Source organism: Salminus brasiliensis, chromosome 2 (assembly GCF_030463535.1).
Source record: "Salminus brasiliensis chromosome 2, fSalBra1.hap2, whole genome shotgun sequence".
In the NCBI taxonomy this organism is placed as follows: domain Eukaryota; kingdom Metazoa; phylum Chordata; class Actinopteri; order Characiformes; family Bryconidae; genus Salminus; species Salminus brasiliensis.
Genome location: NC_132879.1, coordinates 39620067 through 39844626, shown reverse-complemented (window position 1 = coordinate 39844626; position 224560 = coordinate 39620067). Strand labels below are relative to the sequence as shown.

General features: G+C 37.1%; 2 protein-coding genes and 1 pseudogene across 3 annotated transcripts; 1 reads left to right on the top strand and 2 right to left on the bottom strand.

Annotated features, from left to right (window-relative positions):
• Positions 1 to 258: 258 nt before the first annotated feature.
• Positions 259 to 128132, bottom strand: syn3 (synapsin III). Of its 2 annotated transcripts, none has more exons than XM_072672659.1 (14): positions 128030 to 128132; positions 113919 to 114313; positions 100446 to 100503; positions 82119 to 82210; positions 72440 to 72596; positions 70796 to 70885; positions 30736 to 30798; positions 26646 to 26788; positions 23109 to 23183; positions 21134 to 21236; positions 7320 to 7451; positions 7160 to 7202; positions 6089 to 6248; positions 259 to 5031 (listed from the first exon to the last, which is right to left on the bottom strand). In XM_072672659.1, exons 2-14 carry the CDS (start codon positions 114284 to 114286, stop codon positions 4908 to 4910), a joined length of 1608 nt encoding a protein of 535 aa, XP_072528760.1. In that variant the 5' UTR covers positions 114287 to 114313; positions 128030 to 128132; the 3' UTR covers positions 259 to 4907. The 2 variants fall into 2 exon arrangements, with proteins under 2 accessions (XP_072528760.1, XP_072528759.1); XM_072672658.1 differs by lacking the exon at positions 128030 to 128132 and adding an exon at positions 127490 to 127593.
• LOC140549232 (metalloproteinase inhibitor 3) lies at positions 54747 to 70444 on the top strand. Its single transcript, XM_072672660.1, has 5 exons — positions 54747 to 54952; positions 62560 to 62642; positions 63731 to 63842; positions 65307 to 65428; positions 67640 to 70444. Exons 1-5 carry the CDS (start codon positions 54826 to 54828, stop codon positions 67835 to 67837), a joined length of 642 nt encoding a protein of 213 aa, XP_072528761.1. The 5' UTR covers positions 54747 to 54825; the 3' UTR covers positions 67838 to 70444.
• Positions 128133 to 132087: 3955 nt separating the features above from the next.
• On the bottom strand, positions 132088 to 148391 carry LOC140549694 (protein mono-ADP-ribosyltransferase PARP12-like; annotated as a pseudogene).
• Positions 148392 to 224560: the final 76169 nt, after the last annotated feature.

Sequence of the window (224560 nt, the reverse complement as noted above, 5' to 3'; positions counted from 1 at the left end):
ATCCACAAAAAGAGGTATAAAGCACCCCCTCCCTCTTTCATTTTCTGTAGTGAGATGTTTGGGATGAGTTGGAGTGGGTTTTTCTTGTACCAGGCGAACCCTTTAATCAAATAAAGCATAATTTAAGCATTTAAATGTGGACAATATGGACGAAAAAGTCTTCAAGGGTACATTTGGAGTAATTGTTTTTTTCCAGTCTGTATATCTTTGATTAAAGATTGCATCTATATAAATAAATAAGCAAAATAAAGACCCATATATATTAAACACTGTCCATTTTATTAGTTTTTGCATGAACCAAAACAGAGAACCAAAAATGGTAACAAAATGCCATGTCTTACATTTAAAGCACATGTATAGTCACACACACTATACATAAAGCATTCAGACAGAAACACTGATATATTTATTAGTCAACTACACTACAGAGGCACCAGAGAGTCTTAATCATGCCACAATTAATGAATATAAAACCACTACACTGCATACACTCACTGCAATATGACAAAACACATGAACATGTTTATGTATGTGTATGCTCCTCACTGTTATCTTTTGTTTCTACACTGTGATGTGTTTATTTGTGTAGTGTGTATAATTGGGTTTTTACATGTATGTTGTAGGCTCATTCGGCTAGAATTACTGTAAGAATGGAAAATGAAAACTTCTTTATTAATGGCTGCAATGGCTGGTTTTGAGTCATGTCTGTAAATGACTTGCAGTGCATACTAATAATCATGTTGTAACCCAATGCAGCATGTTTGACATCAGTAAGATCAAGGAATCTTGTTTTTTTCCCCTGTAACTTTCATCAAAAATTAAAGCAAAACAAGAAATACTTCTGCTAAGGATACAGCTTGGGCATTTACTGCATTGTGTGTAAATGACAGATATATTTGCATTTAGAGAGACAGGAGACAGGTGAGGTAGCCCAGTGACCGCAGGTCAAGTGGTAATAGACAGCTATCCCCTCAGCTATATAACTAATCTCCATGTCATAAGTACTCACATATGGCAAATATCAGGAAAAAGACATCAGGTGTTAAAATCAAATATGTAAATTCTCTATACTTCTTAAAGAACACAGTTGGCTGATAGAAACAAGGTATTTAAAAAGTAATTAAATACAAATTATATAAATAAAGTATATAAATAAAATAAAGTTATATAAATACATACACAATATGACCACAGCAAATATGTATACCATGATAAATAGTTCCCTCAATACATTTTTAAGGAGCTAAAAGGGATTCTCCAGCTTTTTTTCAACTTAGTCTTTATATATTGAATTGCTTCTATTGTGAGTGTATTTTGAGTCTATGTGTTTTCTGACATTTTTGTATTTTAGGTAAAGGAAAGTTTGGCTGCGTTGATATGCTACAGATTAACCACATTAGAGCTGATGAGAGCAGCCCCCAGTGACTGTTAGATGCTATTTACTGCTGGTTTAAAAAAACAAACAAACAAAAAAAAAAACACATTAGCAAGGCTAAAACAAGGCTGTTGCGCAGCTCTGGTTGAATGTTCTCAGCACTGCAGGCAGATACAAAAAGTCAATAGTAGAGTGCACATTTGAGAGGATTCTCAAAACTGAGTGTCAGCTTTGACACATCGAACAAAGAATTTGGTTTTTGAGAGAAACAGTCATGTGTCAGCACTTCAGTATTGTCAGGTTAAGCTTAGCAGCCATGGAGACTACAGCTCGGTAAGCTTTAACTGAAATAAGAATAAGCTTTAACCTGCACGCCACGATTAAGCCAGTTAAAGCTTAATCTGAAGAAAAATAGATTAATCTAAAAATTGTTGCTGTTATCATTACTATTAGTAGTACTATTATTTCTGCTGTGGTTTCTGGACATATCAAAAGTACTTACAGGAAAAAAAACATAGAAGAACAATCTCAAATAGCCTTACTCTGCAGAGCGCAGGAACAAATAATGATATATACACATCTTGTGGCATTAATTGAGTGTGCTTACACTCACTCATTAATCTGACCATAATCTGATTTCTGCAGTTAAGTGGTCATGTAAATAGAATAGTTTTATTTTTTTATACTGGGTGAAGGTCTAAAAATGTTTTTGGTTCTCTCATTATGCTCGCTCAAAAAAAAAAAGAAAGGAAAAGCTTGTCTTCATCTTTGTAGCAATATTGATAGCTGGCTGTAAGAAGAGCAGCATTGTGTACTTTTAGAAACCATAAAAATGGTAACGTGGGTTAAGGTTTACAAAAATTCACAGCAGGCTACGTTAAAGGTTATGTTGCATGCTTCTGTGAGATTATTGGCTGGTTGCAAAGTAGAAATCACATGCATGTAAACGCGTTAATTGGATTATTAACAAAATCTGTTTGTCTGCAGTTACTGGATTATTAGGTGCATGTTAATGCACTCAGTTGTCAAATAATGTCTTAGAAATTAAGTTGAAAAAATGCTAGAGTATTCCTTTAACAGAGACCAGAGGTTCAGTTAGTTCATTAATTAACTGGGAGACTTCAATAGACTCGTCAAAACTCTACACATTATATACATTGCAACATATCTATCATAAGTTTACTGGCTATATAAGAAAGACTAAATTAAGACTAAATCAAGTATTTGAAGTAGCTTAATGCTTCTAAATATGAATGCAGAACAGTAAATGAACCGACTAAAACCCTCAATCATTTCTATTTTATGGCTTTTTCATTGCACCTCATAATGTGCATGGAAAGAAATGATAATATTAATATTAATAAGCACATTGAGATTAGGCATTCTTTAAAAAAAACAGAATTAAAATAAATTCCATTACAGCAGTGTTACACTTAGTTTTTTCCATAAACACAGAATTTGGTCCGTTTAAGTTAGAAATAAGAAAGAGACTCAGCCACGCATCATCACAGGCAGAATCACAATTCATGGTCACAAATACTTTCCTATATTGCACAATACAAAAAAAGGAAAAACAATAAGGCAGATATAACACCTAGAATGTTGAGTAACTTTAACCTTTCTGCTTCTCAGAAAAAACATTTTATGTCAATGAACTGATGGTTTTCTGGTGTAACCCCTAGGTCATCAATACTTTTTCATCTCATCTATAATTATTGAATTCCTTTTTATTCCATTTTATAAATACATTACTTTTTGGCAAATTAGTTTTTTTTATTTATTTCCTTGCATGCCACTGTCAGAGTTTCCAAGCAAAGTAAACACATAAAATGCCCAAGAAATGAGAGAGTAGTATTTACAAAAAATACACTGTCAAGTACATCTTCATTTATAAAGGGAAGATTCATTTTTAATGGAAGACTGATCTGTTTAGAAATAACAATCATTTCTATGTTCCTACTGTGGTATATTGCATGATACAGGTACTACATAATTCATGGCTTTGTCCACGAATTTTCAATGAAACAACAGCTGTTTGAACTGCTTGTGGCAGATCAGAGCTCTTAGCAACACTCATCATACAATACACACTAAAGCACTACTGAGACTGACTTATTTTAGTGCAGTATTTGATGCAGTAATGTAATTATGGCCTGGTTATGTCAGTGCTTTTAGTCTCATCTGACTCATGTCAACATGTTCAACTTTTTTCTTTTTTAGCTCTGTGGACAAAAAAAATTGCATGCACCATTTCTCCACTCCTTAATCTTAATTCTTTATATCTAAGCAGAAGGCAACGTTGACATATATCCACATCTGTGTGTGACTGGATTAAGAGGCATGATAGAACACTGGGACGCTTTGACTGACCAGCAAAATCACTGATCTCAAGGCCAATTCATCTGAAACCGCAGATGAAATGCTGAAATAGACACACACACATAAACGTACACCCAGTTGGACGGTTAAACTTCTCCTATAACTGGCATACTGGTCATCATTTCATCATGTGCTGAGAGCATTTATGATGGGTAGGGTAAGCCAACCGTCCCCAGAAAAAAAATGCATTATCAGATTCATCTACATTATATATATATAAAACCCAGACATGTGTTCACTGTCACTCGTGTTCTCTAATGGGTGTAGTCTTAGCGATCCCTGGTTTCTACCACTACTACAGTTTAAAAAAAAAAAGAAAAGAAAAAAAGCCAGTAAATTCATCTGTAATTGAGCCTTTCACACCAAAGCGCACTGAATGATTTTGTTTCTGTCTCTGTCTCTTTATGGAGGCACTCTAGGAGGCACTGACTTTTACTCTACTCATCCCAAATTAAGCCAGTAAGTAATGACCTACAACAAGCTAATGACACATAAAACTAAAGTCTGCAATATGATTAAAGTAATTCTAGTTGATTTTATGAAAAGTTTGGTGGCTGTAAACTACTGCTACACAACTGCTAACGACTGCTAGCAAGCTAGCTTTAAGAGAGCGACAGTATAAGTGTTGTACTTGTGAGCAGTGGGAGGTGTTATGTGTAAAACTGTTTTGGTGTGGTGACAATGTGTAAAGGGACACCCTCATCTATGTAATTAATAAACAAGTGTCCTATGTGAATCAGTCAAATAATACAGGGCTTCTGTGGTAATGGTCTGAATAGTACTTGCAATTACTACGCATTAAAAAAACATGGTAAAAACTAAATGGCCAAACCAAGGAATGTGGTCAAAGAATTTTTTCAATAAAACTCATGAAATAAATATAATTCAGTTCAAGCAATTAGTTCTTATCTGATAACACAGGCCCTTAATCCCCAAAGACCCGGGGTGGAGAGGGTTATGTATGTGGGACACTGGTTTTCTGTGATTTTGAAGATAGATTAAACAACTACTACTCATACTCATAAACATTAGCCTACAGTACGCCGTACGGTCAGAGTTACCTATCCTTTAAGCTTCACACAGAATCTGCTGACCTTCAGAACATCTTTCATCCCAAAGTGCTGGTCGCTGTGTGTGTGAGTATGTGTGTGGATTAGTCAGAGAAGAGGCTGGCAAAGGACTGGCGGAGGCTGCGGATGGTCTCGGCTTTGGCCTCATCATCTGTGGGGTTGCCCCTCAGAGTCTCTGTGAAGGTGTTTGTGAGCGACTGCGATTTGCTAAAAGAAAATAGAATAAAGTAGTGTATATCAGGGATCAGTTACTTGCTTGAGAATCAGAACAGTAAACGAATGAGTGTATAATTAAGCAGAACATGAGGGGGAGTGTGTTATCATGAATGCTGCCAAAAAGTAGCTTAAAGTAAAACGCCAATTGTTGTTATTCGACAATTGGTGGTCAGTTAAATATATGTTGCATGGCAAAAAAAAAAAATAACCACAATCAAGACTTTGTGCTCAACTCCAACTGTTTTACAAACTTTTGATACCTGGTAGTTACAAATTGATGAAAAGGCCAATGTATGAAGGAACAAACACACTTAACAAATATCACACATAAATCATCACGCACTTTAACAAACCTAAATAAGAGAAGTATTGTACAATTCTTTTGGTATCTCAACATTATATACATGTTTGTCTAAGATTCATGGCATCAAGATGTCATCAATTCCACAGCCCCTTGTGTTCTTTGACAACAAATTACCACACACACATATGCACTACTTTTAGTCATTTTGTTAAGGAAAACGTTTGCTAAAACTGCACTCATTGAGAAAATTCTTACTTATGTAAACAAAACAGCAATGCTCAAAAACATTACAAAATAAATACTGTAAAATAATTTTATTTTGGACGTTAAAACTTGCTCTAGTCTTCCTCCGGGAAGTGACTTGAATTTTATTTATTATTAAATTTTGTTAGATTGTCCAGTCAGAGCATAGTCGTTTAGTGTTTTTAACCATTTATAGATCACATGTGTTTACCCTTTAATACATTAAGTCTAGGATGACCATGTGTTTTCCTTGTGCTTCTGGGCCCCCCCTTCTAACACATTAAAAAACGCTAGACTAATCAATAAAAAATATATATTGTTAGGTGCAGCCCTACTTGTGATAAATAAGAAATTAAATTTTTTTCTAATCTGGTCATTTTATTCATTTAAGTCGTATCCACCACTTCAAATCAAATCTGATATCACTGATCTTGATCAAATCTGTACTCACTGTGTGCAAAACACATTGATGGTAGTGCACACACAAAACAGCTGACTTACTTGAGCTGCGGTGCTTGTTTCTGAGACGCTCCTGCAGAACCGGAGGCTGGAATAGGGCCAGGCTGGAAGGCCTGACTGGGTGAGGTGGTAGCAGAGCGGGCTCGCTGTGGAGAGCCATGAGCAGACTGAGACGGAGAGCCAGAGGCTGAGCGAGGACCTCCTGTAGGCCACAGGTAAACAAACACAGTTGCAACTAAAATGATACAATCCTTATTGCAAATTTCAGCTGTTTGCAATAAACCAATCAAACAAGGACAATTTAAATAGCTCAATGAAACTAATATAACAAGTGCTTCCAATAAGGTCAGTGATGTCAAGAATACCTCAAAGTCCACCAAGTCTTGGTTTAAGAAGAAGACCTGAAAAGTCCTGGAGTGACTGTCACAGTTGCCTGATTTTCTTTGGTGGGATTGGTGAGATTTGAAGAAGGTGGTTGCAGCATACAAGCCCAAGAATATTAGTGAACTGGAGGCCATTGTCTATAAAGACTGGGCTAAGATTCCTCAGAAACCCTTTCAGAAACTGGTGTCTGGCTATGCATCACGTTTGCAGCAGGTTATACCAGTAAAAGGGTGCTCTACCAAGTACTAAAGATGCTTGTCTGGAATAATTCTGAGACTGCAGTCATCACTAAAAGTGGCATTCTGTGTTGAATGTGGAAAAAGCACTTATATTATTAGTTGGGTTGAGCTATTTAAATTACTCTTTAACTGATTTATTGCAAACAGCTGAAGGTTTGTACATTTTGATGAGCCTAATTTGCAATGAGGGTTGAATCATTTCAATAGCAACTGTACACTCTTTAACCTTCACAGCTTATTACTAACTAGCAAACCATAATGAGTTTCACAACAACCCCAGGTCCAAATAAAACAAAAACTCTTGCTTTCTCTTTCTCTCTTGCTTTTCTGTTGCTTTAATGACCACTTCCACAGAAAGGTGACTATGTTCACAACATGCTCCCTCTTTACCAGACCTCCATTGTGTGTGGCGAGTGTATCGGAATTCCAGCCTGTTATATACTGTTACCTAGAGGCTAGCCTCAATGCAGTAGAGCAGCTTCTCACTCACCTTGAGCTCTTCTTGGCTGGGCTGTCTGTGGACCAGGCTGAGTCTGTCCCAGACATAAAATAAGGAACTGCTTTTAAAGTTAAACAACATACATACTTTTCCATAATCTAAACAGACGTAAACACACTTGTTTCTCATATTTTTTAACTTGCTCATGTACCTTAACAGAAGAAGGCTGAGGAGAGGTGATGCCGAGCAGGGCAAAGGCCATTTTGTTGAGGACCAGATCGGTGATGAGCTGCTTGTCCTCCTCCACATGTTCACCAATCAGAGGCATGGAGCTGTCCATTACCTGCAGATTCCCAGATTCCCACTCATAATACAGTAATATAATACAATATATACAGTGAGGCAAAAAAGTAATTAGTCAGTCGCTGATTATGCAAGTTCTCCTACTTAGAAAGATGAGAGGTCTATAATTTTCATCATAGGTACACTTCAACTATGAGAGACAAAATGAGAAAAAAAATCACATTGCAGGATTTGTAAAATATGGTGGAAAATAAGTATTCGGTCACCCACAAACGAGAAGGATTTCTGGTTCTCACAGAACTATAACCTCTTTAAGAAGCTCTTCTGTCCTCCACTCGTTACCTGTATTAATGGCACCTGTTTGACCTCGTTATCTGTATAAAAGACACCTGTCCTCAGCCTCAAACAGAGCTGTCGAAGGACACCAGGAAGAAAATGGTAGAGCTGCACCAGGCTGGGAAGAGTGAATCTACAATAGGCAAGCAGGTTGGTGTGAATAAATCAACTGTGGGAGCAATTGTAAGAAAATGGAAGACATACAAGACCACTGATAATCTCCCTCAATCTGGGGCCCCATGCAAGATCTCATCTCGTGAGGTAAAAATGATCATGAGAACGGTGAACAAAAATCCAAAAACTACACTGAGGGAGATGATGAATGACCTGCAGAGAGCTGGGACCAAAGTAACAACAGGTACCATCAGTAACACACTACACCAAGAGGGACTCAAATCCTGCAGTGCCAGGCGTGTCCCCCTGCTTAAGCCTGTACATGTCAAGGCCCGTCTGAAGTTAGCCAGACAGCATATAGATAATCCAGAAGAGGATTGGGAGAATATCATGTGGTCAGATGAAACCAAAATAGAATCTTTTGGTAAAAACGCAACTCGTTGTGTTTGGAGGAAGAAGAATGCTGAGTTGCATACCTACCTACTGTGAAGCATGGGGGTGGAAACATCATGCTTAGGTGCTGTTTTTCTGCAAAGGGGACAGGACGACTGATCCGTGTTAAGGGAAGAATGAACGGGGCCATGTATCGTGAGATTTTAAGCCACAACCTCCTTCCATCAGTGAGAGCATTGAAGATGGAACATGGCTGGGTCTTCCAGTATGGCAATGATCCCAAACACACCGCTCGGGCAATGAAGGAGTGGCTCTGTAAAAAGCATTTCAAGGTCCTGGAGTGGCCTAGCCAGTCTCCAGACCTCAACCCCATAGAAAATTTGTGGAGGGAGTTGAATGTCTGTGTTGCCCAGCGACAGCCCCAAAACATCACTGCTTTAGAGGAGATCTGCATGGAGGAATACCAGCTACAGTGTGTGCACACCTGGTGAAGACTTACAGGAAACGTTTGACCTCTATCATAACAAAGGTTATGTTACAGAGTATTAAGTTTAACTTTTGTTATTGACCAAATACTTATTTTCCACCATAATTTACAAATAAATTCTTTAAAAATCTTTTAAATGTGATTTCCTGGATTTTCTTTCTCATTTAGTCTCTCATAGTTGAAGTGATGAAAATTACAGATCTCTCTTATCTCTGTAAGTACTTGCACTAAGTACTGGATAACCTGCACTATATATATATATAGTGCAGGTTATCCAGTACTAAGTTAATCTAGTACTTAGTTAATCACTTAAAGCTAATATAAGCATTTTGGAATTTGATAATAAAAAGACACCAACAGTATACATCCACTGCAATGTGACAAAGATTGTCAAATTAATTTATTAATTAATAAATTAATTAATTAAAATAATAAATAAATTAATTAATTTATTAATAAATTAATTAATATTTTTTTTAATCTGTATTTTTTATATTAGCTGTTCTAAAACCAGGTTGTACTACTGTGAATAAATATTTTCTGTGTAGTGTTTGATTATCAGATACAAAAAAATACAATCAAACTGGCCACTTGCCTATTTCTGAATAATAGAAGGAGAGCAGATGCATGGTTGTGGCAGTTTTTCCCCCCATTTTCTTCCAAATTTGGACTGCCAATTACCCAAACCATACTTAATCTGGGAGAAATACTTAATTTTTGAGAAGAATTTCAGGGGTGCCAACAATTGCCAACAGTTGTTTCAATGATGGATGTTGTTTGGATGATCTAATAAGGAGGACCTTTTTTGCCCAAACCATGGCTGAGTGACCACAGACTGCAGTACATTTACATGGCCACTCAGTGACAGCACTGAGCACATTATTTACGCTTCTAACTGTGTGTCATCTATGCATGTACAGGGTGGGCCATTTAAATGGATAAACCTAAATAAAATGGGAATGGTTGGTGATATTAACTTCCTGTTTGTGGCACATTAGTATATGGAAGGGGAAAACCTTTCAAGATGGGTGGTGACCATGGTGGCCATTTTGAAGTCGGCCATTTTGGATCCAATTTTAGTTTTTTCAATGGGAAGAGGGTCATGTGACACATCACACATTGAGAATTTCACAAGAAAAACAATGGTGTGATTGGTTTTAACATTACTTTATTCTTTCATGGGTTATTTACAGGTTTCTGACCACTTATAAAATGTGTTCAAAGTGCTGCCCATTGTGTTGGATTGTCAATGCAACCCTCTTCTCCCACTCTTCACACACTGATAGCAACACCGCAGAAGAAATGCTAGCACAGGCTTCCAGTATCCGTAGTTTCAGGTGCTGCACATCTCGTGTCTTCACAGCATAGACAATTGCCTTCAGATGACCCCAAAGATAAAAGTCTAAGGGGGTCAGATCGGGAGAGCTTGGGGGCCATTCAACTGGCCCACGACGACCAATCCACTTTCCAGGAAACTGTTCACCAGGAATGCTCTGACCGGACACCCATAATGTGGTGGTGTACCATCTTGCTGGAAAAACTCAGGGAACATGCCAGCTTCAGTGCATAAAGAGGGAAACACATCATCATGTAGCAATTTCAAATATCCAGTGGCCCTGAGGTTTCCATTGATGAAGAATGGCCCCACTATCTTTGTACCCCATATACCACACCATACCATCAATTTTTGTGTTCCAACAGTCTTGGAGGGATCTATCCAATGTGGGTTAGTGTCAGACGAATAGCGGTGGTTGTTTGTTAACTTCACCATTCACATAAAAGTTTGCCTCATCACTGAACAAAATGTTCTGTGTAAACTGAGGGTCCTGTTCCAATTTTTGTTTTGCCCATTCTGCAAATTCAGTGCGCCGATCTGGGTCATCCTCGTTGAAATGCTGCAGCAGCTGGAGTTTGTAAGGGTGCCATTTGTGAGTAGCTAATATCCGCCGAGGGATGTTCGACTGATGCCACTCTCCAGTGACATGCGGCGAGTGCTACGCTGTGGGCTCTTGCTGAATAAAGACAGCCACTAATGTTTCTTCATTAGTGACAGTTTTCATGCGTCCACATTTTGGCAAATCCAACACTGAACCAGTTTCATGAAACTTGGCAAGCAGTTTTCTAACTGTAGCATGGGAGTCTCGTAGGGTGTCTTGCATTGCATCTGCTGCAGTGACCCGGGTACTGCGTTCACCAGACATCAACACAATTTCTATCCGCTCCTCATGTGTTAACCTCTGCGACATGTCAATGGCTGTAAACAAAGAGAAGCTTGTACATAAGAAGTTACGTTAAGGACACCATTGTTTTTCTTGTGAAATTCTCAATAAGTTTGATGTGTCGCATGACCCTCCTCCCATTGAAAAAACTAAAGTTGGATCCAAAATGGCCGACTTCAAAATGGCCACCATGGTCACCACCCATCTTGAAAAGTCCCCCCCCCCATATACTAATGTGCCACAAACAGGAAGTTAATATCATCAACCATTCCCATTTTATTTAGGTGTATCCATATAAATGGCCCACCCTGTATATTGACCTCACTGTGGCTGGGGTGACAAACCTTGAGATCTTCTTAGTGTTAAACATGAAATTACATATGGCTTCACACTTATGTTCAACTAGCCTGTAATGAAAGAAAACTGGGAGAGGACCTTGATGATGTTTGGGTGTTTTAAGGGGAACAGCGTTACAGTCGGAAAGTGTTCAATCAGACAGACTCATCAACAAGAGGCTGGCTGTAAAGCGTGTGCCACAATAGTGTGAGTCATGTGTGTGTCTGGGGCTGGGGTTTGGAAATGCTGCATCGGGCCACTAAGGACGTGCTTAAACTGGGAAAAAGCTGCGCCACTTGACATGGGCACCAAAACAAATGGGGAGAGGGAGAAAGGGAGAGGAGGGAGGGAGACACGGGTGGAAAGAATGAGAGAGCAAAGAAGAGAGAGTAACCAAAACCTAGCCGTAGAGAGGAGCTGAGAGTCATGTGGTCACTACAAGACAGGGAAGATGCACTTACTTCTTTACTGTCAAAGACACAAGCATATACAAGATAAATACTTTGTTAAATGTGAAGATTTGTGCTTTTGAAGAACTCTTTGAGTTTAAATAATGCTGCTAAGTAGACACACTAAAAACATTGCACAGGTAATTCCTGGAGGTCTTTGTGACAATCATGGACGTGTTAAATATGGGAAAAACACAAGACAAGATTTTGCAAGGTGCAGCTTGTGGTGGCCGAAATATAAGTGTCTAATGTTAACTGTTCTTCAGTACTATGGTACCACAAAAGCTATCAGGAAAAACATGCTTGTGCCTAACTAGCAAGCTAGCTAACACATAACTATGGTTTATGCTAACATCACAGCATGTGACTACCGCAAACCACTGGAGAAAAGCTAGTCTAAAACCTTTTCTATACATAGAAGCTAGGGGAAGAACATGATTTTTGTCAGATGTTTCTGTAATATATGATTAATATGCTCATGCCAAGAGAACTTCTATGAGATATGTTGACTTTAGTATATGAGGCCTTATTCCATTGGTGTGCATGTGCAACGGAAGACTCGTGCCTGGGCCAGCTGCTCACATGCGTGTGGTTCTGTGGCATAAACACTGCTCAGAAATGGGAGAAAAGCCAGGAGGGGGGCAGAAAAGAGGGAGAGAAGGGAGGAGGACAGGCAACAGCACAGAGGCTGTTCTGACTGGCCTTCCAGCAGGGAGGTGCTGCGTTTTACTCATAACCACCACAGTTACCAAGTAGCCCCTGAGGCCTGGCAACCACAGCAGACACCGCTCACTTCAAATACTGGCGGTTTCCGAGCCTGCTGCTTGGGCACACCCCTTGCTTATAATTTACTGCCTCAGAGTGATTCAGCAGATGGCAAGGTTAGATCATTCTGTTGGATATTGAATGCAAGATGGTCAGGGCTGTTTTCTTTAAGATTGCTGAGTGCAATGTTCACTATGCCATCTCGCCAACATTTAAATGGAGACATACGCAACAGCAGCAAGACAGGCTGAGGTTGCTAGTAGGTTTCAGTGAGGTCAGTGAGGTCAGTGCTGAGCACTGGAGTTCCTACACCAAACTTGCCAAATAATGTCTATATGGACCTCGCTTTGTGCACAAGGGCACAGTCATGCTGGAAAAGGAAAGGTGGATATAATTGTCCAAAATGTCTATGTATACTTTTATGTCAACCATAACCATCCCTGGAACTAAGCGAGGCTAAACCATTATCCCTCCTCCACCAAACTGTTGTCATTATGCAGTATGGTAGTTGCTGTTTTTCTGGCATCTGTCGATCCTAGATTTGTCAATCCAGTGGCATGTTTTAAATCACTATAGTTGATGCCTGATGTCGCCAACAGTGATTTTAGGCTGTTCTGTTAACTTTCACCTAGTAATTGTGTTCAGTAAGACTGAACACGCACGTGTGACATGGTAGCAGCACATTCCTATGTTATGGCAATTGCCTCCTGTGGAGGAACAGCTTGGAGGTGGAATGTGCTTTGTCACACACTTTTCAGACAGAGCGGTTTCCAGTCATGTTCAGAGTTTTAAAATAAAAGTGAAGCTCAGAGGGCGTTCTGGTTAGTTGGGTGCAAATTGCTGTTCAAACTAAAAATGTCTAAATAAGGGCACTATCCGTATTGTTCACTGCATCAAGTGTTTAAAAGGTTTTCATACCAGCATAACAACTAATATAGCAGCATAACATGTCAGTGAGCTCCCTAATACTCTCTATAAAGTACTATATAACATAATTTAAAAAAACTTTTTACATCAGACCAAATCATGGTAACACAGACCAAGTTCAGTGAAAGACAACACTAAATTACAAAAATTGTTGGTACCCCTCGGTTAATGAAAGAAAAACCCACAATGGTCACAGAAATAACTTATAAAAATGCTATGAAAATTAACCACTGAAAGTCAGACATTGCTTTTCAACCATGCTTCAACAGAATTATTTAAAAAAATTAACCCATGAAACAGGCCTGGACAGAAATTATGGTACCCTTAACTTAATATTTTGTTGCACAACCTATTGAGGCAATCACTGCAATCAAACGATTCCTGTAACTGTCAATGAGACTTCTGCACCTCTCAGCAGGTATTGTGGCCCACTCCTCATGAGCAAACTGCTCCAGTTGTCTCAGGTTTAAAGGGTGCCTTTTCCAGACGGAATGTTTCAGCTCTTTCCAAAGATGCTCAATAGGATTTAGGTTGGGTTCATAGAAGGCCACTTCAGAATAGTCCAATGTTTTCCTCTTAGCCATTCTTGGGTGTTTTTAGCTGTGTGTTTTGGGTCATTATCCTGTTGGAAGACCCATGACCTTCAACTGAGACCAAGCTTTCTGACACTGGGCAGCACATTTCTCTCTAGAATCCCTTGATAGTCTTGAGATTTCATTTTATCCTGCACAGATTCAAGACACCCTGTGCCAGATGCAGCAAAGCAGCCTCAGAACATAACAGAGCCTCCTCCATGTTTCACAGTATGGACAGTGTTCTTTTCTTGATATGCTTAATTTTTCCATCTGTGAACATAGAGCTGATGTGCCTTGGCAAAAAGTTCCATTTTTGTCTCATCTGCCCATAGGACATTCTCCCAGAAACTTTGGGGCTTGTCAACATGTAGTTTGTCAAATTCCAGTTTGCCTTTTTTATGAGTTGTTTTCAACAATGTTGTCCTCCTTGGTCATCTACTATGAACTATCCACTTTGGCTCAAACAATGACGGATGGTGCGATCTGACACTGATGTTCCTTGAGCTTGAAGTTCACCTTTAATCTCTTTAGAAGTTTTTCTGGGCTCTTTTGTTACCATTCGTATTATCCGTCTCTTTGATTTGTCATCAATTTTCCTCCTGCGGCCATGTCCAGGGAGGTTGGCTACAGTTCCATGGATCTTAAATTTCTGAATAATATGTGCCACTGTAGTCCCAGGAACATCAAGCTGCTTGGAGATGGTCTTATAACCTTTACCTTTAACATGCTTGTCTATAACTTTTTTCATTCTTGTCAATGAGACAGACAGCAGTCTGCAGCCCTGCTCTGTGAGTTTGCAGAGTTTATCGCTTTGTGGCTGGACTGTTCTTCCTAGATACTTCCATTTCACAATAACAGCACTTACAGTTGACCGGTTTAGATTTCGCAAAGACAGAAATTTCACAAACTGGCATCCTATAACAGTGCCACACTTAGTCAGTATGACCTACTCTGTTGCCAATGTTTGTGTGCTGGATTTTATTCACCTGTAGCAATAGGTATGGTGGAAACAATATACATAATTTTGGCCATATAATTTTTGCGTGGTGTCCAAACTTAGATTTTCATATTTGTTGCCTCAGTCTACAAGGCTAAACCGTAGCTAACAAGAAACCAAGGGTATAACTGTCTGTTAGCACTGTGCGAACTTCATGCCTCAAACATCAATATGCCATACTGTTATTCATTTAATATTTTCTCCAAACTTTCCATCCATTTGCTGTTACTCTGGCTAGTGCAGCCAAGTTGACCGGAAAGCTGGGTCCCAGAAATGATGGATTGAAACAAATGTCAAAAGTCATTTCCATCTTCATAAATAGACCTGAGCTGTGTGCAAAACCTTTATATGTTGTATAACTATAACAATAGGTACAGCCGATTTGATAGTACATTTCTATTCTATTTCTTTTGTATATACAGTGGGGGGGAAAAGTATTTAGTCAGTCGCCAATTGTGCAAGAAAATAAGTATTTGGTCAATAACAAAAGTTAATCTCAATACTTTGTTATATATCATTTGTTGGCAATGACAGAGGTCAAACGTTTTCTGTAAGTCTTCACAAGGTTGGCACACACTGTTGCTGGTATGTTGGCCTATTCCTCCATGCAGATCTCCTCTAGAGCAGTGATGTTTTGGGGCTGTCGGCGGGCAACACAGACTTTCAACTTCCTCCAAAGGTTTTCTAAGGGGTTGGGATCTGGAGACTGGCTAGGCCACTCTAGGACCTTGAAATGCTTCTTTCGAAGCCACTCCTTTGTTGCCCTGGCAGTGTGCTTGGGATCATTGTCATGCTGAAAGACCCAGCCACGTTTCATCTTCAATGCCCTTGCTGATGGAAGGAGGTTTGCTCCTTTTGGTCCCCGTGTGGTTCTGGGATTTTTGCTCACCGTTCTTGTGAGAATTTTGACCCCACGGGCTGAGATCTTGCATGGAGCCCCTGATCGAGGGAGATTAGCAGTGGTCTTGTAGGTCTCCCATTTTCTGATTATTGCTATTAGTTTTCTTCACACCAAGCTGCTTGCCTATTGCAGATTCAGTCTTCCCAGCCTGGTGCAGGTCTACAATTTTGTTTCCGGTGTCTTTCGACAGCTCTTTGGTCTTTACCATAGTGGAGTTTGGAATGTGCCTGTTTGAGGTTGTGGGCAGGTGTCTTTTATACTGTTAACGAGTTCAAACAGGTGCCATTAATACAGGTAATGAGTGGGGACAGAGAAGCCTCTTAAAGAAGAAGTTACAGGTCTGTGACAGACAGAAATCTTGCTTGTTTGTAGTTGACCAAATACTTATTTTCCACGATTATTTGCAAATAAATTCTTTAAAAAATCATACAATGTGATTTTCAGAATTTTTTTTCTCATTTTGTCTCTCATAGTTGAGATCTACCTATGATGTCTATGAGGCCTCTCTAATCTTTTTTTAAGTGAGAGAACTTGCACAATTGGTGACTGACTAAATACTTTTTCCCCACTGTAGTTTACTATTGTGTTAGGGCATTTAGTGTTAAATATTTTTCTTATTTTTTACTTAGGACGGGGCCCTAAGTAAAATGTTACTTTGAGGGACCCTCATCTACCCTCACCTCAAACCATTGCATTATAACACAATAACACAATTTCTATCCTCATAAACAGACCTGAGCTGACCTCTGAGCTGTGTGCAAAACCTACGCTTCTTAATAAGGAACTGAATTATATTAAATATGAGATGAGTAATCCTAAAGTAGAAGAAAGTTATTAGATCATATTCAGTTGATGAGTAATCTGCACTTGAATAGATTATGTACAGTGGTAGACATGTGTGACGTGGTAGCAGCACATTCCTATGTTATGGCCTCACCTAGGTAATTGCCTCCTGTGGAGGAACAGCTTTGAGGTGGAATGTGCTTCGTCACACGCTTTCCAGACAGAACGGTTTCCAGTCATGTTCAGAGTTTCAAAATGAAAGTGAAGCTCAAAGGGGATTCTGGGTTAGTTGGGTGCAAATTGCTGCTCAAACTAAAAATGTCTAAATAAGGTTCACTGCTTCAAGTGGCAACTGTAATATTAGTTGTGTTTAAAAGGTTAACATACCAGCATAACAAGCTCCCTAATACTCTTTAATAAAGTGTTATATAACTTTAACTTTTTACACCAGACCAAATCATGGTAACATGTACCAAGCCACGTGACAGACAATACTAAATTAAATGTTTCTCCATCATTGATGTTGTTCCTAATTCCAACAGTTCTTTATGTAAGTGTCAAGCATAAACAGTCACTTGTTAATTGGGCGTTGGAGAAACAGTGTCTTATGAAGACAGTATTTACTTATTTAGGTTTTTGTTTATTAGTACTCTATTTTCACATATTTGTCCCTCTAAATGGTTTCAAACTCTCAAACAAAAAGCAACATAATACTAAGAAACACATGGAAATGTCATGGAAAAGTAACACTTCCATGCTTAAAAACATTATACTTTACTTCATATAACTGAATACAGTCTTTCACATCACTGTGGTGGAATTATGGTGTTCTTTTCTTTGTAGAATGGCTATATTTCAGCCACACTGGAGGGCTTTCGAGTGACAAATTGCCCCTTTCAGGTCCTGCCACTGAGCCTAAATGGGGTTTCAAATCAAGACTTTGACCAGACCACTTCAAAACTTTTTTTTTAACATTTTTACTCCTATTTAGAAGAGCCAATTACCCAACCCCAGTTGTTAGCCCCCCCCCCCCTCCATTACTTGCACTGCTCCCAACACTAGGAGGGTAAAGACTAGCATATGCTTCCTTTAATTCATGTGAGTCACTACCACTGCCTCTTTTCGAACTGCTGGTGATGCATCACCATTTGGTTGCCAATGCTGAAGCAGCAAAGCTTGCGTGGTATGTTGTTCGTATTGAAGAACGCTGTGTTGGCTTTAGACCAGATGTCAATAGATCCCTTTGTTGCAAAAAGTTCCATTCCATTTTTCAGCCTGGTAAACGGCAGGTCTGTGAAGTGACACTGAAATATTTATTTCCTTCAATCTACGAGTAGAGTAATAAAGAACTTGAAACTGACTCTCCCTGCAGCCATTCTGTGGTACTGCATTGCTATGTAATGCTAGCTACACATAGGTTCCTTATCTAGTAAGCCAGTGTGCATAGTGTTACCAAAATAAATCATTTGTTCATTAAATTTGCATATATTGTGTTATCTGCCAACATTTAGTTGATGTTTACTATATACTACTATATACTATATATACTATAATAGTTTACTATTGTGTTAGAGCATTTTGTGTAAATATGTTTCTTATTTTTAATGTAAAAATTAATAATATAATGGATAGACGGGGCCCTAAATAAATTTTACTTTGAGGGACCCTCAACTATCCTGTATTTAGACTACTTACTACTATACATTTTGCATGAAAATAAGAAAAATATCTACATTCCACTAATATTAACCAGGAATGGTTACATGGCAAATATTCCAAAACAGCCCTGTTAAAGGTTGCGTATACACTGAATGTGTAAAACTGATTTAATATTTAACTTGTATGTTAGAGCAGACAGCACGTCACTAGAATGGAATGTAGGACAGAGCATATGAGCAGGTAATAAATAGGGCAAGAGAAGGTGATTTTCATATAAAAAGCCCCCCCCCCCCCCCCCCACACACACAACTTTGAATTTTGTGTAAAATTCACAAAGACAATTAGTCAAGCTGTTCATATACTCTAACATAGCTGCATGTGTTTGAAAAAAAATAAGCTGGACGGTCTGCCAGAAGAGGCTGTTGGAGAGACCACAGCATCTAATGGCATTACATCATTTTAGACTGAAGGCCCTTATCTCTGCTGGACCGCCCACAATGTGAATGTGTGTGTGTGTGTATCTGCTGAGGAGAGTTTCTAGGCCTGAACTGATCCTCATGAGAACATTACCACAGCAAAAAAAAAGAGAAAAAAAATGTCAGCCTGTCTAAACAGATATGTCCCATGATGTATGCATTCTTAGCTATTCAGCTATAAATAACATTGACGAGAGGCTTCAGTGCAGCAGGACAAGATAACACACTCTCAGTAGTAGGAGTCGAGTGTTTTTCTAACACACGGCACCAGAGTGGCTTCAGTCGTATGCCATTCAGATTATCAGGCAGTTAAGACAGTCATGACACTCTAAAGCCACAAAGTTATACGAGAAAGCAAGGAAAAGATACACAATGTAAAATGATTAACTAACCAGTGTTAGTTAACCAATGGCTGCTACCATGGTACATTAGTTAAATAGTCTACACAACGTTACCCACAAGGTCACAAAAATATGCTATCATTAACGTGACTATTTCAGAGCTCACCCATTAACTTCATTACCAAGGAAAAAAACTTAAGGACATGTGTAAAATTATGTTCCATACCTCCAGAGTGCCAAAGCAGTGCTAAAAGTGAGAATTTCCCCACTGTGGGACTAATAAAGGATTATCTTATCTTCTCTTAAAATGGTTCCCTGGTTCCCTGTGTGGACCAAGCACTGTGTACAATGAGCTTGGAACATGCTGCAAGTCCTCTTTCTTTCTTGCCTGGAACCAACTGAGTGCAGCTCTTTCTGGCAGAAGCCTTCAGTTGAATTCAATCATTTGCAGTGCCGCACCGCCATGCATCACCAAATACTTCACCACAGGTTTAGGTTTTATTTCACGCTGAAAAAAGCATTATTACTAGAATGACGTCACATTGCTGCTTTCATGCTCATGAGTTTTACTGTGTGAATTCAGGTTTAATGGAACAATTTTTATAGCTTACTGTGCAAACTGTAAGAACCACCAACAAGATTTGTGTTTGATTCTGGGGTAGCTCACCAAGTTTCCATCCAATTAGTCAATTGGGGGTGCTATAAAATTTAAAAATTTTAAAAAGTTTCTCAGCCCCTGTATTATTGCAGCTTATTGGTGGAGTACTTGTCTGTAAGTCATGTTAAAGTGATTTATGTATGCAATTTGATGATTTTTGATGATTTTTCTGAAGACTTCAAGTTGTGTACTTTGTGAAGCCCTTATTCTCTTTGACATCTTTAAAAAAAAAAAAAAAAAAAATGATATAGTGGTCGATCAATGTAATAGATTATTACATCATTACATTATTACATCAACAAATAGGATCAGGGCTATTGGGTATCGCTAAAGAATCCAAAATAATAATCTTGGATACTCTTACTCTATCTACTTATTCTACATAATCTCTGTAACCCCCCCCAATAAATTTCATTTTCATCGAGATAGATGTCCACTATTTCAGTGCAACCCGTCCTCTGGAAGGTGAGAAGTGGCAAAACAATGGGTAATATTTGCCCTAGTGAAGTAAAAACATTAAACTTGCTCTGGCCCCAGAGCTTAAGATGATATATTTAAGCTCATAAAGCTGATATGTAGTGGCAGAAATGAGGAAAGGAAACACTGGCTATGCACATGCACTCTGAAGAGCACTGCCTGTTGTGTCAGCCAGACCCAGATTCATAATGAGCTGAATTTGAACATGTTACTTTCTACTAAACTAAACAAAAACAGACATATTTAGGTTAAAACAGACACTGTTTAACCTAAACATGCTAAAAAAAATAAACTTAGACATGATGATTATATTTTGTTTGTGTGTATGCATGCGCTTGAGTGTTAGCCTAAAAATAACCGTTTTTCTTGAAATTCTCTCTGCTCAGCTGATTGCCCACTCCCGCATTGTAGATGAGAAATGATTTTCACCCAAGTGTTTTGTTCGCTAAGCTGCTTTGAACTTTTAATTCTGTGTTTGGAACGGACATGAACCACCCAACTAATAGCACATCAGGGAGTCACATTAGTTTCAGTCACAAGCATGGCCACTTGTTCTATACAGTCTTTAAACTTGAACACTTTGGGCCAATTTGCTAGTTTGTTTTGGCTTAACCAAGGAGATGGATTTCATCATGCTCATGTGCAGACAAAACAATTCTTAAGCTCTATGTGAAAACAGCAGTAAACTCCGCACTGGAACATATCACAGGGTTTGTGGCTCCCTTGGACCATCCTGGGCATTGCTGTGACAGATTTATGATTATTTAAAATGATTTTATTGTGTTTGTGTAGTGTAGTGAGTTATAAGCAGTGTTGGCATAGAACATACCTCTATGATATAATCCTTGCCATCTTTACCATGTACGGCCTTCACAGCACAGATATCCAGACCTCCAAACATCTCAGCACATGAGTCCACCCACAATCGATACCTAAAGAACCAAGCTTATTACTGACACTGCTAACTAAAGATAAAAAATGTAAACAGGTAGATAACTGACTTTTTATATAACATGTTTAACATTTTATTTTCTAATCAAATCAATGCATGATAAATAAATACTTTCCTAGTAAAAATGTCTAAACTTTCAGCTGTTTGCAATACAAAAATCAAAGAACAACCATTTAAATAGTTACACAATTAATATAACCAACACTTTCTCCACATTCAACACAAAATTACACTTTAAATGACTACTGAAGGACTATGGTCTCAAAATGATTTAACCCCCATAATGACAAGCGTCAAGTAGAGAACGCCTTTGCTGTCATGACCTGCTACAAACATTGTGCATCACCTAGACACCAGCTTCTGACAGCCTTTTTTAAAAACCTTGGTGGACTTTCCTAAAAACTTGACTGAATCCATCTTGCCATGCACACACTGCACGTTTCCAGTGCCCAAGGAAGCAGTCAGCCCCAGAGCATCACAGAGCCACCATGCTTCACTGTAGACAGATTGTTCTTTTCAGCATATGTTTCATTCTTCCTCCTCATACTGCTGATCAATAGGCCTTAAAAATGCTAGTTTCAATTCATCGCTCCACAGAACAGAATCCCAAATCTGTGACTTATTTGTGGTTTTGGTGTTGGCTTTTCTTGTGCTTTTGGGTCAGTAGAGATATATCGGCATAGAGACCTTTAGGGTTGTAGTATGCACCTTACTGTGCAAACTGAAACCTCAGTGCCTGCTGCCACCTAATCTTGCAGTCACTCAAAGGTTTTTGCCCACCTGCCTCCTCAGAAATCTGGTGGCAGCCAGCAATAGCTTCCTCTTTCTGCCACATTCAGGTAATGTAGTCAGTGTTCCTTTAACTTTATGATTTCAGATGTATCTCTAGGAACATTCAGTGCTTCACTCTCTTTTTGTATCCTTTTCCTTGTTTGTGAAGGCAGTGATCTCTTCTCTGAACCCTTATGCCTTAGCCATATTTCCAACATGCAATCAATGTCACAGTCAGCAAACCCCTCACCAGTCCAGGTATTTTATTATAAGCACTAACCTTGATTTACCACCTGATTTACAAATGTGTGCCCTTATCAGGGATTCTGTTCAGGCGGTTGAATAATTCTGAGACTGCAGTAGTCATTAAAAGTAGCATTTTGTGTTGAATTTGGAAACACCTTTTGTTTTAATAGATAAATTGCTCTAGTTTGATTGGCTTATTGCTTAAAGTTTCTAAATGTTGCTAATAAACCTAATTTGCGAGGGAGTTGAATGTTGTCAAAATGAAAGTTTGACAAGAACCAAGAACAAGACCTTGTGGGACTGTGTTGGGAAATGTGTGGAGCAAAACAAGCCAGCCACTACAGGAGGTGTGGGGAAGCAGTTATTTAGATTATTTTAAAGAAACAATATGAAAATATCACAAGGTGCTCTGGGATGGGAGGAGGAGGTCCTAACACAAGGTCAGGCTTATGTTGTCTGGTTTGTTTGTGGCAGTTCTATTCAAATGTCAGTAAATTTATCCTACTCTCAAAATATCTTGTTATGAAAAGCTTGTTTTACCTAAACAAAAATATAATATTAAAAATAAAAATAAAACATTCACATACTGGAATTCTACTCTAAAGCTGTTTACATAGCTAAAATGTTTGCGTTTGAGTACTGATATCAGTGTATGTTGTTATTTCCAAGACAAGCAATTTTTCAGCCGTTCTTTCAGCACTGCAGTCTTTACAATGAAAAGCTCTAAACTGTATTCTGTTTATTTTAGGTCATTAGCTAGAGTCCCCAAACCTGATGGGAAGTATATATTAAACACTTATTATGAAAAAGTTCATGGTTTATCCATTAGACCCACCTCTCAGTCATGGCGATCTGCTCCAGCATTGCAGAGCCTGTGTTAGCCTTCCAGTTTCCTGAAATAGAGGTCCTCCTAGAAAGAAAGACAGAGAGAGAAACCCATTCAGACAGACAGGCAGAAGGGTGAGTAAAATGGGGGAATAAAGTTGTTGTGATTTGGTCTGCTGCACAGACAAAGATAAAATCAGTCAATACTTTAATTCTTAGGGATTAAAAAGAATGCTATCAACACGGCTGCGGGTCATCACTTGCATCCAGGCAATAGCCGCTGTGCCGTTGCTCTGGAGGGAAGCAGTGTGGAAGCCGCAGATAAGAGCACGGTCTGTTGTGTGTTTATGTTCGGAAAGTGAAAACTTCAAAGTGTGACGCATGTCACAACTGCATCGCTCTTAGTGTGTTTAAGATGGGAAGAGGCAATGACGAGTGGCTGAACAGAGTTTATTTGTGTGGACAAGTGAGATGATTCATCCAACAGCTATTCCTCTCTCTCACTCTTTCCCTCTCTTACTCATGCACATACACACACACAATGGCAGTCTGCAGTTAAGTCAATAATGAACTCATCTGTGGAGAGAGCATGTAATGTTACACATACTGGGAAATGACCAGGTGATTATGTGCGACCAGCATCAATTCAATTCAGCTTTATTAGTACAGCATCTTTAATATCCTATAACACAACTATGTTTACTTCAACTATGTTTACAGGCACAACAAAAGGTTAAAATTACTCCAAGACTGAGTCTAATGATGATTATGTAAACAGTCTGATTGTCACAGTCTGAGTAAAGTCTTAATCAATCTAAGCTTACAAGCTACAGTAGTTGCCTTCTTGCAGGCTCCCTAGTATCCAGTCTGACAATAGAAATCCACTGATATGTTGAATATTTTTTACTGATTTTACTGATTTACACTACCCACAGTAGAGTGGGAGTGTAGTGTGTACATGTCCTATAAATCCTGATCTATGTCCTGTAAAATAGATCAGCATGTAAAATATGTGCTTTCTGTGTGTTACCACATTTTGTTCTTGTTGGCTACACTATGTTTTTGTTTTCCTGAGTGATAACACAAGCTTATTTAGAGAGCAGTCGTCTGATCAAATTAAATATATTTGTAATAGCACTTTTGGCAATTGGCACACAGCAGCTTTAAAGGAATCCAGTAATAAAACATTAGATCAATAAAACAAAGTATTATTGCTTAGTATTGGTTTTCCAATCAGAGTAACAATGAAAAACAGTGATATGACATTCTTTTTTGTTTATTTTCTTCAAAATAGCAGTTGTAATGTAAACCACATTGATTATGTTTCATGCAAAGGCAACACCTGCTCATGGACTGAGCTCTCTTTTATTAAATTTAATAACGGTAGTAGTCATGTTAGCAATAGAGAATAGCAGAAATTATGGCCACTCAGGGCCCTGTAGAAAGGCGCAAAAACATGTGGTCCAGGTCGATATTAGCAGGACTATTAGAGGTAACAAACGCTAAGACTGTCTCGCAAAAAGGGTGTTTGCGGCTTTTTTGGTGGTAACAGAAATTTGGTAATAACAGATTTGACACCAAAACAAAGGTCCAGTTTTAACACTATCTAATGTGCCCTTGCTAACTTCCATCCAGCACTCAAAAATGTAAAGTGTGCTATGAATGTCACATATATCACACTATCTCTCAAATGAGTTCCCACGCCTGTACTAAAAAGCACTCGTCCAGTGCCACACCACTGGCGACTCTGGGTGCGGAGGCTAGCCACACTATGGTTAGGGCAGGTCCATGGAGACGCCAGTACTTCCCCTCAGGGAGCTAGAGAGGATGCCACAGTAGGGCGCAGTGCTGACAAAGTGCAGCACACTGTCCATGACTTACACACAGTGACGCTATGCTGCTTATACAGTAGACATGTGGTGTGACCGACCAGTTCCCATAGTGACTGGTTAGCTGCTGCTGGTCTGTTGGCTGCATGTCTGTTTGTTTCTGTGTCTCTATAAAGTCTAAGGTTTCATACCTCTTGGTCTTGCTCCTGTAGTTATAATTTAAGCTGCATTTTAGCTGTTCACAGCTGGTCAACACAGCGGTCGTCTATGATTAAATATACTGCATTTAAAATAGATGTTTGTAAACATGTTCTACAGCTGGCTTGCTAGACATGAATAAACACATTTAATAGGACAGAAAATAAATGAATTCCATCATATTCAGAGCATTTAAGGGTAGTGGAATTACATCAGTAACAGTACACACACACCATGGCCCATCTGCCACTAGTGATTAAATATATAGCGTGTAAATGACAAATTATTACTTGCAATTATTGACGAAATTTCCTAATAAAAAGAGTTGAATTTGGTAAGCATAGGGGTACTGTAATCACCCTGTAAAGCCCTTACTAAGTCTCATCAGTTGTTGGTACTTGGTAATTAACTAGCTGGCCATTACTACTTTCAGTAACAAGTAACTAGAGTGAATTAAGCATTTTCAGAAATGTATGTGGTGTCACAAAAAGTTTCATGTCCTCTATAAACTGAGACAACACTGAGGCCACTGATCTGTGACCTTAAGAGTATGACAGGAATATACAAATAAAAATGCTGTATGAATTGCTTAATTATTTTTTACTACGTTTTTAAAGAATGCAATAATGATCGCCCAGGTATTTAGCAGTTATTGTGATTTGTTAGTTACCAGTAACTGACTTGATAAAGCTTAATAAGAGCACAATAAAATTTTGTGCAAACTGTAATGATGTATATGTACATCATATGTATGATGTACACAAACAAAAGTGCTTTGTTAAATGCTCTATTCACTTTATCTTATACTTAGTAACGCCAGGTCCACTACTGGCTAATAATAATGGCTAATAAGGCCTACAGGCTAATAATGACCCCTATACTAGTGAAGTCCCAATTCGATCCAGTGATTCGGGACCTGGGAATGTACTTCTGATCCTTATTTTTGTTGTAGCAGTGTCTCCTCTAGCATCCTTAACAGACAAGACTCTCAGCTGCTGACCTGCCACAGTGACTCAAAACCCTAACATTTTTATATAATATAATGTGACCTTATTAAAGTGAACAAACTAAAATGCCTTATTTTAACTGACAAGTGCACTGACGTTAGCGGTTAGCAGCAGTTACATTCTGCTGTAACGGAATGGACACAGTGCTCCTCCACTATTTAAGGTGGATTGGAGAGTTAGAATTAGAAGCCTTGTTTTGGCAGCTAATTTGTCACTTAATGCATTTATCACTTCAAATAAATCTCTTTTTTGTCTTGACAATGTTTGCCTAAAACCAGTGTTTTGGGTTGTGTTGAAAAAAGCAGCAGATGGCAAGGTGGATTATTTTAGCTTAGCTCAGAGCTTAGGTCAATACAGTGATTTTATTAGTGTTAATTAACAGCACAATATTTATGCACAAACTAAGGCTTTATTTAATTTTTTGTTTATAACAGGCCTGCTATTCTTTCATTGGGTTACTCTGGTAAGTACTTTGTGTATAGTTGGTTATTAGGCCAGTACACTCATACTTACATGTATGCTTTGTAGTTGCTGCCAATTTTCTGGATCCGGATGTCGTACTTGGAATCCACAAAGGGTTCTGCTGTGGCGTATGTTTTGGCAAGAGCTACCACGCTGGTGATGTCCTGAAAATCATTAGGATTCTCCACCTTAATCTTCCACACAGAGGAAACGCAAGTGAAGAACCATTAGTAAGTAAGTAAAATTCAATGAAACAACAAGGTGACCTGCAATACAAATCTAGAAGAAGCACCCGACCATACAATGTGCTCCTCTAGTAAACTTCAGAGAAACACACGATGTCCTCTAAAGCTAATAAAAATAAATCATTCTTGTTAAACAAACGGAGCATTTATAAAGACAAATCATGTGCTGCTATTTATACTGGTAAACAAAAAGAAAATTATCATCTTGGAAAGGCCAAAAAAGCTCAGTGCAGCATTTAAAAAAAGAACAGCTAAGCCTCAGCTAAGGCCTGTTGACGTGTGTCTTGTGGGATAATACACACACACACACACACACACACACACACACACACAAACACACACACACACACACACACACACACACATTATAGAGAGTCCGCATGGTGGTTAAACTGGGATGCTATACTGGAAGTTAAGGAAATGAAGGCCTCAGAATGGAAGCACCTGCAAATAAGGTAGACCACTTCACATGAAGCTGTATTTAGGTGAAGGACATATTTTGTACATTGTTATTGTAACTAAAAGGATCAAAACAACAACATCCATCGCAGGACTGAGTTGAAATTGCGTTCTTTTAGTCCCATCAGCCCAACCAGTAGTTTGCATGTGTAGATGGACATTTAAGACACTTTTTTAAGGTCTTATTTCTTTACAGTATATTTACATCTATACACTCCAAAAGCTAGTAGACATATGCTTATTAATTTGTTTTCCTCCTGTGTACGTGCAACTGGATGCCTGTATAAGCAATGGGTGCACCTTCAAGTGACCGAATAAGAGCTCCTTTTGAATAAACAGTATGCTTATGTTTATCAACCTGCAAGAGAGTAGAGTCTGATTTGATTCCACATATACACAAAAGTCATACTGAAGAGGCCACTGAGGCTATGACACTGTACTGTTCTCAGCAACTGCATTCAAATACCCAGTCCTTCCAACAGATTGAACAACAAAGGTAGATGGCGCTTCTCCAGCGGATTTCCCTCCCCTCCCTCCTGTTTCCCCAGTGTTCTCATCGCACGATCAGGGCACAGGGGTCAGCCGGAGGACGAAAGGAACACACTGTGACGGCAGACACATTCTGTACCGCTACGGGTTCCTGTTGGTAAAGGAAACCCTGCCTGTCTTCTATATATGGGAAAGGAAAAGTGTTTAGAGAGGGTTTTCCACTTACTGGGACTAAAGGTAACTTCTACATAGTCCTTCTGTAACATGTCTTGGCATTAGCACACAGACAGTTAAAAATGGCTGTAAAGTTCTATAAGATATACAAGTTAATTGTGCAGGGTTCATGGGTATTTTTTTGTTGTTTTCGCAATACTTTTAGTGCTGGTGGTTTGATTGTACAATGTCTTTACTTCTAGAGGGTTCTGAGAGGGAAATCCCCTGAACATTCCCCCTCCCTCTCATCAGGGACATGTGAACTAAGCTCCTAAATGTTAGCGCTCCCCACCCTGCGGCCCTGTGTAACAAACACACGTGTGTGCGCACACGCACAAATGTACACAGAAAGCAATACATGTAAACGGGTACATACAAAAACAGCTACAGTTATGCATCAAGGCATGGAGGACATGAGCAAACTGTGCATAGAACTCTTCAATGATTCCATGACTTATGACAAAGATCTGTTAGCATGTTTAAGTCAAAGCCATTTTATACACCCAGATATATATATATATATATATACATATATATACACACACACACACACACACACACACATATATATTACATATATGTTTAAAAACATGTTTACATATTTAACTAAAAATATAACGTTTTAACTATAAAAAGTGCGCATGTTGCATTACATTTTCTCCCCTAGGTTACGTTACCACAGACAGATGAGGTGATTGAGGTGACATTGTTACAATGGCACCTGTCAAGGGGTGGTATATACACTGCTCAAAAAAATAAAGGGAACACTTAAACAACACACTATAACTCCAAGTAAATCAACTTCTGTTAAATCAAACTGTCCAAGCAATAAAGGAGTGGTTCTGCAGGTGGGGACCACAGACCACTTCTCAGTACCTATGTTTTCTGGCTGATGTTTTGATCACTTTTGAATGTTGGTGGTGTTTTCACACTCGTGGTATCATGAGATGGACTCTACAACCCACACAAGTGACTCAGGTAGTGCAGCTCATCCAGGATGGCACATCAATGCGAGCTGTGGCAAGAAGGTTTGCTGTGTCTGTCAGTACACCAGGAGACGTGGAGGAGGCCGTAGGAGGGCAACAACCCAGCAGCAGAACCGCTACCTCCGCCTTTGTGCAAGGAGGAACAGGAGGAGCACTGCCAGAGCCCTGCAAAATGACCTCCAGCAGGCCACAAATGTGCATGTGTCTGCACAAACGGTTAGAAACCAACTCCATGAGGATGGTATGAGGGGCCCGACGTCCACAGATGGGGGTTGTGCTCACAGCCCAACACGGTGCAGGACACTTGGCATTTGCCAGAGAACACCAGGATTGGCAAATTCGCCACTGGCGCCCTGTGCTCTTTACAGATGAAAGCAGGTTCACACTGAGCATGTGACAGAGTCTGGAGACACCGTGGAGAGCGATCTGCTGCCTGCAACATCCTTCAGCATGACCGGTTTGGCAGTGGGTCAGTAATGGTGTGGGGTGGCATTTCTTTGGAGGGCCGCACAGCCCTCCATGTGCTCGCCAGAGGTAGCCTGACTGCCATTAGGCACCGAGATGAGATCCTCAGACCCCTTGTGAGACCATATGCTGGTGATGTTGGCCCTGGGTTCCTCCTAATACAGGACAATGCTAAACCTTATGTGGCTGGAGTGTGTCAGCAGTTCCTGCAAGATGAAGGCATTGAAGCTATGGACTGGCCCGCCCGTTCTCCAGACCTGAATTCGATTGAGCACATCTGGGACATCATGTATCGCTCCATCCACCAACGTCACGTTGCACCACAGACTGTCCAGGAGTTGGCGGATGCTTTAGTCCAGGTCTGGGAGGAGATCCTCATCAGGAGCATGCCCAGGCGTTGTAGGGAGGTCATACAGGCACGTGGAGGCCACACACAATACTGAGCCTCATTTTGACTTGTTTTAATTTACATCGAAGTTGGATCAGCCTGTAGTGTGTTTTTCCACTTTAATTTTGTGTGTGACTCCACATCCAGGCCTCCATTGGTTAATAAATTTGATTTCCATTGATGATTTTTGTGTGATTTTGTTGTCAGCACATTCAACTTTGTACAGAACAAAGTATTCAATTAGAATATTTCATTCATTCAGATCTAGGATGTGTTATTTGAGTGTTCCCTTTATTTTTTTGAGCAGTGTTAACTGAGCAGTCTGTTCTCATAGTAGTTGTTGTGGATGTGGGAGAAACGGACAGCGGTGAAAGTTATGGCCAGAGCATGTCTGGCTGGAACATCTTTGAAACACAAAGCCTTACAGGGTGTCCCTGGTCAGCAGTGGTGAGTACCTACAGACAGAGGTTCAAAGAGGTGCCCCAGGGTTAGCAGTGCACAAAGACAACAAAGGCTATCCCGTTTGTGCAAGTCACTGTTATGGACTGTTATGAAATTTGTCACAATGTGCATATTGTGCTGCGTAGCTCGAGAGTAGTTAGAGTGCCTATGATACCCACCCTCAGAAGTCTTGTCAAGTGAGCTCCAAACGGCAGTTGGTCTTAAAGCATATCAGTGTGTAAAGGGGAACCTCCTAAAAGTTCCCCTTTCACACAGTGCCAAGTACATGAGTTAACATCTTGTAGAGGCTTTAGCAAGCATTACTCCAGCCTTTTCATTACTCCACCCTTCTCATAAGCACCGGTTTGCACCCCATTCTCAAAAAAACGAAGCCATTTATGGAGTGCACTGTACATGCGAGGTTATGTGATGATTATATACGTCACAATGCTTACCTTTCCCATGCCTGCATGGGCGTGCCCCATCTTCACCACAACTGGGAAAGCTGGAGTGGGCAGCTGTGAGACAGCAGATTGGAGAAGAGTGTTAACCACACTTAGGAAATGGCTGAACCACAGTATTATTCATGCACATTCTGGCTAACCCTAGGTCATACGCTCAAGCCAGTCACTGTCGTCTGAGCTCAACAGGCGGTGAAGATCTTGATGGTTCCCCTGCTGCTGGTACACACATACAGTTTCCATGACACTAATGAGCAAATGCCTTTGAAGATTTTATTATACACTACTACTCTCAACCACATAGAAGTCCTAAAACATAAAGGTTTTGTGTAGAAGGAGTGAGCATGTAGACATTAAATGACATGAGAACAAAAAGAACAACTCTCAACTCTCTCAATATTCCTGCGAAACACATAACAAATCTTTTGCATTTATTAGAACGATATGTCAATCCATAGGAACACAGCCAAAAACATGGACATAAAAAGACCAATGAGTGATGGGTGTTACTCAGGGAAAGATGCACTCTAGTATTTCCACTCAGATGTTCTAAAACCCATCCACAATCCAAGATGATAAATCTTTAGAAGTCACAATGAAGGATCTTATGCAACATATATAAAAGCATAATTCCACAAAATTACCTAGCATAGTACAATTGTGTCTTTCATATCAATGCAAAGGTGTTGTGTTTATGTTACAATCTGAGGTAATTAATTTTTCTTAAGAACAATGTATGTAAACAATGTTTGGGTGTCTTGGGGACCGTAATCTGCACTGAAAAAATCCAAATTTATATACTATTAAAAAGTCAGAACATAGTACAGAACAAAAAACAAGATTATGGAGTTTCAGATTCAGATTCAGATTCAGTTACCGGATCAAAACTTTGGTATGTTGTGGAATGGGAGTTTTGCAGCATCAAAACATAAATCAACATCTCCAACATATTGTGGAATCCATGCCATGAAGAATTGAAGCTGGTCTGAGAACAAATATCCAGTGGTATCATATCCAGTGTTGGGATAATATATCAGCGCTCAATATGTGTACAGTGAGCAGCACAACAGGAAGCAAAGCACTAGATTTAATCTGTAGGAGACAACAGGATTACCGATATGGAAAATACAGATCTTTTCTATTTTAGTGCAATAGTTCTGCATCGCCTAAACATTCTGCGCTCCTGGATTTCAAGAAATATAAATACAAAAAAATCATTTTGAAATCTTGCTCCAATCTAAACATCTGTCTACGGGTGATATGCTTTTGGTTTAAATTATCTGATGATAATTAATAAGAAGAAACAATATAATTCCAGTATCACTGTGCATCTCTAGACGGCTATACAACCTGCTAGATAACCGTATTATTTGCTGTCCTTTAAAACCCCAAAACACATTCCACCATTCCACCTTTGAACCTCAAGCAGATGTGCAAGACACAAATGAACACTAACACAGTGTGTATATATTTCAATGTAGGGATGGGACATGAGGAAATTTGGACATAGGGTGTGAAATTAATATAAATAATAAAGCTGACATGGCCGGTTCCTACAGTATTGTATTTATTTCAGTTTTAAGACTTTTCTCTCATGTATTTTCTCTCACCTCAAATTGTAGCACTGCAAACTTGTTTTTAACAATTTTATGACACCCTGGTGAATCTGGCAGGCGGGCAAGTGGCAAGACTTCTGCTGTAACATGTTCCAGCAAAGGTAAGTGTTCTCCTGTTGCTCAGATTAAAAGCCAACCCCTCAACTCATTCCTTTAGGATTCCTTGTTGACATTATTGCATCATGCAATTCCAGCAGATTTTTTTTAGGATTCATTAAACACATCTTCTGTTCTACATCAGCCCTAAGGTGTTCTATTGAATTCAGATCCATTGACCGGGACGGCCACTGAGGAACAGAGAACTCAGTCATGTTCATGAAACAACTTTTGCTTTGTGGTGTGGTGCACCATCATGCTTGAAGTAGTCATTAGATAAGGGTTAATTGGGTTAGTTCCAACACACCAGCTAACATATGTTTGTGCTGGCCAACATCACTAAAGTGTGATGAGGTGAGAGTGCAATCTAAGCACCAGGAGGGAGCATGACCAACTGTGCTCTCTCAGACTCCGGCCGCTGATGGCAACGTAACGGGAAGCTACATTTAAGTCTTTATGTTCCATTACCAATATTTTTTCGATGTATTTTATACATATTGTATTACATACCGTATTAAAAATAGAAAAACAGAGTCACAAACTTCAGTTTCTTTACCGATAGACATACTTAAGCGTTCCACTGCAGTTCCAAAGGTTGCTCAGTACATTAAGTATAGTCTGATTTATAGTTTTATTTTTTAAAAGCCACTTTTAACTTCAGTCGTTTCTGTATTAAAGTAATAATAACTATTATAGAGTATAGGGTCCAGGATACACTACCCACATAATGATTAGGCTGTTATGTCCATCATTTCTTGTGCCTGTACAAATTACAACTGGATAAATTGTACAGTCTGACTAGAAAGAGGGAAAAATGAAGGGAGAAGACAAAAAATGACCCTTTTCAGGAACATGTCCTAAGATGCAGACAAAGGAACCATCTGTTCAGCGGCGCATACACACAGACACCCTACAACCACACCTAACACACACCCTAGTACGCACACCCTATACATACAACCACAAGTGCAATGATATAAACCCAAATTATATAAACCCTGTAAGCAGGCACACAGGCACACATGGCGCACAATGTCAGAGTAAGCACTTGACACACAGACAGAAATGTGTGTGAGCACAGCAGGGATTTCCCTCTGAGGGTGTCTGTGACGGCGTTGGAGTCTCAGCAATAACACTCTTCACTGCTGCCCAACTGTCAGCAATTCTCACAGTGTTCCCATCAGGCTGACGGCAGAGGCTCCACATCTCAGCCCCTAAAGCCAGGGCATTCCGGAACACTGTGCGTCTACAAGTCTGGAATGTCTCACACCAAACCTAGAATGATGTCTGAGGTGGCACAGACGCATGTGTGTGATGCATCAAAACACAAACAGCAGCCAGAGAGGAAGAGTACACTAACAATGGAGAATGAAGGGAAATGCAGTCTAGACTTAAGTTATTTATACATTTATTTTCATCTTGGAAAATTATACATAAAGCTGTCTAAATGGGATTGGCCATTAGATAAAATACAAACAAACAAATAAACAGTAGAAACTGTGATTTGATGTGCAAGTGTGTTAACTTTATGACTTCCAATGCTCTCCACTGTATGGATTTGTCCAGTTCCAACAGCAGCTCACCTGATTTACTAGGTAGTTTATCTAATTTGTCCTTTATTAAAGTAAATCAGGTGAGCTGCTGTTGGAACTGGACAAATCCATACAGTTAAACTTAGCAATCTAACGTGTTTTTTTTAACCTGAATATTAAATCTTAAATCAACCAACAGCTAATTGTTAAGTTTTGTGTTTTGTTCACTTGTTAATTTCATATAGTATAAAATACATTAAATGGCTCAGCTCAATAAAAAGGTTCACTTTTGAAAAACCTCAAAACATGTATTAAAATGTAAAAAAAACAAAAAAAAAACAAAAAAACAAACAAACAAAAAAACCCAGGACCACTCAAACCACTCATTACTAAAACTGTTTCAATATTTTCAACTAACCATTATTTGCCTATTCCACATAGTAAGTCTTTCCATTTCTGACTTTCCTTTCGTTTGTAGCCTCTGTGCTCTTACAAGCTTTTGTTTTTTGCATTTAGGTTTAAGCCAGACAATGGTTTTGTCTGCAATGCCTGCTGTGTAATAAGTGCTTATTTTTCCTTCCATACCAATAATTTAAACTTTAGTATGCGGTTCAATAATGGAGGAAAAAACATGAAGAAATGAATGAAATAGCTTTTATAGTGAATGACTTCACTAGTCTGGGATGTGTTTAACAAAGCGATTTTCCATCATTTACAGTAAACTGTGCGGAGATGGAAAAGCACGTCTTCTGCCTTCAATGTTCAAACACCCCACACCTACAGACCATAGGCAGGTGTGGAGGAGGTGTGTAGGGAGAGTTGTAAAAAGAGACAGACAGACAGAAGTAAGTTGCTGGCATTTCTGACTCACATCCTTTACCCTGAAACACCTCTGTGCCACATTCCAACAAGACAAGCGCCCCAATGACCGGAGCTAAGAGTTACGTTATTAAAAACGTTTATAGGCACACATGGCTGGAAATTTCCATATACTACAAACTATGCTGCTAAAAAGACACATGATGTGAAATAAAACACAGTGATGTCTTGCCTAGACACATAACGCTATACGCTTACTTAACTTAATCTGATGTACTGATTAACAGTGAATAACATCATGGGTATGATTTACAGCACAGCTGTGATGCCATTCATGGTAACTCATTACGTAGTGAGTAAGTGTAAGTAAGTGTTAAAGCTAATAAAGCGCCACACATTATATTACATACACTGCCAATGTTGTCATTACCTTGCAACTGGCATAGTTTACTTTAGCATACTAGTTTAGCAACTTTAGCATAGTGAAACAACACAGAAATAAAGAGGAAAAAAAGCTGGAATCAGATATACACTGATCAGCAATACCACAAAAATCTACATGAAGTGAAGTAAATAAGATTGATTATATTAATGGCGCCGGTCGAGTTAGGACATATTAGGCAGCAAGTTAAACACCAGTTCCTAAAGTTAGGAAAATGGGCAAGCATAAGGATCTGGGCGACTTTGACAAAGGCCAAATTGTGATGGATAAGTCAGAGAATCTCAAAAACAGCAGGTCTTATAGGGAGTTCCTGGTGTGCAGTGGTTAGCAGCTACCAAACTTGCTCCAAGGAGGGGCAGCAGGTGAAGCTACTGCCACAGAAGAGCTACTGTAGCAACAAAAACTACTCAAGATGGATGCTGGCTATGTCTTGTGGTATCCATCCCTTAACAAGTAAAAACTGTTTTGGGTGCACGGTGTGCACTGCTGCTAAAAGCAGTTCTCTAGACTCCAGAACCTGCTTTTAAGTAGAAAAACAAAGTTTCTGCTGAATCACGACAGAGCACAAATTCATTAAACTTCTTCTCTAGTCACTAGTTTTCTGAGATGTTTTTTACAGCCGGAGGTGTCATCGAAACGCTCATATCCAAAAATTCCAATCTTACAGGTGATTTTATAAATATTATATTGCTATAAAAGGTGGTTGCGAAGCTGAAGCGTTCAGCCTTGTCTAAGAAAAATGCAAAAGCACTGCCACACAGCTGTGTGTTGTTAATCTTGAACTTTAAGACGATGAAAAAAAATAAGAATCTTTTTAAACAGTTGAGGATTTATAAAACCCTTTAAAGAGAAATCGGAATAAAAATGCTATTATAGTATATAATATATTATAGTAATAGTATATATATATATACATACACATATATATATATATATATATATATATATATATATATTATAGTAAGCTACAGTGTAAAAGTAGGGCTTACGGCATGTATAAGGCATCATATTATTTAAAGATTTGGCACTAAGTAGTCCAAAAGTAGACCATGTTTTAAAACTTTGCGTAAATATGCTCACTTGTCTTTTACAGCATATTTTTACAATGAAGTTTGTCTAAGAGATTTCTTTGATTGAAGCCTCTTTCCATAGCTATAATGGAAGTCAGCCAGAGAATCCTGCACATGTGAATACAGGCTGTAAAGCTGCTGAGTATTGCATTTTGATGGATACCAAACTCATCACACATCTTCAGATGGTGTACAGATGAAAACACTGCAAAACACAAGTTGTTTCACACACACATTTGTCAAAGGACAAATCAGTTCAGAGGGGTTCTTTAGTAGAGGCCATGGTTATTTGTTCAAAAAGTATTAGCGTATTAGCTTAACCATTTTCAAGCTCCCCTTGAGAAAGTCCAGTGTTTACAGTTCCTGTTCAATATCCAGTTAATCTAATCAGTCGTTTTTCTGCAGCACTTCTGCAGAACACACCCACCTCTTTAGACAATGAATGTGATTTGGTTAACCTAAGCTGGATGAATTTTCCCTGGATAGTTGCTTATGTTAATGTAACTATTAACAAGATATGTAATCTGCAATTTTTGTAGTTTCAATGCAGACCACTGGAGAAATCAGCTTTTTAAACTGGTGGGTTACTGAACTATGCAGAACATTTGTTCCACTTCTCTGCAAATCCAGCTCCAGGTGGAGGGGGCGCTCTTTGTCCCACATGTTCCCTTCATCTATTCTTTATGATCTCTTTATTTTTGAATAATGTTACTGTGAACCAGCACCATTCCCTAGAAACCCAATGACTTATGCAGACCAGAGACACTAAGAAGTGTGTGACACCGGCTTTTGCAACAGACTCTCCTGGCCGTCTGCTCAAAGGAAAGTGGGCCGCCTTTGGATCGCAGCAGACATCGGCCACTCAAGACAGAGTGTGGAGCTGCAGTCTACTCAGTAGGAAGAGTCTGAAATTTCATACAGTGTTGCTGAAATAAGAGCGGAATGTATTCACCACAGGTTCCACTTGGTACTGATTTAATTCCATTAGCAACTGACCAGTCCCACATGTAGCAGGAGCTGAAAAGCTGCTTTTAAATTATTCGGATCACATCATCTCACTTCAGAATCCATGACAATCTACTTTCAACACCACACCAACAAAAAAAAAAAAGCGACAGACTACTGACTGAAAGAGCCTTTAAATGGATGCTACATTTCCGCCAACATTCTTTGCCTTTATAGTTACATTTTTGGAAACTGCCAGCACAAAAACTAAAGTTTTTTTTTTTAGAATAATTTTTCTTATCAGAACCATTAAGTGAGAAATTATGTTTCTCTACCATATAGAACTGTTAAGCCTTTTCATTTAGAAATGAGCTACACTTCTCCACCATGCAGTTTATGTTTGTTGTAAGAGGCATGTGAGGAAAATGGCTACTTAACAAAAGGAGGAAAAAGACTTCAGAACTTTCAATGGAAGTCAACGTAAAAAAAAAACTGAAGCATTTTTATTGACTTCAAAGTATGTCAAAGTTAAAAAAAATCGAAAAGATGGACATAAGGTTTTTGCATGACCACATGTTAAACACATGGGAATAAGTGGGCATTTTTAATGCAAGTCATTCAGTGCAAATTCTTCAATCATACTATGTACTTTCATGCCATGTTTTGCTGCTACATTCAGTGGTGCAACTGTAATCCTGTACGCACCATGCATACATTTGTTAATGATGTTCCCTTCTTATTCATTCTTTCATCAACATATAATTGTAACAGAAGATCATTTTGATGTGTTTTTATGAATAATGTGCTCAAGAAGTGCACTGTCCACTTACAACTTTATGATGCAAATACAGTGCCCTCCATAATCATTGGCACCCCTGGTTAAGATGTGTCCTTTAGCTTCTAATAAATTACTAATGTGCCACAAACAGAAAGTTAATATCACCAACCATTCACATTTTATTTAGGTATATCCATATAAATGGCCCACCCTGTATTTCACAGTCTCATCTGACTGGTCAATTTTCTCATGCCAAGTTTAGAGGGTCAGATTAAAAAAAACAACCTTCCAGTAACATTTCTAGCTTGTTTGATAAGCCAGATATATATAATTCAAATCACGTTTATTATCATGTCACATTACACAGGTGTAAAGGTAAGTGAGAAATGTTCACAGTAGTAAAGAACACATTTGGTCTTCAGAACATGCTTACAATGAAAAGGTCATGAAGGTTGGTGTAGAGTTTAGTTATCAGGTCATATTCAGTGTTCACTGGGTGAGTGCAAATAGGTCAAATAAAGCCATCATTTATCCTAGAGCAGCTTGGTTTGGTTTTGCAGTAGCATACGGTTACTTTATGTAGAACTGTTCTCATGATGATGCTGCTAAATGAAGGAGTCATGGTGCTTGCTTCTCTGACCTTTACTGCATGTTTATCTGTGATATATATTTAATATATTGCATACTTTAGTGTTTTGCAGCCTATTTCCTAGTTGGCTGCTGTTGTTTTTCAGGCCTATAGGTCTTTGGTGGTGTATGCGTTAACACCTTACATGTAGGCTAAGCCTGCATACCGGGCGGTTCTTTTGTGTACTATGAAATTGTTTCCTGCCAGCACCACTGCCTACATTTATTTTATTCATCGCCTACATCTATTTGTGAAATAAATAAAACAATACACACATGACTCTTTAATTTCAAATTCAAAACAGCTGAAGTTGCATAAACATTTTACTGTGGGGAAAAAGGAGATTCCAAGCTGGAAAATTCCAAACCCCCAGTCATAAACACAGCAGGAGGGTATGTGTGCATTAAAAAATTCTATTAGTAATTCTATTACCTATTAGTGTTTTTTTTAATGAATATTGCATTGGAAAACTGTTCATGCTGCATACTGATGTATTACAATATGTTCTAATACATTAAACATAATCTCTGCCAGACTTTCCCAGGGAACGAGTATCAGCTACAAAACAAACCCTCTGTGATCAGGAGTGGCACATAATCACTGCCTTGAAGGGATCCTTTGGTTTTAACTCCTAGAGAGGGAGGGAAACATTAGCATATGTGTGTAGCCTTTGTAGTTTGCACCTTGTGGGTGAATTTATATTCATTCAGTTCAAATGCATTAAAGGAAGGAAATAACAAATGATGTCTATAAAATGACAGTGGCATGACACACTCTTCCCAGACTGGGACTGTTTTGACTGCCTTTGTTTTTTATGTGGAAGCAAGAACTGTGAGCTACCTAAAATGCTTTAATGGACTGCTAATGAGCGGTGGCAACTACAGTGCCGGGCCATGTTCGCATCTGGCTTTTTATTTTGATCTGTACAGGATACAGGCTTTGGGAACAGACCCAATTTTCAGGCACTGGAAGAATATCTTTATATGGTTTTGTGAGGGAAAAACCCAAAGTTGCAACACCTGTACCTATTTCCTCAACTCAATCGCTCATTAAAGAACATGCAGCGACAGTAATCGGCAGTAAACAGTACAAAATGTACAAAAAAAATACATATGCTAGTCTTGTAGAGACTGACTCTTATAATACCTGTTTAAATTCCTAAACCTAATCCTAGGGTGCTTTCACACCCACCTTGTTTGGTCCGGACGTCTGGACGTTTCAGTTTAGCGCAAACCAAAATTGTAGGTGCGAAAGGTGCTGCAAACCATGGCCCAAACCAGAGGACCAAAATTTGATCCGACCCAAAAAAGATGGTCTCGGTCCGGATCAACTGAACCATGGTCTGGTTTGTCTGTAGTGTGTAAACACTTTTGAATGAATGTAGCTTAAAATGACAAAAGTTTGCTCTGGTTCGTTTAAAAAAAACTAACCAAAGCAAATGCATACAATGTATCAGAAAGACAAACCTTGGTTCGGACTTTCAGGTGTGAAAATCCTCTAAGACCACTTTCAAAAGTGGTTTGCGTAATCAGATTTAAATGTGTTTTAAATGCATCTTGTCTGCAATGCTACATATATGTTTATATGGATAATCCACATCCAGATACTATCCTTAAATCACAACTTTACTGCAGTTTCTGTGTATTGTGTCAATGAGTAAGATAGTGGTGGTAACACAGCATAGCCATTAAGGCTTAAACTCGTTTCACTCTAACTCTGCGGTAGCAGGTGGCCAAGTGATCTGATTTAATAACAGTGAGCATGGAGAGCGAGTTCATTTACCTTTGATCAATACAGATACTGCTTCGCTCTGAAGTGGTGACCCCCCCAGAATTAAATGCGAGTCCAGACAGGATGGCCTATTCTGGGGCTAACTTTGCTGTGGTCTTGTGCCAAAAAGTGGGATAGTGGTCTTATTATGACTAACCCATATTTTGTCTGGGTACTGTGTGAGCCATCACTCTCCAGTGCCATGTGTGGGTGCTGGGCTTTGGTGAAACGGTTCTGCTGAATCCATCAATGGAGAGGCACATTCCATTCTGTCTACAGGAGTATGTGGGGCTGTCCTAGGTCAATACTCTACTGCTCAGCACACTTTGTGCTGTACTCTGAAAGCTCTGGGCTGTTTGGGCGTTTAAAATGGTCACACCCTGGCAGTGTTACGTGATGGTTACTGGTAGCTGCAGAACAAATTGGGAACAGGGAAAACAGAGTATTTTATGTGTCATAGAATCAAGCAGTGTGAGTAATAGGCCAGTATTACTGTCTTATTTATTTTTTAAATGTAATTATTTTGATGTCTGTGTTTTCTAAAATCACCAGCCTGCTAAAATCAACATCAGGTCAAAACATCCAAAACAGAGCTTACCTGTAGAATTCTGCTTAATATGGAGGGGGAAGGTAGACAAACAGAAAGAGTCAGACAGAGAGTGAAAAAGAGAAAAACAGACAGAGAAAAATATATAGAAAGAGAGAGAAACTGAAAGAGACAGACAGACAGATGGAAATGGGGGACACCATGAAGGAGAGTCAGGGAGAGAGAAGGGGAAGAAACAGAGAGACAGGAAGAGAGAAACCAGGGGAGACGGAGAGAGCTAGAGACAAAAACAGACAGAAATCGATTCGAAAAAGAGAGAGGTCTTAAGCACACACTATTCACCCACACGTTATTCACCCTAAAATTAAACACAGATCGGTGCATACGTATTATTATTTTTTATCTCTGGCTGTTTATGTAATCATGTAGTGCAATAAATACACACACACACACAATGAAGTTACACATTAAAAGATAAGTGAGGGGAAATAAAAGCACTTTGTCCTTTGCCTCGACAAACATGTCAAAGTTTGTGGAGTTGGACTTTATCTTACACTCATTCTGTAACTTGAATGGGCTTCTGTCAGCAGTATGGTCTGATAAAGCTAGCTTGAAAAACTTTGCTAATATTATACTAGTGCATGTCTATACCAGAAGGCATTGGCCTAATGTTATACAAACATGAGTCAGTGAAAGGTGGTTGGAGCAGAGCTGCACCTGCTATAACAGTTCAGTACAAGTAGCACCATGGAGAATAGCACAGCTTATAGGTACACATGTAGCTTGATTAACTTAATCGTGCTAGTGCTGAACATGGCTGTGTGAAAGTGCACTTTTACTGCTCCACAAACTCCCTGCTGCTGGACTCAGGTCAGAAACAATCACCTCTCTCCTCAGTGACTAGTAATTACCCAGTAACATACCAGTGAAAACAGTATGGACTGTACAGATGGGTAATGGTGATCTGACCAGCTCAGCTCATCTTAAATGATAGACAGGGTTTCCTGTGATGCTACCTTAGATGCTACTGGATCACACAGTTTGACCTAATTTTTGTGTTGTATACATGATCCTATATATACAGTATACTACAGTACAGTAGTACAGTACAGTAGTATGGTATACAGTATACTAGACCTATACTGGTGTATATTCAGCATATGGAATACCAATTTTACCTGCTAACAAGATTAAGACCTGCTCCAGCGCTGATAAGCAGGTGAAAAAGCACAGACCATACCGCCAGGCCGTGATTTACAGCTGCGCTAATTCCCACTTGTGGAAACATCTTTCACAAGCAGGGCAAACCGTCTGCAACAGTGTGTGAACACGGCAGAGGTGTTCACTCCCCAAGAACATCACATGAGCTGGAGCACGGTCTCTTTACACTGAACATCCATTCAAAGAATCTTGCAAAGAATCTAGCTTTCCGCTGCGATTCCTGGCTGACAGTTTTTTAAATTTTTTTATTTATTTATTTATTTTTTTAAAGGCCCTCTGATCCATTACCTGGACGGTCTTTTATGAATATACAATACCAGCCAAAAGTTTGAAAAGACTTGGTTGAATGTTTGCTGACCATCTTTTTAAAAACCTTTGATCCAAATGCTCGGATCATATTTTTGTTGTCAAAATTCCACCACTTCGGTGCCAGAACAGAAAAAATCCTGGATGCTTGTCTTCTGTGGACCTCGAGGGATGGCAAGTCAAGCTGAGCCATACGTGAAGCTTGAAGGTGCTCTTGGTACTGACTGGCTTTTGACCATTGCCATCAAGTATAGAGGGGCTGGTCTATTCTTGGCTTTGTAAGCCAACATCAGGGCTTTGAACCTGATGCGGGCAGCTACACAAAGCTAGTGAAGAGAACGCAGCAGCTGAGTTACATGGCTGAACTTAGAAACCTGATGTGCCCAGTGTCCTCCTCTCAGCTGTGTGGCTGTCTAAGCTCGACCTGCCAGCTTACACTGGCACTTAATAAGGACTGTCAACGCTATATATATATATATATATATATATATATATATATATATATATATATATATATATATATAGATAGATAGATAGATCGATAGATAGGCAAAAAAAAGATCCATCTGTACTTTAATTTAGCTTGTGTTGGCTGCATTTAGAAATACACAGTATACTGTAGAAAGACAAATTACCAAACAGGCTTTTGTGATGTACTGTAAATGTGTCTTTCCTGTTGATTCTCTGTTGATTCCTCTCCTGAATGTGAGGCTCCTCTGAAACAAACAGTGACGACCACTAGTCTAGACACATGCAGCCAGATTCTCTCAATGGCAGAGGCAAAGTTCGTACAAGACTAAACAATATAGTTTGTGCAAGATTACATGAAGCAACCCAGGGCCTAGGAACCTCAAATTGCACATTTGTTTTCCCTGTCTGCTCTAACACAAATATAATACCTATGGTGAGCTTAATAAATGTCCAAAGAGCTTAATAAGCACCATACAGCAGCGTGACACCACCCGAAATGGCAATGAATACTGCTTGCACAAGAAGCCAAATTGTGAGCATTGCAGCTAACTGCTTTCAACTGGGTCTCTGGCCAGGACCAGGGAGAAACTTTTTGCTTCACACTATCTTCTTGTCATAAGACAACAAGAAACATAGGAAGAACTTGAGCACTCAAGCTATCGTTCAACAATGATGAATGATTAAATAGTTAATTTAGCAGGGATGGATGTAGAGTAGATCAACGATGTCACATCAAAACATAACCATATGTTATACCATCGTTACTGTCATTGTAAGTCTATATTTTACATAGTAATTTTGGAACATCTGCAATGTTTACATGATGAACAATAAAACCTGAAGATTTGATATGCAAAAAAAAATAAAATAAAATCGGCATTGAAAAACTGTGATGCAGCTGATTTGAAATAAGACTAGATTACAAGCTGCTGCAGACATCTGCTGGACATTATTGCAGTTATCAGTAGTGTGCAGTAGTTATCTCTGAATGCAGTAGTCAAATGATCTTTTATGAGGTGTTTACTTTACTATAATATGTTTTATGTAAACTAATGGATTGATGTGTAATATGCAAGTGGGAAACAATGCAAGTTAGAACAAAAACAATGTATAATTATTAGCTTTTAAACAGGCCAGAGGAATCAAACTACAAGGAACCAAAACAGTTCTTATGACCTCACAGCTCCAGAACAGTCATTTGAATTCAACGGCCCTGCCAGTGGTTTTGACACTTTGGGGAACCAAACTAAGAACTCCATAGACACTTTGGGGAACTGATTTGACAACCAGCTGAATTCACTGTACTCTGGCAGGGGGAGTTAAATCTACCTAACTAAACTATTGATGCACTCTTACAAAAAATAGAGCAATCAATTAATAATTGTGGAGTTTCACAATAATGTACATGCAGGATGACATGAAACCGTTCCACTTAACCTTATCTAAGTCAATGAGGCCCACCAAAGTCATTTTCAATAATGAACACCACATATAAACAACAGAGCCATTAACAGTGCCTTAACCATAACTGTGCCCCGTTCTGTCTACACACACTTACATCCACCTCCTGATTGCCTCAGAGGTAAGGATGGTTCTGTTTAAACTACTGCATGACAAGACATAACAGTTTAAAAACATCCCAATAAAGGCTCGATAAACTAATGGGCAATGAAACTTTAACAGCCTATTGACCGCACTGTCTGGGGAAAACAGCTTAATCACAGAATAACTCACATCAGTGCTATGAAGCAAAGACTGAAGAGCACAAGGTCTTCCCTTTCCCAGACTAAATGTGAACTAATCTGAAAGAGGGGCACAAAGGGGATTCCTTCCTATATATAAAAAAAAATTGAGCTGTGGGATGGGTTACCTCCTACAGCAGCCGACCTAAAAGTGCAATGTGATTCGTTGCTAAACACTGACGACTGGCCAGGGTGATATTTCAAAGACCGCAAAAAGAAGCTGAGCAAGGCATGTTCTCACTTCACGGCCAATAAAATGCTCACCGGTTGTGTTAAAGACAGGACAGAATTTAAACAGGTCCTAGCCCTAAAACTGACTATAGCCTCTGAAGTTACATGAAGCATTATTTGAAGCTGCCCTACTGTGAACCACTGATGTGTGCTTCCATTACACTGTTGTACTACTTGAGACAAAGAAAAAGCGCTCTAAGAATGTTTAAGTTTTAAGCTTCTGAACCTGATATAGCAGTACATTAAAAAAAAAAAAAAAAACTGAAAGAATTGATAAAATGAAAAAGAACTTCAAACTTATGTAACTTTACGCTTTACTTAACTCAGATTAACTGTGTGGTGTTATGAAGCTAACACCACAAATCAGTTGTCACCAAAATCCAGACCTGCCAAAAATAAAATAAACTACACTTGTTTACTTGCTTACTTAAGACTCAATATGAACTTATCCATTTTATTTGAGTATATTCATCCTAACAGCTAAATAACCCAGATGACCAAAATAAAGCCCTCATATTTTGGACACATTATGAGAATAACCAGTTCATTATGCTCGGAACAGCTGAAGACAAAGCAGCAAGACCAGCAACAAGATGGAAAAATCTAAACAGAGTCATCAATGAGCGATTAGTAAATCTGAAGATACAAGTAAAGGACAGGATTTTCTGGAGAAACACTCATCATATTTATGTAACATGTTTTATTATGGTCACAAAGTTTTAGTCCTTAACCCTATGAACTATACGAATGCACCAGCAGATCGAATCTTGTTGTTTCTTGATGTGATAATACAGCACAGGAATACAGTTCAAACTGCCTCAAATTTCCTGAATCTGTTGAGTATACGCTGTACATTGCGCTGTACACTGTACAAATCCCCAAATGGTGGATTTGTGCATCTGCCTATGGTTGTGTGTGAAATTGACCAATGGACAATCAGAAACTTGTCTTCTGTTTGCCATTTATATGCTATGTAATTTATACATTCTTTTGTAAAGCCGAGACTCTGGTAAACCCATTTCAAGCACCAAAACACATTTTTGCACCAAAACACATTTGTCCACATGGGTATAGATATGTTTTCACAAGAAGCATCTCTTCACACAGTGTTCTAGATTACATGGGGTGTCATTATGGAGTGAGTTAAGATTGTTCTGAACATTTAGACATTATTATGTATTATCTAAGTATTATCTTATTTGCATGCATTTTTAAAAGAGAAATAAAATTACTAAACTTATGCAAAAATCAAGAAAATACCCTTAACCCTCCAGAGTGTTAACCTCTGAACGATTTTGCTTCTCATATTTCTCATTTTTGTCTAACGCTATGCTAATGCTATTTGTCACGTGACAAAGTTGATATCTAAATAAAATGTACATGAAATCATGTCTTATTTCTAGACATGTTTGTTTGTTAGCTAATCTTACTGCCGGGCAGATAATTTGACTTCCTACAAGCAAAATGATCTGGCAGTGAAGTGAGGCTACTTCAGAATGATATGCTAACTTAGATAATTCACATAAACAAAGTACGCAAAGTAAAAATAGGTTTAAAAGAAATGGGTTTAATCATGAGAAATATTCAATTAACTATCCAATTTTAGGATGCTTTCACTTGCCTGGATCCATTTCCCTGTGTACCCAGTGTAATACAAATCAAAATCTGCTTATCCTATGACATAATGCATAACCTAAAAATAACTAATATAAAAAACAAGGGAGATTCCAACCACATGCCTATATTTAGTCCGTGCAAAGTCCCTGCTGAGACCCAGCTCCCAGTCCCCTTTAGGCTGACGCATGTATCCCACTAACCCCTGACCTTAACTATCTCTGCTCCGGTGAGTCATCAGCGCCCACTCTTCCTCCTTCAAGCCTCTATTAACCCCTCTGCCCTCTTCATCCTCCTCCATCCCTTTCTGCTCCCATGTGCTGTTTCCTAGTATCAGCTCCACTTACTGGAAGCAGACAAGCCCATTAGGAGGTATCTCACACAAGAAAAAAAAAGCGATATATTTGATGATGTGTACACAAGAACTTTGAACAAATACATTTCACTTGTAAATGCGACATAAACATTTATAAATGCTTATGTAAACAACCGCAGGAATAATGCCATCTGTGGCTGTCTACTCTGCCTGTGGTTGTCTACACAAGCATTCAGAGACCTCTATATGTATATCATCTCTATCAAAACATCTCATATCACAAACTAAACTTTTTATCTTCAAAATGGTAACTTTACAGGAGAAGGAAAATTACATTCTTAAAGGATTATTCAGAAAGTAGCCATGGCTACATCTGTTGTAAACAAGCCTAATTGCCTCCTACAGTGGTGCCACAATAGCCTCTAGAGTTATCATTTCTACTACTTGAAAGTTCTGCTAATGTATCTTGGAAGGTGGAGAAACTATGAAAACAGAATACAAGCACTCAAATGACTTTTGCTTTTTGCTACCTGGCAAATGCAGAAGAAAACCATGTAAGCTCAATAAATACAAATCTGTATTTTCTAGTCTCAAAGTGACTGTCTACGCTAGCAGAAAGGGTATATTACATAAACCATGGTGGGTATTGTAGTAAGTGAACAAGTATAAAAAAATAAATAAAATAAAATAAAAAATAATACTAATAATAATAAAATCAACTGAACAGGTGAGGCTTACAATGCTGAGCTTGCAAGTTGCATAAATTATTAGTTTCATACCAGAATTCCATTTGTCAAGAAATGTTCACACAGTGTAAAGTACAGCTTTACAAACTTTATGACCTAATGTGCTGTTGGATGGAGACTTCCACTGTCCAGTTCCACAAAGACACACATTCCAGTGACTCTGCTGGTCATCTTTTACAGTTAGATTTAATGGTGGTTAAGTACAACAGCTAAACGTGCACTGAGATGGACAGAAACCAATTATTTGTGGACTGTGGAGCATGGCACATACTTCAGGAATACCTTATAAGCTATTCACAGCGAAACATAATACAACACTATGATTTTAGAGCACTTCATGTTACAATGGCTTCTGTATAAGGTTCCTTCCATTCTCTCAAATTCAGTTCAGTCTGGACTTTTCCACAGCGTCACTGCTCAAGACTGCCACAATAGGCCCCAGCTCCTCAATGCCTTACATCATAAAACAGTACAGTAATTTCAATAAATCTACACTAATTTCAGGGCATTCCTAACCACAGACTAAATCTGTATGTAAGAACAGGAAAACTGAAGTAAAGTGGATCATCCCTCTTACCATACTTCATCTTCTCCAGTTTGAAGATGTCCCCTTCATTGGTACGATTGTCAGTATATGTATGAATTTCTTTTTCAGGAATGGCTGCAGCATTCCAGGGGGGCCATGAACCTTTAAGCATCATCTGACAATAGCAACCTCATACCTCAAAAGTACTCTGCAATTCAGATCATGTGCTGCTGGTCTCCATTAATGGGACCACTGTGAAGAGGGTCAGCAGCTTCAAGTTCCTTGGTGTTCACATCACCTAGAAACTTGCATGGAGCACAACAGCGGTTCTTCTACCTCAGACGGCTGAGGGGCTTTGGTACAAACCCCCATGTAATGTGATTTGACAAACGTGATTTGATCTGGTTGTGAGAAGCTATAAAGCTCGGTCAACTAGAGTAAGGGACAGTGCTTTTTATTATTAAATGAGGAATGATTCCTTAAGCTAATATATGGAACTGGTGGCAACCCTAAACGCACATATGAGAGTCTGTGTGTGGTAAGCCTAATTTGGCAGATGGTAGCCACAAACAGAAAGGTGGACATTAGGAGCTACTTTCAGTGTAAGTCAAAGACAAAATCTCAGTGGCTAATGTGTAGGGTCAACAATAATGGTAATAATTATTATAATAATAATAATAATAATAAAAAACAGGAATGTTTTGGCTCTCTGTTAATATGGCTACATCAATGTATTTTGTCAGGTGACAGGAACTGACTGTAGTGTCTCAGGTAGAGTAGAGGCAGATAGAGAAACAAGATCACAGGTAAAGTCAAATAATGACATGGTGATATGTTGATAGTTAGATTTAGTTTTGTGACCGATGTTAAGCTCATGATTCATCAAAGTGTGTTTGAAATGAGAGCTTTAAATAGGCCTATTTAAATGTCATATGTGCCTATTTGTCTTATTTTATCAAGTGACCGAAGCAATCTGCAAGGTAGTAGCTTGCTTGTTATTTTATTAGCTGCATTTGAGTTATAACATTACTAAATTCATGAATTAACATATTCTTGAATCCAGCATAGACTACAAATATAAATGCCAACCCCTTAAGAGTGCTTTTTTTTTTTTTAAATGCATGTTTAGATGTTCTAAAAAGAAGAACAAAAACTATAACACTGTTGAATCAAAAGTGTGTAATTACTGTCTTAGGAACATACTGACAGAAAAACCTTCATTTATTAGTGGGTTGTCTCAAATATAAAAAGGCTCTAGATGAGATAAACTTGCTGGCAGAACTTCTCATAAATGCAAAAAAAAAAAAACCCTTTATCTATCTTTATGTCCCCACCAATGTCAAAAATCAAAAAGTCCCTTGGTTGGTGGCGTCATTAACCAGAATTTACCACCCAACATCAGAATCTGATCTCACTAATGTTCTTGTGGCTGAATGCAATCTAATCCTCATGACAGTGTGTCCAACATCTGCTTAATAAAGCATTTCCAGAAGAGTAGACTCAGTTGCTGCAGCAAAGAGAGTATATACTTATATTAATATATAGGGTATTAATACCCTAGTTAACTAATTTGGATGTGTTGTGTATCACAAAATCTGAAATTTCACACAGCAGCAGAACATGGACAATCATAACAAAACCCGTTTTAACATTTACATTTGAAAATAAAATCCTATACCCATCATTATATATTGAGCCTTTTTTTTATCCCTAGAGTTAACTATCTGCATAACCGACAGGCCCATAAGGGTCGGTTTTACACCACTATTTGGGTTCACTGTTATGTACATGCACTCTGACCATGCAAGTACAGGATGTTTAAAAGCAGTGAAAAAAAAATTCTTCCTGTTTATAGAATGCAGTGGTATGAATGGCAGGAATGCCCGACTTTGTTGATTCCTGCTGTCAACATTTTGAGATACTGACGCTAAATAGCCACTCCCTTACATTACAATAGTCATACTTTGTTTGTGAGGCATGAAGATTAGGCTTAAGAGTGAATGTTGCAAATAATGAAGAATGCAGAGGACAGTAATGTTCAATATAAGCCTCTCAAATTAATATGCATCGAGCAATAAATTTAACAGACTAAAGCAAACATTATAGGTGGGTAATAGGACATTTATTTCATTGAGGGATATACAACAAACTTTTTACTGAGCATATCATGGCTAACATAAGTACTTAAAGAACACTGATCAATTATACGCTTTATTGTGAAGAGCGTAATTACTCCTGTTTAACTCACTGGTGTGCAGCAAATGCTAAATAAAACTACCAGTTTTTCTATTCAATGTCAAATGTCAAAACAATTTTACCATTTCAACCCAATGCATAGGACAACAGTATATGTCACAGGACTACACTGTACCAAAAGCACATTTGTTATAACCAAAACAGCTGCTGAATGCTACCATAATGGCATTTGGTCATCAAATATACCACTGAAATAAAGCATTGGAGAAAGACACTCAGCAACGGGTGAATGAGCCAGGCCTGGACACTGCACCTGAATTATGGTACAAGAGCAAATATTCACTGAATGACAATCAGGACATTTAAACATTTATATCAGAGGTACGTTTTCTGAATTTCAGCCATTCTGTATATTCAGCCAGGCCCGGCACATTTGAATAAGAGGTATATTGCTTGAGCCCAGTTGAGCAAATCCCAACACACTCGCACCAGAAGTACAGTTTTGGCTCTCAGTCGTTTTACTCTCCACCTCCTTCCAATGTATTTTTGAGCCACTGGATGAAAGGTATTTCCTCTGAGTCACTTGTGCAGTTCCATTTTGTCATTTTGGAGCCATGTGGGCTCCAACACCTCCAACAAAACAATACAACACAATAGCTCTTGTGTGGTCCCCCTAGAGCTGGCTGGCACAGTGGGTTCAAAATAGCAATTTTTCTTTCTCTTCTATACTTAGGCTGCTGCAATTAAATAAAACACTAGGCTCTCACTCCTCTTGCCTACTTGCACTAGGCGGCATCAGTTGGACATAACACTTTGCATTTTGACACCCTGACTGCTTAGGCTAAGAGAGACCGCTCTGTTACACAAGTTCATACAGTTCTTATGGTTTATCATTGTTTGTTATTGTTTGTCAATCAGGTGAAAAATGTACCTCCTCCTCTTTAATAAAATGTCCTTTGTGAGCTCTTTTTGTGGTTATGCGTCCTACTTAAAACATAAAATGTATGAAATGTATAATGTGACATTCAGATTAACTAATTACCACACGTTACTGTTTCTGCAGGAGCATTTTATGCACTACGCTTTTTACTGTGCCTGAAAATATGTATGTGCTCCAGATGTGATTTTTGACTCTCCAGACATAAAACAGTTTGTTATGTTAGAAATATTTCTGGCTTGTGCAGCGATAACGCTCAACCCAATGAGGTCATTCTTAAATGACGCAAATGCAGAAAAAGGGGACACCTTGATTCGTTGGATTTCATAAAGTGTGAAATCTGTTACCAATAACATTAAAATTGGCTGTGCAACGATAGTTGGTCTTATACAACCTAGCCATTTGAATTCTGTTTGTGATTCTGTGATTTGCTGTCAAATGTGAAAATATGAGGTGACCTCATTCTCCTGCCAAATGACTAATCAGATGCAGTCCCACATCCTTTTTAAAAAAAATGTTTTTCATTTCTAAGTGAGGTAAGGTTGTCTTTTAGAGTTGCCTTATTTTTGTGAGCTGCAAAAATGCCACAAAAACATTTTTACATATATTCACCCCTTCAGTCTGCCACAGGTTAGCAAAGTCCATTTGAGTTATGTTATAAGCAGTGTTCCAGACCTCTGCTCGGACATTGGGCCTCAACATGAACATGGCATTGTTAAGGGAATTGGTGTAGGATTCTTTTAAGTATAATTTTTTTATAGAAACTTCACTTTTCAACTTTCACAACACGAAAGTGATGCATAGAACGACATGTTCAACAGCAAGTAAACCTTATATGTAATTTCTAAAAGAAAGGGAAACATTTGAGGGGAAAAAAAAAGGAATTGCACAAAATAACCGTTCATGAAAATGCACCTGCTAACTCATGCCACCTCACACTGTACATTTCTCAATGAGTGTGGACAGAGAAAGGCACAAGCAGGGCATGATCTACCTTCTCTAACGTTTGAGGTACAGGTCAGACACTCACCGATCTAAAAGGTATATGTAGGTTTATTAAGCAAAGAGCTTACATGACTTAACAGGTCAGAGAGCAAGTAAGAATACTAGCACAAAGGCAACCAAAACAAAACAAGAGTCAAAGGCCAAAATGAGCAAACAACCACGCTACCAAACAAGGGATAAAACAACAAGCCAAGATACACTTGAATACAAGCATAAGAGAACACTCAGTATGCAACAGGAAGGTTGGCAAAGTGAGCTTAAAACAAACAGACTTGTATAAACATATTCAAACTAGACACAGACACATTTATTGAGTGATTGGATGAGCGCTGACATGTGCCAGAGTCCTTAAATGAAAGGGAATCATGGAAGTTGTAGTAGGTGGACTAGTGGTTCACATTCACATATTTTAGTTTAAACCAAGTTTAAAACATTGTGTGTTTTGTGGTTTTATAACCAGTGATGGACTGGCAGGGGGTATTCTGGTTGGTGTGGCGCAACACAACACCACCAACTGCCAGTTAGCTACCACACCACGTGAGATTCCCGGTCTGAGTGACTATGCTGCGCCACACCAATATGAGTCCATGGACAAGACTCCTAACACACCATTGGCCCACCTCTATAATACCAGTAACCTTGTAAGTTGTTCTGGATAAGAGCGTCAGCTAAGTACCATAAATGTAAATATATTCCTGACCTGTGCCCAATGACTCCGGGTAGGCTCTGGACCCACTGCTGACCCCGACCAGGAAGAAGCGAACTAGATGATAACTGGATGGATACTGTAGTTTTTACTGTAGTCACTACTTTAGTAAAGATTTGAAACTGTTTCAGTAACAGAACCGCTTCTGAATATAACTGAAAGTTTATTAAGCAGAACTACACATTAACTTCAAAGCTCATGAATGAGAGGTTAGCCAGGTTTTTGGAATTCCACTATTTTATAACCAGCCAAAACAGATTTATAACCTAAAATTTAAGAAACAAATCTGATTTGCCCCACAGTGAAGACAGCCATAAAGACTTGTTTGGGAACTGGGCACCAAAACACGAACTGTAGATCCAGAGGAATGGACTGAGAAACGCTGGAGTACGCCAACACCCGATCCCTGTTTAAGGCTACACCTAAAGAGTTCAGCTCAGAGTGACTCCATATGAAAGTTGAGGGGTCAGAAGGCTCAGTCTCCCAGATGTTACACAACCCTGCACCTTCAAGGCAGCCTGATCCTGGAAGGATAAGGCCTTTAGAGCGATCTCTCTGCTCTGCTCTTTGAATACGCTTACATAAAAAAAAGATGAGAGGGAAATAGGCAGATTAAGCCTAATTTTACTAATTCAGGCCCTCTGTAAAGGATTAGCGGGTTTTGTTCACTGTTTTTTTTTCCTTATTACATTTGCCCTAACTTTCTCAGGGTTTTACAGACAGGAAACTCTCATTGCCTTTCTTTAAGTTCTGTCAGATGATGCTCCAGCAGAATGAGGAAATGTAAAAGTTGTGATGTTTAAATAATTTATATATAATTTATATAAATATTTGGCGGCTGTGCGGTTCAGGAAAGTTTAATGTAAATATCTGCCAAACCCACCGAATGACAAGGACTTATCCATATGCTGTATAGTCTAAGAGAAGGAGCGTCTATCTTGATAGGAAATAATAATACCATACAGAATCACCTCATGTGATATTCCATGAAGCAAGCATTTTCCAGCAGGGCTGCTGGCTCATAGTGAGCAGCTCTAGAAGTTCAGCCCACCGGGAAACCTCAGGGGTATGACTCTCACTCTCTCTCTCAATCACTTACTCACTTTTTCTTGTTCCTTACATTAGTGGTCTTAACCTTGCTTTTCTTTAACATTTTACATACATTTTTTAATTAACTTTTTAGACACTCCAGATTTTAAACAATTTTCCTTTAAATGTACTTTTTGTGTTTATTACACATCATTTTACTTTATTTGAGCTATTTAGCTATTATGAATTTAAGTGTTTCCTCTTTTTAAAACATTGTTCTTTCTTTCATTTTTGTCTTTGAACTGCTTTTTCCCCCACAACAGATTTTTCAGATCTGAATCTGATTTTGTTTTTAGTTTTGCTTTTTATGTTTACATTTGATTTATTCTGAACCTCTTTATCAAATCCATAAACTACATTTAAAAGGAGTACCTGTCTCATCAGGTCTTCTTTAACATTTTTTAAACATATATTTTCTTTTAATTAAAGTTTTTAAATATTAAGTTTTTTCCTGCCCACCATTTTTTATTTCACATAATGTTTTTCAACGTTTTTTCTGGTCTTTCTGTTTTTTGTGAACTTCATTCCACTACATCATGCCTGTGTTATTTTTAAATGGCAGTTGGGCTGTGGTGATTGGCCGCTCGCGCAGCAGCTGGTGGGGGCGTTGCCTGGCGCATCCACTATATGAAGCTGGTACTCGGCGCAGAGCAGAGCAGCCGAGGAGACACACGCTCCCTCAGTTACATACACACTCGAGAGAGAAACCCGGACGCTTCTGAACAAACTTTCAGCATGAAGCCTCGCTATCAGTTGCTGAGCGCGCTGTTGGTGTTGTGCAGTCTGCGGGAGGACATGCTAACAGAGGCTTGTTCCTGCGCGCCGGCTCATCCACAGGACGCCTACTGCAACTCCGACATCGGTAAGACACGCTTTATCTGCTTCACAGCGAGCGCACAGATAGTGGGCTTTTGTGAGCACGTCTCTGTGAGCACGGCCTCTCAAAGTGCTCGACTCCACAACAGCAGCTGGGTTTCTGATACAGAAATGGTTTGGGAAGCTAAATAAAAAAAAATCTGAAATATTTTGATTTTTTTTGACGAACAAAACTTCGGGTTTTTGACTTTGTGTGAGGCAGGCGTTGCACCATTTTGCTTGTGGAGAGAGCCTAGCTAGCCAGCTAGCATGTGTTGCTGTGTGTGAAATACACAGCGCTCGAGTTACTGGTGGTAAGGTGGCTAGCTAGTTAAATGTAACGTAGCGCTAAAGTATCTTCATTGGACGCCACACTGTGTGCCTCGCGTTATGAGAACTAGTACACACCGTACACACTTGGCGTGTTCAGATATTAGTGAGAATGGGTCATGACGGTGAAAAAGTGAAGTGTTTCCCTGCGGAGAGAAGGAAGAGTTAAGCGTAGCCATGACAACCTGCCCCAGCGGGCTGCCTGTGTTTTTTGTTTTTCTTTTTTTTCCCTGGACAAATGACCACTTACCCAAGTGTGGGCAGGCAGTTAGTTAACTAGCTGGCTGGCTATTTTACAAGAAGCTGGACACCTCCACCCATATGTGGAGACTGGAGCCTTGGACACTGGAGTGTTTGACCCTCAACTTGAACACAGCTTTCAGATAGAAAGCAGTACTTTAAGAACTATATTGGTCATTTTACTGTTTGCTGCTCCCACACTGGGAACAGTCAGTATTGCCAGCACAGCCTGGGGCAATAGAAGTACCCAGTCTCTCCTGGGATTTGAACTCAATGAGCAGCTGCTGGCTCATCTCTCTTATCGTTTACCTTATTCACATTTCTTAAGTATTTCAGGACCTTATGACTGCCTAGCTATAGTTACATCATTACACGAGCAAGCACCACCCTGCTTGATGGCCTGCTTCATAGGAGGAGAGCACATTCCCATTCTTGAGTAGTTATGTTGGAGTACATCTGTCTGCTCTGGCCCAATTATGGCATTTTTCTTTGCTATGAAAATTTAGTCCAGCTTTCATTACCTTATCAGGAGAATGATAGCTTTGACAAATTGCATTTGGCCCGCAGGGTTTTCAAAGGTTCTAAAGAATAAAACTTAGTGGCTGTCTGTATAGTGATAACCAAACCTTCATTTGCTGGTGCTTCTGTGATGAATTTAGCATTTAGACATTAATTATATATTATTATATATTATTTATGTTTATAAACATGCACTAGAATACTTCTGAAGGAGTTTCAATTAGTTTTATACAGAAATTGTGAAGTCAACAGGGATAGTTACTTGAGGGTGGTTCGTAAGGGAAGAAAATGAAACCTCAGTGCACTATTAAAATAAAGGTGCTACAAAGTGGTAACACTTAAGTGACACTATGCTCATAAACATTCTGATGTAATATGACCATTTCTTGTAATAATTAATGCACACCCCTTCAATGGCTGTAGTTTAGTACAGGCTTATAGACAAGTAGCACTGATGACTGTACTATAGAGATATGATACAATACATAGTTTCCTACTGTATTACTATAGGTCTTTTTTTTTTTTTTTTGTATGCGTCCAAGGAAATGGTGAAGTCCGAGAAAGGAGGTGAGCAGAAATGTGAGGTTTGAAGTGTGGGTGGTTAAGAGGTGCTATTATGAGCTGTGCTCCAGACCACATGTGTATTTATCCATCCACCCAACCTCTACTGCTCATACAATACTGGCCCACAAATAGAGAGAGAGAGAGAGAGAGAGAGAGAGAGAGCGAGAGAGCACTATTAGGGGCACATTGTCGATCTCGTCTTTTTTTCCTGACCGTCAAACTGTTAAAAAGGTCAGGAATCAGTTTAACCCCCACAATGCAGATGTGGTTAACAAGGCTACCAGACCTCTCTTGTTTTTGGCCTGCAAGTGACCCTTGCACCAGCAGTGAACCATACTTGATGCTCAATGTGAAGGTCATGGCATAGAAAAAAGAAAGCACTGCATTTCTTAAACATATGGCCAATGATTCCATCTCCCCCTTGTGGTTAACCACTGATGTTCCACATAGCTCTGCATCCTCGTTAAGCACCAGGCCAGCACAGAGGGGAATCCCATCACTCTTGTTTGTTTGTGGTAACACGAGCACAAAGATTGCATACGCTCTGACTTTTCTCAGACACTTTTATATAGGCAGTGGCTCTGTCGCTGCCTTTCATCTGCTTTAATCTGCCCCTCATCCTGTATGGCCCTGGAAAAGAAGTGGGGCTCTTTTGAGATGCCACAGGCAGTAGTGAGCCCCGCGAAAATCCCTTTTTCAAGGTCCTTTCTGGTTCTGAACGAGTGCCCAGATTGCTTCTGAGCATCGCCGCTGCATCTGCTGCCGCCTCGCTGCTCTACTCCCACGGCTGTGCGCCATTCTCTGTTAAGAATACCAAATTGTTCTTGAGCTGTGCAAGATGCCTCTAAATCAATCACGCAAAAGGTCCTCTATTGAGACGTCATTTTAAGACTGAGGTACATATGAGACAGGAAGACACAGGATCAACATGTAGGCCAACACCACAGTTAAACGTGTAAAAACACTACAGCAAGTGTAGTCTAAGTTCTGCAGGGGTCATCAGTTCTGATACTGGAAGGTCACAACCAAGAATGAACTGATGTTCTTGCCCAACCTCACTTACTTAACCAACGAAGTAATTGCTTAGTTGAAGCAGGTGTATTTTACAGCAGGCAGAACTGTTCATCATGCTCAGGTCCAGGAGTTCAGTGTGCATTAGTGTGGGCATGAAATCAAAACTGTAGTGAGCTGTGCATGATGTTTTGCTGTTTTTTTTTTTTTGCACTAGATATAACTCTTATGGGATTTGACTTTTAATCTTTTGGCAAAGGCCGAAAAGAAGATTGGTAGATATATAGTCTATGCATTCCCTGCGTGTGCACACATATTGCTGAAATTGTCAAAACACCTTTACTCATCTGTTGCAGGAGGCACAATTGAGAGATTCTCAGGCTTGAACAGTGGAGTTACTTCAGCTACTTTGCTTTTACTGTGAAACCTGTATTGACCGTTAAATGATTTAAGGATCTGTGACGCTCCATGAATTAATTTAGATTAGATTATGCTTAAAACCTTAATTGAAATGATGTATGACTCTTCCTCCCACAGCAGACTCTGAATTGCGCAGTACAGCCGTCTGTTTTGCTGAGTATTTATGAAATGTTTCATCTTTTAACTTCAAAGGTGACAGAGGAAGATGACTCAGCTACATTTAGGCACCCAGTACCCTGTAATCAACAACATGGCGATGAATCATAAATGTCATCCCTTCCTATGGAGGAGTTCTTGAGCACAAAGCCAGAGCAGAGCAGAACAGACTAAAAAGCTTCTTTTAATGAACACTACTCTTCGCATATTTGCTACAAGTCAACTTCACAGTTCCTTAGTGAAACTTTTCTGGGGCATAATGTAATTTCCTCAATTACCCCCATTTGTAGAATAAGGCCTACTTCCTCACATACCTTTAGGCTGCAGTGTAATGAGGTTGATTTTGCACACAGACCCACTTGGCAATGCTTTGCACAGGACTGAAATGGTCTATTCAGTGAGGGCTTCTGGACTAAGGGGATTTCATGTGCCAGATTAGTGTTCTTCCCTACACTTTGGCCCCTGAAGTTTAAGATCCTGCCAAAGCAACCCAGCTAAGGTGGTGGTGTGAGGGACTTTGAAAACAGGGCAGTGTGGTTTGGGCTGGACTGTACCATGCAGCACAGTCTCTGGCAAGAACATTCATACAGGGTCAGGTGTAAAGTAGATGCTTGGTTGGAGGGTGGTATAGAGTGTCACTTGTATTTATGCTACAAGTTGCCAAAAAGTGACCAATTAGCAATTTGTAGGCTTACTCCTTCTGTTTTTAATTATTTGTAAAATCAGATGCTTATGATGCTAAATCATACACAATACTGCTTATTGTTTATATGCTGACACAAAGTGCATTCAAAGTGCAACCAAACAATCTAACACTGGGGAACTAATTTAGATGAGTGGTACTCTAAGGCTCATTAAGACTCCCTCTCAGTCACCCATATGAAAATCAAACTGGCTTAAATCATGTCTGGAATTTTCACCCTCTATGTGAAATTGCTGCTTGTTGTATAAGCCTACTCTGTAAATGAACTGACACCAGGCTATTCCAAGCTATTGTACAAGTTTGCTAAAATCTCAACCTAATTCTCTGTTTGCATCTCAATTCTGTTTGACTGAGTCACTGTGTGTGTGTGTGTGTGTGTGTGTGTGTGTGTGTGTGTGTGTGTGTGTGTGTGTGTGTGTGTGTGTGTGTGTGGTATTAGCACATACATTTTTCGCTTCCCTTCTGAATCACACTTTCTGCAGGGAAGGTTTAATTCAGTTTTTGTGCCACAACAATGTTACCTGTCTCGCAGCATATTGCCACCTACGTTCTGAAATGTAAGTCAAACTCGCAACTCTGTGAAGCTTAAACGTGCCATACAGCAACACGCATAAACCTGTTAGCAGGAATGTATTACATAAACTGTGGCAATGGCAGAAGGGAGGGAGGCTGATACTAGCAAGCAGATGAAGGCCACAACAGTATGTGGATATAATTTAAAGTAAAACATCACTTGCATCCCCAATGTTTTGGATTGCATGTTTGTCAGAAAACCACAGTATAAGACTGATGGAACTTTAAAAGTGTGTGTGTGTAAAATATATATATATATATATATATATATATATATATATATATATATATATATATATATATATATATATATATATATATATATATATATATAAATAAATAAAAATAAATAAACACACACACACACACTATACTGCCCTGGGTGACACCACTGTGCTGTCCCCAGATTGGGCATAGCTAGGCAGCTGATCAATAACTGTAATATTATATTATGAATAAGATGACTGTGGGAGCACCAAGCTAAGGATATTGGCTGAAACTGTGTGTGTGTGTGTGTGTGTGTGTGTGTGTGTGTGTGTGTGTGTGTGTGTGTGTGTGTGTGTGTGTGTGTGTGTGTGTGTGTGTGTGTGTGTGTGTGTGTGTGTTGGGTAGAGTTTGAGTTCAAATGTGTGAATATTGACGCACAGTGTTTTGAAGGCTGGGTGTTTAAGGCAGAAAGCCCTGGCATGTGAATACCTCACTGTGCTAATCTGGTAAAGCTGTGGAATACAGGACAAAATTCATTACTAAGTGCTGGTGCTATATCCTAGTTCACACGATTCTGAAATATTCAGGCAGCGGACATAAGTAGTCATGTGGTGGCTGTGTGGGTATCTTAATTCTGTTGGGGGTGCGGGTCCACAAGACACCCCTTCTAATGAATGCATTCAGCTACATTTTTAAGTTGTACCTGTTACTGACAAAGTTGTCTCTCTAGAGTACTGCCAATAGAATAGGACTCTGGAGCAGAGAAACATGAACCTATTGGCACCATGCCTAATGCCAGATGTCGGCCAGAGGGGCTCCCCAGCACTCAATCAAATCCTCACGGGGGGGATGGGGAGGAAACCGGCAGCGACGCTAAAGAAAATGCTGGAACTTTCTCTCCACTCTGTGCCAGAAGAATGAGACGAGACTGTTTTTTTGGAGCAGCCTGAGGAATGCGAGCCTTAAGGAAATGTGGGAAGGAAATTCCTACGGGGAAAGATAACAAACATCTTCACCACCGCAAGATTCCTCAGTCACCTTAACTCGTTCTCTGCTCTTTCCTCTTTTACAAATTTTCTAGGGTTCAGAGGAGCAGGTGAAGCCATACTCTCTCTGTTTGGGAGGAGAACCAAGCCTTGTGTGGAAAAGCCTATTCATTGCACAAATGAACCACCCGTTTCATAAAGGAGTCCGATCATTTCAGTCAATCGGCGAGAAGATGCAAACAAAGTCAAAGATGTTTTGACTATTCCTCCTATCTTGCCACTGTTTATATGCCAAATGCAGTCAGATAGGATCAGTCTTGCGACAGTTCAGACGTCTGCTCTGGCTCATATGGGTCTGTCTCGCATAGGGTGGGTGTAGACCATGCAAGGCTAACATTTTCTGCTTCAGCAGGAGACAGTTCAGTTTCTCACTGAAAGGGTGAAGTAGATGGGTGCCTTTGGAACAGATTACATTTTTTTTATTTTTCAGAATCTGGATAGTAAATCTTGATCTCATAAAAACAGATTATACTATATACTGCAGATATGGTACCTGCGATTCAAATGCTGTCCCTCTTAACTAACCATACAGACGGTATCATTTTCTGGAAAGATGTCTGGGTTTAGGCTACAGCATAGTACAGCAGGGGAGTATGATTATATTAACTACTATTGTGGGGGGCGTGCAATGTATTGCCAAGAGTATACCATGGATATCATCAGAACACTGACTAAGACGTTTCATTACAGCGAGTACATATTTCTTTGAATGCTTTGGCTATATCAAGCACAACTGCAAGATCTGTGGCCAGAGGTCCAAGGGTAGGGTGTCTCTCCCTCTCCCCATCACTCAGTGTGATGCTAGTCAGTGCATGCATTTGTTGGCTGATGTAACAGAAGTGGTAGTTGGTATTCTCCACAAAGCGCGTTAAGATGTACAATGAGGTGGCTTTAGCAGCAGTTTGGAAAGATGCTGTGGTGCTTTACTTGTGAATGGAAGCTAGTAGCAGCTAATCAGCATACCCATTTTCTATGTTAGTCAGATATTCTGACTAAACTCTTCCTTTAATCTCCTCCTAAAATAACATAGGTCCTACATTTAATATTTAATACATCTGTATGTAAGATTTTGTTCAGCCAGATACCCAAGCTTTCCATGCAAATGAACAAGTTTCAGATCAAGAGTGGTGGCCGAGAATACCTGTTAAGCCAGTTAGGGTGGGCAGTATGAAAAACATAATACTTTAAGACATACGCAATATGTATCACAAGATTTTTACACAGATATTTACAAAGTAGAACAGTACCAAAAACTCTAGTAGGGCTTAGCCTGGTTTAAATATTCACATACTGTGCTACAGTAAATGTAATTAAATCTCATTAATTATGGTGTCTTTTATAAATACTGACGATCTCTAGAATATACTTGTGTACGTACAAGCGCATACTATGTTGAAAAAAACAATAAAATATGGTCATATTGTCCACCCCTTATGCCAGCGCAAGACTGCTACTGTTAGAGTACTCTGATTAACCTTCTGAGCAAGGTTTCCTACACACAAATTAAGCCTAGTCCATTCAGAACGCCATGTAGTCCAGGACTAGGCTGAATCCCTATCTGGAGAAAGCTGAAGGAGCTGACTTCCAGAATCCCTTCTGTCCATATAATGGACTTCATTAGGTTAAGAAAAGCAAAAGGTGACCTCAGTCAGCACTCCTACTATTGCATCCAATCCTAAAGCTCAAACGGTGGAAAAACAGCTTTTTGAATCTGTTTACGACTGCTGGTCTGGCTTTGTACTGTTTAATGAAAAGCATCTGTATTTTTGCTACTGCTCTCTGTGCATGTGACTCAAGCTGTCTGTACTATATTAACCAGGACGTGCTCGTGTGCTTTGTTTGCAGTGATCCGAGCCAAAGTGGTAGGGAAGAAGCCACTGAAAGATGGACCCTTTGGCACCATGCGCTACACAGTCAAACAGATGAAGGCAAGTCAGAAGGATTGTCATGCTCCGCAAAGACAAATTACACTGCTAATGTACCACAATCATACTACTACATTACTGCTATACCCCTAGAACAGGTTCACAGTATTCTGTTGGTAAGGTTAAAAAGGCAATGCAATAGCTCAAGTGCACAGGTTCACTCGAGCATTAAATGGAGGGGCATTGTATTCTTACTTGATTACGCAATGCTACACATTCCAAGTTCATGACTAAAGGCAAGAACAGTCATTTGACTAAGACAGGTGCAGAGTGCAGAACAGACTCCATGTCTTGTGTGTGTGTGTGTGTGTGTGTGTGTGTGTGCGCGTGTGTGTGTGGACAACATCTGTGGCTGCTGAAAAATCTGTATTGAGCCTCTGTCAGGGAGGCTAAGCCATTTATAAGATTAAAAAAATGAAACTGATGCACAAGATCAGTGGTCTCCAACCCTGCATCTGAAGCTAACTTCCCACAGACTTTGAATCCAACTCTAACACAACTAATTACTTTTCCTTGATTGGCTAAATTGGAAGTGTAATATTTGGGTTGGAGTTGAAACCTGCAATGTAGATACCTTTCCAGGAGTGGGGTTGGAAACCACAAGATATACATTTGCATTTTAATTAGCTTGGCTAATTGCTGCTCTTCTGTTGTACTTTGTGCATTTCCGTTTTCTGTTATCAGACAAACTGTCCACAGTTTGGACAGTTTGTCTGATATTCCCAAACATAAAGTTTCCTTGAATTGAGCTTGTATCTCATGGTGTCCTTAATGGGGTTAAGATTGCAGGTTTATGAGCTTCTGTGTAAGCCTCAAATAAGACAATTTTCTTTTTTTTATTTGTTTAGATCTTTGGTTTTATAAATGCAAAGAAACAAAGTGAAATGGCCATGCGTTCGATCTTTTAATGGAGTGACTGCATGGACGAAAATGGCCATACATTTAAAAGCATTCAAAGCAACTACTAAAAAAAACCCTGATTTGTTACCTTGCAATGCTGCTCACTGCAGTGGGCTGTGAATACTGTCCATTACCTAGAGCACTTTTTTCACGCTGCTCAAACCAGTTTTGTTTCGTTTTATCTCGTATAGATGTACAAAGGATTCAACAAAATGCAGCACGTGCAGCACATCTACACAGATGCCTCAGAGAGCTTGTGTGGAGTCAAGTTTGACATCAACAAGTACCAATACTTGATCACAGGTGAGAAACTATATGATTGCTAAACCACTGATTAGGCTTAATCCATAATTGTCTTTTTATAGCAATTACAAAATCACTAGGTTTTAGAGTAGAGTTGAAGAGAAATACCAGTCACACAAATTTCCTCAGTAATAGCAAGCGGTCTCTGCTTCACACAGCAAAAACGAGGATGCTAATAGCAGCCAAAGATGCACCAACAAGTCACAGTCACAGAGTAAAACAAACTCCCCCCCCCCCCCCCCCCACCCCCCCGTTCACAGTGTCTCGGACACTACAGAACTCTGTAGTGTACAGTTTTCATTCATATGGCTAACAGCATGGTGTATATACATTGGTGAAGGTTATACCCCTTAGTGTCACAGGACCACGTTAGGAAGCATTGAATGGCCACATAGCGTAATGAACACAAATGAGCAAAGCCCTATTTAATAAATGAAGCTGGTGACTGTTGCTCCAATCTGACAATTTAAATTCCGAATTCTAATGCTTACATAATGGAATGCTATAAAACATAGGCCTTGATTGTTATATTGGCAGTAACATACTCTCAATGCATCACAACTTTCCCTACAGCCTTCTTGCATGTTTCAAAGGGGCCAAAATTGGGTCTCATCCCAAGCCGCAGGTATCATAGCTCTATAACACCACGAGATCAGCCAAACGATGGACTTTACTTTGATCACCCTGTGTGCGCCACCCACATGAATAGTTTTGTGGGAGTATGGCCACTTAAGAGAGCCTGGTAGGATTTGTTTTTACCCATGCCTAAAATAATTCATCTACAAGTGTAGGCTACCACAGGGGAGACCGTGCATACAGCCGTGGTGTTAGTCTACTGCCATTTCAGTGTTGCTCCAGAGCAGCACTGGACTGGTGCACCTGTTGCAAAGGTTGGGATCTTGTCATAGGTGATAAGCCGCAAACAGCCAAAAGCTAAATATAACAGCTAAAAGACCTTTGGAGAATCGAGGCATAGGAGGCTGTTTAATCTAATGGCACAGTGCGAGATTGGTTTACCATAGCTAACGGGCCTTAAACCCATCTGACCTAAATACGACACATTTATGTAACACGCTGATTATGAAATGCTTAAAAATATGCTGCATGTGATACTCAAACCGACATCTTTGCATACTCTGTGTGGGAATGATATGCAAGGCCTTTCAATAACCCTTTATCTCCTGCAGGGATGGGGGGACAATTTTAGGGAAGTGTAGATAGATGTTTACCATTTATTACTATGTGAAAATACAAATGTCACTTCTGGTACTTTCACAAATGTTGGTAAACAATATAAACATTATGAAGCCACCTCCATCCCGTTTTTTGGGCTCATTGATAAAACATTTAGACTTTGTGTTCCGCCAATGAAACTGCCGCTGTGCATGTCTGATCATATGATGTAGCAGGCTGAGAGGCTGTTTACACCTTGTACAACAATAATTGTTCCCATCTCCTTCATAGGCCGTGTGTATGATGGAAAGGTCTACACAGGGCTGTGTAACTTTAACGAGAGGTGGGAGCGTCTGTCCCTCGCTCAGAAGAAAGGAATCAACCATCGCTATCAGCTGGGCTGCAACTGCAGGGTGAGTGGCAACTGTGCTGCGCCAGGGCTGGAGGAGCTGGGCCACACAGGGCAAAAGAGCGACCGACCACGTGCCACTGGCCGAAGGGGAAAAGCCAGAGACAGAGTTTTGTTTAAACACAACACCGTACTCTGACAGCCTACCACACACTCCGAAATAGTTGCACAAATGCACACACTTGCTCACAATGTCTTCGCAGGCTTTCTTTATAGAAGACAAAATCATAAGCGGTGAAACATAATTCTGTGTAACCCTCTAATAAGCGTTGTAACCCCCTAATAACATGTTAAGCAGTTTGATCACATTGGTGTTTCAGTACCAACTTTGGCTGTGTGCCAAAAGCCTTGACAAAGCCTGGACTCTGCCCTGGATGCGTTTCTTAAATTCAAACATTTGTTTGAGACCTGACAATGGAAAATGGAGATTAACAGACATTACAGCTTGCAAGGTAATGAGAGGATGTACAGTTCCACAGGAATTATAAAAAGAAATTAAACAGATGGTAATTTGTGCCCGTCAGTACAAATCCAGGATAAGTGGACATGCTTACTGTGCAACCTGTCCCATGTAGTCTTGCTAAGGGTTGATTTAAATATTATGACCAACTCTAAAACTTCACGTCAACGTCACTAGCCACATGCTACAACCTGGTTATGTAACCTCAAGCAAACTAGGGGTGAACTATGTATAGTAATGATGGTTGTAATGATTTACAAAACAAACTTGCTTACTGAAGCATTTTTGGAACCAGAAGCTGTGCTTTATAATGTCCCCATCTAGAACTCCAACCAAAGCGGATATCCTAGTCCCAATTCAGCAATACAATTCACTGCATCAAACATGTCTTGGCTGTACCTGGTGATTATGGTGACCATGTTAATTAGATTTTCACCAAAGTATTACTTCAACGTCCTAAAGTCAAGAACTTATGTAGGTGTGCGTGCAGGACCCAATGTGCATATTCATATACTGACTTGCTCTTCTGAATGCTAGCTTCACACTTTACTGGTACTCATACCATATCATTACACTTTGCTTTGACTTCCGCCTGCTTCTTCAGTAAACTATTATTCAGAGCTGCTGCATGCCAATCCCACATGGCCAAATTTTCTCAGCACAAAGAGCTCAATGTTTGACCAAGTGCTCAAGTAATGCATGTGAACAGTATAACTTCTAATGCACGTGTAATATTCTTGCATGCGATACACCAGCTTTAAAGCCCTCAACACCCATCTATTAGGACTTCTGCCTGTCTTAACATGAACCTTTTGGTACAGAAGAGTCCTTTAAATAGTTAGGTACAGGTGTGTGTCAAGAGACGTGTCCTTTTAAGGCATTTAATTGGCATTTTACAAGAGCAGAACTTTTTCGCAACTGATAAGCGTCAAGTTTTATATTCATAAGCCATCTTGAAATTGCACTTCACAAACCGGCCTGTTGTGTTCTTGCATTTCCCAATTTTTTTTAAGGCTTTCATTTAAATTAATTGCCATTTGCCTTCAGCATTTCCCTTGAAAGTATAAATGTGAGTAACTGGCATTTCCTTATCTGTTAAGTGCAGGAAGATGCATATAATGTTGCATCTCTTCTGCATCGGCAGTAAGCGTTGCTTGAGTTTTATTCAAAGCTGAAAAGGCTCCTTTTAAATTGGGAGGAAGTAAGAACTTCACTGTGGGAAGCTCACAGCAATTTCTGTAATCAATTGCAGGCACACATGCATTAAAACCTGTTCATATCACCTCCTTTCTCCTATTCCCTCATTGAGGGAATAAAGTACCTGCCTAGTGCTTTATGAAAAAGTTACATCTGCATTGCACTCTTAGTATGTCCCTTATTGTAGCCTCACTGTAGTGCTTAGCATAAAACACAGACTGACTGGAGATTTTAAACATTAACGTCTATGCAAGAAACTCTGAAGGCCAAGCTCTAAAAAGGCCATAAGTGGTTTTACAAGAAAACAGTTAATCAGCATTTTTAATTTGTGCCTTTTCCATATTTAAAAAGATGAAATGAATCATCTGTGTGCTAAACTGGTAATATGCAAATTTGCATCACATTTTAATCAAATACATTTCGTTTATACAGAAATCTATTTTCCAAAAAAAAAATGCAAGATATGAAAAGACAGTTAGTCTGCATCCTCCTGCATAATCTGACTTTTTCTGCTTTGAAGCTACAGATCTATAGTCTTGCTCCTCTCTCTCTCTATAGATTAAGCCCTGTCACTACCTGCCCTGCTTTGTGACCTCAAAGAACGAGTGCCTGTGGACGGACATGCTGTCCCACTTCGGCTACCCTGGTTACCAGTCACGCCACTATGCCTGCATCCAACAGAAAGAGGGCTACTGTAGCTGGTACCGAGGGATGACCTCGCGCGACAAAACCACCATCAACACCACTGACCCCTGAACACTCCCAGCATCTCTCATACCTCCACCCCCTTTTTAAAAACCTTCTTTCTACTACCCCTCAAACATTTCATTCATTCATTCAAAAAAAAAAAAAAAAAAAAAAGTTATCCATAGGGAGACATAAGTCCTGACTTGCAGACTACGCCAACTTTTACTGGTGCCTGAGGTAGCACTTTTGATATAAACAATACCTGTGTTCTACTGCGTACGGTCACCCTGTGGTCACATTACCTGCACTCAGCTGTCCACAGAGACACTGAGCAGTTACCGCCCTCAGAAGGACACATTAAAGGGAGAGACAAGAGTTGTATCAGGGGAAAAGTCTTGCCATTGAAAGCTGCCGTTAACATGAATACATTACATACTGCTATGTAAACATAAGATATTAAAATTATATTTTGAATGTTTAACATGCTATATACCCTCAGAACAAAATTCTGATTGATTTAAATGGAAAGGGCTTATTAATAATCAATTAATCTTCCCTTGCAATTTCTTGTGTCCCCCTTTAGATCTTTTGAGAATGCACTTACTCACTTTTCTAAACTGCTGGCGCTTTATCAACTTAACAGTTGTATATAAAGAATGATACTTGGCGTTCTTCTAAAAAGCAATAAGTGTTACATGCCATATACGCTCTTTGGCGCTAACACGCACACCATAAAAAAACAAACAAACAACAACAAAAAACACATTGTGGCAACAAACAGCGTCACTTAAAACAGCATGTGATTCTCAAGAACAGCATTTATTACAAAAAAAAAACAATCAGAGGGCAGTGTCCATGCAAGGTAATAATTTCTCAAAGCAATACTTTATGGTCCTCCCACAGAAACGGTTAGGTATTGTTTTTATGATGATTAACTGTGTGTGTGTGTGTGTTTATACACAGATATATGAAATGTCCACAATGTATACTGTAAAACAGAGGTATTCAAATCACAGTCCTAGAGGTTTCACCCTCCCTTTACTAAGCATGGTAGATATGGCCAACCATTTACATTACCTGGTCAATCACCATCAGTATTTACAATCTAGGATTTGAATACTTCTGCTGTAAACTATATATTTATAAATGATCTCTGCTTGCATCCTGCTTTGTGCTGTAGAGTTAACTTTTTCCAGAGTATAATCTCATCTATTGAGAATGTATTTGTTTAAGTAGTCACAACATTTTATATATATATATATATATATATATATATAAAAAACCTTATAGCACAAATGTTGGGGAACATTTTATTTTCTTGAGCGGGGCAATAGATGCAATTTATTTTGTTTCTCTTGCTGTTTCATATAAGCTAAAACAGTGACCTGACTGAAACCTCTGTTATGTTATGAGCACTAATAATGTTAATTATCTGCTGAGTTAGTTTAAACTGGTGGTTCTCAAAGTGGTCCTCAGAAACACCCCAACGGCTCACGTTTTTGCTCCGTCCTTTGTGTTGGGATCTTGCACGTGGCCAAAATGTGGACCATCATGGCTGGTGGCATTGCAGACTGGTTTGAGAAGCACTAGTTCAAGCCGTAGAGCCCATAATTATCCATTGGCTTTCTATCATTTTTAAGTTAAACTGAAACTAGGTCCCAGAAATCAATGGCAGATTGCTTTCTGGTCTACTGTCTATTTCCTAAGGACACACCATGCCAATGCAACTCAAACTATATTTGTATAATGATGTTAAGCAAATTGATGGTACTTCTCTCCCCAAAAATTAGCTGGCTGGTACTAACAAGTTTGAAAGTCACTGCATAAACAGAGGTTTTAGCTATTGATAAAGTATTTCTGTAAATGTAAAATATTAAACTATTTCAAATGCCCAGATGCAAATAATTTTGATTTGTCACTAACCTTTTTGTTATTTTTGAAAGTATTTACAATATCTTCAGTCCATTCCTCTGAAATGGACTAAGGTGCCTTGGGTCACGATGACATGAGTTTTTTTTTATTTAACCAGCCACTATTTAAAAAAAATAAAAAACAAACACCCCCCCCCCCAAAAATAAAATAAAATAAAAATAAATAAATAAATAAAAATTCCCCAACCAAGGTCATGGTGTATTATACATAACCTTTGTTTTAGTGTTTTCTCTGCTTAACCACACCCACTTCAAAAAGAGGTTGTTAATGAGCTAAATTGTTGGATCAGAGGTGTTGGTGTCAAGCGCAGGAAATACTCCAATACAAGGGTTGGGAAGAAACTTTAGCAAATCAAGCAGAGAGAAAAATAAGAAAATACTCTTAGTTTAACTACTGTGATAATTCATTATCACTGAATTAGTGCAAACATGCCATTGCTCAAGTCCCAAGCCACCTTAGTCTCGATCACTTTAATCCGGTAATGTTAATGTAAAATACTGTCTGCTTAACACACACTTCAGTCAATTCTGTCTTGGATATATTTAGGTGAAAGGCTGAGAATGATCAGAAAAGCCCTTGTGTACTGTGTCTGTGTGCGTGTGAGGATGTGTGTGCGTGTGAGGATGTGTGTGTGTGTATACACATATTCCTAAGGGGTGAACATTTTCCCATAGGGGCTTACAGAAATGTTTTGCTTTTTAATTTGTGTTTTATATTTTTATAATAAAGATTTAATGAAAATCACATTTGTGAACATGTCCTATTTAACAAGATGTATGTTGATATTTTAAATATAAAATTCTTATTTGAATGCCTGTCTAAAACTGGATAGGATGACTGTATATACATTATGAGATTCAAAATAAACAAATCATGTTTGTTCTTGTATGTTCTTCCTTGTACAGTGATCAACTTATTCACACTAAGAGCAGGAAACTCCCTCACAAACTAATCCATTTTCTCTATTAATAACATGATGCCTCACGGATGTAGCATTTTCCCGATATGTATATGTAGATTATATATTCTAAATAAATAAATAAATAAATATAGAATGTACTACTTACATAATAAGTAGTACATTCAGGCACTTACCATCTGGGTGTGGTTGGGGAAAAAGGTCTGCTCATTCAGCGGGAATTTCTCTGGACCCAAGGCATGATAGAGTTTGATCATGTGGGAAAACTAGACACAAACACAAGCCCAAACAGTCACAGGCTTAAACACTAAGCCATGCATTACCAATGTTATTTTGTTAATATGTAATATTCACTTACATTCCACATCCTTCTGACAGATGTAGACCACTTAACTATATTTGTAATAGTTGTGGCATTAGGCATGTGAAAAATATACAGCTTTTAAAAAGGTAAAAGGTAAAGGTGCATGTATTTGTCATGTTTCCTCCACATTTAACCCATCTGTGGTAGTGAACACACACACAATAGTGAACTAGGGGCAGTGAGTACACACACACCCAGAGCGGTGGGCAGCCAACTCCAGCGCCCGGGGAGCAGAGAGGGTAAAGGGCCTTGCTCAAGGGCCCAACAGTGGCAGCTTGCCAAGCCTGGGAATCGAACCCACAACCCTGTTATCGATATCCCAGCGCTCTAACCGCTAAACCACCACTGAGCCATTAATACTGCATAGATACAGGATAGATACATAAAATACAGGAATATTACTGAAATTCAGTAGTCTTTGCATCAAGTTAGTCATCTTAAATAAAGTGCTGATTTGGACAGACATTACTTTACTGTCCCAATGGCTAGTAGAGAAGCCCAATTATCATTGTAAACAGCCATTTCCCTGTAAATATCAACTGCCAGTGTACAGACATGAACAGCTATATGCAAAATATGATTTTCATAGGAGTCACATAGCAATCTGATTTCAGTCTGGCTAACTAGATTTCGGTTCACAAACATTTGACATGTGGTTAACATCTTAGTAAGTTACAATCTATATACATGCTACATGATCAGGTTGTAGACTTTGTCCTAATATGTTGTAAGAGTGCAGAGGATTTTGTAAACCCTCACATACTCGCACACAGGCCCACCATGCCCGCCAACTTTTTGACCCACATGAGCACCCAGTATATTTTGTCTGAATCTAAGATCTGTTTTGTCTATGGCGTTGCACCTAAACAAAGGAAGATGAGACTGTTTAACCACTGTAGTATCAACAACATGCTGTAGATTGTAAACAGGTGCTCCTGTCACCTAAACTATCTGTGCTTACTACTGTGCCCAAGTGCGTTATTCCATTTGCCCCTGTGTTTGCTGGCATTTTAGCTGGGGCAGGGTATTATTATCCTCTGCTGTGGTCTGTTCAATTAGATGCCTGTACATTTGATACTGAACTGAACTGTTATTTGTGTGTGTGTGTGTGTGTGTGTGTGTGTGTGTGTGTGTGTGTGTGTGTATACAACCTGCTGTATATGCAGTGGCATGCAAAGGCTATTTGAATTCATTGAGTAGAAGATTAACTGATCTCCAAAAAGCAAGTTACTGTAATTACAAAACAGGAACAGTGGAGGTCAAGTTAAGGTCTGAAATATGAAGAAAACTTTCCAAGAGAACTACTCATAGGACTGCTAGCATGTCATGATCACAAAAAAAAACAGCTGTTTAACAGATAAGCGATTAAAATGTCATTAACGGTTGGCCTGCATTATTCTGTAAATAATCAGTACGGTAAGTAAGCAACAGTTCATAGCACTAAAGAGTCACTTACAACCCAAGGTTTACTGCAGAAATTGTAGATGGAGTGCAGAGAGTTGATGCTTGCCACACCTCCATACTGCAGACCAATCACAAGGCTTCTGAAGTCCTCTCCTGGGGTCATGCTAAAGGCATGCTGCCGAATCAGGACAAAGTCTGGCTTAAAGGATCTGTGGGAAAGGGAACAAAAAGAGAAAATAATTCAAATGAAGGTCGACACTGAATATTGATAGTGTGAAAACCAATGACTGAGGGAACACTGACACTGAGGCCATGTTTCAACACTATAGAACCTAATGTCCCTAGGACATCTGAGGGGGAAGTCATATATCATCATTATCTAAGTCAAGCATGCGTAATGCGTCAAAACATGGACACATGTTAAGTTGCTATAGCTCATCAGCCTTAAAAATACTGATATTGCAGACGAGTGCATCATGGCAAAGAGCCTCTGACAGCTGAATGCTTTATTGTGAGATCTGAGATTCCTAAAGTTTTGCCATCTTTTTATAGCCTTCTGCTTTGTGGGCATAAATTTATGTAATGTTCAGAGTGATAGGCAGCTGCTTAGAGGAACCCATGGCTGCTCATTGTTGGAACAAGGTTCAAGAAGTCTGACTATTTAGAAAACTTTGAAAGCTTTTCCTTATAATTACTGAAAACAAGCCATAACTCCAACAAGCTAATTAAGGTCTAAAACCTTGGAAAACATTATCTGAGAGCTTGCTTAAAATGTTGAAGTTTCATCTTTAACCTTTTCTTCTTCTGATATGACTATTCACAGCAACAGAAATTCAGTGAACGTTTGCATGCCACTGTACGTAATACTTCTGTGAGTAATATAAGAAATGAGTATTACAGCAGCAAACATGCATTAAGAAATAGATGTGTCTACGTCACATTTAAATGTGGCTGCACCCAAGCAGCTGCAGTGTTTCAAACTGACCTGTCCAGATCGTATCTGTCACGGCACTAACACATTCTGTTTTGGCTGAGTGTTTACAGAGAACAACTCCATCATTCAGAAGGAGATGGGGGTGGGGTGAGGGTGGGTGCTGATGTGTATTTCAGAGAGCTAATCTTTCTGACCGATCTATCTAATTAACACACACTAATCCTTCTCATTACATTCTGTTCTAGGATCAGGGCCAGACAGGCCCATTGGGATTTGGAAGTGTTACATCTGGGTTTGATTAAGATTTTTTTTTTTTTAGACAAAAAACAAACAAACAAACAAAAAAACAGACCCACATTGCAAGAAGGTATGCTATTATGATTCCCCTCCAACCTCCCCTTAACAAGTAAACTACAGTAGAGAAGATTTGTGTGTCTATATTTACGTTAGTTTTGTCAACATTACAATTGTACATAAACATCATTATTTGATCAATCAAGTGACTTCTATATCTTCTTTATACATACAAAAGAAAAAAGAGGAGATGGTGGTTGACTAGGAATCCAAAACAACCCCTGCCACCAGTCACAATCGATGGAACGGGCGTGGAGCTGGTTGGCAGTTACAAGGACTTTAGTGTTCACTTGGAATACAAACTGGACTGGACCTGTTACACCCAGGTAGCATACAAAAACTCCTATAGACATTCTACCAGTCTGTTGTCACAAGTGCTAACTTCTACGTTGTTGTGTATTGGGGAAACAGCATCAGCAAAAGCTCTCAGAAAACAAACTGATTTATGAGGCTGGCTTTGTTGTCGGGATTCAGTTCGACTCTGGAGGTTGTGGCAGATTAAAGCGCTCTCAATAAGATGCTGGCCTTAAGAGGGTCTCATTATAGAGAGAGCTAAGACAATTCTGAACTTTAGACACAAAAACATGTGAGTATTATATGCAAATGTCTTTAAAGGAGGGTTAAAGGCAACGCGGTGTGTGTGTAACACGGAACTTACAGCTCAGATGCTGATTAATTATTTTTAATAATACAAGATGAAACCAAAATTGTGCAAACTGCCTCTCAATGGATGCACAATTACAAAACACCTAATGTTACAATGTTGAAATGTTAATGTTATAACAATAATGTTATATTAAAATAGATTACAATAATGTTACAATACACCTAATACAATTTACCTTATTTTAAAGTAAAAAAAGTGTTACAAGTGTTACATGTGGAAAAATTAATTCCATTCATCTCTTTACTTTCATATTTCTTTGGCTAACTGTCTAGGACAGATCATGTGACACCAAGAACAAACATGTGGGTAGAGAAAGGTAAGAGACCTTCAATACACAGGGCCAAACAAGGGTGAACCAGTAAGCCTCAAAACGACACTCAAACCACCGCTTTGCCATTTTATTTCTAAAGTTTTATCAAATTTCCCTATCATTAACCTTTCCCTTGCACCATAGGAGAGCACTATGTAACAATAAGACTTTGTTTCCTAAATGCCCCCTACCATCATAAACCCACATCTATTCACCACTAGGTAGATTACTTAACCTTTTATACACTGACCATTCAAAAAGTGCTCTAAAACACACTGAGCAGGAACCAACTAAGAACAGTGAAATGTTTCATTGTCTTTAAATAGCCATTCCTCCACAGATCTTGCAGATTAGAAGAATATTAAATATTTACCATCCTGCAAACTTTATCAAAAACAACCAGTGGTGGGGAGTAAAATGTTAAAAGGAAGCATGTATGATGTTTGTGTGCCATGCTGAAGAGGCCCAGTGGTGAACACAGAGGTTATTTTAGGAAGGGTTTTGCTATAGGCATGGACTCATGTCAGCTAAGTGAGTTGCAGAAGTCTGCAGCTCTGCTGGAGCTAATGTTTGCACAGTAGTAGTTTGTACAGCTCCAGTGTTTCACTTGACTTTGGACAGTATGTTTCTCACAATAATGTTTCCGGTTGTTCATCCATTTCAAATGGAAAATGATCATTTTAATGCTATTTGTTATTGTTTATGTTATAAATAGTCAAAAATGCCAGTATTTTAATACCAGTACCAACTATAGTATCACAGTGATCCATTCTTAATAATACTATGGCAAAACAAAGTACAAACACGCTTTACTGTCTAAACAGCAAATGTTCAGTGGATTAAAATATTCATGTTTTACCTAATGAACATTTTATTTTTAATCTCTTTCCCCCCCAATACAGATACTTATAAAACTTTCAGTTCCTTATTTACTGTACTTTTTAGAGTTCAATTGTCTGCCAATTAGAGTACTGAACTACCGAATTTGCGCTATTCTAATTGGACCTACATTATTTCACTGGAGTGCATGAAGCATGAAGTCTGACTCACAGTCCTGACTAAAGGTTGAGGTTGTGAATTTTCAAATCAAATTTTAATACCACTACCACATATTGTAGACCTAAACACTCCAAAGCTTCAAATTATTTTTTATAATTACTGAAATGCAATGAACATGATCATTTTATTTTGTTGTTTTCATTAAAAATATTTGATAGGTTTAATGATATTTTTTTAACAAGATGATTCCCATTCAACTCAGCAGAATAGCCAGTAGGGGGCTTGCAGAAAGAAGCTAAATTATGAAACCTTTTGAGGTAAATCTAATTCAGCTCCAATAGCACTAATACAGCCAACACAAAAGGCTGTCTGGCTGAGGCAAGGTAACTTACAAAACAGAGATGTGGAGAGGCTGGAAAAATAAGGGGCTCTGCTAACGCAATCTGCTTCCCTCATCTAGAACAGGGCTGAGGGAGGAATGCCGAGGGACACAGGGGCTGCTGCCATGCATGACAGCCCTTCACTCCCTCTGCCTCTTCATATCAAGAAGTTGACAGACTCCCAATGAGTCTGCTAGCACTTGGCAAAGACCAGCCTTGTCATGTAAGAGTATCTAAGAACATTCACCTGCTACATATAAGTACAAATGATCTAAAACAAGGCTCTGCTCTGGAGGTGAACAACTTCTCATGGTCTTACAAGGACATCCACAACCACAGTGATGTATTGTGTGTAACTCTCATAATTCCAGAGTGGGAGTTTAATTGTGTCTTAGCTAAAAGACTGTTTAAATGAATTAAATTCACCCCTCTAGATTATCTGCAAGGGTGCAAATAAGATTGCACTTTAAGCAGGTTTAGTTGAAATTGTATACATCAACACAGATCAAGCTTGCAGAATGACTTATGAATTTTATGGTGGGGGACATTAAAATATAAATATTGTTAGGAACATATTATGAAACAAAAATGCCTTTAATTTACGGCAATTTTATATTGAAGTTTAAACCAGTTTAGACAGCACATTTTAATAACACTACAAGTGTTGGTAGTTTTAATAACACTACAAGTATGGTAGAAATCTCATTCATTAATATCATGTATCACAATATTCCATGTATGCAGACAAAGTGCTTTTGAGCATACCTTCTGCTGATATTGGTGCACAGTGTGTCACAATTACAAACTATCACCATACAATAAATTATTTACATATTGCCCACCTCTACACAGCCTGTTTAAGCATTGGGTGTTCAATTATTGCAGGTATCAGAGATATTCCAGCATCTAGTATCAAGTCTTGGCTTAAGATTGGTTTATTCAAAGCAACAATAAAATGAGTTATATTATATTACTAATATAATTACTTGATCAAAATGGTTTTAAAAGGTTTTAAAAGTTACAGGTAAAAATATGTGATGAGTCAAAATATTAGAGGAAAAGCAGCTTTTGCTTTGATATTAAAGCGTAAATACTGTCAGATGATCTGTGTTTCCCATTAAGGTGATCACTGCCACAATTTACTGCCTTTAGGTTTTTATGACACATGATTGGACAGAAGTTGAACTCAACTGCCGTTCCTTACACTGAGGTTGATTAAACCTCAATGCCATGATGGTAAAAACAGCATCTGAGGCTGTGATTTTACTTAACTGTCAACGGAGAGAGGGAGGGAGGATAGGGCAGAAATAAGGGGAAAAAAAAGTGAAATGGGGTCAATTCCGTGGTTTAGATGTGGGGAAAAAAGTATTTAGTCAGTCACCAATTGTGCAAGTTCTCCCACTTAAAAAAATGAGAGAGGCCTGTATTTGACATCATAGGAAGACCTCAACTATGAGAGACAAAATGAGGAAATTTTTTTTTTCAGAAAATCACATTGTCTGATTTTTAAAGAATTTATTTGCAAATAATGGTGGAAAATAAGTATTTGGTCACCTACAAACAAGCAAGATTTCTGGCTGTCACAGACCTGTAACTTCTTTAAGAGGCTTCTCTGTCCTCCACTCATTACCTGTATTAATGGCACCTGTTTGAACTCGTTAACAGTATAAAAGACACCTGCCCACAACCTCAAACAGTCATACTCCAAACTCCACTATGGTGAAGACCAAAGAGCTGTCGAAGAACACCAGAAACAAAATTGCAGACCTGCACCAGGCTGGGAAGACTGAATCTGCAATAGGCAAGCAGCTTGGTGTGAAAAAATCTACTGTAGAAGCAATAATCAGAAAATGGGAGACCTACAAGACCACTGCTAATCTCCCTCGATCAGGGGCTCCATGCAAGATCTCAGCCCGTGGGGTCAAAATTATCACAAGAAAGGTGAGCAAAAATCCAAGAACCACACGGGGGGACCTAGTGAATGACCTGCAGAAAGCTGGGTCCAACGTTACAAAGGCTACCGTCAGTAACACACTACGCCGCCAGGGACTCAGATCTTGCAGTGCCAGACGTGTTTCCCTGCTTAAGCCAGTACATATCCGGGCGCGTCTGCAGTTTGCTAGAGCTTTTGGATGTTCCGGAAAAGTAGAACTGTTTGGTGCAAACACAACTCGTTATGTTTGGAGGAGAGTGAATGCTGAGTTGCATCCAAATAACACCATAGCAACTGTAAAGCATGGAGGTGGCAACATCATGCTTTGGGACTAGAACAACTGGTCCGTGTACATGAAAGAATGAATGGGGCCATGTATTGTGAGGTTTTGAGTGCAAACCTCCTTCCATCAGCAAGGGCACTGAAGATGAAACGTGGCTGGGTCTTTCAGCATGACAATGATCCGAAGCACACTGCCAGGGCAACGAAGGAGTGGCTTCGTAAGAAGCATTTCAAGGTCCTGGAGTGGTCTAGCCAGTCTCCAGATCTCAACCCCATAGAAAACCTTTGGAGGAAGTTGAAAGTCTGTGTTGCCCGCAGACAGCCCCAAACATCACTGCTCTAGAAGAGATCTGCATGGATGAATGGACCAACATACCAGCAACTGTGCGTGCCAACCTTGTGAAGACTTACAGAAAAAGTTTGCCAACAAAGGATATACAACAAAGTATTGAGATGAACTTTTGTTATTGACCAAATACTTATTTTCCACCATTATTTGCAAATAAATTCTTTAAAAATCAGACAATGTGATTTTCAGAATTTTTGTTCTCATTTTGTCTCTCATAGTTGAGGTCTACCTATGATGTCAATTACAGCCATCTCATCTTTTTTTTTTCTCATCAGAACTTGCACAATTGGTGACTGACTAAATACTTTTTTCCCCCCACTGTAACTATGAAAGCAGTGCTGTACACTGGGTGACTGGTGAGGAGAAAAAACAAGCTAAGCTGAAAAGGTTAGAAATGAACTGGGATGTTAGCTTGTGAATCAATCATTTCAAAAGTCAAAATAATCATTCCCTTTTATTTTTGGCCCAATTAATCAAATTAATGTAAAACAGTGATTTTAATTTTCAGTTTGAAATAAATGTGTTCCTGTTACAATTGTATTAGTGACTTATTTCCAACGGTTTGTTTGTTTGCATTAGAGACCTTTATTTTGACAAAATAGTAATAATTTTGTTTACACGCTCTGTTCATATGACAGACAGCTGTTCAGTCTGTATGTCTAGATTGAGGTAATTATGACTTATAAACTGTAAACAGTAAAACTGTATTTCACACTGTTTAACGCTTAAACTGTTAAACGTGCGTCCTGAACCATTTCTGGTTAGCACAAGAAACGCAGGTGATGACAACAACTAAATGACTATTAAATTCGTTACTGGCTAATTTGGTCTTTGATTTTGGTTGACTAAGTTGACTTGTCGTTGCACTCGTGTCTGAAAACTACACTAAAGGAAATTTAACTTTTTTTGTTAAATCAGAACAGTGGGATCTGAATTGCCATCTAATTATCACAAAATGACCCACTGTCTGCAACAAATCTATGCACAAAACTTTATTTAAAACAGTATTTTGCAAACATATCACATATCATAATATTCCAGTTTTTTAAATATATTCTTACATCCCTAATAGGCCATTTGCTGAAATCAAATACAATGAACACACACACAAAAAAAAATCATTCAATTAGCATGACATTTTAGCATGAATTACTTTTACTTAACTTTTAAACTGTTTGCTTAGCATACCATTAACTGTAATGTACATCTGCAGGCAGTAAGGCAGTAGTAAAATGAAATGTCAAATTTGCTTCTTGATTATACACGAATTTCATTATCTATTTTCTAAGGAGTAAGAAGTTTAAGACAGTTGAGATTACTTGTCAGGCAGACCATGGACTGTTCAACATTATCAATTTATCTCATGCAGTAAATAATCATTCTCTACGTAGCTGACCACCTATTATAACACTCCGTTCTGCACACTGGAGAATACTAGGGTAGAATGTTCAAGATTTTAAAGTGCGTGTGAGCATGTCATTAATTGTTTGGGTAAGCCATGATTTAGGGTGATCCTTGTGCGTGTTAGGAGTGTGTGTGTGGGGGGAGTAATGGGAATAAGTGCATCTAGCAACTATTGTCAGGACTTAATGTAAGATAATATTTTTGGCATGTACTTATTTAGCACTTTGTTGAAAACTTTCCATTTGGCCGCTATGATTTAGACTTTTTCCATTCCGTATTGACTTTCCATAAAGTACACAGATTATTTTCAACCATCAGCAGTAGGTACAATGTGTTTCCTACTCATAAGCTTTTCTAGAAATCACACTTCTAGGAAATATTTTTTCAACATCTTATTTACAAACACTAGCTCAAAAATGGATGGAAACAATTGATCTAGGGAAACAATCGGTTATTAATAAGTGATTGCATGCATCTTGCATTGATTTCTTTGACATAACGGTAAGGTGTAGTGTATTGTTTTTATATTTTGGAATTAATACTAAATTTAGTATTTAGCGCCATCTCAGCTTGGAGGTATTTTTGTACTCTCACAGAAAAGCATATTGTGTATCATGATACAAACTCATTACAATGCGATAGTCATATTGCCTAGCTCTAGCACTAGGCTTTTGCAGTTTTACATAATGTAAAAATCAACTTGTGTGCACAGCTTAATACATGCCCACACAAACGTGACAAAAAGTTGCTGTCAGGTGCGCACGTTTTGGTGTATATTAACCATTTTTGAGGAATGTTTTAATTACTATACATTTTATTTTATATAACTGTTTTTACCAAATTTCTTGAGGGGTGCCAGTAATTCTGCCATTGTCTGAAAGAAAAGCTAAGTTAGGACAGGTGAAGGGTTTCAGGGATATTTTGCTTTTTTAGGGCTGTCAGAGTAACAGTACCAAAAGACTAAAATACACTGAAAGTAATAGACTGGAGTTGATTAATACTGTACTGACATTCACATTAACTTGAAGGATCTAAAACAACACATTTATTCCAATCCGAATTGGACTAATGTCAAACAACCGAGACAGAGTGGCCTAAACAAAACAGAGGTATTCTACTGTTTACAAACAATATACATGCGTATACAGACAAGCAATACCCATGGCCAAAATTGTGCCCTACATGAGAGAAAACAGTTCCATGGCTCCACAGCACAATGCTGGGAGCTTCATACCCCTCCTAGCTGATACTTGGCAATGATTATAGTGACCTTAATGCCCCATTCTTTTGGTAATGCTTTCCTATACGTATAAAAGCTGTGTGACCATATGAGCATCTGTATCAGCAACAAATGAACATGTTAAATGCACCTGACCTTACTAAAATGAACTGTCCACAAACCTTTAGACATAAAGCAAAGTTTTTACTGACTGTTACTGGCATTCAAAGTTCTAACTAAGCTTTATTATCCTCCAAACATCAGCTCTAGTGTATTAGAAAACACTGTGCTTCTATGTTGTTCTGCTATGTTGTGAGGGCTAGAGAAATGCATCATGACCCTGTAAAGAGTAGTCAGCAGGCACAGTGAAAGACAGAGCCCCTGCAGTAAGCACCAATTTAGCTTATTAAATTAACCAATTATGAGCTTATCTCCAAAATACAGATGACCGCTTAATGATGCAAGTGTTTATTGTTAAGTTTCCCATGGTGAAGGGCTTTTTTTTTGTTCTGATAGCAACAATATGTATGTGTTTGCATTGCTTGTATGCATTTAGTAAACAAGAACCTATGAAGTAATCAAGCAAGCATTTGGCAGAAGTCAGAACTTTCTTATAGGAGACAAAACTGCATTCTTTGTCATTGCATCTACTTTCTTTTTTTGTGTGATCTATATCATCAGGGTTTATTTCCTATACTGTCCTCAGCTGCAAACAATGTCGGGCTCTCTACTGCAGGTGAGTGTGCAAAAAATAAATAAACAAAATAAAATAAAACAAAAATCGCTCCTCAATTCGGCCAGGGAGAACATCCGAAAAATGACCACTTCATGGCAGATAAAGCTAGAATATACTGGGAATTAAAAGGTTTGAAATGTCTTCTTTACATTTACAATACTTACCTGACAACTTTGGTACCACCTCGCGTAACCTGGGTGTCCACCGTGCATCCAATGTTGACATTAGCTGCCAAATTGATCTCTGAAAACTCAGCCTAGAAGAAAATGTCAAAGAGAAAAGATTAGTTAGTATTCTAATGTACTGGATGCTCATTACACATTATGTAGAGTTAAGAAACACTGACTAGTGATCGAGTTTGCCAGAGAGATAGGGGTCTAGTTCTGGAGTCACAATAGTTGAACAAATAAAGTTCTTAAACTTCACAAATGATTGTTTCCAACAAATTAACAATTGTGACAGTGATGTTTTCTTGCTATAAAATTCCACATCCAAACACACTTTTGCTAAGAAGCTGTTACAGATGTGGTAAGTAACAGGGATGTGCAAAATAGTTTCTCACAAGACCCATTTTAGAGCATCTTAATGTGAGGGATCAGATCGAGTTAGCCCTGCCCGCTGCCTTCCAGCCTGGCGAAAGCCTTGTGACTGTAGCCAGGCAACGCTAATGACTTAATCAAACTAAGAGAATTACACAGTAAGGCAAAGAGAAGGTCTGCCTGGGATAGACAGCCCAGATTCAAAAAGACTTGTAAGAATGGAAATGAAAGGATTACATAAACACAAGACAAAAGCAAAATATTAATTTATGTTGAATTGAATTACACCCCAAGAACTCAACCGAACTCAAATGAACTTGAAAGCCTTTTTGTACTTTAAAAGCTTCACAAGGCAATGTTGCAACATATGTAACACAAACTAACTAACTGCAACATCAAATGATATTAAACAATATAATAAAAAAACAACAACATGAAAACATATCTAATACTCTAATACATAAAAGCTAATAAAAACAAATTAAATAATTCTCACACATTAAAGGTGGTTGTGGAATGGATGAATGTGGCTATAATATTAAGCTTTTGGAAGCTTTATTTCAGGTGCATAATAATGCTGCAAATCTCCCATTCTACCACATCTCAAAGGCTTTCACCATTCTTAGTCATGTTCTTGAAACCAGTTGGAGAACGCCTTTTTTTTGGTAAACTTTTTTTAATGTGTGTATATACACACACACACACACACATATATATATATATATATATATATATATATATTATGGGGGGGGGGGGGGGGGGGGGTCGGTCAACATTTTAAAATAAAATAGATAAGATGCCTATTCCCAACCTTGTTTCCACCTCAGAGTGCAACGTAAAAAGTATAGGACCCATTGTGAGGTCACATTATATTATATAATCGATCACCACCTTGTCGAATTGTGCTCTATATAGTAATCTGGATTTAGGGGAGAAAGGATAGGGCAAAGTTTAATACACAGTTACTTGCTTACACAAACACAGATGTATCTTAAATAGTCTAGGTATGAGTCTCAGCTCAGGCTGGTAAGTGAATTCAGGTGTGGGGAGGAGCCTAGAGCAAGTACACTGGAGCACAAGAGTTAGAATCCATTTACATTCCAGTTACATTAGTGTGCTATTTTCTGCTGTGATGACCTAGCCATATGGCGAAGCAACCCTTTAAGATGGTCAAACGTAAACAAAGGTTAATTATAGCTCAGTGTACATTAAAATACACAGTTGACCTTTTCTCTAACAAAACTGAATTAAAATTTCCACAATCCACAAACCACAGTCTTGATTAAACAGCTAGTAGCCTTACAGCCCACATTTTAAGAATAGGATAAGACTATTGAAAAATGGGGATTATTTTAAAGCAATTTTTAACAGTGTATGTTTTCCTGTAACTTCAACGCATTCTACTAGCATACCACTAATTTAACTGGAAACCCAATTCAGTTACAATTCAAAGCAAGGTTATTCAATATCAAACTAAAAATGCTAAAATATGTCAAAAGAAAATGCTCCCTCTATCATATGTCTTCTGTTTTTAAAATATAATATTTTTTTATTTCTGTATTTCTTGCACTATTCCCGTTTAAAGAATGATGGTGTTCTCTTGGTGTGCTTCAAGGACATGGATTTGGCCCTATTCTGTTCTGGCTCCTCTCCTTACAGTGCTGAAGGCAACATCTGTGCACTCCTCTTCACTTGCTCTGCCAAGACAGCATCTTAAAGATGCACACAACCCACTCATACATGCAAAACGCACACACACACATCCACACACATCCTAAACACACAAGCACAGCTAGCACACATGCACAGTCCCCATAGTGGAAGCCTACGCTGACATTTTCTGTGACTAGATATAATGAGAGTGTGGGCCCATCTTTTGCAAGAAACTCTGGAGGCTCAAATCAGTAGCCATTGGCTGGCACACAAAGAAAGGGAACCATCAGTCAGCCCTGTTGGCTCACCAGCTCAGAATAAGTCAACCCAATTGGTCGAGGGATGAGCACTGCATCACCATGGGGCAAGAGAGCAGGATCAGATTCAGGCTGCCATAGCTACAGTCAGGGTAACACATTCAGGCTGCTTTTTGGACCAGTTCCTGCACTGGGAAAGCAAAACAGGAAGAAGTCCAAGAGACAAATGCCCTTGCACTGTTTCCCCTTCAACTTTAACCAGCACTGCTTTCTGTATTGATGTCATCTAGTGGTAAAATGAGCTGGCTGAAACACAGTGAAGCTAGGCATGTAGAATAAAACAGATAGAAGAAATACTAAATGATGGCTGAATAATCACGAGAAAAGGGTCAGAATTTTTGTAAACTATAGGTAGTGCTATACATATGCGTGTGTGTGTGTGTGTGTATATATATATATATATATATATATATGGTTTCCTGACACAGACCTGAGTTTCAGCCACAGTCCACATATTTCCAGTATGACTAGAATTAGGACTTTAGGAAAGCCATTCTAAAAGTCTAATATTAGCCTGCTGAAACTGCTGATGGTTAGAGGTTATGCAGAGGTAGTCCTCCTTCTTACTTATTCCATTAGCCCCTAAGCATGATGCTACACCACCGTTCTTAACAGTTGGTGCAGTGTTCTTGGGGTTGAGTGCCTCACTGTGGCCAAACAACTTAGTCTGACCTCATCTGACCACGTAGACAGCTGCAAACTGTAGTGGTGTTTGAACATTATTCTGGAGAAAGATTATGTTAAGTTATTTTTGCACAGCAGCCTCTTAGTCCATGGTGAGCTGATGGTGACTGCTTCTTTAATGGATCTTTCATGGCTGCAAAAGACATTCCTGACGTGTAAATCTGTGACCAACCTTCTCATGACTTTTACATTTATACACACAACAAATTGTGGGCACAGATAAGCTGCCAGCTGTAGTCAAGCATCCCCTAACAGGACGTTAAAAGGCCTTGGCATATTAAAAGACATTTTGGAACTTTCAGCACCACCAAATTAATAATCTAAGAAAAAAAAAGTTCACTTTTGTCCCAGAAAGAATTTAGTTTTTTCAAGGAAGTCATTAAAACCCCAGTATTGCAAGGATATTCGTGTCTATGATGTGTATGTAAATATACGGCCACAACTGTATAATCCATTGATTTATGTGCAAGTAAACCAGGTAGTTGGTCAACGATGTGCTTTCATTTTGGATTGCATTTATTGTCATTTACACACACTGGTTCTTTTACTTTTTTGCCATCATCCTCGTCAAGAGGTCACTCAAGGTTAGGCAGTAAGACTTTTCACCATAAGTGGCAACTGAAGTTATTAAGCTGGAATGTAATTCAAAACATCAGATTTTTTTAAATTACTGAGACGACAACATGAGAATGCGTTCGGATTCATGCTGTTTTCATACAGCCTGTTTGTCCTGCGCAGTGCCAAGAGATTTGGAGTTGGTGACTCAACCGCAGAGGCAAGGCCAGGTCTCAGGAACACACACTCACAGAGGGAGAGGGGGAGAGAGAGGGAAAGAGATGGGGAAAAAATCTCATACTTAGTTGTTAGTTAAAAATTAAACCTCTAATAACAGTTTTAGTAAAGCTCTTAATCTTTTAAAACAAAACTGAATGATGGAAAATGAAAATAAAATAAATAAATAAAGCTGCATGTGAGGTGGACCTCTAGTTACAATTATTTCCTTAAATGGGTCAATCTGCTGAATATTTTCTCCATTGGCCGACTGATTGGTCTAGAAAATGGTACATCAGTAGTCAATTACTTTACCATGGTATACCTAAAACAGGTATACTGCTGCAACCCTAATTTTAAACAATACCTAAAATGGAGTAAAATATTGAAAAACACAACTTCTCTGTCTGATCAGTACTGTGTATGTGTTTCACAGCACACTGTGACAGACAGTGGTGTAGCCATGGCAACAACCCCACAGCTGCAGCTTTCTTGTATTTTACGTTTTTTATTTTGACAGAAGTCAGACTTTGAATCTGTGAGACGTCGTATTACGGTTCGAATTACCTAGGAGAGAATATGGTTACCACTACAGTAACTGTTAAGAGAGGAATCTCTAGGTGGTGTCAATCACGCAAACAGCTTTAGAATTAGTTTAAGTACTGCAGTGAGCCTAGCTGGCTACAACAGGGGTGGGTGTGATTTAATTCATGGAAGCATGTGTTGGTTAAGTCAAGTTGGAAAAAACTCAGCACAGAAAACAGCACACTGCCCATAGCTCAGACATCCAGTCAAAGCAGAGAGAGAGAGAGAGACAAAGACAGAAAGAGAAAGAGAGGGGACAGTACTGTCAACAAACCACTCTTGTGGAAAATCATGGAACTGATCTTTCGTAGAGTACCACAGACTTGTTGTCTTAAGGGTCAAAACATGATCCACCACTATGTATAACAGATGAAACTGACAATACATACAGTGGGGCAAAACAGTATTTAGTCAGCCACTGATTGTGCAAGTTCTCCTACTTCTCTGTAATTTTCACCATAGGTACACTTCAACTGTGAGATACAAAAAGAGAAAAAAAAAACATCCAATAAATCACACTTTTTTTTTGTTTAAAGTTTTTAAAAGCAAGATTTCTGGCTCTCACAGACCTGTAACTTCTTTAAGAAGCTCTTCTGTCCTCCACTCGTTACCTGTATTAACACTACATACACAACTATAAGACGTCACAAGGGTTAAAGGGGTGGTTGTTTGATAAGTTACTCGATAGTTCTTGGCAGCACCAATATTGGCAAGTCTCATACTGATAAATCTGCAAGATCTCAGTACGAGCTGATACGGTCAGGCCCAACTTTATACATGGCAACACAGTTGTCCAACACCCTATTGTCCAGGCGTACAGCCTCTGTCAGTGGTTGGAAAGCCCATCTGGAATCCTGGAAGATATTTTTGGAACTGAAGCTAATGGTGTCATTAAATGGGCAAGGTGCCTTTCACACTCGTGTGATCAGCGATCAACAAACACCACTGATGCCTCTGTGCGCATAATCAGCGATTATGGTCCAAGTCCTTGTCATAACATCTAACGCTTTGTGGGCAAGTGAACAACAATGAACCTATAACTCATAGCTGGCACAAGAAGTCATCAAAAACAGGATCGTCAAACGATGTAGAGCTTTTCCTTTAAATAAACCACTCTCCAGTCTCCACTCAGAGCCAGTCACAAATGAGTCGTTTTCACTTCTGTACTTCATCTCCCTTAATGCTCCATTATGGCTCTTATAAAATAAACACTTCCGTCCAGTTTCGTATGCCATGTGTGCACAGAGTCCTATAAATACATGTGCACAAACAGTTTATTAACAGCAGTATTTTCAGTCATTTGGATTAAGTAGAAAAAACTATTGTTCCATCTTTCTTTTGAAAGAACCTGTTATTCAGGAGGGCTGGAAAAACTAACTAACTTTGCTCTGCACAAACAGATCTTTGCTGTACAAAAGACAATGGTCAAGAATGATAGAAGTGGTCTTTAAAGGAGTCATTATCTCAGTCGATTTTCTCTCCCCTTTCGTGCCAATTCAAAACTGCGAAATATGTACAACATAAAAAAAAAATATTTTTGCAGTGGCATCAGCACAAGTGTCTAAGAAAACCTGTCTGAAAAAGCTATGGCCGGATCCTTGTCTGTGTTTACGCTCATGTTCTTGTTAGTCACTGGCTCTGTCCAAACGCTGATACTGTACAAAAAAAAGAATCTGTAGTTCAAGTGTGTAGCAGATATTACACAATATGTCTTACTGAAAAAGGCTTTTTAGGGGTGTGCTTTATGTTCAGAGTCCGGAATTGTTGGCAGATCTGAAGAGTAAAAAAAAAAAAGTATAATTTTGTTCACCCACTTAAGCATGAGTCAAGTCAAGTCAAGTCAAATTTATTTGTATAGCGCCTTTTACAACTGTTGTCAGAAAGCAGCTTTACACAATCAGTAATCAGTAAAAGAACAGAAAAAAATAACAACACATGAAGGATCAAAGACCCCCAGTGAGCAAGCCAACGGCGACAGTGGCAAGTAAAAACTCTCTCAGAGCTAGTGGAAGAAACCTTGGGAGGAACCAAGACTCACAAGAGGGACCCATCCTCCTCTGGTCAGAACTATGTATAAATTATTGATAAGTCACCAAACCATCTATACTTTTGAACTAATCTGATCATAATCATAATATAATAATCATGTTGTAGCATAACTTAATATAGTCATGGCAGTGATGGTCAGAATAATGATCCAGAACCTGAGCCAGAACACCCTGAAACGCTAGCTTCCATCTGCTCCACCGTCCACAAACCTGAGTGATCGCGTGCAAGCAGCAAGACGACAGCTCCAGCATCTCAGTGTACTACAATTCCCTGTGTCCGCAAACCCCTGGACCTGCAACCTTTATCTAAGGGGAAACATTAATTACCTGCAGCCAAGGACCCAATAAGGGGTGAGAGAATGAGAAAACTGTGGGATTAAGGGATGGGGACTAGGATGAGGGGGATAAAACCAGCAGCCAAGGGGAGGAGAAATGAACTGAACTAACTAGAGCATAGTTGAACTGAGCAGAGCTGAGGCAATTAGAGTTGAATTGAGCAGACTTGATTTGAATCAAATGAAGGTGATCCGAAGTGGCAGAGTAGAAATAAGCTGGGTTGACTCTTGGAACTTGAATAGAGGTAGTGATGGTAATTTTAAGATGATTTGTTTGTTTAGCTAACTTGGATTGGCTTTTTTTAAACTGTATGATCAGTGAAAATACAAAAGTGAACACTGCCGTACCAACATAGGTCACTCTATGAGAGGAACGCCTACACGTTGACTGTGACTGAAGCTAGTGATGCCAGGGCCAATGGGAATGTTTCAGGAACTGCATCTGGGAGTACCGTTCAAAACCCCTGGTGTTCAAGACTGAGAAACTGGGTAGCATCAGTTTGTGTGCCTTAAACGCTTAACCAACCAGCAACATTGTGTAATACAAAATTGGTTAATTACACACTATCAGAGTGAATTCTGTTGGCCTTTTTCCAGTAGATTTTTACCAGTTCAGTGACTCAAAATCCCAAATCAGGAGAACAAAATACATTCTGAAAAATATATATAAATAAATAAATAATGTATCGGCTGCAGGCCCTAGAGAATAAGTGGAATATGTTGAAACCTTTTCACAAATCACATACATCAAACCTTATCCATACATTCATACACCCTTTAAAATGAGCTGGATCTGCTGTTTATTTGCAAACATATACATTGTATAAATCTTCTTCGAAAAGAACTGCCAATAAAATCGGCAGCTAAACAGGAGTCTAAGGTCATCACTCCCAATGCCAAGTGACTCTCCCACACCCACACAAACACGTACACTGCGGGCGGGCCACCAGAGATAAGCCTTCACTCTGAAATGATGTAATGACTTTAGATATCTAGGGTAAGTTCTGGTTCTCCCGCTCTCTCTCTTTATAAATGCCAAGCCTCTTCCTGCAGACCACTCCAGTGTCTATAAAACAAAATGTATAGGCACTGGATTTATCCCTTGGATGTTTTGCCCCTTCACTGCTTTGATTAATGCAATCAGGGAATAAAGGGTGAATAACCATGCAGAGGTCCAGGCAGTGAGTGCTAGTAGTCTCATAGTTTGTGAAATAGAGATGACCTGAGTGCAGTTAATGTGTCTTAAGTGAATGTAGTATAAAAGACATCTGTGGTAGGTCTGGAAGGTCCAGTCACTGGTTAATCAGTATTTCTGGCAACAAAAGCACAATGAAGACAAAACACCACTCCATGTAGCTCCAAGGCCACCAAGACTCATTTGACTAACAATTGTTGTTAAGGTTCTTCACTAGTCAAAGCTTTATGGGAGAGCCGCAAAGATAATCAAATCTCCACTACGGGAGACTCCAAAGTCAACCGGAAGAAGGTTTGGTCTGATTAGACCAAAATGAAGCACAATAACAAAATGATAAAGATGTCATAACCCTTGCAATCTGTCTGAAGTTTCCTCCCTTGGGATGTTTTGCCAGGCCTGTACTGCAGCAACCATCAGTTCCTGCTTGTTTGTAGTGTCTCTAGCTAGAGGTTGACCTCTAGCTGTAACTCTAGCTCAGAATCAGAATCAGAATCTCTTTATTTCACCAAGTATGTTACACATACAAGGAATTTGTCTTGGTGAGAGCAACACGTATGACAAGTAACAAAAAAAAAAAAAAAAAAACAAAAAAAAAAAAAAAAAAAAAACAGAACACAGTCTTTTTTTACATTCACAGTACACAGTCTAGCTGTATATGATTTATGATTTGGTTATTACACATGTAAAAAACCTTTAAAATGTCATTGCTCTTTAACCACACAATAATTTCTTAATTTTAAATTCAATGTGCTGATGTGCTAAAGCAGAAGAAATAACAGTTTACTAATATGTTTAAAATGTATTGATCATATAAGTAACAGAACATCAATATCGTACCATGGGTCAAGATTCAATGCAACATCCTACTGGAGGGATTCCCAACCAAGTAGTTCAAAACAAAAACAACAAAAGCTGTGCCACTGAACAGGTCACAGTCTATTTTACAGTCTATTTTTGGCCAGTATCAGACTGCACATAAAATATAAAGTTTTGGAACACCCTTGGAGGCATAAAAAACCTTCCATTTGTATAAAGAGAAATAATATGTAAGGTGGACTGAAACTGAATTGAGCACTACAGTGGTCAGACCTGAACCAATACTTTCCTCAACCCACTCTCAATCAAATAGAAACGCTCCAACACTGAGACCTCAGGGAGACTCACGGCACAAGACTGAATGTAGGTATGGATAACCATCTCAGACAAGTTTCCTTCTGCCCTGGCTACAGAGAGAAGTACTGGGCTTCAGTGAGGTCACAGACCTGTTAAACAGATGTTACCCATGGCAACCCGCCCAGTCAATGAAGGAGAATGTCAGATCTGCCTACTGGGCGACCACAGGCAGAGCTTTCAAAAGGTCTTAATTGGGCAATTCCCTCAGTTCTTGTGATTGCTGTAGTTTCTTTCTTCTTCCACACTGCTCAGGGTTGTTGCCATCCTTAAAACCCTTGAACTTCACAGGCGTACACATATCTTTAGGCCAACTGCTCAGTTAGAAATAAAAAGAAAAGGGAATTCATTTATAACTCACAAGCATGAACATCTATGTCCTATATTTATGAGAAAAGAAAGATACATTTCAAATACCCATTATTGCAAGGCTAACCCAACAAGGGAGGACTCCTTGGCGGGCTAACCAAAATTAGCTTTATTGTAGCAGTGGATAAACAAATGCTACACAAGCTCATTAAGCATGGCTAATGCACCTCCATGATTATATGATAAAATGCACAAATAATTACTAGCATGACCAGGGCTTTATGTTGGAGCATTTTTAGAACTGCCCAATTAGCTTTTGTGTGTGATGAAAGGTTGGGTTTTTACAAAGACATCATCTATATCAGCACATGTCTCATCAACACCATATCATTACGCTGGATCTGAGATAAGGAAATTAGTCTTCATCCTAGAAAATCCTGGGTATGAGTAGGGATTTGATTTTTGGAATATTTTACTAAAACCGATACACCATAGGTGACTTTTTTTTTTGGACACAGTTGTGTTGATGCCCTTTATTATTCAGTAACCCCAAGGAAAATGATTACATAGTAATTAAGTAGCAGGAGTGAAAAATGAAAGTCTGAATCTACCAGCAGGTGTGTACATGTTAAGGAATTAGTGGTAAAGCAGAAAAGGTTCCAAACCTGAAATCATTTCCCTCAACTGCAAATGCTATAATCTGTTCACAGCTACTAGCATTACGCTTCAAAAAGGAGAAGGCACAGCGCTATCGCAATGACAAGAGAGCCTTATCCAGTAGAAAAACTGCAGAGCTTCAATCTTGGAAGGGATATAGAGACTTCAAAGCGTGTTACTTAGCAGCAAAGATACTACACAAGCTGACAAAGAACAGTATCTAAGCCATTTATCAGCAGATAACACATTCTCCTCCAGCAAGTGGAGCAGACCCAGACAGCAGCAGGTCAAATTAGGCCAGGTTGCGCTAAACAAAAACCTGGCAATGTGCGTTTCCACCAGATATACCAGGCCAGGCATGCAGCAGTATGTCATGTACGTGCCAGCATGGGTCTGACCTTGCTTGGCTTCAGGCATTGGCAACACATTACAACACACTGGACACATTATTTCGCAATAGTTGCAAGACAGCAAACTCAAAACTCTTTTCTAGGCCGGAAAAGTAGTACAGATTAACGTCTCACTGAGCCAAATCACGCAGAAGGAGAAAGCACCAGAGTAAACAACAATGGACTTCTTCATTTCTGAGGTAAGTCTCAAGGACTTCAATATTTGTGTGCAAAGAAAGCTCATTCCACAGATCCGGACTGTCTAGAGGGTGAAGGTGTTTCTTGCACAAACCTTAATTTAACAGGTGTAGTGTGTTTAATTATTATTATTAACTTCATGTAGTGCACATTTATATCACATAACACCAGCCCTGCAAGTGACAATATTCTTAGCACCAAATTAGGAGACAGAACAAAAAAGGCTGCTGAAACAACAAGCAATGGTAAAGTTTATTTTTAAAGTGCACTGTATGTACAAAATATTATTTATTCACATGTGTTTAATGTGTGGGTGCTCCAGAACAGCATTACACAGCATTGAATACTCATTGGCTAACATAATGCATTAATAGATTCAATGTTTTCACTATACTTAAATATTTGCAATGGCTCACCAAAAACAGGCTCTTACAAGCTTCTGAATACTAAATAGATAAATAAATATAAAACTTATATGAATACTTAAGTATTTAAATTATTGGAAACCTTTCCTGACTGCCCTATTGCACCGGCAATGGTTTTTCTATGATTATACAACCCGTATGCCCAACTAAAAGGCTGTGTCATCAATAAGCCCACCTTAAAGAGGCTGAATTCACCCATTAGAAGAGATGCCTAGATACTTTTGATACAATAATGTATGTTCTCATATCCACCATATCAATGTGCAAGAATATTATATGTGGCTTTTCTGCGCAGATCTTGGTTTTCCTTTTATACTCTGATGCACAAGAAAACATGGGTGAGAGTTTAACATTGTTTATTATATGGAGATATGGAGACGTCTGCTTTGTTCAAAGAGCATCAGTGAAAAAGGTGTCTCATTCCCAGTTCTCCTTGGGATAGCCTCAGGCCTTGCGGAAAGGCCTCTTGCTGCTCTGGGTGGTCTAGAGATACAGCTCCCTGAGCAGCCAGATGCCTCCTTATATGGCTGCAGGGCTGAGAGGTGGCATAACGCACTGGACAAGCATGCAGACACAAGCATAAATTATCAGGCAGCAAGGGGGACAAAATGAAAAAAATAAGGAGAATTTACTGTGCTATTCCAAAACTGGATCTTTGTCATAAGGACCAATTCCCTGAGTGGAGCCTAATCGCGCACACACAAATACAGTAATGTGGAAAAAGGTATGAAATCCCATAAGAAAGAAAAAAAATCTCATCCGAACATTCAATCTACATTTTAACCAAAACGAGAGATGAACCAGATTAATGCAGATATAACTAAAAATGCAGATAAGCAATATAACCAAATGCAGAAATACTGAAGAAATGTCAAAATGTCAAAATCATTCGTAACATCTCATTAATAAAAAAAGTATTTCTGTGAGGCACAGCACAACAACTGCAGATGATTAGAACATGGTTACAGAGGATTTTGGATGAGCCTGTCTTATTTAAAACCTTTTAAAGACTTTTATATTGGTCTGCTCTTGATTGCTAATGAGCTCTTTGAGGCTTTCAATAAGAAGGTTGTAGATGCAGAGGAGTCTGAGACTTAATCTTTAAAAAGATCACAGAACAATTAGCAATCGGCTCTTCCACTGCTCGCAAAACATTTTCAAACTACTGCCAACAAGGCCAGGTCAAGCCGTCCTAGAACATTCAGTCCAAGAGCAGACCATAAGAGGAGTAAAGAAGTCTCTCACTTCTAATGGTAGGCGCTGTACTTTAACATCAACTGTGGCAAGAGCTGTATCTGTAGGTCCTGTGACCACTGACTAACATTTAATCTGCTCTTCTCTTAAATGTCTGAGGTCTAAATAAGGCTCCACCATAATCCTCTCAAACCATGTCCTAAGCATCTGCAGCTGATGTGCTGCACCTGATTACAATTTTAGGCCAATAAATGTGGGGTGTCCTAACCTTTTCCTCACAAGAAAACTGCATTGCTATTAATTCATTAATTCTAAGAATTCATCAGATAATTGTTTTCGGTTTGATATCTATAGTTAAAATCTTTTATCTCATAAGGTTGTTAAAATGAAGATCAAAAGTGCATATGGTACATATTCAGCCAATCAAGAACTTGACTACTGAATTAGTTGGATCAGGTCCATCCCATCTAATGAACGCATTCAGCTACTTTAAGTTGCATCTATTGCTGACACAGATGTCTGAAACAGATAAACATGTACCTTTTAGCACCATGAGTAATGCCAGGCATGGGCTAAAGGGGTCTAAAGCTCCCCCAGCATTGAACTGTGGCGCAGTGGAACTGTGTTATCTGGAATAAGGGTACTCTGATCCTTTTGGGAGGAGTTGGAAAGTTGGGGATGAGGTGGGGTGATGATCACCCCACATCCTGACCCCACTAATGCTCTTGTTGCTAAATGTAATAAAATCCCTACAGCAATGCTCCAAAATCTCGTAGAAAGTCCTCCCTGGACAGTAGACAATTACTCCAACAATAGCAGGATGAACTCTTCTTTAATACCAGTACTGAAGGTTAAAAACTGAAAGGACGAGTCTAATGTACACATCATAGCACATTTACAACAAAAACAACAGTGATCAGTTGAGTGTGTGAACCAGTATACCACATCAAACATGAAGTGATTTCACTGCAGCATACTGAAGTATCTGGGAGCGGAATGATCAGGGAGGTCAGTCATGATGTTTAGATATACATTGTAATTTATATAATTTATTAAAAAACAAACAAACATGAAACTCAGTCCATAATATCACATCACTTATTTACTACTTCAGCACTGACTATCAGCTAACTTGCCTAAATTAAGTGTCCGTCTTACCTACAGACACACGATAACTCTGGCATAAAGCAAATGAGATTCTGGCCTGAAAGACAGACATCTGGAATAGGTTGGTTAAAGCCTTAGGGGGATTGAACAAATTGCTGTGTGGTGTTCTGTTTGGGAGGGGGTGGGTGGGCAGCTGTATGTGTAAGACTTGCCCTACAATCGTTCACTAAAGATTTAAAGCATCTAATTAACCGCATGTTTCTACTGGGTCTGACTGGGGTGCCATAGTTTGGAAACAACTTCTTTTGTTCACTCCTCAACGAGCTTAATACTGCCTCCCATCATTTCCCCTCAAACAGAGAGATGGTACCACAACAACAGCCACAAAGCAAACATGCTGCCTTTAAACTTTCTGCTCAGATCTTCTCACCCATAAAAACTCCCAGCAGCTCCTTTCAAAGACAAACCAAAACTGCTCAATGGCTTGCAGATGTATAGCAAACGCGGCAAGATGTTATCGGCCCACTGAAACAATGAGTGTCTAGACTGGGTAATGCCACATGCTGTGGGCATTGGCTGTTCTGGTGTTGATCAAATGTTGTAAACCTAGCAGGTTTTACCTGCCAGCAAAAACAAAAACATGATTTCCTTTTAATATGAATTAGGTTTGACTCGTGGCTCACTGAAACGTAGATATTTTATTATGGTGTAAATTTCATTACTATGGTATCTGAAACATAAAACATGCTTTACATTTGGGACATATAGTCACTTCTTGACATCAAAACAACTGAAAAAGGTGTGAAAATTATACTACCATTTTAAGGTGAATATGAAAACCGTTTTCTGTCCTGGCACCGAAGTGGTGGAACGAACATCCCTTGGGTGTCCGAACAGCAGAGTCGCAGAGTCTGGACTGGTGTTTAGTAGTGTCTAAGCTTAGAGGTATCTTTACATTTTAGTAAGTCTATTCAAACTAGGTTAGTCTTGACTATAAAGTGAAGCTCTTTTGTAAGTCGCTCTGGATAAGAGCGTCTACTAAATGCTGTGAATGTAAATGGAAATATTACTATAGCATTTAGTGTCTGAGCATTTAACATCCAAATCCAAATACAGTAGACATGCAAATCAACCTGAAGTGAAGGTAACTTCATTTTCAGTCAGTTAGTTTCCTTATTTCTGGTCTGACGTTTCCATATACTCTACATGAACATGAAGGTCATGGCATTATTGGGCTTTCTGTGATTTCTTTAAATTCTTTTTCTAGTGGATTTTGCTAATCAAGGCTTTTGCTTCTGGAATATCTTGTTCGCTTCTGTCGTTTTCACACATTTTTACGGGTGGGAGACTCTATATGTCAACTGATGTTGGGGTGACAAGCGCTCTGAAACAAACAAGTTTGAGTACACAGCTGCAGAGAAACTGACTCATAGCTCTTGCCAAGCAAGTGTTTCACTCCAGATGAAGTAAAAACAGCTCACCTTAGGTAGGTGTGTTCTCGGTTGTAGCGAAGTTAATAACTGTATTTGTGGCCATTATTGGTTTTATTTGTCATCCATTTGTTTTCCTGTTTTTGGATGGATGGAAGGTCGGTTTCGTAATGAGAAATACCATTAGTTACACCTACATTGTTGTCCATTTTACCACCTACCACTGGCCATACAGGTGCACATAGTTTCTAATTATGGTGATCATGTATTTGAGCGGAGTCCCATCTTTGCACAGCAGTAACATGGCAGTGGGGGTTTGTGTTTGTGTGTTGTGCTGGTACAGTGTGAGCAAAGCAACGCTGCAGGAAACATTGTGTATACTCACTGTTTACTCTTGACACAACAATAAAACAATAAAACAATGCCCACCTTGTAAGCTAAATCTATAATTATGGACTAATCTCAGCCCAGCAGGGACAAAAATCTAGAAGCACGGCCGTGTGATGCACTCGCCACTACCTATGCTGAGTTGAGAATGATCCACCACCCAACTAATACCTGCGCACTGGCGGTGATCTTGTGGGGGGCCCTGGTCAATGATGGGTGAAGGTTAACAAGACAATGGTATAAAATTATAAACTACAGACTGCAGTCATAAAGTCAGTGGAGCTGATAAAATGGACAATAAGTGCAGATGCAAGTCTACCCGTTTCCTAGTTTACTGTGTGGGCTACAGATGAAACCAATCATGGCTACTAGGGCTGCAACAACAAATCAACAAAATCTAGTCTAATCGATTATTAAAAGTGTTGGCAACAAATTTCATTACCGATTCGCTGTGTTGAGCGATTTGTGTGTTACTTGTATTGTCATATCCGCTTACGTCACCTGTGGTGCTTCATCTACGCTGGAAAAAATAAATCAATAAGAGCCAAGCCAAACGGAGCGAGCCGAAGCATAGGCGCAATCTTCAAAATAAATTTAACATCAAGAAGTAAATACATTGCAAAAAAGTTAAATGTGACTGACGTAGAAAAGATGGTTCGGCTTAAATCCTCAAAAGTGTGGGAGCACAGTCACAACAATATCCTGAGTTTGTTCCGTTTTGAAGTGAGGAAACTTAACGGCGCACTCACACTCTGCGAACCGGCATAGCACCGCACATGCTGTTTTTAGCTTGTTAACTGGACAATGACAGTGATAGAGTATGTGTGTGTGTGTGTGTGTGTGTTACTTTTATAATCAGTTTAATTTTCTTAAGAAGTGTTTAAATGTGCTTTATAAAAACATTAACTTGTACACAATGTTTTTTTTTTAACCCACTGTGCTGGTTATGGATCAGTGGTTGATTAGATGCCTAATCAGCTTTGGAAAAATGGTTCAAATATGAAGGTGGGTTCATCACAATATAGCAATAGGTCTTGCAGTCCAATCTATGCCATACTACTTAGAAAATGCAGCACCCGTTGCCATTTTCTTATTGCCACATCAGTAATCTGGACCTTATAAACAATCAGTGGCCATGTTATGCAAAAACAAACTTACCATCATTTTAATTTAGCTTCACACCCACAACTTATGTTTTAGCATTCAATGTTTCACTGTACCTTCTACTTAAACTCTTAAATGGTTTCTTGCAAAATCTGCTAGATTTACTGGGTTTAACCTTCATCCTTTGCTCACCTCTAATTATCATTCAAGTTCTCTAGTAACTGCTGGGTAGTTGTATACATCGCCATGTTATCTATGAATAACTTAATTGGGGGGAGCCAGGTACCATCCAGCAACCTCTCTCTAACTATGGCCCACTTAGAAGCAATAATTATCACCATTGTAAATGCTAACACCTGCCATTATATCTTTTTCCAGCAACCGGCAGAACATATTTTACTGCCCTGTATTAGCACAAAACTGAATGTCTTTAAAAGAGGCTTTAACCAGCCTCGTAATCCTATCCGGTACCTAGAATACATTCCACAATAGAGCTTGCGACAGAGAGTCAAAAGCATAATCCCCCCCAAAAAAATTCCCTACTTGCTAAACCTGAGATTCCTATATCCTACAGGATTGACTGCACATCACACTCCATCTTGCACCTTACTCCACCTAGGGAGGTTAACATCTAGCCTCATCTGCATACATTTGATAAAATGCCCCTCTTTTCTACCTTTAGTCTCCCAGAATTCTCCTAACTAAACATGGTCTTCAAATTGACTTGACTTGACTCCTGAACACATTTAACTATTTCTGCCTGCCATCTAGGTCTTGACTCTTTTAAAACACCAAATCTTGCCACTCCATACTTGCAAATAAGTTGGGCCTGTTCAGTTTACTGTATAGTTCCCTTTAAAAAACAGCCACTACACCTTTCAAATAATCATTAACACCTTGTTCTTTGCCCAATTCCTTTCTTTTCTGCTTTTCCCTAGTCTCCATAGTAACATATATCCTGTGAGCTGTGATCTGTAACCAGCCATTTAACTTCAGATGACTGATTCAAATTCTGTAATAAGTATTGTTCAATGCAGAGCCCCTGCACTTTTTAATCCAAGCAGCTTTTCTTTCCTTGGTGAATCCCCAGCCATCTCACTGATGGCACCTTGCTCCACCCACACACACAAACTTCTTTTCTTTTCATACCATCCTAGCTAGTGTCAGAACCATTAAAGCCCACTACTATGTTAGCCACCTGTGAGTCATCTTCCCCCCCTTCTCTTGCACACTTCAGGTGTACATAACATTAACCACGGTTGCTGCTTCCACAAGTTGCTAGCCAACGACAATCCCAATAGGGTTTATTTCCCCTTGTCAGCCGTCTTTCTAAGCTGCCACAGTATGATGTGAGAACTCGCAATCCTACTTCTTAGATCTGCATTGAGCTTCTTGGACTTTCCCATTGTACAATGTACCAGTGAGTCTAATGACTGTAGTTAAACAAACCAATTTTATGTTGGCATGGCAAATTCAAATACTTTTTGAACTTCCAACAGAACTGCATTAAGAACATAAGCGTGTGTGTTTTTTGTACTTCTATTCCAAAAGGCATGATTGTTGAAGATGTATTTTGTGCACCAACTCTACACCAATTAAAGGACAATTCAAATAATTCTCTGAAAGCCCAATATCATGACTTTCACATTCATGATGAGTATGTAAATTTGTATGAGTGACTAAATACAAGTTATTCATTTTTCAGTATCGGAAGCAAAAGCAGATATATTTAAATAATACATAAATGATATAATATATAATATGGCCTTTCAGTGGGTGTGTATTTGTAGATGTATCAGTTCGGCTGGGGTCAATCAGCAAGAGTGGCACATAGACAAGTATCCACAAAACGACTCCTAGTAAGACTGCTGCTTTTGAACCCGCTGTGCTGGCTGTGGATCAGTGGAAATGGAGAAACCCTGATGCTTGATCAGCTTTGTGAGCGTGAACACAGATGGCTAAAACATTCCTGTGGCTAAACATGTTGAACCCACCTGTTCCACACGGATCTCATACTCTCCATTCAGCTTCCTCCCTCGGAAATACTTCGCCCTGGCAGAGGACAAAAAGAACAAATGTTTAGGAAAGGATGCATGTAGGGCTGGGTGGTATGACCAAAAATGTGCCATGTTAGTTAATGGCCTATTCTATTTGTCAAAAGTACTAAGAAAAGAAACCCTTTAGCTTCACCAAGTATAAAATGAGTACTGTGAGTACTACAGGGTTCGTTTGGCCCCACAAAATGACAATATATGAAGTAATAAGAATGCATGAAACCGTTGCATAACTGAAAATTCTGTTGTTTTACATTAAAGTATTGCAAATGGCTGTGGATCAATCACCGAACCCTTGGTTCAGGGCACAAATCCATATCACAGGGTTATAAAGTAAACCAACTTTGAAATCAGACTACTGAACTTCCTTCTTTTAAAGCAGAAAGCTATTTGAAAGTTCAGTGTTTGAGGGTGTGGAGGGAGAAATGTTAGTAAACCTCAGTGCGTGTGTGGCAGGCTGTGTCTGAAGTTTCTCACAGAGCTGCTGGTTGAGAGCTTGCCTGTTCGAAGAGTAGCAAGACGGTTTATTTTAAATTGGAAGATGCAAAATCTGCTCAGGGGAGTGAGTATGAGAGTGCTAGCCTACTCCTACGAAAGCCAAATGGGCCAAATTCACATCTAGATGCAACAATTGTGCTGTTATTGCAATGTTTACAGTGGGGAAAAGGCTGAACACGGTCAACAATACTGTTTTAAGACCAGGAGGGGTGCTGTGACTAGATAATCGCTAATAAATATTGTATTGAATTCTGGGTGGTGACTTTAGTAGTGTTTTATCCGGAAACAGCTGTGGGCATTTTCTTATTTATTTTGTTTTGCTTTTTACAAAAATACAACCCCCCCCCCCCCCCCCCCCAAAAAAAAAAAACCCCAAATTCAATTAATAAATAAATAAGAAAATGCCCACAGCTCTTTCCGGATAAAACACTACTAAAGTTGGCACTGATGTTATGGATCAAATAGCATGATCGTATTGGAATACCGATGAACCCACCTTACAAATCAAACAACAAAACAAAACAAAAAAACAAAAAACAAAACACACCTGACTTCTGGCTATATCAAATCAGCATTTGTGTCTCCTACAATGGTATTCAAGGCAGTGTTGCAAGCAGCATCCTGACCTGGACATCTGCCAGCTGCTGAGCCACAGTAGCCAGTCAGAAACGTGTTATACCATATACCACATACAGCAGAGTTCAGGTATGCACCCTGGGCCGCATTTAATCCACGTTTGTGTAATAACAACCTTAAAAACAGGACTATGGGCAGGACAAAAGGTCTGGAATGGCATTGTGGAGAAGCATAGCCTGTCATCATCTAAAGCAACCGAATCAACTGATAGGTCCAGACCCTTTTGAAAGTGTTCGAAGCTAAATGACCTGGCCCCACGCTGCAAAAAAACATTATTCTTTTTACACTCCATCAGTGCGCCAAAGTGAGTCATGTATTTGGACAAAAGATATCATCTACAATAACCAAACAGAAACTATGAGTTCATGTCTTTAGTGCATGAGAGCAGGGGTTTTGGTGATAAGAGATAATTCACAGGGTGATGCCACAAATAAAACCACTTCACTTTCACTCCACTTGCTTTATCTTGTAGCAACAGCCTGCTTTCTGTAAATAAATGTGTTAGTCAAAATTACCCAGAAGACAGCGATCGATCTATCTATCGATATAACAATGTATTACATTGCACTACATTACATTGTCCAAATGTTTGTAGACACACCACCTAATGAATGCTTTAAAGTTAAATTACACTCATTGTTTACACAGATGCAAATGCATTCACACAGCTTGTCTAGTTCCTATAAACAATTATTGTGAAAGAAGGCTAACAAAGTATACGAGAAACAGATTGACTACAGTTTGTAATTACAGAACTACAACGTGCTCCTATATGGTAAATGCAGCTGATAAAATGGACCAAGTTCAATCCAAATCAGGGTGACCATAATATTCTGATATGACTGAACATACACATGCTAACACACATAAGGGGTGGGAAATATGATCACTTCAATACTTTATTGAATCAATATTTTCGTGGTACAAGCTTATCATGGATATTAGTGCTTAAAGGACCCTGACCACAATTTATTCCAGAGTGTATCTAGAGCTGTTTAATTAGATGAAGTGCGCCATTTTTAATATAATTCAATGCACTCAGTATTTGCAGTTTTAACAATATATTTAAAATTGGGATGTGAAAATATTGCAATAAATATTGTGAATTGTGATAATGTTTTTACCATATCACCCATAAAGAGAGAGACAGACAGAGGGGGACAGCAATCAATATAAAATACAGAAAATCTGAGAGACAGACAGATAGACAGACAGACAGAGATAGATGGAGAGAGAGAAAGAAAGAAACAAAGGGAGAAAGATGGGGGTTAGAAACAAACTGAAGTTTAGTCAAAGGAAAAAGTGACAGGCTGAGAGAAGGAACGAGAGAGCGATGGAGATGGCCTGGTGAAAGCTGATGTGTGTGGCATCATTGTAGGCCACAAAGCGAGTGGGAGCTGAGAATGGGGTCGTATCTGTGAGGGGCTGCCCGGGTCTCCAAGCTACACCATGCCTCTCTTCTGGTATGCCCACAGAGGAAGCGAGAGCGAGGCGGGGGGGAGGTGGGGAAGGACGGAGAGGGAACCTCACTCTAAGCCTCATCTTATCCTTCTGTAAACTTTATACACCGGTGGCTTAATAAGAGCCTTACATAACACATCCAGGCAACAGAACTAGTCCTTTAGACTGTACACTCTGAAAAGAAAAGAAAAAAAAAAAAAAAGTGCCATAGATGTCTTTTTGGATCGAGGCCACACACTTTTGGTCTGTGTGAACAACCTTTTCAAAAGTTAAACAACACCTGCATAACACAAAGATCCTATATCTATCACGCTGCATAATGGGGGGTAGAGGGAGGACCATCTTACCCACAAGCCCAGAGAACCAGAATTGTGCATTCTGGGACTCCAGGCTTTGGAGTCACTGAAGACCTAACCTGTCCATTTTTGACTTGGTGAGGTAGAGAAAAAAACACTGCAAACAATAATTCAGACTCCACTGGAATCACTCTGCAAATGCATAGCTGTGTGGCTGCTGAAGTCCATTACTTACATGTCACAGGTATTTTCCCCAAACCGTTTAGACATCTGGTTTGTTGCAGATAAACATTCATTCTGTTGACAATTTTCTCACGAAAGACATGGAAAATTCTAAGATGATGACCCACTGCTGTCATTATTTGAGACCCAACAGTCAAATAGGGAAGCTGATAGAGCCTTATTGTTGCTAAATGTCACATTGGTCTCTGTGGCTAAATCGCCCAGAGCTGAGCTCAGACTTCCACTGATTCCTGACTCTACATCTGTGTGTGTACATACACATGTACAGAAGTCGCCATTGTCCCACTAAGGTCATTTTACCACAGCGTTTGTGTTTGCTGTGTGGATACACAGAAAAGCTCCTCTGTAGCAAAGAACAAAAAGGAATGAAGATGAAATAAAAAAAAATTATTAAACATCATGTGATGTTTCACGTCTTTCACATCTCTTGGTATCCAATAAGGCCAACCAATACTAACCACTGGAACACACTATCTATTATAAACACATTTCACACTGTCTGACAGTGTGAAATGTATTGTGGGCAGACGGGCTGACTGTGAGGAATGACACAAAGGGTGAAGACTAGACTACTGCAGATAATGTAAATATTCACCATTCAAAAACAAACTGCATTCAGTCCAGTTTCCACTTCAAACAATTCTCTTTTTTTGGAAAAGGAGTTACCACAGTTATGGCACAAAAAGGTTTTCCCACCAACACCCAAAATCTGTGTGTAAAAGCCATTATACTTCGTTGAGATGAAAAACTTTATAGATTTAGAGAAATGTGAAAACAAAGAAATGAACAAATTATTATTATGATATTAAATTACTGATAATGGAGTGATCTTACTACACAGACTGCAAAATCAGCACTCAATCTTACAGGTGCAGGTCATAAAATTAGAATATCATGAAAAATTTATTTCAGTAATTCCATTGAAAAAGTGAAACTTGTATATTATATTTATTCATTACACACAGAATGACATTTCAAGTGTTTATTTCTTTTCATTTTGATGGTTATAACTGACAACTAATGAAACCACAAATTCAGTATCTCAGAAAATTAGAATATTAAACCAATACAACCAATACAAAAAAAGGATTTTTAGAAATGTTGGCCAAATGAAAAGTATGAACATGAAAAGTAAGAGCGTGTACAGCACTCAATACTTAGCTGGGGCTCCTTTAGCCTGGATTACTGCAGCAATGAGGCGTGGCATGGAGTCCATCAGTCTGTGGCACTGCTGAGGTGTTATGAGAGCCCAGGTTGCTCTGATAGTGGCCCTCAGCTCTTCTGCATTGTTGGGTCTGGCGTATGGCATCTTCCTCTTCACAATACCCCATAGATTTTCTATGAGGTTAAGGTCAGGCGAGTTTGCAGGCCAATTAAAAACAGGGATATCATGGTCCTTACACCAGGTACTGGTAGCTTTGGCACTGTGTGCAGCAGCAGATGACACGGCACCCCAAAGCATCACGGACTGTGGAAACTTTACACTGGACCTCAAGCAACGTGGATTCTTTGCATCTCCTCTCTTCCTCCAGACTCTGGGACCTTGATTTCCAAAGGAAATGCAAAATTTAGTTTCATCAGAGAACATAACTTTGGACCACTCAGCAGCAGTCCAGTCCTTTTTGTCTTTAGCCCAGGCGAGACGTTTCTGGCACTGTCTCTTGTTCAAGAGTGGCTTGACACAAGGAATGCAACAGCTGAAACCCATGTCTTACATATGTCTGTGCATGGTGGTTCTTGAAGCACTGATTCCAGCTGCAGTCCACTCTTTGTGAATCTCCCCCACATTTTTGAATGGGTTTAGTTTCACAATCCTCTCCAGGGTGCGGTTATCCCTATTGCTTGTACCCTTTTTTTCCTACCACAGCTTTTTCTTCCCTTCGCCCTCCTTGTGCAAGGTGTCAATGGTTGTCTTTTGGACAACTGTCAAGTCAACTTCAGCTGGAAGACCCCCATGATTGTGTTGCCAACTGAACTAGACTGAGAGAGCATTTAAAGGCCTTTGCAGGTGTTTTGAGTTAATTAGCTGATTAGAGTGTGGCACCAGGTGTCTTCAATATCGAACCTTTTCATAACATTCTAATTTCCTGAGATACTGAATTTAAGGTTTTCATTAGTTGTCAGTTATAACCATAACTTGAAATATATCAGCATGTGTGTAATGAATGAATATTATATACAAGTTTCACTTTTTGAATGGAATTACTGAAATAAATCAACTTTTTCATGATATTCTAATTCTATGACCAGCACCTGTACATATTATCAACACATTAATGTTTAAAATGTACAATTATTTCTGTCCGAAATAAGAACGTTACTACACAGAGACTGTTACTTTACATGACTATGGTTCAGCGTTTAACAGTATGCATCTATATCAGGAGTACTGGTACCCCCGAATTGAAATAGATAAGAGGAACGTTTATTCTTCCTTGCAAATGTGTGTTAGTTCATCAATAATTCAGGGATGTCTGAAATGCACAGACTGGATGCTCCTTCCACCATGCTTCACAGCTGGGATAATGTTGATGTTGGTGTACAGTGTTGCTCCAAACAGAGCACAAATTCCATTTTTGGCTCATGTGTTCATATAACAATTTCCAGGTGGTCTTGAAACTGGGGTTCTTTCACTGTTACAATTGTACTTTCCTGCCTCTTTCACGATTGCCGGAGTTGCTGGATTGATCTGGAGTGATCTTAACAGGACTCCCTGCACTATATAACAGGTCTTTTGAGGTCATCTGAAAATTGTTTGCATTGTGGCATGGTTCTTGAGAAGGACAGATTTGTCAGTAACCAGGCTTTGTCTCTATATTTAAGTGGGCAAAGTACATATGAAACCCACACTTTCAATCTTATATCCACTTGGAGAGGTCATTGACACAGAGGTTCATTCCTTCTAGCATGACTGTTAACTCACTGTTAAGACATGAACGATACACCACTTGTGTATTATCAGTTAAGCTAGATTGTGTTTGAAGGAGCCAAATCTTACGTGGTTTAGCATGATGTGAACATTTCTGAGAGTTTATACATGAGCTTTATGTTTACTGACGGCCCGAGCAAGAGCAACAAACTCGGGACTAAATTTGTTCTTGCATCAGTGCTCCTAAATCAAAATTCTGATCTTGTGTTTAAAAAACAAGGAGCAAATCAGTGTTTAGCTTACACTGTAGAATCTTGCGATTCATACCACATCTGACTAAAACAGATAACAAATGATTAGCAGATGTAATTCTAGCACTGAAATGCAAGAGTTGCTTGTTGATGCCCTTGTGTCTAAAAGAGGTTGTAAATCTCATAGCTAAGTTATGTCAAGAATTCCACAGTTTAGATGAGCTCCATTTATCAAATTCAGCTCAGTAAACTCTTAGACCTTATGTTAAAGTCAGACATGGCAGATAGCAACTCAAATTATTCTCTACACCCAAAACAAGAACACAAATGCAGAACTGGTAGCTAGAAAGTATTTGGCTGAACTTTCTTAGAACAGTGAATACAGAAAAAAAGTAGATGCCGGATGTAGGAATCTCTAGGAACCTCACGATTTGTTGAGATTAACTCAGAGGGCTGCGATGCAATGATTAAATGATCATCTTTTTATATATAGGATTTCTTCTTTCTCACTTTGTGACATTACTACCTGATACTATTAGTAATGATCCATAATGGATTGACTTTCACCATCTTTGATTAATAAAACAAATGGAACCAATGTGGCAAGTCAAGTTTAACGTGTGGGCACAGCTCCTTAGATGTAGGAATTTACCCCGTTCAGCAGCAGCAGCTATGTTGGAGAATGATCACTAACTAAAACTAAATCCTTCAGTGATATGCTGTTCCTCTGTTACATTCTGCACCTATGAGGCGGCTCTCATTTACTGTTCTTGTTTGGAGCACATGAGACGATAGCTGCCACTAACAAAAACGTGCAGTTGCAGTAAATGAAGATTCTGTAGTAATGGACGTCCAGCTAAGTTTTGTTGTAGAGTGTGGGCATCGCTGTGTCAGTAAAACATCTTTGAGACGAGATGCTGTATCTCTGCTCTGCTCCAAAGCGTGCAACATAGTGTGACAATGACAAACATCTGGTTGTGGTTGCCAGATCAAACAAGAACAACACAGTCTAGCTTTTTTTTTTTTGTAGTTATGATGTTCAAACCATTTTAACAATATTTATTCTTAAAAGTAACTTGTTTTAGGTCACTGACACTGATCATTGGTTTGGGATAGGGTCAAAAACTATATGGACAAAAGTATTGGGAGTTTTTTTTTATTTTTTTTATATTGCATTCAGGGACAAGAGTGTTTACGAGGTCAATGTACTGGACGATCAACACCCTAACTCCTCCCCAACTGCCCTGCTCATCCCAAAAATATTGGATGGATCACATTCATTCCAGAGAACACAGTTCAATGCTGGCTTCGTCTGCTGCAGAGTGTTAGATGTGTTGGACTACAAGTTTCACATTTAGCAAGTTTGACGATTGCCCCACCCTGTGGTACAAGTGAATTACTGCACCTTGATAACTTCAGAATTGTCCTGTTTAACAACTACTGCAGCTTTATAAACAAACAGCTGCACGAATACACCTCTAACTCCTATAAGATGCCTTTTTAGTACAGTACCAAAGCCAAAAGCCGGAGAGCCCAACTTTACTCTTTTAGAGATTATTTAGTTTGTTCTATGCATTTCTGTGGATACTGTTTCCCCAGCACACAACAGTCTAGAGGATCACACTTGCCACAAGAACATCTGTAGAATGGCTTTAGAAATTTTCTTGTATACTGTCTAGGTGTTCTAACTCAAGTCCAGTGTGTAATCCAAATGAACACTCAAGTCCTTGTAAGTCCCAACCAGCTCCATGTCTACTCCATTGATGGTGACCAGTGACAGGAGTGGTTTAGACTTTATGTAATTCACCCACCATCTCCTTGTTTTTACTGACATTAGGCTGCAGTTACCAGTTGCTGTTATACCAGCCAACAAAGTCCGGCTCAGGTTAAATATGCACTCAAGTTTTTTTTTAGACAGCTGCTCAGCACAGTTTCAGCACCTGAGGTTCAATACCATCTGGCCCTGCTGCTTTACCCTGTATGGTTTTTCATCATTTGCTTTCTTCAACAGTGGAAGTAGGTGTAGGGTTTCTGGGCAACCCAATGAATTGTTGTAACAGTCAGTGCCTGCTTGTGGTCAGATGTGCAAATGTTTCTGATCCACCTTAGTCTCCAGCTGAGATCTATATTGTGTCTTGACTTTCTTAAGCTTAACCTTGAGCACTTTCTGTACCCTCCTCTTTGTTCCCTGCAGCACAGATTTTAAGTCACTGGTAACCTAGGGTCACCTAAAGTGCAACCACAGTCCACACATAAGTTAATGTAATCTGCGATGAAAGAGACTAAACACTCAACTCTGACTCGCAACCCAGAAGCTACTTGTGAACATCTATGGCTGACATAGATGATCAGAACAAAGACATTTTCGATTAAATCCAGAAGAGACTTGATAGCAAGCCTCAAGTGGATGTTACTGCACAAAAAGTCAAAAAAGAGAGAGCCAAGAGAGATCTCTGAATGGGAGTGTGAAGACTGTATGTGCCGTACAACTTTAATAAGACACTGATAGAGCTTCTGTACATCCCGGGAACTGCTGGACTTGTGGACAATGTTATCTTCTTTGAGAACTCACTGGTCACTCCATCTACAGAAGCACAAAGCCTTGGCGAAGTCATGGATGATCAGTTATCGTTCTCAACTCATGTTCTCGGTCATAATTTCTCCTTTTTAGAGAGGAAGGGTTGAATTCTCCGGATGTAAGAGAGGCCACCCAGGTGCTTGTTCAGTCTCTTGTCAACTCAAGAATTGATTACTGACACTTCCCTCTGGCTGGTCTCCCTTTGTGCACCATCAGGCCCCTGCAGCAGCATGGGTTGTTTTCAAAGTTTCTAAATTCAGCTACGTAACGCTGCAGTGTTCTCTTACCGACTTCCTGTAGCTGCCCGCAACAGATTCAAAACCCTGATGTTGGCCTACAAAGCCAAAAATGGACCAGCTCCTCCGTATTTGATGGCAATAGTCCAAAGCCGGTCAGTACTTGACCCCTTTACACCTTTAAGGTCCACGAAAGACAAGCATCCAGAGTCGCTCACCGTCTTTAAAACACAGACTGAAGATCCATCTCTTCCAAGAGTACTTGGGCGAAGTGTAGTGTTGAGAATTATGGACTCCATACTGACTTTTATGTTTAGTCGTATCTAAGCTAAGGTATCTTTGGATCCTAGTCTATACAAACTTGCTAAGGGTATTTTAGTAAAGAGCAAAGCGCTTTTGTAGGTCACTCTAGATAAAAGCATCTGCCAAATGATTTAAGCATAAACATAAATGACAGAGGTGCATGCACTTACTGGAATGGACCTGTCAAGACATTTAGTATCTAAAGTTCGCATTTAGTTTACAACAGGAAATGCTGTTCTAATACTGCTAACAAACACTGAACCTTCACAACCATCACTAATTGCTACCTCCTACTTAATTGCACATACACTTGTTACACCTGACAACTCATCTCTGCACTGTACATTTCTTTTCTATTTTGTGTAAATAGTGTTATTCGCATTCTTATACATTTGTTATCCCAGTGTATAGTTTTATACTTAATTTGGGTTTTTTTTATATATATACACATACATACACACACACACTACCTTATATTATACATCATCTTTCTTACATGTGAGTAGACAGTTATGAAAGCGTTTCACTGCTAGTTGTACCGTATATAACTATGTACAGTGGGGAGAACAAGTATTTGATACACTGCTGATTTTTCAGGTTTTCCCACTTGCAAAGCATGTAGAAGACTGTAATTTTTATCATAGGTACTCTTCAACTGTGAGTGATGGAATCTAAAACAAAAATCCAGAAAAATACATTGTATGATTTTTAAATAATTAATTTCCATTTTATTGTGGGAAATAAGTATTTGATACACCAGAAAAAGAAACTTAATATTTGGTACAGAAACCTTTGTTTGCAATTACAGAGATGAGACGTTTCCTGTAGTTCTTGACAAGGTTTGCACACACTGCAGCAGGGATTTTGGCCCACTCCTCCATACAGATCTCCTCCAGAGCCTTCAGGTTTCGTGGCTGTCGCTGGGCCACACGGACTTTAAGCTCCCTCCAAAGATTTTCTATTGGATTCAGGTCTGGAGACTGGCTAGGCCACTCCAGGACCTTAAGATGTTTCCTACGGAGCCACTCTTTAGTTGCCCTGGCTGTGTGTTTTGGGTCGTTATCATGCTGGAAGACCCAGCCACGACCCATCTTCAGTGCTCTTACTGAGGGAAGGAGGTTGTTGGCCAAAATCTCACGATACATGGCCCCATCCATCCTTCCCACAATACGGTGCAGTCGTCCTGTCCCCTTTGCAGAAAAGCATCCCCAAAGAATGATGTTTCCACCGCCATGCTTCACGGTTGGGATGGTGTTCTTGGGGTTGTACTCATCATTCTTCTTCCTCCAAACATGACGAGTGGAGTTTAAACCAAAAAGTTCTATTTTTGTCTCATCAGACCACATGACCTTCTCCCATTCCTCCTCTGGATCATTCAGATGGTCATTTGCAAACTTCAGACGGGCTTTGACATGCGTTGGCTTGAGGAAGGGCACCTTGCGTGCACTGCAGGATTTTAATCCTTGACGGCGTAGAGTGTTACTGATTGTTTTCTTTGAGACTGTGGTCCCAGCTCTATTCAGGTCATTGACCAGGTCCTGCCGTGTAATTCTGGGCTCATTCCTCACCTTCCTCAAGATCATTGATGCTCCACGAGGTGAGATCTTGCATGGCGCCCCAGACCGAGGGAGATTATCCGTTATTTTGCATTACTTCCATTTTCTAATAATTGCACCAACAGTTGTTGCCTTCTCACCAAGCTGCTTGCCTATTGTCCTGTAGCCCATCCCAGCCTTGTGCAGTTCTACAATTTTATCCCTGATGTCCTTACAAAGCTCTCTGGTCTTGGGCATTGTGGAGATGCTGGAGTCTGACTGATTGAGTGTGTGGACAGGTGTCTTTTATACAGGTAACGAGTTCAAACAGGTGCAGTTAATACAGGTAATGAGTGGAGAACAGGAGAGCTTCTTAAAGAAGAAGTAACATGTCTGTGAGAGCCAAAATTCTTACTGGTTGATAGATGATCAAATACTTATTTCCCACAATAAAATGGAAATTAATTATTTAAAAATCATACAATGTATTTTTCTGGATTTTTGTTTTAGATTCCATCACTCACAGTTGAAGAGTACCTATGATAAAAATTACAGTCTTCTACATGCTTTGCAAGTGGGAAAACCTGAAAAATCAGCAGTGTATCAAATACTTGTTCTCCCCACTGTATGTAACAAACTTGTATGTATGTAAATAAAAAAACGTAAATTGAAGTTAGCATAGTTAGACTGTACTCAAATTTAAATGGCTGCTTTACTAGTTAGCTGTGCAGATAATTATTTTATTATTCATTACGTATATGTCTCTTTGTATCGCACCATAATGATACTCATTTCAGCCATCAAGAGCAAATCAAATGAAATGTCTGAGCTTTAAATAAGACAGCTTCCTCCAAAATCCTCTCTAACAATGTTCTGATCATCTGCATTTGATTCTTATTGTAGCCATTTGAAGCAGTAAACAAATGTTCTAATATTTACCTCTCAAGAAACACATTTCTTCAGTTGTATGTGTTATATTACCTCCATCTCCCAATATTGTTCAAATGAAGACCAAATCTCCATACTTTAACCATATTACAAAACATAAACCAATAAATAGGGTGTCCTAACTTTTTCACATGACAGTCTATTATTGACTGTGTAGCATATTCCGTAATAAACTAAAGAAGCAAACATCAGATCCTAAACATGTATTGGCTTATAGACTGCATCTGGGGTTAAATGATAAATTATGATAATTAGATTTTTCTCCAAAAACTATTCTTTTAAAAGATAACCCAGTCACTCACTAACAATAAACAGAAACGGTAGCTACACAAACCTTAAACCTGGATAAGAAGCACAACTTTACATATTACTCTGTGGAAACTGTAGCAGCACAGAGAATAATACATAATGGGTATACATGGGTATTCGACAAAGAAAACCACAGCAAAGACGTTTGACCTTTTTAGTACATTAGTACTACAAATAAAACACCACACCACCACAATGTGTCTCATGCTCCAGGAGAACTACTGCGTCAAGACTGCTTTGGGGAGCACAAATGAATGGACTGTCCAATTAAGAGAGAAGGTAATGCCCTCAGAACTCCGGAATACCCTCAGACCTGGGATCAATGGTTATCGAAAAATTCTCAAGTACCAATTACAGATCCCTCAGGGTGCCTTTAAAAACTCTAGGGTAGATGGGGTAGGGGAGACTGAGATAGTTGAGCCTGATCAACCCTGGTCAGAGCATTGCAACCAGCAGATGACAGAGCAGAACCATGAAGCTCTAATCATAGAGCTGCCAAATTGTAGACTGTGATAAGGAGAATGTCTTCTACTTGCACAGAGTATCTGTATTACAGACTGCATCACGCATAATTTAAAATCATAATTTGGTTGGTGTCAGACTTCAATGTGTGTACAGAAGCACAAGTTCCTACTGACCTTTAATATTAATAATATTAATAACAATAATAGCAATAACTTACATTTGAAACAAGCTCAGTGCTTAGCCAATTTAGGTTTTTTATTCTGGTAGGTACTGTATAATAAATTTGATCAGTTCTCAGGTCAGTGTTGTGCGGAATAATGGTAATATTATGTAGTTCATATTTATAGTGTGGGTAATATTATTTTATGATATACTCCTGTATTTAGTGTTGACTATCTCAAAATGAGATACAGTCAGTTTTCAAAAAGTATGACATGCATGATGTCAGGTTTCTTTCTGTGTCTAACTAGTACATGGCAAAAATAAGCTCATTCCCACATGCATTTAGGAGGGCCACAGAGTGGGGGTGCTGTGGGAGCTCACTAACTAATGTCACGTCCTGAAAAACAGGTGGGGGAAAAGAAAAACAAAAAGGGAAAAAAAAGAAAAAAAAGCCCACTATCGTTGCTACTCAGGGCTAATCCATAACTCCGTTGCTAGTCCATGCGCTTCTTTTACTTTCAGGAATGGTTCTGTATATCAGTTTGTCTAGAAAAAGGTATCATTCAATAGCAGAGTTACTACATTAGAGATCACGTTACAACTTTACCCAAAATAGTTCTTACCAATCAGTGTGTGCGTCATCGATGACCAACAGCACTTTGGGTTTGCGGACTGCAGGCTTGGCTGGTGCAGCAGGAGCAGCAGCAGCAGCAGATTCCCCATGAGCCGCAGCTTTGGCCTGTACAGCGCTGGCTATTTGAGCGGTTTTCACCACGCTGGAGAAGGAGCTGAGAAAACTGCCAGAGGCAGCAGGTGGGGCTTGCGGCTGGGCTGGCTGAGCAGGCTGCTGCTGCCGCCTCTCTGTGGCTGGAGAAGCAGGGGAGCTGGTGGAGCTGCTGGAGCTGGAGGGTCTCTGAAAGTCCATCATGTAGCCGTTGGGCAGGTTGGCTACAAAGCTGCTGTCCGACAAGCGCCTGCGCAGGTAGTTCATGCTGGTGCTGGGTATGGGCAGAATAGGCTGGGATAAGGAGAAAGAGAAAAGAAAACTTATAACCAAGATAGCCAACAGGATTTCACCGATGATATTGGTGTGCTCTCAGAATTGGGAAAAAACATGATTTGGGAATTTCACCTCAGATCATGTCCCATGTAAAAACTGGACTTAAGTAATATGGTTTCGAAATGGCATGAAAATCCCAATGAGTCTTGTATTATCCAAAGACTAATCTAAAGACAGGCTCTATCTAAAGACTGAATAAAAAGTATGTAAAGCAAAATATGTTATGTATGAATGTTACATACTGGTGACAAGCTTGATTTTAGCTTGATAAATACAAAACGATTTCTAATACATACACAGATGTTCACAAAACTCAAGAAATGTCTTAATCATTTGTAAAATGTAATGAACAGAAATGCAATTTTCTTGTGCCCTAATAACGGTTATTTCCTTTATTGGCTGAAATAACCTTAGTTAGACATTTCCTATAACTGTATAACCAGTCTCAGACATGTTTCAGTGCTGTTTTTTGGACAGATGGCCTCATATTTTCCTCAAGCTCCTTCTGATACAATAATGAATTCATAGTGCAGAAAAGCAGCCCAAAACCATAACATTTCCACTTCCATGCTTCATGCACATTTAGCATGAGGTCCTTGGGCTCAATGGTGTGGTTTGTGCCAAATACAAACTCAATTCAACAAAACAGATCAAGAGGTAGTAATATTGCAATTTCATCATTCTACACAGGTGTGTCATTGCACACTGGCTACATATGAATCACAAGTTTTGCCAAACAAATTCAAAGAAACTTAAATACCTGGGAAATGGGGGAATGAAAATAATGCAATTTCATTTGCTGGCATTCCCGTATTGCAGCCAATTAAGATCAGGACAATCTATGCAATCTGAGTAGTGCTAAGAGCACAAGTACGTCCCCTGAATATAGTTTTAGTCAGTACAGAAATGGGTTTACATGTGGATGAGTGAATGTAATTATTTTTTTCATTTTAAAAATTAAGGTAATTACAACTGGGGCAATTGTTGTTGTTTTCTTTTTTTTTTTGGGGGGGGGGGGTCAACATTGTAATAGTTTTTATCTAGAGATAAATATTAAAATACAGGAATTAATCCGATTTTAGCAGAAGTCACCATATGAATAATAACCTACATACCAAAGACTGAAGTCAAATGTTTGGCATTCGGCAGATGATTTCCATGGTAGAACACACAGCCCGAACGACAACCACATGCCGTAACTGTACCTACATACAGTAGAACTTGGCTGATGTGTTAAAATTAAATTTCCAAAAATAGATATCCAATACCAAATTTTAATTAAAAAGGCTAACGGTGGGCCTGCAGTTTCTTAATCAGAGACAGAGACCTGCTGCGAATGCCTTTTCCCCTGAGCTGCTGCTACAGAGGTGGAGATTCAGAAAATGAAGAGGACCAGAATAGCAACCACAGCGGCCTGCATGGCATGAACCGGAAGATAAGACCTACTTCATGTCCCCTTCAGCCAAAAAAAATAAATAAATTCCAGGAAAACCCTTAGACACTCAACTAAGTCAGGTGACCAAGAAAAACAAAAGGACAGCTGGGCGCAAACTCTAGTGACACTCTCCACATAACCAGTCAAAACATCTACATTAAGCCGTATCTTCTAACATTCATGTCCTAAACCCCAGAAAGGAGTACCCAAGAGCAGCACAAAAAATATTTATGGCCAACATATGAAAGAACAAAATATATATAAAACTGAAATAACTAAACTAGGATTATGGCATATGAGGACTCATTACACTCTTAGAAGGGCTTAAAAAACACTCAGATGCTTACATGATTGTGTCTGTTTAAATTCCCTGTATTGGTGAAAAACCTTTTTGTAGAAGATTCTATATAGAACCTATTGAGCACCAAAAAGGCTTCCACTATTGTTAAGACCTTTTTGTTTAAAGCACATGTGCATATTCCATCTTGACTTTACAAGACTTTACAAGGCATGTATGGTCTGAACCTGTCTATGTGTGTATGATCAATATTTTTATGTTATACATGCAGGATGGCCTGCCATATTTCATCTAGTTTTAATCATGGCAACATATGGCTAGAAGGAAAAACCTATTTTCATTTCATTTTGCACCTGTCATTCTGCCTAAAATCTAAAGACAACATTTAGAAAGAAGTATTATTCACATTCCTTTTGTTTTCACTGCTGCTGAAACCCAAACTGATATCCACTATATTGCACAAATACGCAATCCATGGCCTGATGACAACACAGAGGCAACACAACAGGCACAATCACCTTTAGATTCACTGCATGAATCGACTGAAATTTAAGGTCAACTGGAAATTAAAACGAAAAAAAAAAAAAAAAAAACGAAAAAAAAAAACTTGAGAAAATTGTAAAAATTGTCAAGTAGTCAAGGACAGTTGCCAGTCAGGAGAGTTAAAAAGGGTGAATTTATCTTTGTAGGTCAAATATAATAAAAGTATGTTCCTCTTACTGCACATTGCCCTCAAGTCTATTTAGATGTTTCACCATTTCAAGTCCTCACATGTACATTAGTCATAGTGATCACTGAGTTGGGATAGCTGTACAAAAAGTGTGAATAGAGTTAAATGTGAGGCTGTAGGGGTAAACATCTGCATCTAATATCAATAACTCCCTAATGACCTAAACTGCTGGAGTGTACAGACAGCTATCAGGTTTAATGGATTTCAAGGCCAACAAAAACATCCTAACTGAAAGACACACTTTAATGCGATAGCCTGCTAATTTTACACTCCAATTGCAACGCTTGGTGCCCAAACCTCCTGGAGATCTGCCACCCTGCAGAGAATTGAAAGCATTCTTCTTAAAAGCATTAAAGCACTTTAAGGTAACTGAGCAAGAAATGTGTAAAGAGTCCACATCACAGAAAAGCAAATTTAAATTCTTGATATCATAACATTGTACATGCCATTTACATCATAAACATGCAGAAATTTGGACAAAATGTGAATTCTGTAGATATAGAACAGTAACAAATGGAATAAGTGAATCAGTAGTCTTTAAATATCAGTTTAAAATGTAATATCATTGTAAATACCCATCTTTTGAGGTTTTATGTCTAGTAATGAGTGTAAGAACAGGCAGTTTGGATGACAGCACAGGTAGAAAGAATTAATATAGACCAAGTCTGGATTATAATCCAGAGGCAAGCAAAAGAAAAGTCCAGAAAATTTTAAAGCCTCATCTAAAGTTAATGCAAACACTCACATATATAAACACGAGACTTCACACCCCACAAAAGGAAAAAGAAAATTTTAGATTAAATTACAGTGGCTAAGTATCAGTATTATCAGCATGGTTTAAATGTGCTAAAAAATACTGACACACAAACTAATATGATTTCAGTGACGTTACTGGGTTTACCTGCTGAATGCCCACTCTAAAACACGGAAATATATATGTATTATCTAATAAAAATAAGGCTGTCAAATTCTGTGCTCTTGACAAATTTAGTGCTCATGACAAAACGCTGACATGTGTCTTAAGGGAAAATGACTACTTTATAACAAGTATTGCACTTGTGAATTTCTGGCATTTTTCTAACTGCAATTGCAACATTAGTGGGGTGGTGTGGTGGTTGTAACAATGAGTACAGTGCACTGGAATAACAGAAGAATATATGAAACATGCATGGGGAACAAATGGGGTCATATTCTTGCATTTCATTTCTAATGCCATCTACTGTATCAATCGTATAACTTTATCTCTAGTGCAAATGTGTACATGTATGGCGGTCTGCCACAAACTTTGGTCAAGATTAAGGTTGTACAATGTTTTGCAGTGACAAGAAATAATAAGATTTTTATCACACAGTGTACAGTAGATTAGACCAGTTCCAAATGCAGTTATTATATGTAGTATTGTTTTTATTATTATTATTATTATTATTATTATTATTAATGATTTAGCTTACATTTTCTACTGCCAACTGTTCACAGTGGCATAAGAACTGGCTACACACGCACGTTAGTTGGATTTGGCTCCATAGCGTACACTTTTATTGGACCAATATATTTTTCTCGTTCTTACAAACAACGTCTTAAAATCTCTTAAGTTACATTTTCTAGATGGTGGCGGAACAGAAAACAAACTACGATCAAAACATTTTGCGTCAATTCCAGATCTTTCCATTTCGCAGAGCACATTGAAAATGTGACGGAAAATAGACGGATTCGCTGCAGCGAAGACAGCAAGGGAAAGCCTACAAAGTGCGGACAATGTATAAAAACGTAGATAATTAAGAGTTAAAATAATGATATGTGTACATCTGATGGATGTGTAAGAGATGTTTTTAGAAATTCACTATATGGATGTTTTAAATATCAAAACTACTAAAAATAGCCGCCTGTTAAAATTAATGCAAAGTTGTTAACGTTATACACTAACTTTAATATCGCTTCAGGTTCAGTTGATATCAAATGTTCAAAAAAGATTTCTTATGTCTGTAATGATCTACGTCTTTATACAAGTTTGCACTTTTTAGGCGTTCCCTTGCCGTCTTCAACGCCTGCTGCAGCGAATCCGTCTCTTTTCATTTAATGCATTTGGCGAAATGGAAAGATCGGGAATTGATACAACATGAATTGACGTGGTTTGTTCTCTGTTCCTCCACCACTTAGGAAATTAAATTTCAAAGATTTTAGGACGTTGTTTGTGAGAACAAGGAGGTGCAAATGGCAAATATCTGCTGATTATCGGATATCAACCTAACTTCCACCTGCGTACTGAAATAACTATTTGAGTATTCAGGTTTTCTTACATCACACCGCAGGAAGTCAGAGAGATACTGGTGTCCAAAAAGTGCTTGTAAAAACACTGAATAGAGCGCTGGCTGTGCACTAAAGGGCTCATTACTCTACTTTAGGGGCTGTAAGCTGCTTATGTAGCTAGCGCAAATGGTTCTACATTTAGCGTGGCTTCTGTACCACATCTGCCTGCCTCATTTTCAAACTGAAAGTGATGAAATACAAAGTTTGCGCACAAAGTGAAAAACTAAATGGACAAGCTCAATTTTAGATTTGTCATTCAATAAATGTTAAATCGTCAGTCTGACAACTGCAACTGTTAAACTGCTCTAAATCAGGAGGAAAAAGCTGGTTAGCATTAGCTCAGTAGCAGGATAACAGTCAACTCGCCACAGGACTAACTAAAGTCTGTCTGACTGACTGACTGAAAGCCCACTCAATAACGTTTAGATTAGAATGACTCTGGTCGAACGAATGCTGTTATAAGGACAGAAAGCTGAAGTTTTCCCTCCGTGGTTTTGGATCTGTAGCTCACCCACTAAAGCCTCTGCTGAGCTATCTCAGCTACAGACACTGAGCATCAGACAGCTCAGTTCATCCGCTGCTGACTAACTGCTGAGCTACCGACACATCATTAGAATAAAAACTTGTGTCTGAGAGCGAAGTCGAGCAACTGGTGTTGGGGATAACAGGAAGGTAACTGAGATGGGTTCTGGCTGCGTTTGGACTTGTAAACAGCTACTATCACTATCTAGATTTGGCTAGCTAGATAGGTTAGCCAGCACGCTAAGCATCACAGCACAGCCCGTGTTCCAGCTGACTGAGGCTCAAATCACACACATTTAGAGGATAAAGCAGCATACCTATACGCAGAGTCGAGGGAATGCTCTTAGGAGTGTTTTAAAACTGTTTTCAGGCACATTTGATATCCAGGTTAGCCTGTTCTCCCTTTCAAACGAACTCAGAGCATTGTTAACTCACAACTACGGTGGGCCTATTTTCCCACCCGTTTTCTGAGCGTGACGTCACCACCCTGCGCAGTATACAGTATATCCCAACTATTGATTGGTACCATTGTAATGGGATAATCAATGTTATTTACTTTACATACGTTTAATGGTATGACTGATCGGTGTATGCGCAGTACATGAGAAAGGAAAAAACAATAGTTTATGAACATAAGCTCTAAATGATTCTACAAAACAATGTGTCAGTCATTAGACAAAGTATTCATAACCATTGTCTGTAATGTTCTGTTATGTAACTTTGTGAAGTAGCTTTAAGAAGCAATAAACTTTTCTGACCTAATTACCACTGTTAATCAGTCTGTTTCTCTAGAATGGATCAACATCTTAGCTAGTTAATTTTGGTGGCTGTAATTCTGGGTTTGACACCTGCATGCGCTAAGCTGCCACTGTTGGGCATTGTTAAGCAAGACACTGCTTATGTCTCTGCTTCAGGAGCACTGTAGCACGGCTGGCCCTGTACTCTGACCCCAGCTGGGATATATGATCGGAACCATTTGTATGTACTGTACAAGTATGATGACAATAAAAGGTACTTATATCGGCCATATGTGAATTAGTTCTTTTAAAGTATGTGTGGGAAAGAGAAAAAATGTGGAGGAACTGGAACACAAAAAACAGCATTTGCATAAGCAGCAATTTATATGAGGAAAAGCCGCAATAAAGATTTGCAGCCCTTAACCACGGCTCAGAATGAGAAGCAGCAGGGAAACGATGGAGCTTCTTCAGATTCGGCTTCCAGTCACTGTCTGCTCTAATACGTCTCAACCTCTCCTTATCCGAGAGGCTTTGCATATGGAGCAGAGAAGAGTGGAGTGGTGTCCTCTGACCGGATGAAACCCAGCATGATTAGAGGGAGAGAGTGGGCTATGACACTTTAAATAGGCCTGAAGAAGAAAGCGGCAGGGAGCTTTAGGGAGCTGGAGGAGGAAGATAAAGACATTTACAGGAAGGCGTGAGATAAGGCACTAATTGATAGAGCGCTCGCTTTTTGCAGCGGGTGATAAAAGCGAGAGAATCTGTTTGATCTGAGTGGTGAAGACATACAATTGCATAACCAGGGGTTTGGGGAAGATGTAAACTGGAGCATTCATACTCGTCGTCCTGACAAAGCACACGCAGGAGAGGGATTCGAAAGGCTTCACTGAACATGTACATAGATGCAATGTAGTTGTGAAAAGAGAATAAGCACCCAGAACAGAAGTGTGAGTTCATTGACAAACGTTGCTTGGCAACCCTTCTTCATCCACACAGTATGATAGAGATATAATGACCCTAACTACAATGCTAATATTCTAAGGATAACTATCAATTTCTTTACAGTGATGGTGACTAGAACTAGGGGACTCAGTGTCTACAGCACAAATATTCTACAAATACTTTCCAAAAGTATTGCACGTCAACACATTTTGCCCCCGTCTCTACTGTCCAGGGAAGGCTTTCTACTAGATATTTGGATTAAGGATTTGATTGCATTCAATGTCAAAAACAATTTCTCCTAAATGTATCTCCAGCAAAATCACTGTGGTGTGTGAGTGCAGAGCAGTTTTAAGGCGTAGGAGTCACGTGTGGACACGGGCTCAGTGTAAAAAGGACAAATCTTCAAGTAAATCAACCAACAAGAGTTGAATGGGAGTTCTTACGGATACGGCCACGCCCCCTGAACAAAAAGAGCCAATCAGCTTGCTGGTTACGAATACCATCTGGTCCTTTAACAAAAAGAGCCTTGCAGCTTGCTGGCTGCACCGTGAACATAGGACAATGGTTCTGATCAGACAGTGTAAACATGACCAATACAAACGTAGCATTAACACGAAATACTTTTAAACTGAAAGGTAAAATGACTGGCTCACATTTGTCAACGTGATTTATGCTGATCCACAAAATGATGGGAAAACTGAGTAATGGGAAACTGATTTAGTGTAATATTTAATTGCTGCACATTCTTGGTTTAAAATTTTGATAGGTACAAGACACTGGAGTTGATCTGTTGATCTGAAGTTTATTTCTACAGTGAATCTTTAAATAACGTATTCATCTTTATTGTCTTCAGTGTTAGTTAGCAAATGTATGAAACAACTTCAAGCTACATTTAGAAGCGATTCATAATCAGAATTATCCATTATTAATTTTAATAATTGATAGCATATTTGACTATTAAAGTTGTCATTTGTTGCAGCCAGAGTGCTCAATCTCATTTCTCTTTCACCACACCGCATAGATTTCTCTTCTTCTTAGCCTTCACTGCAAGCGGCAGAAGCACAGATGCATGCCTGACAGTTACAACGCGCACTCCCCCCAAGGGTAGTATGAGAGGCCAAAGCATTACCGTCAATTAGGAAGGAGGGAGAAGATGCAAGATCTCTCTCACACTGTCACTGTTGAAAGGGGTTATTAAATCTGCCACCCTGTTGTACTGGGTCCTGAGTCAGGGCTGCTGTAAAGATAACAAGGCACTGGGAAGGCTTACTTGGCAGCTTCCTTTGCTCCCCCATACAGAGTGCAGAGACAAGAGTTTTACAGGCTAAAACAGCAGTAGTAATGTATATGGGTCACATGCAGGCTTTGCAGATGTGTTAAGGAGAGTAGCTGACCAGGAGGAGAGCCTAGCAACGCTGTATGTGAACGTGATAATAGGGGTTAAGCAGAGGACAGGTAAAGGCACTACAATTGACACATTAGTGCATTCATGCACAAGTGTACTACAGGGACATTAAGCACAACCAGCCTCCGGCCTACTGGTGACATCCACTAGAATCCACTAGAATCGCCCCTCAAATTCATTTCAAATACAAGTTTATACAGTCAACCTCTGTTAGACTTGCAGAGCTTCTTCTGATTAAAACCCATTGAATTGATCAAATTAAAACATAGCATGTTACATACAGGTTTGAAGTTCGGGTGGATAACTTGCATTTGATCAGATGCGACACTAACACCTTTATGTTTATGCCAACAGATGTCACATTACACTGGCAAAAATTGTTAAATCTTTTTGTTTAAGGTATTGAAATTCATTTTCCAGCTTCCAAAAGCACCATTATCGCCAAATAGTCAAAATATAAAAAAAAAATCAGAGATACACACCTTTTCAGGATTTTATTATTTTATTATATATTTTAGTTTAGTTTAAATAACTTTCAAGTAACACAAATTAATACACAATCCCTTTGTATTAATGCAGTGCTAACAGTGTTATCCATCGAAAAGTAAGTTTGTCACAAGTAAGTTGTTGTAAAACAATGCATATTTAATCTATAATTGCTGCAATTTGAAATAACACCCAATTACATTTTCTATTTGTGAATTTGTAAGTCAACACAAGGGAACTCTGGAGCAATGTATCTGTACATACCACAGTAATGAGAATTCAGGAATAAAACTATCATTAATTATCATTAAAACAATGTGACAATTATCGATGCACCAATATGGGGATTATCAACACATTTCTAAACATTCAAACATTCAGGCCAAAATTTTATTAAACACATTGTTACTATACTATAAACATAATTTATCAATCACCCCAGTCGCAGTCAATTGGAATGGTTTTCTGTCCCACCTTTCAGCTCTGCTTACAGACTGAAGTCAGTCATATTTTGTTCTACTTTTTCTGCACAAAACAAGTGAAGATCTATATCTATATCTGTGTTTTGAGCGGGTTAAGATTTTTTAAGCAACGTTAGCCTAGCATCACCTGTTTTAAAGTAAACAAGCAACTAAATAATAAACTTCAGATAACAAACAACTTGTTTGATCGCCTGGCTCTGTGATAAGTAATAAATCATATTCTTCTTAGACTTTTTTCCTTCACTTCCTTTAAAAAAATGATCTGCCTAAACCAATATTATTCCAAAACCATCCTGCGTCTCTCACCATAACGCAATAATACTTTACAATGTGTCTAAACCAACAGGAGGCTTAAGAAGTGGAAAATACTAAGACGGTTTTTCACACTGCCCAACAGAGACAGGGCCAAATTTAATCTGCTGTAGCTTAAAAATGTATTGTAAAGGCCCTGCAAACTGTTGCTAAACAATATTAAACTAGTCCTCTCTAGTTCTCTCCATGTGCCAACAACAATCATTGTCTTAGAAGCATGGTCTTCAGCTTAGTTGTTAATCATCGCCAAAATCCACTTACACCCTATCGCACAAGCCTATCTAACATCTATGCTTGTTTTTACCCAAGTGTACAAGACCTTTTGCCATTACAGAAAAGTCAGGAAATCAGTTTAAGAGAAAATGTGAAGCTTGAACAGAGAGTGCTGTGTAGATCTGTGTGTGAGGCTGTAAAATTAAGCCTTTTCTTTTACTGCATGTGCAGCTCTGCAATGAGCCAAAACATCATGAGCTAAAAATACAGACAAGATGTACAAACCCTAAAAGGCTTAAATGATTAGATGACTCAGGGTTCCTTGCTCATGCTGAAACAGCAACAAAACTGTAAAGTAACGTGAGTAATTGAAAGCCTCAATCAACTGTGCGTATTCTATTCTAAACATCCGCAAACCAAACAAAGATTATAAAGTTTAGGGGCAGTGGTGGCTCAGCGGTTAGAGCACCGGGCCATCGATAACAAGGTTGTGGGTTCGATTCCCGGGCTCGGCAAGCTGCCACTGTTGGGCCCTTGAGCAAGGCCCTTTACCCTCTCTGCTCCCCGGGCTTCACTAGTGTGTGTTCACTACCACAGATGGGTTAAATGTGGAGGACACTGACCAGTCCTCCTATAAGTTTTAGATTTTTTTGTATTAATGGCTTGTTTCCAACAACTCTGTGCAACTCCCTGGGCAATCTGTCACAACACTAAATGTATGAAGACATACATTGAAGTGTGAAGTGAAGTGAAGACACAGAAGAACATTTCAGGCATCATACAAATGATCTGCTAAAATGAAATGAAAAGCCTGTTAGCAATTCTTTTCTTTAAAGATGCTTAACTTGGGGAAAGTGAATTGGATAAAGACTGAATAGGCACATAGCATCAAAAACAGTCTAGACTAGACAGTCTCCAACGTTAATAAATGCTAGGCAGCTGCAGCATTCAAGGGGCGAGGCTTTATTCACCTATAACTACTGAAATACTTATTTAGTACTGTTGCTGTTTTTTTATATTATTATTACTGCCTGCAAGTGTAATTTCATCTACAGACATCAAAGGATGCCTTTCTTCAACTAGCTACAGTGCTCTGTAGCTACAGCAAAAGAATATACACTAATTCTATTTATGAAAAGGGAAGCACAGGTAGTGCCACAAGAGAACACGACCTGAAGGAGGTCCCACACTATGTAATATTATGACACTCCGAGGAGAAGACAGATCATTTTCACAGCTGAGCGCACCAGTCTTTGTGAAAAAGATCTATAGAAATGCCACAGGAATTTTGGCCACAATTCCCTAAGAAGTATACTAGATTGTAAATTGAAATGATTACTATAGTTTACTACAGATTACAACAATAGCAGTATAGGTTACTATAAGACAGCACTACATTCCTCTTAATACTGTAAGAGGTGGTTATTATGGAAGTAGTACGCAACACTACACCAAACAGTACCCCAGAGTATTTCTCTAGATCTTTTTTTTTTTGCATGGGAACAGGTAGAGATTAAACATTTGGTCAGAGGCTGAATAGCGAATTTCACTTTTTATCACCACTGAATTAATTATCTAGTATTGACTTTCTATTCAAAGAATTACAAAACTACACTCTACAAATATTTATTAATCACCATTTATTGAACATTTTTAACATCCAACGAACAAGTCAGTCACAGATGGAATGGATCTGCTAGGATTAGAATAGAGGTTGTAGTTTGTCTTGCAGCATGGCCAGCCTGACCATGCAGACCAACCAGCTAAACCATCTGATCCTGACAGAAACCTATCCTGTGCTGGTCAACCAGCTAAAATGGTTTAATAGCTGAAAGCACAAATAATTCTATTTTCACGTTACAGGCTCGTCCATATGCCAGTATAGATACTCATGATCAGTGACAAGTGAGACAAGCTCCAAGGTTGTTTTAGTAGGGATGAAATGGTACACAGATCACGGTTCAGTTCACACTGTGGTTTGGACCGAGTTCAGTATAACAGGGAAAAAGGCAAAAATAATTATATCACTAGGTTTCTTTTCAGTTAGTAATGTCTAAACAAGTAGTGTAGTGTTTAAACAAGCATCTTCATACCCTACAACTGTCTAACAATGCAGACACTGTTCTCATCTAATCTATCAAGACCTGAAGTTGAAAAAAAGAGAGGATGCCTGCTCATTTGCAGTCGTTTGACTGTAAACAGAACAGTGAAAGATAAAGAATAAAGAAAGAAAAAAACTGAACTCATGAGAGTTATTCTCTCTATGTGTGAGAGAGTGAGTGAGAGAGAGCAAGAGAGATAGCAAAGTTACTGATGCCACAGTGATACCTCTAAACCCACTACAATCCCTACAATACCATGCAGAACCCAACTTTACTTGCTAATGGCTTACATATTTTACATTTTACCTGTGTCCGAAACTGTGCCCTATTCACTCTGAATGTTGGTCTTCCTCAGAGAAGCTGCGCAAATCTTCAAACCAAACAACAAAATGGATTATGGGTATTTCATGTCCCTTTAGTGTACAGTGTTTGTACACTATATAAATCACAGTGCATTGTGGGATTGTTACAGTACACAGAAAATTCAGCTCCATGTTTTTGGACCACAACTACAAAAGGACAGTAACCCCAAAGTAGTGCACGATATATTAAACAGGGCACCGTTTTGAACTTAGCTTCACCACGTGGACACTTCATCCATAAATTACAGCGTAGTGTGTAATCTTAGTGCAATAAACCGTGACTTCTGTTTTGTGGCACATATCTTTTGTTTCAGTACATGAAGCCTTTTCACTTCAGTGTGCCAGTATATGCAGTACTGTACTTTTCAAACATGAAATGCTCTAATGATAATAAATGGAAACACTAAGGTATTGAGATAAGGCACACTTCTTCATTTTTGAGTTGTATCATACTAAAACAAACATGTGACATCACTGGTGGATATTTTTTCCTTTCCTAGCTTATCCTTACCCTCTAATTAGGTGATTTATGCTATCATAAAAGAAAGGTATTTAATAAAGCCAAAGGTTGTATATACACAAATGACAATGCAAAAGACACATTTAGATGCATAAATGGGTCTTTTGATGAGAGGGAAAGATGTTAATGGTTCATTAAAGAACCCTTTTAATACGGTTCTGTATTAAACAACAGATGGTTCTACTACACAAGACCCCCTTTTCAGTACTACAGAATTCTTCTTCGAGTGAAGGACATTTCGACCAGACAGGACAAATATAGATTTCAACAAGTGCACTCACTCATAAGCCTGCCAGCCCAATCAGTCAGTCAGTCACTCGTGCAATAAGGCAGAGCTGCTGCCTAGCTTTAGATACTGAAAACGACGAAGACCTCGACGCTGCATTTGTTGCATACGAATATAAGGTGTGTAACCGGCAGAGACGGTAGGGAATCCCCCCCTCCCAGCCACACTCTCCATCATTCCCCACTCGCAGCCTATCTGTGAGCTGCAAGTCAGAATCCCTGCAGCACAACAGCGTTTTCTCTCAGGCAACGAAATCAAACGGCGCCGAGAAACACCATTCAAGCCATGTTCTCTGTTCGCTGCACAGTGCTACAGTCCAGCTAGTCCTTTCACAAACCTCCTCTGTCTCTCTGACCAACGACCACTCGTTCTAACAAACAGGGAGCGGTTAGGCTTTGCTGTTAATTGCTCAAATTCGCCAGAGAACAACACGACACTAATGGGGGAACACCATATTTCCCATCCTCTGAGGACACTGCACACGTTAAATGCAAAACCGTTAGTCAGCATTTTATCATTTAACCTTTTCGTTTACCTCAGCGTGTTTGTATCCGGTCCGTTGTCGGCACGCGCGTGTGTGTGTGTGCGCGAGGGAGGGGGATGCCCTGCGCTCGTGCCACAGCTTTCTCCAGTCTATCTCCCTGCCTCACAGTGCATGCCGGGAACGTGAACGACGTCGTCTCATTGCATTCAGCCCCCCATGTGACGCGGCAACATTAATATTTCAGAAGTGGAAGCCGAAACAGCCGCCACAAAGCAGGAGATGAGGATGCTGATATTAGCCCTGCCGATCTCCAGAGTACCCCAAGAGATTTAAGCTCTATCTAGTCATATCATTCACCCGCCCCCTAATTTCCATTTATAACATTTGTACAAAAATGTCATAGTAATATTTACATGCTCATTTGCCAACCTGTCGTAATCTCATATAATTACACAGTTCATTTATTTTTACCAATGTCTGTTAAATTAAAACCAAAATATAGGACGTAATTTTTCTTCACAATTGTCTCAAAGTCTCAAGCTCCCTCCCCAGTCCAAACGGTCCATGTATGGACTCTAAGATGCAGAACAGCATGTGTTGGTTCAGTTTTCATGATGTCACGAAAACCGTCGAGTTTGCATATATCCACCCACTCAGTGTACAGCAGTTTAGCTCCACCCACTAACCCTGAAAGAGTGTTTCAGTCTGGATTTTTGAATTAGGCCAAACAGGCCTAATTATGCAAAATCTGAACAGAGTTTATTTACATGTAACCATCAAACAGATATAGTAGCAAAAACAGACATTTTAATATTGTGTATATAGTGCAAATTATTTATCTACATTTTTGTAACTGAGTGTCTTGCTATCCCTTTCTGCTGTGACACTGAGAATTTCCCCACTGTGTGTGGGACTAATAAAGGATTATCTTATCTTATCTTATCTTATCTTATCTTATCTTATCTTTAATCCTGAATGATAAAGACAGAATGATTATGATTATGATTATAATTATGACAAATGATTATGACTGTTGTTGGGTACCTAAAAGCACAAAAGGTTCCCAGGGATTTCCGAGCCCATGATATTTCACTGGGCCTTACCACTGGGCAACTCTGAAAATGTAACATTGTGCATGCAGTGGAATTCATCATTTGATGCAAAACTGCCCTCTTAAAAAAAGGCATAGTAAATACTTTACAGATTAAATATGGTTTTAGAAGTTGCCTACTAGTAAACGTTTATTTTGACATCTCAGTTTAAAAGAGAAGGTTGGACTGGAGATAAGGTAGACTAAGGATGTAACTGAAACCAAAAACATTATTTGGAATTAACATATAATACATTTAACACAGATACAAAAACAAATCACACTTATTTTTTAACAAAATATGTATATTTTGAGAACTAAACAGAAAAAAAAATGTGGCATGTAATTACACTATATCATGCTTGAACAACTTTTAGTGTATGGGCCATTTGGTCTTATTTACAAGATGGATCTCCCACTATTAATCAGTTAAATGTGTCCATTTGCATGTCCTGACAGAGGGTACAGGAAGGGAAGAAATCCACAAGTTTCAGAGTACACAAATACACATATGAGCATTTATCTCCCAGTGTCAGACAGAATGAAGGTGTTGATGAGTGCCTTAAAATAATAAATGTTGACTGTAATCATGAAGGCTATTTATTATATGATTATATCAGCACTGCAATAGTGCCACAGTATTGTGGCTTGTTCCCAGGGGAGCCATGCAAACCCATAAATTTCTCTAGGGAAGCAGAGAAATCCAGAATGCAATGTTGTCTGACTGATGTATAGGTGATGTAAGTGCCAATTGATTTCTAGACTAAAACTGATTGAAATTTCAGAGTACATTGATTTTATTGGCTTTCCTGTAAAGACTCCCACCCCCCAACTTTCTAACACATGCACATCTTATTCACTTTATGTTGTGTGAAAGCAGGTTTCAATTCAAATGAATTCAAAGGTATGTTGATGTATTTTATTGCCACTATGTCCACATAGAGAAAAATACATATGTAGTTTTCTATGGACTTAATTACTATGAAATAGAAGGGCACATTTATTGAAGAACAACTGCATGCTTCCTTCAATGTCTGTTGTTGTTTTTGGAAGCATACTGTAATTTTCAAATACTTTATTTTTAGACATCTTCAGTTTGGGGTCATGGACAAATATGCCTATATACCGCTTCTAAACATTTTACACCTAGAGACATTTTAAGTAGGGTGTGATTCCAGCTTCAAGCATTTATAAGCAGAATTTTTATAACGTAAATTAACATTTTGACAATTAACAATGAATTAAGATAAACAAATGTACATGCTTTATTACTTACCCCATATGCAGTCAATCATCCATCTGTCAAATAACTTTGTTAACTATGTTAAAACAGTTACTCAAAATGGCAGCCACATAATTCAGTTTATTTTTGTATTTTAAGATTAATCATACTGTTCTAAACCAGATTTGTCAGCGCAAAACAAATAAAGATCTGGATGTGTTTTCAGCAAGTGGACAGATGTTTTAGGCATATAACTACAGAGATGAGGTTGGTGAAAGTCTAGTCTCATAACATGAAATTTAGTTTCCCACACAATGCCTGTGATACAACATGGTTATTTCTATAAACCAACAATATATATATATATATATATATATATATATATATATATATATATATATATATATATATATATATATATATCTGTATGTATGCAATATTTGTTATTATTATTATTATTTATGTTATTTTTATATAACTCAAAAACAGTTCTACAGAATTAGTTTCAGACATTTTATTTAATATTTCAGGAATGGAAAGATTGGAAGAAAAATGAAAACATTTTACATGAGTTGTTTTGTCAAGTATCTGCCTTGAAAAATCTGGATTTTCTAATAATTTATGTCTGAAAGAAGCATTGTTATTTAATACATTGTTATTTAATAATCTGCTTAATGAAGTTAACATTACTAATTAACCAACCAATTGCTTTTATTCTTCTTAAATTTAATTAGTTCATGCAGAAAAAATACAGTCAGGATATTGATAACATTTATGTTTTTGAAATACATAATACTAGTCCAAACAGCAATCAAAATATTGTAATATTAAAGGTTATACAAGAAGGCAAAGGAAAATTAGGCAGTTGCACTGGAAGTTCAAAAAGATGTTTAATCTAGTTATAGAAAACAGTAACACTCCAATTTTCAGTTCTACACACTGATACATTTCACCATGACTAATGCACATATGTCACTTGTCTGGGGGCAGATTTAAACTAGATTTAAATTAAAGGTGCCATCACTAAATTCTCAGAATGGATCACCAGAAAAAAAAACTTGTTTGATTGGGTTAAACAGCCCCTATGTCAGTGATACAACTAACGCCTCTGTGAATAGTTTTTAGACTTAGCTGTTGTTTTACTCTTTTGTGGAGCAGCAGTAGTCTTAGATCTAGCAGGGTGGGTAGAAGCACTCTGTGTTTTTACAGAATCACTTTTTACTGACTTTAAAATCTTGCTTCGGGTTGACAGGCTTGAGTTTGCTGAGGAAGTCACTAGACTTGTTGGCTGGCACCGTCCGTTTTAACTGGCTTTGAAGTTTTGGCATCCCCTGACCATTTTAGAGATGATGCCACAATGCCTAAACCTCCAGCTGATTTGGACAACTCCTGTTTGCCATTCTGGCTTCTACCTGACTTTGAGGTCTTGATATCAATTGGCAAGTTTCTAGATGAGTTTCCAGGACTTGATCCTCTACATGACCTGGCCAAATCCGTTTTTTAGCATTCTGATCTCTACCTGAGTTTGAAGTCTTTGCACCAGCTGACGAGCTTGTAGACGACATCACCAGACTTAATCTTCTCTTTGACTGGTTCAGATTTGGCTTGTCCTGTCTGGTATTTCTGGAGCTTGAAGTCCTGATGTCCTGGTCATGTTTGGCCTGTCTTGTCTGGCATTCTGACTTCCAACCGATTTTACAGAGTTGGTATCAGTTGATAAATCTGCTCCCAAAGTTACAGGATTTAATCCTTTTGCTGACCTGGCTCCTTTCTGTCGTTTTTGTCTGGAATGGGCCTTTATCTTTTAGCTGAGCCGGTCACATTTAGCCTGTTTTGTCTGGCATTTTTATTTCTAAGTCTTAAAGTCTTAGTATGGGTTGACAAGTCTGTGGACGAAGTTACAGAACTTGGTCCTTTGGATGACAAATCAGACCCCTCTTGTCTGGCATTTTTATTTCTAAGTGACACTGATGTATTTGTGTCAGTTGGCAGGTATCCTGGTAATGACAGTGAACCAAAACGTCTTTGATGTGTCCTGCAGTTGGTTAAATTTTTGGCCGAGGTCCTGGAGAGGTTACTACGTGTTGTGAGGGGACCTGTACCACATTTAAGAGATTTTATCTTTAAACATGCAGGGAAAGATCGTAAGGCCCCACGCTGGCGAATAATAAGGAATTTTGGAACAACTGGTGGTCCAGAGACTGTGACAGAAGTTGGATCTGGGCACACTGGTTCCACACTCTCTTCACTGGTAATACTTGAGTATGATGAGTAAGGAGAAAGTTGGTTGGGTACAGATATTTCATCTAAGCTAGCAAGACTCATTTGTGAGAATTTCTCCATGATGGCATATTCAGGATTGTTCTCTGCTTCCCCTTCATACTGAATTAAGTACTCAGGATAAACCTCATGCTTTTCAAACACAATAAAATATGGAGGGGTTGTTGATGTCATTTACACAGCTGTCATAGAAAATGGTGTCTTATTTCAAGGGAGGGCGGACATAGCTGAGATGTCCGTTGGTGTATTCTCCAACCAGTACCCGGCAAACAAACATGCACCGGGTTCCAGACTTGTCAGTATAGCTGTGTGAGTACTTGGCATCCCTGGCAAAATAACTCCCTGTAACAATCATATATCAATATGCATGTGTTTATTAGGAACTGCAGGACAGCTTGAAGGTTGGCACAGAATAATAAGAGTGAAGTATTAACTTTCAGATCATTAGTTCATTATCAGATTGGATTTGGAGTTCAAGATGCAATCTGAAGATGGAGAATATGTTTAAGAAAATGAAATATAGCAATTTCATAATTCAATGAAGTACTTTGGTTTAAAGTGTAAAAATGACACCAGTGTGACTGAATGTTTAATCCACCTTTCCCATATGCTGTTCCATGAACTCCACAGATTCTACAGTCAAAGTTCTGCAGGCAGATGGCATCAATGTGCTTGCTCTCAGTGCCATGGAACAGTTTCTCATTTTCCTTGCCCATTGTTTTCTTTTTCATGACATCCCCTTGCCTGTGATAGATGCACAAGACTTTAAAATGTTTGATGTGCATGCAGTAAAATAATTTAATAGTATTTCTAGTAGTAGTATTTCTTTGCATTGCTTTACTGTTGCAACAACAAAAATAAACCATTTAAATCCATGCATTCAATAGAGCAAGGGTGGGCAAAGGGGGAGACTGGTCCGGCCTGTTTTCTGCTTTCATTTCATCTCTATTTTTAGGTCTGTAATGGCTCTTTGTCTCTTTCTTAAGTTATTCCAGTTATTCTTGTGTTCATGTTAGTTTTGATCCAGGGGCCATTCCACAAAGTGAGTTTACAAAAGCCAAACATTTTACTCTAGACTCATTGCGTTCCACTAACTAAATCCAGGCATGATCTGTTCACGCTCGGTCAAGCCTGGATTCAGGAAGACGCCCCTCCGACAGTGGAGTGCAGATACAGCGATATGTCCACTATTAAAAAAATACTTAAAAAAACTTTAATGTGTTGAATTTAAAATAATTGTAATTGGACAAAAAAAAACAGTAGACAGTTTCACTGTTCTCACAGGTTCTGATCAGGGTGTAGTACAAAAATATACTTACCCCCCAGAGGGTGGCAGTGGCAACTAGATAGATATGTTTTGTCCGAATTCATTTTAATGTTTAAGGAATCAAGGAATAGCCCCACCAGTTCCCTTTCATTACTGAGTAATATGCCATAGTGTGAAATAAGCATTGGTGTGTTAAGAAGGTTATCTTATTCTAAATCTTTCATAAAGCTGTTTAATATGTTATGCCATTCTACATTGCACCCATATTTATTTATTTATATGTTACAAATAATCAACTGCTGAATCCCAAGTGCCAGATATTACTAGTTAATATTCAGAATGAAATCTGCACAGAATATGTGCTGTTTGCAGCAGAATATTGGACAGTACCAGGGTGGAACTCAGCGAGCTGATGATATCACATCTAGTAAAACGTCTAGTAAAATTTATCAACATGGTGCAACATAAAGAAACAGCGCTACTAAAGACTACACAAAAAGTGTGTGACTCAAATGTATGACAGAAATGTAAAACACACAATGATTTTTGTGTTTTACATCAAGTGAAAATTTATAAGGTAATCCACAATCTAATAAACAATAAATACAGTTTCACAGACAATATTCTATGATCAACAACTTCTATGCATGTTTCGAATGCTCCAACACAATGACATACCCCTGCACTGGACAGTTTAGTATTTTCTCTACTCCGATACATGTAACTCACAAAAGTGTCTACGCTTCGCACAGTGTGTAACATACCATTGGAAAACATCCCATAAGTCCCGGTTCTGCACCCTCTCAATGCTCTTTACTATAAATCCTGACATTGTTTGATTAAAGAGCTCAATAATCTTTGTATACTCCTCAGACATGTTCTTCAGGGGAACTCTCTGGAAAGGAAAAAAATGAACTTAAGAGAGGCATTTGCAATTCCTGATATCATTAAAGGTGTCATATTTTATGTAAAAGGTCATATATTTTATGTAAAAGATTTATTCTAGTGTCTTCCTTGATTTTTGTAAAATGCTTCGTATATTTTTTTGTACAGTATAATGTTTTTGCATGAATCAATATGTAACTTTTATACTCAATTATAGCTAACAATATGATGCATTAGCTGAAATTTTATACAGTATATAGATATTCTTCTTATTATTATTCTTCTGTCTTTTTTTTCTTATTATTATTGTGCCTAATATTAATATGATTATGCAAACATTTGAGGGCACGGGACTGTGTCTCTGATATGGTGGTCAGCAGCACAGGAGCCCCTCTTCACCCTGTACACTGCTGACTTCATGTACAGCTCACCGACCGGTCACCTCCAGAAGTTCTCTGATGACTCAGTGATCGTCGGCCTCATAACCAATGAGGAGGACAGCGAGTACAGGGAACTGATTCAGGACTTTGTGGACTGGTGTCTGCAGAACCACCTTCAGATAAACGCAGGAAAGACCAAAGAACTGGTGGTGGATTTCCGCAGGTGCAGACACCCCCCTCTATCAGTGAACATCCAGGGTATGAACAAGGAGAGAGTGGACTCTTATAAATACCTGGGTGTTCATTTGAACAACAAACTGGACTGGTCAGTTAACACTGCTGCACTCTTCAAGAAAGGCCAGAGCAGACTCTACCTGCTGAGGAGATTGAGGTCCTTTGGAGTGCAGGGAGCACTCCTGAGGACTTTCTTCTACACAGTGGTGGCATCTGCCATCTTTTATGGAGTGGTCTGCTGGGGCAGTAACATCTCGACGGCAGATAAGAAAAGACTGAATAAGCTCATAAAGAGGGCCAGCTCTGTCCTGGGGTGCTTCTTAGACCCAGTGCAGGTGGTGGGAGACAGGAGGATGACAGCCAAGCTGGCATCCATGCTGGAGAACAGCTCCCACCCCATGCATGAGACTCTGGCAGCAGTGGGCAGCTCCTTTAGTGACCGGCTGCTTCACCCCAAGTGTGTGAAGGAGCGGTATTGCAGGTCCTTCCTTCCTGCTGCCGTCAGACTCCACAACCAGCACTGCCCCCAGCGGACCACATACACACACACTTAAACTACACACACATGTTCAAGGAACAGAGATCCCTCAATGCAAAAATACTATGTGCAATACCCCCCCAAAAACTTGCAATTAAGAGTAATTTGCAAATAACTTGTCAATAATATTGTTATTGCTTTTTAAATTCTTATTTATATTGTGTATATAGTGCAAATTATTTATCTACATTTTTGTAACTGAGTGTCTTGCTATCCCTTTCTGCTGTGACAGAGAATTTCCCCACTGCGGGACTAATAAAGGATTATCTTATCTTATTTGGGAACCCCAGTAAAATCTGTTCACATCATCTACACAGACCACAGTTTTAAAGCAGAATTACAATTACATTGCGAAAAAGTAAATAAATAAATACATACCTACATATTTAAATGAATATGGGGTGCAAAAGTAATTGCACATAATATATGTTATGTTTCTTTTCCCCCCATATGTTTAGTGAATATAGAAATCTAAAATGTGTAGAAAAAACATAATTAAGTTTGTTTGCTATAGAGGATTTATTTACTTATTTTCAGATGATGTAATTAACAAACTGACCAGGGAATTTCCATGTTGTACCTGAAGGGGAATGGAATGAGGTACTCTGGTCCTATTCAGGTAGCAGCAATACTAGAAATCTCAGTAACACCAACTGTAATCATATATGTAATAAGCATATAAATGTGGATTGTGGAGATCCCAGAGATCTCTTTTTGGATTAATAGTATAAACTTAATACTTTTAGAAAATATTAATAGTAATAATAATCATAATAATAATAATTATTATTATTATTGCTGCTGTTAATATTATTATTAATATTATTATTGTTAGTTATTATAGCTGGGAGCTGGTCAGAAATCCCTGCTTTATACAATGTTAAATTGCGTACTTTGTACTGCTTGTCTTTATGCCATTTTATGAGCATCATGGCCATTATGGTATTCAATCAAAGAATCAAAAGAATAAGGAAATCTATTAAAGTGTAATAGAACGTTTGTGCTGCCATGTCATGATCCACGCGGTCTGACAAGAATGGGTGAACACTCGCAGGGGATGGACCAAAGCGAGAAGTTTATTGTGTGACAAACCATAAAACAAACAGAAAAAGCAGCAAACGTTACGTGGCCCGGTCCGACCGTGGGGAAGCTACTTGCCAAAACGAGCGTACGAGCAGCTCACTACCGGAGCTCCTGAACCTGAGCTCGCTAACAATGCGAAGCCTGGCAAGAGATCGCCGCAGACCTGCAGTAGCCCCCAAACGGACCCTGACAATAATACCGCCTAGCTACTTAGCTTGCGATGCTCAACTAGCTACGGCCAGAAGAGTCCTCTAGATACAGACGGACTCACAGACTAGACCGGTGAACCCTGAGTACCCAAGGTTAGCTGAGTATCCTGAGTGCATTGGTTGCACTAAGAGTAATTCTCAGCAACCGGCAGCTGACACTAGCCCTACTTAAATACATCAGCCCACAGGTGATACACATTAACCAAACGAGAAACAGACGCATGACGCTAACACACACATGAACTAAAATGGCGGCAATGAGTATCAACGTAAAAGTCCGTATCAACATAAAAGTCCTGAAACCAAACCGTGAAGGGGGAGTTTATGATCGCCTGTGAGCCGCATCCCGGGACCGCCCCTAAGGCGGGCGCGGCGGAGCGGGCGTGACATGCCACAGGTCTGAAAGAGCAAATCACTTTTAAATATTAACACTCATTGCTCTTAAATATGAAACTTAATGTCAAATAACAAAATATATATAATAACAATGTTTGTTACTTAACACATTTATTACCTTAAAACCAGTTTCTGGAATACCGGTCTGTAACTGCACAAAATATCATAATAGACTTTTGGTAACTGAAAGCATTGAAGAATCTCGGGTAATGTTTTTAAAGCATAGGGGGCTACCGAAAATACCTTGTTTTTTTGTACATCGTCTGCTGAGACAAACACAGGTCTCCTTCTGACTGCCCTTTTGGTGCCCTTCTGTCTGTTATACTGCATCATGTCTTGGTGAGAAAACAACATTAGTTACTTAATTAAATGCGAAATGGTAAAGCCAAATAACTCTGCAAGAATGCAGGACCCACTTACCCACTTACACAAGATGATGATGCATAAACCTGTCCACAGTTATGTAGAAATAAACTAAAACAGCTGGTAATTTTGTTTTTAACAAATGACCAACCTTTCATGTTGAGCTCATAACAGTGTTGGCCTGCTGTGAACTCAACTGTAGCTCTACTGTCTTCTTGATACTTGGTAGGATTTGTGCTGGGTCCCAAGCTATTAATGATCAGCAAAAGGACACAGTATCCCATTACAAGATGATTAATATCCATGAAATTAAGGAATCAACTAAGAGAAAGCACACAACACATGCTTCTTACATGGAGTGACACTCACAGGTGATCCATATTTGATCCAGTTCCCATTTCCTTCCTCCCAATACCAAATCCAAGTGGTGGTGAGGATGAAGGTGGGATTCAGCACTGATGAAAGAGTGGAGAGACGGCGAACCTCTGCGAAACCTTGAGTCATAGTCTCAAAGTATACTGGTACAGGACCATCACTACAAAAACAAACAGGCAACAAATAATGTGGTTACAATAAATCGGAATGATATTTTTACATAATTAACTTTCCTATATTTATATTTAACTTCACATAATATTTAACAATGTCTCTTAACACAAGTCTTGGGGATTTTTTAAATAGGTGTCATAAAATAAAGTAGACAAAAAGAAAAAGCTAGATAAGGAAGTACAGATACAAAACCTGTTCAGATGGACTTTCAGACTGTAATGTCTCTCTGCTGGCTTTAAGGGGAAACTCATGCACAGGTCATGTGCTAAAGTGTGCAAGGACTAAGCTCTGCCCTTTACCTGAGGCTCATATCTAGCACAAGGGTGCTGGTCATGATTGGACTGATTAGGACTTTTCTTTAGCCCTTCAGTTTTTTATGTTCTTGGTAAAGTTACTATTAGTCTACCAAACGCTTAAGTGGTTGTTGCTCTTTGTTATTTATCCTGATATTTATTGACCCTTTGACTTGTATTTTGACCTGTATTTGCTTGTGTTGTACCTGTCTGCCTGTTTCCTGACCTTTGCCTGTCCTGATGATGAGTAATGCTAGAGCCCTAATAAAGTCTCTCTGTACATGCAGCCTGCCTCAATGTTATGCAGACAATAAAGCCGTTTAAATCCCACCATTGTCTGTGGCTAAGCAGACCAGGCAGACACTATGTTTAGATCAAGTCTATAAATTTCACAATTATTTTTTAACCAACTAAATTAAGTCTGTGGTACATAAAACTATACATGTTCCACATTTTGGGTTAAATTTTTTTTTTTTGCTGACATTCAAATAATGTGGTCAGTTGGACTGATTTCCTACTCTGAGATCTCCCTAGCGTAAGATCTATGAAACATTTGAATCAAAGTGTTATACCGTGCTCTTCACCACCATTGTCCAAAAACTAAACATGGAAAATCTTATGTAAGAATGATGTTCTATCCTTTCTCCAGAACAAAGTCTATGTTGAGGTGCAATGACTATGGTACTTTATGTTGGATGTTCTTTTTTATTTATTGCCAAATCTGAGTCAAGCCCAAACAAATCTGAATCAAGCAAATAAGAACAAAGAAGGATAAGAAGTGTTTAGAGATCCATCAGAAATGGGAACACTATAAGATACTATACTTCACTATATAGTATACTGATAGATTCTTTACTGTGCATCAATACATGTTTCTGCAATAGAATGATTTATGAATGATTTTTCCTTGGACACAGATGATGTGCATTTTTATAACAAATCGGTGAATAAACCTGAGAATACACACCTGTATGTCTTAGCAGGATCACAGAATGCTTGTTCTACCTCTTCGTTGTCTGGCAGAATCTTCCAGTTGTGTTCATCTCTCCCCTCCCACTTATATGGCAGGTTGAAATGCACTCTTTGACATCCATCTGCACAAAACCACAATTACTTTATGACTGTATCTTTATGACTGTGGTATGACTGATGTTTATATGTGCTGTATATTTTATATATGTACAGTTTCAGGAATACTTCCCCCCTTGCAGTATTTTCTGATGTGGAACAAATAGATCTCTGGTTTCTCTGCGGGACAAGGAAAAAAAAAAAGGTATCTGCAGCATTCAACAAAAGGTCACTGAGTAGAGAACAGTACAGTTCTGACTGATCAGAGCAAAAATGCAGCTGACTCTTGGTTAAATATTTTGCAGACTTCAGTGCATGTCACGACTCACATTATGTCTGACAAACAAGATAGTCAGTAGGAGTGGGGTGCTGAATCCCACAATTTTCAATAGCAAGTATGGGTGTGATGAAGCATGATTCAATATGATTCACATGGGTTAACAAAACAACACTAAAAATACTAATGAAAAAAAAGCATGACTGGTTGGTGTTGTATTATCTAATAATGAATATACATCTGGAAGGCAGGAGGAGTGTGGTGCATAACCTGAGTGTTCTGGTAAGGGTTTTCAATAATGGCTGGTTGCCCACAAACTCTGGTGTTTCAACAATGCAACTGTATCAGATATTATAATGTTCTCATTTAGGTTTTTCCATATTGTTCATCTCCATGATGCACACTGGCACGTTAGCTATGCAATTTCATGCTTTTCTGATGCATTGGTACACCCTTAATTGCAAGTCATTAGTTAGAATGACTAACTAATGACTTGCAATTAAGGGTGTACCAATGCATCAGAAAAGCATGAAATTGCATAGCTAACTTACTAAGATACCCCTCCCCCCCAATCAGAAATAAGCTTTCATAGATGTGGCACCAAGTGAACAGACACATTGGAGATTTACATTTACATTTACATTTTCGGCATTTAGCAGACGCTCTTATCCAGAGCGACTTACAAAGTGCTTTGCTATTTACCCAAGAGATAAAGGTCAAGTGTGGCCTAACTAATGACTATTGGTCACTAATGCACACTGGCACGTTAGCTATGCAATTTCATGCTTTTCTGATGCACTGGTACACCCTTAATTGCAAGTCATTAGTTAGGCCACACTTGACCTTTATCTCCAATGTGTCTGTTCACTTGGTGCCACATCTATGAAAGCTTATTTCTGATTGGGGGGGAGGGGTATCTTAGTAAGTCAATCTAGTCAGTCAATAATCCCAAAATACAATGTAAGAAATGTGCAAATAATACCTGTTGCATCAGGTGGATTGGTACTGTTAGCATTCCAGATTATAAACCTGTTGCTGTAAGCTGGCAGCATTGACCCCATAAGATGAGTAGGAACTCATCTGGCCGCAAAGTTCTTAATTGAATGAGGCTCATAAAAGTCGTGGGATCGGCTGCATCCAGTGCTGCCATCACAGGTTCCCCTGATGTAGTTCTCACACACATGGAGTCTACCACAGGCATCTTTATCAGGACAGTTCCTATATGCGCCATTGCCTTTGTTATATGTAAAACACACCTGTGAGCAGATTGTTACCGCAATTAAAATTTGCAGGCAGTAAATTAGTGCTATTTACCTTTCAGTACTGCAAGAGGTTTTTGAGGTAGTCATGTATCTCTAACCAGTGATTTAATTTTAATGTTTAGTCATGTCTAAAATGCACAACCAGTTATTCATTAACCAGTATAATATTTGGTTAGTGCTGGACCTGGTCATATCTTAAAAAAGTAAACATATTGTGCAACTCAGCATTCACTCTCCTCCAAACACAACAAGTTGTGTTTGTACCAAACAGTTCTACTTTGGTTTCATCATAAGACATTCTCCCAATACTCTTCCGGAACATACAAATGCTATCTAGCAAACACCAAGCTGCTTGCCTATTGCAGATTCAGTCTTCCCAGCCTGGTGCAGGTCTACAATTTTGTTTCTTGTGTCCTTCGACAGCTCTTTGGTCATCACCATAGTGGAGTTTGGAGTGTGACTGTTTGAGGTTGTGGGCAGGTGTCTTTTATACTGTTAACGAGTTCAAACAGGTGCCATTAATACAAGTAATGAGTGGAGGACAGAGAAGCCTCTTAAAGAAGAAGTTACAGGTCTGTGACAGCCAGAAATCTTGCTTGTTTGTAGGTGACCAAATACTTATTTTCCACCATTATTTGCAAATAAATTCTTTAAAAAATCAGACAATGTGATTTTTAAAATTTTTTTTCTCATTTTCTCTAGGTCTACCTATGATGCCTCTCTCATTTTTTAAATGGGAGAACTTGCACAATTAGTGACTGACTAAATACTTTTTTCCCCACTGTATTTGTCCCTAATCCTTGTTCTCCATTTGTCCATATTTGATGAATTCCGAACCTAGGTTCAGTTTCGTTCGTAAACCCTCCCATCTACACTTTACAATTACTTCACCAGTATCATAGTAATTACTTGTCCAAATCCTTGTTTAATCATTTGTACCGTATTGTGTGTTATTCTGTGTTATCGTTATCTTTACAAAACCTAAGTACATCTGTATACTTTGACATTTTATTAATTTTATTCTTTATGTTTTATTGTACTTAAAGAGGTACATTTGCTAATATCCTGCATATTAAACCTGTGTCTGTTATTCTGTGCTTGCATTTGTATTCTGTATATATTACTTGTTTGTTGTATGTTCTGTAGCTTTAATGATGCAAATATCCAATACAAATGTTCAATAACAGATAATACTAATAGTGGTATGCCTTCTCTCTTCAGAGTATCTAGTGATAAAAGTGAAACTGGCACCTGTTTCTTTAACACTGTGAACAGCTATAATTTTGCACACTGCATCAAATCTTCCTCTTCTCCAGTCCCACAAACTGTAATTTGATAAAAAAAATTGATAAATTGTTATTGACACAGTGGTTCATCAGCTCAATGCCAGGCTTTGTGAGAGAAGAACTGGTGCAGCCATTGGTGCCGACTGGAAAATATATGACTACAAAAACAATATATATAGGAATTCTTTGTGTAATGTTTCCGTCTGTTGGTCTCAGTGGGGAGGTCATGGACAGGTAATGCGCTCCAGTGCGCAACGGCTAAGCTCCGCACGCAGGTGCTGTCCATGATTGGACTGATTAGGACTTCTCCTAAGCGCCTCGGTTTTGCGTGCTTTTTGTCATTCTCTAATTCTCTTTTGTCATCATCAGTCTTTAATGTGGCTGTGGTGCTGTGTTTTGCTTTTGACCCGCTGATTATTTCTCTGGATTATTGGTTTTGCTTGTGTTGTACCTGCCTGTTTTCTGACGAGTATTGCTATAGTCCTAACAAAGTCTCTCTGCACATGCAGCCTACCTCAACTCGAATGTTACACTATCTTATACTTTCTCTAAGAAGGTATACATTCTTCTGTGCCCTGCAATTCCAATTGTGCCCTCATTTCATCCACTTCAAATTTATAAAGTGATGTGGACAGCAAGGGATGCATGGCCACAGCATCAAAGGCTTTACTCCTGGTCATGCTCAAAATGCATGGCTGGAGCACTTGTAGAAAATGTAGATTTTAAACCTAATGTAATGGAAAATGCATTTAAAACCTGGATAGCTAAATGAGTCAAATTTTACAGTTGAAAGTGTTTAAACTTTGAAAGAAAAGCATTGTCAGATTTTTTTTAAATTTTTTTTAGATACCTCCAAGTCATAATTTTGACCTCAAGATTAAAAATAAAACTTTAGACAAGAATGAACCAATACTGAAAATCCTTGCTGGAGCAAGAACAGAATTAAGTGAATGCATTATATCTAGATTGTACAAGGACTTCAGAATGATACAATCTCATTCCACACAATACATTGGAAACAAACAAACAAAAAAAAAAACACCAGAAGGTAATTTTGTTATTTCAGATGAGGAGTTGTCAAAAGTATGCAGTCTTCAGTGGAAGTACACCAATTCCTATGTATGGCGGGAGTTGGATGGAAATGCAGAAGATACATTTTACAAAGAATGTGGCGGAATGTAGGAGATGATCCTGAAATCAATCATCCAAGTATTATATATTATTATATAGTTCAACAGTGATTGTATTCAGATCTCAGTTATGCTTAAACTGACCATAGTTTCACAAATACCAATACAGCTGTGAGTTACCAACTGTGAGTGGGCCTAAAATTCAACCACACACATTCATCTACATCTCTATCCCAAGATAGCGACACTCAGTATATGCACTTCTTAAACACACACTGTTCTATCTTTATTGGAAGTAAATGAAGACTATTCGGCTGCAATGTACTGTATGCCTAGTTTATGAAAGACTTTTTTCATGGGACAACACTGACAAAATGACACTTTGACACAATGAAAAGTAGTCTTATATAACAGTGTAAATTTATTCTTCCCTCAAAATAACTCAACATACAGCCATTAATGTCTAAACCAATGGCAACGAAAGTGAGTACACCACTTAGTGAAAGTTCCTGAAGTGTCAATATTTTGTGTGGCCACCATTTTTTTCCAAAACTGCCTTAACTCTCCTGGGCACGGAGTTTACCAGAGCTTCACAGGTTGCCACTGGAATTCTTTTCCACTCCTCCATGATGACATCATGGAGCTGAGTCCCCTCGAGACTTTGTGCTCCTCCACCTTCCGCTTGAGGATGCCCCAAAGATGTTCTATTGGATTTAGGTCTGGAGACACGCCTGGTCAGTCCATCACCTTTACCCTTACCCTCAGCCAGTGGTCATCTTAGAGGTGTGTTTGGGGTCATTATCATGCTGGAACACTGCCCTGCGACCCAGTTTCCGGAGGGAGGGGATCATGCTCTGCTTCAGTATTTCACAGTACATATTGGAGTTCATGTGTCCCTCAATGAAATGTAACTCCCCAACACCTGCTGCACTCATGCAGCCCCAGACCATGGCATTCCCACCACCATGCTTGACTGTAGGCACACTTATCTTTGTACTCCTCACCTAATTGCCGCCACACAGGTTTGAGACCATCTGAACCAAACAAATTAATCTTGGTCTCATCAGACCAAAGGACATGGTTCCAGTAATCCATGTCCTTTGTTGACACATCTTCAGCAAACTGTTTGCGGGCTTTCTTGTGTACAGACTTCAGAAGAGGCTACCTTCTGGGGTGACAGCCATGCAGACCAATTTGATGTAGTGTGCGGCGTATGGTCTGAGCACTGACAGGCTGCCCCCCACCTCTTTAATCTCAGCAGCAATGCTGACAGCACTTCTGCGCCTATCTTTCAAGAGCTTCTTTGGATGACCAACGCAAGGTCTGTTCTGAGAGGACCCTGCTCATTTAAAACGTTGGATGATCTTGGCCACTGTGCTGCAGCTCAGTTTCAGGGTGTCGGCAATCTTGTAGCCTTGGCCATCTTCATGTAGCGCAACAATTCGTCTCAGAGAGTTCTTTGCCATGAGGTGCCATATTGGAACTTTCAGTTACAAGTATGAGAGAGTCTGAGAGCTGTACTACAAAATTTAACACACCTGCTCCCTATGCACACCTGAGACCTAGTAACACTAATGAGTCGCATGACATTTTGGAGGGAAAATGACAAGCAGTGCTCAATTTGGACATTTAGGGGTATAGTCTCTTAGGGGTGTACTCACTTTCATTGCCGGTGGTTTAGACATTAATGGCTGTATATTGAGTTCTTTTGCTGCACACAGACTACTTTTCATTGTGTCAATGTGTCATTTTGTCAGTGTTGTCCCATGAAAAGATATACTTAAATATCTTCAGAAATGTGAACGGTGTACTCACTTTTGTGATACACTGTAGATACTGACAACTGTGCACCCACACCTTACGGAAAGATCCATTACATTACATTACATTGTCACTTATTCACTGAAAATGTTTGGAACAGGGGGATCAAGTGTACCCTATTTCCACTAAATTACATTATGTGTTTTGTACCAAAAACACAGACACAAATATCTCAAACACACATTTAAGGTAGAGACCAACACAATTGGTACACAATTGGTACTACTCTTTTTCCAGTTCTGTCAAAAGAAGGTGTGTTAAAAATTAAGCTTATATAGACTAAGAAAGTGATTGTGGTAAAAAGCTAGATAATTTCACCATATTTTTCCTGGGTCTAGGTTGTGGAGGCAGCAAGCATTGGTGACAAATTGTTCTTTTTCTTTAAAAAGAAGAGAAACTACTAGAAAATGTCCTGAAATATCCACACAAAGTAAAAAGGACAATGCACTGCATGGTGTCAAAGCAAAAGCAGTAGAAAGTCTAAGGTTTTTAACAGAACAGTTGATAAGAAGAAAATAAATATTACATAGTGGATATGTAACCTTTTAACTTAACTCTATGAATATAGATATAGTACTGTGCAAATGTTTCTGTCACCTCTGACATTTCTAATTAAGCTCCTTATCTGGGCAGTAAAAGCTTATTTGCTCAGTCAAATACTGATATTAGAATACATTCAAAAATATGAATCCAAAAAGTAATTGTTTATAGTTTTCCTAACAGCAGTCTAGTATAATTTATTTTTATCCTGGCTTGACAAATCAGTGCTTAGTTATGTTAATTCAGGTTTGCTGGTGATAAAAAAAAAAATCAGGCACTGAACTTTTCTTTCAAAATGAGACATTCTTGTTACTTTTTAACTGTATGTATGCTTCATTGGATCTAATCTAATGTAATATAATATAATTTAAAAAATAACATCAGACATTATAAAAGAGGGAGGGATGGTTGATGTGCAAGCATTTGCAATTTGCACAAGCATTTGCACTAATAACTTTACTACCTCACTGGACTCTATTTATTGCACATTGCACAATTTGCACACTACCGTCATTATTTATTATTCTCTGGTCTGTACTGTGTTGTGTTGTCTGTCCGCACTTGTTTGTTTGTGTTGCACTTGTGTCTTGTATGCACTGTCTATGTTGCACCATGGTCCTGGAGGAACGTTGTTTCGTTTCACTGTGTACTCTGTATGTAGTTGAGATGACAATAAAACCCACTTGACTTGACTTGACTTGATGTGTGCATGGTTCCTTTTTCACCCTTCTCTGTTTTTGTCTGTTTGAATGACAAAGCATTAAACTTGAGAGGATTCACCTGTGTTGGTGATGTGGCTCCTGATTGGTGGAGCGGGAAAAAGGCGCCTCTGTAAAGACACTTAGTTTTGGCTGTGTGAGGGGCATGTTAGAGAGGGAGACAGGAAGAACCTTGTATTTTGCTTTGTTTTTGTTTTGGTAGTTTGGTTTGGGTTTATATCTATACCAAGTGTCTATATATATAGAATTCATTTTCTTTGTTATTTTGGACTTTACCATACCCCTGATCTGATCTTTCTGCTTAAATAGGCTTTAGGCTTGTATTTCCGTTTTATGGTGAATCTCTGAATCTTACTGGACAGTGGCATGTCAGACATAAATATGGCACTTAAAGAAACACATTACATTGTCATTCTTATTCACTAAAAAAAGATTTTTGGAAAAGGGGAAATGTTCTTTTCTTTAGACACAAACATCTCAAACACACAGTTGAGGTAGAAACCAACACATTTACCATTTAGGGTGAGATTTCCAGCATTCAGATTGAGGAGGGTGTAATCAATGGTACTACTCTTTTTTTCCATTTCTGTTAAAAGGAGAAAAACATGTGTTTTAAAAATAAAGTGTCATCAAGTTACAAATCTAAAATAAATAATCAATGTCATATAAACTTTAATCAAAATCAATAAAACACCTTTATGAAAAGCACCTGGAACCTGTTCTGGTTCTTAAACAAAACAGACAGTTGCAGACTGGGATCACAGACAGCTTCTGAATTTTTATAGTCAGCCTGAGAGATTGCCAGTGTCTGTGATGTTTGTTGAGAGGCCCTGACGTTGGAAGGCTGACACTGCAAATGATGAGGAAAAAATTATCATGTAAAAATGAAGTTGAAAAGCCACAGACTTTGCAAAAAATAAATCTAAACTACAAACTACACATTGGTTTTGATCTAATGAATCTGTAGTTTCATCTGGCAACCCCCTGGGTCTAGGTTGTGGATAGAGCTGGCATTGGTGACTCCTTGTTCTTTTTCTTTAAAAAGAAGAGAAAGACAGTTCTCTAGATCTGAAGTGTAATCTTAGGAAACAGGAATCTTTTCTGTGGAGATTGCAAACTATCTACTAACTAATAGAATTAGAACTATTCTATTATATGAAAATTTAAAATAAGTACAAAATGTAATTTTCTCCAACTGAGAAGGGTTTAACAAAAAGCCAACATTTACATAAAATACAGAATTAACAGTTACAGTGTAGTGGTGTTGAGGAACACCAATTTACACAATTAAGCTTTTACTTGGTTTTGTGGTATCTGGTGTCCAAAAGTTTCTAAGAATTATTAGCCTGTACATCCGGAATGTACACTTATCCGGGAGACTTTGTGTAAGTCTCAAAGTGGGGGGGAAATTTAATATCCGGTGTCTGAGAGTTTCTAAGAATTATTAGCCTGTACGTCCTTCTGTACAGAGGTGCTCCTGTACTGGCTATTTACATTCCCTGCCACCGTGTTCTTTGGCATGTCAGCGTAAGAGTATGATCAAGAGCGTTCTTATCAGCTCCATCACAGTCTGGTACAGAAAATGCACCGCTCAGTACAGGAAGGCTCTCCAGCATGTGTTCAACACTGCACAGTCCATTTCTGGTGCAGCCTTCCCCTTATTGCAGGACATCTATAGAACCAGGGTCATCAAGAGAGTCCACAGCATTATCAGGCAGAGTACACACCCTCAACACAGCCTCTTCCCACTCCTACCATCAAGCCAACGCTACAGGAGTGTAAAGTGCAGGACAGCCAGACTGACAGTTAAATTAAATTGTACAGTGTAACTGCTTGTTTCTGCAGTGCATGTGACAAAAAAACTTTTGAAACTGAATCTGAATTTTCAGTTCTTTGAGGTTTGTGGACATTTGTTAATGCACATCTTAAGGTCCTGCCACAGCCTTTTAAATTGGGTTGAGGTCTGGACTTTGACTGGGCCATTACAACACTTTGATTCTTTCCTTTTTCAGCCATTCTGTTGTAGATTTGGGCATTGTACTGTTCCACCTTAAATGGCACAGCCATTTTTTAAAAATTTCCCCCGTATCTGTCACGCCCGCGTCACCGCGCCCGCCCTGGGGGCGGTCTCCAGCCGCGGCCCGCAGACTCTCATGAGGACTTTTATGTTCACAGTCACGTACAAGTCATGCTTCATCGACTCCTACGTTGCCACTCACATTCTGGTCACGCTACACGGACTCTTATGTTGACACAGACTTTTATGTTGACACGTATGTTAATGTCTTCCCTCACATTTGTGTTAGCATCATGTGTTAGTTCATTGTTTGATTAATATGTTCCACCTAAGGCTAGGATATTTATATTTACCGCTAGCTGCCGGTTGCCGAGAATTGAACCTTATGAACCTTTGGAACAGATTCATGGTGTTGAGCTTAGCGAGCTTACTCACTGAACAGATCCACGGTCTTGAGCGTACTGGAGGTATTCATGGTAGCGAGCCTCTAGGCACTGCCTGTAGGTTTTGGTTAGTGTTATAGTTACTACTTATTCCCAGCACGCTAGCCTAGCCCCCAGTGTCTTGCCAGCCTCAGGTGTGCACCTTTGCTTTGCCCAAGTTCATTTGTCACGGTTGTATTTTGGTTTATCCTTTGTCCCTGTATGTTTGCTGCTTTCCCTTGTGTTTACCCTGTTTATTTTTTTATTTTTATATTGTATATTTGGACCATCCCCTGTGAGTGTTCATCCTCATAGTCAGACCTAGCCAGTCATGACAGTATCATGTCTACTCGTCATGTTTAATGTTTGTTTCTCTACACATAAAAAAAGAAATTAATTTATTAATTAAAAACATTTATTATTTAGAGGAATTTAGTAAAGCAGAAGCTTTACTTAGCTTATTACTCTAGCTTCAGACTACTACACTCTCCATTTGTTTTTCTTCTGACGTCATCCCACCTATTCAATAAGCATGCGTGTAATGCGTATGCCTGACAGAAAGCTAGTTATCGCTCAAATCTTAACAATGCATGACATCTCCCCCTTTCAACACGCAGCCATATCAACAGTGAACAAGGCAAAAAAATGTCTTATGCTGCATAGTGTCCATCCCAAAAGGTACACTCGTAATTAACCTGAGAACTCTTTTTATTTAATATGTATGTATTTTAACTATTAGCCTCTGGAGCTATTTTGAGTTGGCAGCACAATAGATTGTTGCAGTCACTTATGGACACACATAGTCCTTCGGCCAACCAGGTGATTTGAACTGTCTCCCAGCCAAGGTTGTGATAGGAGGCTGTGTTGCTGGTTGCACCGGGGATAATGGTTTTGAAGAAGGGCTTTTCCTTACTGGTGTGTCAGGGGTCATCAGTAGACATGCAGTGGGCAAAGTTTCTGTGCTGTCGTCTGTGGTATTTGACACTTATGTTCTTTTACACTAGGGATGCTCTGCAGATGCCTTCCCGTGTGTTATGGGGCCTTGCTCTGTTTGCACCAAATGGAGTAATGTAATAACTAAAAGTTTGGGAGAAGGACCACACCCAAACTCCTCCTCTCCATTACTATGCACTATAAAACTCGCTCCTCTCCCTTCTCCTTCTCATGACGAAAACTCACACTGCCGGAGCTGTATCCATCTTCTCAGCATTTGCTTACTTTCGCCCTTTGCTAAGCGACCTCGACATTACCGCCTCGGGTGATGAGCTCTTCTCGGTCGACTGGCGCTCCTCCTCATTCTATTCCTTGACTCAGGTCAGTTGTTTCTGTCCCAGTCCTGCTAGTGCAGCCTCATTTGGCTCTTCCTGACATGCCCGCTCTTGTTTGCCTCACTCTTGTTCCCAGCGCTCCCGCCGATCATCTACCCTGTCATCACCACTCATCCTTAGGGGCATGAGTGGACAGAAAAGCAATACTAATCCACCTAGAAAACTCCATTGCTGTTCATATAATCAGGCTGATCTAGAACACTATCGCTCATACCTTTCATCCGTTGTCTCTATTTTTATTTAGTACGACACCAATACATTCTTAGAGCCATTCATGTCCCAGGCTGATCAAATGCTATTGCTGATTCACTCATTTTAATTTCTAAGATTTAGATCCTTAGTACCTCAAGCAGACCATCGACCCATGCCAGTGCCTCCATTTTCAACACCATACTCTACCTAACCCACAGCTAGGACATCCCAAGCCCAGGATACCATCTTTTCCGCTATTCTAACTCTCCACATTTTGCTACACTGCCTTCCTCTTTAAACTACCTCTTCATCACAGCCTTCCTCACATCAGCCAGCTCACAGCATTTCATCTGATCCCCCACCTTGAAAGAGTATCTAGATGCCATCTATTTCTTCACAAAATTCATAACCAGTTTACCTCATTCTTCCTCCAGCCAACCAGGTTTGCTTCTCAAAGAATTAAAAAAATCAGAACCTCATCTTCCATCTCAATGATCACCCATCACTTCAGTCATTCTATTGCACTGCTTATAGACACTTCGCTCGAGTGAATACTCAGCTACCATCTAATCCACACTCTAAACCATTGTCCACTTAGCCTTCTTTGGCTTCCTGTCAGATCTCACTACCCTTGATTCACATACCCTGATATTCAATCTCAAATGGAGCAAAACTGACCAATTAGGGGAAACCACCCTAATTAAAATCTCCACCCAGTCCATGCAAACCCCTCATACAGCTTATCAAACAAAGGCTTTCCAAGAATACTCAACCAACAAACCCACTTTTAGTCACAAAAGCAGGATCTGACATACCCCGTCTATTGTTCCACAATCGCATCCTCCCTCTCAGCAGTTAGCCCTCAAATCCTTTCTCAGGTCATTCTTTCAGAATCGGTGCTGCCTCTCCAGCCTCCCATCAAGGACTCCCTGATCACACCATCCAACGTCTCGGACGTTGGTCCTCCCAAGCTTACCACAGCTACATCCACTCACATCTCAACAAAGGCTACAACATGAGCAACTTGCCTCACTGTAAGCTGGAACTTTTGGGGTCTTGCTTCGGGTCCCATCAGCTCAAAGCCCCCCAGAACTTGAGCCCAAATTTCTCGAGTTGTCCTTCCTTGCCTCAGCTAGCGTGGTCCGCACTTCGCAAAAAGATCTGGGCTCAGGTGCTTTGTTGAGGACGGTTGCTGGCATGTACCAACCCTTCCCCATCCCCATCCTGACACTTTGGCTTGGCTGCAAAACAGGTAGGTTGTGTGCTGAGTAGCGTCTATTATAGAATAATCTGTAGGCTTTCTTGGTTCGCTGGTCTGTCTAGTGCACTTGCTCATAATCGATGACACTTGGCTGCAACTTTTGTGGAAGCAATGGAACAGTAGTTCTGATCTGCTGACCTGTCTGGAGCTGTGCCAGACTCCAGTGGCATTAGTTGGAGTGACCTGGGTCTGGCTGTTGCAAAATTCGCTTTGCAATAGCAACACTCTTCACAGCTGCTTTGTTACTCTGCGGGTAATAAGGGCTGGAGGTTGGGAGGGTGTTAGAAATCCGGCGTCCAGGAGACAGATTCAGGAGTCAGGAGACTGGATCTTCAGTGTTGATGAGTTTATTGATACACACAGAGATGTACAACTTGATCGGTCACGGTCAACCCAGTCTAATTAGGGGTATTTTGAGAGGGCCTTATATACATTGGAAATTGTGGGAGGAGAAAGGTTGATGAAGAGGAGTTTAAGGAGGGGTAGGAGGGGGATGAAGGATAGGTCACTTGGAGTATCAACAGTAGGGGGTGATAGTTATCAGTTTAAAGAGGGGTAGGAGGTGGGTGAAGTTGAGGGCACTTGGAGTGTCAACAATAGGGGGTGATAGTTATCACTTTAAAGAGGGGTAGGAGGTGGGTGAAGTTGAGGGGGGGGGGGTGATGGTATACAAAGAGAGAGAGTGACCACAGGATTAAGATAACCATTTGATAACAAGTTGAAACCACATAAAAGTAATGTTAGAAAGGGCCATATTTTCTCTCAAGGGTGAAATCATACATTTGTGTGAATCTCACAAATTCTGCAGAAGTGAATTGAGTTGCATTGTCTGTCACTACTTCATATGGGATACCATAATTATAAATGATCAACAGAGTTTTGGAGCATTAGAAAGCCAAAAGCCAAGTTCTGGGTTCAGATAAGAAGTCTCTCCAGCTAGTGCCTACATGTCAAGACATAGATGTATTGGAGTAAGTGAATAAGGCTATAAGTCTACTACAAGAGTATACTGATGCATTGTTTAACAACAGCATTCTACAGTCAAAAAAAGATGAAATCTCACACCAAAAGCACTGTACTGCAGTACCTCAATAGTAAATACAATGGCCCTGCCACAGATCAACTCAAGCTCAAACAGCAAGCTATTACAGAGATGATGTCTCTACCAGCTGAGAAAAAGAAAGTTTAGTCTGACACAAGTGAACAGATGCAAGCAACAACAAAGCAACTGTGCACCAAGCAAGATGAATATGATGTTGTTCCTAAGAAGATGTCCTTAGCAAGTTTCCTGAAGAAGACCGTGCCACCATTATCTACTCCTCAGTCGCAAGAAGAGAACATCAGAGCTCAATGCATATCCTAGTATTTGGGCATGGACAGAACGGCATGTTTCCTCGTACTGAATGACATCTAGTCTCTGGAAAACTATCATTATGTCTCAGATCTCTTGTAATTGGAGACCAAACAGCCTCTGACCAAACATAATTATTCTATATATATTGTCATATAAATTTACAAATTAAATGACTATTTGAGTGTAAATATTTGACTATCCGTGATTCCCCGCGCGTTGGTGGCGTGTTCAGGTTGACAGGAGTTCCGGTCGTAGTCAAGAGAAACCACAGTCTGGTTTGAGAGGCAAGCATGTTACGTTAGCTTCCTGCTCATGCTCCTAGACGACCCCGGTTCTAGGCAGTCGCTGCTAACTTAGGTTTGGCTTGCCTTGTTTTCTATTCAGGCAGCTGGCTCTCCAGCTATCCCTGTATGTTCACAGAGCGCCAGTCAGCGAACCGATGGAGGTGGGCGCTTGTCACCTCACACCAGTGTCTATGCCCGAGGTCCAGACTCCCATGTCAGTGTCCAAGGTCCCTGCTCCAGTGTATGTGCCCAGGTCTCCGGCCTCTGTTCCTGTTTTGGCGGCCCTGCCTGCCTTTGTTCCTGTCTCGGCGGTTCCATCTACCTCTGTTCCTGCCTTGGCAGCCCCGCCCGTTTCTGTTCCTGCCTAGGCGGCCCCACCTGCCTCTGTTCCTGCCTCGGTGGCCCCGCCCACCTCTGTTTGTGTACAGGCAGTGGCATGTGCGCCTACTACCAGGCCAGCAGTGCCAGCTGCCCCTGTTTCTGCTCCGGCAGTGACGTCTGCACCTACTAAAAGGCTAGCAGTGCCAGCTGCCTCTGGCACTTTCTAGTTCTGTTCAGGCAGTGGAGCCTGCGACTGCCCCAAGACGAACAGTGCCAGCTGCTTCTGTTCCTTTGAAGGCGGTGCCCATCGCCCCGTCCACTGCTCCTGTTCCTGTGATGGTGATGCCCAAGATTTATAATCTTTCTGCATGTTTCTGACAGGACACTTTCTTTGTAAAACTGGTAAAGTGTAAACTGTGTAAACTGAGCGTGCTACCAATTCAGATACTTGGAAATAGATCCAAATGCAGAGTTGGGCAGAAACAAAGAACAAACTATATGTAACTAAAGACAACAACACAAAGTACTGATGGGACTAGGAAGCACACTTAGAAACTGAAAATATGCATCAGAAATAGAAAGTGAAAACACGCTTTACAGAAGATTTGAACCCCCAGTCACTTACTCATAAGACCAATTCTTTTTTTTAAGACCTTTCTTTTGTTTATTTACTTATTTATTTTTGAGAGGAAAGAACTTGATACAAGCCCAACTAAGAGGTTAGATCAGAAAAACAATTTACCAGCCATACTTCAGGTTGTTCAGGTGATATCCATCTAACAGTATTAAATTTATTTGTAATAAGCTCACACCTATTTATTCTGGTTCTGGTTTGTACTTCAGAGTGTGACATTGTGTCAAATTTGAAAGGTTTAAATGAATTTGTGAAGACAAAATCCACACTTATCAAACACCTAGACCACAGGACATTTCCCTTTAAAATGTGTGGACAGCTTTAATCTTAGTCTGTTGTACATAAAACTGGATATATCTTTTGTCACTTCGAGACTTGACTACTGCAACTCTCTTCTGACTGGTTTCCCTCTACGCACCATCAGGCCCCTGCAACTTCAGTCAAACAATCCAGAATTAACAAAGTAAAACTTTAGCTTAGATTTTAAACAGACACAAAACCTTCAATAAACATAATATGATGTCCTAAGTTGTTCTATACTAATTTTAATATTTTTAATCAGCATGTTTATTAGTTTTCTTATTACATTACATGACGCTTACATATAATGTAGATTCACCTGAAGAAATCAACCCCTCTGCCACAACATTACCATCACCCGCCCCCTATCACTCCATCTATGTGGTGCCAGGAGGAAAAAAGGAAACACTCACAGGGCAGGTCTAGCATAAAGACAAAAAACAACACACCAATAAATTCAAAAACAAATATCAAGTATCTCACACAGTTTGTGTTGTTTTCTTTTCTGTAAATTAAAGAATATTTTCTCTGGGGGAATATACATAGACACATCTTTTATCTAGATAGAAAAGCTAGAGAGCCAAAGCAATTTCCATCTAACAGTATTAAATTTTTTTGCAGCAAAGAGTACTCTTGTAATAAGCTTAAGGCTATTTGTTCTGGTTAAATTGACTAATCTAGGAAGGCAAGTCTTGGAAATTGAGTTATATCCACTTTGTTAACATCAGCAAAAGCCTCAAAAACTTCCATCCAAAATTCCTACAGATCAGATCCAGACCACAGCACATGTCAAAGAGTTCCAATCACAGTGTTACATGTGGGAAAAAATATCTAGAAAGTTTTGAGGTATAATAAAAAGTTTTAGATTTTTACTGAATCAGAACATTAACTTGTGAAAAGTGAATAAATGTAACTAACAAAATTGAGTGTGAGTAAAAATGGTGTGGTCCGTTATAATTTTAATCTGTTGTACATTAATATTTGTCATGTTACTGTTTGTTATTGTTTTGCAGGTTCAAAGTGTGAGCAGGCAGCATGTACCGTCAGCCACCAGCAGGGGGCCCAGCCAGCAAAGTATGAAAGCTGGTGGGGATTCAAGCAAAGAACTCCAAGCCCCAGAATCCCCTGCGGTAATCAATGCTGAACAGACTCACCTGTGTGGCACGGTATAAATACACCCAGCACAATTCCCCATTGCACCTTTGTAGAGGGGTGAATGGTAACAGTGGGTTTAAGTGAGAACTGTGAAGAAAAGCTAAAGTTAAAAGAGAAAATGGCTTAAGTTGTGAACAGAGAAAAGCTGAAGTTAAAAGAGAAAACGGCTTAAGTTGTGAAAAGCTGAAGTTAAAAGAGAAAACAGCTTAAGTTGTGAAAAGCTGAAGTTAAGAGAAAACAGTTTAAGTTGGGAACAGTGAAAAGCTGAAGTTAAAAGAGAAAAGCATTTAAGTTGTTGTCTTTTGTTTGAGTAAACACTACTCCTGGTTTTTCCTTTGTTTGTTTTCCCGCCATTTTTCTATATGGCTTATGAACAGTGTTTATACTGCCACCTCTCACAGCTGGGGTGGTGCAGTGGAAGTACACTGGGCTCCCTTTACCAGAGTTGGGAGTTCAAGCCCAACAGTCACCAATCTCACCAAGCACACACCATAAAAGGGGTAATTTCATTTAATAATAATAAAGCAAAAAGTTTAACTGCACTTGAGTCCAAACCCCACACCACACCATAACACAGAGGGGTTCTTTGAAGGGATTACACAACACTCTTGAGTTAGCTGTAGTGGTTCACAATTTTGTTAAGTAAATCTCACACTTTTCCGTTGGCACTTGGTATAATTTATTTGCATTTTGAGTGTGTCCTCCACCCTCAGTCACAATCAGTGTGTTATTATTCCCCCTTCATACCTTTTCTAAGATCATGAAAATCTGATATGGTCAGCTGTTTGAGATGAGTTTTAAAGACTGGAAAAGCGAGTAGCAGTTCTCTGGTTTGCTGAGTGTGGCTGTACACTGGCTGTGTATTAATATGTGGTTACAAAACAACTATTCAACAAGCATTGAATAACAAAGTAAAACTTAACTTAGATTTTAATTGAATAAAAAAACTTCAATAAAAGTAATACAATGTCCTGAGTTGTTCTATATTATTTTTCATATTTAAAAGCAGCCTTTTATTCATTTTTATATATGACATTTACATATAACACAGAGTCACCGGAAAAAATCAACCACCCAGCCCCTATCACTCCATTCCGGTAGTGCCATGATAAAAAAACAGAAAAACATTTACAGGTTAGGTCTAGCATAGAGACAGAAAAAAAAACAGAAAAACATTTACAGGTTAGGTCTAGCATAGAGACAGAAAACCAACACAGCAATAAATGTAATACAAATAAAGTTTACCCCTATCTGTTGTGGTTAAACAGACTCATGTAGTGAGGTAATCTTGGTAATTGAGCTATATCAACTTTGGTGACATCAGAAAAAGTGTCAAAAACTGCCTTCCAATATCCCTACAGACCAGGGCCGGACCACAGCATTTGCAAGACAACCAAAAGTTCTTACATTTAACTAACAAAATTAAAGTTTGTAAATTGTTTAATTCAGAAGTAAAAAAAAAAACTTGGTTGTAGTACTAAGAATGAAAAAAAAATCTCTAAGAATGTAAAAAAAAAAAGTTATTGTCTTAATAATAAATGATCTTTTAACCTTATTTGGATGATGTTTTTGCCTTTGTGTAAAGAAATATTTTGATTGGTATTAAATAAAAATGCATTGAACCAAGTCTTACATACAGTTTGAGAAAAATGAATATATTTAGGGCCAAAATGTAGTGTAAGTTTCTAAAAAGTTGATCCAGACTATCTTTTTTTCAGTGTAGGAACTGCTTGGGCTGTGCTGATTGTCTCCTTCAGAATGTGACATTGTGTCAAAATTGAAAGATTCAAATGATGTGGTCAGTGGTCAGCTTTAATCTTAGTCTGTTGTACATAAAACTCATTAAAAATTTCTCATGTTACTCTAAAATATTTCATTCTTTAAATGTTTGTTTTTCTTTGGCAGGTTTAAAGAGTTCTTTGATTTGATTCAACTTTTAATAAGAGAGTTAACACAGTTCGACATTGTCAGATGGACAATGCATTATTAAAAATGACAAAAATACACAAAAATAGAAACTGCATTGTAGTTGGATTTGTCTCACTTCTCTCATATTGATGTTTCTCAACAAGTCCAGTAACTAAGTTAGTGGTACTGGTTCAGTAATTTGTTGAGTAAAACTCACACTATTCCAATTTGCACTTGGTATCATTGATTTGCCCATTGGGCATGTCCTGCACCCTCAGTCACCATCAGTGTGTAATCATTCCACCTTCATACCTTCTCTAAGATGGTGCAATTTTGGTACTTTTGTTTATACAGGTAGTTGGTTGCCATGAGTGTTAATGATTGGTAAAGCAAGTATCAATTATTTGGTTTGCTTGGTGCGGTTATAAGTTTACTTGCAATTAATGTGTATATTTAAAATAAAGGTTTTACGTAGTGCTGGTTTTAAGGTAGACAAGAAATTCTCCCCAGTATGTCACACAGTTTGTGTTTTTGTCTTTCTGGAAAATGTAATAATATTTTCTCTGGGGCAATATAGATAGACCCGTCTTGTATCTACATAGAAAAGCTAGAGAGCTCAGGTGATTTCCATCTAACAGTATTTGTTGTTTTAGCAGCAAAGAGTGCTATTGTAATAAGTTTACCCCTATTTGTGGTTGTTAAACAGACTCATCTAGTAAGGTAAGTCTTGGTAATTGAGCTATATCAGCTTTGGTGACATCAGCAAAAGTGTCAAAAACTGCCTTCCAATATCCCTACAGACCAGGGCCAGACCACAGCATTTGCAAGAGATCCAACCACAACGTTACATCTGGCGAAAATATCATAATAAGTTTCAAGGAATAATTAGAAATGTTAGATTTGTACTGAATCATAACATTAACTTGAGAAAAGTTAGTTAATTTAACTAACAAAATTGAAGTTTTCATTAAAAAGAAAAAAATACTTGGTTGTAGTACTAAGAATGAAAAAAAATCTCTAAGAAAGTAAAAAAACTATTATTTTCTTAATAATAAATGATCTTTTTACCTTATTTGGATGATGTTTTTGCTTTTGTGTAAAGAAATATTTTCATTGGTATTATATCAAAATGCATGATTTCAACCAAGTCTTACATATAGTTTGAGAAAAACCAATATATTTAGGTCCAAAATGTAGTGTAATTTTTTAAAAAGTTGATCCAGAGTACCTTTTTTTTCAGTGAAGGAATTGGTTCAACTGTGCTGATTGTCTCCTTTAGAATGTGACATTATGTGAAAATTGAAAGGTTTAAATGAATTTGTGAATACAAAATCCACACTTATCAAACACCCAGACCACAGGACATGTCCCTTTAAATTGTGTGGTCAGCTTTAATCTTAATCTGTTGCACATAAAACTGAATATATCTCATGTTACTCTACAATATTGAATTTTGCAAATGTTTCTTTTTGTTTTGCAGGTTGAAAAGGGTTCTTTGATTTGATTCAACTTTTAATAATAGAGTTAACACAGTTTGACATTGTCAGATGGACAGTGAGTAGACCATGCATTATTAAAAATGACAAAAATTCACAAAAATAGAAACTGCATTGATGTTGGATTTTTCTCATTTCTCTTATGTTGATGTTTCTCAACAAATCCAGTAACTAAGTTAGCGGTACTAGTTCAGAAATTTGTTGAGTAAAACTCAAACTTTTCCAATTTGCACGTGGTATCATTAATTTGCCCTTTGGGTGTGTCCTGCACCCTCAGTCACCATCAATGTGTAATCATTCCACCTTCATACCTTTCCTCAGATTGTGCAGTTTTGTTTCTTTTGTTTATATGGTTGGCTGTTTGCCATGAATGTTAATGACTGGTAAAACCATTTTCAGTTTTCTGGTTTGCTATGTGTGGTCATAAGTTTACTTGCAAATAATGTGTATATATAAATGAAGATTTTACATAGTCCTGGGTTGAAGGAAGACAAGAAATTCTCCCTTGTATGTCACACAGTTTGTGTTTTAGTCTTTCTGGAAAATGTAATAATAATTTCTCTGGGGCAATATAGATAGACCCGTCTTGTATCTACATAGAAAAGCTAGAGAGCTCAGGTGATTTCCATCTAACAGTATTTGTTGTTTTAGCAGCAAAGAGTGCTATTGTAATAAGTTTACCCCTATTTGTTGTGGTTAAACCGACTCATCTAGTACGGTAAGTCTTGGTAATTGAGCTATATCAACTTTGGTGACACCAGCAAAAGTGTCAAAAACTGCCTTCCAATATCACTACAGACCAGGGCCAGACCACAGCATTTGCAAGAGATCCAACCACAATGTTACATCTGGCGAAAATATCATAATTAATTTCAAGGAATAATTAGAAATGTTAGATTTGTACTGAATCATAACATTAACTTGAGAAAAGTTAGTTAATTTAACTAACAAAATTGAAGTTTGTAAATCTTTTCATTCAAAAGAAAAAAATACTTGGTTGTAGTACTAAGAATGAAAAAAAATCTCTAAGAAAGTAAAAAAAACAGTTATTTTCTTAATAATAAATGATCTTTTTACCTTATTTGGATGATGTTTTTGCTTTTGTATAAAGAAATATTTTCATTGGTATTAAATCAAAATGCATGATTTCAACCAAGTCTTACATACAATGTGAGAAAAACAAATATATTTAGGTCCAAAACGTAGTGTAATTTTTTAAAAAGTTGATCCAGAGTACCTTTTTTTTCAGAGTAGGAATTGGTTCAACTGTGCTGATTGTCTCCTTTAGAATGTGACATTATGTGAAAATTGAAAGGTTTAAATGAATTTGCGAATACAAAATCCACACTTATCAAACACCCAGACCACAGGACATGTCCCTTTAAATTGTGTGGTCAGCTTTAATCTTAGTCTGTTGCACATAAAACTGAATATATCTCATGTTACTCTACAATATTGAATTTTGCAAATGTTTCTTTTTGTTTTGCAGGTTGAAAAGGGTTCTTTGATTTGATTCAACTTTTAATAATAGAGTTAACACAGTTTGACATTGTCAGATGGACAGTGAGTAGACCATGCATTATTAAAAATGACAAAAATTCACAAAAATAGAAACTGCATTGATGTTGGATTTTTCTCATTTCTCTTATGTTGATGTTTCTCAACAAATCCAGTAACTAAGTTAGCGGTACTAGTTTAGAAATTTGTTGAGTAAAACTCAAACTTTTCCAATTTGCACGTGGTATCATTAATTTGCCCTATGGGCGTGTCCTGCACCCTCAGTCACCATCAATGTGTAATCATTCCACCTTCATACCTTTCCTCAGATTGTGCAGTTTTGTTTCTTTTGTTTATATGGTTGGCTGTTTGCCATGAATGTTAATGACTGGTAAAACCATTTTCAGTTTTCTGGTTTGCTACGTGTGGTCATAAGTTTACTTGCAAATAATGTGTATATATAAATGAAGATTTTACATAGTCCTGGGTTGAAGGAAGACAAGAAATTCTCCCTTGTATGTCACACAGTTTGTGTTTTAGTCTTTCTGGAAAATGTAATAATAATTTCTCTGGGGCAATATAGATAGACCCGTCTTGTATCTACATAGAAAAGCTAGAGAGCTCAGGTGATTTCCATCTAACAGTATTTGTTGTTTTAGCAGCAAAGAGTGCTATTGTAATAAGTTTACCCCTATTTGTTGTGGTTAAACCGACTCATCTAGTACGGTAAGTCTTGGTAATTGAGCTATATCAACTTTGGTGACACCAGCAAAAGTGTCAAAAACTGCCTTCCAATATCACTACAGACCAGGGCCAGACCACAGCATTTGCAAGAGATCCAACCACAATGTTACATCTGGCGAAAATATCATAATTAATTTCAAGGAATAATTAGAAATGTTAGATTTGTACTGAATCATAACATTAACTTGAGAAAAGTTAGTTAATTTAACTAACAAAATTGAAGTTTGTAAATCTTTTCATTCAAAAGAAAAAAATACTTGGTTGTAGTACTAAGAATGAAAAAAAATCTCTAAGAAAGTAAAAAAAACAGTTATTTTCTTAATAATAAATGATCTTTTTACCTTATTTGGATGATGTTTTTGCTTTTGTATAAAGAAATATTTTCATTGGTATTAAATCAAAATGCATGATTTCAACCAAGTCTTACATACAATGTGAGAAAAACAAATATATTTAGGTCCAAAACGTAGTGTAATTTTTTAAAAAGTTGATCCAGAGTACCTTTTTTTTCAGAGTAGGAATTGGTTCAACTGTGCTGATTGTCTCCTTTAGAATGTGACATTATGTGAAAATTGAAAGGTTTAAATGAATTTGCGAATACAAAATCCACACTTATCAAACACCCAGACCACAGGACATGTCCCTTTAAATTGTGTGGTCAGCTTTAATCTTAGTCTGTTGCACATAAAACTGAATATATCTCATGTTACTCTACAATATTGAATTTTGCAAATGTTTCTTTTTGTTTTGCAGGTTGAAAAGGGTTCTTTGATTTGATTCAACTTTTAATAATAGAGTTAACACAGTTTGACATTGTCAGATGGACAGTGAGTAGACCATGCATTATTAAAAATGACAAAAATTCACAAAAATAGAAACTGCATTGATGTTGGATTTTTCTCATTTCTCTTATGTTGATGTTTCTCAACAAATCCAGTAACTAAGTTAGCGGTACTAGTTCAGAAATTTGTTGAGTAAAACTCAAACTTTTCCAATTTGCACGTGGTATCATTAATTTGCCCTATGGGCGTGTCCTGCACCCTCAGTCACCATCAATGTGTAATCATTCCACCTTCATACCTTTCCTCAGATTGTGCAGTTTTGTTTCTTTTGTTTATATGGTTGGCTGTTTGCCGTGAATCTTAATGACTGGTAAAACCATTTTCAGTTCTCTGGTTTGCTATGTGTGGTCATAAGTTTACTTGCAAATAATGTGTATATATAAATGAAGATTTTACATAGTGCTGGGTTGAAGGAAGACAAGAAATTCTCCTTTGTATGTCACACAGTTTGTGTTTTAGTCTTTCTGGAAAATTTTATAATAATTTCTCTGGGGCAATATAGATAGACCCGTCTTGTATCTACATAGAAAAGCTAGAGAGCTCAGGTGATTTCCATCTAACAGTATTTGTTGTTTTAGCAGCAAAGAGTGCTATTGTAATAAGTTTACCCCTATTTGTTGTGGTTAAACAGACTCATCTAGTACGGTAAGTCTTGGTAATTGAGCTATATCAACTTTGGTGACACCAGCAAAAGTGTCAAAAACTGCCTTCCAATATCCCTACAGACCAGGGCCAGACCACAGCATTTGCAAGAGATCCAACCACAATGTTACATCTGGCGAAAATATCATAATTAATTTCAAGGAATAATTAGAAATGTTAGATTTGTACTGAATCATAACATTAACTTGAGAAAAGTTAGTTAATTTAACTAACAAAATTGAAGTTTGTAAATCTTTTCATTCAAAAGAAAAAAATACTTGGTTGTAGTACTAAGAATGAAAAAAAATCTCTAAGAAAGTAAAAAAAACAGTTATTTTCTTAATAATAAATGATCTTTTTACCTTATTTGGATGATGTTTTTGCTTTTGTATAAAGAAATATTTTCATTGGTATTAAATCAAAATGCATGATTTCAACCAAGTCTTACATACAATGTGAGAAAAACGAATATATTTAGGTCCAAAACGTAGTGTAATTTTTTAAAAAGTTGATCCAGAGTACCTTTTTTTTCAGAGTAGGAATTGGTTCAACTGTGCTGATTGTCTCCTTTAGAATGTGACATTATGTGAAAATTGAAAGGTTTAAATGAATTTGCGAATACAAAATCCACACTTATCAAACACCCAGACCACAGGACATGTCCCTTTAAATTGTGTGGTCAGCTTTAATCTTAGTCTGTTGCACATAAAACTGAATATATCTCATGTTACTCTACAATATTGAATTTTGCAAATGTTTCTTTTTGTTTTGCAGGTTGAAAAGGGTTCTTTGATTTGATTCAACTTTTAATAATAGAGTTAACACAGTTTGACATTGTCAGATGGACAGTGAGTAGACCATGCATTATTAAAAATGACAAAAATTCACAAAAATAGAAACTGCATTGATGTTGGATTTTTCTCATTTCTCTTATGTTGATGTTTCTCAACAAATCCAGTAACTAAGTTAGCGGTACTAGTTTAGAAATTTGTTGAGTAAAACTCAAACTTTTCCAATTTGCACGTGGTATCATTAATTTGCCCTATGGGCGTGTCCTGCACCCTCAGTCACCATCAATGTGTAATCATTCCACCTTCATACCTTACCTCAGATTGTGCAGTTTTGTTTCTTTTGTTTATATGGTTGGCTGTTTGCCGTGAATCTTAATGACTGGTAAAACCATTTTCAGTTCTCTGGTTTGCTACGTGTGGTCATAAGTTTACTTGCAAATAATGTGTATATATAAATGAAGATTTTACATAGTGCTGGGTTGAAGGAAGACAAGAAATTCTCCCTTGTATGTCACACAGTTTGTGTTTTAGTCTTTCTGGAAAATTTTATAATAATTTCTCTGGGGCAATATAGATAGACCCGTCTTGTATCTACATAGAAAAGCTAGAGAGCTCAGGTGATTTCCATCTAACAGTATTTGTTGTTTTAGCAGCAAAGAGTGCTATTGTAATAAGTTTACCCCTATTTGTTGTGGTTAAACAGACTCATCTAGTACGGTAAGTCTTGGTAATTGAGCTATATCAACTTTGGTGACACCAGCAAAAGTGTCAAAAACTGCCTTCCAATATCCCTACAGACCAGGGCCAGACCACAGCATTTGCAAGAGATCCAACCACAATGTTACATCTGGCGAAAATATCATAATTAATTTCAAGGAATAATTAGAAATGTTAGATTTGTACTGAATCATAACATTAACTTGAGAAAAGTTAGTTAATTTAACTAACAAAATTGAAGTTTGTAAATCTTTTCATTCAAAAGAAAAAATTACTTGGTTGTAGTACTAAGAATGAAAAAAAATCTCTAAGAAAGTAAAAAAAACAGTTATTTTCTTAATAATAAATGATCTTTTTACCTTATTTGGATGATGTTTTTGCTTTTGTATAAAGAAATATTTTCATTGGTATTAAATCAAAATGCATGATTTCAACCAAGTCTTACATACAATGTGAGAAAAACGAATATATTTAGGTCCAAAACGTAGTGTAATTTTTTAAAAAGTTGATCCAGAGTACCTTTTTTTTCAGAGTAGGAATTGGTTCAACTGTGCTGATTGTCTCCTTTAGAATGTGACATTATGTGAAAATTGAAAGGTTTAAATGAATTTGCGAATACAAAATCCACACTTATCAAACACCCAGACCACAGGACATGTCCCTTTAAATTGTGTGGTCAGCTTTAATCTTAGTCTGTTGCACATAAAACTGAATATATCTCATGTTACTCTACAATATTGAATTTTGCAAATGTTTCTTTTTGTTTTGCAGGTTGAAAAGGGTTCTTTGATTTGATTCAACTTTTAATAATAGAGTTAACACAGTTTGACATTGTCAGATGGACAGTGAGTAGACCATGCATTATTAAAAATGACAAAAATTCACAAAAATAGAAACTGCATTGATGTTGGATTTTTCTCATTTCTCTTATGTTGATGTTTCTCAACAAATCCAGTAACTAAGTTAGCGGTACTAGTTCAGAAATTTGTTGAGTAAAACTCAAACTTTTCCAATTTGCACGTGGTATCATTAATTTGCCCTATGGGCGTGTCCTGCACCCTCAGTCACCATCAATGTGTAATCATTCCACCTTCATACCTTTCCTCAGATTGTGCAGTTTTGTTTCTTTTGTTTATATGGTTGGCTGTTTGCCATGAATCTTAATGACTGGTAAAACCATTTTCAGTTCTCTGGTTTGCTACGTGTGGTCATAAGTTTACTTGCAAATAATGTGTGTATATATAAATGAAGATTTTACATAGTGCTGGGTTGAAGGAAGACAAGAAATTCTCCCTTGTATGTCACACAGTTTGTGTTTTAGTCTTTCTGGAAAATTTTATAATAATTTCTCTGGGGCAGTATAGATAGACCCGTCTTGTACCTACATAGAAAAGCTAGAGAGCTCAGGTGATTTCCATCTAACAGTATTTGTTGTTTTAGCAGCAAAGAGTGCTATTGTAATAAGTTTACCCCTATTTGTTGTGGTTAAACAGACTCATCTAGTACGGTAAGTCTTGGTAATTGAGCTATATCAACTTTGGTGACACCAGCAAAAGTGTCAAAAACTGCCTTCCAATATCCCTACAGACCAGGGCCAGACCACAGCATTTGCAAGAGATCCAACCACAATGTTACATCTGGCGAAAATATCATAATTAATTTCAAGGAATAATTAGAAATGTTAGATTTGTACTGAATCATAACATTAACTTGAGAAAAGTTAGTTAATTTAACTAACAAAATTGAAGTTTGTAAATCTTTTCATTCAAAAGAAAAAAATACTTGGTTGTAGTACTAAGAATGAAAAAAAATCTCTAAGAAAGTAAAAAAAACAGTTATTTTCTTAATAATAAATGATCTTTTTACCTTATTTGGATGATGTTTTTGCTTTTGTATAAAGAAATATTTTCATTGGTATTAAATCAAAATGCATGATTTCAACCAAGTCTTACATACAATGTGAGAAAAACGAATATATTTAGGTCCAAAACGTAGTGTAATTTTTTAAAAAGTTGATCCAGAGTACCTTTTTTTTCAGAGTAGGAATTGGTTCAACTGTGCTGATTGTCTCCTTTAGAATGTGACATTATGTGAAAATTGAAAGGTTTAAATGAATTTGCGAATACAAAATCCACACTTATCAAACACCCAGACCACAGGACATGTCCCTTTAAATTGTGTGGTCAGCTTTAATCTTAGTCTGTTGCACATAAAACTGAATATATCTCATGTTACTCTACAATATTGAATTTTGCAAATGTTTCTTTTTGTTTTGCAGGTTGAAAAGGGTTCTTTGATTTGATTCAACTTTTAATAATAGAGTTAACACAGTTTGACATTGTCAGATGGACAGTGAGTAGACCATGCATTATTAAAAATGACAAAAATTCACAAAAATAGAAACTGCATTGATGTTGGATTTTTCTCATTTCTCTTATGTTGATGTTTCTCAACAAATCCAGTAACTAAGTTAGCGGTACTAGTTCAGAAATTTGTTGAGTAAAACTCAAACTTTTCCAATTTGCACGTGGTATCATTAATTTGCCCTATGGGCGTGTCCTGCACCCTCAGTCACCATCAATGTGTAATCATTCCACCTTCATACCTTTCCTCAGATTGTGCAGTTTTGTTTCTTTTGTTTATATGGTTGGCTGTTTGCCGTGAATCTTAATGACGGGTAAAACCATTTTCAGTTCTCTGGTTTGCTACGTGTGGTCATAAGTTTACTTGCAAATAATGTGTATATATAAATGAAGATTTTACATAGTGCTGGGTTGAAGGAAGACAAGAAATTCTCCCTTGTATGTCACACAGTTTGTGTTTTAGTCTTTCTGGAAAATTTTATAATAATTTCTCTGGGGCAATATAGATAGACCCGTCTTGTATCTACATAGAAAAGCTAGAGAGCTCAGGTGATTTCCATCTAACAGTATTTGTTGTTTTAGCAGCAAAGAGTGCTATTGTAATAAGTTTACCCCTATTTGTTGTGGTTAAACAGACTCATCTAGTACGGTAAGTCTTGGTAATTGAGCTATATCAACTTTGGTGACACCAGCAAAAGTGTCAAAAACTGCCTTCCAATATCCCTACAGACCAGGGCCAGACCACAGCATTTGCAAGAGATCCAACCACAATGTTACATCTGGCAAAAATATCATAATTAATTTCAAGGAATAATTAGAAATGTTAGATTTGTACTGAATCATAACATTAACTTGAGAAAAGTTAGTTAATTTAACTAACAAAATTGAAGTTTGTAAATCTTTTCATTCAAAAGAAAAAAATACTTGGTTGTAGTACTAAGAATGAAAAAAAATCTCTAAGAAAGTAAAAAAAACAGTTATTTTCTTAATAATAAATGATCTTTTTACCTTATTTGGATGATGTTTTTGCTTTTGTATAAAGAAATATTTTCATTGGTATTAAATCAAAATGCATGATTTCAACCAAGTCTTACATACAATGTGAGAAAAACGAATATATTTAGGTCCAAAACGTAGTGTAATTTTTTAAAAAGTTGATCCAGAGTACCTTTTTTTTCAGAGTAGGAATTGGTTCAACTGTGCTGATTGTCTCCTTTAGAATGTGACATTATGTGAAAATTGAAAGGTTTAAATGAATTTGCGAATACAAAATCCACACTTATCAAACACCCAGACCACAGGACATGTCCCTTTAAATTGTGTGGTCAGCTTTAATCTTAGTCTGTTGCACATAAAACTGAATATATCTCATGTTACTCTACAATATTGAATTTTGCAAATGTTTCTTTTTGTTTTGCAGGTTGAAAAGGGTTCTTTGATTTGATTCAACTTTTAATAATAGAGTTAACACAGTTTGACATTGTCAGATGGACAGTGAGTAGACCATGCATTATTAAAAATGACAAAAATTCACAAAAATAGAAACTGCATTGATGTTGGATTTTTCTCATTTCTCTTATGTTGATGTTTCTCAACAAATCCAGTAACTAAGTTAGCGGTACTAGTTCAGAAATTTGTTGAGTAAAACTCAAACTTTTCCAATTTGCACGTGGTATCATTAATTTGCCCTATGGGCGTGTCCTGCACCCTCAGTCACCATCAATGTGTAATCATTCCACCTTCATACCTTTCCTCAGATTGTGCAGCTTTGTTTCTTTTGTTTATATGGTTGGCTGTTTGCTGTGAATCTTAATGACTGGTAAAACCATTTTCAATTCTCTGGTTTGCTACGTGTGGTCATAAGTTTACTTGCAAATAATGTGTATATGTAAATGAAGATTTTACATAGTGCTGGGTTGAAGGAAGACAAGAAATTCTCCCTTGTATGTCACACAGTTTGTGTTTTAGTCTTTCTGGAAAATTTTATAATAATTTCTCTGGGGCAATATAGATAGACCCGTCTTGTATCTACATAGAAAAGCTAGAGAGCTCAGGTGATTTCCATCTAACAGTATTTGTTGTTTTAGCAGCAAAGAGTGCTATTGTAATAAGTTTACCCCTATTTGTTGTGGTTAAACAGACTCATCTAGTACGGTAAGTCTTGGTAATTGAGCTATATCAACTTTGGTGACACCAGCAAAAGTGTCAAAAACTGCCTTCCAATATCCCTACAGACCAGGGCCAGACCACAGCATTTGCAAGAGATCCAACCACAATGTTACATCTGGCGAAAATATCATAATTAATTTCAAGGAATAATTAGAAATGTTAGATTTGTACTGAATCATAACATTAACTTGAGAAAAGTTAGTTAATTTAACTAACAAAATTGAAGTTTGTAAATCTTTTCATTCAAAAGAAAAAAATACTTGGTTGTAGTACTAAGAATGAAAAAAAATCTCTAAGAAAGTAAAAAAAACAGTTATTTTCTTAATAATAAATGATCTTTTTACCTTATTTGGATGATGTTTTTGCTTTTGTATAAAGAAATATTTTCATTGGTATTAAATCAAAATGCATGATTTCAACCAAGTCTTACATACAATGTGAGAAAAACGAATATATTTAGGTCCAAAACGTAGTGTAATTTTTTAAAAAGTTGATCCAGAGTACCTTTTTTTTCAGAGTAGGAATTGGTTCAACTGTGCTGATTGTCTCCTTTAGAATGTGACATTATGTGAAAATTGAAAGGTTTAAATGAATTTGCGAATACAAAATCCACACTTATCAAACACCCAGACCACAGGACATGTCCCTTTAAATTGTGTGGTCAGCTTTAATCTTAGTCTGTTGCACATAAAACTGAATATATCTCATGTTACTCTACAATATTGAATTTTGCAAATGTTTCTTTTTGTTTTGCAGGTTGAAAAGGGTTCTTTGATTTGATTCAACTTTTAATAATAGAGTTAACACAGTTTGACATTGTCAGATGGACAGTGAGTAGACCATGCATTATTAAAAATGACAAAAATTCATAAAAATAGAAACTGCATTGATGTTGGATTTTTCTCATTTCTCTTATGTTGATGTTTCTCAACAAATCCAGTAACTAAGTTAGCGGTACTAGTTTAGAAATTTGTTGAGTAAAACTCAAACTTTTCCAATTTGCACGTGGTATCATTAATTTGCCCTATGGGCGTGTCCTGCACCCTCAGTCACCATCAATGTGTAATCATTCCACCTTCATACCTTTCCTCAGATTGTGCAGTTTTGTTTCTTTTGTTTATATGGTTGGCTGTTTGCCATGAATCTTAATGACTGGTAAAACCATTTTCAGTTCTCTGGTTTGCTACGTGTGGTCATAAGTTTACTTGCAAATAATGTGTATATATAAATGAAGATTTTACATAGTGCTGGGTTGAAGGAAGACAAGAAATTCTCCCTTGTATGTCACACAGTTTGTGTTTTAGTCTTTCTGGAAAATTTTATAATAATTTCTCTGGGGCAGTATAGATAGACCCGTCTTGTATCTACATAGAAAAGCTAGAGAGCTCAGGTGATTTCCATCTAACAGTATTTGTTGTTTTAGCAGCAAAGAGTGCTATTGTAATAAGTTTACCCCTATTTGTTGTGGTTAAACAGACTCATCTAGTACGGTAAGTCTTGGTAATTGAGCTATATCAACTTTGGTGACACCAGCAAAAGTGTCAAAAACTGCCTTCCAATATCCCTACAGACCAGGGCCAGACCACAGCATTTGCAAGAGATCCAACCACAATGTTACATCTGGCGAAAATATCATAATTAATTTCAAGGAATAATTAGAAATGTTAGATTTGTACTGAATCATAACATTAACTTGAGAAAAGTTAGTTAATTTAACTAACAAAATTGAAGTTTGTAAATCTTTTCATTCAAAAGAAAAAAATACTTGGTTGTAGTACTAAGAATGAAAAAAAATCTCTAAGAAAGTAAAAAAAACAGTTATTTTCTTAATAATAAATGATCTTTTTACCTTATTTGGATGATGTTTTTGCTTTTGTATAAAGAAATATTTTCATTGGTATTAAATCAAAATGCATGATTTCAACCAAGTCTTACATACAATGTGAGAAAAACGAATATATTTAGGTCCAAAACGTAGTGTAATTTTTTAAAAAGTTGATCCAGAGTACCTTTTTTTTCAGAGTAGGAATTGGTTCAACTGTGCTGATTGTCTCCTTTAGAATGTGACATTATGTGAAAATTGAAAGGTTTAAATGAATTTGCGAATACAAAATCCACACTTATCAAACACCCAGACCACAGGACATGTCCCTTTAAATTGTGTGGTCAGCTTTAATCTTAGTCTGTTGCACATAAAACTGAATATATCTCATGTTACTCTACAATATTGAATTTTGCAAATGTTTCTTTTTGTTTTGCAGGTTGAAAAGGGTTCTTTGATTTGATTCAACTTTTAATAATAGAGTTAACACAGTTTGACATTGTCAGATGGACAGTGAGTAGACCATGCATTATTAAAAATGACAAAAATTCACAAAAATAGAAACTGCATTGATGTTGGATTTTTCTCATTTCTCTTATGTTGATGTTTCTCAACAAATCCAGTAACTAAGTTAGCGGTACTAGTTTAGAAATTTGTTGAGTAAAACTCAAACTTTTCCAATTTGCACGTGGTATCATTAATTTGCCCTATGGGCGTGTCCTGCACCCTCAGTCACCATCAATGTGTAATCATTCCACCTTCATACCTTTCCTCAGATTGTGCAGTTTTGTTTCTTTTGTTTATATGGTTGGTTGTTTGCCGTGAATCTTAATGACTGGTAAAACCATTTTCAGTTCTCTGGTTTGCTACGTGTGGTCATAAGTTTACTTGCAAATAATGTGTATATATAAATGAAGATTTTACATAGTGCTGGGTTGAAGGAAGACAAGAAATTCTCCCTTGTATGTCACACAGTTTGTGTTTTAGTCTTTCTGGAAAATTTTATAATAATTTCTCTGGGGCAGTATAGATAGACCCGTCTTGTATCTACATAGAAAAGCTAGAGAGCTCAGGTGATTTCCATCTAACAGTATTTGTTGTTTTAGCAGCAAAGAGTGCTATTGTAATAAGTTTACCCCTATTTGTTGTGGTTAAACAGACTCATCTAGTACGGTAAGTCTTGGTAATTGAGCTATATCAACTTTGGTGACACCAGCAAAAGTGTCAAAAACTGCCTTCCAATATCCCTACAGACCAGGGCCAGACCACAGCATTTGCAAGAGATCCAACCACAATGTTACATCTGGCGAAAATATCATAATTAATTTCAAGGAATAATTAGAAATGTTAGATTTGTACTGAATCATAACATTAACTTGAGAAAAGTTAGTTAATTTAACTAACAAAATTGAAGTTTGTAAATCTTTTCATTCAAAAGAAAAAAATACTTGGTTGTAGTACTAAGAATGAAAAAAAATCTCTAAGAAAGTAAAAAAAACAGTTATTTTCTTAATAATAAATGATCTTTTTACCTTATTTGGATGATGTTTTTGCTTTTGTATAAAGAAATATTTTCATTGGTATTAAATCAAAATGCATGATTTCAACCAAGTCTTACATACAATGTGAGAAAAACGAATATATTTAGGTCCAAAACGTAGTGTAATTTTTTAAAAAGTTGATCCAGAGTACCTTTTTTTTCAGAGTAGGAATTGGTTCAACTGTGCTGATTGTCTCCTTTAGAATGTGACATTATGTGAAAATTGAAAGGTTTAAATGAATTTGCGAATACAAAATCCACACTCATCAAACACCCAGACCACAGGACATGTCCCTTTAAATTGTGTGGTCAGCTTTAATCTTAGTCTGTTGCACATAAAACTGAATATATCTCATGTTACTCTACAATATTGAATTTTGCAAATGTTTCTTTTTGTTTTGCAGGTTGAAAAGGGTTCTTTGATTTGATTCAACTTTTAATAATAGAGTTAACACAGTTTGACATTGTCAGATGGACAGTGAGTAGACCATGCATTATTAAAAATGACAAAAATTCACAAAAATAGAAACTGCATTGATGTTGGATTTTTCTCATTTCTCTTATGTTGATGTTTCTCAACAAATCCAGTAACTAAGTTAGCGGTACTAGTTTAGAAATTTGTTGAGTAAAACTCAAACTTTTCCAATTTGCACGTGGTATCATTAATTTGCCCTATGGGCGTGTCCTGCACCCTCAGTCACCATCAATGTGTAATCATTCCACCTTCATACCTTTCCTCAGATTGTGCAGTTTTGTTTCTTTTGTTTATATGGTTGGTTGTTTGCTGTGAATCTTAATGACTGGTAAAGCCATTTTCAATTCTCTGGTTTGCTATGTGTGGTCATAAGTTTACTTGCAAATAATGTGTGTATATATAAATGAAGATTTTACATAGTGCTGGGTTGAAGGAAGACAAGAAATTCTCCCTTGTATGTCACACAGTTTGTGTTTTAGTCTTTCTGGAAAATTTTATAATAATTTCTCTGGGGCAATATAGATAGACCCGTCTTGTATCTACATAGAAAAGCTAGAGAGCTCAGGTGATTTCCATCTAACAGTATTTGTTGTTTTAGCAGCAAAGAGTGCTATTGTAATAAGTTTACCCCTATTTGTTGTAGTTAAACAGACTCATCTAGTACGGTAAGTCTTGGTAATTGAGCTATATCAACTTTGGTGACACCAGCAAAAGTGTCAAAAACTGCCTTCCAATATCCCTACAGACCAGGGCCAGACCACAGCATTTGCAAGAGATCCAACCACAATGTTACATCTGGCGAAAATATCATAATTAATTTCAAGGAATAATTGGAAATGTTAGATTTGTACTGAATCATAATATTAACTTGAGAAAAGTTAGTTAATTTAACTAACAAAATTGAAGTTTGTAAATCTTTTCATTCAAAAGAAAAAATACTTGGTTGTAGTACTAAGAATGAAAAAAAATCTCTAAGAAAGTAAAAAAAACTGTTATTTTCTTAATAATAAATGATCTTTTTACCTTATTTGGATGATGTTTTTGCTTTTGTATAAAGAAATATTTTCATTGGTATTAAATCAAAATGCATGATTTCAACCAAGTCTTACATACAATGTGAGAAAAACGAATATATTTAGGTCCAAAACGTAGTGTAATTTTTTAAAAAGTTGATCCAGAGTACCTTTTTTTTCAGAGTAGGAATTGGTTCAACTGTGCTGATTGTCTCCTTTAGAATGTGACATTATGTGAAAATTGAAAGGTTTAAATGAATTTGCGAATACAAAATCCACACTCATCAAACACCCAGACCACAGGACATGTCCCTTTAAATTGTGTGGTCAGCTTTAATCTTAGTCTGTTGCACATAAAACTGAATATATCTCATGTTACTCTACAATATTGAATTTTGCAAATGTTTCTTTTTGTTTTGCAGGTTGAAAAGGGTTCTTTGATTTGATTCAACTTTTAATAATAGAGTTAACACAGTTTGACATTGTCAGATGGACAGTGAGTAGACCATGCATTATTAAAAATGACAAAAATTCACAAAAATAGAAACTGCATTGATGTTGGATTTTTCTCATTTCTCTTATGTTGATGTTTCTCAACAAATCCAGTAACTAAGTTAGCGGTACTAGTTTAGAAATTTGTTGAGTAAAACTCAAACTTTTCCAATTTGCACGTGGTATCATTAATTTGCCCTATGGGCGTGTCCTGCACCCTCAGTCACCATCAATGTGTAATCATTCCACCTTCATACCTTTCCTCAGATTGTGCAGTTTTGTTTCTTTTGTTTATATGGTTGGCTGTTTGCCGTGAATCTTAATGACTGGTAAAACCATTTTCAGTTCTCTGGTTTGCTACGTGTGGTCATAAGTTTACTTGCAAATAATGTGTATATATAAATGAAGATTTTACATAGTGCTGGGTTGAAGGAAGACAAGAAATTCTCCCTTGTATGTCACACAGTTTGTGTTTTAGTCTTTCTGGAAAATTTTATAATAATTTCTCTGGGGCAATATAGATAGACCCGTCTTGTATCTACATAGAAAAGCTAGAGAGCTCAGGTGATTTCCATCTAACAGTATTTGTTGTTTTAGCAGCAAAGAGTGCTATTGTAATAAGTTTACCCCTATTTGTTGTGGTTAAACAGACTCATCTAGTACGGTAAGTCTTGGTAATTGAGCTATATCAACTTTGGTGACACCAGCAAAAGTGTCAAAAACTGCCTTCCAATATCCCTACAGACCAGGGCCAGACCACAGCATTTGCAAGAGATCCAACCACAATGGTACATCTGGCAAAAATATCATAATTAATTTCAAGGAATAATTAGAAATGTTAGATTTGTACTGAATCATAACATTAACTTGAGAAAAGTTAGTTAATTTAACTAACAAAATTGAAGTTTGTAAATCTTTTCATTCAAAAGAAAAAAATACTTGGTTGTAGTACTAAGAATGAAAAAAAATCTCTAAGAAAGTAAAAAAAACAGTTATTTTCTTAATAATAAATGATCTTTTTACCTTATTTGGATGATGTTTTTGCTTTTGTATAAAGAAATATTTTCATTGGTATTAAATCAAAATGCATGATTTCAACCAAGTCTTACATACAATGTGAGAAAAACGAATATATTTAGGTCCAAAACGTAGTGTAATTTTTTAAAAAGTTGATCCAGAGTACCTTTTTTTTCAGAGTAGGAATTGGTTCAACTGTGCTGATTGTCTCCTTTAGAATGTGACATTATGTGAAAATTGAAAGGTTTAAATGAATTTGCGAATACAAAATCCACACTCATCAAACACCCAGACCACAGGACATGTCCCTTTAAATTGTGTGGTCAGCTTTAATCTTAGTCTGTTGCACATAAAACTGAATATATCTCATGTTACTCTACAATATTGAATTTTGCAAATGTTTCTTTTTGTTTTGCAGGTTGAAAAGGGTTCTTTGATTTGATTCAACTTTTAATAATAGAGTTAACACAGTTTGACATTGTCAGATGGACAGTGAGTAGACCATGCATTATTAAAAATGACAAAAATTCACAAAAATAGAAACTGCATTGATGTTGGATTTTTCTCATTTCTCTTATGTTGATGTTTCTCAACAAATCCAGTAACTAAGTTAGCGGTATTAGTTTAGAAATTTGTTGAGTAAAACTCAAACTTTTCCAATTTGCACGTGGTATCATTAATTTGCCCTATGGGCGTGTCCTGCACCCTCAGTCACCATCAATGTGTAATCATTCCACCTTCATACCTTTCCTCAGATTGTGCAGTTTTGTTTCTTTTGTTTATATGGTTGGCTGTTTGCCGTGAATCTTAATGACTGGTAAAACCATTTTCAGTTCTCTGGTTTGCTACGTGTGGTCATAAGTTTACTTGCAAATAATGTGTATATATAAATGAAGATTTTACGTAGTGCTGGGTTGAAGGAAGACAAGAAATTCTCCCTTGTATGTCACACAGTTTGTGTTTTAGTCTTTCTGGAAAATTTTATAATAATTTCTCTGGGGCAGTATAGATAGACCCGTCTTGTATCTACATAGAAAAGCTAGAGAGCTCAGGTGATTTCCATCTAACAGTATTTGTTGTTTTAGCAGCAAAGAGTGCTATTGTAATAAGTTTACCCCTATTTGTTGTGGTTAAACAGACTCATCTAGTACGGTAAGTCTTGGTAATTGAGCTATATCAACTTTGGTGACACCAGCAAAAGTGTCAAAAACTGCCTTCCAATATCCCTACAGACCAGGGCCAGACCACAGCATTTGCAAGAGATCCAACCACAATGTTACATCTGGCGAAAATATCATAATTAATTTCAAGGAATAATTAGAAATGTTAGTTTTGTACTGAATCATAACATTAACTTGAGAAAAGTTAGTTAATTTAACTAACAAAATTGAAGTTTGTAAATCTTTTCATTCAAAAGAAAAAAATACTTGGTTGTAGTACTAAGAATGAAAAAAAATCTCTAAGAAAGTAAAAAAAACAGTTATTTTCTTAATAATAAATGATCTTTTTACCTTATTTGGATGATGTTTTTGCTTTTGTATAAAGAAATATTTTCATTGGTATTAAATCAAAATGCATGATTTCAACCAAGTCTTACATACAATGTGAGAAAAACGAATATATTTAGGTCCAAAACGTAGTGTAATTTTTTAAAAAGTTGATCCAGAGTACCTTTTTTTTCAGAGTAGGAATTGGTTCAACTGTGCTGATTGTCTCCTTTAGAATGTGACATTATGTGAAAATTGAAAGGTTTAAATGAATTTGCGAATACAAAATCCACACTTATCAAACACCCAGACCACAGGACATATCCCTTTAAATTGTGTGGTCAGCTTTAATCTTAGTCTGTTGCACATAAAACTGAATATATCTCATGTTACTCTACAATATTGAATTTTGCAAATGTTTCTTTTTGTTTTGCAGGTTGAAAAGGGTTCTTTGATTTGATTCAACTTTTAATAATAGAGTTAACACAGTTTGACATTGTCAGATGGACAGTGAGTAGACCATGCATTATTAAAAATGACAAAAATTCACAAAAATAGAAACTGCATTGATGTTGGATTTTTCTCATTTCTCTTATGTTGATGTTTCTCAACAAATCCAGTAACTAAGTTAGCGGTACTAGTTCAGAAATTTGTTGAGTAAAACTCAAACTTTTCCAATTTGCACGTGGTATCATTAATTTGCCCTATGGGCGTGTCCTGCACCCTCAGTCACCATCAATGTGTAATCATTCCACCTTCATACCTTTCCTCAGATTGTGCAGCTTCGTTTCTTCTGTTTATATGGTTGGCTGTTTGCTGTGAATCTTAATGACTGGTAAAACCATTTTCAATTCTCTGGTTTGCTACGTGTGGTCATAAGTTTACTTGCAAATAATGTGTATATATAAATGAAGATTTTACATAGTGCTGGGTTGAAGGAAGACAAGAAATTCTCCCTTGTATGTCACACAGTTTGTGTTTTAGTCTTTCTGGAAAATTTTATAATAATTTCTCTGGGGCAATATAGATAGACCCGTCTTGTATCTACATAGAAAAGCTAGAGAGCTCAGGTGATTTCCATCTAACAGTATTTGTTGTTTTAGCAGCAAAGAGTGCTATTGTAATAAGTTTACCCCTATTTGTTGTAGTTAAACAGACTCATCTAGTACGGTAAGTCTTGGTAATTGAGCTATATCAACTTTGGTGACACCAGCAAAAGTGTCAAAAACTGCCTTCCAATATCCCTACAGACCAGGGCCAGACCACAGCATTTGCAAGAGATCCAACCACAATGTTACATCTGGCGAAAATATCATAATTAATTTCAAGGAATAATTGGAAATGTTAGATTTGTACTGAATCATAATATTAACTTGAGAAAAGTTAGTTAATTTAACTAACAAAATTGAAGTTTGTAAATCTTTTCATTCAAAAGAAAAAAATACTTGGTTGTAGTACTAAGAATGAAAAAAAATCTCTAAGAAAGTAAAAAAAACTGTTATTTTCTTAATAATAAATGATCTTTTTACCTTATTTGGATGATGTTTTTGCTTTTGTATAAAGAAATATTTTCATTGGTATTAAATCAAAATGCATGATTTCAACCAAGTCTTACATACAATGTGAGAAAAACGAATATATTTAGGTCCAAAACGTAGTGTAATTTTTTAAAAAGTTGATCCAGAGTACCTTTTTTTTCAGAGTAGGAATTGGTTCAACTGTGCTGATTGTCTCCTTTAGAATGTGACATTATGTGAAAATTGAAAGGTTTAAATGAATTTGCGAATACAAAATCCACACTTATCAAACACCCAGACCACAGGACATGTCCCTTTAAATTGTGTGGTCAGCTTTAATCTTAGTCTGTTGCACATAAAACTGAATATATCTCATGTTACTCTACAATATTGAATTTTGCAAATGTTTCTTTTTGTTTTGCAGGTTGAAAAGGGATCTTTGATTTGATTCAACTTTTAATAATAGAGTTAACACAGTTTGACATTGTCAGATGGACAGTGAGTAGACCATGCATTATTAAAAATGACAAAAATTCACAAAAATAGAAACTGCATTGATGTTGGATTTTTCTCATTTCTCTTATGTTGATGTTTCTCAACAAATCCAGTAACTAAGTTAGCGGTACTAGTTCAGAAATTTGTTGAGTAAAACTCAAACTTTTCCAATTTGCACGTGGTATCATTAATTTGCCCTATGGGCGTGTCCTGCACCCTCAGTCACCATCAATGTGTAATCATTCCACCTTCATACCTTTCCTCAGATTGTGCAGCTTTGTTTCTTTTGTTTATATGGTTGGCTGTTTGCTGTGAATCTTAATGACTGGTAAAACCATTTTCAATTCTCTGGTTTGCTACGTGTGGTCATAAGTTTACTTGCAAATAATGTGTATATATAAATGAAGATTTTACATAGTGCTGGGTTGAAGGAAGACAAGAAATTCTCCCTTGTATGTCACACAGTTTGTGTTTTAGTCTTTCTGGAAAATTTTATAATAATTTCTCTGGGGCAATATAGATAGACCCGTCTTGTATCTACATAGAAAAGCTAGAGAGCTCAGGTGATTTCCATCTAACAGTATTTGTTGTTTTAGCAGCAAAGAGTGCTATTGTAATAAGTTTACCCCTATTTGTTATAGTTAAACAGACTCATCTAGTATGGTAAGTCTTGGTAATTGAACTATATCAACTTTGGTGACACCAGCAAAAGTGTCAAAAACTGCCTTCCAATATCCCTACAGACCAGGGCCAGACCACAGCATTTGCAAGAGATCCAACCACAATGTTACATCTGGCGAAAATATCATAATTAATTTCAAGGAATAATTGGAAATGTTAGATTTGTACTGAATCATAATATTAACTTGAGAAAAGTTAGTTAATTTAACTAACAAAATTGAAGTTTGTAAATCTTTTCATTCAAAAGAAAAAAATACTTGGTTGTAGTACTAAGAATGAAAAAAAATCTCTAAGAAAGTAAAAAAAACAGTTATTTTCTTAATAATAAATGATCTTTTTACCTTATTTGGATGATGTTTTTGCTTTTGTATAAAGAAATATTTTCATTGGTATTAAATCAAAATGCATGATTTCAACCAAGTCTTACATACAATGTGAGAAAAACGAATATATTTAGGTCCAAAACGTAGTGTAATTTTTTAAAAAGTTGATCCAGAGTACCTTTTTTTTCAGAGTAGGAATTGGTTCAACTGTGCTGATTGTCTCCTTTAGAATGTGACATTATGTGAAAATTGAAAGGTTTAAATGAATTTGCGAATACAAAATCCACACTTATCAAACACCCAGACCACAGGACATGTCCCTTTAAATTGTGTGGTCAGCTTTAATCTTAGTCTGTTGCACATAAAACTGAATATATCTCATGTTACTCTACAATATTGAATTTTGCAAATGTTTCTTTTTGTTTTGCAGGTTGAAAAGGGTTCTTTGATTTGATTCAACTTTTAATAATAGAGTTAACACAGTTTGACATTGTCAGATGGACAGTGAGTAGACCATGCATTATTAAAAATGACAAAAATTCACAAAAATAGAAACTGCATTGATGTTGGATTTTTCTCATTTCTCTTATGTTGATGTTTCTCAACAAATCCAGTAACTAAGTTAGCGGTACTAGTTCAGAAATTTGTTGAGTAAAACTCAAACTTTTCCAATTTGCACGTGGTATCATTAATTTGCCCTATGGGCGTGTCCTGCACCCTCAGTCACCATCAATGTGTAATCATTCCACCTTCATACCTTTCCTCAGATTGTGCAGCTTTGTTTCTTTTGTTTATATGGTTGGCTGTTTGCTGTGAATCTTAATGACTGGTAAAACCATTTTCAATTCTCTGGTTTGCTACGTGTGGTCATAAGTTTACTTGCAAATAATGTGTATATATAAATGAAGATTTTACATAGTGCTGGGTTGAAGGAAGACAAGAAATTCTCCCTTGTATGTCACACAGTTTGTGTTTTAGTCTTTCTGGAAAATTTTATAATAATTTCTCTGGGGCAATATAGATAGACCCGTCTTGTATCTACATAGAAAAGCTAGAGAGCTCAGGTGATTTCCATCTAACAGTATTTGTTGTTTTAGCAGCAAAGAGTGCTATTGTAATAAGTTTACCCCTATTTGTTGTAGTTAAACAGACTCATCTAGTACGGTAAGTCTTGGTAATTGAGCTATATCAACTTTGGTGACACCAGCAAAAGTGTCAAAAACTGCCTTCCAATATCCCTACAGACCAGGGCCAGACCACAGCGTTTGCAAGAGATCCAACCACAATGTTACATCTGGCGAAAATATCATAATTAATTTCAAGGAATAATTGGAAATGTTAGATTTGTACTGAATCATAATATTAACTTGAGAAAAGTTAGTTAATTTAACTAACAAAATTGAAGTTTGTAAATCTTTTCATTCAAAAGAAAAAAATACTTGGTTGTAGTACTAAGAATGAAAAAAAATCTCTAAGAAAGTAAAAAAAACTGTTATTTTCTTAATAATAAATGATCTTTTTACCTTATTTGGATGATGTTTTTGCTTTTGTATAAAGAAATATTTTCATTGGTATTAAATCAAAATGCATGATTTCAACCAAGTCTTACATACAATGTGAGAAAAACGAATATATTTAGGTCCAAAACGTAGTGTAATTTTTTAAAAAGTTGATCCAGAGTACCTTTTTTTTCAGAGTAGGAATTGGTTCAACTGTGCTGATTGTCTCCTTTAGAATGTGACATTATGTGAAAATTGAAAGGTTTAAATGAATTTGCGAATACAAAATCCACACTCATCAAACACCCAGACCACAGGACATGTCCCTTTAAATTGTGTGGTCAGCTTTAATCTTAGTCTGTTGCACATAAAACTGAATATATCTCATGTTACTCTACAATATTGAATTTTACAAATGTTTCTTTTTGTTTTGCAGGTTGAAAAGGGTTCTTTGATTTGATTCAACTTTTAATAATAGAGTTAACACAGTTTGACATTGTCAGATGGACAGTGAGTAGACCATGCATTATTAAAAATGACAAAAATTCACAAAAATAGAAACTGCATTGATGTTGGATTTTTCTCATTTCTCTTATGTTGATGTTTCTCAACAAATCCAGTAACTAAGTTAGCGGTACTAGTTCAGAAATTTGTTGAGTAAAACTCAAACTTTTCCAATTTGCACGTGGTATCATTAATTTGCCCTATGGGCGTGTCCTGCACCCTCAGTCACCATCAATGTGTAATCATTCCACCTTCATACCTTTCCTCAGATTGTGCAGTTTTGTTTCTTTTGTTTATATGGTTGGCTGTTTGCTGTGAATCTTAATGACTGGTAAAACCATTTTCAATTCTCTGGTTTGCTATGTGTGGTCATAAGTTTACTTGCAAATAATGTGTATATATAAATGAAGATTTTACATAGTGCTGGGTTGAAGGAAGACAAGAAATTCTCCCTTGTATGTCACACAGTTTGTGTTTTAGTCTTTCTGGAAAATTTTATAATAATTTCTCTGGGGCAATATAGATAGACCCGTCTTGTATCTACATAGAAAAGCTAGAGAGCTCAGGTGATTTCCATCTAACAGTATTTGTTGTTTTAGCAGCAAAGAGTGCTATTGTAATAAGTTTACCCCTATTTGTTGTAGTTAAACAGACTCATCTAGTACGGTAAGTCTTGGTAATTGAGCTATATCAACTTTGGTGACACCAGCAAAAGTGTCAAAAACTGCCTTCCAATATCCCTACAGACCAGGGCCAGACCACAGCATTTGCAAGAGATCCAACCACAATGTTACATCTGGCGAAAATATCATAATTAATTTCAAGGAATAATTGGAAATGTTAGATTTGTACTGAATCATAATATTAACTTGAGAAAAGTTAGTTAATTTAACTAACAAAATTGAAGTTTGTAAATCTTTTCATTCAAAAGAAAAAAATACTTGGTTGTAGTACTAAGAATGAAAAAAAATCTCTAAGAAAGTAAAAAAACTGTTATTTTCTTAATAATAAATGATCTTTTTACCTTATTTGGATGATGTTTTTGCTTTTGTATAAAGAAATATTTTCATTGGTATTAAATCAAAATGCATGATTTCAACCAAGTCTTACATACAATGTGAGAAAAACGAATATATTTAGGTCCAAAACGTAGTGTAATTTTTTAAAAAGTTGATCCAGAGTACCTTTTTTTTCAGAGTAGGAATTGGTTCAACTGTGCTGATTGTCTCCTTTAGAATGTGACATTATGTGAAAATTGAAAGGTTTAAATGAATTTGCGAATACAAAATCCACACTTATCAAACACCCAGACCACAGGACATGTCCCTTTAAATTGTGTGGTCAGCTTTAATCTTAGTCTGTTGCACATAAAACTGAATATATCTCATGTTACTCTACAATATTGAATTTTGCAAATGTTTCTTTTTGTTTTGCAGGTTGAAAAGGGATCTTTGATTTGATTCAACTTTTAATAATAGAGTTAACACAGTTTGACATTGTCAGATGGACAGTGAGTAGACCATGCATTATTAAAAATGACAAAAATTCACAAAAATAGAAACTGCATTGATGTTGGATTTTTCTCATTTCTCTTATGTTGATGTTTCTCAACAAATCCAGTAACTAAGTTAGCGGTACTAGTTCAGAAATTTGTTGAGTAAAACTCAAACTTTTCCAATTTGCACGTGGTATCATTAATTTGCCCTATGGGCGTGTCCTGCACCCTCAGTCACCATCAATGTGTAATCATTCCACCTTCATACCTTTCCTCAGATTGTGCAGCTTTGTTTCTTTTGTTTATATGGTTGGCTGTTTGCTGTGAATCTTAATGACTGGTAAAACCATTTTCAATTCTCTGGTTTGCTATGTGTGGTCATAAGTTTACTTGCAAATAATGTGTATATATAAATGAAGATTTTACATAGTGCTGGGTTGAAGGAAGACAATAAATTCTCCCTTGTATGTCACACAGTTTGTGTTTTAGTCTTTCTGGAAAATTTTATAATAATTTCTCTGGGGCAATATAGATAGACCCGTCTTGTATCTACATAGAAAAGCTAGAGAGCTCAGGTGATTTCCATCTAACAGTATTTGTTGTTTTAGCAGCAAAGAGTGCTATTGTAATAAGTTTACCCCTATTTGTTGTAGTTAAACAGACTCATCTAGTACGGTAAGTCTTGGTAATTGAGCTATATCAACTTTGGTGACACCAGCAAAAGTGTCAAAAACTGCCTTCCAATATCCCTACAGACCAGGGCCAGACCACAGCATTTGCAAGAGATCCAACCACAATGTTACATCTGGCGAAAATATCATAATTAATTTCAAGGAATAATTGGAAATGTTAGATTTGTACTGAATCATAATATTAACTTGAGAAAAGTTAGTTAATTTAACTAACAAAATTGAAGTTTGTAAATCTTTTCATTCAAAAGAAAAAAATACTTGGTTGTAGTACTAAGAATGAAAAAAAATCTCTAAGAAAGTAAAAAAAACTGTTATTTTCTTAATAATAAATGATCTTTTTACCTTATTTGGATGATGTTTTTGCTTTTGTATAAAGAAATATTTTCATTGGTATTAAATCAAAATGCATGATTTCAACCAAGTCTTACATACAATGTGAGAAAAACGAATATATTTAGGTCCAAAACGTAGTGTAATTTTTTAAAAAGTTGATCCAGAGTACCTTTTTTTTCAGAGTAGGAATTGGTTCAACTGTGCTGATTGTCTCCTTTAGAATGTGACATTATGTGAAAATTGAAAGGTTTAAATGAATTTGCGAATACAAAATCCACACTCATCAAACACCCAGACCACAGGACATGTCCCTTTAAATTGTGTGGTCAGCTTTAATCTTAGTCTGTTGCACATAAAACTGAATATATCTCATGTTACTCTACAATATTGAATTTTGCAAATGTTTCTTTTTGTTTTGCAGGTTGAAAAGGGTTCTTTGATTTGATTCAACTTTTAATAATAGAGTTAACACAGTTTGACATTGTCAGATGGACAGTGAGTAGACCATGCATTATTAAAAATGACAAAAATTCACAAAAATAGAAACTGCATTGATGTTGGATTTTTCTCATTTCTCTTATGTTGATGTTTCTCAACAAATCCAGTAACTAAGTTAGCGGTACTAGTTCAGAAATTTGTTGAGTAAAACTCAAACTTTTCCAATTTGCACGTGGTATCATTAATTTGCCCTATGGGCGTGTCCTGCACCCTCAGTCACCATCAATGTGTAATCATTCCACCTTCATACCTTTCCTCAGATTGTGCAGTTTTGTTTCTTTTGTTTATATGGTTGGCTGTTTGCTGTGAATCTTAATGACTGGTAAAACCATTTTCAATTCTCTGGTTTGCTATGTGTGGTCATAAGTTTACTTGCAAATAATGTGTATATATAAATGAAGATTTTACATAGTGCTGGGTTGAAGGAAGACAAGAAATTCTCCCTTGTATGTCACACAGTTTGTGTTTTAGTCTTTCTGGAAAATTTTATAATAATTTCTCTGGGGCAATATAGATAGACCCGTCTTGTATCTACATAGAAAAGCTAGAGAGCTCAGGTGATTTCCATCTAACAGTATTTGTTGTTTTAGCAGCAAAGAGTGCTATTGTAATAAGTTTACCCCTATTTGTTGTAGTTAAACAGACTCATCTAGTACGGTAAGTCTTGGTAATTGAGCTATATCAACTTTGGTGACACCAGCAAAAGTGTCAAAAACTGCCTTCCAATATCCCTACAGACCAGGGCCAGACCACAGCATTTGCAAGAGATCCAACCACAATGTTACATCTGGCGAAAATATCATAATTAATTTCAAGGAATAATTGGAAATGTTAGATTTGTACTGAATCATAATATTAACTTGAGAAAAGTTAGTTAATTTAACTAACAAAATTGAAGTTTGTAAATCTTTTCATTCAAAAGAAAAAAATACTTGGTTGTAGTACTAAGAATGAAAAAAAATCTCTAAGAAAGTAAAAAAAACTGTTATTTTCTTAATAATAAATGATCTTTTTACCTTATTTGGATGATGTTTTTGCTTTTGTATAAAGAAATATTTTCATTGGTATTAAATCAAAATGCATGATTTCAACCAAGTCTTACATACAATGTGAGAAAAACGAATATATTTAGGTCCAAAACGTAGTGTAATTTTTTAAAAAGTTGATCCAGAGTACCTTTTTTTTTCAGAGTAGGAATTGGTTCAACTGTGCTGATTGTCTCCTTTAGAATGTGACATTATGTGAAAATTGAAAGGTTTAAATGAATTTGCGAATACAAAATCCACACTTATCAAACACCCAGACCACAGGACATGTCCCTTTAAATTGTGTGGTCAGCTTTAATCTTAGTCTGTTGCACATAAAACTGAATATATCTCATGTTACTCTACAATATTGAATTTTGCAAATGTTTCTTTTTGTTTTGCAGGTTGAAAAGGGTTCTTTGATTTGATTCAACTTTTAATAATAGAGTTAACACAGTTTGACATTGTCAGATGGACAGTGAGTAGACCATGCATTATTAAAAATGACAAAAATTCACAAAAATAGAAACTGCATTGATGTTGGATTTTTCTCATTTCTCTTATGTTGATGTTTCTCAACAAATCCAGTAACTAAGTTAGCGGTACTAGTTCAGAAATTTGTTGAGTAAAACTCAAACTTTTCCAATTTGCACGTGGTATCATTAATTTGCCCTATGGGCGTGTCCTGCACCCTCAGTCACCATCAATGTGTAATCATTCCACCTTCATACCTTTCCTCAGATTGTGCAGTTTTGTTTCTTTTGTTTATATGGTTGGCTGTTTGCTGTGAATCTTAATGACTGGTAAAACCATTTTCAATTCTCTGGTTTGCTACGTGTGGTCATAAGTTTACTTGCAAATAATGTGTATATATAAATGAAGATTTTACATAGTGCTGGGTTGAAGGAAGACAAGAAATTCTCCCTTGTATGTCACACAGTTTGTGTTTTAGTCTTTCTGGAAAATTTTATAATAATTTCTCTGGGGCGATATAGATAGACCTGTCTTGTATCTACATAGAAAAGCTAGAGAGCTCAGGTGATTTCCATCTAACAGTATTTGTTGTTTTAGCAGCAAAGAGTGCTATTGTAATAAGTTTACCCCTATTTGTTGTAGTTAAACAGACTCATCTAGTACGGTAAGTCTTGGTAATTGAGCTATATCAACTTTGGTGACACCAGCAAAAGTGTCAAAAACTGCCTTCCAATATCCCTACAGACCAGGGCCAGACCACAGCATTTGCAAGAGATCCAACCACAATGTTACATCTGGCGAAAATATCATAATTAATTTCAAGGAATAATTGAAAATGTTAGATTTGTACTGAATCATAATATTAACTTGAGAAAAGTTAGTTAATTTAACTAACAAAATTGAAGTTTGTAAATCTTTTCATTCAAAAGAAAAAAATACTTGGTTGTAGTACTAAGAATGAAAAAAAATCTCTAAGAAAGTAAAAAAAACTGTTATTTTCTTAATAATAAATGATCTTTTTACCTTATTTGGATGATGTTTTTGCTTTTGTATAAAGAAATATTTTCATTGGTATTAAATCAAAATGCATGATTTCAACCAAGTCTTACATACAATGTGAGAAAAACGAATATATTTAGGTCCAAAACGTAGTGTAATTTTTTAAAAAGTTGATCCAGAGTACCTTTTTTTTCAGAGTAGGAATTGGTTCAACTGTGCTGATTGTCTCCTTTAGAATGTGACATTATGTGAAAATTGAAAGGTTTAAATGAATTTGCGAATACAAAATCCACACTTATCAAACACCCAGACCACAGGACATGTCCCTTTAAATTGTGTGGTCAGCTTTAATCTTAGTCTGTTGCACATAAAACTGAATATATCTCATGTTACTCTACAATATTGAATTTTGCAAATGTTTCTTTTTGTTTTGCAGGTTGAAAAGGGTTCTTTGATTTGATTCAACTTTTAATAATAGAGTTAACACAGTTTGACATTGTCAGATGGACAGTGAGTAGACCATGCATTATTAAAAATGACAAAAATTCACAAAAATAGAAACTGCATTGATGTTGGATTTTTCTCATTTCTCTTATGTTGATGTTTCTCAACAAATCCAGTAACTAAGTTAGCGGTACTAGTTCAGAAATTTGTTGAGTAAAACTCAAACTTTTCCAATTTGCACGTGGTATCATTAATTTGCCCTATGGGCGTGTCCTGCACCCTCAGTCACCATCAATGTGTAATCATTCCACCTTCATACCTTTCCTCAGATTGTGCAGTTTTGTTTCTTTTGTTTATATGGTTGGCTGTTTGCTGTGAATCTTAATGACTGGTAAAACCATTTTCAATTCTCTGGTTTGCTATGTGTGGTCATAAGTTTACTTGCAAATAATGTGTATATATAAATGAAGATTTTACATAGTGCTGGGTTGAAGGAAGACAAGAAATTCTCCCTTGTATGTCACACAGTTTGTGTTTTTGTCTTTCTGGAAAATTTTATAATAATTTCTCTGGGGCAATATAGATAGACCCGTCTTGTATCTACATAGAAAAGCTAGAGAGCTCAGGTGATTTCCATCTAACAGTATTTGTTGTTTTAGCAGCAGAGTGCTATTGTAGTACGTTTACCCCTATTTGTTGTGGTTAAACAGACTCATCTAGTACGGTAAGTCTTGGTAATTGAGCTATATCAACTTTGGTGACACCAGCAAAAGTGTCAAAAACTGCCTTCCAATATCCCTACAGACCAGGGCCAGACCACAGCATTTGCAAGAGATCCAACCACAATGTTACATCTGGCGAAAATATCATAATTAATTTCAAGGAATAATTAGAAATGTTAGATTTGTACTGAATCATAACATTACATTGAGAAAAGTTAGTTAATTTAACTAACAAAATTGAAGTTTGTAAATCTTTTCATTCAAAAGAAAAAAATACTTGGTTGTAGTACTAAGAATGAAAAAAAATCTCTAAGAAAGTAAAAAAAACAGTTATTTTCTTAATAATAAATGATCTTTTTAACTTATTTGGATGATGTTTTTGCTTTTGTATAAAGAAATATTTTCATTGGTATTAAATCAAAATGCATGATTTCAACCAAGTCTTACATACAATGTGAGAAAAACGAATATATTTAGGTCCAAAACGTAGTGTAATTTTTTAAAAAGTTGATCCAGAGTACCTTTTTTTTTCAGAGTAGGAATTGGTTCAACTGTGCTGATTGTCTCCTTTAGAATGTGACATTATGTGAAAATTGAAAGGTTTAAATGAATTTGCGAATACAAAATCCACACTTATCAAACACCCAGACCACAGGACATGTCCCTTTAAATTGTGTGGTCAGCTTTAATCTTAGTCTGTTGCACATAAAACTGAATATATCTCATGTTACTCTACAATATTGAATTTTGCAAATGTTTCTTTTTGTTTTGCAGGTTGAAAAGGGTTCTTTGATTTGATTCAACTTTTAATAATAGAGTTAACACAGTTTGACATTGTCAGATGGACAGTGAGTAGACCATGCATTATTAAAAATGACAAAAATTCACAAAAATAGAAACTGCATTGATGTTGGATTTTTCTCATTTCTCTTATGTTGATGTTTCTCAACAAATCCAGTAACTAAGTTAGCGGTACTAGTTCAGAAATTTGTTGAGTAAAACTCAAACTTTTCCAATTTGCACGTGGTATCATTAATTTGCCCTATGGGCGTGTCCTGCACCCTCAGTCACCATCAATGTGTAATCATTCCACCTTCATACCTTTCCTCAGATTGTGCAGTTTTGTTTCTTTTGTTTATATGGTTGGCTGTTTGCTGTGAATCTTAATGACTGGTAAAACCATTTTCAATTCTCTGGTTTGCTATGTGTGGTCATAAGTTTACTTGCAAATAATGTGTATATATAAATGAAGATTTTACATAGTGCTGGGTTGAAGGAAGACAAGAAATTCTCCCTTGTATGTCACACAGTTTGTGTTTTAGTCTTTCTGGAAAATTTTATAATAATTTCTCTGGGGCAATATAGATAGACCCGTCTTGTATCTACATAGAAAAGCTAGAGAGCTCAGGTGATTTCCATCTAACAGTATTTGTTGTTTTAGCAGCAAAGAGTGCTATTGTAATAAGTTTACCCCTATTTGTTGTAGTTAAACAGACTCATCTAGTACGGTAAGTCTTGGTAATTGAGCTATATCAACTTTGGTGACACCAGCAAAAGTGTCAAAAACTGCCTTCCAATATCCCTACAGACCAGGGCCAGACCACAGCATTTGCAAGAGATCCAACCACAATGTTACATCTGGCGAAAATATCATAATTAATTTCAAGGAATAATTGGAAATGTTAGATTTGTACTGAATCATAATATTAACTTGAGAAAAGTTAGTTAATTTAACTAACAAAATTGAAGTTTGTAAATCTTTTCATTCAAAAGAAAAAAATACTTGGTTGTAGTACTAAGAATGAAAAAAAATCTCTAAGAAAGTAAAAAAAAATGTTATTTTCTTAATAATAAATGATCTTTTTACCTTATTTGGATGATGTTTTTGCTTTTGTATAAAGAAATATTTTCATTGGTATTAAATCAAAATGCATGATTTCAACCAAGTCTTACATACAATGTGAGAAAAACGAATATATTTAGGTCCAAAACGTAGTGTAATTTTTTAAAAAGTTGATCCAGAGTACCTTTTTTTTTCAGAGTAGGAATTGGTTCAACTGTGCTGATTGTCTCCTTTAGAATGTGACATTATGTGAAAATTGAAAGGTTTAAATGAATTTGCGAATACAAAATCCACACTTATCAAACACCCAGACCACAGGACATGTCCCTTTAAATTGTGTGGTCAGCTTTAATCTTAGTCTGTTGCACATAAAACTGAATATATCTCATGTTACTCTACAATATTGAATTTTGCAAATGTTTCTTTTTGTTTTGCAGGTTGAAAAGGGTTCTTTGATTTGATTCAACTTTTAATAATAGAGTTAACACAGTTTGACATTGTCAGATGGACAGTGAGTAGACCATGCATTATTAAAAATGACAAAAATTCACAAAAATAGAAACTGCATTGATGTTGGATTTTTCTCATTTCTCTTATGTTGATGTTTCTCAACAAATCCAGTAACTAAGTTAGCGGTACTAGTTCAGAAATTTGTTGAGTAAAACTCAAACTTTTCCAATTTGCACGTGGTATCATTAATTTGCCCTATGGGCGTGTCCTGCACCCTCAGTCACCATCAATGTGTAATCATTCCACCTTCATACCTTTCCTCAGATTGTGCAGTTTTGTTTCTTTTGTTTATATGGTTGGCTGTTTGCTGTGAATCTTAATGACTGGTAAAACCATTTTCAATTCTCTGGTTTGCTACGTGTGGTCATAAGTTTACTTGCAAATAATGTGTATATATAAATGAAGATTTTACATAGTGCTGGGTTGAAGGAAGACAAGAAATTCTCCCTTGTATGTCACACAGTTTGTGTTTTAGTCTTTCTGGAAAATTTTATAATAATTTCTCTGGGGCGATATAGATAGACCTGTCTTGTATCTACATAGAAAAGCTAGAGAGCTCAGGTGATTTCCATCTAACAGTATTTGTTGTTTTAGCAGCAAAGAGTGCTATTGTAATAAGTTTACCCCTATTTGTTGTAGTTAAACAGACTCATCTAGTACGGTAAGTCTTGGTAATTGAGCTATATCAACTTTGGTGACACCAGCAAAAGTGTCAAAAACTGCCTTCCAATATCCCTACAGACCAGGGCCAGACCACAGCATTTGCAAGAGATCCAACCACAATGTTACATCTGGCGAAAATATCATAATTAATTTCAAGGAATAATTGAAAATGTTAGATTTGTACTGAATCATAATATTAACTTGAGAAAAGTTAGTTAATTTAACTAACAAAATTGAAGTTTGTAAATCTTTTCATTCAAAAGAAAAAAATACTTGGTTGTAGTACTAAGAATGAAAAAAAATCTCTAAGAAAGTAAAAAAAACTGTTATTTTCTTAATAATAAATGATCTTTTTACCTTATTTGGATGATGTTTTTGCTTTTGTATAAAGAAATATTTTCATTGGTATTAAATCAAAATGCATGATTTCAACCAAGTCTTACATACAATGTGAGAAAAACGAATATATTTAGGTCCAAAACGTAGTGTAATTTTTTAAAAAGTTGATCCAGAGTACCTTTTTTTTCAGAGTAGGAATTGGTTCAACTGTGCTGATTGTCTCCTTTAGAATGTGACATTATGTGAAAATTGAAAGGTTTAAATGAATTTGCGAATACAAAATCCACACTTATCAAACACCCAGACCACAGGACATGTCCCTTTAAATTGTGTGGTCAGCTTTAATCTTAGTCTGTTGCACATAAAACTGAATATATCTCATGTTACTCTACAATATTGAATTTTGCAAATGTTTCTTTTTGTTTTGCAGGTTGAAAAGGGTTCTTTGATTTGATTCAACTTTTAATAATAGAGTTAACACAGTTTGACATTGTCAGATGGACAGTGAGTAGACCATGCATTATTAAAAATGACAAAAATTCACAAAAATAGAAACTGCATTGATGTTGGATTTTTCTCATTTCTCTTATGTTGATGTTTCTCAACAAATCCAGTAACTAAGTTAGCGGTACTAGTTCAGAAATTTGTTGAGTAAAACTCAAACTTTTCCAATTTGCACGTGGTATCATTAATTTGCCCTATGGGCGTGTCCTGCACCCTCAGTCACCATCAATGTGTAATCATTCCACCTTCATACCTTTCCTCAGATTGTGCAGTTTTGTTTCTTTTGTTTATATGGTTGGCTGTTTGCTGTGAATCTTAATGACTGGTAAAACCATTTTCAATTCTCTGGTTTGCTATGTGTGGTCATAAGTTTGCTTGCAAATAATGTGTATATATAAATGAAGATTTTACATAGTGCTGGGTTGAAGGAAGACAAGAAATTCTCCCTTGTATGTCACACAGTTTGTGTTTTTGTCTTTCTGGAAAATTTTATAATAATTTCTCTGGGGCAATATAGATAGACCCGTCTTGTATCTACATAGAAAAGCTAGAGAGCTCAGGTGATTTCCATCTAACAGTATTTGTTGTTTTAGCAGCAGAGTGCTATTGTAGTACGTTTACCCCTATTTGTTGTGGTTAAACAGACTCATCTAGTACGGTAAGTCTTGGTAATTGAGCTATATCAACTTTGGTGACACCAGCAAAAGTGTCAAAAACTGCCTTCCAATATCCCTACAGACCAGGGCCAGACCACAGCATTTGCAAGAGATCCAACCACAATGTTACATCTGGCGAAAATATCATAATTAATTTCAAGGAATAATTAGAAATGTTAGATTTGTACTGAATCATAACATTACATTGAGAAAAGTTAGTTAATTTAACTAACAAAATTGAAGTTTGTAAATCTTTTCATTCAAAAGAAAAAAATACTTGGTTGTAGTACTAAGAATGAAAAAAAATCTCTAAGAAAGTAAAAAAAACAGTTATTTTCTTAATAATAAATGATCTTTTTAACTTATTTGGATGATGTTTTTGCTTTTGTATAAAGAAATATTTTCATTGGTATTAAATCAAAATGCATGATTTCAACCAAGTCTTACATACAATGTGAGAAAAACGAATATATTTAGGTCCAAAACGTAGTGTAATTTTTTAAAAAGTTGATCCAGAGTACCTTTTTTTTTCAGAGTAGGAATTGGTTCAACTGTGCTGATTGTCTCCTTTAGAATGTGACATTATGTGAAAATTGAAAGGTTTAAATGAATTTGCGAATACAAAATCCACACTTATCAAACACCCAGACCACAGGACATGTCCCTTTAAATTGTGTGGTCAGCTTTAATCTTAGTCTGTTGCACATAAAACTGAATATATCTCATGTTACTCTACAATATTGAATTTTGCAAATGTTTCTTTTTGTTTTGCAGGTTGAAAAGGGTTCTTTGATTTGATTCAACTTTTAATAATAGAGTTAACACAGTTTGACATTGTCAGATGGACAGTGAGTAGACCATGCATTATTAAAAATGACAAAAATTCACAAAAATAGAAACTGCATTGATGTTGGATTTTTCTCATTTCTCTTATGTTGATGTTTCTCAACAAATCCAGTAACTAAGTTAGCGGTACTAGTTCAGAAATTTGTTGAGTAAAACTCAAACTTTTCCAATTTGCACGTGGTATCATTAATTTGCCCTATGGGCGTGTCCTGCACCCTCAGTCACCATCAATGTGTAATCATTCCACCTTCATACCTTTCCTCAGATTGTGCAGTTTTGTTTCTTTTGTTTATATGGTTGGCTGTTTGCTGTGAATCTTAATGACTGGTAAAACCATTTTCAATTCTCTGGTTTGCTACGTGTGGTCATAAGTTTACTTGCAAATAATGTGTATATATAAATGAAGATTTTACATAGTGCTGGGTTGAAGGAAGACAAGAAATTCTCCCTTGTATGTCACACAGTTTGTGTTTTAGTCTTTCTGGAAAATTTTATAATAATTTCTCTGGGGCAATATAGATAGACCCGTCTTGTATCTACATAGAAAAGCTAGAGAGCTCAGGTGATTTCCATCTAACAGTATTTGTTGTTGTAGCAGCAAAGAGTGCTATTGTAATAAGTTTACCCCTAATTGTTGTGGTTAAACAGACTCATCTAGTACGGTAAGTCTTGGTAATTGAGCTATATCAACTTTGGTGACACCAGCAAAAGTGTCAAAAACTGCCTTCCAATATCCCTACAGACCAGGGCCAGACCACAGCATTTGCAAGAGATCCAACGACAATGTTACATCTGGCGAAAATATCATAATTAATTTCAAGGAATAATTAGAAATGTTAGATTTGTACTGAATCATAACATTAACTTGAGAAAAGTTAGTTAATTTAACTAACAAAATTGAAGTTTGTAAATCTTTTCATTCAAAAGAAAAAAATACTTGGTTGTAGTACTAAGAATGAAAAAAAATCTCTAAGAAAGTAAAAAAAACAGTTATTTTCTTAATAATAAATGATCTTTTTACCTTATTTGGATGATGTTTTTGCTTTTGTATAAAGAAATATTTTCATTGGTATTAAATCAAAATGCATGATTTCAACCAAGTCTTACATACAATGTGAGAAAAACGAATATATTTAGGTCCAAAACGTAGTGTAATTTTTTAAAAAGTTGATCCAGAGTACCTTTTTTTTCAGAGTAGGAATTGGTTCAACTGTGCTGATTGTCTCCTTTAGAATGTGACATTATGTGAAAATTGAAAGGTTTAAATGAATTTGCGAATACAAAATCCACACTTATCAAACACCCAGACCACAGGACATGTCCCTTTAAATTGTGTGGTCAGCTTTAATCTTAGTCTATTGCACATAAAACTGAATCTATCTCATGTTACTCTACAATATTGAATTTTGCAAATGTTTCTTTTTGTTTTGCAGGTTGAAAAGGGTTCTTTGATTTGATTCAACTTTTAATAATAGAGTTAACACAGTTTGACATTGTCAGATGGACAGTGAGTAGACCATGCATTATTAAAAATGACAAAAATTCACAAAAATAGAAACTGCATTGATGTTGGATTTTTCTCATTTCTCTTATGTTGATGTTTCTCAACAAATCCAGTAACTAAGTTAGCGGTACGAGTTCAGAAATTTGTTGAGTAAAACTCAAACTTTTCCAATTTGCACATGGTATCATTAATTTGCCCTATGGGCGTGTCCTGCACCCTCAGTCACCATCAATGTGTAATCATTCCACCTTCATACCTTGCCTCAGATTGTGCAGTTTTGTTTCTTTTGTTTATATGGTTGGCTGTTTGCCGTGAATCTTAATGACTGGTAAAACCATTTTCAGTTCTCTGGTTTGCTACGTGTGGTCATAAGTTTACTTGCAAATAATGTGTATATATAAATGAAGATTTTACATAGTGCTGGGTTGAAGGAAGACAAGAAATTCTCCCTTGTATGTCACACAGTTTGTGTTTTAGTCTTTCTGGAAAATTTTATAATAATTTCTCTGGGGCAATATAGATAGACCCGTCTTGTATCTACATAGAAAAGCTAGAGAGCTCAGGTGATTTCCATCTAACAGTATTTGTTGTTTTAGCAGCAAAGAGTGCTTTTGTAATAAGTTTACCCCTATTTGTTGTGGATAAACAGACTCATCTAGTACGGTAAGTCTTGGTAATTGAGCTATATCAACTTTGGTGACACCAGCAAAAGTGTCAAAAACTGCCTTCCAATATCCCTACAGACCAGGGCCAGACCACAGCATTTGCAAGAGATCCAACCACAATGTTACATCTGGCGAAAATATCATAATTAATTTCAAGGAATAATTAGAAATGTTAGATTTGTACTGAATCATAACATTAACTTGAGAAAAGTTGAAGTTTGTAAATCTTTTCATTCAAAAGAAAAAAATACTTGGTTGTAGTACTAAGAATGAAAAAAAATCTCTAAGAAAGTAAAAAAAACTGTTATTTTCTTAATAATAAATGATCTTTTTACCTTATTTGGATGATGTTTTTGCTTTTGTATAAAGAAATATTTTCATTGGTATTAAATCAAAATGCATGATTTCAACCAAGTCTTACATACAATGTGAGAAAAACGAATATATTTAGGTCCAAAACGTAGTGTAATTTTTTAAAAAGTTGATCCAGAGTACCTTTTTTTTCAGAGTAGGAATTGGTTCAACTGTGCTGATTGTCTCCTTTAGAATGTGACATTATGTGAAAATTGAAAGGTTTAAATGAATTTGCGAATACAAAATCCACACTTATCAAACACCCAGACCACAGGACATGTCCCTTTAAATTGTGTGGTCAGCTTTAATCTTAGTCTGTTGCACATAAAACTGAATATATCTCATGTTACTCTACAATATTGAATTTTGCAAATGTTTCTTTTTGTTTTGCAGGTTGAAAAGGGTTCTTTGATTTGATTCAACTTTTAATAATAGAGTTAACACAGTTTGACATTGTCAGATGGACAGTGAGTAGACCATGCATTATTAAAAATGACAAAAATTCACAAAAATAGAAACTGCATTGATGTTGGATTTTTCTCATTTCTCTTATGTTGATGTTTCTCAACTAATCCAGTAACTAAGTTAGCGGTACTAGTTCAGAAATTTGTTGAGTAAAACTCAAACTTTTCCAATTTGCACGTGGTATCATTAATTTGCCCTATGGGCGTGTCCTGCACCCTCAGTCACCATCAATGTGTAATCATTCCACCTTCATACCTTTCCTCAGATTGTGCAGTTTTGTTTCTTTTGTTTATATGGATGGCTGTTTGCCGTGAATCTTAATGACTGGTAAAACCATTTTCAGTTCTTTGGTTTGCTAAGTGTGGTCATTAGTTTACTTGCAAATAATGTGTATATATAAATGAAGATTTTACATAGTGCTGGGTTGAAGGAAGACAAGAAATTCTCCCTTGTATGTCACACAGTTTGTGTTTTAGTCTTTCTGGAAAATTTTATAATAATTTCTCTGGGGCAATATAGATAGACCTGTCTTGTATCTACATAGAAAAGCTAGAGAGCTCAGGTGATTTCCATCTAACAGTATTTGTTGTTTTAGCAGCAAAGAGTGCTATTGTAATAAGTTTACCCCTATTTGTTGTGGTTAAACAGACTCATCTAGTACGGTAAGTCTTGGTAATTGAGCTATATCAACTTTGGTGACACCAGCAAAAGTGTCAAAAACTGCCTTTCAATATCCCTACAGACCAGGGCCAGACCACAGCGTTTGCAAGAGATCCAACCACAATGTTACATCTGGCGAAAATATCATAATTAATTTCAAGGAATAATTAGAAATGTTAGATTTGTACTGAATCATAACATTAACTTGAGAAAAGTTGAAGTTTGTAAATCTTTTCATTCAAAAGAAAAAAATACTTGGTTGTAGTACTAAGAATGAAAAAAAATCTCTAAGAAAGTAAAAAAAACTGTTATTTTCTTAATAATAAATGATCTTTTTACCTTATTTGGATGATGTTTTTGCTTTTGTATAAAGAAATATTTTCATTGGTATTAAATCAAAATGCATGATTTCAACCAAGTCTTACATACAATGTGAGAAAAACGAATATATTTAGGTCCAAAACGTAGTGTAATTTTTTAAAAAGTTGATCCAGAGTACCTTTTTTTTCAGAGTAGGAATTGGTTCAACTGTGCTGATTGTCTCCTTTAGAATGTGACATTATGTGAAAATTGAAAGGTTTAAATGAATTTGCGAATACAAAATCCACACTTATCAAACACCCAGACCACAGGACATGTCCCTTTAAATTGTGTGGTCAGCTTTAATCTTAGTCTGTTGCACATAAAACTGAATATATCTCATGTTACTCTACAATATTGAATTTTGCAAATGTTTCTTTTTGTTTTGCAGGTTGAAAAGGGTTCTTTGATTTGATTCAACTTTTAATAATAGAGTTAACACAGTTTGACATTGTCAGATGGACAGTGAGTAGACCATGCATTATTAAAAATGACAAAAATTCACAAAAATAGAAACTGCATTGATGTTGGATTTTTCTCATTTCTCTTATGTTGATGTTTCTCAACAAATCCAGTAACTAAGTTAGCGGTACGAGTTCAGAAATTTGTTGAGTAAAACTCAAACTTTTCCAATTTGCACATGGTATCATTAATTTGCCCTATGGGCGTGTCCTGCACCCTCAGTCACCATCAATGTGTAATCATTCCACCTTCATACCTTTCCTCAGATTGTGCAGTTTTGTTTCTTTTGTTTATATGGTTGGCTGTTTGCCGTGAATCTTAATGACTGGTAAAACCATTTTCAGTTCTCTGGTTTGCTACGTGTGGTCATAAGTTTACTTGCAAATAATGTGTATATATAAATGAAGATTTTACATAGTGCTGGGTTGAAGGAAGACAAGAAATTTTCCCTTGTATGTCACACAGTTTGTGTTTTAGTCTTTCTGGAAAATTTTATAATAATTTCTCTGGGGCAATATAGATAGACCCGTCTTGTATCTACATAGAAAAGCTAGAGAGCTCAGGTGATTTCCATCTAACAGTATTTGTTGTTTTAGCAGCAAAGAGTGCTATTGTAATAAGTTTACCCCTATTTGTTGTGGTTAAACAGACTCATCTAGTATGGTAAGTCTTGGTAATTAAGCTATATCAACTTTGGTGACACCAGCAAAAGTGTCAAAAACTGCCTTCCAATATCCCTACAGACCAGGGCCAGACCACAGCATTTGCAAGAGATCCAACCACAATGTTACATCTGGCGAAAATATCATAATTAATTTCAAGGAATAATTAGAAATGTTAGATTTGTACTGAATCATAACATTAACTTGAGAAAAGTTAGTTAATTTAACTAACAAAATTGAAGTTTGTAAATCTTTTCATTCAAAAGAAAAAAATACTTGGTTGTAGTACTAAGAATGAAAAAAAATCTCTAAGAAAGTAAAAAAAAACAGTTATTTTCTTAATAATAAATGATCTTTTTACCTTATTTGGATGATGTTTTTGCTTTTGTATAAAGAAATATTTTCATTGGTATTAAATCAAAATGCATGATTTCAACCAAGTCTTACATACAATGTGAGAAAAACGAATATATTTAGGTCCAAAACGTAGTGTAATTTTTTAAAAAGTTGATCCAGAGTACCTTTTTTTTCAGAGTAGGAATTGGTTCAACTGTGCTGATTGTCTCCTTTAGAATGTGACATTATGTGAAAATTGAAAGGTTTAAATGAATTTGCGAATACAAAATCCACACTTATCAAACACCCAGACCACAGGACATGTCCCTTTAAATTGTGTGGTCAGCTTTAATCTTAGTCTGTTGCACATAAAACTGAATATATCTCATGTTACTCTACAATATTGAATTTTGCAAATGTTTCTTTTTGTTTTGCAGGTTGAAAAGGGTTCTTTGATTTGATTCAACTTTTAATAATAGAGTTAACACAGTTTGACATTGTCAGATGGACAGTGAGTAGACCATGCATTATTAAAAATGACAAAAATTCACAAAAATAGAAACTGCATTGATGTTGGATTTTTCTCATTTCTCTTATGATGTTTCTCAACAAATCCAGTAACTAAGTTAGCGGTACTAGTTCAGAAATTTGTTGAGTAAAACTCAAACTTTTCCAATTTGCACGTGGTATCATTAATTTGCCCTATGGGCGTGTCCTGCACCCTCAGTCACCATCAATGTGTAATCATTCCACCTTCATACCTTTCCTCAGATTGTGCAGTTTTGTTTCTTTTGTTTATATGGTTGGCTGTTTGCCGTGAATCTTAATGACTGGTAAAACCATTTTCAGTTCTCTGGTTTGCTACGTGTGGTCATAAGCTTACTTGCAAATAATGTGTATATATAAATGAAGATTTTACATAGTGCTGGGTTGAAGGAAGACAAGAAATTCTCCCTTGTATGTCACACAGTTTGTGTTTTAGTCTTTCTGGAAAATTTTATAATAATTTCTCTGGGGCAATATAGATAGACCCGTCTTGTATCTACATAGAAAAGCTAGAGAGCTCAGGTGATTTCCATCTAACAGTATTTGTTGTTTTAGCAGCAAAGAGTGCTATTGTAATAAGTTTACCCCTATTTGTTGTGGTTAAACAGACTCATCTAGTACGGTAAGTCTTGGTAATTGAGCTATATCAACTTTGGTGACACCAGCAAAAGTGTCAAAAACTGCCTTCCAATATCCCTACAGACCAGGGCCAGACCACAGCATTTGCAAGAGATCCAACCACAATGTTACATCTGGCGAAAATATCATAATTAATTTCAAGGAATAATTAGAAATGTTAGATTTGTACTGAATCATAACATTAACTTGAGAAAAGTTAGTTAATTTAACTAACAAAATTGAAGTTTGTAAATCTTTTCATTCAAAAGAAAAAAATACTTGGTTGTAGTACTAAGAATGAAAAAAAATCTCTAAGAAAGTAAAAAAAACTGTTATTTTCTTAATAATAAATGATCTTTTTACCTTATTTGGATGATGTTTTTGCTTTTGTATAAAGAAATATTTTCATTGGTATTAAATCAAAATGCATGATTTCAACCAAGTCTTACATACAATGTGAGAAAAACGAATATATTTAGGTCCAAAACGTAGTGTAATTTTTTAAAAAGTTGATCCAGAGTACCTTTTTTTTCAGAGTAGGAATTGGTTCAACTGTGCTGATTGTCTCCTTTAGAATGTGACATTATGTGAAAATTGAAAGGTTTAAATGAATTTGCGAATACAAAATCCACACTTATCAAACACCCAGACCACAGGACATGTCCCTTTAAATTGTGTGGTCAGCTTTAATCTTAGTCTGTTGCACATAAAACTGAATATATCTCATGTTACTCTACAATATTGAATTTTGCAAATGTTTCTTTTTGTTTTGCAGGTTGAAAAGGGTTCTTTGATTTGATTCAACTTTTAATAATAGAGTTAACACAGTTTGACATTGTCAGATGGACAGTGAGTAGACCATGCATTATTAAAAATGACAAAAATTCACAAAAATAGAAACTGCATTGATGTTGGATTTTTCTCATTTCTCTTATGTTGATGTTTCTCAACAAATCCAGTAACTAAGTTAGCGGTACTAGTTCAGAAATTTGTTGAGTAAAACTCAAACTTTTCCAATTTGCACGTGGTATCATTAATTTGCCCTATGGGCGTGTCCTGCACCCTCAGTCACCATCAATGTGTAATCATTCCACCTTCATACCTTTCCTCAGATTGTGCAGTTTTGTTTCTTTTGTTTATATGGTTGGCTGTTTGCCGTGAATCTTAATGACTGGTAAAACCATTTTCAGTTCTCTGGTTTGCTACGTGTGGTCATAAGCTTACTTGCAAATAATGTGTATATATAAATGAAGATTTTACATAGTGCTGGGTTGAAGGAAGACAAGAAATTCTCCCTTGTATGTCACACAGTTTGTGTTTTAGTCTTTCTGGAAAATTTTATAATAATTTCTCTGGGGCAATATAGATAGACCCGTCTTGTATCTACATAGAAAAGCTAGAGAGCTCAGGTGATTTCCATCTAACAGTATTTGTTGTTTTAGCAGCAAAGAGTGCTATTGTAATAAGTTTACCCCTATTTGTTGTGGTTAAACAGACTCATCTAGTACGGTAAGTCTTGGTAATTGAGCTATATCAACTTTGGTGACACCAGCAAAAGTGTCAAAAACTGCCTTCCAATATCCCTACAGACCAGGGCCAGACCACAGCATTTGCAAGAGATCCAACCACAATGTTACATCTGGCGAAAATATCATAATTAATTTCAAGGAATAATTAGAAATGTTAGATTTGTACTGAATCATAACATTAACTTGAGAAAAGTTAGTTAATTTAACTAACAAAATTGAAGTTTGTAAATCTTTTCATTCAAAAGAAAAAAATACTTGGTTGTAGTACTAAGAATGAAAAAAAATCTCTAAGAAAGTAAAAAAAACAGTTATTTTCTTAATAATAAATGATCTTTTTACCTTATTTGGATGATGTTTTTGCTTTTGTATAAAGAAATATTTTCATTGGTATTAAATCAAAATGCATGATTTCAACCAAGTCTTACATACAATGTGAGAAAAACGAATATATTTAGGTTCAAAACGTAGTGTAATTTTTTAAAAAGTTGATCCAGAGTACCTTTTTTTTCAGAGTAGGAATTGGTTCAACTGTGCTGATTGTCTCCTTTAGAATGTGACATTATGTGAAAATTGAAAGGTTTAAATGAATTTGCGAATACAAAATCCACACTTATCAAACACCCAGACCACAGGACATGTCCCTTTAAATTGTGTGGTCAGCTTTAATCTTAGTCTGTTGCACATAAAACTGAATATATCTCATGTTACTCTACAATATTGAATTTTGCAAATGTTTCTTTTTGTTTTGCAGGTTGAAAAGGGTTCTTTGATTTGATTCAACTTTTAATAATAGAGTTAACACAGTTTGACATTGTCAGATGGACAGTGAGTAGACCATGCATTATTAAAAATGACAAAAATTCACAAAAATAGAAACTGCATTGATGTTGGATTTTTCTCATTTCTCTTATGTTGATGTTTCTCAACAAATCCAGTAACTAAGTTAGCGGTACTAGTTCAGAAATTTGTTGAGTAAAACTCAAACTTTTCCAATTTGCACGTGGTATCATTAATTTGCCCTATGGGCGTGTCCTGCACCCTCAGTCACCATCAATGTGTAATCATTCCACCTTCATACCTTTCCTCAGATTGTGCAGTTTTGTTTCTTTTGTTTATATGGTTGGCTGTTTGCCGTATATCTTAATGACTGGTAAAACCATTTTCAGTTCTCTGGTTTGCTACGTGTGGTCATAAGTTTACTTGCAAATAATGTGTATATATAAATGAAGATTTTACATAGTGCTGGGTTGAAGGAAGACAAGAAATTCTCCCTTGTATGTCACACAGTTTGTGTTTTAGTCTTTCTGGAAAATTTTATAATAATTTCTCTGGGGCAATATAGATAGACCCGTCTTGTATCTACATAGAAAAGCTAGAGAGCTCAGGTGATTTCCATCTAACAGTATTTGTTGTTTTAGCAGCAAAGAGTGCTATTGTAATAAGTTTACCCCTATTTGTTGTGGTTAAACAGACTCATCTAGTACGGTAAGTCTTGGTAATTGAGCTATATCAACTTTGGTGACACCAGCAAAAGTGTCAAAAACTGCCTTCCAATATCCCTACAGACCAGGGCCAGACCACAGCATTTGCAAGAGATCCAACCACAATGTTACATCTGGCGAAAATATCATAATTAATTTCAAGGAATAATTAGAAATGTTAGATTTGTACTGAATCATAACATTAACTTGAGAAAAGTTAGTTAATTTAACTAACAAAATTGAAGTTTGTAAATCTTTTCATTCAAAAGAAAAAAATACTTGGTTGTAGTACTAAGAATGAAAAAAAATCTCTAAGAAAGTAAAAAAAACAGTTATTTTCTTAATAATAAATGATCTTTTTACCTTATTTGGATGATGTTTTTGCTTTTGTATAAAGAAATATTTTCATTGGTATTAAATCAAAATGCATGATTTCAACCAAGTCTTACATACAATGTGAGAAAAACGAATATATTTAGGTTCAAAACGTAGTGTAATTTTTTAAAAAGTTGATCCAGAGTACCTTTTTTTTCAGAGTAGGAATTGGTTCAACTGTGCTGATTGTCTCCTTTAGAATGTGACATTATGTGAAAATTGAAAGGTTTAAATGAATTTGCGAATACAAAATCCACACTTATCAAACACCCAGACCACAGGACATGTCCCTTTAAATTGTGTGGTCAGCTTTAATCTTAGTCTGTTGCACATAAAACTGAATATATCTCATGTTACTCTACAATATTGAATTTTGCAAATGTTTCTTTTTGTTTTGCAGGTTGAAAAGGGTTCTTTGATTTGATTCAACTTTTAATAATAGAGTTAACACAGTTTGACATTGTCAGATGGACAGTGAGTAGACCATGCATTATTAAAAATGACAAAAATTCACAAAAATAGAAACTGCATTGATGTTGGATTTTTCTCATTTCTCTTATGATGTTTCTCAACAAATCCAGTAACTAAGTTAGCGGTACTAGTTCAGAAATTTGTTGAGTAAAACTCAAACTTTTCCAATTTGCACGTGGTATCATTAATTTGCCCTATGGGCGTGTCCTGCACCCTCAGTCACCATCAATGTGTAATCATTCCACCTTCATACCTTTCCTCAGATTGTGCAGTTGTGTTTCTTTTGTTTATATGGTTGGCTGTTTGCCGTATATCTTAATGACTGGTAAAACCATTTTCAGTTCTCTGGTTTGCTACGTGTGGTCATAAGTTTACTTGCAAATAATGTGTATATATAAATGAAGATTTTACATAGTGCTGGGTTGAAGGAAGACAAGAAATTCTCCCTTGTATGTCACACAGTTTGTGTTTTAGTCTTTCTGGAAAATTTTATAATAATTTCTCTGGGGCAATATAGATAGACCCGTCTTGTATCTACATAGAAAAGCTAGAGAGCTCAGGTGATTTCCATCTAACAGTATTTGTTGTTTTAGCAGCAAAGAGTGCTATTGTAATAAGTTTACCCCTATTTGTTGTGGTTAAACAGACTCATCTAGTACGGTAAGTCTTGGTAATTGAGCTATATCAACTTTGGTGACACCAGCAAAAGTGTCAAAAACTGCCTTCCAATATCCCTACAGACCAGGGCCAGACCACAGCATTTGCAAGAGATCCAACCACAATGTTACATCTGGCGAAAATATCATAATTAATTTCAAGGAATAATTAGAAATGTTAGATTTGTACTGAATCATAACATTAACTTGAGAAAAGTTAGTTAATTTAACTAACAAAATTGAAGTTTGTAAATCTTTTCATTCAAAAGAAAAAAATACTTGGTTGTAGTACTAAGAATGAAAAAAAATCTCTAAGAAAGTAAAAAAAACAGTTATTTTCTTAATAATAAATGATCTTTTTACCTTATTTGGATGATGTTTTTGCTTTTGTATAAAGAAATATTTTCATTGGTATTAAATCAAAATGCATGATTTCAACCAAGTCTTACATACAATGTGAGAAAAACGAATATATTTAGGTCCAAAACGTAGTGTAATTTTTAAAAAGTTGATCCAGAGTACCTTTTTTTTCAGAGTAGGAATTGGTTCAACTGTGCTGATTGTCTCCTTTAGAATGTGACATTATGTGAAAATTGAAAGGTTTAAATGAATTTGCGAATACAAAATCCACACTTATCAAACACCCAGACCACAGGACATGTCCCTTTAAATTGTGTGGTCAGCTTTAATCTTAGTCTGTTGCACATAAAACTGAATATATCTCATGTTACTCTACAATATTGAATTTTGCAAATGTTTCTTTTTGTTTTGCAGGTTGAAAAGGGTTCTTTGATTTGATTCAACTTTTAATAATAGAGTTAACACAGTTTGACATTGTCAGATGGACAGTGAGTAGACCATGCATTATTAAAAATGACAAAAATTCACAAAAATAGAAACTGCATTGATGTTGGATTTTTCTCATTTCTCTTATGTTGATGTTTCTCAACAAATCCAGTAACTAAGTTAGCGGTACTAGTTCAGAAATTTGTTGAGTAAAACTCAAACTTTTCCAATTTGCACGTGGTATCATTAATTTGCCCTATGGGCGTGTCCTGCACCCTCAGTCACCATCAATGTGTAATCATTCCACCTTCATACCTTTCCTCAGATTGTGCAGTTTTGTTTCTTTTGTTTATATGGTTGGTTGTTTGCCGTGAATCTTAATGACTGGTAAAACCATTTTCAGTTCTCTGGTTTGCTACGTGTGGTCATAAGTTTACTTGCAAATAATGTGTATATATAAATGAAGATTTTACATAGTGCTGGGTTGAAGGAAGACAAGAAATTCTCCCTTGTATGTCACACAGTTTGTGTTTTAGTCTTTCTGGAAAATTTTATAATAATTTCTCTGGGGCAATATAGATAGACCCGTCTTGTATCTACATAGAAAAGCTAGAGAGCTCAGGTGATTTCCATCTAACAGTATTTGTTGTTTTAGCAGCAAAGAGTGCTATTGTAATAAGTTTACCCCTATTTGTTGTGGTTAAACAGACTCATCTAGTACGGTAAGTCTTGGTAATTGAGCTATATCAACTTTGGTGACACCAGCAAAAGTGTCAAAAACTGCCTTCCAATATCCCTACAGACCAGGGCCAGACCACAGCATTTGCAAGAGATCCAACCACAATGGTACATCTGGCGAAAATATCATAATTAATTTCAAGGAATAATTAGAAATGTTAGATTTGTACTGAATCATAACATTAACTTGAGAAAAGTTAGTTAATTTAACTAACAAAATTGAAGTTTGTAAATCTTTTCATTCAAAAGAAAAAAATACTTGGTTGTAGTACTAAGAATGAAAAAAAATCTCTAAGAAAGTAAAAAAAACAGTTATTTTCTTAATAATAAATGATCTTTTTACCTTATTTGGATGATGTTTTTGCTTTTGTATAAAGAAATATTTTCATTGGTATTAAATCAAAATGCATGATTTCAACCAAGTCTTACATACAATGTGAGAAAAACGAATATATTTAGGTCCAAAACGTAGTGTAATTTTTTTAAAAGTTGATCCAGAGTACCTTTTTTTTCAGAGTAGGAATTGGTTCAACTGTGCTGATTGTCTCCTTTAGAATGTGACATTATGTGAAAATTGAAAGGTTTAAATGAATTTGTGAATACAAAATCCACACTTATCAAACACCCAGACCACAGGACATGTCCCTTTAAATTGTGTGGTCAGCTTTAATCTTAGTCTGTTGCACATAAAACTGAATATATCTCATGTTACTCTACAATATTGAATTTTGCAAATGTTTCTTTTTGTTTTGCAGGTTGAAAAGGGTTCTTTGATTTGATTCAACTTTTAATAATAGAGTTAACACAGTTTGACATTGTCAGATGGACAGTGAGTAGACCATGCATTATTAAAAATGACAAAAATTCACAAAAATAGAAACTGCATTGATGTTGGATTTTTCTCATTTCTCTTATGTTGATGTTTCTCAACAAATCCAGTAACTAAGTTAGCGGTACTAGTTCAGAAATTTGTTGAGTAAAACTCAAACTTTTCCAATTTGCACGTGGTATCATTAATTTGCCCTATGGGCGTGTCCTGCACCCTCAGTCACCATCAATGTGTAATCATTCCACCTTCATACCTTTCCTCAGATTGTGCAGTTTTGTTTCTTTTGTTTATATGGTTGGTTGTTTGCCGTGAATCTTAATGACTGGTAAAACCATTTTCAGTTCTCTGGTTTGCTACGTGTGGTCATAAGTTTACTTGCAAATAATGTGTATATATAAATGAAGATTTTACATAGTGCTGGGTTGAAGGAAGACAAGAAATTCTCCCTTGTATGTCACACAGTTTGTGTTTTAGTCTTTCTGGAAAATTTTATAATAATTTCTCTGGGGCAATATAGATAGACCCGTCTTGTATCTACATAGAAAAGCTAGAGAGCTCAGGTGATTTCCATCTAACAGTATTTGTTGTTTTAGCAGCAAAGAGTGCTATTGTAATAAGTTTACCCCTATTTGTTGTGGTTAAACAGACTCATCTAGTACGGTAAGTCTTGGTAATTGAGCTATATCAACTTTGGTGACACCAGCAAAAGTGTCAAAAACTGCCTTCCAATATCCCTACAGACCAGGCCCAGACCACAGCATTTGCAAGAGATCCAACCACAATGGTACATCTGGCAAAAATATCATAATTAATTTCAAGGAATAATTAGAAATGTTAGATTTGTACTGAATCATAACATTAACTTGAGAAAAGTTAGTTAATTTAACTAACAAAATTGAAGTTTGTAAATCTTTTCATTCAAAAGAAAAAAATACTTGGTTGTAGTACTAAGAATGAAAAAAAATCTCTAAGAAAGTAAAAAAAACAGTTATTTTCTTAATAATAAATGATCTTTTTACCTAATTTGGATGATGTTTTTGCTTTTGTATAAAGAAATATTTTCATTGGTATTAAATCAAAATGCATGATTTCAACCAAGTCTTACATACAATGTGAGAAAAACGAATATATTTAGGTTCAAAACGTAGTGTAATTTTTTAAAAAGTTGATCCAGAGTACCTTTTTTTTCAGAGTAGGAATTGGTTCAACTGTGCTGATTGTCTCCTTTAGAATGTGACATTATGTGAAAATTGAAAGGTTTAAATGAATTTGTGAATACAAAATCCACACTTATCAAACACCCAGACCACAGGACATGTCCCTTTAAATTGTGTGGTCAGCTTTAATCTTAGTCTGTTGCACATAAAACTGAATATATCTCATGTTACTCTACAATATTGAATTTTGCAAATGTTTCTTTTTGTTTTGCAGGTTGAAAAGGGTTCTTTGATTTGATTCAACTTTTAATAATAGAGTTAACACAGTTTGACATTGTCAGATGGACAGTGAGTAGACCATGCATTATTAAAAATGACAAAAATTCACAAAAATAGAAACTGCATTGATGTTGGATTTTTCTCATTTCTCTTATGTTGATGTTTCTCAACAAATCCAGTAACTAAGTTAGCGGTACTAGTTCAGAAATTTGTTGAGTAAAACTCAAACTTTTCCAATTTGCACGTGGTATCATTAATTTGCCCTATGGGCGTGTCCTGCACCCTCAGTCACCATCAATGTGTAATCATTCCACCTTCATACCTTTCCTCAGATTGTGCAGTTTTGTTTCTTTTTTTATATGGTTGGCTGTTTGCCGTGAATCTTAATGACTGGTAAAACCATTTTCAGTTCTCTGGTTTGCTACGTGTGGTCATAAGCTTACTTGCAAATAATGTGTATATATAAATGAAGATTTTACATAGTGCTGGGTTGAAGGAAGACAAGAAATTCTCCCTTGTATGTCACACAGTTTGTGTTTTAGTCTTTCTGGAAAATTTTATAATAATTTCTCTGGGGCAATATAGATAGACCCGTCTTGTATCTACATAGAAAAGCTAGAGAGCTCAGGTGATTTCCATCTAACAGTATTTGTTGTTTTAGCAGCAAAGAGTGCTATTGTAATAAGTTTACCCCTATTTGTTGTGGTTAAACAGACTCATCTAGTACGGTAAGTCTTGGTAATTGAGCTATATCAACTTTGGTGACACCAGCAAAAGTGTCAAAAACTGCCTTCCAATATCCCTACAGACCAGGGCCAGACCACAGCATTTGCAAGAGATCCAACCACAATGTTACATCTGGCGAAAATATCATAATTAATTTCAAGGAATAATTAGAAATGTTAGATTTGTACTGAATCATAACATTAACTTGAGAAAAGTTAGTTAATTTAACTAACAAAATTGAAGTTTGTAAATCTTTTCATTCAAAAGAAAAAAATACTTGGTTGTAGTACTAAGAATAAAAAAAAAAATCTCTAAGAAAGTAAAAAAAACAGTTATTTTCTTAATAATAAATGATCTTTTTACCTTATTTGGATGATGTTTTTGCTTTTGTATAAAGAAATATTTTCATTGGTATTAAATCAAAATGCATGATTTCAACCAAGTCTTACATACAATGTGAGAAAAACGAATATATTTAGGTCCAAAATGTAGTGTAATTTTTTTAAAAGTTGATCCAGAGTACCTTTTTTTTCAGAGTAGGAATTGGTTCAACTGTGCTGATTGTCTCCTTTAGAATGTGACATTATGTGAAAATTGAAAGGTTTAAATGAATTTGCGAATACAAAATCCACACTTATCAAACACCCAGACCACAGGACATGTCCCTTTAAATTGTGTGGTCAGCTTTAATCTTAGTCTGTTGCACATAAAACTGAATATATCTCATGTTACTCTACAATATTGAATTTTGCAAATGTTTCTTTTTGTTTTGCAGGTTGAAAAGGGTTCTTTGATTTGATTCAACTTTTAATAATAGAGTTAACACAGTTTGACATTGTCAGATGGACAGTGAGTAGACCATGCATTATTAAAAATGACAAAAATTCACAAAAATAGAAACTGCATTGATGTTGGATTTTTCTCATTTCTCTTATGTTGATGTTTCTCAACAAATCCAGTAACTAAGTTAGCGGTACTAGTTCAGAAATTTGTTGAGTAAAACTCAAACTTTTCCAATTTGCACGTGGTATCATTAATTTGCCCTATGGGCGTGTCCTGCACCCTCAGTCACCATCAATGTGTAATCATTCCACCTTCATACCTTTCCTCAAATTGTGCAGTTTTGTTTCTTTTGTTTATATGGATGGCTGTTTGCCGTGAATCTTAATGACTGGTAAAACCATTTTCAGTTCTCTGGTTTGCTATGTGTGGTCATAAGTTTACTTGCAAATAATGTGCATATATAAATGAAGATTTTACATAGTGCTGGGTTGAAGGAAGACAAGAAATTCTCCCTTGTATGTCACACAGTTTGTGTTTTAGTCTTTCTGGAAAATTTTATAATAATTTCTCTGGGGCAATATAGATAGACCCGTCTTGTATCTACATAGAAAAGCTAGAGAGCTCAGGTGATTTCCATCTAACAGTATTTGTTGTTTTAGCAGCAAAGAGTGCTATTGTAATAAGTTTACCCCTATTTGTTGTGGTTAAACAGACTCATCTAGTACGGTAAGTCTTGGTAATTGAGCTATATCAACTTTGGTGACACCAGCAAAAGTGTCAAAAACTGCCTTCCAATATCCCTACAGACCAGGGCCAGACCACAGCATTTGCAAGAGATCCAACCACAATGGTACATCTGGCAAAAATATCATAATTAATTTCAAGGAATAATTAGAAATGTTAGATTTGTACTGAATCATAACATTAACTTGAGAAAAGTTAGTTAATTTAACTAACAAAATTGAAGTTTGTAAATCTTTTCATTCAAAAGAAAAAAATACTTGGTTGTAGTACTAAGAATGAAAAAAAATCTCTAAGAAAGTAAAAAAAACAGTTATTTTCTTAATAATAAATTATCTTTTTACCTTATTTGGATGATGTTTTTGCTTTTGTATAAAGAAATATTTTCATTGGTATTAAATCAAAATGCATGATTTCAACCAAGTCTTACATACAATGTGAGAAAAACGAATATATTTAGGTCCAAAACGTAGTGTAATTTTTTAAAAAGTTGATCCAGAGTACCTTTTTTTTCAGAGTAGGAATTGGTTCAACTGTGCTGATTGTCTCCTTTAGAATGTGACATTATGTGAAAATTGAAAGGTTTAAATGAATTTGCGAATACAAAATCCACACTTATCAAACACCCAGACCACAGGACATGTCCCTTTAAATTGTGTGGTCAGCTTTAATCTTAGTCTGTTGCACATAAAACTGAATATATCTCATGTTACTCTACAATATTGAATTTTGCAAATGTTTCTTTTTGTTTTGCAGGTTGAAAAGGGTTCTTTGATTTGATTCAACTTTTAATAATAGAGTTAACACAGTTTGACATTGTCAGATGGACAGTGAGTAGACCATGCATTATTAAAAATGACAAAAATTCACAAAAATAGAAACTGCATTGATGTTGGATTTTTCTCATTTCTCTTATGTTGATGTTTCTCAACAAATCCAGTAACTAAGTTAGCGGTACTAGTTCAGAAATTTGTTGAGTAAAACTCAAACTTTTCCAATTTGCACGTGGTATCATTAATTTGCCCTATGGGCGTGTCCTGCACCCTCAGTCACCATCAATGTGTAATCATTCCACCTTCATACCTTTCCTCAGATTGTGCAGTTTTGTTTCTTTTGTTTATATGGATGGCTGTTTGCCGTGAATCTTAATGACTGGTAAAACCATTTTCAGTTCTCTGGTTTGCTATGTGTGGTCATAAGTTTACTTGCAAATAATGTGTATATATAAATGAAGATTTTACATAGTGCTGGGTTGAAGGAAGACAAGAAATTCTCCCTTGTATGTCACACAGTTTGTGTTTTAGTCTTTCTGGAAAATTTTATAATAATTTCTCTGGGGCAATATAGATAGACCCGTCTTGTATCTACATAGAAAAGCTAGAGAGCTCAGGTGATTTCCATCTAACAGTATTTGTTGTTTTAGCAGCAAAGAGTGCTATTGTAATAAGTTTACCCCTATTTGTTGTGGTTAAACAGACTCATCTAGTACGGTAAGTCTTGGTAATTGAGCTATATCAACTTTGGTGACACCAGCAAAAGTGTCAAAAACTGCCTTCCAATATCCCTACAGACCAGGGCCAGACCACAGCATTTGCAAGAGATCCAACCACAATGTTACATCTGGCGAAAATATCATAATTAATTTCAAGGAATAATTAGAAATGTTAGATTTGTACTGAATCATAACATTAACTTGAGAAAAGTTAGTTAATTTAACTAACAAAATTGAAGTTTGTAAATCTTTTCATTCAAAAGAAAAAAATACTTGGTTGTAGTACTAAGAATGAAAAAAAATCTCTAAGAAAGTAAAAAAAACTGTTATTTTCTTAATAATAAATGATCTTTTTAACTTATTTGGATGATGTTTTTGCTTTTGTGTTAAGAAATATTTTCATTGATATTAAATAAAAATGCATGATTTCAACCAAGTCTTACATACAGTTTGAGAAAAACGAATATATTTAGGTCCAAAATGTAGTGTAATTTTTTAAAAAGTTGATCCAGAGAACCTTTTTTTCAGTGTAGGAATTGGTTCAACTGTGCTGATTGTCCCCTTTAGAATGTGACATTATGTGAAAATTGAAAGGTTTAAATGAATTTGCGAATACAAAATCCACACTTATCAAACACCCAGACCACAGGACATGTCCCTTTAAATTGTGTGGTCAGCTTTAATCTTAGTCTGTTGCACATAAAACTGAATATATCTCATGTTACTCTACAATATTGAATTTTGCAAATGTTTCTTTTTGTTTTGCAGGTTGAAAAGGGTTCTTTGATTTGATTCAACTTTTAATAATAGAGTTAACACAGTTTGACATTGTCAGATGGACAGTGAGTAGACCATGCATTATTAAAAATGACAAAAATTCACAAAAATAGAAACTGCATTGATGTTGGATTTTTCTCATTTCTCTTATGTTGATGTTTCTCAACAAATCCAGTAACTAAGTTAGCGGTACTAGTTCAGAAATTTGTTGAGTAAAACTCAAACTTTTCCAATTTGCACGTGGTATCATTAATTTGCCCTATGGGCGTGTCCTGCACCCTCAGTCACCATCAATGTGTAATCATTCCACCTTCATACCTTTCCTCAGATTGTGCAGTTTTGTTTCTTTTGTTTATATGGATGGCTGTTTGCCGTGAATCTTAATGACTGGTAAAACCATTTTCAGTTCTCTGGTTTGCTATGTGTGGTCATAAGTTTACTTGCAAATAATGTGTATATATAAATGAAGATTTTACATAGTGCTGGGTTGAAGGAAGACAAGAAATTCTCCCTTGTATGTCACACAGTTTGTGTTTTAGTCTTTCTGGAAAATTTTATAATAATTTCTCTGGGGCAATATAGATAGACCCGTCTTGTATCTACATAGAAAAGCTAGAGAGCTCAGGTGATTTCCATCTAACAGTATTTGTTGTTTTAGCAGCAAAGAGTGCTATTGTAATAAGTTTACCCCTATTTGTTGTGGTTAAACAGACTCATCTAGTACGGTAAGTCTTGGTAATTGAGCTATATCAACTTTGGTGACACCAGCAAAAGTGTCAAAAACTGCCTTCCAATATCCCTACAGACCAGGGCCAGACCACAGCATTTGCAAGAGATCCAACCACAATGTTACATCTGGCGAAAATATCATAATTAATTTCAAGGAATAATTAGAAATGTTAGATTTGTACTGAATCATAACATTAACTTGAGAAAAGTTAGTTAATTTAACTAACAAAATTGAAGTTTGTAAATCTTTTCATTCAAAAGAAAAAAATACTTGGTTGTAGTACTAAGAATGAAAAAAAATCTCTAAGAAAGTAAAAAAAACTGTTATTTTCTTAATAATAAATGATCTTTTTAACTTATTTGGATGATGTTTTTGCTTTTGTGTTAAGAAATATTTTCATTGGTATTAAATAAAAATGCATGATTTCAACCAAGTCTTACATACAGTTTGAGAAAAACGAATATATTTAGGTCCAAAATGTAGTGTAATTTTTTAAAAAGTTGATCCAGAGAACCTTTTTTTCAGTGTAGGAATTGGTTCAACTGTGCTGATTGTCCCCTTTAGAATGTGACATTATGTGAAAATTGAAAGGTTTAAATGAATTTGCGAATACAAAATCCACACTTATCAAACACCCAGACCACAGGACATGTCCCTTTAAATTGTGTGGTCAGCTTTAATCTTAGTCTGTTGCACATAAAACTGAATATATCTCATGTTACTCTACAATATTGAATTTTGCAAATGTTTCTTTTTGTTTTGCAGGTTGAAAAGGGTTCTTTGATTTGATTCAACTTTTAATAATAGAGTTAACACAGTTTGACATTGTCAGATGGACAGTGAGTAGACCATGCATTATTAAAAATGACAAATATTCACAAAAATAGAAACTGCATTGATGTTGGATTTTTCATATTTCTCTTATGTTGATGTTTCTCAACAAATCCAGTAACTAAGTTAGCGGTACTAGTTCAGAAATTTGTTGAGTAAAACTCAAACTTTTCCAATTTGCACGTGGTATCATTAATTTGCCCTATGGGCGTGTCCTGCACCCTCAGTCACCATCAATGTGTAATCATTCCACCTTCATACCTTTCCTCAGATTGTGCAGTTTTGTTTCTTTTGTTTATATGGATGGCTGTTTGCCGTGAATCTTAATGACTGGTAAAACCATTTTCAGTTCTCTGGTTTGCTACGTGTGGTCATAAGTTTACTTGCAAATAATGTGTATATATAAATGAAGATTTTACATAGTGCTGGGTTGAAGGAAGACAAGAAATTCTCCCTTGTATGTCACACAGTTTGTGTTTTAGTCTTTCTGGAAAATTTTATAATAATTTCTCTGGGGCAATATAGATAGACCCGTCTTGTATCTACATAGAAAAGCTAGAGAGCTCAGGTGATTTCCATCTAACAGTATTTGTTGTTTTAGCAGCAAAGAGTGCTATTGTAATAAGTTTACCCCTATTTGTTGTGGTTAAACAGACTCATCTAGTACGGTAAGTCTTGGTAATTGAGCTATATCAACTTTGGTGACACCAGCAAAAGTGTCAAAAACTGCCTTCCAATATCCCTACAGACCAGGGCCAGACCACAGCATTTGCAAGAGATCCAACCACAATGTTACATCTGGCGAAAATATCATAATTAATTTCAAGGAATAATTAGAAATGTTAGATTTGTACTGAATCATAACATTAACTTGAGAAAAGTTAGTTAATTTAACTAACAAAATTGAAGTTTGTAAATCTTTTCATTCAAAAGAAAAAATTACTTGGTTGTAGTACTAAGAATGAAAAAAAATCTCTAAGAAAGTAAAAAAAACAGTTATTTTCTTAATAATAAATGATCTTTTTACCTTATTTGGATGATGTTTTTGCTTTTGTATAAAGAAATATTTTCATTGGTATTAAATCAAAATGCATGATTTCAACCAAGTCTTACATACAATGTGAGAAAAACGAATATATTTAGGTCCAAAACGTAGTGTAATTTTTTAAAAAGTTGATCCAGAGTACCTTTTTTTCAGAGTAGGAATTGGTTCAACTGTGCTGATTGTCTCCTTTAGAATGTGACATTATGTGAAAATTGAAAGGTTTAAATGAATTTGCGAATACAAAATCCACACTTATCAAACACCCAGACCACAGGACATGTCCCTTTAAATTGTGTGGTCAGCTTTAATCTTAGTCTGTTGCACATAAAACTGAATATATCTCATGTTACTCTACAATATTGAATTTTGCAAATGTTTCTTTTTGTTTTGCAGGTTGAAAAGGGTTCTTTGATTTGATTCAACTTTTAATAATAGAGTTAACACAGTTTGACATTGTCAGATGGACAGTGAGTAGACCATGCATTATTAAAAATGACAAAAATTCACAAAAATAGAAACTGCATTGATGTTGGATTTTTCTCATTTCTCTTATGTTGATGTTTCTCAACAAATCCAGTAACTAAGTTAGCGGTACTAGTTCAGAAATTTGTTGAGTAAAACTCAAACTTTTCCAATTTGCACGTGGTATCATTAATTTGCCCTATGGGCGTGTCCTGCACCCTCAGTCACCATCAATGTGTAATCATTCCACCTTCATACCTTTCCTCAGATTGTGCAGTTTTGTTTCTTTTGTTTATATGGATGGCTGTTTGCGGTGAATCTTAATGACTGGTAAAGCCATTTTCAGTTCTTTGGTTTGCTACGTGTGGTCAAAAGTTTACTTGCAAATAATGTGTATATATAAATGAAGATTTTACATAGTGCTGGGTTGAAGGAAGACAAGAAATTCTCCCTTGTATGTCACACAGTTTGTGTTTTAGTCTTTCTGGAAAATTTTATAATAATTTCTCTGGGGCAATATAGATAGACCCGTCTTGTATCTACATAGAAAAGCTAGAGAGCTCAGGTGATTTCCATCTAACAGTATTTGTTGTTTTAGCAGCAAAGAGTGCTATTGTAATAAGTTTACCCCTATTTGTTGTGGTTAAACAGACTCATCTAGTACGGTAAGTCTTGGTAATTGAGCTATATCAACTTTGGTGACACCAGCAAAAGTGTCAAAAACTGCCTTCCAATATCCCTACAGACCAGGGCCAGACCACAGCATTTGCAAGAGATCCAACCACAATGTTACATCTGGCGAAAATATCATAATTAATTTCAAGGAATAATTAGAAATGTTAGATTTGTACTGAATCATAACATTAACTTGAGAAAAGTTAGTTAATTTAACTAACAAAATTGAAGTTTGTAAATCTTTTCATTCAAAAGAAAAAAATACTTGGTTGTAGTACTAAGAATAAAAAAAAATCTCTAAGAAAGTAAAAAAAACAGTTATTTTCTTAATAATAAATGATCTTTTTACCTTATTTGGATGATGTTTTTGCTTTTGTATAAAGAAATATTTTCATTGGTATTAAATCAAAATGCATGATTTCAACCAAGTCTTACATACAATGTGAGAAAAACGAATATATTTAGGTCCAAAATGTAGTGTAATTTTTTAAAAAGTTGATCCAGAGTACCTTTTTTTTCAGAGTAGGAATTGGTTCAACTGTGCTGATTGTCTCCTTTAGAATGTGACATTATGTGAAAATTGAAAGGTTTAAATGAATTTGCGAATACAAAATCCACACTTATCAAACACCCAGACCACAGGACATGTCCCTTTAAATTGTGTGGTCAGCTTTAATCTTAGTCTGTTGCACATAAAACTGAATATATCTCATGTTACTCTACAATATTGAATTTTGCAAATGTTTCTTTTTGTTTTGCAGGTTGAAAAGGGTTCTTTGATTTGATTCAACTTTTAATAATAGAGTTAACACAGTTTGACATTGTCAGATGGACAGTGAGTAGACCATGCATTATTAAAAATGACAAATATTCACAAAAATAGAAACTGCATTGATGTTGGATTTTTCATATTTCTCTTATGTTGATGTTTCTCAACAAATCCAGTAACTAAGTTAGCGGTACTAGTTCAGAAATTTGTTGAGTAAAACTCAAACTTTTCCAATTTGCATGTGGTATCATTAATTTGCCCTATGGGCGTGTCCTGCACCCTCAGTCACCATCAATGTGTAATCATTCCACCTTCATACCTTTCCTCAGATTGTGCAGTTTTGTTTCTTTTGTTTATATGGATGGCTGTTTGCCGTGAATCTTAATGACTGGTAAAACCATTTTCAGTTCTCTGGTTTGCTACGTGTGGTCATAAGTTTACTTGCAAATAATGTGTATATATAAATGAAGATTTTACATAGTGCTGGGTTGAAGGAAGACAAGAAATTCTCCCTTGTATGTCACACAGTTTGTGTTTTAGTCTTTCTGGAAAATTTTATAATAATTTCTCTGGGGCAATATAGATAGACCCGTCTTGTATCTACATAGAAAAGCTAGAGAGCTCAGGTGATTTCCATCTAACAGTATTTGTTGTTTTAGCAGCAAAGAGTGCTATTGTAATAAGTTTACCCCTATTTGTTGTGGTTAAACAGACTCATCTAGTACGGTAAGTCTTGGTAATTGAGCTATATCAACTTTGGTGACACCAGCAAAAGTGTCAAAAACTGCCTTCCAATATCCCTACAGACCAGGGCCAGACCACAGCATTTGCAAGAGATCCAACCACAATGTTACATCTGGCGAAAATATCATAATTAATTTCAAGGAATAATTAGAAATGTTAGATTTGTACTGAATCATAACATTAACTTGAGAAAAGTTAGTTAATTTAACTAACAAAATTGAAGTTTGTAAATCTTTTCATTCAAAAGAAAAAATTACTTGGTTGTAGTACTAAGAATGAAAAAAAATCTCTAAGAAAGTAAAAAAAACAGTTATTTTCTTAATAATAAATGATCTTTTTACCTTATTTGGATGATGTTTTTGCTTTTGTATAAAGAAATATTTTCATTGGTATTAAATCAAAATGCATGATTTCAACCAAGTCTTACATACAATGTGAGAAAAACGAATATATTTAGGTCCAAAACGTAGTGTAATTTTTTAAAAAGTTGATCCAGAGTACCTTTTTTTCAGAGTAGGAATTGGTTCAACTGTGCTGATTGTCTCCTTTAGAATGTGACATTATGTGAAAATTGAAAGGTATAAATGAATTTGCGAATACAAAATCCACACTTATCAAACACCCAGACCACAGGACATGTCCCTTTAAATTGTGTGGTCAGCTTTAATCTTAGTCTGTTGCACATAAAACTGAATATATCTCATGTTACTCTACAATATTGAATTTTGCAAATGTTTCTTTTTGTTTTGCAGGTTGAAAAGGGTTCTTTGATTTGATTCAACTTTTAATAATAGAGTTAACACAGTTTGACATTGTCAGATGGACAGTGAGTAGACCATGCATTATTAAAAATGACAAATATTCACAAAAATAGAAACTGCATTGATGTTGGATTTTTCATATTTCTCTTATGTTGATGTTTCTCAACAAATCCAGTAACTAAGTTAGCGGTACTAGTTCAGAAATTTGTTGAGTAAAACTCAAACTTTTCCAATTTGCACGTGGTATCATTAATTTGCCCTATGGGCGTGTCCTGCACCCTCAGTCACCATCAATGTGTAATCATTCCACCTTCATACCTTTCCTCAGATTGTGCAGTTTTGTTTCTTTTGTTTATATGGATGGCTGTTTGCCGTGAATCTTAATGACTGGTAAAACCATTTTCAGTTCTCTGGTTTGCTACGTGTGGTCATAAGTTTACTTGCAAATAATGTGTATATATAAATGAAGATTTTACATAGTGCTGGGTTGAAGGAAGACAAGAAATTCTCCCTTGTATGTCACACAGTTTGTGTTTTAGTCTTTCTGGAAAATTTTATAATAATTTCTCTGGGGCAATATAGATAGACCCGTCTTGTATCTACATAGAAAAGCTAGAGAGCTCAGGTGATTTCCATCTAACAGTATTTGTTGTTTTAGCAGCAAAGAGTGCTATTGTAATAAGTTTACCCCTATTTGTTGTGGTTAAACAGACTCATCTAGTACGGTAAGTCTTGGTAATTGAGCTATATCAACTTTGGTGACACCAGCAAAAGTGTCAAAAACTGCCTTCCAATATCCCTACAGACCAGGGCCAGACCACAGCATTTGCAAGAGATCCAACCACAATGTTACATCTGGCGAAAATATCATAATTAATTTCAAGGAATAATTAGAAATGTTAGATTTGTACTGAATCATAACATTAACTTGAGAAAAGTTAGTTAATTTAACTAACAAAATTGAAGTTTGTAAATCTTTTCATTCAAAAGAAAAAAATACTTGGTTGTAGTACTAAGAATGAAAAAAAATCTCTAAGAAAGTAAAAAAAACAGTTATTTTCTTAATAATAAATGATCTTTTTACCTTATTTGGATGATGTTTTTGCTTTTGTATAAAGAAATATTTTCATTGGTATTAAATCAAAATGCATGATTTCAACCAAGTCTTACATACAATGTGAGAAAAACGAATATATTTAGGTCCAAAACGTAGTGTAATTTTTTAAAAAGTTGATCCAGAGTACCTTTTTTTTCAGAGTAGGAATTGGTTCAACTGTGCTGATTGTCTCCTTTAGAATGTGACATTATGTGAAAATTGAAAGGTTTAAATGAATTTGCGAATACAAAATCCACACTTATCAAACACCCAGACCACAGGACATGTCCCTTTAAATTGTGTGGTCAGCTTTAATCTTAGTCTGTTGCACATAAAACTGAATATATCTCATGTTACTCTACAATATTGAATTTTGCAAATGTTTCTTTTTGTTTTGCAGGTTGAAAAGGGTTCTTTGATTTGATTCAACTTTTAATAATAGAGTTAACACAGTTTGACATTGTCAGATGGACAGTGAGTAGACCATGCATTATTAAAAATGACAAAAATTCACAAAAATAGAAACTGCATTAATGTTGGATTTTTCTCATTTCTCTTATGTTGATGTTTCTCAACAAATCCAGTAACTAAGTTAGCGGTACTAGTTCAGAAATTTGTTGAGTAAAACTCAAACTTTTCCAATTTGCACGTGGTATCATTAATTTGCCCTATGGGCGTGTCCTGCACCCTAAGTCACCATCAATGTGTAATCATTCCACCTTCATACCTTTCCTCAGATTGTGCGGTTTTGTTTCTTTTGTTTATATGGTTGGCTGTTTGCTGTGAATCTTAATGACTGGTAAAACCATTTTCAGTTCTCTGGTTTGCTACGTGTGGTCATAAGTTTACTTGCAAATAATGTGTATATATAAATGAAGATTTTACATAGTGTTGGGTTGAAGGAAGACAAGAAATTCTCCCTTGTATGTCACACAGTTTGTGTTTTAGTCTTTCTGGAAAATTTTATAATAATTTCTCTGGGGCAATGTAGATAGACCCGTCTTGTATCTACATAGAAAAGCTAGAGAGCTCAGGTGATTTCCATCTAACAGTATTTGTTGTTTTAGCAGCAAAGAGTGCTATTGTAATAAGTTTACCCCTATTTGTTGTGGTTAAACAGACTCATCTAGTACGGTAAGTCTTGGTAATTGAGCTATATCAACTTTGGTGACACCAGCAAAAGTGTCAAAAACTGCCTTCCAATATCCCTACAGACCAGGGCCAGACCACAGCATTTGCAAGAGATCCAACCACAATGTTACATCTGGCGAAAATATCATAATTAATTTCAAGGAATAATTAGAAATGTTAGATTTGTACTGAATCATAACATTAACTTGAGAAAAGTTAGTTAATTTAACTAACAAAATTGAAGTTTGTAAATCTTTTCATTCAAAAGAAAAAATTACTTGGTTGTAGTACTAAGAATGAAAAAAAATCTCTAAGAAAGTAAAAAAAACAGTTATTTTCTTAATAATAAATGATCTTTTTACCTTATTTGGATGATGTTTTTGCTTTTGTATAAAGAAATATTTTCATTGGTATTAAATCAAAATGCATGATTTCAACCAAGTCTTACATACAATGTGAGAAAAACGAATATATTTAGGTCCAAAACGTAGTGTAATTTTTTAAAAAGTTGATCCAGAGTACCTTTTTTTCAGAGTAGGAATTGGTTCAACTGTGCTGATTGTCTCCTTTAGAATGTGACATTATGTGAAAATTGAAAGGTTTAAATGAATTTGCGAATACAAAATCCACACTTATCAAACACCCAGACCACAGGACATGTCCCTTTAAATTGTGTGGTCAGCTTTAATCTTAGTCTGTTGCACATAAAACTGAATATATCTCATGTTACTCTACAATATTGAATTTTGCAAATGTTTCTTTTTGTTTTGCAGGTTGAAAAGGGTTCTTTGATTTGATTCAACTTTTAATAATAGAGTTAACACAGTTTGACATTGTCAGATGGACAGTGAGTAGACCATGCATTATTAAAAATGACAAATATTCACAAAAATAGAAACTGCATTGATGTTGGATTTTTCATATTTCTCTTATGTTGATGTTTCTCAACAAATCCAGTAACTAAGTTAGCAGTACTAGTTCAGAAATTTGTTGAGTAAAACTCAAACTTTTCCAATTTGCACGTGGTATCATTAATTTGCCCTATGGGCGTGTCCTGCACCCTCAGTCACCATCAATGTGTAATCATTCCACCTTCATACCTTTCCTCAGATTGTGCAGTTTTGTTTCTTTTGTTTATATGGATGGCTGTTTGCCGTGAATCTTAATGACTGGTAAAACCATTTTCAGTTCTCTGGTTTGCTACGTGTGGTCATAAGTTTACTTGCAAATAATGTGTATATATAAATGAAGATTTTACATAGTGCTGGGTTGAAGGAAGACAAGAAATTCTCCCTTGTATGTCACACAGTTTGTGTTTTAGTCTTTCTGGAAAATTTTATAATAATTTCTCTGGGGCAATATAGATAGACCCGTCTTGTATCTACATAGAAAAGCTAGAGAGCTCAGGTGATTTCCATCTAACAGTATTTGTTGTTTTAGCAGCAAAGAGTGCTATTGTAATAAGTTTACCCCTATTTGTTGTGGTTAAACAGACTCATCTAGTACGGTAAGTCTTGGTAATTGAGCTATATCAACTTTGGTGACACCAGCAAAAGTGTCAAAAACTGCCTTCCAATATCCCTACAGACCAGGGCCAGACCACAGCATTTGCAAGAGATCCAACCACAATGTTACATCTGGCGAAAATATCATAATTAATTTCAAGGAATAATTAGAAATGTTAGATTTGTACTGAATCATAACATTAACTTGAGAAAAGTTAGTTAATTTAACTAACAAAATTGAAGTTTGTAAATCTTTTCATTCAAAAGAAAAAAATACTTGGTTGTAGTACTAAGAATGAAAAAAAATCTCTAAGAAAGTAAAAAAAACAGTTATTTTCTTAATAATAAATGATCTTTTTACCTTATTTGGATGATGTTTTTGCTTTTGTATAAAGAAATATTTTCATTGGTATTAAATCAAAATGCATGATTTCAACCAAGTCTTACATACAATGTGAGAAAAACGAATATATTTAGGTCCAAAACGTAGTGTAATTTTTTAAAAAGTTGATCCAGAGTACCTTTTTTTTCAGAGTAGGAATTGGTTCAACTGTGCTGATTGTCTCCTTTAGAATGTGACATTATGTGAAAATTGAAAGGTTTAAATGAATTTGCGAATACAAAATCCACACTTATCAAACACCCAGACCACAGGACATGTCCCTTTAAATTGTGTGGTCAGCTTTAATCTTAGTCTGTTGCACATAAAACTGAATATATCTCATGTTACTCTACAATATTGAATTTTGCAAATGTTTCTTTTTGTTTTGCAGGTTGAAAAGGGTTCTTTGATTTGATTCAACTTTTAATAATAGAGTTAACACAGTTTGACATTGTCAGATGGACAGTGAGTAGACCATGCATTATTAAAAATGACAAAAATTCACAAAAATAGAAACTGCATTAATGTTGGATTTTTCTCATTTCTCTTATGTTGATGTTTCTCAACAAATCCAGTAACTAAGTTAGCGGTACTAGTTCAGAAATTTGTTGAGTAAAACTCAAACTTTTCCAATTTGCACGTGGTATCATTAATTTGCCCTATGGGCGTGTCCTGCACCCTAAGTCACCATCAATGTGTAATCATTCCACCTTCATACCTTTCCTCAGATTGTGCGGTTTTGTTTCTTTTGTTTATATGGTT

Bases quoted from the DNA above. Each gene is read 5' to 3' on its own strand.
- syn3 (XM_072672659.1), bottom strand. From the start codon at position 114,286: ATGAACTACCTGCGCAGGCGCTTGTCGGACAGCAGCTTTGTAGCCAAC. The intron at 30,799-70,795 runs GTAAGTGCCTGA...GCTGTCTCACAG, and splicing joins TCCCCAACCACACCCAGATG to CTGCCCACTCCAGCTTTCCC. The intron at 21,237-23,108 runs GTGGGTCTAATG...TTGGTTCTTTAG, and splicing joins CAGATCGCCATGACTGAGAG to GTATCGATTGTGGGTGGACT.
- LOC140549232 (XM_072672660.1), top strand. From the start codon at position 54,826: ATGAAGCCTCGCTATCAGTTGCTGAGCGCGCTGTTGGTGTTGTGCAGT. The intron at 62,643-63,730 runs GCAAGTCAGAAG...TATCTCGTATAG, and splicing joins ACACAGTCAAACAGATGAAG to ATGTACAAAGGATTCAACAA. The intron at 63,843-65,306 runs GTGAGAAACTAT...TCTCCTTCATAG, and splicing joins GTACCAATACTTGATCACAG to GCCGTGTGTATGATGGAAAG.